At 41.2% G+C, this 286,201-nt stretch overlaps 12 protein-coding genes and 1 long non-coding RNA gene across 26 annotated transcripts; 1 reads left to right on the top strand and 12 right to left on the bottom strand.

The window, feature by feature from the left end:
* Nucleotides 1-23,189: 23,189 nt before the first annotated feature.
* Nucleotides 23,190-24,203, bottom strand: LOC135948139 (uncharacterized). 2 transcript variants are annotated; one of them, XR_010575768.1, is made up of 3 exons: nt 24,137-24,203; nt 23,946-24,077; nt 23,190-23,885 (listed from the first exon to the last, which is right to left on the bottom strand). It is a non-coding gene; the product is annotated as an uncharacterized LOC135948139 (long non-coding RNA). The 2 variants fall into 2 exon arrangements; XR_010575767.1 differs by having other exon boundaries at nt 23,946-24,198.
* A 54,423-nt stretch (nt 24,204-78,626) lies between these two features.
* Nucleotides 78,627-253,387, top strand: LOC135948590 (nephrin-like). Of its 6 annotated transcripts, none has more exons than XM_065497939.1 (14): nt 78,627-78,865; nt 197,243-197,375; nt 226,096-226,304; nt 227,154-227,264; nt 230,726-230,941; nt 231,324-231,469; nt 231,802-231,946; nt 233,637-233,767; nt 239,195-239,354; nt 246,845-247,138; nt 247,769-248,074; nt 250,647-250,934; nt 251,197-251,381; nt 252,404-253,387. In XM_065497939.1, the coding sequence occupies exons 1-14, from the start codon at nt 78,766-78,768 to the stop codon at nt 252,530-252,532; spliced, it is 2,553 nt and encodes an 850-aa protein (XP_065354011.1). In that variant the 5' UTR covers nt 78,627-78,765; the 3' UTR covers nt 252,533-253,387. The 6 variants fall into 6 exon arrangements, with proteins under 6 accessions (XP_065354011.1, XP_065354010.1, XP_065354012.1 ...); XM_065497938.1 differs by having other exon boundaries at nt 250,641-250,934; nt 252,407-253,387; XM_065497940.1 differs by having other exon boundaries at nt 250,641-250,934; nt 252,386-252,537.
* LOC135934038 (uncharacterized) lies at nt 96,739-103,848 on the bottom strand. Its single transcript, XM_065475542.1, has 29 exons — nt 103,720-103,848; nt 103,591-103,671; nt 103,503-103,530; nt 103,413-103,436; nt 103,262-103,350; nt 103,028-103,163; nt 102,767-102,981; nt 102,663-102,710; nt 102,571-102,601; nt 102,427-102,518; nt 102,251-102,368; nt 101,779-102,086; nt 101,662-101,721; nt 101,567-101,612; nt 101,378-101,442; nt 101,160-101,320; nt 101,031-101,110; nt 100,848-100,960; nt 100,726-100,798; nt 100,620-100,675; nt 98,580-98,615; nt 98,438-98,516; nt 98,211-98,381; nt 97,946-98,149; nt 97,793-97,865; nt 97,650-97,717; nt 97,534-97,598; nt 97,312-97,474; nt 96,739-97,203 (listed from the first exon to the last, which is right to left on the bottom strand). Exons 1-29 carry the CDS (start codon nt 103,768-103,770, stop codon nt 96,956-96,958), a joined length of 2,982 nt encoding a protein of 993 aa, XP_065331614.1. The 5' UTR covers nt 103,771-103,848; the 3' UTR covers nt 96,739-96,955.
* Nucleotides 105,380-108,558, bottom strand: LOC135947162 (uncharacterized). The gene is made up of 18 exons (XM_065495804.1): nt 108,249-108,558; nt 108,128-108,187; nt 108,017-108,062; nt 107,811-107,875; nt 107,584-107,744; nt 107,455-107,534; nt 107,282-107,400; nt 107,149-107,221; nt 107,044-107,099; nt 106,956-106,991; nt 106,818-106,896; nt 106,594-106,761; nt 106,332-106,529; nt 106,197-106,275; nt 106,054-106,121; nt 105,930-105,994; nt 105,730-105,868; nt 105,380-105,638 (listed from the first exon to the last, which is right to left on the bottom strand). The coding sequence occupies exons 1-18, from the start codon at nt 108,474-108,476 to the stop codon at nt 105,394-105,396; spliced, it is 1,965 nt and encodes a 654-aa protein (XP_065351876.1). The 5' UTR covers nt 108,477-108,558; the 3' UTR covers nt 105,380-105,393.
* Nucleotides 108,641-110,286, bottom strand: LOC135934692 (uncharacterized). The gene is made up of 11 exons (XM_065476614.1): nt 110,212-110,286; nt 110,065-110,145; nt 109,982-110,009; nt 109,895-109,918; nt 109,744-109,832; nt 109,499-109,634; nt 109,229-109,443; nt 109,123-109,173; nt 109,030-109,063; nt 108,876-108,967; nt 108,641-108,778 (listed from the first exon to the last, which is right to left on the bottom strand). Exons 1-11 carry the CDS (start codon nt 110,254-110,256, stop codon nt 108,641-108,643), a joined length of 933 nt encoding a protein of 310 aa, XP_065332686.1. The 5' UTR covers nt 110,257-110,286.
* LOC135943717 (uncharacterized) lies at nt 117,602-123,444 on the bottom strand. The gene is made up of 29 exons (XM_065490382.1): nt 123,320-123,444; nt 123,178-123,267; nt 123,095-123,122; nt 123,015-123,038; nt 122,868-122,956; nt 122,204-122,339; nt 121,938-122,152; nt 121,826-121,882; nt 121,737-121,773; nt 121,602-121,693; nt 121,415-121,547; nt 120,797-121,125; nt 120,680-120,739; nt 120,581-120,626; nt 120,411-120,475; nt 120,190-120,353; nt 120,052-120,131; nt 119,864-119,991; nt 119,734-119,806; nt 119,628-119,683; nt 119,529-119,564; nt 119,401-119,479; nt 119,172-119,339; nt 118,813-119,022; nt 118,681-118,759; nt 118,520-118,584; nt 118,396-118,463; nt 118,167-118,338; nt 117,602-118,101 (listed from the first exon to the last, which is right to left on the bottom strand). Exons 1-29 carry the CDS (start codon nt 123,440-123,442, stop codon nt 117,845-117,847), a joined length of 3,159 nt encoding a protein of 1,052 aa, XP_065346454.1. The 5' UTR covers nt 123,443-123,444; the 3' UTR covers nt 117,602-117,844.
* LOC135947953 (uncharacterized) lies at nt 125,418-128,550 on the bottom strand. The gene is made up of 16 exons (XM_065496961.1): nt 128,515-128,550; nt 128,318-128,382; nt 128,104-128,267; nt 127,965-128,044; nt 127,793-127,911; nt 127,664-127,736; nt 127,557-127,612; nt 127,461-127,496; nt 127,333-127,411; nt 127,106-127,273; nt 126,775-126,978; nt 126,634-126,718; nt 126,465-126,532; nt 126,345-126,412; nt 126,128-126,290; nt 125,418-126,061 (listed from the first exon to the last, which is right to left on the bottom strand). Exons 3-16 carry the CDS (start codon nt 128,265-128,267, stop codon nt 125,802-125,804), a joined length of 1,623 nt encoding a protein of 540 aa, XP_065353033.1. The 5' UTR covers nt 128,318-128,382; nt 128,515-128,550; the 3' UTR covers nt 125,418-125,801.
* On the bottom strand, nt 129,174-131,022 carry LOC135934691 (uncharacterized). The gene is made up of 11 exons (XM_065476613.1): nt 130,923-131,022; nt 130,839-130,866; nt 130,758-130,781; nt 130,606-130,694; nt 130,088-130,223; nt 129,817-130,031; nt 129,709-129,765; nt 129,621-129,657; nt 129,483-129,574; nt 129,296-129,428; nt 129,174-129,178 (listed from the first exon to the last, which is right to left on the bottom strand). Exons 5-11 carry the CDS (start codon nt 130,179-130,181, stop codon nt 129,174-129,176), a joined length of 633 nt encoding a protein of 210 aa, XP_065332685.1. The 5' UTR covers nt 130,182-130,223; nt 130,606-130,694; nt 130,758-130,781; nt 130,839-130,866; nt 130,923-131,022.
* LOC135945115 (uncharacterized) lies at nt 133,756-140,123 on the bottom strand. Of its 2 annotated transcripts, XR_010575403.1 has the most exons (30): nt 140,054-140,123; nt 139,881-140,003; nt 139,797-139,824; nt 139,716-139,739; nt 139,564-139,652; nt 138,608-138,743; nt 138,337-138,551; nt 138,227-138,283; nt 138,139-138,175; nt 137,993-138,084; nt 137,806-137,938; nt 137,165-137,496; nt 137,049-137,108; nt 136,949-136,994; nt 136,763-136,827; nt 136,530-136,693; nt 136,395-136,474; nt 136,221-136,339; nt 136,091-136,163; nt 135,981-136,036; nt 135,890-135,925; nt 135,762-135,840; nt 135,536-135,703; nt 135,210-135,413; nt 135,066-135,150; nt 134,906-134,973; nt 134,786-134,853; nt 134,567-134,729; nt 134,024-134,506; nt 133,756-133,965 (listed from the first exon to the last, which is right to left on the bottom strand). XR_010575403.1 is itself a non-coding variant. In XM_065492535.1 (29 exons), the coding sequence occupies exons 1-29, from the start codon at nt 140,096-140,098 to the stop codon at nt 134,253-134,255; spliced, it is 3,099 nt and encodes a 1,032-aa protein (XP_065348607.1). In that variant the 5' UTR covers nt 140,099-140,123; the 3' UTR covers nt 133,903-134,252. The 2 variants fall into 2 exon arrangements, 1 of the variants encoding a protein (XP_065348607.1); XM_065492535.1 differs by having other exon boundaries at nt 133,903-134,506.
* A 57-nt stretch (nt 253,388-253,444) lies between the features above and the next one.
* Nucleotides 253,445-274,431, bottom strand: LOC135948588 (uncharacterized). 5 transcript variants are annotated; one of them, XM_065497936.1, is made up of 19 exons: nt 274,206-274,431; nt 268,171-268,346; nt 260,984-261,234; nt 260,305-260,390; nt 259,335-259,566; nt 258,747-258,909; nt 258,465-258,690; nt 258,066-258,291; nt 257,348-257,774; nt 256,746-256,994; nt 256,595-256,686; nt 256,368-256,539; nt 256,107-256,280; nt 255,840-256,050; nt 255,556-255,782; nt 255,044-255,254; nt 254,822-254,951; nt 254,156-254,361; nt 253,445-254,098 (listed from the first exon to the last, which is right to left on the bottom strand). In XM_065497936.1, exons 2-19 carry the CDS (start codon nt 268,279-268,281, stop codon nt 253,947-253,949), a joined length of 3,546 nt encoding a protein of 1,181 aa, XP_065354008.1. In that variant the 5' UTR covers nt 268,282-268,346; nt 274,206-274,431; the 3' UTR covers nt 253,445-253,946. The 5 variants fall into 5 exon arrangements, with proteins under 5 accessions (XP_065354008.1, XP_065354006.1, XP_065354003.1 ...); XM_065497934.1 differs by lacking the exon at nt 274,206-274,431 and adding an exon at nt 271,263-271,422; XM_065497931.1 differs by lacking the exon at nt 274,206-274,431 and adding an exon at nt 268,433-268,565.
* A 1,071-nt stretch (nt 274,432-275,502) lies between these two features.
* Nucleotides 275,503-276,414, bottom strand: mRpS18A (mitochondrial ribosomal protein S18A). Its single transcript, XM_065484648.1, has 4 exons — nt 276,178-276,414; nt 275,978-276,120; nt 275,797-275,920; nt 275,503-275,729 (listed from the first exon to the last, which is right to left on the bottom strand). The coding sequence occupies exons 1-4, from the start codon at nt 276,296-276,298 to the stop codon at nt 275,560-275,562; spliced, it is 558 nt and encodes a 185-aa protein (XP_065340720.1). The 5' UTR covers nt 276,299-276,414; the 3' UTR covers nt 275,503-275,559.
* A 393-nt stretch (nt 276,415-276,807) lies between these two features.
* On the bottom strand, nt 276,808-282,940 carry LOC135948591 (F-box/LRR-repeat protein 20). 3 transcript variants are annotated; one of them, XM_065497944.1, is made up of 12 exons: nt 282,615-282,940; nt 282,438-282,486; nt 282,149-282,226; nt 281,100-281,167; nt 280,914-281,043; nt 280,632-280,795; nt 280,424-280,581; nt 280,229-280,368; nt 279,967-280,158; nt 279,484-279,585; nt 279,212-279,424; nt 276,808-278,629 (listed from the first exon to the last, which is right to left on the bottom strand). In XM_065497944.1, exons 2-12 carry the CDS (start codon nt 282,438-282,440, stop codon nt 278,522-278,524), a joined length of 1,356 nt encoding a protein of 451 aa, XP_065354016.1. In that variant the 5' UTR covers nt 282,441-282,486; nt 282,615-282,940; the 3' UTR covers nt 276,808-278,521. The 3 variants fall into 3 exon arrangements, with proteins under 3 accessions (XP_065354016.1, XP_065354018.1, XP_065354017.1); XM_065497946.1 differs by having other exon boundaries at nt 281,100-281,148; nt 282,615-282,938; XM_065497945.1 differs by lacking the exon at nt 282,615-282,940 and having other exon boundaries at nt 282,438-282,587.
* A 400-nt stretch (nt 282,941-283,340) lies between these two features.
* On the bottom strand, nt 283,341-285,267 carry Oda (Ornithine decarboxylase antizyme; the record flags this gene model as incomplete). The annotated part of the gene is made up of 3 exons (XM_065497402.1): nt 283,341-284,544; nt 284,765-285,017; nt 285,130-285,267. Coding segments are annotated over 3 exons (504 nt in total), but the record flags the coding sequence as incomplete, so codon positions are not given.
* Between the last annotated feature and the right edge of the window lie 934 nt (nt 285,268-286,201).

Here is a 286,201-nt window from a genome sequence, read left to right as displayed (position 1 = left end):
GCTGCAGCCAGCTATCTGCGTAGTGAATCAAGCAAGAAAGAGGCGTGCCGTTACGGGCCGTGATATATGAATAGCGCTTTCCACCCCTTCAGTGCCACGGCCGTCGGGGGTGCAAGGAGAAGCAAGGAAGAAGACGGAGAGCGCACTAGACACTGCAGTTCTCACGGTAAAGAAGCCTTAATTGGTTCTTTATCTTCCTGCGCCTAGGCAAATAATATTGCACTTAATCACCTTCGTCGCGAGATTTACGGCTGCAAACAATAACAAGCGCGCGTGCTTGTTTCGAACGTGCTCCTCGGTAGAAAATTGTTGTTCGCTAGCTCTTTCCACGTTTAGAGAGCGGCGGAATTCGGCCGTTTGAAAAATGACTCCGGTGATGGCTTTTGCATTAGAGCTGCGGTGGCGGCGCGAGCAGGAAATTACCATCGCATTTGATATGACACATCAGTATATCATTTACATGAACAAGTAGTCGCGGGCGCGCGGCCATAATTTAACTAAGACTGCCGCGTCACTTTTTTAGAGGAAAAGCAGGCGGGCTGGCTGCGAGAGGCGGCTGATAAGAACCAGCGAAATTACTTGCTCGCTTTCCTGCCAGGATTCACCGAGGTATTTTTCAATTCCGCACAGGCGTTCATTACACTACACACCGCGCCACGTGGTGTATCTACATCCAGCAGCAGCGTCAAAAAGCTGCAAAGCTTGTTATGTGTGACAGAGGCGCTAAAATTTTATCACGCTTGTGAGCCACGTGCGAAATTCTCGTCTCAAGGCGGCCCACGCATTTTTCTTCAGAGAGGTGACCCGAAGAAAGGTGGGAATTTAATATGGAAATAGTGGGTGTTGCGTGTGCGGCTTTGCGTCTCTCGTTTCCTTGATAAAGTGAAGCCAACAAGTCAAGCTAAAGGGCCTCTTGTGCCGCTGTAGTTGATGCAAATTACATCAAGTCAAGGTAATATGTTTTTTACAATTAGCGCGGCGGTATTGCGCCGTGCGTACGCACGTGTGTGTTCCTCCAAGAGGAAACGTTTCGCTTTTGAATCTGGTGGGCGTGACTATACATTCGCTTACACGCAGTTTTTGCGAGTAATGAAAATCAAGTTATCCTAGGCTGCTCATTGATTAACCAAGGGGGAATAAATTTAAAGTTAAATATGCTACGATCAAACATGTATTAAATTGTAAGCGGATGGAAATAAAATATTTTTAAAGAGGATTTTCTGTGGTAATTAATATATGGACTGTCTGATGTCTTGGTTGCTTCTCAAGAATCTTATCCACTGAAGCAACCAAATTTGGTGCACGTTTGTGCAGGCCTGTTGAACGCGCTGGCCATTGTGGCGTGTTTGATGAGGCGAACAAGAACCTGACGCGCATGGAAAGCTAGCGAATAAGTTTCGTCCATCCATTACGCTGGGATAGATAATTGCGGAAGGCGCGCACATTACAATAATCTTGTGCGAGCGCGCGCGGCTTACACGTTGCTCGGCTCGCACCTGAGCTCCACGGCCGGGCTATAAATAAACTCCTTGCTCCCATGCGCGTTGCCCGCTTAATCACACACACATACACATGCGGAGAGGGCACGGGCCTAATGGCGCGGCCGGCAGGTCCAGCGGCTGGATTTGCATGGAAAGAATGGCCGGGCAGATGGTGAAGTAATTGGCCGCCGCACGAGTATGTAGCGGAATCACCTTGCTACAGCTCAAAAGAAGCTGCTTTCACTTTCTTCGCCGTCCTGTTGTAGGTGGCACACTGAATGGCGGCTTGGTAATTTGCGCTGGGACGTGCAAACATTGCCTTTTTCGCCAAACTCGGCATTGAAGGATGAAAGACTTCAAAGGAGACCGAATTCTTAAGCCGACTTCTTTCACATCCCACTCGCTGAGCTGCTTGCAGGAAATTTTCCTTTTGCATCGAAGGATTATTTTTGTTCCTTGATCTGAATGGAGAACAAAGTTGGCCGGATTTTCATTAGCCCCCTGTGCGCTTCGATCAGATTGTACTTTCAAATTTGGTGCGGTCCACTGCGGCGCGAATAAAATCCTAGACGGCCGCGCTTATCTGACATGCCGCAATATAAATTCAGAGCCTTCTGCTCGCACCTGCTGCTGATTTCAATTTGCATGCGTATCTCGCGGAATTGGGGTTTATGAAAATTTCCAGAGTTACAACCGGGTAATAACTCTATCTCTGGTGAATTCATTGCGACGCACTTTGTCCACGCTTCTTGTCCTTTATACGCACGAGTTTTCTGCAATCTCTGACTTTTAATAACTATTCCTAGTCAAAGTGTGTTTTTATGCGGTTCAAAATAATTTCTTTCTCACTGTCACATCAAGGGCGCCTTTTCTTGGTAAAACACCGCTTTTATAAGAATGAAACTCAAACAATATTGCTGCCTCTCTTGAAAAATCCTCAGCAACTCCTTGGAAAGGGAATCACTTTAATTATAATTTTCCTCCGGCTTTTAAAGAACTGAATCTCTTCAACGGGGATAAGAGATTGTGTTGCTTTTTCGTCATGTTGATATATGCAACACGAATGTACAAGGAAGTCAAGCCGGTTGCATACTTTACACAGCTTAAATTGCAGATGCAGAAGTACATCTCGTCAGCATTGTCAAGCTATTAACATTACGACTTAAACAAAGCTATCCATCCAGCTATAAGCATTACAATCTTGAATAGCACTCTTCAACAGTGGGAAAATTAACTAAAACCAGATTTTAAAATTAGTCTTCATTAAATAATTAGTTAGTTTCTATGCAATTAGAAAAAATACACTCACAAAGTATTAGATACGTGGGATGAATGTTATCAGCAACAGGTCAGTGGTAGCTACCAATTCACATCCAGGTGGCAGAGAGCTGGTTGAAATCTTTCTAATTTAGTCTGGTGAAAAGCGTTCTCAACTCAGCGGGTGGGTTGGTTGTTATTCCGGTTGAGCTGCAAATCGACTGAAAACGGGATTACACTGACTGCGTATATTTAACGCATTTGCCTGCTGCAATCATGAATGATTTGAGGTTCTTCCGACGTACGAAACTGTACGTTAAAATGATAATATTTCTACTCGTCCTTACAATCATTAACGAAGCAAAGTGCAAACAGCAAATTCGCTAAGGAAAATAGGACATAATGCATAAAAAATAAAAACAATTTTTTTACTTGTTCATTGCTGATATTTGCAATTAAAAAGCATGAACAATGTGAAAATAAAAATATAAAACTCAATTTGGGAAAATTTAAAAAAAAATTCTGAGTGAACTTTTGGCAATCTCCACAGCAACTGTCAAATTTTGTTTATACCTCAAATTGTTATTAATCCTGACATTTTGTTAAAATTCATAAACAGGTTAAAATCAAGAATATTTAGGAAAGGGCGTCGATTCTGGAAGTTGATCTAAAATTTCAGGATACGAAGCAAAAGCAGGGTAAAGCTGTGAAAAGTATTCCATCATGTCCTACGAGGGTTGGAGATGGGCTCTCACACCGCTTGTGCATCTTTTCAAAAAGTCAGAAACCTCAAGTGGAGTGCGATTTACGTTTCACGTGGCTGTGGCAGTTGGCGGCGAGCGCGTGAATGAGCTGCACCCGCCGCTCCATCCTCTGCATTTTTACAAGATGCACGGTGAAGGGAGACGTTTTAGCGGTCGGGTAGCGTTTAAATAAATTCCGCTGGTAGGAACGGGGACGACGTTCGTCACGCGGCTGCACACGAATGCAAAAAAAAGAGGACGATGCCATATTTCCGGACGTATGTTCATCGCACCCGCATTTGCGTGAACGTCCGTCGCACGATTCGAGGCATTCAAAGCGCGGGCCTCTGCTCTTTTCTCCGAGTTCAGTGCTCGAATTAAAAAGCGAGAGTAGGAGCAATAAAGGCTTATTGCTTTTCAATCAGCCCGCAAAGTTGGAGTCCAAGTTGTTCGGTGGTGACACCTGCGACGCACTGCCGCCGGCGTCCCGTAATCGCATTCACCCTCTTATGCAAATTACACCTAAGACGGAGCAAGCAGTCTCTCGCTCTCGCGCACCACCACTTGTACTGCCGTCGTTCGCCCGCCCGCCCGCCCGCTCTCCGGCGTCATTTTTAATATTATGTAAAATCCTGTTATATGAGGGATCTAAAATGTAACAGCGGGCTTGCTCTTTTTTCTCTCTCAGCGCTCACGAGACGCTGCAGCTTTATCTTCCCCTGCCGCCCTCTCGCTCGTCATTCCGCGTCATTGTGATAGCTTCATCCCTCAAAAAATGTGACGCTCTTTAGATGAGTGTAACCTTTACGCAGCCACAGCCTGCCTCCTCGCCAATATTCGTGGCCTCGAGAGGAAGAAAACATCAGATGCGGTGTCAACTTTGATTTTTTTATGCGGAAAGGATGATCAATTCTAAATACTTGACTGAATATTTTTATATTTTATCATTAATTTGTAGTATATAAGGAATATTCTTAAAAGTCTGTAGTTTTTTTAACTTATAATAGTTATAATGTAATTACTGGAGTTAGTCGTACTGTTTGCTACAGAAAATCTTTAGTTTTATCTTCAAATTAGTACAAATGGCTATTTCCCCCAAAACAAATTGTAGACATCATCGATCTCAATATGTAAGGTTCCTACTGAAGTTTTGTTACGTATGTTACATACTTGAATTGGATAACTCACACTGTCTCCTAAATGGAAATCACTGTTGGATAGATCGCGACGAGTGGAATCGAAATCAAGCGAAAAGATCAGTATGAAATCGTTCTTTGAGATGTTTGGCAAAATGTGAATTTGAATCGAACTCTTATCGACCATATACTGCATTAATTTCATGATAATGTGTACACGACTGTATTAAATTATGCTGGCTTGTGCAGCTATGTATAAGCACTAGCCGTTAATTCTTCGGAATTGGCTGGACTTCCAAAGATTACAAATAAATATTCTTCTTTAAAAAAAACTGACCTAATTTTATTATTGCGCATTGTAGAGATAAACTGTTGCTAAATTCCACAAGCAATAACTCAATTAACCACCTGCTTTATCCAAGAATGCAAAATATTCTTATTTGTGCACATGTAAAGCTCTAATTTAAAATGCTCTATTTTTTACTCTTAAAAACGTTAGTTAAAAAATCTTTTTTATAGTTGGTTAATTTTATGTTGGAATGATACATTTAATTAAATCGCAAAATTAATATACATCAAGCATATATAAACAATTAACGTTCTAAATGTCTCCACACTTTGTCTCCACTTTGTTTACTTTTTGTTTACCCAAGGATCATAAAAATTTCAATCATAGTCAGCCTCTCTAATATTAGCAACCAAGGGCTAGGCGAAATTCGATTTTCCACGGATTCTAAAACAGATTTAGCTGGCTTTAGCGCTGCTTGATTCTAGTTCAATTAATAAATGAACAATACTAATACGACGGTTTGACATTATTAAGTAAAATATTATTGAATGAATTACTAATTAATTATAACATAAGACAGATTCAAAATTGATCGAGTGGCTTAAAATTACATGATTCATGCTCACTCGATAATCCTACAATAATAAGAAGAAAAAGTGCAATCGCTTGTCTATATTTCAGAGTCCTTTATTCAGATGAGCCGCCCAACCCCCCAACGATAATCAAAGCCAGCTAAATGACGCAAATATTAATTAGCTATCTGGTGTGCACTGTGGTTCGCTGAGTTTCTGCGGTGTGTGACGCTCTCTCAGGGTTGGGTCCGACACAAGCCTCAATACCGTTTCATTAGCCGCCGCCTATTGTTTCGCTTCTCAACGCGCTGTTTACGGCCGGATAGCCGTGCTGGACTCGTAAAAGCCCTTTCAGCACCCGTACTGTACTCACTCGGGACCGGCGAATAGTAAAAAACCACAATTCTATCTTGTGCGCCGTGCTCAGCCATTCTAATTCTCGGTGCCATTGTTCTCTGGCAAATTTAATCAAGCCTGGCAGCATAATTCCTGTTAGATGTGCCAAAAAGGAGGACGGAATCGGCCAAGCAAGCTGTTTGTGCAAATAGTTGTTATCTCGTGAGCCACGCTTCGATGCGCTACGCACGCGGCACTGCCAAAATTCTGAGATAGCGCGCCGAGCGCACCCTTTCCTAACTTTGAGTCAGCGAGTTCCTATATTTTCGCAGCGCAAGAAACACAACTCGCGGCGAGTGAAAAAGTTTCCGCGATTTAATTTCATACTCGTGCATGTATAAAAGCGAGAAAGAGAGGACTCTGTATGGAAGTAGGGACTTTCTCGGATAGAATAATTTGAAAATTTAACTCCAACTCGACAGAGACGCTAAAGAGTTGACTAGAAAGTTTAATTAAAAAGAAGAGTGTGCACGTCGAAGAAGGACTCGAGAGAAATACCGTCGAGCGTTCTCTCTCTCTAATTTTATTAAAGCAACTTTCGCACTGGCATGATGTTTCATTAAGGGCGCGTGATAGTTAGTGGACAGCGGCGCTAATAAGAAGAAACGAGCCGAAGTGATGTCTCTACTTAGCAAATAGTTGCTCTTCTTGTCGTCCGGTGCGAGCGCCCGGCAAAGCCGCAACCAAGGACAAACATTTACGTTTGGCTAAACGTGCTGCCTGCGTACGCAACATTTTAAAGGACACGGAAAGCTATTTGGTAGTGGCTGAATTAAAGGCCTCATCCCCTTCCATTACCTCTAGATGCTGTACATTAAAAGGAATGAGAACTTACTGCAGCACTGTGGCAATCTCGGAAGTAACTTTTGGGAATGTCTTAACTTTCGTATGTGCCGTGTTGCGACGCCAAAGTATGTTATTCTCTCTCTCCCCCGGTTAAAGCGCCCAAGCCAAGAAAGTTGCCGTTTCGAAAGTGTTTTCTGAAAGGCAGCTCCGTCCGTGGCTTTGAAAAACATATATTATTTTTTATTGCGTTTGTGACTCTATTGTGCAGTACACTTCAAACAGTTCACACTACTTTCCTTTTTACTACAACATTGGCCAGGATTTCCACTGAAAATCTAATTATTAAGTTTCAAAAGTGCCAGAGGCATAATCACATCGCAAAGCTTACGTAAATTCTATAAATTATAATTATAACTGGCCAAATGTTCGGTGCTCAAAAGTAAAATAATAAAGGCTTGTTTCATTAACTGAAAACGTTGACTAAAAATACAGCGTAGGGCCTAATACAAGTTATATATCCTTTAAAATAAAATAAGAATGCAGCATTCAGAAATCTGTCTGTTTGGCTTCCAATTATTTAAGCAACAATAGGAGGGAATATATTAGGGTGAAACCAACACTTTTCTCGCTATCACGGCAGAGTAGAACGCAGGGGGCATTTCCCAGTAATAATTTTTATGGAGCCATATATTTTTATTTAAAATATCTATCTTGCATTAATGTCTAGATTCGATTACTCTTAATCCCTCATTTTTACCATATTAATTGTATACATGGGAAAAATTTATTGTGTTAATAATAAATCATATTTAATTGATTTCCACCTCTTAAGCATTTAAAATTATAGCACTATCTTTGAGAGACAAAATTCCATATAAGCTGAAATTACACAGAGAATTGCAATTGAAAAATGCCGTAACTATATACAGCTAAACCACAGTTACTACCTCTTTTTGGCGGCAAAATGCTGAGCACGATATAACCACACCAAAAGTGGCTGATTCAAAATTCAAAAATTCAAAATTCAAAAAAAATTTTATTCTGTTATGGTAAAATATTTACAGTTGCCATTTAGAATATGTCAAGTGTTTACTATAAACTAAAATCACTAAAATTACAATTAAAGTATTCAAATCTGTCATAAAAGCAGTGGGTAATCAAAAGTTTCTTTGTTGTATTTACAAAATTGTTGTAATTCCCAATTTGTCGAATTTGCTTTGGTAATTTATTATATACTCTTGGTATCATCACTTCAGGGCTTTGTGAGCACAGGATCATCGAGGTAGAGGGCACTACGAGTTCCTGCTGGTCAGCATTCATGCTGCGTGTTATGCGAGTATTCACTTCTGCGACATCACTCGTTCGCAAGATTTTTTCTGGGTGCTTTCGGACGTATTTTGCGCACTCGAGGACATAAAGGGAAAAAACAGGCAGAATTTCTAATTGACGAAACAGTGGACGGCAGGATTCAATTTCTTGGCCTGGTCTACGTTTTCTTCTCTTCTTTGCCATCGTCCTCAATATCCTCTTTTGTGAGACGAGTACGTCACTCAGATGGGTTGATGCTCCCCAGACAATCAAAGAGTAGAGGATGTGACTCTGAACGTGCGCAAAGTAGACTTGCCGCATAATTTTATCTGTTACTCTATCTTGCATTTTTACAAAAAGGAAAGTAGCACTCCGGAGTTTAGCACATACTTGGTCGCACTGTTCCTTCCAGTTCATTGTGTCGGAGAGAATTACTCCGAGTACCTTGCTTTGGGATGCTACTTCGACCCTTTTTTCACCGATGTACACTTCTGGCTGCAAAATCTTCCTTGTTTGTGCTGTGTGTACTTGAAGAATCTTGGTTTTTTCAGCATTCAACCTTAAGCCATTGGCCTTAGCGAATTGGCAAACTTTGTCGTTCACTTCGTTTGTCAGTTGGTTTACGCTTTCGTAGGTTGCTGCTCTGGTGGTTATTGACAGGTCATCAGCGTAGAGAGCAAGGCTGCAAGCAACGGATTCCAGTGAAAGATCATTCTCATACATTGTAAAACCAAGAGGTCCAAGCACTGTTCCCTGAGGAACACCAACAGAGCATATGACGGATTCAGAGTTGACTAGCATATTCGTTCGAGATTTCTCATCAAGAGTACTGAGCTGAACTATTTGTCTGCGAGAGACTAGGAATGATTCCACCCACATCACAGCCGATTCACCCAATCCGTATTTCCTTAACTTTTGGGCCAAAATTCTGGGCACGAGACATCCGAACGCATTGGAATAGTCGTAGAGTAACAAGTTTATTTTTTCCCTCTTTTCCATTGATGAATAGATTCCAGAGACAATGTCAATGAGTGCTGTAGTTGTGCTTTTCCCCTTCCGAAAGCCATGCTGGTATGAAGATAGTGTCCCGTTCTCCTCAAGGAAGTAATCAAGTCTTAAAAGAAAGCATTTCTCAACCACCTTGGAAACGGAGGATGTAAGCGCGATCGGCCTGTAACTACTCGCATCAGACTTTTCACCCTTGTTCTTATACACAGGTTTAATGATGGACAGCTTCAATATATCTGGAAAATGACCTTCAGTAAAGGAAGCATTAATAATTGCAATTAATGATTGCAATTTCAAGTTGCTGATGCGGCAGATTTTCAATGTTCCCTTGAGACAAAAAAACGGCATTTTCGCTCCAATAAGTGATATTTCAACGACGCGTCGGGTAATTTATTCGCGCAGCAGCGGTCTGCTCGCTGCCGTTTTTGCAACTTTCGGGGACAACCATGTGCGACCATTATCTTGAATGCATATTAGCCGATAAAATTCTGAGCCATTTCACATTAGGCATTGCGCCTATTTTGGTGCCCTCTCGCTCGCTCGCTCTCTCGGTTTTGCTGGTGCAATAAAGGGTTTTGCTCTCGCCCGACGCCGTAAGTGTAACGATATTGCTTGAATGCATATCGACCCGCCGAGGGAAACGAGGCCTCCGCCATCCTTCCTCTCTCGCGGCCTAGGAATTTACATCTTGAAATAAGATCAGAATTAAATTTCGCTCGGATAAAAGTTAATGAAGCTTGGAATACGCAAATTTGTGTTGCACTCCCTCTTCTGTCTCATTATACGTTCAAACCCCAGGGTAATTCGCTAATTCAAACTTCACGATCGTCTCTTGATTACATTTATGCTTTATTTGTTTCCTGCGCTCTCTAAAGTCTCAAAATTTATGCTTAAATGCTGTTGGAGCGTTTATTTCATTTGCATCAATTTCTAATAAATTACATTACCAACTGAAATGCAAATGATTTTGAGACGCCATCCCACCATGATGAAAGGAAGCATGTTCAATTCAAGTTGATTTGATGGCTTTGACGCAATCAGAGCATGTGAGTCGTTTTGATCAAATGTTTGCTGAAAATTCAATAACGTTACATATTGAAAACCATCCGAATTAATTTTAATACGCTTGAAAAATCCTAGCAGAAAAATTCATTACAGCTAATTATTAGAATATTTAAATCTTTGATCTAAATCTTCGATTAATTTGTTTTAATTATCTGATATTAAATTCACTGTATGAATTATCTCTGCAGCTCTGTGCGAAAATAATTGTGCAGAAGATAAGTAATGCGTCTGGCTAATTAAATAGAATGTCATTATCTGCGCTTATTGCATCGAGCGCGCAGAATATCAGAACGAAGCCGGGAGAGAGAATAGTGGGCTGCATGGCAGGAGTGAATTGTAATTAAATCCACTTACGGCCGCGTCGTATCGCAGGCTGTGCAGAGATACAACTTTGCTCTCGGGCTGGCACAATGGCGTGGGCCGCCACTCGGGATGAGTAAACACGAGCGCAAACACGTCCCATAAATCTGTCCGCAATCATAGTGAATGTAACGAGCAAGAAACAACTCGGCGTCATCAACTGTTTGCACGGACTGCATTGTCACAGCCGCCTCCGCTGCCGCGGATATGCAACCAGTTGCGTCCGGCCGTCGAGCGGATTGCCTACCTGCGCAACAATTAAAATTGCAAGAGTTGATGCGACACGTTCCTCGTTTCTTGCGCAAGGTGGAATCGTTTGAAAGAAGCACGTCGGCCGAGTGAGTATTCATTTCTCGCGGGACAAATGGAGGAAACCAGGCTTGCGTTTTCTTTCTTCAAGAAGGTTTTTGTTCTGAATTCCTGAGAGCGTAGGAAATGTCTATTTTTTACAATAGCTCGTCGACGGTTTTATGTTGAGAAAATGCCGCCCTACTTTTTAACATACACTCCCTTTAATAACTGTGCATAAAAATCGGTTCGTTTAAATAAAATTTTGCCGGAAAACGTAACAAGTATTTATAATATCAAATAATTTCAACTTACTTAATGTTGAATATTTATCGATATATTTTTACATTTTTGAACCGACTTATTTGCCAGTTGAGATCATTATATGTATGTGGCAAAATTTGTCCGGCTTTAGGGAAGTAAAAATAGTTTTATTTAACTTTAAACTCACAGTTGATACTTTCATGACAAATAAAACTGCGATATTTACAGAAAAAAAGAGTCAGAGGTGTCATTAGGCTCAATTTTACAACAATTTTAGCTTACAATTCACCAGTTGCGAAAGCCCTTTGATGTTCAAAGTCGCCAATAGGTGGCGCCAGGGGTTATTTTTTTTTTTTATTTGAATGCATCTATGTTTCAATTTAAGACTCAATTCTGCTACTGTGCATCTAGTGCGTTCGCCGGGACGGGAATGTCTCAGGACTCCCGGAATCTCCCGGGAATTCCCGGCGCCAGGAGCCAAATTTTTAGAAGGGAACCACGGTCGGGACGGGAGCGGGAAAGTTTTGCCGGGAGCGGGAATTCCCGGTAACCTAGTCAAAATTCATATTTCACAACTAGCTTATAATTTTCATAGAATGATTAAAAAAATTGTTAGGAATGTTTTGTATATTAGATATTTTTCACGATTTGATAACTTTATTAACTGTCCTAATTTCAATTTGTGGAGTACAAGCTGTAATATTTCTTTTCTGTCATCCAATATTACTAAAAATGTTACAGAATTTTCTTTCATTGACGTGTGATGATTCTCGCAACTTAAAAGAGTCGAAAGAGTAGTTCTTGATCAATATAAAATGCATTTTTTGTAGGTTTTGTTTGAGTAATCTCTGCATTTTTACAAAAATTGAATTTTATTTGCAACGTAGTATTTAACGTGGCCCAGTAAAAATTGCCTCAGTAAATTTTTAAATCATTCCAAAGTATAATTTTCAACTTCAACACAGATATAAAAGAGCATAGTAAGTTTGTATTTGTAAATATGCGAGCTAAGATTTAAGTTATCAACGCACATGGTGTCTACTTTCGATTTTTAAATTTTTGGCGGGAAATCGGGAGCGGGAAAAATCGGGAAATAAGATTCGGGAGCGGGAATTCCCGGGAAAAATATTTGGTAAGGGCACCAGGAAATTCCGGTAACAGGAAACATTTTTTCGGGAGCGGGACTCCCAGGGAGAAAAATTTGCTTCCGAAGGACGCACTAGTGCATTCTGCCCTTGAAACGATTTCTTTTAATGTGCTGAATGCTGAAAACAAAAATCAGTCGAGCCAATTCACCGTAGAAAATCCTACTGTTGTGCATTCAGCCCTTAAAAATGTTTATTTTGGTTCAGCTTAAAAATAAGAAATATATGGAAGCACAATCTGTCTGTGACTTTGAACACGAAAAGCTTCGCAAAATGGGAATTAATAATTATACTTTTGAATCTATACAGTAAATAATTTAAATCACAATTTTAACTTAAAATATTAAAGATATCGCAAGGCTTGATAAGCAAAACATGTAAAATATAATATATTTTTCTTTCATATAGAAAAAAAGTAAAAGTATGTACGCTTGCAAGTCATTTTAAGACAGTTTCATTTTTGTTTAAAAACATATTTGCTGTTGGGTTTTTATGTTCCGGGAAAATCGCTGTTGGAAATGAATCTCAAAAGTATGCAGCGCGTTTGTGAGCTGTCGCCCGCAGCAATATTTTCTTTAGCAACTTCCTCAGCTCGTTTTTCTCATTTCATTGCAAGCTGAGAGAAAAAATTGCTTTAATTATTTCTGCGCACTTAAACGTTGGCGACGGATTTTTTTTCCAGCTCGGAAACCAACGCGGCCAATTTTCCACGATTTTCGCAGAGTCGCGGTGGAGGGAAAACTTGAAAATAAAGCGGTGAGTGCAGTGTATAGTGTAGTGAAGATATTTTTCACGTTGCGGTAAGTCCCACCGGCATAAAATATGGCCGCTGCAGGAAGCATAAAGGCTTGAACACAAAGCAAACGGCGACTAAGGTGCGCTACAAGGAGAGAAGAGTGCAGAAATACATTTTGCAGCAGATAAAAATGCAGTTGAGTTTTTCTCGCTTTCACGAAGCATTCAATTGCCTTTGTCTCAACTTGTTCTGTGACATATCACTATGCTTTTAAATTTTTAAAATGGTTTGTACGTGTGTAGCTTTGATATAAATCTTAGTTACCATTTTGTTCAGTAAGAATCACCGGGGTCTGGATTCACTTGACGCGCAGATATGGCGTCTGGTAGAGTACGGCGGGAAAGTTACAAACGTAAAATGAAATTTATTATGAAAATAACTTCAGCACAATGAATATTTTTCTTGTTATTTCTTTACTAACAGCTGATTAGCCCAGTAATTGGCGAATCGACCATTAGATGGCACATCAGGTTAATGGAAATGTAACAAAATACGAGGGAATGAAATTATTTGGTCGGCACGCCTCTTTTTTGACGCTTCTGATTGGCCGCTGGACTGTCTCCTGATTGGCATCCATTATTTCGACGCCATATTGATTTCTGACCGGCGGGAACCAATACAGATCGCAACCTGGACCCCGGTGGTAAGAATAATGTTTTCATTAGTTAAAGTAACTGACAAAATGTAATGATTAACTTAATATATTAAATGGAAACTTTTTAGCTGATAAGCTCTTTAAAAATGCTTTCTTTCCTTATTATTCCGGGTTTTCCTTTAGTGTTTTCCAAAGGAATAACAGGAAAATTAGCAGATATTGTTTCTTTGATTAATAAACTATTTGTAAATAACTTTTAAAACTCTGCTGGATATGTGAATATTTTTAATGATTTCCAGTATAAATGCAAATCTGAAAAGATGGAAGAAATTTTACTATTCACACACAAAATGCTCTCCGCAGGTGAATGCCGCACTTAGTGAAAATTCTTCCTTGATGCGGCGCTCAAGTGTTGAGAGGTGAAAAGAAGAAGCATCTTGGCGCAGTATCTCAGTGAGGAGCGCAACGTTGACTTCCTTCCCTTGCTTCTTTCTCCTCTCGAAAGCAGTGCTTTACTCGCCCACCAGGACAAAAGACACAGTGAAGTATGGATTAGCAGGCAGGGAAGAGCAGCATAATGCTCGCTGCTCTTTTCACTTGTCAGGGGCGGGCGGGCAGCATAGTACAAAGGATTAAATACATACTAGTGCATCACATAAAGTATACGTCTCGTAAAATAAATACGAGGATGAAAAAGCGCCTACAGGGCAGCATTATTTGAATTCTCCAAAAATACGACGACATTTTGAGAGAAAGTTGGTCCGCTCTCTAACCACTCTCTAAAAAAGGCTATGGAAATTTACGTAAATACTTTATGGAAATGAATTTGCGTGTTAAAGACTTCACCTCTCCCTGCCAGCCTACTGCCTCTGCAAACAAACGAGCAATCAACCGCAGGTTTAAGATGGACGGAGGGATTTTTCCTGATTTTTATGCGTCCCCTTTTCACTCTATCAAACTCACAAAGAGACTCATTTTGCAAAAAAGTATGAAGAATCACAAGTGGTATCCGCCTCTCCGAGAAGTAAAATATGAAGAAGAGAGAAAATTATTTCGCCGAGTACAACTTTTAGTGCGGGCGAGGATTCTTTTCAACGCGTGGCAGGAGCAAATCAAATCTCTTTTGTTCCTTACCAGAAATAAAGGGAAAAGCAGCAGGACGGAAATGAAAAGAGTGCTGTTGATAATTAATAACCGTCCACGATCAGGCAGTCGGCCATTAATTGTGAAAGTGCGGGAAATGCATCCGCTGCGATCATTCGTACACATATATCCAGCGGCGTCGGCGGCGGTATTTCTGAGCCTTCGCCTTGCAACACACCGAGGCATTTCCCCTAAGTTGCGGTTAGACTGGATCATTAGCTGGCTGCGGTTTGCTCCTTGGGGGATGAATGACGCTAAATTTCTGCCCGCTGGATTATTCTTCTCTCGCTTTCTTCTGGTGCCAAGCAGCTCTTTGGTTTCTCGTTTCCCCAACCGTTCTTCCTTTGTTCTGCGCGCGCCGTTCTCTCTCTCTCTAATATCCTGTTTTCCCTTCTTTCAAAGGTAATCCGGCTAAGGAAAACAATAACACGAATTAGGCACGCAATTAAGTCCTCTTTGTCGAGGTGCGCACAAAGGAAATCTATTAATTTGAGCCGCGCCGCAGTCGAGACGCGAATTATAAAACAATAATTCGAGCCAAATGAGCCTCATTATTCTTCAAGACTCTCGTCACAATCAAATTAATTAGTTCCTGCGCAGCGCACTTTTTGATTTCGTGGAAAAGCGGCTAACGTGAACATAACAGCCCTTTTTTGCTTCCTCGTCGTGGTATAATTTTACCGCCATTTTTCTTGACGTCAGTCAACAACTTGACTCAAACCTGCTAATTTATTGATAATTATTTTAACTAATCAAAAGAAGAGCGCAGCATTTAAAAAAGTTTATTTATTCTTTCTGTCGGTTTAAATATGTATGTAATTAAGCAACCATGAAAGGTAACTTATTAATAAATTAATAAATGAACGACCAGACGGCTTTTGTAGATTTCATGTTGACATAACTGTACAAGATTACCTCTATTCTAATTAATTAAATACTACCAAACTAATTTGTTTTAGCTTTCTGGAAGAAATTGATTTGAATATTGAACATCAAAGCAGTAAACAAATAAAAAAAAACATTAAAAAATCAAGACTGTTGTCCCTGGGAGGGGGCAAGTTCAATCAACCTTTCATTTTGCGGCTCGCGTGGATATCCATCATTGCTGTTTTAGCCAGCGAGTCCGTCTGGGGGCTCCTGGTGCGCTCATTGTGCCGCGTGTGACACGGCAAAGTAAACAATAAATCAAAGCTCCAGAACCACTACTGCTGGTGCTGCTCACGGGAGGAAACAATGAGCATCTGTTTGAATAATATTGCGTGTACGTAAAGGCGCGCGCCGACTCGTCTTTTATTGTGTGCACAGCGGCTGTGTAATGACTTGAGCACGCGGACCATTGCGAGATAAATGAGACTTTCTCGGCGATAACAACAATGAGCAGACCACGCCTTAATCTAGCTCAGCTGCCTTTCTTACAATTCGCGTCTGTGAATGCACGCTGCCGTTTTCTGGTAATGAAGTCTCTGATGAATTCTCCGTTGCCGCCACCGCCGCCGTCGCCGCCGCTAAAGTTGAGCCTCCTTCGCAGAGCTCGCGCGCTCGCTTGCATTTTTTTCTGTATCAGATTAATTATAATCCATCTCGCAATTCAAAGGATTATCTCACGTCTGCTGCAAATGAATACACAGATGAATAAAAGGCTCAAATAATTAATTATACGAGCGAGGCAGCAGCTTCCAGCAGGTCTCTCTCTCTCTCTCTCTCTCTCGTGTTCGCTGCTGTCTCTTTGCACTCCCGCGCTGGATTTGTTTACCTTCAGCTTACAATTAAAGCGGCGGCAGCAGAAACACACACTCAGCCAAGAGTTCTCACGTGATTTATAACTTTGAAAAGAAACGGATTTCCTCTCTTGAGATCTGAAAGAAACACAATTTGCTTCATGACACGAATCCTTTTGAAATACGTACGATGAAAGCAAAAATTTATTTCCAGTCTTTCTCTGAATTCACACGGATATTCCTTACATTGAAATTATAATATTTTGCTATACCTTCTCTTTACAAAGTGTAGGCTTCTGTAAATTAGGGCTCTTTTAATAAATCAGTGATTTTTTTTTTAAATCAAAGTAAAATAAGCAAAATATTTTTATCCCATGATGATGGGGGTAATGTGGATGTATGTCTTATTTTTTTAATCTCACAAAATTCACAGCATAAATTAAAATATATATGGATTAACTTTTAATCGAATTGAATGAGGAAAGAGTAAAACATTAATGTATATTGTTTTTTTTAGTTCGACAGATATAATCACAAAGCTGAAACCACTTTGACTGCTCGTGAAAAGAGAATTTCAAAAGGGAAACACGTATTTGCGGAGAAAATAAGAACGACTAAATCAAGGTTATATTGGACATTCCCCATCAAAAGCCTCACCTTTTGTGCAGAAAATGTGAAAATTTGGAGCTCCCCTTTGATTTATAGCTGAAAATGACGTGCGCGTTCATAAAAATTGCCGCCATTCAGCTGGCAGCGAGAGGAAGTAAAAGATGAAAGCAGACTTTTCATTTTTGCAGCACGTCATACGAGGTCTAGACCACCTTTTGGCCCTCGGCTTTCCAGCAGAACGATCCATCTCCCTCTGCCAGCGCGCTTGCTTGCTTGCCTGCCTGCCTGCCGTACGTATGTGTGTGTGTTCCCGCGCGGTATATATTTCTGCAGACGTTCTCACACACTCGCTTTCTCCTCTTCTTTGACCTGACGCACGACACACTAACTTTTCCTCCTGCTGCCCAGATAAAATACAATTTCAACTTTTATTCCAGGGGTCAGTCGCATGCTTTTCTCCGAGGCCATTTCACACGCTGGTGAATCTGAAAGCATTTGTTTCCGCCGCTGTGGATTTCCTTTAAACTCGTATAAAAGTATTACTCGCTGGTCAAACACATTTCCTTTGCCTCTCGAATCCTCGAATTGTGTGTGGCTCCGAGGGGCAAAGGAACCCCTCGATGTACGCACAAAGCTTGCACGCCAGCAGCTTTTATTCGGCTTTTAAATATTTGACCCGACAGACAATTTCGTCTGTTCGCGTTCGACGCACGGCCTTTGTTTTCCAATCTCGTTGTCATTCTTGCGAGATTCTGGTCCTGCTCTCTATGCGACTGGGAGTCAGATTTTTTTTTTGCATCTCGGCCACCAATTGGATTCGCGTAACTTTTGAGAATGCCGCCTGCCTCCAACCATTGTGCATGGAACAAAAGGCGCAGACAAGTTGCAGACAACATCTGTTGAGCAATAAATTCGCCGTGAAGGACGTGCGCTTTTGAAATATATTCCACCTCAAAAGTAGGGTGTTGTGTTGTAGCTGCATTAATAATTCAATATTTGTGTCTGACAAGCAGATAATCTTACAGCCTGCTCGTGTCAGATAAACACATTATGAATAACGATTTTTGTTCCCAATCAGCATCACTGACGAAATTTCGAGCAGATCGAACAGTACGAGAACCATTTTTCATCAAGCAGGGCCATCAATTTCGTAAATTAGATCAGATCTCGCGCGGCTGAGACGCAAAGTTGGCGCTCTAAATCACGCATTATTACGCGTGCCATTATTATCAATTCTGGCGCGACATTTATGTATTGCCGCCCGGGTTGCGCTGCTCCCCGTGCTGTGCGAAGTAAAATAAAAATATCTAGATTTATCGCCGCGAGACATTTGGACCGAAAAATATTATTCGAAGAATCAACAAGCTGGCGGTGGCGTCTCGCGACGCTGCACACAGTTATAAAATTAACTTTATGATACCCCACAGCCATTAGTAAATGGAAAATTATTCTTTCGCAAGTTGAATTTGTAGGCGGGCATAAATCCTGCTTGCCGCGCCGGTGCCGCTGGTCTGCGGAGATATATAATAATAAGTCACTGCTTTTGTAAAGTATTTTTTTTTTGTGCGAGCTGGCTTTGTCTTCTCTCTTTTGTGAGCGCGCGGCGGCTCTGCTGCTCTGTGTAGTTAGCAAAAATAAGTTTACTACATGCTTGGCTAAATTTTAAGAAGGCATCATAATTCCGTAAAAACGCTGTTTTCTTCTTGCCATTATCCCCCAGCTGTTTTGTATACACACACACACCAACCAACGAACCAACCGACCGACCGACGAACCAACCGCTCAGCTCTGCCGACGTAACCAGCTACTTTATCGCGCGCGCACTTTGTATTAAACTTTTCATTAATTTCGCCAAAGTACATAAAGCAGCCGGTCTCCGTCCTTCTCGGCGCGCGAATAAAAGTTTATTTAATAACATTGCAGAATATTATTCTCTCTTTGTGTGTATTAAAACTACGTGCTAGCCGAGCTTCCGACATTAACTTTCATTTGGAACTTTTTATCATCAGCATTTATAGCCCCCTGAGCTTGTAATGCACGCTGTAATAATAAAATTATTGGCAAACGGCTGTCCCGCCTAGCAATTTCCCTGCCTCTCCCGCCGCCGCCTAAATTGGCCAATTTTCATTTGCACCCGGCGTGGCGTGTCTTCCCTCTGAATATTCAACAAAACGCCTCCATACTATTCAGCTGGCAGGGACCATTTCAGCGACGAGTTCAATTTTTTTCACCAGTGAACAAAGCTTTTTGACTCAGTTTCAATAATATGTGATTTTAAACAAATCTATTTACCGTGGAGACTTCTCCTAAAACCTACACTAAATTATTGATGATTTGCGCTCATCCAAGCTGATTAAATTGAGCTATGGCCAATTGCAATTATTTGCTCTCCAACAACTAACCACCGACAAAGCTTGTTCAAACAGTCAAAATCAGCAATAATTGAAGCAGATGATTGGGTACAGCTCTGTTAATTTGAGATTTGTTCAGTCATCAATTAAGTGAAAGACAAATAATGATTGTATATTCACCGAAAGATCGCCAAAAGGCCATGGGAGTTGTTGGTAGTATCGAAGCGCCGCAACTTGCAATTATAAATTTCCAAGTCGTAGTGATCCTCCGGGGGCTGCAAAGGGCGAAGTCCGCAGCTCGGAAATTCAGGTTCGGTGCAGGGGTGGTGAAATTTCTTAAGAAGCTGCAAGCAAAGCAGAGGCGTCTCGTGCAAAGCCGGGAGAATTTATTTTAGCGGCGGCGGCACAATGTGCTGAGCAGGCAAAATTATGACTTTAGGAACAGGAGACAGGTCTGCACAATGGGATGATATTATGAGGAGTTGCTTAACTGTTTTGAATTGTTGTGTTAGAAAACTTTTTAAAGGAGCAAAAAAGGGGTTTTGTGTGTTCAGTGTAAAGCATAAAAGTGGGTAATATATGGCGACGTTGGCGCTGCCACGTTGAATAGCAGAGAAAGCATCTCTCTTTCTCTCCGCCGCCGCTGAAAGAGGCGCCGGGAAAGCGTCAAGATTTTTATTTCGCTGCTGCTGCTGCTCGGCAAAGAGTTGCGATTACGCGCCGAGAGTGCAGTGTGACAAGAAGTGCACGAAGAGATTTTTCCGCAAGTCAGTTGCGCTTTTGCCGAGATAAAACGACGCTAATCCGTCATTACGATTGACGTTTCGGCCTCAAAGAGGCCGCAGCAACATCAGCAGCGGGTCGTGTGCTCTTGAGCGTTTGTTAATTGCGCGCGCGAATGGGGGCGCTCGGCCCGTTTGCACGCATTGTCTCGGCGCAAAGGGGCGCCCGCTTGCCAGGCAAACAAAAACAGAAAACAAGCAGGCAATTCTCTCTACGCCCCTACCGCCGTTCTCTTCTTGATTCTCGGCTCAAAAATTAATCTCAAAGTTGGCGGCGCGTCATATCACCCGCTTCCATCGCCGCCGCACCTTTGCCCGTTTTCAATTTAAAACTTTTGTCTGCGCGCGCGGAGCGCTGCCGAGTTAATTTGATGCCGATTTTTGCATCGCTCCGAATCTGCACTATTCGCCGCATATCGTAATGAGTTTGATGAAAAGCTTTGATACAAAGCACGGCCGAGAGAGTGAAATTGCGAAAACAGTTCTGCTTGTCGGGTGGGCAAGTTTGAAACAAGTTGGCGTGCGCGCGGCTTGTGTTTGAAAACTGCTAAGGGCTGTAAACGGTGTGTTTGCCACTCACCCAATACGACTCAACATAATATACATAAATGGCACGTATTATATGCCACGAGGCTGAAACCAACAAATACACACACACGCGCGGGCGTCCAGCAGCTCCTGAGCATGCTTCGCCCCCGCGGCTACCTGCAATTAATTTACACACGGGAACGCAGACGTTTCCAAATTCAAGAAGTGAGATTCAAGCTCGCGGTAACATTCAACTTGGCTGCGAGCTGCCTCGAACAACAGCGTGGAATGAACCCGCACCAGGGGTGTGGTTCTCTAATAAGCAAACATGCATGAGATGCACAGTTATTTCATTGACCAAATTCCACGGATAATCTCTGATACCTTGCCAAACTGATTAAAAGCTGAATAACTATAAACAAATCTTCCAAGAATTCATGGCTGACAATCTCTTTAAGATCTCTAAATAATCGACCTTTTTAGGCACCCGCATCGTGTGCAATCAAAAATTGAAGGCAGACGTTTCGCTGGCATAATCAAGACAAACTTCTTGTCACATGGTTTTCATAATAAAATTTGTAAAAAATTAACTTTGTACGCGATTGGATACTGTGTGTGGAAATACTGTGATAAACGTATCAATTTCCGTCGTTTTCTAAACTGTGATAGGTGTTATCAAAACTCTGCCTCAAGCCGCGATATCAAGCGCGAAGTGATCACCTACTTTATCTGAGTCTGATTCAAATTTTTGTTTTATTAAGTTAGTATTCATTCCTAGCCCTAAACAATAAATAGGTTTACTTGAAATTCCATTTGAGTTTGGCACATTTTTTATAGTTATTCCCTATAAATCCTACTATTTCGTAAAATTCAAGCAAAGGAAATAAGACAAGTCGTAATGAACTGAATATACAAGCAAAAGAAGTTACATTCTCATTCATTTATAGTTCATCCAATATTTTCAATTCTATATATTTTTTCATCCGAAGCGATTAATTAATATTTCTGCCCAATATTTTGCATACCAGTGGTTGAAAAAGTCTTGATTTTTATTTATTTATAATGTTAAATAGGGGGAAAATATAATATTCAAATTTAGAGGCAACCGATTTTTCAAAGTGAAAAATTAGGGGGGGGGGTTAAATTCCAACCCTAGAATTAACCTTAGGCAGATACACAAAATTTTGAAAATTTGAAAGCTCTAATATTCGTTTGCCTTCTTATTACAACCCAAGGCATCAGCTGGAGATGAGTAAAGTGTGACCAATAACATCATTTAAGGAACATGACACAACGCAGGCCCCGTAAAGAATGAGCTCACAATCAGTCCAGGATGTTTAATTAAAATGCCAGATATTTATTTTAAAATATTTTCCACACGTTACAGCAATAACAAGGAGACTCAATCTGCAAAATAAAATCAACTAAGATAACAGATGACTGACTTCTTATTTTCAGACAAGAAAATCCGCGTGTAAGAGTCAATTTTTCAGCGCATTTATTTCACTTGGCGGCACCTCTGACGGCTGCGTAAAACACGACTCGCAGTGGCGGATGGAGCCATTGGCGATAGTTAAAGGAACGACACACACGCGCCCAACGCCCGCTTGCACGTAGAAAATAAGACAGTGGCGTGGCGCCGAGTGCTGTGTTTACGGCCGGGGCAGAGCATGCCGCGCACTTCTTATTAGAGTCTTAAAAAATGTTTACGGCCCGGCGAGGTGTGACTTGTTTTGCAAAGGTTGCCTTCTTCTCGCACCTGTTGTATTTACGGCCGGCACCCCTCGCCTTTGTCAGGTGCAGCACGGACTAATTCTAAATTAGCAGCAGCGAAAGGACGCATGTTTGCATGCCGGTGGCGCCGGGCCGGAGCAGCCGACGCTAATTGTTTGACAAGCTGTTATTTTATTACAAAACTTGTATTAATATGGAGCAGAATTTCCGCCTCGGCGGGGAGGAAAAAAGTTTGCGCTGTTCTTAAAGAAGCGCTGTGCATGTGCAAAATTGAAACTGGAAAAGAATGCCTGACTATATGTAGCAATAAAAGTGATTCATTATTTGTGCACGATGATTAGCCGAACCTTTAAATAATTAATACGAATAAATTATCAAGTGGCTGATTTGGGCCCTTTTAGATTTTTTTTAGATTTAACGTTATTGCCAACCAACAATTAGGATGACTGCACATGAATATATTGGGTGTTTAATTTGTTTGTCTCATTAGAACACTCACAAGAAGTCACAATTAGTTACAGGTTCCTTAATATATCATTAACTCCTTCCAGATCAGTAGAATTTTTTGTGATTGCCGTTCTATCAATACTAAGATATTCCTTGGATCGAAATTTGACTTTTTAAAATAATTTAAATATCTTACTTAACACAAATCATTTTTAAAATCCAATAAAAATATAAGATGCAACAGAAATTTTCTAGAACATTTCCAGCAAGACTGGAGAGACTTTTAACTCCTCTGGTATTTTTTGTGGTTTTTGTGGTAATTATATGCAGCGTAATATTAAAAATGAACAATTCCTTGTCAAATAGTAGATACAAAACAAATCGGAAATATTTTTAGAGCAGAATAATTTATTAAACGCATTAAATGCACATCACACTTGACATGGCGTTGCTTGATGGCTAAGAAGCCTCACAAATTATTGATAGAAATTTTCCGTACTAGTGTCACCTTCATCTGCGTGACCTACATCTGGTTCTTGTCTTCTCGGGACTTGCATTTTTTCTGGTGTCCAAGATTTGGAATTCACAATTTTTTTGCAAGCCAAAATGGCAAATGGAGCGAGAAAAATCAACAAAGGGCAAACGGTCAAGGCTAGCACAAGGAAAATAATTATGTAAATTATCTCCACATCGTGTCCAACAGTTTTCAGTGTTTTTGAAATTTGATCAAATTTAGTGCTTGTCGAATTGTCTTGATTGATTGATTGATAGTCGATGCTAATAGTTTTCAACTCGACATTGGTTTTTTCCAGTAGTTCTTTCTGAATTTCTGCGGATTGATTAAGGTCTGTTTTCATTTTTCGAATGTTCTCGTTCATGATTTTCAGCGCCCCGTTCATTTTTTCCGCTTGCACTTCCAATGCATTTTGCAAAGCAGACGTTACCGTTGTCTGACCTTTTATAGATTTGTATCTTGCAACACAACTAGAGGGCAAAAACCATTTTCCCAAATAATTTGGTAACGGGACCGACGGTGTAACTATATATCCATGAGGCACAAAGCGTCTGCAATAGTTACCGATCTCTGAAAAATTTAATTTTAGTCCTTTGTATCCTGTGCTCTAAAAGTAAAATGCAATCTCACTTCTTTCACTGAAGAATGTTGGGTAGATCAAGGTGGCACATTTGTCAACACAAATCAGTGATTGGTGGTTGGAGGAAGAAAAGCATCTGCACATTATGCAATGTGGCAAGTACGTGTCGCAATAATGGTTGCCTGGAAAAATAATTTTGTGCACTGGATAACCAAATTATTACAAAATTTTCTGTACTCACAAGAAATTGTCCTTAATGACACTGAAAAAGCTATGACGAGAAACAAACCTAACCTACTCGAACCACCCATGATGGGCGTCTGGCTGTACCAAAAATAGTAAACTTCCTCCGATATATTTTGAGGTGATACGATATCGCCCTTGCGATAACTGCATGATAAACACACAGCCGGATAAATGGAAATAACGCTTTCATGTAGTAACAAGATTTAAATTTAACTCTATATTAATTTTACAAAATAAATTACGACGAACTTCACCCTTGTCGGAAACTAAAGAGCTTTATTTTAACTCAGATGATTTTAAGCTCGTACTTCATGAAAAGCTTGAAAGGGATTAAATCTTTAGCTCAACAAAGCAAGCGGCCCGGCTTATTTATTATTTTTTTATTTTGAGGAAAAATTATATGCTAGCCTCCCAAACCTCGAATTTTTACTCGCATGATTTGTGTTGCTTTCCAAAACGCTGCTATATCGTAGAGACTTCTTACAATTTTATCAGATGAGGTATGCAAAAACTCGCCTATAAATTTTGTGAATACGCCAGGCTCGGACGGGAAAGTTTGCAGAGTGCGATAGGTACAAACAAAGAAAAATTACCGTAAACGCGTGTGAGGCGGTGGTGCTCAAGAATTGAGGTATATTATATAGCATGTACAGCAAAAGTCGAGCCGGCATAGCAAAGGGTTGCTATACTGATTGATCGGGGGGCTGCACCGGCGCCACCTACAACGTCTCAATTTATGTCTGCAGGTGTTAGGCTACAAACAGAGAAACCCAGTGAACCCAAGTAAACACGGCCGCAGCACACCCCAGTCAATAGTGCCGCCGAGTGGCCCGCCAAACCAACCCTCATGCCACCGGGGGAGAAAACTTTCTGCGTGCTTTCGCTTGCTTGCTTGCTTTCGCTGGCACTTGAAGGGAAAAAAGTTATTCCTCAATCCACCTAGCTAAGCTAGCTGCTTGCTACACGCCGCCACCGACGACTTGCTCACAGCGAGAGGGCGGGTGGGCGGGCGGGCAGGACGAGCGTGGAAACGCGCTCTCGTCACGTTGTATACACACACTCATACGCACACACTTTTTGATCTGCCTATTTCCGTCTCCGGTGCGTTTACCTGCTTACTTGCCTTTGCAAATAATCCACAAGGCAAATACACTCCACGCAGCCGGTGACATGTGTGACATTTGGTCTTTTCAACTTTCGCGGGACGACGAAAGGAAATCGATTCTTGATGAGAGGATCTTGCCGGTGTAAGCAAAACGAAATTAAGCAGTCAAGAAGTGGCACCTTGGCGATTGGATTGCAGGCAGCAGGAATTAATCAGCTCACGGGAAATTAGCATGTGAAGCGTATTTAACTAGCACTCTGCCCGTGAATCCATAATAATACAATGGGGGGTAGCAGTGCTAATTAGACCGCAACATATCGTCCTGCAGGCACAACAGAAACGGCCCTCATTTCACTCAGTGCCCCGCGCGCTTGACGTGAGTGTGTCTGGTGCGTATGACGCCGCCTGCCGCCTGGGTGTTCGCATCCTTGTGTGCGCAGCGCAATGGACAGCATAAATGCAGTCGCAAACTAATTGATTGTTACATGCTTGGCGAGCAGACGGGAAATCGCGCTGGATGAGCACGCGGCACATAACTCATTTGCTTGCAGCTCGAGCGGTACATCTGATATCCATGCCAACGCACACAGATTTGTCAGAGATATTATGCATAGAATACACAGCATTCTTCAGAATAGAGGTCACGAGAGGGAATGCAATTATTGCACTCAAACTCACCGCAACATGTTGAGTTCAAATTTCAAATCGATTTCAACACCTGACTGCATCGCAAAATTGTTTACAGTCGCTAAATAAATATTTTTGTATTTGTTCACAAATGAAAATAACGATTTCAGAACCATTTGTGTTTGGTGCACAAGAAGATAAGACTTAAATCAAATTATTTTTATCTTGTAAAATTTTCACATGTGATTATTTATTGTTGGGATTAAAGAAACCTCACTTTCAAGTACCTTTTTAACTCTTGTTAAAAAGGAAGTAAAAATGGGGCAAAATGCTTGATTTTTACTCCGCTCACGCTAGTGTGAATCAGCTACTAGAGTACTCATGAAAAAATACGTCTTTTTTGAATGGGTATTTTCCAACGGGGTTTGCGGACGGATACGAATGCGGCGAGGTTGTTAATCCCACACCACAATTCAAGATAACTTCCTAGATAAAAAATAATCAACAGTTGCGGAAGATAAGCTCCGTTATTGTAAGAATATTTATTTAACATATTTTGCACTTTCGAAACGAAAAATGTTTTATGATGTACGTGATGTAATAAAAACTTCCTGGTTGCATAAAAACTGTATCATTGCCAATTATTTACAACAAGGAAAAACCAATTTCGAGTGTCAAAAACTAAAATAAAAATTACGTAACATTTAGATCTGTCCCTTACTTACCGTACTTTAGACACTAATTCAACTGATTCAGATGTAAAGATAGCGTAGGGTTATTTCAAATTAAAACTAGGCTTCAATATAGTTTTATTTTTATTTGTTTTAGTTCAAAGTGAACAGATTTTACTGCTCTAAACTGATTAATTGTATCCGGCTCTAGAACGAAATGATAACGAAGGCGTCTTTTCCTTGGATTCGTTGAAACTGTAAGCAATGAGAGAACGGAAACGTGTCAGCCGTTCGATTCTCATGGGTTTGGCCCTGTGCTATGCATGAATATGTGTGTTAGAAGCAAGCAGACGTGTATTATGATACACGTGTGTGTTGTGCATAATTATCGGCATTGTGTTGATGACAGAACAGCCGCCTCGTTTGCATGCAAAGGACTTAAGTCGGCAGGTAAGCAGGCTGAGAACCGACAACAGGACAAGGCAAAACTCTCCGACGAGGCACCAACGTAGCAAGGAAACTTGTCATTTCTATTGTTTTGATTTATGGTTTAAGAGGAAACACAAATATAATTAAAAATATTCCTGAAATGTTCAAGCTAAACGATATGATAAAAGGTATTGATGAAAAAGGTGTAGAGAGAATTTCAAAAGAGTCAAAAGTTTTTAGTTTTAATTAAAATTTACCATACATTTCATTAACTTCTTCCATGGTAACATTTTCTGCTTGTGAGCCTGTCTTCAGTGTGGCTCTCTTTTTCATGCAAAAGCAAACAGATATCAGAACGAGAAACAACAACAAACTACAACCCAACAAACTCAGCTCAATCCAAAATATCAATTTTGAGTAGCTCAATAGCTCGTCAGAAGTTTCATGCAGCTGCTTGGATAATTTTTCGTACTTTGTATTTAGATCTTTTGATTCTTCTCTGGATTGTTTCAGCACGGTGCAGATTGGGTCACATCGCTGTACCGAAAGTAAATCTCTTAATATAGCGGGATCTTTTTCATACATTCCCTTCTCAATAGTTAGCCGATGTCTCTTTATGCTTGGAGAAATTGTGTAATTGCAGTACAGGGTGTTATCTGAGAATATAAATTTTTATACCATATAATCCTTACAAAAATAAATATTTTTCTTACCATTTTCGTTCAAGACACTGGTATATCCCACGCCTTCACAAACATCCACGCAAGGTAATTGGACATCGGTCGGTTTACCATTCAAACAATAACATGTCACATTAGCGTTGCAAGGAACGCAGTCTGACAAGTACTCGTAGCAATTCCTTCCATCTACAAATATTATAATTATTTATCTCACAAAATAGTTCAATCAAGCAAGGCTTACTGGAAGTATGAAGCAAAGCTGACAGCACGGCAATGAAGAGCCAAACTAAACTCATCAAACAACCCATCAGGAGTGAAATGGTTTCTGCGTCAACGAGGTCGACGTCGTAACAATAAAAGAGGAAGCCGCAGAATTCAACGCAGAATTTTTCATGCGGTTTTTGTGTTTTTTAAAGCTGTCATTTCCTTGATTTTTTCCTGTCATGTTGAAAGTTCAAATCGTTTCAATCAATCGGCAATCATTGATTTATGTTATACAGGGTATGCAAGCCCTGGAACGACCTGCCACCAAGTTTAAATGACTGTGACGCATCAAAATTCCCCTCCTTGTGCGAGCAGTTCCTGTGGTGCAATTTTTAAAGTGTTAGTGTTAATTTATTAATTTACGGCACGTGACGACGACGAATCAATTTTTTGTTTCGGGCGTTCATGCAGATCCTGCTTGTCATTTCTTGCTGTTGTTCATTAATTTTAAAAATTGATGCATATACATATTTAAAATGAGCAATAAACAGTAATAATTAACAACATTGTATTTAATATGCAAAACATTGAGTTTTAATTTATATTTTCGTAGCAGAAGTCGCAAGATAATTGAAATGCAATCAGCAATAAGCGGTTGCGGTCGAGTTATTTCTGCAGCAAGGCTGTCGGCGCTGCTCAATCAGCAGTGCAATCCCGAGTGCACACCCACTCAGCAATTGAGGAAAATGCTGCGGCGCGTCTCTTCGCATACGTGCTGAGGGGTCGGCGATGGCAAACGACGGGATTGAGGTTAAAGTTTGATCGAGCCGAGGATATTGTGTCATAGCTCGCAGGCCTGATGGATGGAACAAAGTTTGTTGACTGGCTACGCGACCGGAATATCGGCGACGCGCGCGCACGCCGGGATTAAATACGCTCGGCCAGGCCAAACGCCGTATTTGGCTCATCAGGTTCGCCATTACGGACAAAGCTGTATCATTTTCTTTATTTTTCTCTTCTCCAGGCCCTTGCTCTGCGAGCACACACACACACGCGCGCCATAATTTCTCGGGAGAATTGCCCGCTCCGGCCGAGTGACGAGGTTAATGAAAGACCTGCTTCTTTTTCCTTCGCGTTGTGCTTGATTAGGTTTCGCGCTCTTCGAAGAGACCACCGCCGTTTTGCGGATCATCCTCCCCGGGGATCACTTGACGATTTTTTGCCACTCAACACGACCAACTCGCTAAATTTATTGCTCTGAAGATGTGCCACTGTGCAGCTTTATTGCCACCTGTCCCCTGAGCAAAAATTTTATAATTCCCCTTACTGAAGGAAAATTGATAGACCTGCACAATAAAACCTTTTTGCATAACATGTAAAAATATAAAATGGTTTAAAGAGGAATTCTTTTAAATAATTGTGATAATATGAGAACATAAAATATTAACACAATTGCCGCCTCTATCTCCGCTCTCTTACAAGAGCAAGACAAGTTTTTAATTTTTGACGGTTTAGCTAGCATTATACGACACGAAAATCTCATTTCATACAGTAAGGACTTTATTTGTTTTTATTCAAAAACGATTTTTCGAAGTGTCTATTGGCCTAGAGTTGGTCATGGAACTCCGCTCTCTGTTTAAATTACGCACTAAATAGTTAAAAACCTTAAATATATTTAATATACCTTTATTGGCATCAACAAAAAATAACAAATTTGCTGTAAACTGAGATTCTTGTTCCAAAAAATTAAATTCCACTATGTGCAAGAGTGAATATAGGATTAAACTACAAAAAATTCAAATTTTCCAATTATTTCGGAAATTAAAAGAGGAATGATACTGCAAAAGCCTGGAAAATGCTTGTTGCCAATGCATAAACTCATCCTTTAGGATTCAGTTAAAGCCTAAATTGACCTAAGAAGCACTGTAATTTTTTGAGAAAATTGACTGGAAAGTTACCGTGCTGTTCAAATGGTAAAAGGGCTGTCTCCTTACTTGAAATCCGATTTAATTTCAAAACCAAGAGTTTCCCCAATAAGTGGCATACACCGTTGGACAGATCTCGACGAGAGGAATCGGAATATGCCAAGAAAATATGTTCAAGCACTGTAAATTTTGGAGAACATTGGCAAAATTTGAATTTTTACTGTAGGAACGTCTTTTTTTATTATTGCAAATTGTTGAACAAATTTTTTATCGGTCAATTGTTTAAGGCATCCAACAATTTAAATAATTTTCAATTGTTGCCAGTATCATTCCACTTTAATCCTTGTAAACTATAAAGATTGGTTTATGAAATATGGCATCAAGGCTTTTTTGGTCTCGTGTAGTAACCTTCCTCTTTATAAAAGCTTGATAAAGCATTTTTTCAACGCTGTTTAAATTTTTAAACTCACCTGCGGGTGCTAACACGATCCAACATGAGATGAACAATAGCGCGAAATGGCAAACACTGCACAGACAGCGATGCCATTGTTTTTGCGGCTCACTTCACGCACCATTAGCCTGAACGTATTATTTACGTGTGTAATAATAATGCAATGATGTGGATCATTACGTGCACATGATGGAGCGGCAGAACAAACTGAGCGACTCGCTTGCCACAGCCTGCCATTGTTGTTTAGCAAACTGAATGATAATTATGACGCTTCGTGTTATTTAAATTCACGTGAGCTGCAATTACGGCTCATTGGTGAGATGTAATTATGACAGGCAAGCTGGCTGACCTGATTTCGATACCACTCTTGCTCGCACGAAATTTGTTTGTTTAGAGAATGAATAATAAATCATTCGTGGCACGCTTTCTGCCATGTTCAATAATCGGGTTTATTTTAGCTTAGAAATGGAACCCACACATCTAATTAAAGTTTTAACAATGTCATTAAAAATAAACTAGAAATTTCCATGGATATAACAATGATCGGGAATAAAAGGCTGCCACTGCTCATGGAGACCGTGGGTAGCGACGTTAATTAAAGAGAAAATTATAATTACATCAGTCAGAAAGTGGAAATTAGCTCGTCGAGTGCGCGCTGACTCTTTTAAGCTTTTCCCTTTTGATCGAGTGAGGCGGAAATCAAACTGGCGCGCTCGCAAATGAAAATAATTATTTGATGAATTCAGAATAATGCGATCTGCGTTGTGTCTTTGCCGCGAAATCCCAAGCTGAGTGAGAGCTCCGCAGCGTCTCTCATCACTTATTCCCATTGACTCGTCATTATTTTGGCCGGGCAACGTGCACAATGGCGTCAGCCACCCGTCCCTTTTCTGCATGCACTCACACAGCAGCAGCGTGTGTTCCAGCGGCAATGTCTGTCGATTTTAAATTAATTATATATACGCTAGCGACGTGCAGTGTACGTATGATAAAAGGCGGCAGTAATGAAAAGAGAGGGAGAGAGAGACCGGCGAGAGTAAAAATCAGCCAAGTAGAAACTGGCAAGATACAGCACAGAAGCAGCCCTCTAATAAGGAGAACAATTAACTTTGATGATGAGTTGGGAGGCTCACGACTCGCGATGCCAGCTGACAATACATTCAGTCCTTCTCTGCAGCGATAGACCGTTACGTATATCTCATTTTTGCCTTCATGAATGAGAAACCCACGAAAAATAAAATGGAATCGATGAATGACTCTTTTTATCTATGCTGAAGCTTGAGTCAAGAATGGAATAAATTATCTATATCCATATAAGTGAGTAAATTCAAATTTATGCTTGAATAAAATATTTTTTAACCCTGTACTGAATATTATACCGAAAATATTGCTTCACAACAAAATGAGGATCTTCTTTGAAGGGAAATGACGGAAGTAATATAAAGATTTGCATCATCGTCTCGACTTCGACTTAAATTATTTTCTTTATTTCCAATCCTAAAATAAGGAAAACTAACTTGTAACAGAAATCGTTCTTGGTATTTGTCTATGAATCCAGATTCACTTAAAGGGTTTCAACTTGAAAATCAAAATCGTTAATGTATTTCAGCGGGGGTCAGATGTGCAATAAAATTGGTTCGCAATGCGCAGATCCAAGATGGCGTCTGAATGTGGGAAACAAAAAACTCTCTTTGGATTCCCGTACGAGTGTCAAGCGTTTGTTTTTACGGTCCAAAAGACACAATTAGTTAAGAGTAACACAAATTATGTCACAATGTTGACCAAAACTTGCTTCTTTTCGCGCATTTTCACGTGACCGTTTTTTCGCGCCATTCTCCACCGGACGCCATATCTGCGCGTCGCACGAATCTGGCCTCCTCTGTTTTTTTTTTAAAAAGTCTCTTCAATAATATTATGTTCACGTGTGTTGTTTTTTTTTTTAAAGAAATTAAGTCAGTTATTAAATTTCCACTGTTCAGCAAACCTCGAGTGAAAATTTTTCCTCTAGAAAAAGAATTATGTCTAATGCTAATGAACTCGGCTTTTTAGAGAAGCTTGGACGCGATCCTAGCTCACTACTTAATGGCATCCTGACGTGAGATGCACCAACACGAGTCCATTTACACCCACTTTTTTACAAAAGTCACAGCAATGCGTCTGGTCGTAATTCATTTTAATTTTCAAAGGCTTTTTGGGCGCACCGCACCTAACCAACATAAGCACGAGCCGCAAGAGCGGCCGCCAGTAATTTCATACCCCTTTGTCTCTTAAAACGGGCGAGAAAAATGTTGCTTGGCGCAAGTTTTGTCCAAGCGTGGGGGTGTATGTTTTGCGAATAAAAGGACGGACACCAGAGGAGCAGAGTTTTAAGCGGATTTTGACACCTTGTACGTGTGTAAAATTTCACAGATGCGTTGGCAGAACCTCGTCAAACAAAAAAATAAAAGCGGTGCGTGCTTGGGAAGTTTTTTTTCTTGTTGGGAAATATGTGAAACGCGACGAAGAATAATGAAAAAAGCGTTTCACGCGGAAATGAGGACGACGGCTCACACACTTTTTACACGCGCGGACAAAAAGCAAGCAAGACGCGAGAAGCGTATAGGCGTTGAGTTTTATAATAACCAAAGTTGAGGAGAGAGCGAGCGAGAGAGAGACTTTTGAATAAATTTGTTTCTGCGTGTAGAGCAGTGCGTGAGTTTTGCGTCGGAAAACAGTACCCTTGAGTGCAATAGTCCATCATAACAAAATGTTTATACGCAGAGAGCAATATTCTCTCCTTCCGTGTGCAAACGGAAACGGAATTTTCTCCTTTTTGCGCCGTGGAGAAATGCAATTGGAAATATGTTTGGGACTTGTTTAACTGCTAACCGCATCTCGTCGGTTCGTAGCAGTCGTTTCACACGACCGCAACATACACGCGCGTGCGGCGTTTCTGGATTTAAAATGGGAAAAAAGCAGGCGAGAGCTACTCAACGGAGCGAGAGGCAGCCAGAGCGAAAAAGTTTAACAACATTGCTCCCAACTCCTCGATCGAGGAGTGTAGTTGTTTAGCTGCTCAGCCCCGGCTTTCCCGGCTATGTAGTGGTATAAATTTGAATGGCATTTTCACTCTATCAATAACACGGCTATAAAGGATTTTATTGCCGCCACGCGCTCGCTGCGCTCTTTCCATTTGCAGCGCGCAAAAGTTAAATTAATTCTGCAGCAGGCAATAATTTTTTATCTGTCTTATCGAGCACGCCCTTTGCTGTTCCGACTCGTGTTTATGCAGTGAAATCAGCTTCATGGAGCAACATGAAAGGTGTAATAAAATTTATTATCAAAGAGCAAAAGGTGAAAGTGCCGGAATGAAAACTCTAAGCTAATTAATCCTGAGTTTCAAGACCGAAATTTAATTACAAATGTATTAATATGGATTTAAAAATATTGTTATGCTGTAAAATTACTATGGTTGAGTGAGAAGAATTATCACAAAAAGGCTCCAGAGTTCAATTTCTTTAGCGATTAAACTAATTGGATTAGATTTAATCGGGACAAGCGCAATTAGTTTTGCAACCGAAATCGCGAATGAAAATCTGGCATGAAATAGCTCCGAAGTAAGCTCTTTGAATATTTATGACTTTGGTGTTGACCTAGTTAGTTTGTACACCCACGCCATATTAAATAAGCAGCCGCACGTAAGAAAAATGCTAGAAACTGCAAGATACAAGGAAAGGCTTGCCGACGAGAGAGTGCATTGAATTTATAATTGTTTTCATTTGGCTCGCCTCGTAATTATTCATTAAGCAGTGCTGTGAAGCGATTTAAATTCATAATGGAACAGGCAGCCGAGCAAAATTTCCTCCTGAGTGCCGACAAACACATACTTTTTACCGCTCGGCAAGTAAGCAAGCCAAGCAAGCAATACACTCCACTTATTAATTTTGCACCGACAAACAATGCCTGTATATTTATGAAGCGCAAACGCAAAAACTTACCTATAACAACGACGAGCGGTGTAAAAAAGCGGTAAAAAGTGCATGCATATGTATGTACTTGCGCTCAAAGGTCGAGAGCGCCGGCAATTTCGCCCCGACGCTCGTGCCATTTAAATGGCATAAATTAGTTTATACGAATGAAAAACACGACTGACTGCTGCTGTCGAGAGATATATACGTTTTTCCTTTTGGCCATCATCCGTGCGCGCCGCTCGCAATTGCCATCATTTTGAAATAAAATGATATCGCTTCTGAATAATACAAAAAAGGCAGACGACGGCTGAGAGCAGAAAAAGGCAGTGTGAGAGAGAGAACGCTTTGGATGACGCCGGAGAGGATAAAAAGTTCTCTCTGTGTTTATAAAAGGCTTCAGTATCAATGCGAGGCGCGGCAGTTTAACAATCGGCTACAACTTTTAATTAATCCGTCTCGTTGAGCACTGATTTTCAACTGGGCTTTTTGATTGTGATTTGGTGCCATCATTTTAATTGTGGGGTGGACCTTCTGAATCCATTAAAATCTTTTTCCGGGCTTCATGCTCGTTAAAGTCAAAACTCCGAAGGAAAATGTTGAGGCATTAAAATAAAAATCTGATTGAGATGACCCGAATACTCCATAAAACATAAAGTTGTGAAAAATAGCATATCATATCTGTTAAATAAATATTACTTCTGCAATTAAAACATAATAATTACCATTTATATTATTTTAATATGATCATCTTCATTTAATTCATAATTTTTGCAACTCATACATTTAAATAACGAGGCTGCTGTTCTTGGCCAATGCAAAATTTAAAGAAAATTACTCTGGTTTTCTAGAGGCAATATAAAAGAAGATAATATAACCCGCAAGAACAAATATTTACCCTATTCCCGTGCACACAGAAAGCAGTTTTCTTTTTCTCCGTTTGTATTCGCGTCCGATGAAAAATGATACGATACGAAATGATGCAATCAAAAGTATCATTTTGCTCATTTTTCTTTTTCACGCAGTTTCGTTAACTTTCAAGAAGGAGTTCTCTCTCTCTCTCTCTCTCTCTCTCTCTCTCTCTCATTCGCTTTCTTCCCACTATTTTTTCCCGCATTCTATTTTCCTTGCAGCGTAGGCAGGCGTCGGGTGGTTACGGGTGAAGTGTTTTGAAAAATGATGCCTGCCACTTTCAGATAATATCATTCGCCGCACCAGGCGCCCACCGCTTTTTATTTACCTTGCCGCGCGCGCGCCTAATACTGCGACGAAACCAAAAGGTGCGCGCCGCGAAAATATCGAATTACCCTGACTGACAAAGCTGCAACTTAGCGTGTACCCTCCGACTGTATCTGCAGCAGACTGATAAATGATTCTAATGAAAGTTCGGCTCCAGTGACAAATCTCTCTTTCCGCTTTTTTATTTATACACGCCGGGCAAAATTAGGCTCTCGAGCTTCGCCGGAAATCAATAAAGGAAAAGACGACGCAGCGCGTCATCTCATCTCTCTCATATCTGACTATTTATACTTTCCTGCTCTTCCTCTTCGCTGTGTGTTTTCGGAGGAAACAAAAATAATAAACGTCGGCTGCAATAAAAATTGAAGAACTCCTTTTTATGTTATTATCTCGGCCGCTGCGCCATCGCGTCGAGCCGGGCAATTTATATCGGCCGGGTCCATATCCGTTTAACCCCCTCGATGTTTACCCAGAAGAAGTTTGATTACTCCTCATCTTTCGATCACAGAGCCCAGCGCAACGGAGGGTACCAGAGAATGGAAAACTTTTCTGCCTCGACTCCTGATGACATCATTGGTCAAGCCCGCAGATATTCCGCACTGATACGCTCCTTGCGGTTGCCCAAGTTATTATTACTATTATACGGCGTAAGCGGTGAGCGCGTGTCCGGCCAGCCGCCGCGCGTGCAGCCCCCTCCAACGGATTTCAATTGTGCTCGATCATCGGTGAATTTCATCACCTGAACGAAGATGATATTTTTCCAATATCACTTTCGCTCTGTTGCGATTCACAGTCGTCGCTGCGGAGGCGGCGCGAAAATGGCAGAGGCGGAAATGTGCACACGCGGTGCTGCGTAATTTTAACATTGCTCTTAGTTCACACCAGTTTCGCTTTTTACAACCACGGTGTTAATCCATGCGAATTTCTTGTTTTCCTATGCAGAACGAGGACACGGTTGAAAATTTCTTTTCATTGCAGAAAATCGAAAATAAACATTCCTCTGATCGTAACAGAAAGGAGTATTTTTTAAGTATTTGCCTTGAATTTGTTGTTAATTAACAGTGACAGACTCTAATTTTACAGATTCAATTTGCGATTAAAAAATAGCTCATAAAATTTTTCAATGCTGAACAGTTTTAAGGTTTTTTATTTAAATCTAGTATAAAAAAATAGAATTTAATGACCAGGGATGAAAGCGAGAAATGGGGAGCGACTTGTGTTCATCTTTGTTCGTGACCAAACTAAGAAAAGAAATATGGAGGACCAACGCTTTTTAGTAGGCGATTTCCATTTCTGCCATTCCACAGTTTGAATGAACCTTTTCTCGGGATAAATAATTACAGCATGAGGCAATATTTAGAAAGCGTCCCCCAGAGCTTTAATTCGTCGTCTTCTCTTAATTAAGTTTTTGTAAGCGCATCTCTCATTCTTGCTCTGTATAAAACTTTAATTAAACGGAAATTAGGAATAACATTGATGATTCTTTCCCATCAGACCGAGAAGTGCAAAGAGAAGCGGCAAGCGTGAGTCCACGATATAAATTAAAACCAAAATTAATTGAATTTACACTTTGTTAAATGTTACCTAGCGCGTAACTGTTTTTTATATGTATCAATGAATGAGTTTGTGAAGCTAGATTATCCAGAATAAATATCAACTGCATTGGCAATTGAACCAAAAGAAAACTGCACAGTGAACTCGTATTTATGCCATTCGATCGTTTTACATTACTAAAATGTTTCAACAATTTAGTTCGTTTAGAAAAAAGTGTTTCTCTTATCTAGCACTTAATTGAATTGCTACTTGATTTAATATATTGACAATTTACATGAAAAATAGTATAGTACACGTTAATTTAGCAACAATTAGTATGTGCTTATAGGTATAGCTAAAATGTAAATACTACATACATATTTAATGGAAATAAGCCAGCCTAAAATTTTCTTAGATTTCTAGACTTATAACGCAGCCATAAAATAAAAAGTTTTTGCTTGCTTCAAATTTGTGACTGCGAATGAAAGCGCTGACGCGAGTGTCAGAAGTTGGAATTAATCCAGCTCCGTAGCAAAGCACATCTTGATTAATTGAATTTGAAAATTGGGGAAAGGAAAGGCGCTCCAGGTGTTTTCAGCCCCCTTGTTATCGCAAGAAGAGTGGCACGTGCCTTAAAAGAATGTGAATAAGAGACTCTCTCTCTCTTTCTCGTCGCCAGTGAATGCACACCATGTCTAGCAACTCTTCATCCTGTTTCCTCTCTCTCACTTCTGCAGAAATTCCCTGACTGTTAATTAACTCTTTGATTGGATCTTCTCATTTCAACGTGAGAGCACCTGCTTGCTCGGCGCTGCGAGGCAAAGAAAGTAAAACGAGGCCGGCAAAGGTGTGCTGTGTGTGTTTATGGCGAATGGGTGCGAGAAAGGCAGCAGAGCGGCGCCTCGTGCTTCTCATTCAACGTGCTCTCGGCTCTGTCAAAGAAGTTATTTCGACTTTGTTTCAAAACTGCTGAGAACAGGCTCGAGAGCAGAAGAGGAAAATGATCCAACTTTCGCATTAATCGCGATTTCCATTTCTGCCATTCCAGAGTTTAAATGAACCTTTTCTCAGGATAAATAATTATAGCGAGCGTGAGGGAATATTATTTGGAAAGCGTCCCCCAGAGTTTTAATTCGTCGTCTTCTCTTAATAAAGTTTTTGTAAGCGCATCTCTCATTCTTGCTCTCTATGAAACATTAATTAAACGCAAATTAGGAATGAGGGAGAGGGATGAACGGGGATATTTTCACCTCCCAGTGTCAATATACCCGAAGGCGTGCGCTCGCTCGGACCACTCCGAGTTCGCAGATCTCTTGCAGTGGGCCTCGCAGAGCCGGATTTCTAGAAGGGGGAGCTCCGTTTTTTCACCTAGTGGACGGAATCATTTTATGCCGTCAGCTCAAGAGGCTGAGGATGACGAGAGCAGCTGACATCTCGACTATACTGACACACTCCAGAATAATTTCGAGGACTCGCGCTTCCCTGCGTCTGTCCGGCATGATTGATTATTCCAAGTGCAGCTTTTTTCCGCGCCGACAAACGCAATTGCCATTGCCACTCTCCGACGATCATTTCCTGGGCTGCGAAATTTGCAAGCGGCCCATTAAAGATGATGAAAGCGCTCACTCTCATTAGGCGGGTCGTCAGAATGGGGGTAAGACGATACGATCGCTGCCGGCAGACAAGTTGGAGCGAGACAAAAAGCAGGCCTGCTGGGTTTTCTGATTACACACTCACTCACCTTGGCCGTCGTAAGTCAAATAAGGGGACGGGCCCGTCGTCCGGCCGGCTGCGGCGCGCAGGAAATTGCATTCGTTGTGAATCAGCCAGCTCGGCATTTCACTGTCATAGCGGGCGCGGGCGACGCTTGCTGCTGGCTGGACCACCCCCGCTGTTTAGGCCTTGATAGATGGGGGTGGCCCTGCAGCCACATCCATATGGAACAGCAAAGACACGTCCTTAACAGATAAGGCCCGGAAAAAGCAGAGCGCGCGCGTCCATTTTTACTGCAGGGCGGCGCGCGCGCTCGCGTCATTTTCACGCATTGAAAATGACCCTCGAGTCTCATTCGGCGCGCGGCTTATGGGGCCATTTCGCCCGCCTGCAAAAATGGGACCTCTTAAGCTCGTGTCATTCACTCCGGAAAATGCCTGGAAAATGCGGTCAAATCGAGCAACAGATGATGCCTTCGCCAGCAGCGGGCGCGCTTCTTGTCATTTCGCGTTCTTAAGAAGAAATTAATTCCCGCCTGCTTCAATTAACAGTCTTTGAAAGTTTGCCCGACAGGCATTATTTCTATTCGATGATGCACCCGGCTGCGAGTGGCGCAGTGTGTTTCGATTTCATGTGCGAGGAAGAGTCAGTCGCTCTTTGATTGCCCTCATTCCTGCTCCTTGAGTCGAGATGGAAAGAAAATTGTATGATAATAAAAAGCAGTGCCCCCCGAGGCGTTAAGCATTTGATTTGAGCTAGTGAGATTGCGATTGCACTCCACGTGACGCTTTTATGGTTGCGCAGAGAGAAGCTGGGAAATAACGACCTTTTTTAAATTTGGATTTATCTGATGTGATTTGAACCGCGAGGGAGTTGTTGGACGGAATGTGCAAAACGGATATGGGGCACTCCATGCACTTTTCATGCGAAATTGTTACTGTGTCTTGATGGCGTCGTAAATGTTTTACCTTATTTATACTAACAGTGAGTGAGAGGTTGCAAAATAAAATTGATAAAAAAATATACGTCCGCTCAAAGTATCACATCCGTATTTAGCAGGATGAAATCATAATCTAAAACTGTTTAATAATTTCAGAAGCTTCCGGCTAAATTAAAACGAGTATTTGGAGTCTTGTTGGTGATCATAAACATTCCAAGTTTGTAATATTTCGCCCGATGAAGTTAATTTTCTTTTATAAACTGCGAGCGACCGAACTGGTTTAATGCAATGTAAAAAATGTAAAGGTTTTTCTCTTTCTAAAAAGTAAATTCTGGAGACTAGCTAAAGTGAGATTTTAATTAACTAAAAATAATTGACCAACACTTTCGACCCATACATTTCACGGGGTAGTAGAACGTAAAGGTCTTTTAGGGAAGAAATTTGGACCGATTGGACGTGTTAAACTGTTTTGGGCGTTGTAAACGGCTTTAGAGGAAAAAGTGGTTCAATAGTGCCTATTTTGAATCTAGTACTTTGTGATATGTGAGGGCACAGGACGACAAGATGAAGACAAGTCTTGGTCTTAATGTAGTAAAAAAGTGAATTAGATGAACAGAAAATGATCATGAATTCCCGTCCCTGTAATGTTTGTAAGCTTACAATACATAAGACAGTAAAACAGCTCCAGTAATGAAAACAAACTTATTAATTTAACCATTAAAAATAAGAACTGTTTGCTGCTTAGTTGTTCTATTACTTTACCAACCCATCAAAAATTACACCACATTTTCGCAAAAGGAAGGACAATTTTGGCGTTGCAGCCATTTTATTCGTAACGTTTTGCTAATTAAAAATAAAAAAAACGCCACAGCCAAAAACTTTTCCAGGCATTATTGCGTGAAATTGTAATTAATTAATGCGGAAAAAGAGGAACGAGCTCTATTTTAGAAAGAAAAGCCAGACAAAACTCACAATCAGCACGCATGACTGATATGACTTTAGGCAACCGGCGCTGCGTACTTGACAAGCACGTTGCATAGCCGGACCGTTTGAAACGCTGCTCACCCAGTCAGAGAAATTTGGATCACCTACTCTTGTGCTTTTGCTGAAAAACATCCGGCGGCGCCGAGAAAAAAATCTGCGTTGCCATAAATTTGAGAAATAGCATACAAATTCCTGAGGAAAAGGCAAATCCCCGGTGTCTGGGCAGGCGCGTCGTTCTTCTCTCTTTTTTATACGCGACATAAAATAAGGATAGGAAAAGAGCACTTTCCTATTTCCACGGCCTTAAATGCTATCATCATCATTTCCTCAGGCAAAAAAAGCCGCCGCCGCCGCCGCCACCGCACAGCAGCAAGAGCGGGGATTCCGTTTTGCACTTCTTTAGCATAGCGCGGCAGCCATTCATCACACCTCGGAGCAAGAAGCTCTCGCGTGTGTGTGTGTGTGTTGCAGCCGCGGATGCAAGATCAGCACGCGTGGAACGGTGCCAACAGCAAACACACCCTGAATAAGGATAATATCATCCGGCGCTGCCAACCGTCTCTTTTTTCCCCTCCGCCAGCCGCCCGCGCGAGATCCATTATCTAAAATTACGGCGAGTGCTTGATTACGGGCCAAGTGCTCATTGAATTGAACACCACGTCGAATGTGTGACGCATTAAAATAACATAACACCTTCCTGCAGAGATTAAAACGAGGAGCCGGGCGGGCAAGATAATGTCGGCTGACGTGAACCATGAAAATGGCGAGTAGAGAGCAGTGTGCCACGCGCACACCTTTTCTTTTGCATGAGCAGGCGGCACCGATGCCATCGCCCGTGAGCCCTCCGCTGTCTGCCTGCCTGCCTTTTGAATGAATGGAAAAGTGACAGACCCACTGGGAACGGGCCAAAGTCTCGAGCCGCCCGCCGCCCGCCGCTGCTTTTCTGCAGATGAGTTTCGCCGCCTTTTCTGCCTTCTGCGATTTTTCAATGGACTCGTTTGGTGAAAACGCTTGCAAAAGCAGGTGATTCGGTCCTCGCGTTTTCCTTTTCAAGTCAGCTACGCTTCCACTTTGTGTTTCGCAACTGAGGCGCGTTCGTTCGCACTTTCACGGATTTTTAATTTGTATTTTGCCTACAAAAATGTTTCAATACCCTAGTTCCTATAAAAAATTGTACATGAACGCCAAATGTAATTTCAGAAAATCCTTTGATACGAATGAAAACAACCGCAAACTTCAAACATTTGCGGAAATTTTACGTCAGCACTCGTTGACACTTTTAATTAGCAGCATGCGCCATCGGAAATGTAAAATCGGATGCGGATCAGCTAATGACAGTTTAAGCCATCGGTACATCATCCAATTACAGTTCCCCGCTGGTTCATTTCAATTTGCGAATAAAATTTTAATGAGAAATGTGATCACTTGCACTCGCACAGCCACATGCATAATAAATGTCCTCTGCTGCGTGATAATTATACAACACACAGACACACACTCACAGGAATTGGCCCAAGCACATTTCCAAACAGATTGCGCTTGGCACATACTTAAAAGTAGCGTATATGTGCGGTTAATAATTACGTTGAAGAGCGAGCTGAGGAGGAAGGAAGGTGCGGCGTGAGAACGACGGGCGTCTGAGGACCAGCCGCTCACGCACGCGTTCCTGCTGGCAAACTTTGCGCGCGTATAAGAATGGTAGGTGCTAAAAGGTGTTGGGTTTTCTGGCGACAGTTTCTCCCTAACGACTCACTGATTGCCTTCCATCTTCCTTCCACGTCTGTTCCCCAGAGAAACAATGCATGCTGTTGAGTGTTCGAAACTTACTCGCGCGCAAGCCGTTCGTCGCTCCTCTCTCTCTCTTCACCCGAGAGTGCCAAACTTTTGTCACTAAATTACAGCACGGGGCGCCAAGTGAAGAGGCAGAGAATCTCGCCGAAACACACACACACACACTCGCTTGCTCTCACACGCCCGGAAACGAGGCTGATGCCATTTTTTGCGCCTCATAATCTATTCATGCGCGAGTTAGACACACTTGCTTTCGCTGATAAAGCCGTGTCTCGCTCCGTTTGATATTGGCACACATACACACACACAAGCCGTCCTTTGTGGTCTCCTTTGCGTCCTTGATGCTCATATCCCCGAGCGAGCAGCTGCACCGGGCTGCTGCTTCTTGATGCGTCGCCCCCGCTGAAAAATGCAACAATGCCTTGCAGCTGCGGTTTGTGCTTTGATCAGCACATCTGGTCGGCGCTCACGTTTTCTGATTGAGTTCTCTCTTGTATTAATACGACACTAGATTCACGCTGGGATGGGTTGGTAGTTGTTCTATGATAATCCCCCGGTATAGTCTGCAAATTCAATTGAAACGGTTATTTTTATGCAGGAAATGGCGCAGAGAATTGCAGTGTCGTTGGCATACTTTTACCGACAGTACACGTTCGTTCAAAAATGCAACATCAATAATATTATAAAACATTTCAATAAATTAGTTTTTTAATCCATTTAAAAACGCGACAAATATGGCGTCCGGTGGAGAATGGCGTGGAAAAACGGTTACGTGAAAAAGCGCGAAAAGAACCAGGTTTTCGTCAATATTGTGACATAATTTGCATTACTTGCACTAATTGTGTCTTTTGGATCGTAAAAACAAACTCTTGACACTCGTACGGGAATCAAAAGAGGGCTTTTCGCTTCCCACATTCAGACGCCATCTTGGATCTGCGTAGTGAGAACCAATTTTATCGCACATCTGGACCCCGCTGAGTTGAATCATAGTATAAAGAAAAAGGCGATCGTCTTGAAATCCTACCGACCTAAAAAATCTTTCTTAGCAAACATAAATTGAGGTTGTACTTTGCTGTATATTTTTAATTTTGGTTGAAAGAGCAAGCGGGCAAATGATTGAGTTAAAATGACTTCACCACGTCAACTATTTGCTTAGGTTAAAAGGGTAGAACATTCAAAACACCTATGCGCTCTTTTAAAGCTTTAACGAGCGTTACGAACCAGCCGAGCAACAGCAACTTCCATGTTTCATGACCCACATACACCCGTCCCAACGAGCATTTCGACTTTTCCAGCGGCGTGTGTCGAAAAACAAACGGAAAATAATAAAACAAATAAACGAGTGCACTCAACAAACGGGCGCCGGCCGGTGTTTACTAAACGGCGAATGAAAGACAAACACCGCACCGCGCACACTGTGGGCTCCGTGCATATACGAGCATCATGAGTTGATGAATGGCTCGCCCGCTATCCAAACACATAAAAAACGGTCGTCGCCGGACTGAAAAAAGGCCGCGGAATTGGAGAGCACGATGCAAATCGCTCCTCGTAAACGTCAGTGAAATAAACGCCGTCGGTAATTCCCAAATAAGTGGTCGCGCGGCGCGGAATAAAAGAATCGGCCGCCGGCCGCCACAGCAGTGCATATAAATTTGCGGCGCGATAATAAGCGCGTGCTGCAAGATTTTTAATTAAAAAAGCCAGCTCTCGTAAAATATTAGCACGCCGGCAGAATAAAATAATATCGTGTGCACAGACAGCAGCGTGTTGTGTGCAGCCAGCTTATTGCCGCGCCGATGTGGGCCACCGAGTAATTAGAAACGAGCGCGCCGCGCGGCCGATATATATGCACGGAGCGGTGCGTTAGCCGCCACTACTGAAGTCAGAGACAGGCTACCCCCATGGCTTTGCTGCCACATCAAAGAATTAAAAAACTGACTGCGCGCCGCCCAGCCAACAATTATTACACTACAAGAGATAAAGCGGCGAAAAATAAAGAGTAGAGAGCAGCATAGCGTCCGGCCGACCAACCGACGCAGAGTTGTTAAATTTCAAAAATTTACAACTTCAAAAGAATGCTGCCGGGCATAAAGCAGCAACCTGCAATATTGTTCGAGCGCCCGAAAACCGGCGGTGGTCTTTGTTGCGGATTTCCGCCCGCCCCGTGTGTGCGTGCAAAACCCCGAGCCCTCTTTGCAATTTGATTCCGCAGCCGTCGAGGCGACACGCTCTCGCAATTGGGTTTGGATGCTGCGCGCTGTGTGGTTCCACGCAAAACAGCGGCAATTATTTCGAGAATTTAGTCGCTCGATTTGTCGGCTGCTTTTTCCTCCCGGCGCGCGCTCGGCCGTGCTGCACGAATTTAATTAAGGGGTGTTCTCTGGCGCACTTAATTGCTATTCAACACTGCCTTTTTGATAACCTAGCTGTTTCAAATTAACAGCAGGTTTCACTTTTCGACAGCTATTTTGCTGCAATTATTAAAGTGTACACGCCACGCTGTAATTGTAATTAATAATCCTTTTGGTACTTTGGGCTATGATTAGAGCTGGAAAGGTTGGGTGGCTTTTCTTGGAAGGCGGGATCTATATTTAATTTTAAATCCTTTTGGTCATATTATAGTCTAGACACTTTTAATGATTTTATATTAGGTTTCACTGCTCTGCTATCTTGACAAGATGAATGTCCCAAGTCTTGACGCAAAGTGCTTGAAAACGCAGTGGGTTTGAAATAATTAAATTATATTTTGGAGCCACTTTTGCTCCTTTTTAGTCAGGAAATATGAAAAATACTATCAATTCGAAGAAAATATAAAGAGATGCAGTAGGTAGATTTTAAAGAGTGATGATACTGCACAAGTCTGGAAAATGCTTGTTGCCAATGCATAAAATCGTCCCTTAGGATTCATTTAAAGCCTAAATTGACCTAAGGAGCACTGTAATTTTTCGAGAAAATTGGCTGGAAAGTTACCGTGCTTTTCCAATGGTAATGGCTGTTTCCTTACTTAATTGAAATCCGATTTAATTTCAAAACCAAGAGTTTCCCCAATAAGTGGCATAAACCGTTGGACAGATCTCGACGAGAGGAATCGGAATATGCCAAGAAAATATGTTCAAGCACTGTAAATTTTGAAGAAAATTGGCAAAATTTGAATTTTTATTGTAGGAAGGTCCTTTTTTTAGTTTTGCAAATTGTTGAACAAATTGTTTATCGATCAATTGTTTATGGCATCCAACATTTCAAATAATTTTCAATTGTTGCCCTGTATCATTCCACTTTCGATCTCATACAATCATGATTGAATGTCCGAGCGATGGAACTTTCGGTGATCCTTCAAATGATATCTCATTTTAAAATTATTCAAAAGTTTTAAAATTGTTCAAACCTTTTAAATCTAATCCACTTCAAAGCCCAGTCAAGCCTGGTGTCCTTTTTTAATCATCTCTCACTCAGGCGGCCACAGGCCGCGAGGCCGGCCGTTGGCGGCGCTCAATGGCACCAACTAGACCATCTGCTACATCAATTCCAAACTCACCACGAAGCTCTGTAAGTCAGCTTTCCATCGATTTCCACAATCTAACTTATTTTTCCTCATTGAAACCCTGAAATTACGGAAAATAATTAGCTTTGAATCTCACTCGCTAACTTCAGAGGGTGCTTACGCCTTGGCAAACGAAACTACAATGTTGAATATTTAGTTTGGATACACCTGAATTTCCTAGGTATAAGAGACTTTTGAAAATGATCGAAACGGAGCTGAAATATGCCTATTTTGAACTTTGCTGCGTGGGAAACCTTTTGTTGAATATTTCTTTCGCAATACAATCACCGTTATTAACTTTCCGTTCTTCGAACCCATAGCAAGAGCAAAGAAAGCAGGCGCTGTTGAGTCTAATCAGGTTATAAAAACACAACAAAATCAGAGTTTTTACTCTGGCGCGCGGTTTCCGTTTTCCTTCTCGCAGGCTATGAAAAAGCTCACTCCACTCACGCAAGCAAGCAAGCCAGCTCGGGCTGCATTAGTATTCACGAGGTGGAGTGTCATTTGATATCGCGCGGCCGTGACAACAACTCACTCGGATGCAACTCATTGCCTCGCTCGCTGCACAAGTGCTGGAAAATATAATTACGCGACGCCGAGCAAGTGCCCCGCAGGCTGTTGTTCAGCTCTCGTTACGCCCGTGACACAGGAAGACGGTAACAATGAAAATTCTTACCGCTCTTGTTCTTCGAAAATGAGCACTGCCAGAGCGTTTAAAATGTAATTGCGCAGCACAGAAATGGAAATAATAGACCGCTAAGGCCGGCACAATGCAACAAATAATATCGCACCTCGCGTTTTCCTAGCGAAACTTGGCAATTTTCGCTCGAGAACTCGGTTTAATTGTCAAGTTTGTTTAATGCGGTTCGTTCACGGCGTCGAGAACTTTTCTCTTCTCAGCCCTTTTGTTACGGCGCGGTAGAGCCGGCCGGCGCCGTTTAATCCTCCGGTCGTGATTTAAGGGCTGCTATAAATTCAGCTCGCCGCGTTTACTACACAGAGGGCAATAATAATTAGATATTAATCGATAGCTTGAGAATTCCAGTCGCCGCCCCGGTGAGATGGAAGCGCCAGCTGCTACGCAGTCAAGGTTTTACAAATATTACTACATCCGTGCTAATACCACAGACGGGCCAACTTGCAGTCTCAATTATGTTATTCGGGATTAAACGCGAAATCCATCTATTGGCCCGACTACTCGCACTAAGCACGGTTTGATCTCGCCAAATTTACTGCTCTGCCTAACTCCGACCGAATCCAGACTCTAAAAAGCGGAATCTCTATTTCGCTTCATCATGGCTTATGGCCAGCAGAGAATTGCCGAGAATTCTCTAGCAGAAAAAAATACTATTGTTCTACTTTTTAGTAAGTGAATTGCTGGTGAATTCATTCAATTTGGGTTATTTCTCCAAAACAAATTATTTATTACAAAACCAACATGTTTATTTAAATTTTAAAATCAAGAAAATCACATAAAGAAGAAATTAGGTATTTGTAGTGATAGCGAAATACTACAACATTGAACAGGACAAAAATTTCGCAATATTTAGGACACAATTTTTAGATAAAATAAATGTGAACCAAACAATTTTCCAAACTTAAATTACAGAACCGGAAATTATTAGCGAGTAATGAGCTCAAAAGGAGGAACTCATCTGAATGAAATTTTGAAGTGTAAGGTGTAAAAATTATTTGGTAGTTTTAGAAAAATCATTTAAATTTTGTAAATTGAAGAATTATCGTCTTCATCTGGACAAAGACACCATGATTGCATGCATAGTTTCCACCCATTGTAATTATTAACTCTTTGTAAAGTGAATAGATAGAAAGTAAAATTGCAACGAAGAGCTTTTTGCCTTGGAAGGCCGTCAAAAGATCCGCAGCATTGATTTTCCGGGAGGGCCGAGGGACCGTCACATTTCCTTACTAATTCCGTCTCGGTCAGCCAACCGCCGAGATTTACAGCCGGGCAATTTTTCCAAGCTGCCGGTCTAGAAAAATAGCCGGGCGGACCGGCACTTGCCACTTTTCCGCGAATAACTCACGGCGAGCGGGAAATATGCAAATGTGCGGCCGTTGGAGCGCGCGCGATGCAGGGGCGATTCCGGCGCAAAGGGGCCCATAATGAGGTTGTTGCGCACATGCTCAGATTAGTTCGAGCCCGCCAGTTTGTTATTTCGCCAATCCTGCCGGACTAATTTACGGCCGGCCGGCTTATAACATAACTGGGAGCCACAATACACTTGAGCGGCACTTTGTTTTAAGTAGTTGCACTCGATACACACGCCCGGCAGCGGGCCAGGGACGTATTATTCCGCCACCAACGCGTTATTCATGGCCCACGGTCATCTAAGCAATAAAGTTTCAGACACAATTCACCCCGGCGAGCAGCGTGCTTGGCGCTGTAGTGCTTCCCACTCGGGCAATAATGAATTTCAATTGCCCGCTCTTGCGCTGCGATATTTGCGACTCTCGAGTCTCTGCAACTCGGCAATCAGAAATTTCCAGCAGCTCTCAAGCTAATTGATCGAAAGTTTTACTGCGTCGGTGGCGATAGGGCTGTTTGAGTTTTCCCCGGCACTCGGGCGTGCGCCACACGGCCGCCGTCTCTTATTAATTGGGGGCTCAGCTCATATAGCAGCCGAGGATGAAAATCACCGGCCGATCCCACTTTGGCAAATATTGGTAGCGTTGTTTGTACGCATACATAAACAAATATGGGCGCTATATTGTTTGCTTCTAAAGGGCACGTCTGATACTCTCATATTTACCTTTGGACTGTAAATTGCTTGGGGGACGAAAACGATGAATTTAAAGAACAACGAGCCTGTTTTATAATTTATTCCCAATATAAAAGTTCCAATACAACAGTAAATTAAGTTATCAACTTTTAAATAGTGTTTGGTTTGGTTTTTATTTGCACATGTTATGTATGATTTCCATCTCAATCGTATCTACTACATGTTCTGACTTTGCAAAAGTACAAAAACATATCACCTATCTGCTTCTTAAAAAATCATAAGCTGTCCAATGTAATTACCAATAAGAAAAATGTTTAAAACCGGAAATTTAGCTCCAAATACCGCAAAAAAACGACAAATTTGCTAAACTTTGGAAATTCACGGCCATAAGATTTTATTAAAATTATTATTACAAGTATTAATAAAAATTTAAAGTAAATAATGTTTGCATTTGTGGATTGAAAAGTAGGCTATTGAAGAAAATACAATATTTACACAATTTCGCACTGTACAGTGGGTGTTAAGGTCCCTCCACGCAATTATTTACCTGAAAAACAAAATCCTAATGTCCACAAATCTAAATTAACTGGAGTTTATTCTGAATCGCAAGCCATTGAAAACAATTATTCGCATTCATTTCTGGGTATATTCGAATCATATCTCAAGGGATGAAATTTCGAGAAACCGCCCCACTCACCCTCTCTCATCCTCTCTGCGCCACAACTTTCCTTTAAACAAATTTTACACTGCAAAAAGAAAACTTGAAACTTTATAATCACAAATTTCTTGACAGGTATTTTTTTTAATTTTAATTGAAGAACAAGAAAATCATTAACTTGGTCATTAATTAGAATTTCCTACGCATGGGTCGAATTAATTGCAAAATGAAAGAGTGCATTGTCCATGTTCTCTAACAAGTGTCTGGTAACGCGAGAGCGTAATTGCAAAGTTTAACCAGTTTCCCAGGGGCATCACTTCTAAAGAAAATCGCATTTAATCACTCAAGTTTCTTCGCGAGTGGGCATGGCTACATAGAGAATGATAATGATCAAAACCGCGGACAAAGTTCTATGCACGTTGCAAGATTGTAATTCAATGCACAGGACACGTCAGCGCAGCAAGACAAATTAAAAGCAAGCAGCTCGATTTGCAGCAATTTCCTTGCACACTCTCGAGCAGGGCGCGAATAACTTTCGCTTTGAGGTGTGCACGTTAATCAGCAGAGAAACCAGCTCGCGTTTTGGCCTCGACGCGCGCGTGGCTATAACTCAACTCTATGCAAATGCCAGGGAATTGTCTTACACGGGCGGGGGTGAATGCACTCGCGTGCGCATCCCTTGTTGCAATAACGGGGCACCGGCAAAATGAATTGCTTCTGCTGCTTCGATCGGCGCGTCGAACGCTTGCATATATTTATGGAAATTTCGAGCAGTAAAACTTGCGGCCGGAATTTGTATACATTTGAACTACTTTCATCGGGGAGTAGCTCGGCGTCGGAAAATGAAAAGAGGGCATGCGCTAAAATATCCTTCGTGGAAAATCTCCTTAACAGGAGCGATTCTGGTGCAGGAAAATGCACGGCGCTGCAAATTAAGAAAAATTTCTTGGAATTTATGGAAATATATTGACACGGAATCTCTGTCAATGTAGCGTTTCTCGGTATGTATTGAACTGGTGGCCTTGCATTAGCGCAAAGCTATGAAGCTGCTGGTACTGTTGATCCAATATTCCGCAAGAATAGTCAGTTGCAAGCGCTGCATCCATCATGGATGCACACATTAAAACTAATTTTCCGCCATCGGAATTACGTTTTGCAGCATTGCTTGCTCCATTGAAGGCGATTTTCTGCGTTCATGCTTCGCCATCAGCAATATGAAACTGGCAAAGGTCGGTAAAATCAACTAATTCCATGCACTTGTCGGTCGCCAACGAGGTCGAACCATTTTGCAGTCGCGCAAAAGGCAGCTTCAGCAGATTTATTTCCATCAGGGTGAGCTACAGCCAGGAAAAGCTCAAGAAATTTTATACTAGCTTCAGTGTAAATATTTGATCCCTTTTAATCCGTTTGCTAGCTGAAACCATGACGCTTTTGGCTAAAACAGACAACAGCATTGTAAATTAGATAAGTTTTTTTGGGGACTAGAAATTCTTAGAACAATTACTTTAGTAAAAGAGTTATTCCCAGATCGTGTGTCATGAGCACACAATTAGAATCTTTTCAGAACTTTAAATGTATGATTTAAGATTTGAGACCGGACCAGTAGAGTGGCAGCATGGTTGCGACGCCTATGTTACCTTTAAAATGCTCAGACGGTATGAGATATAGCATCGTTGACTCTCCTAAAAGTCGTGCTTGGAGGCGATTTAACTATAATCAAACTGGAGCCACTCGGATTCCGGGATATTATGAATAGTAAAATCTGCATCGACTCATCGCCGGCAGGTTTCTTCCTTTCCTTCCGGGCATTCTAAAACTCTCAGGCATGCGGCGAATGCACTGCAAAAAATGATTGTACTTTTGATGTAAAATAATATGAATACAGATAATAAATAGCCTTAAGAAACAACAAAGGTAACTAATTTAAATCAATCTGAGAACATTAGGGTCGTCGGCAAGATTTGATAAATTTATTTAACTAAAATTATTTTGGGAAGGAATTTAGCAATTATTGCTAATTCAAATCACCACAATTGAAATTTTTTGCATTTTAAATATCGGATATTAAAGCATGTCAAAAATAAGCATTGTAAAAATAAATGCTCTACATTATTTGTGGCACTTTGCTGGATTTGCAAGATTTCCAACTAAAGATTTAATTTAGCAGCTGGAACTCTTCTGACCATGGGCCTGAAGTTAATTTTGCAAAACACCGCTGAGCTATTTATCTAAAGCACTGTTTATGCTTGGCGAGCGCGCATCAGTGCAGTGTTCCGAGAGCAGAATTGTCAAAGCCGTGTTGAGGTCTGCAAGCCGCTGCACGCCGAGTGCAACGCTCGTCCGTAATCAAAATTATGTTTGCTCACACGTGTACTGTGGACACAGACCTTCAAAGCAAGCAGCGACTCAAAGGATCTTCCATTTGGAAACTCCATTTGGCCAAATGTGGTGGTCGGCTATATACAAATGTATCAAATCACCTGCAATGCAAGATTTCTCTGCTTTGACTAGGGGCCTTGCGCAACGATTTCTTTGATTCGAGAGGTAGCTGTTAGCGACACATCTTTTTCATCACTTGTCGCGATCTTAATGAGGGACTGATTGTAAGAGCAGGTGATAAAGGAGCCTGGAAGGTACGATATTCTTTTGATAGCGCCTGTATAATCGGCTGTCTGCTGCATAATGCGCTCTTTGATGGCGGTATACTTAATAAGGTTTGTTTAAACTGAAAGGAATTGCCTTCATCTTTTTCTCATTGAAATTGTAATTAGATATGCCATGGTGGAGGAATAAAAGTTTACGTTTGTGCGCAATAAATCTAGGCTAATTGGCCTAGAACGTGATTTTCAATAACTGAAAATGAAAATAGTGGCTCTGGATTTTTCTGCATTTAAAAAATAAATTAAAATCTAGAGTTAATTTTTCATTAAAAATTGAATAACGAATTTAGTACATTCCAAAGGTTTAAAATCATCTTTAAAATAATGGAGAGTACGAAATCCTTTTCACTCCTTGGCCTCATTACGGGCTGAAATCAATCCTCTGGTGAGCGCAGTTATAAATCGACTGCGCTGCTGGAATAAATTATAAGATATTGAGAGCACGCGCGTATTGCTTTTATGTGATTTCAATGAAGAAAAATGTGCACGCGGCTGGCAATATGGTGTGTGTCCCTTTATGTGCAACACTCGTCTCTGCCCAAGTGTAAAGATATATATGAAAAAACGCGGCGCCGAGAAAAGGTACAGGCTGGTACTACAGAACAGCTTTTTGCGCTTTATGGACACACTTCACTATATACTGCTTAGACGCAGAGGCCTCCGCTGCTGCGGGGTAAAAACAAACAAGAAAAATAGAGCGGTCACCACGCTGAAGATGAGAAAATATCTATAAACACAGGCGGAGGGAGCTGGAGATCGGAAAGTGCGAAGTGGCCTTAGGATAATATTTGCACGCTCAAATTGGCATCAAATTTCACGAGTTTATCATGACGAGCCCTCCAAGCACTGCATATAAACTTTATGACCTATTTTAGATGTTTTTGCTCACAGTGCAAAAATGTTAATGTGGAGAGAAAATAAATCACGAAATTCTATTTAAGCCCTATTAAGATCTCATTAGCGCAACTTTACCTGAAAAATAAATACTTACACTTTATTTGTTTTTTATATTTGAAATTCACACGAGTGATTCCAAAAAAATTCGCTTGAATGGAGCAAAAGTCTTTAATGTGCAAAAACGTGCAAATCGGCGATGGCGAATGATTCAAAAAATCGTTCTATTCGAAACAAAGGCAATAAAACGCAGCTTTGTTTTTTCTCTTTCGGGCAAAGACGCAGAGAGCGATACAATCAAAAAAGCATTACAATATACCTTGGGCAGCCCTTTGGTGACGCCGGCAGCGAATCTTTTCCGCATCAAGGCGCTTCTATTTGCCAGCGTCATACTACCCAATTGAGATGCATGGACACAAGCTGCCATTTCCCAGCTGACTCACACACGCGTTTCTTTATATTGTGTGCTCTTCTCCTTTTTTCGCGTTCTTTGTCACAGTTGGAACGGACAAAAGAGAGCGAGCGCGGGCGGGCGGGCGGGCGAAAAGGTCGGTCTATTCGAGAGGGCGAGTTAAAGTTTCCCCCATACGCTCTTCTCCGGCGGTTAATTCCATCAATTGGAGCACACGCGCAGGTGAGGGCAATCGCATTATCCGCCGGCGGGGGCCAGGGACAGGTAATGACTTGATTTGGGTATTGAGGCATTTTTCACGCCAAGTTACGACTCGCGCGGCCAATGCGGAGCCGGGTAGAAAAAGTAAAAATTGATTACAATCCATGAGTTGGCTGCGTTCTCCGGTGCCTCCCGCGGGACTTCTTTTAAAAGATGAGAATATGTGGGTGACCCTGTAACTTATTCTCCCTTTTTACGGCCTCTTTCGACCAGCCCCGGCCTCTTTTTCTCCTGGTAGCCGATGGCATTGGCAGGTAAATAATGGAACAATCCTTTGGGGAACTTTTGCGAGTTGAATTTTTAATGCAAGCTGGCATCTTCTATCTGAAAATCGGCTTGCACCCAAAAGCTGATTTTTCCCTTTTGATCCAAGCCTATACTGCAGGAAAACAAAGAGTAACGAGTTTTCGACCAGAGAGTCACGAGTCGTAGCACCAATGTGTATTCTTTGATATTCTCAGCAATCACGAATCCCCATAAAGATTTTAAATTTGCAGATATTACGGATCTTGGTTGTAATAGATGTCTCATATTTAAGTGGAGCAATCTAAAAAATTAGGTGTGCTTTTGAGTCCTCTCACCGTGCTATACCGGATGAACGAACGCCAAATTAAATGTCATTGGTCAAAGTAAAACGTTTTGAAGGTCATTTTAATCAAACTTAGGGAGTTTGTCATGGCTTAATTGTATAATTCTGTGAAAATTCTATAATGGCGGAATATCTTGTCACGGCGGAATCAACTTGCAACCTTAAATTTTTGCAAACCCTGTGACCGCCAAATATCGGTTGCTTCCCGTCGGAAATGTAAAATCCGCACACATGGGAGTGTTCCTCCTCCTTCAACCCCCTGCTAAAATTGACAATGCCAAAATTTCCTGTATCGTGTGACTCACAAATCCGATAAATCAGTACAAATTACACTTAATTAGCTTCTCTCAAGCATGAAAAGGTGGTTAATTTCAAAATCCGTGCAACAATAACATAATAAAAAGTGTACGAATATACGTAAACTTTTTAAACGTGGAATAAGTGAAATATGGTAAATTGCGGTTACTTACTTTTCTCTGTTAACACCCATTCCGGCTATTCGTTACAATTAAATCCGTAAAATCAACTGCCCGAAGCTTGAATATTTTGCATTCCTAGGGGACACAAACAGGTTGTAATTTCAAATTGAATCTCAAGCTATAAGTTCAATCCAGTTGAGTGTATGTGAGCATGCAAACGGAAGAATCGAACGTTCCAAATGTGTATTTGCATCGACAGCAAAAGCAGCTGGAAAAGCGATTTTTGAGACCTCGAGAGGGTTCGTCTCGCAGTGTGGAATACTATCTGGCGAAACAGCCTTTTAAGCTGAGAAAGAGCGACTTATATTCTAAAATCGGAAAAGCATTACATTTCGGATGGTGGCTGGTGGATGGCGGTAACCCTCTTATATTGCCGCCGCGCGCTCACCACAACGCCGCGCATATAGAAAACTATTTGTTTCTGTGGGAGCGTCGCCGAGAAAAACTCTTCCACCTAATATCACCGCTCCAGATAACGCTTATATGCAAACAGCAAAACAGTCGGCCGCGCTGCTACGGCTGTCCCGTTCGTGTGTACGTGTTCGGAAAATAAATCCGAGAGTGCTTAATGTGGAGGAAAAGTATACGGCTCGCGAGCTGCAATTGAATTACAGCCCATAACGTCTTAACAAGTAATAAAGCGGCCGAATTAGTAGCGCTAATCCGGACGAGGCAATCCCGGCCGGATGGACGGCCGGCGAAGAATCTAATAAGAATGTGATTACACGCATGACGAGTGCACAGCACAATAAGCATCTGTCGGCGTTGTTATTTCGCCGGCCGGAGCCATAAAACACGGCCAGCCAGACGCACACTTATTCGCTCGCTCTCGACGGCGTCGGTCGGCGTCGGCGGCGGAATGGGTGCGATGCGAGATCGCAATTATAAGCCAGCCAGCGCGGAAAGAGGAGAACACACCATACCCGCTCTCTCTATCCGTCTGCCTGCCTGTCCGACTCTTATTTCTCCGTCGGGCAAACACGCGCGAGTACTTGATGATTTCCTAACAAAATTAGCGATGATGAGATTTTGCGGCCGTGCATCCCTTCTGCTCCACGCGAATGAATTGTTTCGCCGCCTCGCACGCAATCGATATTTATGCCACTGACATGAGGAGGTTAATTGCATGTTACAAATAAATAAATCTTGAAGTGAAAAAATAGCAAATGGAAAACAACTATTGATCGAACAAATACATTTTTGGCAAGTTTTTCTTTAGATGTGTTTGAATGTTTGATATGTTTGAAAATTTAAATATGGAATTTTTGCAGGCTAAAGAGATGAAATAGGTTGTAAAATGCATTTTAATTACTGAGGCAAGCAGAAAATAGGATAATGCGCATTTTTATTGACCAAAGAATATTGAATTTATCTGTGTAAATATAAGGTGATTTGTATCAATTTATGTATTTGAATTTAATTTTAGTCAGCGGGGGCCAGATTCGTGCGACGCGCAGATATGGCGTCCAGTGGAGTATGGCGCGAAAAACCGTCACGTGAAAATGCGCGGAAAGAACAAAGTTTTCGTCAATATTGTGACATAATTTGAATTACTTGTACTAATTGTGTCTTTTGGACCGTAAAAACAAACGCTTGACACTCGTACGGGAATCCAAAAAGAGCTTTTTGTTTCCCACATTCAGACGCCATCTTGGATCTGCGCCGTGGGAACCAATTCTATAGCACATCTAGCCCCCGCTGATTTTAGTACAATTTAAATTTGAGACTTTTCCTTAGTTGTTTTTTGTAAATATAAATTATCTTGAATGGAAATAAATAAACAAAAAGATTTGTAACTATAACCAGTCCTTATAAATTTCAGAAATAAATTCAGACTTAAAACTTTGAGAAAAAAAGTAAAAAAACATGAGGGATCAAGTAAAATTATTTTAAAATGGCAACTCCAACAGGGGCCAAACGGGCATGGAAGGGTAACAAATTGGAAAATTGTAATTTTACTTTATTTATACCGGCTTGTTGTCGCAAAATTCCTGTACGTCTCAAGGCCGTAAGTAATAGGCTGTTTATTTAATTAGTAAATCGTAATTGTAAACATCAGGCATGTCATTAATAGATTCGCATTGACGTTCCATGACCGTGAGATGCACACTGAAGGAGTTTTATCGGTATATTGTTCAACCACTTACCTTCTCTCTCACTGGTCAGATTATCTCAGTCATTTTCCTTTGCAGAAAACAGATTGAAATGGAATTATTATAGATCTTAGGCTTTGCTTGAATACGTGATGTCTATGGTCTGGGGTGGAAAAAGACTGGAGAGCGTACGCTCAAGGAAAACTGGCAGAAATCCAGTGGAGTTGTGAGAGCATATTGACATTGAGTGACCTGAACGACTTGTAATCCAAGTAGAAGGAGAAAGAGATCTGATGCAATTTTTTTTCAAATTAAATCCCCAGTGATGTTAAAAAAGGTATTTCCGTTCAATCTATAAAATATTATTCCGATATGTCACGTGCGAGCGCGGTGGGGTTTTCGTGCTTCTATTTTCCTTATCGGGACTCAATTTTCGCGTCGCTTAATTTCACGCCGAGTTATCGCGGTGATGGAGAAACGGGATCCGTGCACTGGTGCGCGCGGCTCCTGCGAATTACATGTCGTGCGCGCCGAGCACATCTCTCTGTGCGATCCGATTTTTCTCAATCACGCGCTCGCGTTCGCACGTCCATCATCACAAGGCCTACGCGCTTTCCTCAATTACCTCTGGCCCGTCGCGGATAATTTCATTAAAGCGCTGACCTCACCGCTAATAAAGTCAATCAATCAATTACCTTCACACCGACACCAGTTGGCGGCGATTGATTGCAAAGGGTGCTGCAAAAATCCCCCTCTTGCTCGCAGCCCCCAGCCTGATTATTTTTCAGAGCCGCCGCCGCCGCACACGCCGATGTCACCGCAATTCGGCGTTTTCTGGTTTCAAACGCTCTTTGAAAGCGCAGTCGAAAAACGCCGCAACTTGTTGTGTGGAAAATTGTTTTGATCTCTCGGCCCGTTTTTCATTTTGTGGCAAATAAATCACTCTGTCACACTCGCTAACTCTGGCGTCAATGGGAAATTGGTGGTTTAGAGGGGCCTGTATGTATGCGCGTGATTTGGTTTGAATTGGTTGTTATGCACATGACGTTAATCCGGATTCGCATATTTTTATGCTTTTTGAATTTATCCTTTTTGAAGCATTGCGCGGAATCCACCCATCCATCCAATTGTGAATAATTAACATTAAAATTTTTTTCCATGTTAAAAATTTGTGTTTGTCAGCTACCTGTCACAAATGATCAATGATTAATAATTTCTAGAAGTCTAGTTCTAAAAATGTGTTTCAATCCCTCATAAAATAGGTTGTTGGGAACTTTTAAAAGTTTGAATTTTCTGTCCTTTACATCTGCATCTCAGGAATCCTTAGATATCAAGTAATTAGTAAAAATATCAAGAATCAAGATTGTTCCCCCAAACCGTTGACAATTTAGACTTTTCGTAAAAGAGGAGCGTCTTATTATAGCCGTAAATAAATTGGCAGAAAAGCCAAAGCATCAGAGATCGGAAAATTCTGAATTTCTTTCCCTAAGTTAAATAATTTTAAAAAATTTCAATGGAATAATTTCAAGCGTAGCCATAATTTTTATTTATTTCGAAACATACACTTGCAACGTATAAAAATGCAAATTTATGTAAACAAAATAGAACAATTCAACTGAAAACAAAATTAATCCTTCCTTTTAAATTGACTTAAAAACTTTCATATAAAAAATACGTATTCTTTCAATTATATTTTTCAAGTCAATTGAGTGTTTAAAAAATGTAAAATTTTCATTATGATTTATGTTCCTTTCTTCTAAAATTTCAAGGCGTTTCATTTCAAATCTCCCACGGGTCCGCAGCCATGAAAACGCACCCTAGTTCGCCGATTTCGCCTCCATCAAATACCTTTTCGTCTAGTTGTATATTGACGTGTCTCAAGAGCGTATGAGTATGCTCTTCATTAGCATCTGACGCAGGCACATCCGCGCGTATAATTCCGATTGACATTTACCCTGTTAGGCCTAACTGCAAAAGCGAAGGAGGCTTCAAACTTATGGATTTGCTTGATTGCAATCGAGTCGCTGGAATGAGCAGCGGCGGCGGCGGTGAGGAGGTCGGCAGGCAGTTCCGGCTAAACTTCCGCCATTGGCTGTTTGGCCGCGCGCTCATTGTTGGCATATTATATAGAAAGCGAGGAGCAGTAGTAGTTGTCTGATGGGCCAATTTACTGGTCTCTCAAGTGGAATGAAAGAACGACGCCTCTGACAAATGGGTCCAACTTGAGCTCGCGCGCCGCGTGCGGATAACAAAGCGGCCAGATCTGTGCTGAAAAATACTCGCCGAGCGGCTTTCGCACACACCCACAACCAGCCAAATGAAGTCTTTTTATACCAGCTAAAAGCGAGGGGAGATGCTTCAACACGTGATTAGCATTTTATTCTGAAATTCAGATTGCTGTAACGATGTTGGAAAATCCCCTTACATATACCGACAGAGAGCGTCGACAAACTCGCTTTGAAGAAGGAAAAAGAACTCTGAGCAAACTGTTCGTGCAATTACGGTGCAAATCAAATATACAGAGCAACAAATGAAAATGAAATTGCTTGCTGGATATGAAATGTGTGAGTTTAATCATTTCAGGCAAGTCCAGAAGAAGAACTCATTAGTAATTATTGTTTTCTGTTCCTTGTGACAGCAACAAGAAAATAATAATAATAATTAGCTCTCCAACGACTGTCCTGCTTTTGCGACAAAATTTGATTACAATCAAACACGCCCGAGATATGTAGCTGCGATCGTATGCAAATGAGGCGGCGGAAGACGCGCGAAAGCCGGAGAGAGAAATACACAAAACACACGGCTTGTCCATAAATTGCTTGCTGCGTGGTCCGTGCCTTGCCGTGGTCGTGGTGTATAGCGCGCGCTAACTTTAGCGATTCCAAAAGCGGCCGCCTGCGGATGGCTTACGCTGCTATATTATTACTGGCAGGGTGTTTTATGAGTACAGATCACGCCAGGGGTGTATACCAAAGGAAGAGCAATATATATATGTAAGCACACTTTGATACTCATGATTTGTTTTCCCCAGGGAAGTAGGACGCCAATAATATGCAATGTATGCCCATAACAACCATCATCTCTGGGAACAGAGCGGCGGCGGCGGAGGCAACATCGATTGTGAGTGTGTGTGTGTGTGTGTGTGTGTTTGGGAAAAAATAGAGAACGAGCGTCTGCGTGCCGCGCACTTCCACGTATGCAGATTTGTTAGGCGCCTTTTAAGTTCAAGAAACTCGCTCTCTCTGCTCTGCTCTATCATGCCGACGTACAATTTAATGGAAATGCATGCACGGTGGCTGAATTAGAGGGTGCTTTTCGATTTCGAACACCACACCTTCTTTCTTGCACCGGCGAGTTTTCCTCGAAAGCGTTGGCTTCGTGCAGCAGCTCGTGGCGTTTCCGGACACGTCACCCTGTTTATTCTAGATGCATTCTGCAGATATTTTATGAATGACTGTGTCATTCTTAACACACGAGTTTGCTCTAGTTTCGACTTTCTCTCGCAAGCCGCTCAGAAATATTATTGATGGTGTCTCCAGACAAGCCGAGTATAAATGACTGCCGTTTTTGCATTGCCGATGAAAATGCAATTTGTTGCTAAAGAGTCGCAAAAGCAAAACAAGGACGTCGCACTCGTGCACAGCTCGGAGACTGCTGCTGCTGTTGCCCAGTTGGATATTAAATAATCCTTTCTCTGCAAAATAATGGAATACAAGTAGGAATTATTATTAAAATTAAACTTGTAGTGTTGTTTCTTTTTGTCATGTTATTGTTAGTTAATTTTTGACTGTACCTAACAATATGAAAATTTTTTTTAAAGAGGAATGATACTGGAAAAGCCTGGAAACTGCTTGTTGCCAATGCATAACCTCATCCCTTAGGATTCAGTTAAAGCCTAAATTGACCTAAGGAGCGCTGTAATTTTTTGAGAAAATTGGCTGGAAAGTTAGCGTGCTTTTCAAATGGTAATGGCTGTCTCCTTACTTGAAATCCGATTTAATTTCAAAACCAAGAGTTTCCCCAATTAGTGGCATACACCGTTGGACAGATCTCGACGAGAGGAATCGAAATATGCCAAGAAAATATGTTCAAGCACTGCAAATTTTGGAGAAAATTGGCAAAATTTGAATTTTTATTGCAGGAAGGTCCTTTTTTATTATTGCGAATTGTTGAACAAATTGTTTATCGGTCAATTGTTTAAGGCATTCAACAATTTAAATAATTTTTAATTGTTGCCCAGTATCATTCCACTTTAAAACTTTTGTTTTCTTTTAACGACCATTGTTGTTGGCGAATTTCATCAAACTCTAAGCAAAAAGCGGGGTTATAAGATCTCGTGACGTTTGGAAGCTCAGAATAAATATTTAAATTTCATAGACATCTCTTTAATGGGATTTGAAGCCCCTGGCACATATCAATCCTCTTAATTTGTTTCCATAATTTCATCTTCCACCGTTCATGCCCATAAATATTTAACAGCCTTCAAGCTCTTAAAGTTTCGGCAACTGCTCTCGGGAGGCATGCGCACCGAATTACAGTTGATTTTTTTTTTATCTTGAAAAAATGTAGGCATTAACAAGATCAAAAAGACCAGTAAGTGCTGCTTGCCTGTTTACAACTCTCCGGCGGGAAAGTTCATCGTGCAGCAATTTCCACTGCTCCGGCAAAGTTGCTCTCCTTCTTGATAGCAAAGTACAATTTTCTCGAGATATATTTCACATGGCTCTCGCTCATTACCGGGACGAGTTCACACTGCGTACGCCTCTCATCTGACTGCGGGTCCACTTTGCTAAATGAACGTCCTTCTCGGGATCAGAAAGGCCTACGAGGCGTCTTGGATTCGTACTCACGCACATACATACAATACACGAGAAACGGATAAACAAGGAACGAACGGTGGCGGGCAGCAGGGGAAGGAAAATACGGCACCTTTTTCTGCATCTGTGTTACACACTTTCTTTTATTATTATTATTCTCTTTTTACAGCTGCGAGGGAGAGAGAGAGAGGGAGAGAGAAAAAGCAGGCGCGAGTTTCTCGTATTTTCTTTGCCCCTTTCATCGCTGCTGTCAAAGCTTGTGTTGAAAATAAATAAAAGGAACGAAACTGCTGCTGCTGGTTTAATCTGAACGGCAAACACGAATCAAGCAGGTGATCGACGAATTCGACAATTTCGCGATCTTTTAATAATGCGTCGCAGAGTGGCAGCTGCTTTATATATAAGCGAGGAATGCCGGCTTCTTGCCGCCGCCGTAATTTAATTCCCGCGCGCGCAGAAACATTTGCGTCACGCTGGTTGCACAGAGCAATGTGTGACAAGTCTTTAGAAATTTGAAGCAAAGAAAATCACGGATGCTTCACTAAGCAAAGGACAATGCCGAGGCAAATACAAGAAAAGGGAGGAATGAATTCGCGCGCGCGGCAGTTCAAAAGCAACATTTCATCTTCTCGTCCTTTTTCTCTCTCGCTCGTCGGCGCTCTGATGCTTGCGACTGTGTTTTTTCCTCTGGCGCGCGACGACATGCATCACAAGTTCGCCTCGTCGCGTTCTCTTCAAATTTCGTATTAAGACAGAGGCATTTTCCGCTCGGGAATCGCGAGTAATGTTGCTCGCGCGCGCGAATTGCCGGGCCGACAATTTAATTTGCAAGCTCTCGCGCGCGCGTCGATGTAATAAAGCGCGTCTCTCCGCCCGCCGCTGAGCTTTTCCGATCCCGTCCGCTCGCTTTGTGCGCGCGCCGTCGACCGGCATTATCAATAAGGCAATAAATAAGATTTTTTCCGCACGCAGATAGCAGGCAGCTGTGTATAAAAGAGCCGAGCGCCGCATTATGGGCTAGCTACAGGGGGTGTCTGACATGGCTACACGCCAGAACAGCTGACACTCTTTTTATGCTGCAACAGGTTTGATGAAGATTTTCTGTTTTTTGCACGCACAAATGAGAGAGAACGACCGACCGCCGCGTCACTAGCCATTGTTGCCGCGCCACCCCAGCGAGAGTGACTTTATTCCCGCTTCTAAACGCCTGCCAAGGAGGATAAAACTGCCTATGCAACCAGTGTGTCCTGCTTGCCCAGCCGGATGCCTAACCTTTGCCAATGCAGGCTGAAAATAAAAACGACGATGTGCTAACAGAGAGATTGCTGATGTTTTATTTCTCTTTCCACTTGTTAATTTATTTTTTTATAGGTGTAAAAAACATTTTGTGTCCATCAACTCATATTTTAATTTAATTTTTAACAGAACAATTGTAATATATTCATTTGATATCAACAACTGGAAGGGTAAACACTCATTTCGGTGATATTGTTATTTTTAATTGCACCAAAAACGCACAGTTTAAATTAAAAATTGCCAAATTTCTCAAAAAATGTCATTTGTTCGCTTGATTTCGATCCCCTTTTATCGAAATTTTTCCAACAGTGTGTGAATTTTGAGGAAAAATTCCCTAAAAAGTGAATTTTAACAACGAGGAGCTTGATTAGCATGGAAAAACTTTATAAAATATCTAAGGTTAAAGCAGACAATTATTTTTGAAAATAGTCAGTGTGTCATCCTTGTTTATTTAAATATTAACACATCTTTTGAGGCAAGAACAAACCAGATTTTTAATTTAAATTGAAGAGACTGTTTAAACTGCACTGCAAAACAAGACTTTTTTAAATATCCGGGAAATTTGATGATGATCTAAAACTTGGTTCAATTGTCTTAATTCACTTGATTCACTAAGTTTAAAAACAGCTAAATATCCTAAATATCTGTATATCTAAATCTCCACGTCTTATAATAACAAAGTGAGTACACACATTTAATCATATCCTCTCCGGGGTTGAGACATATATTTATCCAAACCTTTTTTCGGCCAAGCTTTCGATAGCTATTTTAATTACTAATGTTCCCATATATTTACAAACTAATTGAGTGTTTCAAAATCGATAGCACCTGATTTGAATGAATGAATTCTTAATGATTCAGGAAATAATAGTTTCTAACGTGATTTCTGCTGTCTGCAAATTCAGATTCAATGGCGAATGATGAATAAATCAATTAAAATGCGTGGTTCAAAGTCTAATGAGTGGTTCATGCTTATTTAATATTAAAAAAGTAAAAAATCGTAAAGATCGTCCTGTAACCCCAGCCTTATTTAAAATTCCCTTTCCTCTGCTTCAAAACGTGATTGTGGTATAAATGCAAAGCTTTTCCCAAAGAAGGTTTACCGAATCGTTCTGAATGAACGACCAGACACTTTGGAATTTATTATTCCCCTTGTCATCTACGGCAAAAATTCGTGACGGAAAGAAGCGGAAAATACGGCATCCCCAGCGAAATGAGCTCCGAAGAGCAATATAAATTTATTTTCTCAATCCTTTCCACGAGGGGTTTCACCTGCGAGCATTGCGTACGGCTGCATGCATTATTTGAAAGTTAAGGTGTGCGCTTGACAGACGAACATGTATATTATATAGGCGTGCCAGCAGATATAACCAACATCCAATATTGTAGAGCACCTTTCAAAATGACACTTGTCACGAACGTCAACTTGCATGTCGAAGTAGCACTGGCGCGCGTATACCCCCATATTTTCCCCCACACACCAACGCGTGTGTAGAGGTGGAGAGACGAGCTGCTAGCTGCTCTCTTTCCAGATGAGAAAAAACGAAGAGGGAAATTGAATTTCTCTTTTAAAACTATATTTTCGCTTGTTCAAAAGGAGTCCGCGCCAGACCTCGTGCGGTGAGGATATTTTACGCTTGCCAACCGCTTCTTCCACTTTGCGGTTTTTTCTGCGTGCCACGCAAAATACACCCGTTAAGTCGCGATCTCGGCTTTTCAAAAGGACACTTCTGACTGTCTTGGGAAAATGTATAGCTTGTGTGCGTAGATTATCGAACATTTCTTCTTAAAAACTGGATCGAATTATGTAAAATTAATTTTTTATTTAGATGTTAATTCCTCTTAAAATTTTTCAATGTACATTTTTAGTTTATAATATTAAAATTATTATAATTAACTCTGCTAGTGTAATTTCATGTTGGTCTTTCTCCAGCGTATTTTAGGAATAAAATATCAGTGGACTCTGCCACCTTGAAATGCATCTCCAACTTTTTTTATTCATGAAACATGATTGTTTTATATTGAAAATAAATTAAACCAGGCTTCATCCTCGTTGTTCTTTAAATTCGTCGTTTTAATTCCTGAATCAATAGACACAAAAAACACCAAACACTACTTAACAAATATCATCAACCTGCTATTCATGAGGCAGTTGAAAATTTTAAAATATGATTGTTTTACGATGCAATATTTGCGAGCAATTCGGCTATCACACAGTTTACAAAATACAAACAGTCAAAAAACTATTTCCAAACAGATGTTGGCTGGCATAATTCGCTAGCAGCAATAAAACAGTAAACCGGGCAAAGTTCTCATTATTCAATCGCGAGCAAACAACTTGCAGTCGCGCGGCATAAATATAAAAGTTTTGGCGAGAGAATAAATTATTCCGACGGGTGAAACTTGTCATTCAGTGCGCGCTTGCGAACAGTCGGCCGCGATCTGCTGTTGGCACATTTCAAAGTCCATTAATTCTGCTAATGAATTATCTGCGTATTTAGCCTCCATTGTGGTGAGAGCGAGGAGCGATCTGGATGACGGCCTGCACACATACGCGCGTATTACCGTATTATTTCGTCCGTCTTGGTGCACGTCGCGCGCGCGTGGGAAGATGCGCACTCAGGCGCAAGACAGCACAGGTGCTTTATTGCCGTTGCTCGCACCTTCGCAATATTGTACCAAGAGGAGACCTCGCCCCCGACACAACAACACACACGCGTGCCCTCCATATATGCACACACGCTGCACGATAAATAAATAAAGCATAAAATTGGCCCGATGAGAAATTTATGTTGGCGAAAGTGGCTCCATCGCCGTCGTAAATCTGCAGGAGACACAAAATGCAGCTCTTTTCGGTCACAAACTCTTACCTCTGAGCGAGATTTTAAACGCATCATGTGGCCTAATTTATGCAATGCTTATTTTTAATGATATCTACAACCTCTGATTTTTTGTAAAAGGCCCAAGGAAATTAAAAAAAACGTGAATATTGATTTTGGAGCTAAAATGTTTTATTATCTCCAACCATACGAGATTATACAGGCAAATTTTCTATCTTCTCATATTTTTCACTTTACTTACTATTTATTTATTTATTATTTTTGTACAGTAAGTTTTGATAAGACTGTTGAGTGTTACGCTATTGGCATCATGCTCTTGAATCATCTTTTGCGAGCAAAAAATTATAGTAGCAATGTCTCAAATATTGTTATCGCATTTACCTCGTCTCAAAAAATAAATAATGAACTCACTCAGCTCTTCTTGGAATTCCTCATAACCCTCAAATAAATTTTGTATTGTTTTCGTTTTTGCTACTTCCCACGAAGCGGAAATGTCAAAAATATGTTTTGTGCCATTAATAGCATCCTGTTATCAACAAGGAAAAGTCGCTCATAGATGTAATTATATTTATTTTGGGATTTGCGGCATTTGTTTTGCAGGGTATTGGTAAAAAAAATAATACCAGAAAAACATTTTTAGAACGGTATCTTCTTTCCATCCAAAATCAAATTCATGAAAGTGAAATCAAGGTGTCATAGAATAAGCTTTCCTTTCAAATTTGCATTCAAACGGTTTGTGGATTTTTAACTAAACCTCCAAATTGTCCATCTAAAAGTTGTAGTGAGTGTGCTTGTGCACAATCAAGAGGAAGCGAAACGCTGCGGGGAAAAATCTGGCTCGAGCGTCGGGGCCGATTTGCATTTTAATTTCAATGCAGCAGACGTGGCGCGCAGCTCAAAAATGGATCAGCAGAGGCGTTTGATGCTTTGCCCGCAAAAGTGGCACGCACAACGCCCGAATTAGTATGCGTTGCATTGTGGACCAATGCTGCTGCGGCGGCGGCGGCGGTGGTGGAGGGAGAAAGCGGCGAATGTGTGCGGCTGCTGGTCTTAAGGTACACCGACGAATAACCTGTGGAAGCAGAGCCTAGGCTCGAGTACTCGGCGGCTCGTGAGAGAGTCCCCCCGGGAAATCACAGCCTGGCTAAAACACATGCCCTTTCCAATGTTGTAATCTCTCTTTCTAGGCCTGCTGCCTGCATGCATACTTTGCATAATGAGTTGACGGCATTTCATTCACGTCACTCCCGCCGACTATGAGCACTGTTCGTGTGCGCTCGGCTGCTATTACTGACCAATATGCGGCACAGATTCAATTTAACTCCAATCGATTCTCGCGGTGTATGCTAAAACCAACCAAAGAGCGGTCCACCTCAAACAGAGATTCGCTGACCTGATCTGTTTCTGCCACAATATTAAGGAAAAATGTTCTGTGTAGGCCAAACATGAAATTTTTTTATTTTTTTTTTATTTTTGGCGTTTTGGGATTTTTGAAAAAGCTCTCCCACTCGTATAAAATATATTGTCTTAATAATGAATCGCATAATTTTACATTTTTCAGCGTCTTTTAGGATGCAATTAATTTTATTGCCTGCCCCACTCTCACAGAAGCAATTTTAAAATTCTATTTGCGACCAGCGATACCTCTTGAACCTTGAAAATAGGCTGAAAATCATATCATAAAATATGAGTGAAATTGTACACAACTGCGCCCTTTCGTCCCAGAAAAGAGGACAAATTTAACAGCATTTCTCGCCCGCAAAGAGCATTAAAGCTCGCGCATCTCTCGTTTGACTGGAACACATGACTAATTGAGAGCGGGAGTCAATGCAATCAAAATTTCATCGGCCTAAATCCGATTAAATCATTTGCAGTGCCGCTAATGAGTGTCGTGCGCGCCATCAAAAGGCGATTTTTCTTTTACTGCCTGATTAGGAATTTATGCAGGCATGGCTGCTGCTGCCGGGCGTCTAATTGCCGAAACACCTGTCATCCGTTTTATTGCCTGCTGCAATGCGATGCAAACGGGGAATTTTAAGTGTGGTAATCTTTTTAATCGCTCGCGTTTTTACGGCCGACTCCGGCTCGCAGCCTCCAGACTCGGACGCTAAATGCCTCTTTTTAATATGCACATCCGCGCGTCTCGCACACGTCGCTCACTGCATATCAAGTGCTCTCGCTGGGAAAAAAACACGCCACTGCCAACAAACTTTATTCGCCCAGAAATCACACGCGTTTTTTCCACGTTCCCCCACTAAATTACATTCAAATGGCTGGAACGACGCGGATTCATTCAGTTGGATTTGTTACAAAGGATATTTTTGCCAGATTGTACGGAACAGCTTTCGATCGTTGAAAGGGAGAGGGAGGATTTATTTTTGACATAATTCGTCGCTGACGGCAAACATTGAAATGTTTGTTTGCTGCATTTCAAAATATTTGATTATGTGAGATGAATTTATTTTCAAAATAGGGATGAAAAAGGATAATCATAATTGACATCATATTTAATTTATTATTCATAATATTGTAAAATTTGTTTATGCAAGGAAAGCTGTGTGAATGATTTTCCTGCTCTTTGCAAGTATCATTTGTGGCGGGATTATGTGACAGAAATATTGAACCACTTCTTTTTTAACAATCATGTTCAAACAGTCCATCGTTTTTCAGCAATGCTAGTGTCTGCAGCCCATTCTTCCCTACGAAACGTTTGTGATTCAGTTGATTTTAATTTATGTTAATGATTTCAAACAATTTAAGACTTACTTGTTAGAAGAATAAATAATATAAAAATCATAAAAATAATTATTTAATTGCAGGTAACCACCTGAGAACACCGACCCCGTGAAAATGCTCACAACGGTGGGTGTTAGTGCTCCACTTTAAAAGCTGCATCGAATTTTCGTGGCAATTTCTACCCACACACAAAAGCAAATACGTATTATCTTAATACGACGAAATTGGTCTGCTTGTAGAACACGGCTTTTTGTGCCGAAAAATTTCGCTGTAATTCCAGTGCATATGCAAATCCAGGCAATAATCCACCTGGGAGGCGAAATTTTTACGAGTGCGCCGCACGCGAGCGCTGAGCCTGCTGTTGGCGGAGGCGGAGGGGCTGGCGGGCGAGCCGCGGGCGGGCGGGCAAGGCACAGACACAGACGTCAAATTAAGCCTGCAATGCAAATATCCGCTAAGACACATAACAAGATAATCTCTTCATCCTTTCAGCAGGCGCTCTCTCGCGGAGGCGACTAATCGCAAAGTAATTATTGGGTTGACAGCCGAAAACTCGAGACACACGCACACTTACTCTACATCATCAAAAGAAGACGGGTAATTACGATGCAAATCCCTAACACAATTGAACAATGAAGCTTATGTGATGTATGCGAGAACAACATAACTAGGGTGCATTAAACGAGAAGCGTCGCAGACGGATTTGGACCCGGAAGGTATTAATTTTCCAAGAGTGCAGTGTCTGCGGGTGCTGTCTCACTCCATGCGGTCTTCAATTAGAACCTCCACGACGTTCGTTAGACTGCGACTTCATTACTAGTGGTCTATCGTTTAAGCCACCATGGCTTAGTTAGAAATCTTCTTCGTTAAAAATAATCCGATTTGATTTGACTAAATATAATCTATCGAATTACTTGTTAATTTTGTTAATTAAAACAAATAAAAAAATGGTGCTCTGGCAAACGTAATCTGATGTTAATAAACTGATATGTATTTAATTAAACAAATGATGCGGTACTTTTTAGTTTTTATATAATACATTCTCAAAAACTAAAAAAATCAATTTTGAATGACACGAAAATGAAAACGAACAATTTGGGGGATCTGAACAAACACATTTTAAAAAAACAACGTCACAAAGGCTTAACAGGATTATTCCAAACCAGGGAATTATTTCGCACGTTCCCATTGCAGCTGTTTTTATTTATCAGGGCTTATTCAGCAGTTAAAAACTGATGAAACAAAAAACAGAATTAACATCAGTTGATTCTGAAGCACTCTAGCATATGAAAAAAGGGAAACAATTTGAAGTGCCGATACTCACCTTCTCTGCACTAAGAAAAATTGACAAGCCCAAATATCCAACCTTTTATATCTAATCAGCAGAAAATTCTGTTTACGAAAAAATAAAACTCAAGGAAACATTCTTTCGTGCAACTAAACAAGGGCCCCACTAATGAGGTTTATATACAGCGGTGGCCAGATTCGTGCGACGCGCAGATATGGCGTCCGGTGGATTATGGCGCGAAAATAAGCGAGTTTTGGTCAATATTGTGACATAATTTGCATTACTTGTACTAATTGTGTCTTTGGATCGTAAAAACAAACTCGTAGGGCAATCCAAAGAGAGCTTTTTGCTTCCCACATTCAGACGCCATCTTGGATCTGCGCAGTGGGAATCAATTTGGACCCCGCTGTTTATATAGATTATTTTTTACTGCCGTTTCATTTGACAAATTTTATTTCTGTGCAGCAACGTATACGAAGAGGCGCATTATTTGAAACCCGACTACAGCAACCAACATATATATACACTTTGTCCGTGCATGATGCGAGTGGCGAAATGAAAACACGAAGAGACACATCGTGATTGGATGAGCCGAGGATGAAAAAAGCGACGTCTTTTGTCTTTGCATATATATAGAGATAGAAGAGAGCGCAGTCAGAATATCATTATTATTATTATTATGTGACCTATAGGGTAGAACAACACGTATGCAGCAGGGGATGCGAGCACTGCTGAGAAACCTCTGCAAATATAATTCTCTTGAATATTCATTACTCGGCAGCTAAAATACTATTGCCGAGCAGCACTGGTGCCGCTGCCGCGCGCGCAATGTAATATGCGAAACAAAGGCTGCTGGGACCCGACCGACTGAGGAGACCCTAGAATAATAATAATTATTATTATTGCTAGCGCCCGACGACGCCGCCGACGCCGCTCGCTTTCGCCACAATGGAGCGCTGTCTATTGTTGTATGTGGCGGATATGCAAGCGTGCATGTCTTCCGTTGGTTGGAAAAGTGCAGTCGCACTCTTGGGTTTGTCTGTGTGCAGCTAGAAACTAGAAACAGGCCCACGGTGCTGTCGCTCTGCAATGTAGTGCATTTCGCCCGCGGGGAAAATTCATGCAAGGCTTTGACGTGCACGCGGATAGACAGATGAGCTTTGCTACCGACTGAATGAGCCGCACACCGGCTGCTGCTAATTTGAAATCTGAAATAATTGCTTCGTTAACGAGGCAGAATACGGTGTCTAGTGTCTACCCTCCAAATCCAGTACTGCATCTCTATTGAAACTAGACTAATGTATTAAAACTAAAAAGGAGAGAATTGTACAATCAGGAAAAGCTATAAAAATAATGAAATTTTCTAACTAAGGGTGGATGACTATTAGAGAAACTGGAGAAGCATAATTCAAATCCTACGTTTTCGCACTTTACAAATCGCTCTTCCGGAGCCACAGGACTAATCAGCTTGTATTAAAATTAAATATTTTTGTTTATTCTTCCTCTACAAAAGTCATAAAAGCATATAAATAAAATTTCAATTCGTCAATAATTTACATAGGGAAAAATGGGCTGACAGAAACTAGCATTTAATTTGCCTTCAAAACAAAATCCATTACCACTAGTATTAGCTGCAGGGATTTCTGGAACAACGGTCGTTCAAAAAGTCTTACTTCACTTATTGATTAACAGAAAACCCTCAAGGCCAAAATTCCATACATTTTTTGTACTGAAACTATTTCAAAGAGTGTAATAATTCTACTTCTTATATCACGAAAATTCTAGTGGGAAATTTTCCGTGTACTCTTTTGAATAGCCACCCATTCTTAGTTAATTCAGCGTAAATAATTAATAATAGCCATTTTGTAGTTTTCATACAAAAACTTATCATTTTGGAAACTGAGTGTTTGCCACTCTCCTAAAAACGATTTTAACAGTACTTAAGGCAGCGATTTTTAATCCCTGTTCGAAGACCTGAAAGGTGATTATTCTAGATATTCAATGATATCTTGATCAGAGTTTGCAAAAATTTTAGTTTAATGAGTTATATTCGTTTTTATTTCATTTTATGCTCATCGGCATCGTATCTTGACACCATTTAAGAAGATTTATTTAATATACCTTCCACTATAAATTTTTTAATCAGAGCTTCCTTAATTGTGGATCCTCAAAGTTAAAGCAAATGACTGCAAGCTTTGTGCAAAATCAATATGCAAAATGGTCGAAAGCTGGCGATTTCATCAGTTCAGAAGCCGCTTTTTACAAACAATATGCCTCCTTCACGTCGTAGTTGAGCGGAACTGTAGGAGTGCGTCTGCATGCGCCTTTTCAATTCACCTCCGTCTGGTATAGGAAGTCTTTTCAAAGGCAAACCGGTGCGCAAAGAGGCCGAAAATCAACTTAAGCCAAGAGCGCAGAACTGGAAATCGACTTTTATATCACAAGACGTCATTAATGATCTCCTCTCGAAGAAGAAGAAGAAGACGAACAGACAATTTGCTTTGGTGGCCCGAAGGCAGCAAAACACGAGCTAAACTGCCGCCTGCTCTCTTGTGAAATAGACGCGTGCAGCCTACCAGTTAAGCGCACACCAAGTCCCGCGGCGATGAATCTTGATACAAATAGGATGCGACGAACACGCGCCTTAATAATGGCAGCGAAAACGTTTTCCCTGTACCTACATTATGGGACATTTTAACGCTGCAATTTAATTTATCAGATTAAATTTCAGCAGGTTAATCCAGTTATTTAAATGCTGCTCGGCGCGTTTTTTCGCCTCGGCACACGCCTGCTGCTGATGGATCTTTATTCATTACACAGAGTCAACACCGCGCCGCCTGCAAAACTCGATACGCGCCAGCTCGGGGGACGTGTGCGAGGCGGCCTCGGAGGCGGCAGGCAGACAGTCGGTGCAATTTATCGCGGTCGTCTGGCAGAGCCGCAAACTTTCGCCCCCCATCGAGCGGGCGTCGCGAATATCTCGAGAATTTTCCAAATGAGCGACCGTCTGATCGGCGCTTTAAAACTCTTTTCGAACCCTTTGTTGCACGTCCCCGCACGAGGTTGAGCAGAAAATCTGCCCTGTTCTCTGTGTCGTCTCGGCGCGGAGGAGGCAGACGTCGTGTTTGCCGTTTGATAAAGAGGCGCGTCTGCTGATTAGCATACATTGTGGTTAAAAGAGGCGAGCTCCCCGCCGGCTCTTTTTGCCGAACCACAATATGATGTGGGTCCTGTCGATTGTTGGTAGGTTGGTTGGTCTTCGGGTTTGTAAGATGTTTAAGAAGGAGCAGACGCGGCGAAGGGCTCTACCCCCGCGCTGGAGATGTGACTAGCAGTCTGTTCCGCATGAGTGGGATTTAGCGCACGAGTGCAACCTCGTTAGTTCCCATTTGAGACCCGCGTTCCGTCGCATAATAGAATGGAAAATGCCGAAGCCAGCCGCCGCCGCGCACCTTTCTTCTGTACTCCGCAATTGTGAGCCAGGTACGCGCGCGGCCCCGTCGCTTCGCCTCTCTCGCAGAAGAATCGCGCGCGCACCGAGATAAAGAATTAATTCCTCTTGTGTCTGCTCTCATTACCGCGCGCTTCTCCGACTGCCTCTCTCTCTCTCTCTTTCTCTCGCAGTCCCTCGTCTCGTGACTAATTGCAGCTTACGCCCTGCTCGAGTAGCCGAGGATCAGCCGCCGAATGGCAGACCTTTCAGGTCGCTGCCTCCGGAATTTATGTCGCTTAAGTGCCGGCCTGAAAAGTTGTCCGTGATTAGAGAGCGCCGAGGTGCTGACGCCGACTATTAACGAGAGATTCGGAATTCGGAACTTGAACACTCCCTCCCTCTCTTACTGTACGTTGGTTTGTTGCGAGTTTCCATGCATTGCTTACCTGGATTTGCTTCTAGGGAAATTGTCGCAATGCACGTACAAGCGGCTCTGATGACGCTATCATCATCTACATAAAAAATAACTGTCATTACGGTTGGGAATTTAAGACGGTCAACTTAATGTATGAGCTTCTGATTCACTACATCGCACTATATGAAAACTGACAAGCCGTTAAAATATAATTTTTGATTGGTTTTTATTACTAAAAATAATTATTTCAATTCTATTCATATTAAATTTTCTGTAAATGAAAATCATTTAAACCTGTTGATCCTAAAGGGAGAGAAGGTTCTGGTTAAAACCATTCCAAATGTGTATTCTGTTTTAAATGCACATTTTGCGCATATTTCAGACGTATCCATATATGGTCCAGGTTACGATGAATGTATTTGACATTTTTTTATATAGTAGACTTATCATTCCGTTGAGAACTGTGATCTGTTGACGACTTATGTAAGTCTCTGGAAAGTTTTGGGCTGATATTGTTTCTCAAACGCTCTTTAATTTTTTTAAATATTTTTTTTCATGGGCAGTTATGACGCAACGTTGATATACTAGCCCGAAAATTAATTAAAATCGCTAACAACTCTGCACACAAAACAGTCCAAATCCCATTAAAATATGGATGGAAATAGCATCCAACGAAGCATGCAAGATGTCAAAATTATTTTTTAGTAGAAGCTTCTTTTCATTTTAACTAACCTAAGCGTGCGGTAATAAAGAGAAACATGGGGAGGAAAGATACATACAGCCCCAATCTCACGTTTTAAAGATCTTCTTGTGATACTAATTGCTCTATCGCTATTATTGGACAATCAAATTTATCTTTCATCAAACACACTCAATCCCACAATTCCAGTTAAAGAAACTATTGCAACTAACCCAAACTGTTCTTTGCTACCCGAGTACATCTCTGGGCACCACAGACTATTGAATTTAGACTCTACTTCTCAACTGGAACATTTTCCTGATCCTCGCTACTCGCTGCCAGCATCAAATCCCTAGACAGCTTCAGTACGATACGAAGCATTGCAAAGTGATGCCTGAGTTGCGTTAAACCTCACGCCCGCAGTCAATCAAAGTTGGCAGCTGTAAAATAATAACCGCGGTCACTTTGCAGCGTGACACAGTGCTCCCGCCGCTCGATTTCATCTGCAACCTTTGAACTATCATGTCAAATTGAAAATTTAACACGGGTGCATTCCAGCGTCATGAATAAAGCTTCGGTGGCGCGTCGTTCTGCCGGGGAAATTCATTGCGGCATGAGAGAGAGTGGGCGAAACACTGCTCAACCCCCACACACACATTGCAATTATTACGAAATGTCGTAAAAAAGACATAAGCAACGTGGTCGTGATACTATTTTTTGCCCGCATTACGTTGATTACTTATTATTACGTGCACGGAGCGTAATAAAACAGCATCTCGACGTTCAAGCGGGAGCAGTGCTCGACTCACTGGTGCGTGTATATTCGTTTCGAGCTCTCCTTCTGTACTCTCGAGCACCACTCCTAGATGCATTTCTATGAGTCCGTCCAGCTTCACGCTGCTGCAGTGCAAATACAGCGATGTTGTAGCACTCAAGTTTGATTCGCAATGCAGACTTGTATCAGGAATGTGCGTTCCTTATTGGCGTCGCATTGTTTAAAGAGCGCACCCGCGCGTTTCAAACGCGCGACCTACATTCGCAAATGCAAATTGCTTGCCGTCTGAAATATTGAATCAATTAGTTGCAGCGTGGTAAACAACCTTTGTTAACGAACTCACCCATAAGCTGTTTACTATTGAATGCTGTATTATTCCCAAGAAGTGATAGAACACGCTTTATTCATTATGTCAAATTAAATAAAGAATAAATTTCAGTGGAACTAGAGAAAAGTAGAAGTGTTTTGCAGAGATTTTATTTCAATTTATATTCTCTCCCGTTACTGTTTTCCCTCTCATTAGCAATACTGACGCATCACTTTGAATAAGGACATGGACATTGAACAATTTTAATTTTATGGGTTTAGCCAAACTTCTGAAAATGGGATCGTCGTCAGTGTTTCCAGAGTCGGCCTCGCTGTGTCGACTAATTTTTGGGATCAGAAGGTTCCAGAATTTGTATAAGTGCTTACTAGATGACGTAAAAATATACTGGCCGCTGCATTTTGTTCTGTGATTATTCGCATTCGTTGTTGCCGACACTGATTTTTTGATTATTTCGCACAGTATTTTTGTGATGTCAATGTCCTTTAAACCAAATCTTAGGCTTTAATTATTTGAGGCATTTCGTTTTTAAAACGTCTAAATATCAGATTGTTTTCATTTGATAGGAATAATTAATTAATTACATGCGATGGTTAAACGTTGAAAATAAAAATTGGAGCACTCCCAAAAGGGACAATATCAGCCAACATCACTTGTGTTTTAAAAGAAAAGCCAAAGCCTCTCAGAAAAGTGTTGAAGTTAAATTGAACCCAAATTCAGCGGGGACCAGATTCGTGCGACGCGCAGATATGGCGTCCGGTGGAGTAAAGCAGTCACGTGAAAGTGCGCGAAAAGAACCAAGTTTTGGTCAATATTGTGACATAATTTGCATTACTTGTACTAATTGTGTCATTTGGACCGTAAAACAAACTCTTGACACTCGTACGGGAATATAAAGAGAGCTTTCTGTTTCTCACATTCAGACGCCATCTTGGATCTGCGCAGTGCGAACCAATTTTAACGCACATCTGGCCCCCACTGCCCAAAATAGCTATGAAAAATTAAAAAAAGAATTATTTCAAATTCACACTATTTTCAGCGATTTTAATAACTCTAATGTTTAGTTTAGTTCGAAACATTATAATTAATCTGAATTTCCACACTGCTTGCTAGAAGCTACATAGCAATATTCAGACGTTGCGCGGAACCACAGCGCTACACCTCGAATCGGGTCGAACGGCGTTTGGTCAGAGTCGACTTTTATTTACTCTGGGGCGAGTCAAAGGCGGCTTGCATCTTAATCAGCGCGACAGCGGCGGCTAAACAAAACTTTGCAAAGTTGGCGGCGAACGAGCAGGGCCGCCCACGTTTGGGGGAATGGCGCTAAATTGGGCGCCTCCAAACTTGCTCTCTCGCTCCTTATGAATTTGCAAGGCGCGCACCAGCACTACTTTTTATCCGGGCGCCCCACCTTGGATGTGCGCGCCTCTTTCTTACCTCATTTCTCATTTATACTGCTGCCGTTCTTGGTGTTTGTGCGTGCGCGCCCGACCCGGAGATATTGTCATTATTTTTAAAACAAACTTTGTTGGCAGCAAGCGCGCGCGTTATAAAAAGTTTTATTACCCAGCGACAAACAAAATACTAATATTTTATAGATTTTCCCCGCTGCCACCTTCTGCCAACTTGCTCGACGATTAATCATCTTTTACCTTTACTTTCGCTGCTATATGCCAGTGGGATTCGGTTTAATGTAGATAGAAATTGAGCGACAACCTGCTGGGTATTTGTATCTTGTCAAAACTTGGCTTATAATCGTAATTAAATCTGTGTGTTTATTACTTTCGTAAACTTCTCGTGTAGATACATATTATACTAAGAGGCTTCCAATTAAAGATAGTCATTCTGTAGGCATATGCAAACAATTACCGGTTTAAAGAATGAATTTAAAAATTTTAACGGGTAGGCACATTTTGATATGTTATTAAATATTCTTTTATGATGTTTTATAATTATTTTGGTGATTATGTACTACACAAAATGTGACTCGACTAAGCTTTCCAATCCAAAAATTTAATTAAAACCTGTTTAAAACAATTTTAGTTCACTAGGAGCAGAATCAGATCACTTAATTTAACAAATGAAATATTTGATGTCACATCATTGATAGGTGAAAACCCTACCCTGTGCAACAAACAACAGTCAATCATAAATTGATTAAATAGGTCTGATGAAATAAAACATTTCAAAATATTCAGTTTTAAATTTGAAGAATCCTTAAGTTTGGATTTTTACAGATGTTTTGAGAGATCGATAATAATCCTAGCTTCCATTTTAAATAATATGAAATTGGCAGTTTGTAGGATAAACAATGAGCAACAATCTAAATAAGACCAACAATTAAATCCAGACTTTCCATGTTTTCTTGAAATTTTCCCAGCTAGACTAATGTAGGCAGACACAAGAACCGACATTAGCATAGCTTGATACTTGAATCCGATTGTTGTTCATTTGACTGTTTGATTTGATTAACACAGACAGTGAAATGAAATTCAACAATTAACCGAAAATAGAGCACTCGTGATCCAAAGCCATTGACGTATCTCGTGTCTTTACCATCCTTAAGCTAGACCATGATTGTTTGTCTTGATTTCAACACAGCTTAATTGTGATAAAAATGCTCTTTTTGTTTTTTTCAGTGAGCAGAGAGACACTAGAAGACACAAACTTTGCAAAAGATTTTATCAGATAATTTACTTATCCGATCGACCTTTTATAGATTTAATTTAAGCTGATTATTGAATTCCTGAGTCCATTATCCACTTCAAAATAATGACTGTTTTTAGTTTACTCATTGTCAGCATTCAGTCTCATCATCATCATCAAATATAATTGTTTATTGAATCTTAGGTTTTATGTGGAATAAGCAAATCTTATGAGCTTCAAGCATTGATTTTTGCTTTTTTGCTATCAAGATATGACGGTGTTTATTTTCTAGCTACTTAAAGAATTGCACCTAGAAAGCATGAAGTTTTTTTTCATTCTTAATTTTCAAGCGAGCAACATGTCTTCGCTCCTTAATGGAACGACCCAAACAACCCCCAGAAAAACAAGGTACACCACCTGCCAAACAACACGCTATCTTTTTTGTTATTTCTCAGGGCGTTAGCGTCCAGACGGCGGAGATTCGGCTCCAGTTGTCGGAAAAGAGACAAAGAAGTGAAAAGTGCAATTCAGCAGCGGCGGCGGTGGCCACGGGGGGCTGTTCGCCGCCGGGGGAGCGGCGCGCACTCGCTCGGCGGGCGGAGGCGGCGCGCGCGCGCCGCCAGCACGCAGCGCCGCGGCCGCGGAGCCGGCAGTCCGTTTGTGGCCGTCGCAAGTCGTCGTCGCTCGCTACCGCTCTCGCTCTCTCGCCAGTCCGCTCGCTCGTTTCCCAGCAGCCGCAGCCGCCGCCGCCGCCGCAGCAGCCAGCCGTCCTCGTTGCCCCTCGGTCGACAGCAGCCAGTGTTCACCATGAGGGGCGCCACGATCGCCCTGGCCGTCGGCCTCTTCGCGACCGCGTGTCTCGCCCAGCCGGAGGAGAGCCACGGTAACTGGGACCCTGACGATCCAGGTAGGACACTTTCTTTGCGACGCGCAGATTCGGTCGCAAGTAAAGAGCTTGACCACCGCAGGCGGCTCCGTCGTGTATGGCGGTTGATATACTTACTTGAAATTATTTAAATGTTTAATTTAATATGAATCTAAATGAATTGCAGTTTAGTTAGATAGATAATTATTTATAATATTGTAATGTACGGTGAAAATGTGAGAATAATTACGATTTAATTGACACCAACGTGTACATCTATGGAGAATCTTAACCCTTTTTATACACGACGACATTTTATTATTTGTACAGAAAAGATATTGATGGATATCTACTAACTCTTCATCGCAATTTAAACATTTGTCGTTATTTGTCATACCGAAATGAAAACTTTTATTGGTACAAATGAGCAAATGGTAACCACGGAAAGAATTTCTTGTAAACTTTGCTGGAGATAGATAAAAGTGTGGACCAGTTAAATGTTTATTTTTCTAAATTCATGTTATAAACAAAATTTTCGTAGTTTGTTGAGGAAGCAAGAGAACAATTTGATTTTAAATCGATTACATAAGAATCCTGTTTGAATAATTTCAGGAACCAGTCTTGATTTTTATATGCTATCAACACATAGCTTTTTTTAGGGAGCGATACTTGGTATTTTCTAAACTGTTTAGATCATTGAAAGACAAAAGATTCCAAATAGCCTCAGTTGCAGTGAGAGGACAGTTATTAGTTACTGCATTTGAGTTAAAAATAAAAACTTAAAATAGATAATACAGAATAAAATAATCGTAACCATCCTATCTATCATTAATTTTATGTCAATAATAGCGACCGTTACTTTTAGATTATTGTTTTTTACCCAATGTTTACAAAATTTTGCAATACCTATCAACATGTATGATAATCGACTTCCCAATCTTAAGAGTTTGTTCCATAAGATATCCAAAAATTGAATTTGTTATCTTACGATTGTGTTAAAAATTTACAACAACAATTAACTGCTCCGTGAGATAATACATTTTGCTTTGAAAATAAGCAAAACATATATATCCGAATATATCTGATTTTAACCAAATTGCTTGCAACACCAAAGGTTCGCGCACGCATTCATTCACGAGCTGCCTCGCTTCCGCTTTAATTTCCCCGTCGCTCGCAACGCAAACAAAGAGGAAAGTTGAGAGAGCCCGAGGGCGGCGAGCTCATTTCACGTGAAATGCATCAATTTTGTTGCCCTGTTGAGAGCATATTTTTATTGTGTTTCCGAGTGTAAAATTTTATTCTGCCGTAAAATTCCGCACCTTTTCAAACGAATTCGTAGGGTGGCGAGCGGCAACATGGCGCCCCAAGTTTTACACCCCTCCGTCGAATTTTGACGAGTTTAATTGTCAATATATTCATATCAGTTTTATTGCCCGCCGAGGAGAAACGTCCCGGTGCAGGGAAAAATACGCCAGCCTTTTTATTCAAAGTGCCAATATTTCTCGGAGCCGGTGTTATTGCTCTGGATATTTTAACGTTCGTTGCATGCGATGAGTGAGTGAAAATAACGGAAATTTATAAAATACCGTAGAGCAGCTGAAAAGTACATTATGTACGAAAGCGAGCCTCTCAATATCACTAGGTGCTTTTATGAATATTTCATAAATTGGAGCGACGGGCGGAACAAACGTTCCGGTTGTATTCATTTCACCGCGGCGGCAAAAGACGCTTTCCCCCTTCGCCTCCTCCCTCGTCTTTTCATCAATTGGGGAATCCGTCCGACAATTGATCACCGAGAGAAGAAAGAAAGAAAGAAGGAAAACTGGCGCGCACAAGATGAAAATCTGCAGGGAGTCGGCTGGTAATTATTACCCTGGGAAATTAGCCGGTTGGCTCCAGAAGGGAAATACCTAGCGCTCGGCGCGCTGCTCTTCCTTTATTCCGTATTATTATTGCGCGTGAAATTGAGTTTCGCACCGGCGATCATTAAAAATTACGCCGTCCTATGCGAACACGCATAAAACTGACTAACGAGAGGGAGCGGCGTTCTTAATCAAATTATCCCGGCGCAAAAAATGAAATTATAAATGCTAATGAAATGACAAAGTTTGTCTTGCAAGACTTGCGCTCGCGCGCCATCGCCGGGAGAAACTTTTGTAATGGAAAAATAATTGATTGAAAAACGCAATTTCAACCAAGATCAAATAAACTGCATTAAGAATTATGTATATGTACGTGCGCGCTTTTATTACCTCTGCTTTCTTACGCTGTCACGTGGCAAATTGTTTCCAAGTACAACAAGTTTTACATCGGCAACATAAAATGCTATCTCTAAAAAATATATATACTTTCGTTTTATGGCACTCGCACGACAGACGCCGAGTCCAAACAGAAACCAGAGCAGATTTCTCTCTCTCTCTCTCTCTTTCTCCCTCCTTGCTGTTTGCTAATAATCCGGAATTTAGCAGCGAAATACCAACGTACAACTGCCGGGGCAAAAGAAGCAAAGTTTGTTATCAAACTGCCATTCCGCCTTCTCGGAAACATGCTACACACCGGGCCTAGCGCGGCGCAGAATGCAAATACATTATTTTAAAATGCATCACTGCCCGCCTGGTCGTACACTGCGAGTTAATCTTTTGAGGCAGAGAGCGCAAAAAAGGCCACTCACCAGCGATAAGTTTATAAATCCTTGTCGCAAGAAGCCGCCGCCGCCGCTTTTTGTTCCGCAAAGTGCGAGCTGCTAAAAAGCAGCAAGTTTGCAGCGAGCAAAAAGCGGTATGCGGTTTAGTGAAATTGTACCCGGCGAACGGGTCAGCCCGAGTGACGAACTGCGGGCTTAGCCGCCCAGTTTTCCTCGATTGCATTCCGAAACTCGGCATAAACGTGCGTCTACCGAAAAAGTCTGCTCACTAATCGATTCCACGAGCCAACTTCAATCTCGTTAAATGACAAGCCGCTTAGCTATAGCATAATGATGTTTACAGGAGCTGCGCGTTTTTTGATTTTAAATCGGTTATTATGTTTACTGAATTTCAATTTCATCAAGAAACACTATATTTTATCACTATTCCCCAAGAATTAAAAATTCTGTTCATTTGGTTCTGTGAAATTGGATTGAAATCCTTCTAGCGCCTGATTCGATCTCTTCATGAAAGGGAAAATTGAAGCGTGATTTCGATTTTTTAAAGGCTAAAAGGAATCCTTTTTGATCTCTATTATGAAATGCTTAAGATGATGTGAGGTGGATGCAATTGCACGCTCCTTTGAAGATTCTAAGATGACGGGCTGAGCGAGTAGGTAAGCCGATTTAATTGGTTCGCAGAATCTGCTTCAGCGTGATTCATGTGCGGTTAACTATTGATGTCAGCGAATGTCACGAGTTTCTTTTGCAAGCCCGGTGCTTCCGAGAACGCATCCTCTGAGCTATAAAGCGCAACAACAGAAGAGACATTATATGTCTTGGCTGATCCTTTTTAGCATGCATCGAATTTCAGCCGACGTTCATTAAAGCGGGTGAGTTTGTCTCGATAATCACAGTTGGTAAGCGACTCTGCATGCGTCGGAAATTCGTAATCAAAGCGAGGAGGCCTTCCTATACGGAAGACTCGCAATTGATTGACGTCTCTCGTGAAAGAAAGCTCCTTTGTCCGCCAGACAATGAGTCCCTTCACTCTTTTTACTAGCGCGGTGACGGGGGTAAATAAAGAAAACGTAATTTAACTCAAGCAGGCACAAAGAATTCGTCATTTCACGCTTGCGAAGCAGAAAAATTGATCAAACACGCACTCTCGTTACCCGCTGATTAACATCATTTCTTTCGCACAGAAGGTGAACAATGTATTGGAAAATTTCGTGCCAACTTCAATTTTCGGCGGCACGGCAAAAAGTTTGAGTACATATAATATTTGTTGTTCCTCCGCATGTTTCTCGGCAAACCGCGCCACCCCCGTGGCCCACTGAGCGCGTGCCGGTGTTTTCTCTCTTTTTTTCACATTTTGATTGAAGCACTCGGCCGGCAGTTTGTTTGGCCAGCAACGTGTAAATTCGGGCCCGAGTTCCCACGCGGCCGTTGTTCGCTGCCGGCTGCACATAATTTTATGGATGCGCCACCGCGATCGATGCCTTTTTGCAAACATGGCGTGCCCAGAGATGATGCGAACTCACCTGCTCATTTAACAACAAGAGTTAATAATGCAGGTCGACATATCGATTCGAGCATAATTATATGACTTTTCACGCCCCACAACAGCAGCTCGTTAAATTTGAATAGATGAGAAGATAAGCAGTTAATTCACTTTCTGATTGCTATCGTGTTGGTCATTGAAATCAACTTCCGAGCGCTCAAAATTGTTAACTCTTGTACATTGCCTCAATTTTAGTTTTGGGCTGAACTTTGAATTCATGGAAATTTGGGTGAATGGCAAACATTGCTCAATATTGCTCAGCAGGACGCCAACATACAGAAAGGAACCAATTTCTGAATTAATTACAGCATATGTGGTTTCCTCTCTACGATTCAATTTGTTTCTGCGCGAACTCGCAATTTCGCCGATCTGCATGCCACCAATAGCATTTGGACCGCTTTTCGCACGCCTGTTTGATATCCAATTCACGGTTGATCGGCGCTCGCACACAAATGTGCGGAACAAACACATCAGCCGAATTTTATTTGTTTAATGCCGGACGTGCTCAATTAATTTTTAACAAATGGCTGAGCAAAAAAATGGAAAAGCAAACGTGCCAGAGGAAAATCGATCTGCCACACAGAACTAATGACTGTTTGCCCAAACCAAGCAACCACTTCAAAGCGAGGGGAAGGCGGCAGAACGTGTGTTCACATTATAATAACCGCTGTTGTGTATTGTATCTAACTGCCTCATAAACTATTTGTGCAGCTGATTACAGCAACTTGACTGCTAATTATTTTTTGTTGGTTTCCTGAAAGGACATTATTTATTAGAGGGGTAGTTTTAAAAACAGCAATTCAAAAGAAATCAATCTTTTTTAACCTTTTTTATTTGTGCATGCTAAAAATATAATAATTCTATCATCGATTGGCATAAAAATCAGATTTTTAATCTAGATCAGCGCCGTCCTTTGCAAGCGCATAATTTCTCTACGACGAATAATCTGAAGTACCGCTGCAAAACCAATTTAATTCATCGAGATGCGGGAGCTTTGAATATTCAATTATCGTTAGAACTCTTCTCTTACGCTCCAAGCAGTCGCTTTCAGATCAGGAGTAATTTAAAAACATGGCTGCATTCTGTATAACGAGTTGCGGAAGACTCTATTTGCAGGCGCGGAATCGTCGGGCGTGCGAGAGAGAGAGAGAGAAGGGAGAAAGAGCAGGGAGGCGGAGGCAGGGAGCGAGATCCACTGCACGGCTGAGTGCTCGAGTGACCTTATTATTGCCGTAGAGAGTTCAACAATAAGTTTCCAGTCATTAAATCAGACGCTCACATAAGTTTGTCAGGACGGCGCCCGCCGTAATATCACTTTTGCTGCAATACTGCACACACGCCACTGTGTGTTGAGCGGCAGCGCCGTTTCATTTGACGTGTGAATAATACAAAGTCGTTAAAACAAAGCTCGCCGCGTTCGCCAGCAATTCAACCAGCTGCGTTGGATGAAAAGGTGCCTTTAATCGCCGGCCGAAGCGCTTAATTGAATTTTAATTCGTGAAATTGGCACTAAAAATCCAGCTGCCCATCTCTAATTACGCAAATACATATACATATGTGCGAGCAGAGAGTGCATCGACGACATAAAGCACGCCAGACTGAATACTCACCGACATAATGTAAAATGGGAATAAAGTGCGCTCAGTTTGTGACCTTTGAAAGGGACGTGTCAAATAGTCACAATAAATTTAATTTTTTAAGCAGAAAAATGAGCAGACATAACTACTGAGAAGTAAATTGAATTCGTTTAAATAAATATTTCATTTCTAAATAATTTTTTTTATTAAGATAGAAATAAATGAATGAATTATTATTTATTAGACACTAAAAGTGTAAAGCAGACAAGATAAAAATGAATATCACCTCTCTCTGCTCTCTTTTGCTTTGGAGACAGCTAGGGTAAAATTGTTCTTATCGCAGTCAAGGAAAAGATAGAAATTAATATGTTTTTCAAAGAATTTGCACTCACAATCTTCACTTGCGCAGGAGTGATTTCTTACAGATTGAAAAGTAACACCAGTGACAAGCATAGTCAGAACTTAATTTAAATTTATATGACAATTTCTGAGAAGAAAATTTATTAACAAATAACTCTGATATGACATTCTTTTACCCCCCGTGGTCTATTCTCAGAACCACTGTTTCTGCAATATTGCTTTTACACTTTATTGAAAATAAAAATTTTCCCCTCCATTCAGTACAGAATGACCGTCTTTCACGTCCCTCCAACCTGCCCAGCATTAAACAGGTCGACTTTTGCACGCTCGCTTTAATCTGCAGTGGTGGATGGGTCAGAATATATATTTTATGTATGCGCGATGATGGAAATGCATGCAAAAACGCTGTGCTATGACGCACTCTTTTCAGCATAATTTCCCGTCTGGAGTTGATATCTTATCACGGAGACGAGATCAACAGCGATGAAACCGCTGCCAAATTATTGTGCAGATAAAAGTGGCTAGAACAGCACGCGCGGCGTTGGAATGAGACCATCATCCAGATTAAAAAGAGCTCTTTTGCTATTGAGTTTTTGTGCGCGCGGAACAAATCAAAGGGCTGCAGAAGCAATTCCAGCATGCAAATTGCAGGAAAAAGAAGGCTGTACTTTGTTTTAGAGGCGGCAGTTTCCACTCTGCAAATTCAGTTTCATCGGTGCGAATGTAGGGCAATTTAACTCTGTTCGCTGTGACGGCAGCGGATCCGCGTGCAAAGTGATATTTTGATATGCTTTGAATTTATCTCGCTCCGCTGGTAACATATATAGAAATATCGCCTTTCTGCCGGCTGCTCAATAAATCTCTATTTCCTGTTCAGTTTATGGACGATTATTTTGGCTTCCACTGTGCGCTACTTCCAGGCAGCACAAAGAAGCACTTGCTGTTTATTTGATATTTGCAACACGGCATTCCCTTCTGCGAAACAAGCTCCGACTCGCAGCGGCAAAGCTTCCTTACGTCCCAGTACAATTGCGGTCTTGTCTGCCCCTTTGTGAATCGACTTTCTCATTATCGAACGGCGATGGACTTAGTTGTCGCAGCTTGTGCAGAAAAAGCAGTGAGAAAGAGAGAGAGAGAGAGCACGCCAAATGGCGAATCAGGGCTCAAGGCTGGCGAGCCGCGTTTTGTTTTGAGCCGGGGAAATTGAATGCGCGCCGACTGCAAATAGGTCAGAGGCGAGCCGAAGGCAGGGAGGCTGCCGTGCCCTTTCTTTCGCCAGAGTCGAGGCAGGCAGGGCGACGCTTTGCTAGTAATTTTGCTCAAGTAGATTCGCACACACAGCGACACAATTGGTATGTGTCGGGCGAGGCGCGCCAAACAAACAACCCATCTCCTTAAATGCACGGCGGCAGGCACTTGAGAGCTCGGATGAGTAAGCAAAGATTACTGTCGGCTAAACGTCATGAATACCGTAGCAGCACCGCACAATGAGCGCCGAGATGGGCCTGTTTTGTGTGATTAAAATAATGCCAAACAGCAGACGCTCGGCGTGCACGCACACTAGTTTCCGTCTGCGAAATGGGTGCACCAAAGTTTCTCGGAATATCTCGCACGCGCCTTTGTTCCGGCCGAAATAAACGCTTTTTGCCCGCTGCGACTAAATGCCGGCGGCGCAAACTTTTGCCGCCAGATTTGCCAGCGCCCCGGAATTATTTACGAAATGCATAATCCCCTGCTTTTTTCGCCGGTTCAGAGTCGCCGGCTGAGAGAGAGAGAGCTAAAGAAAGTGAGATAGAGAGAGAAAGAGAGAGGCGAATTAGTTTGTTTCGAGCCTTCGCTCTCCGCCCACCGGACCGATCGCAGCAGACAATGGTGGTTCTGCTTTTTGCTGATCTGCGCCGTGGCCACCGATTCCGGCTAATCCACTTTGGGCCGAGCAGACTGGCCTGACGTGATCGCTCTATCTTTCAGCGGCCAGACGTGCCAATGTCACTCGCTCCCCGCTCCGAGTGGCCTGTCAATTAGGCCGTCGAACCGCGAAAATCATGCGGGAAAATGTTCAATTTTGAATTATGAGAGCGTATCGTTTCCTCATTTTCACGTGCCGGGATGATCAAGGAGGAAAGAGCAGTATAAAAAGAGTCGTGTCATTGACGCTCTCTCACGTTCGCAGGCAACTGCCTCACGGAAATTGCTTTCCCACTGAAAATGAATTCCGTCAAATGTTGCCTCTCGCTTTTCCGCCGTATCTGCCTAAAATAGCGCGCCGTGCCAAGGTGTCCGTTGTGGTTGCGAGCGACGCTACCCTTCCTCCGTCGCTTTTAATGCACGTACGTATACTCACGCCCGCGCTCACCTTGATTCGGAAAATGGAGCCGTGTCATTTGCACGCCACGCTCCTCTAAAAAGCGAGATTTCTCGCTCGCTCGCTGCCGACGACGACAATCACGCTATCCCTTTTCTGTCACGACTCTGCCATTGATTTTGAGCCGAGCAGCTTTTAGTTTCATTGATGAGAGAGCCCACCCAACCCCAAAATTGAACGGCCTGCCGCTACTGTAAAATTGAGATAAAACACAGGCGATGGAGCCGTTTTGTTGAACAAATAATGCTCGCATTTGTGTAAAACATTTATTCTGACAGAATCAAATTTTGATAATTCAAAGCCTAATTGAAATTCCGAGAGATGAATGCTGTTGAAAGCAATTATTATCGGAAAAACGATTAACCGAACACAAAGGAGAACAATTTTCGCGTCGATTGTGTCGATTGCTTTCCAACTTTGTCCATTCGGAGCCATCACAGCTGTTTGCCCCGAATTCAATCGGCGTGGGAGCGCAAAACGCGGAAGAAAAACAAGTCCCCGCGGTGGAGGAGGCCAAAGTTGCAGTAATGACTCCCAAGTGCTTCCATGCAAGAGCACGCTAGTTGAAACCTGCCCGCGGCAGAATAACAAACGTAAATACACGGTCGTCGGAAGACAAAAGAGGAGCTAGCAGGAGTGGCGGCGGTTTCAAAGTGGTTTACGCGCTTCGCCCCCGCGAGGAGAAAAAAATAAACGCCTCCTTTGTTTGTGTGTATACGCGCGCGCGTGTGTGTGTGGGAGAAAATGCGGACGGAATCTGCGAGACAGGACCAAGACTCATCTCGCTGGCAGAAGCGTAATCCGCGTTCTGAAAAGCGTCCACTAACAATGCGAGAGAGAGACGAAAGAAGAAAGTATAGGCGTGTTGAAAAGCTTTGCGGGCCTAATTCTGTTAGCCGTCTCAATTAATGCGGGTATGAATGTGCTCGCTCAAAATGTGCGCCAACGACGAGAAGCAGGAAAAATTCTCTTCATCCAGACAACAGACGTTGTGCTTCCGGCGTAAAATAATAGACGGCCATCTCGCCGGTATGAGTGAGGAAAATCCTTTTCATTGCTAAATTAGTTCCAAGTGGTTTCTTCCCCCTGCGATAGTTGGCTGGATAATAATGAATGCATTGTTTTTGCTAAATACTTAATTTTAAAATAAATAATAGAAAATAGTTCGTCTGGATTAAGCATTACAAAATAACATGAAAATTATCGAAGCAAACAATTTTTTACCATCTCAAATAATCCGAGATCTATAATTTGCTAATGGCCACGATCAGGGAAGTAAAAACCGGCAGCTCAGCTGTTTTCCCCCTTCTGCAAATTAAACTGTTTTCTTCTCAAGATGCTTGCGGAGGCGTGCACAAAATCAGCCGCTTTTTAACGCGCAGGGAGCAATTAGCCTAATGGTTTGAGCGCCAACTTTTGTCTCTCGAAGGATGAGCAGACAGCTATATTTTGTATGCAGAGTGACGCGTCTACACAAGTGCTTTTCGCTGCCACGCCCTATCATTAGGCTTGTCAACTGGTGCTCCTTTTTCCGTGATATATCGTTCGTTCGGCCAGTTGCATTAATTGTGTCCATTTGAATGCGTCGTGCAGCGGCAGACCGGTCTGCGTCCCGGCTGAATAGAATGCTAAAACTGTGGCGGCGCGGCACCCGGCGCTGCCGCACGCTTTAATTGGATTGCTGCTCTTTGTGATTTCGGCTCTCCGCCGGCGAGAACACGCCGCGCGTGGTCTCAACCAAATCTATGATGATGGGCTGTGACACGGAATTATGCTGCAGAACGTCGGCTCACTGCAAAATTGAAGAGGGTGCCTGCCGCCGGAGCAATCTTTTAAAAAGGTGCGGGAACTGCCGCTGTGCACTCTCGCGCGGAGTGGAAAATCGCGTTCTGAGGTAAAAAGGAAAAATTGTGTCGACTTTTTTTAATATTCGTTCACACACTTTTTGGGGAGGTAAAATTGTATAAATGTGCTGATTTACTTTGAAAATTATTTTAAAATGAATTCGAATCAGTTGTTAAGTCTAGTTCAAGACATTATTTAAATTTACTTTTAAGAGGATAAGATGATAGTAATTAATAAATCAAGTCAGTTAAATTCAATTTTAGAACAATTTAAATAAAATAAATATCAATGGTTATTTTTTTAGGATAAACAGAGCAACAGAGACAAATGTAAATGATAAATTTTGAATGTGTTCTGTTTAAATTTTTGTCCAACCGTTTACTTTTATCTGTATGTCCAGACCTTGAACTTGAAAGCATATTTCTATAATATATCTTTGCTCTTTCAATAATTGCCTATGTCTCTTTGCAAAGCAACGAGAAAACTCTTCCATGTAAATTTTAATAGAACTACCTGGAGCCGGTCGCATTCGAGTTGGATTGAAGAAACTTTGCGTTCAAACTTGTTTACTCTTATAATTACTGGCATGCCGGTTGGCTTTCCTTGCTGTGCGCGAATTGCACTCAGTCCAATTGGCTTCTTGCGTGCCAGGCTCGTGTATTACAGAGTGGAACCATTTGTCCCACAGCAGCAGCATTTCCATATACGCGCGCGTCTCGGCGGCTCTCCTACCGAGCGAAATGAAATTTTCATTTACCCCGGGCGGTAGCAGCAGTGGCAGCGGCAGGCCGGTCGGCCTGCACGGACGTTTCAGCTGGGAGCACTTTGCCTGCATTTTTTCTCATCAAAATTTAAGCTCGGCCCGGCAGGCCAGCGACTCTCTTTACCTTTGTTATTGTTTTGGCAATGCACACCCGTAGCCGCCCGCTCGCCCGCTCTTTTCGCACCTGCCGCCGCCCATTGTGCCGCCGGTCATTGTGTAATTATAACCAAATATTGCCGCACAATGGAGACGTATTTGCCGCCGTTTACGCCCGTTTTAATTCACAAACTCAGCACGTGCAGTGCGTTGTTTTAACTTCATTCCGCCCGCACACACACACACACACACACACGCACTGCCCCCGCGCTTAATATTTAATGGCGTCGAGCGCCTGCGAGCGGGCACGTATGCAACCCGCTGCTCCGACGCCGGCTGCGCGTTGCATACCCACTCACCTACTGGCAGCCAGTATCGGCACGTTTCCCTAACTGATTCCGCTCTTTGATCACCGGAGAAACTTCTTCCAGATTCAATCCGCCTGATTTCGTTTCCCGGGAATCAATTTTACTCGAGCGGAGCGCGCTTTCCGCGTTTTCGCCTCGGTGTTGCTAATGGGATTCCCTTTTGACAAAGTGAATAACTGCACGCAGTTATTGGAGCGTTAGTTGTTGTTTGAGCACCGCTTCACAAGCATAATCACCGCGGAGGGCTTCTCAAGGTGCAAAGTTCACTCGGTAATCAGCTTGTTGAGCTGGAACGCGGCTGCAGGTGTCGCAAATTCTGACCTCACAGAGCGACGTTAGTTTTTGAGCGATTCCGATTAGGCAGACAGCCTCTGCGGAGTTTGGCCTCGACCTCGATTTCAGCACCCAGCGGCTGTTTATAATATATCACGTTCATTGGCCAGCGTTAGGGCTTAATTACGATTGAGCCGGTAATGATGTCATCAAGCGGCGCGTTCTGATTTCCAGCTGCAGCCGAGGGGGCCCGGCTTTCTCCCTAGGCTGCTATATGCATGTCTCACATTTATTACCACTGCCGTGCCTCCAGGAAGCACAGGCTTTATTCCTTTCTCGCTCGGATGTCAAACTGTCCGTGTGTGAGTGCGATGTCCAGCCTTCCAACTCCGACTCACCGGGCTCTCTCTCTCTCTCTCTCTCTCTCTCTCTCTCTCTCTCTCTCTCTCTCGCTCCTCTTCTCGGCCTGACCGCAAACCTCGTACTGCACGGCAGCAGAATTATAATTGCCCAACACTTTGAATAATTTAAAGCAGCCTCCTGTTCTAGCTCTGAGCAGCGGTTGTGCACTCGGCCAAGCGACACTCGCCGTGTATTTGGAATAATGTGTGCGACGTTTCTTCAATGCCGCAGGGAATAAAATTTCGGGATTTAACGCTCACCCGTGCAATTTGGCCGCACGCTTTCCTCTTTTAATTTTTAACGCTAATCCATTTTAATCGGGTGAATTTGTGTGTGCAAAATCCGCAGACACTCGGCCGGCGTGAATTAGATTCCAGTGGTTTTGTGGCAGTGGCTCACTTTTATTATCAATTTTAGAGCACGCTTGCACAATGCCGTCATGTGGTTAAAGAGACCTATGGTTCTGTTAATATCAGAGTATTGACATCCACAGAAATGGTGTTTTATGCTGGCGTTGATTAAATTCCGAAAAACTTTTGAGTTGGAAATGTGAAAATGACAAATTTTTTGTCAAAGCTAATAATCAAATTTACCCGTGCCGATTTAGAATTATTTAAAAAAATGTTTGATTAAGTGTTTAGGAGTATTATTAGCATTGAGATCGAATAAAAATAATATTCCTTCAAATTTCTAAATTGCATGCACAATTTTACAGTCGTGAAACCCAATGCTATGTATACAAATCTCAAGAGACTTAAAAACCTCTTGTGCAGAATTTTTAATAAGCAAAGCCATTAAAATCTGCTGAAATTGACGGCTCTGCTAAACACGAGAGAGGAGCATTGTGAACAATTAGAGCCAGAGGCATTCAGTGTGCCATTAGGCTGGCGTATCGGTTGCTATCAGATTTCCAGCGGTTGCAGGAATATCATCAAACCGTGATACGGCGTGGAGAAGCACGCACCAGTGGTGGCGGCTGCCGCGTCGCACGAGCTATTGTTGTTAAAACAGGCGCACACTCACTCGAAGTCGCACAGACGTAAAATATTATCTTTGTTCTGGCCGGCGCCGCACGGTTTTGTATTACGTTTGTTTGCTTCTCATTACCGCTTTGAGTAGCGGAGCTGTATGGCAGTAGTGCGCGCTCTGGAGATGATGATGATGATGATACCCTTGCCTAATGAGATGGAGAGACTGCTGGCCAGTAATGATGGACACAGTCTGCCCCTTTAGCAGCGGGTTTTGTGCGTGTGACTGTGTGTATAATGGATTAGAAGCGAGCCAGCCACCCTGCTCGCCCCAAATCCGCACCGCCGCTGCAGCAGCCGAGCGAGCACCTACGAGGGCACGCTGCCGTCTGTCCGTCGTCCCCTACCCTGCTGAGTTTTTACCGTTTTGCCTCATTAAGGATTGTTATCTACATTCTGCAGGCGTTTTATGCTAATTTGGCAACGGTGTGAGCTTTGAGTTCGGCGCCGCCACCCTAATTTCTTTTGATCACAATTTAGCGGCTTGCCTGGGTCAATTATGCCAGACTACATACTAACGGCACTGTTTATCTATGCCTGAATGCGAGTGCGAATTTTAACTATTGCCTGCTGCTGCTGCGAACTTTGCTACTTGCTCTGCACGCGAATGTGGGATTAATTTTCCCCGGCATTTTGGTCCCACGGGCATGGTGGGATTGAAGCAACAGCGAGACTCAGTTAGAGAGTACATTTTAACCTCAAAATTACTAAAACCTTTTTTTCTAAATTCCCTCTGTTGTGAGTTTGCATTTAAATATTCATGCTGAAATATTCCAAATGCTTAATGTAATTGATTATGGATTATTATTTATGTTTAAACAAGTGCAATCTCAGAGCTTTAAAATAAATGTAAAATTTTAATAGATTTTTTCTTTAAAGCCTGGACAACTATCTTATCCAGACATTTCAGATGTTTGTTCGAACCAAATCATATCTTATTGTGTAGTTATTGCGATGTCTTTTCATTAATTTGCACCATTCTTCAAGATGCTTCTTTTGAAATAAGAATCAAAGCAAAGGTATTTGATTTGGACAAAATCTCCTTTCTGGTTCTCGCCTCTTGCTGCTGTTTCGTTTCAATTTGTTCCGGGAATAAATGGCTGCCCACGAAAGTCGAGGCTCGCGCTCAAATTGAAATTATTCCGCGCCGAAAATGAAGGCGCGCTCGACTGGACCGAATAAATATCAAGGTTGAGCACACCGCGGATCGTTGCGGTGCGCCTAGCCTCCGCCCACATTTCCATTGAAAATGAGATTCTTCGGTTGATATTTAATCAGATACGAAATTGAAATAGTAGAGCGCTTTCCGCAAAACAAACAAGAAATTGGAGTTTGGCATCGATTTATTTTGTGCCGCTGAGCAAAAATTCGCATGCGGGACGGGAGCAAGCAAGCAGAGCCGTGGAAACGCGAATGCGGCAATAACTGCCATCAAGTTTTGCTCTTTCGCCGCGTCGATGGGGTCACGTGTGGAGGCGGCGGCGAAAAAATAATAAGCCATAAATTACCTGCCGATTTTCGGCAGTCGAACAAGTTTCTGTTTTTATTTAAGATATCAAATATCTGAAACATCGATTATTGATTTCCGGTCGGGCGCGTTGGTGAGATAAAAATCGCCCTGGGGACAACTTTATTTGGCGCACACGTGAAATATCATAGGACGCTGCCATAACATTTGCTTAACCTGCGTAAATATTGATTCTGTGCAAAAAGCAATCATCGGTAGGCAAGGCAGTCGTAAAGCCTTTTGCCCAACGATTATTTGTTCTCGGCTGATTAATGCCGCGGAGCAATCGCAAAAATTTCTGCCAACTGTCTAGCGTATTTGCTTCGACCGAGATTCTCTTCACTTGCTATCAAAAAACTCCGTCTGATATAATTTTTTTTCAATGCTTTTCTTTGAAGGAAAGGAGGACGTATTTAAAGGCACCAGTTTATATTGCAGCCTCTTAAATGCCATTAATAAATATCCTAAAATTACTGATTTTGTTTTTCCTGGAAATGAAATCGTTGAAAAAATTGTAATTTTCATACAGTTATGGCAAGCATCAATCCACGTGGTAGCTAATGAAATAATTCATCAACGGTGGCGAGGCTGCAGCGGCCGGGAGCCTGAAAACCTATTTTCATTATTCCGGCCGTGGAGGAGAGAGAAATAGCAGTTTAATTACATTTCGCAGAAAGAGAGAGAGAGAGAGAGAGAGAGAGAGAGAGAGAGAGAGAGAGGGGGGCGGTGGAGGATGAAGAAAAAGCAGGAAGGGAAGAGCTAATGAATCCAACCGCTCGGCCATTTATCTTTCATATAAGAGGTTAAAAAGAGATTAATCTTGTGATTTCTCGGGCCTGTACACTACAGCTGAGGCTGCGATGGCGGCAGATGTACACACGGCACAAACCCTCAGACTGCCTTCCTTCCTTCCGGTCTACGCCGCCCTGAGAAAGATAGGCCCAGCGCCGCGTTTAATTGAGAAATAATCATTTGGCCGGCTACGTCTGCTTGCTTGCTAACGATTTATTATCGTGCCGACGAGAGAGAGAGAGAGCTGCGCCGAGCAGAATATAGCCTCAATTATGGACGTGCGGCTTGAGGGTGAATCTCTTGCACGAACGCCGGCTTGACCGGAGGCCCAAATTGTTTCTCCGCGCAGCGAGGGAGAGCACGAGAACGCGCGCGGCAATTGTTCCTCGTTTTGCGCGCGTGGATCGGAGTTATGGCTGGGATTTCCATTACACAATGCTCCCAGCAAATGCCTTTCAAATTGCGTGTGAAGCAGCGAACAAAGAGAGAGAGAGATGACTCCAGTCAAAAAAAAAATGTTCACTATATGGTTGCCACTTTCAGTTTTTTTTTAGAAAACGACTACAACTGTTATCAAATAAATACACCACAAAATAATGTTACTGATTGGAATCGATTACATTGCGGATATTGGAGGTTTATTTTACAATACAAGATACGAAAGCAGCAATTAGGCAGGCTTGGAAGTTGATAGCGTATAGCTGTTGTTATTATTGGGGAGTTTAACGCGAACAGGCACGCGTGCCAAAGTCGAGTAGGCTTGAGCTAATTGCTTCATTAGTTTACGAATATTTGTGCCGCATATTTCCCATCGACATGCAAACAGTGCATTAAATTGCTGTGTATTTTTCCGGCCAAACTGCAGCGCACTGTTGACGTCATTAGAAGGAGCAGCAACTCGTCTGTGCACTGCTGCTACACTTCTTCTGCCTCATCCGTGCAACTTCAAACGCATTCAAATTTCAAACCATGCATGTGTTTGACGTTACCCAACATGACGGTGCAGATCAAAGGCAGCCGCTCAAAGGGAATAAAAAAATCGCGCGCAGGCATTTTTCTACATCTTATTTCGCCCTTCCGCTTTACCAACGCACTGAGCAGAAGGCGGTTGCTTGGTTTGTTTATTTGTTTATTTATTTATTTACCCCCGTACGCATGCATTTTTTTCTTCCCTTTTGCTGCTCCTCGCATATGGAATTAGTTTACGCCCGAATTAATCCGTCGGCAGAGCGGCCCGGTCGATTTGCACATTTGCATAATTCATGCCGCGCGCAGCCGGCCGGTTTTGAACATTTGCAGCCGCGGCAATTAGCGTCTCGAGAGCTCATTTGAATGGCGACTAATGAAGAAAGCATTCTTCAGCTTTTTGTCATTTCCAAAGAGAATTTGATATCCTGCTTGGATTTGCAGCGGCGGAAACGGAACGGCTAGAGGCAGGGACACTCTACAACAGCAGCTTAGCACTAATGAGCCCAAAGCACTCGTTCCTCTCTCGTGTCCCACGGCTGGTGTGCCGTGGCCTCGTTCGCCCGACCAAACATCCAACCAACCAACCAACCAACCAACCAGCCGAGCGGCGAACGCTGCGCAAAAGAAGCATCGCTTGAAAGATTTAAACCTCCAGGACCCAACTTCGCCGCTGCTTTAATTCGTGCGGCTAATGATAGGCTCGCCGCCAGTGCATGTTTGAACAGGCTCCGAAAAGACGCATCGCGCGGTTAATTAGATCAATATTTGACTTATTTATTCAGCATCCGTTGCTGCGGCGGGAAGATTAGTCGCCACTGGCCATAATCGAGTTTTGAGAGCAGCTTCGCTCTTGTCGCTTTCAGCCTGCAGGAAAGTCCGCCGCTGTGCAATCTCCGGCCGTCGAATAATACTACTTTTTTCGTGTTTATTCAAATGACCAGAGAGCAAAATGGCCTTTTACGAGCGTCAAAGAACACCGCATGAAACGTTGCCAGTCGATCTCATTAAATTGTACCAATCAGACCGTCCGCCACATCTGACTGACCCGTCGCCGCTCGCTTTTCACTTGAATAAATAAAACAGGCGGCAACAGTCAGAGGAACGGAAGAGCAGGGTCGAAGGTGTGACACACGCGCCGACCACTTGACCCGAAACTTGTTTGCAAAGTGCGACAGTCTGCGCTCGGTGTAAATCGAATGATGCGACCGCCATCAAATTTAATGCGATGAGTTTTGCATCCTTTCAGCCGCACGTTCCACTTATTGCCATCTCTTTTGATTGAAAATTTCTCGAAATCACTTTCAAAGTCCAGTGATTTTCCAGGTGATTTCAGAGAACTAAATGATTTCGATTTTATTATTTATTCATCACTTGACGGCCAAATACATTCAATACACTTCTTAAAACAGACATATCCATTGCCAAACCAAAACATCAAACCCCTTGCAAAGGTGCGCATTGTATTTAATTGCGATGCAATTACGTTTCAAAACTAATACAGCATTTTATTAACCAATCTCATTTGCTGCGTGGTATCAAAGCCCATTAGAAGAAAATTGACATCAAATTGTGCTGTTACACTCTGGATTGTTATTTCATTTCAATAAATCTTCTTACATTGCGCCAAGAAAGATTTATCAAATCTGCAGAAAAATATTGGCGCCGCATTGGCTTCACTGTCCAAAGAAAATCCAACGTAATAAGGGACACCCTCCTGCCATTCGTAATAATAATTGAAGTACGGGGTGCTGTCATAGAAGTAACCGTTGTTCTCCTCTGAGTTGCTACACCAATACTTAATACCTTGATCATTGGCGTAAAACTCATCCAAAAGAACTGAACCAAGCACTGCGAACGGATATTAAATTTTCATTCGTGAAGTAAAAATAATGGTTTTAGTTTTTTTTCTAATAAATATTTAAAACAATCTCAATATTATTCAAACTTCTATTTTACCTTGCTTCCTCAGCATGGATTCTTTTTCATCTATGAGGTATTTGCTTGCATTTCGCAAATATGCACTTAAGGTTCTCAAAGTATCTGATATATACTGATCAGCTGTAGGGAGACTTCCATTCGCCCTCGCACACTTGCCAGCAGCAACCAACGGAGGATAGCGCTTAGTGAGGAGTATGTTATTTTAACATGAATAACATTAAAATCGTTGTTTACGCATACATCCTTTTTGTCGATGACTTTATTGACAATAACATCTTCTACAAGAGTTGGAAGAAAATTTGCTACTAAAAATTAAAAGCTTTAAATAACTCACCGATTTAATATTGTATATTTACTTATATCCAAGCAAGCATCTTTTAAAGTCAAACTTTTTGGTCGCAAATATCGATAGATGCACCGTGAACTGTAATTTAATTTTCAAATTATGACCAGAATTTATTATTTCATAGTACTGAATTTATTTTGTATTTTAATATACCTAACTACTTCCTCAGTAAATGAGAGATTATCCACATATTCTACATAGCTCTTAATATCCGAGTTGACGGGAACTAGATCAACCAACATATTGATTAGTGCTCCTTAATCGTGTAATAGTGCAAAAAGGTTGAGCGATATGTTCACAGCTAACCTTTGCCATATTCATATATTTGGTCACGAATCATTTGTTCAATGTCGCTTTCCGATTTACTAGTGGTGATAGCAAGTTCTCTTCTATCAAAAATGTTGTCTAGGTTTCTATTCCAGAATTTTTCCAATGAAGCTGACTTTTTGGTAAAACATTTCATGAAATTGAACACAAAAAGGCATTCATCTTGACTCTTGTTGAACTGGTCTGAAGATGATTAAAAATTTTATGCAAATAACAGATTGGAAAACAGAAAACAATTATTAACCCAGCATCTGGTTGCATTCCCAAAACCTGTCGAGGGCCTCATTAACCAAGAGTGCCGACTTCCAATCTTCTTCCTTTTGCTGTTCCATCAACAGCATTTTCAGTGCATCCAGGTTGTTGGATGCTTTTTTAAATAGCTTTGTAGGATATTTTTTCAGTAAGGTACTGAAATCTGCAATATAAATATTTACACATTTATTTAACAATGCCACACTCCACTATCTATACCTTGAACTAGTGTAGACACTTTCACCCTTCCTATAGCCTTCACTACTGCGTCCTCCCAAATTTTACCACTCTCATAGATCTGAATAATTCATTCGTTGCTTTTAAAATTAATAATTAGGATAATTATTAATTATTAGTGTACCAATCCTAGCATTTCCGCCAAGCACGTCATGCAACACTTAAATTCGAAATGTTGGAAACGTAGTAAATATATGGAAGGATCTAAATCAAGTGACACCCCCCTTGGCAAGTGGTCTTCAGATTTTGATGAAATTCGGTGGAGATGTTGCCCTAGGGGACCTAAGTTGAACCCTAAAATATTAGGTGAAAATTCCAAAAATTGCCCATTTTACAGGGGTTCAAAATTTGAGATTTTTGAAAAAGGTGATGTTTTCGGCGATTTGTAACTTTGACTCTGTTTGTAGTAAACACAAAAATTTTGTATCCAAAATGATCTACGTTTAACGCCAAACAACTTCCCCAAGATAAAAAACTTCGTAGGTCAAAAGTCAAGGTCACTAAATTGGGGTCAAACTTTTCGAAAAAATCCCACATACCCTAGTACATAAAATTTTGAAAATTCAAAATAGCCAAAATGTGCCTCATATCCATGGTAACAACATATAAAAAATTGGCGAGACTTATTTTTTTCTTTTTCAAGATATTTTGAATTGAGTGTTAAAAATCGATGTTTCCGGGTCTTTTGATCGCAAATAAAAACACGTTTTCCGCTTAATCTCAGCTTCTATGGGTCCGATTCAGAAAAACCGCACACCATTTGATACGTAATGACCTCCCCTAGGTAATGCAAGTGATCATAAGGGTGTCCACCCCCTTCAAACCCTTAACCACCCCCTGGAAATCCGAAAAAAAATATTTTTTCATATACTTACTATCTAAATCGATTAATTAAGCAAAATACTAATCAAACATGTTATAAAAATAATTAAAATATTAAATATTTTCATTTTCTTTGTAGAAATACCTTCAAAAAAGTAAAATCGCTAATAATAAAAATTATTTAAGTTTATTTTAAATATACAATTAAATTGTGTATAGTTTATTCAAAACAACTTAATTTTTTATATTTATTAAGAATTTTAAAATATATTTTATATTCTAAATTGTTCTTTTATTATTATAAATAAATGCAACCATTAGCAACAATGTTTGAAAACACTCAATTTTTACCAAATGCCAATGGTTAAACAATTACTAATAGTTGTATTTATTTATAATAATAAAATAAACACTGTAGAATAGAAAATATATTCAAAAATTCATTGTAAAAATATAAAATTCAGTCATTTTGAATAAACAAAAAACGCAAAATTATTATATATTTAAAATAAACTTATATAACTTTTTATGAGCAATTTTACTTTTTTGAAGGTATTTCTACAAAGAAAATGAAACTATTTAATATTTTAATTATTTTTATAACATGTTTGATTAGTATTTTGCTTAATTAATCGATTTAGATAGTAAATATATGAAAAAATATTTTTTCGGATTTCCAGGGGGTGGTTAAGGGTTCGAAGGGGGTGGACACCCTTATGATCACTTGCATTACCTAGGGGAGGTCATTACGTATCAAATGGTGTGCGGTTTTTCTGAATCGGACCCATAGAAGCTGAGATTAAGCGGAAAACGTGTTTTTATTTGCGATCAAAAGACCCGGAAACATCGATTTTTAACACTCAATTCAAAATATCTTGAAAAAGAAAAAAATAAGTCTCGCCAATTTTTTATATGTTGTTACCATGGATATGAGGCACATTTTGGCTATTTTGAATTTTCAAAATTTTATGTACTAGGGTATGTGGGATTTTTTCGAAAAGTTTGACCCCAATTTAGTGACCTTGACTTTTGACCTACGAAGTTTTTTATCTTGGGGAAGTTGTTTGGCGTTAAACGTAGATCATTTTGGATACAAAATTTTTGTGTTTACTACAAACAGAGTCAAAGTTACAAATCGCCGAAAACATCACCTTTTTCAAAAATCTCAAATTTTGAACCCCTGTAAAATGGGCAATTTTTGGAATTTTCACCTAATATTTTAGGGTTCAACTTAGGTCCCCTAGGGCAACATCTCCACCGAATTTCATCAAAATCTGAAGACCACTTGCCAAGGGGGGTGTCACTTGATTTAGATCCTTCCATATAAAATTGAAGAAAATACTTTCATTTTGTATGAGAAAGATATCAGGTCGGTGGTGTTAAACTTATCGATGTCACCTGAATGGTGGATTGAGCAATAAAATCAATAAATATTTTGCAATTATTACGGTTAGAAATTCTGTGCGTTAATTTGCATTCATTGAAGACCTCTTGGAGGTGGGATTCGGCCTTCACGCGAACCTTTAAAAAATAATTGCATTAATTGCTTTAATGCGAATACTTGTTCTACCGTGCAAATGGGTCGATGCCACATATTACAATCATCAATGCCTAGAGTTGGTCCTTCAGCCTCTGAATTCCGTGCAATAACACAGTATTTTGTGGCTGGTTGAGGGGGTGTACCTAGAAGAATTTAAAACACACAAACATCAATAAAATTTTTATAAAGGACGCGAAAGTCCATTCTAAATACCTTCATAATAAGAGTAGACCGTTCGGTTGTTGAGGTTAACACTTGGTTTTAAAAAGTCTTTGAATTCAGCTGAGCACCATCTGACAAGAAAATTAGCGTGAAAATTAGGGTTGTGAAAAAATCAGTTACCGGTATCTTTCATTCTCGCATCCCATATTGGTACCTGAAGTCCAGTAAACTGAACCAGGCTCCAAAATGCTATTCATGCACTGTAATTTCTCATAGGATTGAACAGACACGAGATGCATTCCCAGAGAACAGCAAAAATCAAGGGCAGCTTTCCAATGCATCTTAATCAAGAATGCAATATTAATTATTCAATAAATGTTAAAAAAACATCAATTAACCTCTTGCTTTGCTTTTAAATAGCGAACTCCACACGATGTCACCCAGTCACCCAAGAGATGAGCCTCTGTAAAATAAAAAGTTTACAGTATAATTAGGTAAAATGAAAATTTGCTGTAAATAAATGCCGCAAAAAATGCAGGCCTCTGATCATAAGAGTTTAATCAGTTCAATAAGAATATTAAACTTACTTAGAATCATTCGGCTACCATTATCGTATTTTGCAGCATATTCCACCTACACGAGGAGATTAAAATAATAATTTAAATATTGCAAAGGATTTTACCATAACTTTGCAGTAGTTTAGGTCTGTGCAATACGGTAAATCACAAGTGTCGGTGGCATTCTATTATTTTGAAATATTTATTATTTTGAACTATATTATCTGAAAATATATAGCAACCTTTATTTCAAAATCAGAAACTATTTCTTCCACCTTTTTGCCTTCTCTCTGGCAGGCGAAATTAGCACTTTTCGACGAACATTGCATTTGCCGCACGCCAAACGGCGTTCCGGCCTTCGTGTACTGCCGGTCGACGACCAAACACGAGCCATCGTCACGCGGGTTCACCATGTCCCAGAATTTGCCTTGCGAATCCCACGGGCCCACATCGTCGTGCATACAGAAGCGGTACTGGCCAGCGCATCCTTGCCGAGTGGCCGCCGTCCAGAAACTCGTCTTCACCAACTCACGATCTTCGGTTGAATTACCTATTTTATGAAATTGATGAGACAAAATTTTAGACCGAAATATTGAGGTCGCGTTTAGAAGCACGAATTTCAGAAGGCCGAAAGTGTACATTTTTATACACCAAAAGCAGTCGGCCTTCTGCATTTTTGGCAAAAAAAAAAATCACGCAATTATTTAAGCATACCGGGATAGATAAAGATTTTGATGGCAGCAATGTTGAGTGCGGTAAGAAACTCATCTGTGACTCTAATAGGCTTCATTCCCATGCTGCAACACAACTTAATGTTCTCTGTCCAGGTTACCTTTAAATTGGAGCAATGTGAATGTTTGAATTGATGCTTCAGTAATAATAAAGGTCACCTTTTGGTATCCAAATACGTATGAAGTAAAAGAAAACCTGTTAATCCCAAAATCTCTTTGCCACTCCGCCCAAATACCGTTCACCTTGCCTCCTTTGCGGACATATTTTAACTGGCTCTAATTAGCATCGAAATAAATCTTTACGGTTTATCTTTCCACTTGGGTCCATTGTGTCCTTCACCCGGTAAATAGTAAAACGTTTTTGTTCAGCAAAGAAAATAAAATATTAATCTCACATTTTTTATTTCGCACGATTTAAAGCAAGAGACCGCTTTACATTTGTACTGAAAGAGTTGGATTGTAATATTGTGTTTGTCTGTATTTTTCATTTAAAGTATACTTCGCAGAAAAAGTAGTTAGGATCGGCGCATTCCATGCGGACGAGTGTCTTGGTCATCATAGAGAGCGCAAGACACCTTTCCTTACGAGAGATTTCGGCGGGGAGGTCGAAAGCTGTGTTGTTGATGCGGGTCTTGCTGCCCGCGCACCACGAGTACGCCGCGTTTCCGCAGTTTTTCCCTTCGGCCATTCCACTCGTCCATATGAAAAAGTATTCTATAATTACTGTCAATTAAAATCACTGAAAATTTGAACAGCTCACTCTGGTTCTTTTGCTGCTCTAATGTCATATGTTCCAAGTTGGGTACAAGACAATTCAAATTTTTTTCACCCTCTTCCACCGTCACCAGTTGCATTTTCCGTTTGGCACACGTGAGAATGGCGTCAGCAAAACGCACCTGCGCATACGAACTCGTTCTCAAATTAAAAAAAAATGATAAATTTAATTTGAAATTTGTCATGACATGGATAAATTAATTGAATATTAGAAACGCACTTGATTGTGACTGCTGTAGAACAAGCGGCCGCATTTGTAAAACACGTCTCCAAGTTCAGCATTTTTCGAAATGAACGCAGAAAGGGCAGCTAAATTAATTAATGAACTCAATATTTATTAAAAGTTTAGGATAATAAAAATATCAACAAACAATCGGCCATAACTGACGTGAAATCTACAGAATTCAATGAATTATTTGTATGCTTATTAGAGCTTCTTCAGTTTTTTTCCGAATAGTTACCCTCTGTTAATGCGGAACTTAGGAAAGTCTGTGATTATGTATAGATAGTGTAGGTTGCATATTATTTTGCTGTACGTATATTGAATACTCTGAGTCTGGAATCGTGCACGGAGCAATCACCTGTTGTACATTTTTGCAGCTTTGGTGCCTTCGTGGACGATGCCGCATGCTAGTCGTAGTGATTTTTAAGAGAAAAGATTGCCAAATAAATATTTACCATTGGTTGCAAGAAGGAGAAGCAAATAATTAAAACTACCAGTGAAAGCATAGCTGCCCATGTGCCACTGATCACTGATTGTGAGGCTGCTTTCAGTTCGAATTAGCTTGACGATCTGTTTCATTTTACTGAAAGTGTTTCCCTTCTTTTATTTCCGCTTAACTGTTTCAACAAGCAGGATGCGCTGCTAATGCTCTGCCTGTAGCTTGTGTTTTCTGTTTTACGTCTCAACATCTGTTAGGTTCAAAATTTAATCATGTTTTAATGTTTATTTATTTATTTCCTATAAAATACCTAAATATACATAATTTAATTTATAAATTAATACCCATTATTACCAGTTCTGCAAAATATTTAACTTCAAAAGTAAAACAATCGATCAGTATATAAGGTAGAGTACATTTCAACTTCCACGTGAATTACTGCTTACAGTCAAAGTAGTAATGACAAGCAGATGTGATGATGTTTGGTGTATGATTAAAATTTGTTGATTCTCTTTTGCGCAGTTTTACTAGTCTTTTGGTAGAACTTGAATTACTTTTGAGCGTTTCTAACTTTTTGAAAATTCGTTTTATGCGGATATACGCATATTTGCATGTCAATACTTTGTTGCCAATCAGTTTACTACATTTTACCCGAAGCAAAATTTATCAACAATTTATTATAAATAAAAAACGGCTACCACAATAATAATCAACTAGAAAATTAAAAAATGCATATATGATGTATTTCAAATGAAATGTAGCATCAATATATTCCGCTTAGACGTTTTTTACAGGAATTTGTTTGTTCTTGTGATCTGATAAGCCTTCAAGGCTTATTTTGACGTATTTTTAGAACCTCATCCCTGTAAATAATCTGGCTTAACAAATTAAAATTTTATCTGAATCTGATGGAAAATTCTTCGGACACTTAAAATAAATGATAAATTTGAATAAGAAAATTCGTAATATATTGATCAGAATTTAAGGGAATTTCAACTCCATACAGCTTTACAGCTGTTTTTAATTTGCCATGCCACTCTAGAGATTTTTACCATGTAAAATTTGGTCTATGGCTCTTGCTTGCCAGATTTTGAAATAACGGAAATGAATGGTGCAATAACTATACCATCGGTCTATCGCGTGCGTCAGCCATATCCCACACGTCATTGGAAAACTGCAGGAACTAGAAACACTGGCACATCATTAGTAAAGTTTCCACTGTATTTCGCAATTCGCTCGCTTTCAGGGTGTTCTAGATTTCGTGCAATGACTTTGTTTTCACCTTGGTATCACTTTGCCAAGGTTAAATTTTGGCTCTGAGCTCTGATTACAAATATGAAATTAATAAGAAGCAAAAAGTTCCATAAAATTTTATCGGCCAAGACTGGAAGTAAACGCTCGGTGATTAAAAGACACATATTTACGCGATATAGAGTCGGATGATACTTTCAACGAGTTTTTAATTACAATAATGTCAGTGAACGCAGTGTATTTCATTTCTCAAAACCGCAGTTTGCTCTTTAAGACGCCAAGGATGCCAACAAATAATATTTAAATATCAATTGAAATTGCATCTTTCATAAATTTATAATATTGCTTTCCACTTATCAATTTTCCACAAAACATATCCTTTTATCTAAAATCATAAGTTAATTATTTGCAGTAGAAAGGTCCAAACTTTTATTTTATATCAATATTTCAGGTCACATAGGGATAAGAATGAGCTATCGAACTTGCAGAAAAACAACTGTGAATCAGCTGCATCATCATCCACAAACGTAAAAAAATATTGGTCAATACTACTGAAGAGTAGATTGTACTGGTTCTTGTCAATGATGTTTTGTAATTCTTGGGGTAGCACGGCTGAGGTGCTGCACCATCGGAATTCCCCTTTGGAGTCCACAAAATATTCATCCAAAAGCACCGCACCAAAACCTACAAAATTAATTATTTAGTTAATTAATAGCAAGTAATTCGTTAGTCATCGGTGGTAAAACGACAGAGCCAAGAGTTAAATTACTTATACCCTTTTGGGATGGATTTCCGATTGATTCTTTTGCATTATCAAGGAACGAAAATATTTCTCCAGTGTTCAATTCTTCAGCTGTTACTAGGCTACCGTTTGCTCGTTCGCACATTGCAGCTGCTACCAGTGGAGAATAGAACTGAAAAGGTGGAGTTATTGTAATTTAAACATCACATTTTAATCATAAGCAGTGCATATACCTTCTTGTCAATAAATATATTCGCACGAATGTTCCCTCCTTCAGCAATAGGCATAAAATTAGCCGCTGTAGGAAAAATTCATTAGTTGCATATATACAGAATTAAATTTTAATAGAATGATTACACAGAGCGGTACAAGCATCCAAATCAGTAAGATTTTTCGGTCGTAAATAATGATTGATACACTTTGAACTGCGTTTTCATACATGGAAATAATAAATATAAACGAAGTCCATTTGTTAATATTAAAAATTATTTTTCAATTACCTAACAAACTCTTCCGTGTATGAAATTTTGTTAACAAACGCCAAATTATCCCTGGGAGCTTTTGATATCGGGTCAGGATCTATAATTGAATTTTCATTTTGTGACGTGAAATATTTTTAATGGAAATTTGATTACTTGTGAATATATTAGCATTTTCTACCATTTCTTCAATTTCTCTTAATGATTTACGCATGGTATAAACATATTCCCTTGAATCAAAAATGTTATGCAAATTCATGTTCCAGAATTTTCCGAGTGAAGCGGTCTCGTTGGTAAAACATTTGATGAAATTGTGTATGAAAAAACACTCATCTTGGGATGTGTTGAATTGGACTAGTAATTAAGAATGTTTTTTTATTATTATTAATCACACTGAGCATGAGACAAATGAACAAACCTATTCGGGTGCATTCCCAAAACCTGTCAAGTGCCTCATTCACAAACAGAGTGGACTTCCAAGCTTGCTCTTTGTTCTGCTCTAAAACCATCATTTTCAACGCATCCAAATTATCAGCTGCTTTTTTAAAAAGTTTGGTAGGATATTTTTTCATCAGCGAACGGAAATCTTCAAATTTTTCACGATTTTGTTACTGTGATTCTGAAAATTAATGCAAAGTATACCTTCAAGCACTTGGGACTGTTTAACTCGTCGCATCGCTTTCTCGATTGAGTCAACCCACAATTTTCCACTATCATAAAGCTATAATAAAGAAATTTTAAAATTCAAACTTAAAGAGATTTTATTAGATAATTATTTACCAATCCGAGAAGCTCTGCCATGCACGTCATCAAACACTTGATTTGCATAGTAAATAATTGAGAAATTCGTGATTTATTAATTTAATACCTTCATTTTGTATGAAAAAGTGTCCAGCTCTGAGGAGCTAAATTTTGCAATATCACCTGAAATGGAAGTGTGCGATTACATTGAATTTCAAATTTGTAATATTACGTTGCGTGAGACGATGAGTCATTTTGCACTCGTTAAAAATCTCTTGCAGATGTGATTCGGCCATTACGCGAGCCTTCCAAAAATGTGTCGTATAATTAATCTTTGCTCTTTGAGTTTAAAATATGTGGATTACTTCACAAATTACGCTCTTAGAAGCCATATTGGTGCATAGATCAATACCCAAGATGGGACCTTCAGTTTCTGATTTTTTTAGTATCACGCAATATTTTTTAGAAGGATTAGCACGTTCCCCTAAAACAATTAAAATTAAAATGAATTGAAATATAAAAAAGGATAAACACCAACCATTCTTGTCAAAATTAAGCGTACTGTTGCGTAGATTGACACTTGGTTTTATGAAGTCTTTGAACTCAGATGAACACCATCTAAAGACTTACTGTTTTAGTGTTTCTTAAATAAAATGTATTCAAAAACCGATAACGCTGATTTGCGCATCCCCCATTGGTTCCCGAAGTCCAGTATACGACATTGTTCTCTAGAATATTATCGAGGCAGTTCAACTTTTCCTGGGATTGTACTGATATGATATTCATTCCAAGGGAGCAACAGAAGTTCATTGCACTTCTCCAATCCATCTAATGGCAAAATGATTGAAGTGATGACAAAAATGGTATCTGTTCTAAAGTAACGCAACCACTCACGATTTTATCGGACATTAAATAGCGAACTCCGCAAGATGTCTTCCACGTTCCCAAAAGGTTCGGCTCTTAAAAAAACTTTCATTTTTCATTCTTGACTAAAACTATGAGCTATTGCTGCACCCCAATAATATAATAATTTAAATTGCAAACAAAAATCTGACTTATTTTTGGTAAAGTTTAGGATTTATCGCACTATAAATACGCACTTATTAGAAGATAATCTCCGTTTTCGGTTTTAGCAGAAAAGTTTTTCTGTTTAAGAAGAATATTTTAATATTTAACATTAAAATGTTTTTCTAAAAATGAAGACAGGTTACGTTTACTCCACAATACTCTAAATCTGAACAGTATGGAAGATCGCAATTTGTTCTGACTCTCTGAAAAAAAAAATCATTTTACTTGTGTGTTGCTAAATTTCATAAATTAGTTGTTACAAACCTCTTCATCAGATTCTTGGTCCTTATTTACAAGGTCATCTGCTCTGTAATCTTCTTTCTGGCAGGCGAAATTAGCACTTTGCGACGAACATTGCACTTGCCGCACGCCAAACGGCGTTCCGGCCTTCGCGTACTGCCTATCGACGACCAAACACGAGCCATCGTCACGCGGATTCACCATGTCCCAGAATTTGTCTTGCGAATCCCACGGGCCCACATCGTCATGCATACAGAATCGATACTGACCCGCGCATCCTTGCCGAGTTGCTGCCGTCCAGAAACTTGTTTTCACCAGCTCTCGGTCTCCCGATAAATTTCCTCAAATTTTATAAATTTATTATCAATAATAAGCTTTTGGCTGGGTGCTTAAAAAGTTGTTAACACTGCTTAAAACTAACCATTATCGTCCAAAATATTTATGAAATTGCTCTCATTGAATGCAGTATTTAGAGCAATGATTAGATCGTCTGTGACTCTGACAGGTTTCATTCCAATTCTGCAACACATTTTCATATTTTCCGTCCACGAAACCTTAAATCACATTTTCTTAATAATTTAGCTACAATTATCTGATATTCATACAACGACAAAATGAATTTTTAAATAATCCATCTTTGACCTTTTATACCTTTTTGTGGCCAAATATGAAGGTCGTATATGAAAATTGGTCGATCCCAGGTTGCTTAATCCAATCAGCCCAAACGCCATTCAACAACCGGCCTTACACAAATTTCATTTTAAATATTTATTGAAATTATTGAAGGATATAAAAGATTTTATACGTTTTATCTTTTTCGTACTGTCGAAGAAAGTATTCTTAATTATAGGGATAAAAAAATTAATCCTGAAGATTTGTTTTATGAGAAATTTCATACGTCAATAACGCAAGCCTCGCTTCTCATGCAGAACACCGATTTGCACTTATACTGAGAGCAAGATTCAAGGTATATAAAATTACGTTTTTATAATCATGGCATATACTTCACAAAAGAAATAATTCTTCTCGCCGCAATTCATGCGGACAAGGGATTTGGTCATTCTGGAGAGCACAAGACATCGTTCCTTGCGATCCACTTCGGCAGGCAGGTCGAGAGCTTTGGCGTTGATGCGGGTCTTGTTGCCGGCGCACCACGAGTACGCTGCGTTTCCGCAGTTAATCCCCTCAGCCATTCCGCTCGTCCAAATGAAAAAGTATTCTACACAATCCAGGTTCGCGAAGCAGTGCATTTATAAATATTCTTAATTATATACTTTGGTTCTTTTGTTCCTCAATTGACATCTGATCCAAATCAGGCACCAGACAGTTCATGTTGTTCGCTCCGTCTTCCACTGCCACCAGTTGCATTTTCTTTTTGGCGCATGTAAGAACAGCATCACCAAAACGACCCTACCAAAGATTCAAAATTTGGTTGCTTTGGTTTTTTTTAATCGATCAGTAAAAAATAAAGTTTGTTCTGTTGTTTTTTTCTATTGAATAAACCAAATTACTGGCTTACTTGATTGTGACTGGTGTAGAAGAGACGCCCGCACTTGTAAAAAACGTCTCCCAGCTCTACATTGGTTGAAACAAATGCTGAAACTGCGGCTGGAAGAATATAAATTCACTTGATGCGTATTTTTAAATAGCATAATAACAGTTCATCATACAGGTTGCCAACACTGATGAGAAATCTAGAGATAAATTCATAAGATTAATTAAACTCTTGTTCACTTTATTTTTAATCTCATAATTACCATCCGTTAAAGCAGAGCTGAGGAAATTCTACTCGAAAATATTTTAAATTATTTTAATTCAAATTTAATAAATATTATACAACCCTCAGTCTTGAATCGTGCAGGGAGCAATCCCCTTTGGAGCATTTCTGCAACTTAGCTGCCTTTGTGGTCGATGCCGATTGCTTTAGATCATATCATGAACAATCGAATCATTGAATGATCGCTGAAGTATAAGAAATGTGCATTACCATGGGCCGCAACAAGAGGCAAAAACATATTGCTGCCGCAATCATTCTGGCGCTTGTTTGTAAGCACCAATTTTCTGTCCGAAACTGGTGTAAAATTTTGTATGATTTTCAGACTATGTGTGTCTACCACTTCCGCTGAACAAAGCACCATTTATTGCGAAATGCAACTGGTTGGTTTCCTCTAAAATTTTCCCACTAAACAAAGAAAGAACATTTGAAACTAAACAATAATTTCTATCCATATTTTGCTTTTAAAAGACGGTTTCCTTGACGGTAGTCGAACTAAATAAATTATAATAGCATTTTTTAAAATTATATTCGAAATTTGCCCATGTGAATGTCTTGTTAAAATTACTTAAGGTTTATTTATTCAGGTTATTCTTTATTTTATTCTATCCCCTTTCTTCAATTACCTCGAATATGAAATAGTTTATTTAACACCATTTTTCAATGGAATGACATTTTGAGGGCATTGATAAAGTTGACCTGCCGTTGCCGAATGTCAGGCCAAAAAATGTTTTGTCCCTGAGCAAGGGATCAAGCTCTTGTTAATTGGCTTATGAACAGACTAATTACGCTGCATCCTATGAACAATTTAAAAAAACATGCTCTACTTTTAAAATAATATAGATTGTTTAATGAATTTCCAATGCTTTCCTATTATTTAAAACAAAACTTTTCCTTTTTTTCAAACATTCTCAGGATGATTTTATAATTTTCTTTCCAATTTGACATTTCCATTTTTTTGGGTAACATTCTTGTTCATCAATGAAACATTTTTTGAATATTCAACGCTACAGGTATCTTTAGAAGTAATTGAAACACACAAATTTAAAAGACAAAGTAAAAAATTCTAAATCAAACACGCACTGGTAATAAGAAGTGATATTTTTTCTCCAAAAACCAAAACGTGCAAAATGTACTAAATAATGGTAAAATAGAGGAAGATTCAAAATGAACAAAGAAAATGGAACAGGAGACTAAAATACTAAGGAGCAAACTAATATGTATTCACGACAAAAGTGCTTTAGTTGATATAAATGATGCACTTTTTACGTGCGTGGATTTTCCTAAAACAAAAACTTAAAATAAGTTTGAATCAAGCAAACTAAATTTCCCTGTTCAGAATTCTACATACTGAAATAATCGAAACATATATGTAACACACACTGGACTATTTTAAATTAGGTTTCCTTCATACATTTCAATTCATTGAGTTACACAAATCCAAGAATGATTTATCAAATCTGCAGAAAAACGTAGGTACCACAGTTAAACTGCTACCTACTGCTATTTTCAAGTATTCCACTTTTCCATGCATATCTTTACTATAATAATAGAAATTGGATTGAGCAGTGTAATCAATTATTGCTCTAAAATCTGTTGGTAACTCAGTTGAAGTACTGCACCAACGCATCACGCCTCCGGAGTCGATGAAATAATCATCCAACAACACTTTTTCCACATCTCCACATGGAAATGGGAACACAATTAGAATCTTGTTAATTGCTTTCGATGCTAACTTTTACCTGACTCCAAATTAAAACTCACTGTCACCCTTTTGACATAAGTGCTTGCATTTTTTGAGATATCGTATATGCCTGCAATATTTGCATAGTCAGATGTGACTAGGCTTCCATTTGCTCGCCCGCACATGCTAGCTGCAACTACTGGAGGGAAGCGCTGCACAATTTAAGTGCAGTTTTTAGAATCCAACTTAAATTCCGTCATGCAAGGTACCTTCTTAGTGTCAACAATTTTTATCATGAACACATCTTCATATGCAGTCGCCTCAAAATTTGTATCTAACAGGTTTTCCTCTTAGCACAAATAAATATATTTGATTGCGTTATACTCACATATTTCTATGCAGGCTTCTCTTGAAGTCAAATTCTTTGGTTTTAACACATTGTACAGGCAGTTTGAACTGTAGATTATTTTGCAAGGAATTACAATTTAGCGACACCAAGGTGGAACAGGTTCAGTTTTCTAAAACCTTATTGTAGTCTTAAAGTAGCGATCGATACATCGAAAAAAAACAGACATTCTTATAGCCTCATCTACATGATCTACATATACTTATCTCTAACTGAATTTATTTTTTAGAAAAAGAACCTGATAATTTTATCACCGTCTCTCTTTTTTTGAAATCTTACTGTATTTCGAAGCGAACAATAGTGTCCACAAAGCACCGTTGGATGATGAGAGGATTTGAAATATTGTCAAGAGTGCAGTACATTTTCAAGAATTTTGGCTAAATTATAATTTTTTGTAGCAATTAAGGTGCTCTATTGAATAATGCATATATTTTACAAAAAATTATAAACTAACAGATTGATCAACCTGCTTATTGTAACTAACAAATTTAAATTATTAGAATTTTTGGTCCTGTATCAATCCAATAAAAAAATATTTTACCTGACCAATTCTTCTGTGTACGAGATTCTATTCACGTATTCTATATAGCTCTCGGGGTTAGAAGAGACTTGTTCTGTATCTATCAATTAAAATAATTTAACTTGAACAATTGTTATGTAAAATCAAACTATTTTACCTGGAAGTGACAAGGAATATGGCAAAATCAATTCAATTTCGTGCAATGAAAGTCGCATTGAGTTTGCATATTCTTCTGAATCGAACAAATTGTTTAAATCCTTGTTCCAAAATTTTTCCAACGATGAAGATCCATTGGTAAAGCACTTGAGGAAATCGTGAATGAAAGAACACTCATCTTTGATCGTGTTGATTTTATCTGTTAGTAAAAATATAATAATTTTGCATAAAAATATAGGAGCTGAGATCTTTTTTTCCTTTATGCTATACTATTGTGATAGTTTGAAATTAAATTCAGCACTAACTTAAAGTATAGAATATACTGAAAAATAAAATGAATGATCGTGTAGTGACGATTAAAGGGCTATCTACTAACCAAGTGGAATGCATTCCCAAAATCTGTCGAGTGCCTGATTGACAAACATCGTTGCTTTCCAGGCTAGTGTTTTTTTCTGCTCTAGGAGAACCATTCTTAATGCGTCTAAATTTTCAGCTGCTTTTTTAAAAAGGCTTGTTGGATATTTTTTCACGAATGAACGATAATCTATATTTTTTAAACATGTGAGCAAGAGTCAAAATGCAATTTTGAATCTCAATTACCCTGGATAGCAAGATCATCTACTTTAATTCTCCCCATCGCTTTTTCGACAGCGTCCTCCCAGAACGTCCTGCCATTGTACAGCTTATGAGAGATTTTTCATTAGATGTGATTTAAGTTCTGATTTTGAATATTTACTAGTCCAAGAAGTTCAGCAACGCAAGTGGCCAAACACTCATTCGCAATAATAATCAGATTTAAATTTAATGTGCTTATTTCATTGCTACCTTCATTCTGTAGGAAAATCGGTTCAAATCTGTCGTGTTGAGGTTATTGATTTCTCCTAAATGCAGATGTTGGATTTTTCTAGTTTTTATTTTGTAGTTATAGTAGTTCACGTACGATTCGTCACTTGATGAGTTTCCTTGCACTCGTTAAAAACTTCCTGCAGATGCGATTTTGCCATTACCCGGGCCTTTTTGAAAAAAAAATATATATTAAAATGTGCAGCTTAACTTTCGAACGCGTTACTTCACAAATGGGTTTTTTTATAACCCATTCACATGAATCAATGCCCAAAGCAGAGCCATAAGTTGCAACTTTCTTAATCATCACGCACCAAGTTTTAGAATAATTAGCGGGTATCGGTACTACAAAAATGTAAAGATTCCAAATTATTAATGCTAGAAAATATTGATGAGTAGATGGTCTAACTGAGGGGATCCAGGTTCAGCACGTCTGTGTTCAGGCTCACACTTGGTTTGACAAAATCTTTGAATTCAGTTGAGCACCATCTAGAACACACAGAAATAAATGGCAAAATAGTACAAATTAAAGCAATATTTGTACCGGAACCGTTTATTAGAACAACCGTTGTCCGTTCCTGATGTCCAGTAGCTCGTAAACATATCCTCTTGTAAAATTTTGTCTAAACAACTCAGCTTTTCATAAGAGTGCACTGACACAAGACGCATTCCTAGAGAACAGCAAAACTCATAGGCGGATTCCCAATGCATCTATACTTAAAACTATATTTATTGCGAAAAGTAAAATAAAGCCATTCTACTTGCCTGTGTGTCGGGTATTAAATAGCGAACTCCACAAGCGGTCATCCACTTACCCAAACGGTTAGGCTCTAAATTAAAATAAAAAATGGAAGTATATGATGCATCAATATCAATTTCAGAAGAATTTCTTAAGAAATGTAATGCAGTCTTCACCAAAGAAGCTGCATTTAATTTCTTCTGTCAATAATGGCATTTTTCACCGGGATCTACTATCAAGAATTAATAGAAGAAGTTTGAAACATAGCATACTGTATAGAATCCGTTCGCCAGTTTTATAAAGTGCTGAGAATTCCATCTGTAATGGTTTTATTTGTAAGTAGTTCCTTATTTAATGTTTTTCTGCTGCATCAAAAATATAAAACTGCGGAAAACCTTTAGGACTAACATTGAGCTTGCAATATTGGGGGATAATTGTGCAATGTGGAAGGTCGCAGGCATCTTTAGCTTTCTGTATCATAAAATAATATTCAAGTTATTTGATTGTCTTCAAACAAACATGAACCTGATCTGCTGATTCTTCTTTATCGTTGACCAAGTCATTTATCCTGGAGCCTTCTTTCTGGCAAGCAAAATTAGCGATGGGCGACAAGCACTGCACCTGCCGCACGCCGAACGGTGTTCCGGCCTTCGCGTACTGCCGGTCAACGACCAAACACGAGCCATCGTCACGCGGGTTTACCATGTCCCAGAAATTGTCCTGTGAGTCCCACGGGCCCACGTCGTTGTGCCAACAGAAGCGATACTGGCCCGCACATCCTTGCCGGGTGGCCGCCGTCCAAAAACTCGTCTTCACCAATGATCGGTCCTCCGATGAGTTCCCTTTAAATTTTCCGTGTTAGCGTTCTTATTATTGCACAGTATTTTCGAATTAAGATAAGAAACGTAAACGCGAAAAATAAGAAGAAGTCTTTTTCAAATCAATTCAAACTGCTGATTTAAATTTGTTATAATGACCACAACGACAGGCAGTCTAGATAAATACTTCATTTAGGTGGTAAAAAATAAACCCTCAGACTAACTGGGGCTGTAAAAGAAATCGAAGCTGCTGTTTTCATTGTTGGCTGAATTTAGCGTGTTGAGCATCTCATCGGTGACTTTGATCGGCTTCATGCCAATACTGCAGCACAGCTTTAGATTCTCCGTCCAAGTTACCTTGGAAGTCCGCGATAAATTAACAAAAATAAAATAAATGGAATATTTAGGTTACCTTTTTGTGCCCAAATATATAAGAAGTGTATTTCATGCCTCTTATACCAAATTTAGTTTTCAATTCCGCCCAAACACCATTTAGCTTGATACCTTTTAAGTATATGCTTTGATTTGAAGAAATAATTAAAAATTTAATTGATTTACGGTCCAACTTGTTCGTATTTTCGTCAAAGTATGATTTCTAAAACATAAAAATGCTAATTTTATTTTCTCAACGAAACGCAAACTCGTACAAAGTCTGGATTGCACTCCTTCATGCAAGAGACTGATCTACACTTGAACTGGGAAAACATTATGGGCTTGCGCAAATTTCTCTGCAAAAATTCATACTTCACAGAAGAAGTAATTAGGTTCACTGCAGCCCACTCGCACAAGCTCCTTGGTCATTCTGGAAAGCGCAAGACACCTTTCCTTGCGTGAAACTTCCGAGGGGAGGCCAAAAGATGCGGCTGTTATGCTCGTTCTGTTGCCAGCGCACCACGAGTACCCCGCTTTCAAACAGTCTTTTCCCTCAGCCATCCCGCTGGTCCAGATGAAAAAATATTCTTTTTGGGATGTCCATGACCTCATTTAGAACGGTTTATTATGGTATTTATTAACACTCACTCTGGTTTTTTTGTTCATCTTCTGTCATTTCATCAAAATTGGCTGCAAGACAATTCATGTCTTTTATACCGTCTTCCAACGAGACCAAATGCATTTTCCGCTTGGCGCATACGACGATTGCATCCGAAAATCGAGCCTGTCGTGATTTAAAATAAGCTATTCAATAATATACGTTCCCCGCTTTTATTATGAAAAATATACACGTGTCACCTAGTATTACACCTACCCGATTGTGGCTTCTGTAGAAGAAACGACCACACTTGTAAAACGCGTCTCCCAACTCCACATTTGTTAACAGCAATGCCGAAACAGGAGCTATATGGAATTAACAGATGAATATCAAATGTAAAACTGTATTATAAGCAGTGTATTATATATGCTTGAAATCATTATCTTACAGTCGGATAAAACTGATACGAAATCTACGGAGCAATATATTTGATAAATTCTGGAGATAAATTTCGTTTAGCTTAATATTACCATCCGGCAGTGCAGAGCTGAGAAAACTCTAGGAAAAAATTAGCTCGAAATTTTCAGTGCATATTATAAATATTTGATAATACTTTCAGTTTTGAATCATGTAGAGAACAATCGCCTACATTACAGTTTTGCACCTTTGCTGGCTTGGTGGTTGACAACGCTTCCTTTTTCAATAAATCATATATAACAAAATATTAATGGAGAAACGTTTTATACAAATTTTTTAACTAACAGCGATTGGGCCAATGAAGAAGAAAATCACAAGCATCGCAACCACTTGCGTCTATGCTGTGTGAAAATTCAAATCGAAACAACCGAAATTCAGTTTTATTTTACAGGGTACGATTCCATTTCCGCTACAAGTTGGAGGCTTGTTGACTGCCTAACCTGATTTCAATAATTACGTCCCAGACCGTTTTTCAACATTTCCCTAAGAAATGAATACAAGCATCGCAGCCATCCTAGCAAACGCATCTTATAATCAAGCTGATTTTTAAATTTTTGTTTATTAAAAAAAAGTCTCCTGATTGCCAATATTCCGCAGAACTGAAACTCGTTATTGGGTTGTTGTTCCTCGAACGTCACGCATGGCTTAATTTTCGTTGCTTAATTGGTTTTCACACCTGTTTTCTAGCAACTAGCGCTGGCTGCAGGCGGACGTGATGACGTTCGACCAACAACGAAATTTCCAGTTTGATAAAAATTCTCTTATTTTCAAACGAAACTATTAAATCTCAATATTTATTTGGTTATATTATTCAGTCTTAATTTTTCGATTGCCAATTAATCGAAATTGTAACATTAATTCGCTTGTTTCATGCCTCGTCTAGACTGTGATTTGCGAAATCTTTTAATATTCACAGTCAAACAGACTTTTTATAACACATTTTTATTATATTCCACGCGTTCAGGTTTATCGAAAGAAAATTCAGGCGGGTTAATTGCTTTAAAGCAAAATCCAAACGCTTTATTTAGACACATACGCCACGTGAAACATTGTTTCAGGAGCTACACAAATGTATCACGTGTGTTTCACTTAATTTATTTAAAACAGTTCAAGCACACACTTTTTTATTTGTTCCCAAAGAAAAATTCCAGTTTTAATCCCGACTTCACCACTGAACAACAAAACACACTCAAATCTCGTGAATAGAATCAATGCAAAATCAGTGCGTACATTTCATTTGGCTATTATTGTCTTACACAGTGCCAAAAATGATTTATCAAACTTGCAGAAAAATGAAGGGACCAAGTTATTTTTATAGTTCACAGGGAGTGATGAATATTTCTTCGAAGCTTCATCGTAGTAGAAAATTAAGTTTTGAGAGAAGCCAAAAGTGTTAAGCATTTCTTTTGGCACCTCAGCTGAGGTACTGCACCAACGATTCAATCCTTGAGGGTCTTCATAAATTTCATCCAAAAGCATGGAAGGATTGACTGAAAATGTAATTGGAAATTGTAAATAATATGGATTAAATTTGAATCCAAAATGCCGCTTTCACTTTGCTCCATCTTCATTAGGTCCTTGGCTGCTGACAATATTAATGCTAAACGTTGGAACTGTGCTTTCGCGATGCTCGTTAAAATTCCTGCATTGCTGAAGTCAGCAGACGTAATCAAACTTCCATTCGCTCGATAGCAAAGGGCAGCAGCGGCCGTTGGAGAGCCACAACACTGAATTATTCAATCAAAAATCTATTCGAAACATCTGCGAATATGCGTGGGAAATACCTGCGTCTGGTTAAGCGCTTTACTCTGCAAAATGTCTTCATAACCAGATATCGGTTCAAAATATTTGTCTGAAAACAAACATATAAGAGAACAGTTTGAAATTAACTTATCACACACAGCACACCTTTCACTAAGCAAGCTTCCTTTGAAATATTTTTTGGCCGCAAAGCTTTAAAGCTGCAACGCGAGCTAAAATGATTTTATCACAATTTCAGTAAGATCCAAAAAATGTACAGCTATTTTACTAAATTTTTCTTTTGTATTATGTTTACTTCCCGCATTTACCTTGTGAACTCTTCTGAGAATGATTCCTGATCAACGTATTCAATGTATTGCTGCAATTTCCTATAGTCTTTTGTATAATCTAATAAAACATTAAATAATTTTAATTATGTTTTTTCTATAAAGAATACAAACCAAGCTTTAAATCCGGCGAACTCATCTTCGAAAGTGAGTCCAAAAGCGAAATTTCATTAAAAGATTTTGATAACGTCATAGCATAGTCTCTTGAACTGAATAAGTTGTTTAAATCTCTGTTCCAGAATTTTTCCAGCGATGAATCATTGGTAAAACATTTGATGACATTATGTACAAACGAACAATCATCTTGTGTTTTGTTAGAGCGTGCTGAAAGAATATAAAACATTGTAGGCCTATAGTCCTAATGATAAATCATAAAAATCAGCAGCTTTTTAATTGATTTCAAAATAAAATGAACGAAATTATATATGTATCTAACTATACGGTAGGAGAGTTGAATAAATCCATCCATTAACCTATTGTTTTGCATTCCGAAAACTTGTCAATTGCCATGTTAATGAACAAAGTAGATTTCCAAGCTTCTTCTTTGTTCTTCTCCAAGAGCGTCATTCTCAGGGCGTTCAAATCATCTGATGCTTTCTTAAATAAGCTTACAGGGTATTTTTTCATGACAGAACGGAAATCTAAATAGTATTTTGAATATAGTATTAGTCATGCAAAAATTCCCAATTGCTGATTATTTACCTTCAAGCGCTCTTGGATCTTTTACTTTTTTAATCGCTTTCTCAACCTCATCTTCCCAAAAAGCTCCATTGTCATAAACCTGCCACGTACCTTTAGTACTTGAGCTGAACATTTTGTATTCATTTTACCAATCCAAGAAGTTCCGCGATACAACTCGAAAAACACTGTACATGATTATTATTAAAACAAAATCAAGCACGCTCATTCAAATACAGTATAAAAACTACCTTCATTTTGAATGAAGAACGTGCTACGTCAGTGTTGTTGAATTTTTCAATGTCTCCTGAGATATAAGAGTTATTCAGTTATGAGAATTATTAATAAGAAAGCTACGTTGCGTGACGCGATGTGTCGCTCTGCACTCATTGAAAACCTCTTGCAGATGTGACTGCGCCTTCACGCGACCCTTTTTTCCAAAGTTATAATGTAGAATATTTTTCATAGTGTGTAATTATATATTAACTTCGCAAATAGGTTTCCGAAACGACATTGCACACATGTCAACACCCAAAACTGGCCCCAAAGTCGGTGATTTTTGAATTACCACGCATAATTTAGAAGTCATTTGAGGAGGTAACATCGATACCATCACTTAAAAGCATAATTAATAGATAAATAGCTGCGGACAGTTAAAATTAGATGTGGACTAACTAAGTGGCTGGAAGTTTATTGTTTTGTTGTCGAGATTTAAACTTGGTTTGATGTAGTCTCTAAATTCAGGTGAGCACCAGCTGGTATGATTACGGATTGAAGTAAAGAAATAAGATGTGGTTACAAAAACGTATTTACCGGTATCGCTGATCTGAACAATTAACGTTTGTTCCCGATGTCCAATACCCCATCATATCAATCTCTAAAACACTATCCAGGCAGTTTAACTTTTCATAGGACTGCACAGATAAGAGACGCATTCCCAATGAACAGCAGAATTCAAGCGCACCAAACCAATCTTTCTATAAATTCATCGGACAGTGCTAGTTGATTTTTATGTTAATTTTTTAATATATTACCATTTGGTTGTGAATTAAAAATCGAACCCCGCAAGCTGATTTCCAATCTCCCAAGGAACGAGGCTCTTAATTTAAAAAAATACATTCAAATCCTCTCTTAAGTAAAATAAGATTTCATTTTTCCCAAGCATAAGATTATAATTATTTTTCCTTTCGAGAGGCATACTTACTGAAAAGAATACGTTCTTTGTTTTCTTTAGAAGCAGTGGAAAATTGCTGTGAAATTTTTCTTCAGTGGTAGAAAAACAAGAAATTAAGGAAGAACAAACATTCAGTTGACAATAATTCAAGTCCGAGCAAATGGGAGAGTTGCAAGATCTCTGGACTCTCTGTTCAATTACACCCATTAGACTACTTTTTATTTTTTAACAATAGATAAACTCAACAGTGCTTTTTTCTTGATCTCCATTTACGAATTCATCGACTCTTTGGCCCTCTCTCTGACAGGCGAAATTTGTACTTGGGGACGAGCACTTCATCTGTCGCACCCCAAACGGCGTCCCGGTCTTTGTGTACTCCCTGTCGACGGCGAGACACGATCCATCGTCGCGCGGGTTTACTTTGTCCCAAAACTTGTCCTGCGAGTCCCACGGACCTATGTCGTCGTACAAGCAGTAGCGGTACTGGCCTGCGCACCCTAGCCGAGTGACCGCGGTCCAGAAACTAGTTTTTATCACAAATCGTTCTTCTGTTGTATTTGTCTCAGATTCATATTCTGCAGTCACCATGCAACATAAATAATTTAAAATAAAAACACGGTAATTAATGAAAGCTAATTAATGTTACTTTGCAAATGGATAAATTAATTTGAGAATTTATGGAAATCGCAACTGGTAATTTAAATATTGCAAACATATAATTCTCTGCTGGGGCAAGAAAAAGATTTTCTTGGCAATATGTGTTGAGTAGAACATTACTTGCTGTAAATCATCTTAGTTAAAAAATTAAAAGCTGATCTTTGATAGATGCATCATATAATTATATTTGATAGAAGTGTCACTAACCAGGAGTGTAAAAGATTGTGATTTTGTTGCTTGCATTGCCCACGGTGTTAAGCGCGGAAAGCAGCTCATCCGTGACTTTGATCGGCTTCATTCCCAAGCTGCAACAAATCTTTAAGTTTTCCGTCCAATTCACCTGGAAACAGTCATATAATAAATTATTTAGCTTTGAAAATCACAGCCTCGTTACTTTTTTGTAGCCAAATAAATAGCTAGTGTATGAATATTTGTTGTAGCCAATCGTCTTTTGCCACTCCGCCCAAACACCACTCACAGATTGACCTAAAACCCCTTGAGCATATTTTAATTGATAAATTTTGCTTACGTTTTATTTTTCCAGTCCCGCTTTCAAAGAGAGAGTCCTGTGGGATGACTTTGTTATGCATATTGGGCTAAACAGTGGATATTTCATACATTTTTACTAGTTTCGCATATCTGGTTGCTCATGCATGCAACGGTTTTACACTTGTACTAAAATAAAATCTTTTCTCAATATCAGTAGTACATATATATTTCATTTTCTTACTTCGCAAAAGAAGTAATTAGGAGTGGTGCAGCTCATACGAACGAGTGTCTTGGTCATCACGGAAAGAGCGAGACACCTTTCGTTTTTTGAAACCTCCAGAGGCAGGTCGAACGCTTTCGCGTCGATGCTGGTCCTGTTTCCTGCGCACCAAGAGTACGCCGCGTTTCCGCAGATGCTCCCCTCGGCCATTCCGCTCGTCCAGACAAAAAAGTATTCTATGCAAGTTTTTTTTTAAACCACGGGGATTTTTTTTAAAGAAAAATCACTCTGGTTCTGTTGCTCCTCTTTTGACATTTCTTTCAAGTTAGGCACAAGACAGTTCATGTTCTTTGTTCCGTCTTCCACCGCAACCAGTTGCATTTTCCGCTTGGCGCACACGAGAGCGGCCTCTCCGAATCGACGCTGAGGCAATTTGCGATAGAATCAGCCATTCATTAAAAAATAATTATTTTGCAAACTACTTTGTTTCGTGTTATAATGAAGTACGCAAACCAGCACGTCAAATATAATTCATATAGGTGGAGATTATTTTGTTTGTGCAATAATATTCTGGTGCAACAATTATTTCTCGTTATATACGTAGAATATGCCATTTTTTTACCGAGCAATATTGAATAATGATATACCAAATATTCCTAACAGTATTAATCATGATTTGCAAAAATATGGCAACGCTAACTCTAGAAATCATTTTGGCTTTTCTATCTTCACCGAAAAATGCGTGATTTAAAATTTAATTTTTGTTACATTTATTTATATAATTTGGTCATCAATCACAAAAAGTATATCTTGACTCTCTTTGGAGCAAAATAATAATTGTTATTGCGTAGGTCGAAAGGAGCGCTTGCAGAAGAAGTCGAGGGATTTTTTAGGATATTTATTATAAAATGTCTAGTTTGCTTTTTCCGTTTATATATTTACAAGACCTACTTGATTGTGACTGGTGTAAAAGAGGCGGCCACACCTGAAAAAGACGTCCCCTAGGTCCACATTAGTTGACCAAAATGCAGTAATGGAATCTGAAAATTTAATCGCACAGTTATTTTTCACGCCGACATTTATTTTACGCCAAATTACTGGCAGCCAAAACTGGTACGAAATCTGAAAATAGAACGTGGTTAATGCAACGATTCCTTTATTATAAAATGTTATAAAACCCTCTGATAGGGCAGCGCTGAGGAAACTCTGTTCAAAAAGATATACAGTCAAATTTGAAACTTATATTCTGTGATTGTTTTACCCTGAGTCTTGAATCATGAAGCCTGCAATCGCCCGTAGTGCAATTTTGCGGCACTTGCGATTTGGTTGGATTCGTAGTTGTTGCCGCTTGCTAAAGGAATGTAATTAAACCGTGGTATTTTGCTAATATTGATTTTTTTTACAATAGGTTTTAGCATGGAAAAGACTAAAATCAGCAGATATATCATCGTAGAGCTGGCGCATAGTGCGCGGCTCACTACGATACAACCAAAAATTTTGTTTTTCGTTTCTCTTGTTTCGTACATCACTTCCGCTAGCAAGGCAATGCCATACAGCTGGATGCTTTTTGAACGCCATAGTGGTCTATTTCTTTTTTGTATATACAACTCATGTTATATACGTTTTAAAAACGAGCAATAAAAATATTAAATCGTCAGCGACGGGACATCTCTTTATTACTCAGAATGTGCGATCAAAAAATCAAATGTTCATCTGTACCACTCGTCTCAATATTTCCAAAACCCCGGAACTTTCTATTGCTAAATTTTTAAGATTTACTTTTCTCCACTAAAGCATCGCTTAGGTTAGTTGAGGTTTAAAATTCCTGGATATTTATTTTCTGCACATGTCAAAGTGAACGGTAATATAATTGCAATTATTTTATAATCACTGGGCAAGCAATGAATATTAATAATATTATAAAGTGTATTAGTATATAAAATAGTATGAATGTTCCCAGCATTAATTTTTTTTAATATAGCGGATAAGAGCATGTAATTGTAATACACTAACAATAGTTCGTATAAATAATCATATTTGACAACTCCAATTATAGTAAACAGCGATGTGAGCTTTATCGAAATTTAAAGTTTTAAAGCTTTTATATTATATTTTGTATTTGACTATATTGTAACTGCGCATATTCAAAAATTCCTAGTAGCAGAGTTTCGACGCTCCAATTTTTGTTTTGTTTTTTCCTACTGTAGCAGTAAGCGGATATGATGGCGTCTATAGTGAACGTCGTCCTTCACAATATGCTCACATCTGCGCTCTGTTTTATTGAAATATGTTTCCATAGTTTCATAGTGTGTCACTGCATATTACATTTAAATTTCATTTTTTATTTAAATTCAAAATTATGAAATTATCTCTGATACTTAACCATTCGCATTAAAAGCTGACAACGTTTAAACCATTGTGGGGTTCAGGGTTCGATCCGAAGGAAATGGAAATAAGGTTCCTTTGTAGAACTCGTAGTATTTAATCCATAATTTAGACATATCCGTAATTAAGACCCGGAAGTACGTCGGGTCTATTATAGTTAATATATAAGTGTCAAAGATGCGCACGTCATTATATGCTCCCGGCTGGAGAGGTAAATGTGACATGACCGTATGCGTGCGAGGGTGAGCGATCAGTGAGGAGAAGTAGACAGGGTAAATGAGATAAGCTTATCACACAGAATAGCGACATCTATAGGTCGAGATTGATACAAACTTAGTTAACGCTAATAGTGCGGGAACCGCCACATCATTTTGCTTGCAATTTGTACTGCATTAACAACGCATAGTGCTTTCAAATCATTTGGTAACTCAGTTGAAATTCTGCATCGCATCGCGACGCTTGTGTTGATACACGTCATTAAAAGTTTCAATTCAGTGCAGACCTATCGATAAAAACGCTTGCGCATCTATATTATGAAGTTATCGTAGTCAAATAGGATCACTTTCACTATAGTCTATATGTCTCTCATTGCTGAGCAGATAATAACCTGATTGTTGGTTATTGCGATCTAGATCATTTTTTAACATTTTCCCTCGACTAAATATAAACTCAAGTAAGGTTTAGCTATCCTAACTAATATGTTTCTCGCAATAAAACTGAACTAATGAATTAAAATATGATATCAACTAGTGGTAACGATCATGGTTTCCTATATTCCAGAGATGGAACTAGGTTTTTGGATTTTATGCTTTTCGAATGTATTGATCGGCTTATATTTGTTTCTTAAATATTTTTTTGTCGCAGCACTGGCTGTGAGCGGATGTACATTTTTGCCAAATTTCAAGCTTGTTTTATTTTACTTTGCTAAATTAAAGTTTAACTTTCATTTGCAAATATAAAAAATACAACGCAAAAATTCCCGTTGCATTAACAATTGTTGAATTTCTTTAAGTTCATCCAGGTTATGATCATCTGATCTGCAAAATCAAATATTAGATAGGAGGCATACTTAAAGATTTGTATAAAAAACTTATATTTTTAAAATAATTTTTTATTTTTCACTCTTATAAGGTTCAGAAATAAAAATCTTGGTGGTGCATCTGAACAAAATCATAAACTGAACGTTGATTTCAACTAATAAACAGTGCATGTAACTTGTTGTTGAAATATACGTAGGATAAATTTTCCATTGTCTTAAGTGAATTTCGAAATAAAAAGTTTACAATTATTTCAAGTTGCAAGAGAGAAAACAGTGCTTCGTGACAACCGCTCTTCCTCCAACTACAGAAGACACAATTGTATTTGTAGAAGCAAGAGTGTGTCTTATCAGTTCTTACCCATATTTAGCAGTGCAGCATACACAACCCAAAATAAATTTTTATTATTTGCTAACAAACAAGGTAAATTTTGAATTCAATGCAAATTTCGAGTTCTTGAACTTCAATTTGACGCAATCGTTTTGCACAGTGCCAAGAAAGATTTGTCAAACTTGCAGAAAAATGTAACGACTGTTGAGCCCATGGAGGTTACAGGATATAAAACCAATTTCGCCCTATAATCCTCATACAAGCAAACTAAGTTTATGGAGTTCGCTACCAAAAACTCAGACACATCATTTGGTGCCTCAGCTGACGTACTGCACCAACGAATCATTCCTTTAGAGTCTTTATATATTTCATCCATAAGAATATTGGAAGTACCTGGAAATTTAAATGGAATTGTCATCATAATCGTGCAATAATTTTATTCCTCTTGCTACTGTTCACCTTTTGGTTGCATCACTTCCATGCCACCTTTCATAATAAAAAGTTGCATCGCATTCGACGTTATATTGGTGAGGATTGATACATGACTGAAGTCAGCAGACGTAATCAGACTTCCATTGGCTTCATGACAAATTGCAGCAGCAGCCATCGGATGGTAAAAGCTCTGAAGAATAAATCAATTAACAATTCGAAATTTTTGGCACATTTGCTTAGACACCTGTGTCACTTCCAACGTTTTTCTCTTTAAGATGTCATCAAATCCTGTAATGGACTCAAAATATTTTTCTAGAAAAAGCCTATCAGATGTCGGGTTTAAACTGTTTACTCACAATCGTACCTTTTGTTAAACAAGCGTCATTCAAAGTCAAATTTTTCGGTCTTAATAGCTCAAAGGTGCACATTGAGCTGAAAATTTTCCAAATTTTTAAGGCTTTCTAGGGCGTAGATTGACAAATTTAGCTCTGCATTATATCATGCTGTATTTTTAGACATTTAAATTAGCTCACCCAGTGAACTCCTCTGAGAAAGACTGGGAATCAACATATTCAATATATTGCTGAAGTCTCAAGTAGTCATTATTTTTTGTTACACCTATAATAATATTTATTTTGAATTACGTTAATTACGTTTATAACGGAAAAACGAACCATAATTTTCATAATAGTAATTCGAAAGATGTTCCATCGTCATAAAATCGGAAGGCATTTGTGATATTGTCAAAGCGTATTCTCTTGAATCAAATAAGTTGTGTAAATCTCTGTTCCAGAATTTTTCCAATGATGTGGAACCGTTGGTAAAACATTTGAGGAAACTATATACATATGAGCATTCAACCTCCTTATTTGATCGAACTGTGAACGCAATATAATTTCATTAGTACTAAAAGAGTCTTAGTTTTTATAAGCTTGATCATGAAATGTTCAATCGAGATACTATGTGCAACTGAAGGACTGCGACGAGCTAAAATAATTTGCTAACCGATCGTATTGCATTCCGAAAACTTTTCAAGCGCCATGTTAATGAACAAAGTAGATTTCCAAGTTTCTTCCTTGTTCTGCTCTATAAGCATCATTCTCAGGGCATTCAAATTATCGGATGCTTTCTTAAATAAGCTTGCAGGGTATTTTTTCATGAGAGAACGGAAATCTAAATAGTATTTTGAGTAGAATTAGTCGTGCGAAAATTACCTATTGCTGATTATTTACCTTCAAGCGCTCTTGGATCTTTTACTTTTTTAATCGCTTTCTCAACTTCATCTTCCCAAAACGCTCCATTATCATAAACCTGCCACGTGCCTTTAGTACTTTAGTTGAACATTTTGCATGCATTTTACCAATCCAAGAAGTTCCGCGATACAACTCGAAAAACACTACACATGATTATTAAAACAAAATCAAGCACGCTCATTCAAATACAGTATAAAAACTACCTTCATTTTGAATGAAGAACGTTCAATGTCGGTGTTGTTGAATTTTTCAATGTCCCCTGAGATATAAGAGGTATTATATTATAAGAATAATTAATAAGAAACCTCACGTTGCGTGACGCGATGCGTCGCTTTGCACTCATTGAAAACCTCTTGCAGATGTGACTGCGCCTTCACGCGACCCTTTTTCCAAAGTTATAATGTAGAATATTTTGCATAGTGTGTAATTATATATTAACTTCGCAAATAGGTTTCCGAAACGACATTTCACAACTATCAACAGTCAAAATTGGCCCCAAAGTCGGTGATTTTTTCAATACCACGCATAATTTGGAAGTCGAACCAGGAGGGTACGGAACTTAAAACATAAGATAAATAGCTGCATACAATTAAATTTAGATGTGAACAAACAATATAGTTGGAAGTTTGTTGTGCTGTTGTCGAGATTTAAACTTGGTTTGATGAAGTCTCTAAATTCAGGTGAGCACCAACTGGTATGATTACAGTTTCAAGTATGCAAAATTGTGGCTAAAATTTCCTATATATAAACCGGTATCGCTGATTTGAACAATTCATGTTCGTTCCAGAAGTCCAGTATCCGTACTGTTCTTCCCCTAAAATGCTATCTAAGCAGATTAATTTTTCATAGGACTGCACAGATATGAGACGCATTCCGAGGGAACAGCAAATGTGATGAGCACGAGACCAAGGCATCTATAAGCACATATTATATTTTTTCCTTAATTTTATTTACAAAAGCTTACATCTTCTTTGTAGAATAAATATCGAACTCCGCAAGCTGTTTTCCACTTCCCCAAAAGGTGTGGTTCTGTAACGAAGGAAATTTACATTCAAACGCCTTCGATATTACAAAAAGAGTTTAAGAGTTCAGGATCCAATTTAAACTACACTATAGTAAATGTTTAGACATTTCCGACACTTCGTAATAAAATGTTCGTACTAAAAAGAAGTCGATCTTTGTTTTTATATAGTCCAGTGTTAGATTCCTGAAAAATGAACTCAAAGTTAGAGATACAACTTAAGTAAAGAAGTACTAACATCAAGTGAACAGTAACTAAGATCCAAGCAGATGGGCTGTTCGCAAGCATCATTGACCTTCTATAGAAGTTCAAATAGTTTTTGGTTATATTTTTTTTAATAACAATCAAGAAACCTCAATATCACTTTCTTGGTCTCCATTTACAAAATCATCTACTTTCTTGCCCTCTTTCTGACAAGCAAATTTGGTGCCACGTGACAAGCATTGTATCTGCCGCACCCCGAACGGCGTCCCGGTCTTTGTGTACTCCCTGTCGATGGCGAGACACGATCCATCGTCGCGCGGGTTTACCGTGTCCCAAAAATTGTCCTGCGAGTCCCATGGTCCTATGTCGTCGTACAAGCAGAAGCGGTACTGGCCTGCGCACCCTTGCCGCGTGGCCGCCGTCCAGAAAGCAGTTTTTATCAAATTTCTTTCCTCAGTTATGTTTGAGTCGACTTTAAGCATTGCAATCCCCATATATGAAAAATTTCGTGGAAAACCTGCAATCATCAATTTATGAACCAAATGATGTAAAAAGGTATTAAGGATAATTAAATAATGTGAAAAGTACATTGCAATCAGCCTAATGAAATTAAGCAATGGTTCAAGGATTTTAGAGTTATGTTTTAAGTTGAAAGCATTTAATAATAGAAATTAACATATTGATTATTTGAATAAGCCTTGCAAAACAAATACTGACCAGGATTGTAAAAGATACTGATTTTAGTGCTCTCGTTTCCCACGTTGTTAAGCGCGAAAAGCAGCTCATCCGTGACTTTGATCGGCTTCATTCCCAAGCTGCAACAAATCTTTAAATTTTCCGACCAAGTCACCTGGTAACGGTCATAAAATTAATTATTTCGCTCTGAAAATCACAGCCTCGTTACTTTTTTGTAGCCAAATATATAGCTAGTATATGAATATTTCTTGACACCAATCGTCTGTTTCCACTCTGCCCAAACACCACTCACAGATTGACCTAAAAACCCCTTGAGCATATTTTATTTGACAAATTTTATGCTTACGTTTTATTTTTCCAGTCCCGCTTTCAAAGAGAGCGTTCTGTGGGATGACTTTGTTATGTATTGGGCTAAATAGTGGATAATTTCGTACATTTTTACTAGTTTCGCACATCTGGTTGCTCGTGCATGAAACAGTTTTACACTTGTACTAAAATATATTTTTTTCTCAATATCAGTAGTACATATTTTAATTTCTTACTTCACAAAAGAAGTAATTAGGAGTGGTGCAGCTCATACGAACGAGTGTCTTGGTCATCGTGGAAAGAGCAAGACACCTTTCCTTTTTTGAAATCTCCAGAGGCAGGTCGAACGCATTCGCGTCGATGATGGTCCTGTTTCCTGCGCACCACGAGTACGCCGCGTTTCCGCAGTTGCTCCCCTCGGCCATTCCGCTCGTCCAGACGAAATAGTATTCTTTAATGCAATGCTTTTGTTTGCACCATTTTATTTTATTAAATATGAAAAATCACTCAGATCCTTTTGCTCCTCTGCCGTCATATTGTCCAAATTGGGGACAAGACAATTCATGTTATTTGCTCCTTCTTCCACCGTAACCAATTGCATTTTCCTCTTGGCACACACGACTGTGGCTGCTCCATATGGAGCCTTGGGTTTTGTGGAAGAAAATTGGTCATTGAATTGAAAAAGCGTTTGCACTTAACATCGTTTCATACATAAAAAAATATTTGTGTTCACAATATGATAGCAATTATGCCAATTAGTACTAGTAAAATTTTGCCATTAAATTACAACTATATGCTATATTGGATCAGAGATAGGTCTATTAGTTATAAAATTCAATTTAAATCATCACCGTTTTAAAACTGTTACTGGCACATAAATTTACAACAATTTTATGGAGAGAGATATTTGGATTGTTTTAACAGGCCCTTAGCCTATAAAATAAAAACCATTATCATTGATTTTTTCCAATTCAACTTTGATTTCCTTGTTTATAATTATATTTTTCGAAGCAATAGACACTTACTTGATTGTGGCTAGAGTAAAAGAGGCGTCCGCACTTGTAAAATACATCCCCCAAGTCCGCATTAGCTGATAAAAATGCCGAATAAGGAGCTGAAAATTTAATTTATTTTTTAGTTTTCCTGACCAAAACATTTTAAAATTGCGTTATCATACTGTCTGCCAAAACTGATACAAATTCTAAAAAGGCAGAATTGTTTAGTTTATTGACACTATCAAAATTATATATTGATTCACCGTCGGATAGAGCAGAGCTAAGGAAAGTCTGTTCAAAAATATAGACAGTCAAAATGAAAATCTGTATTCTTTGTTGCTCTTTACCCTGAGTCTTGAATCATGGAGTTTGCAATCGCTCACATTGCACCTTTGCGGAACTTGCACTTTGGTTGGCTTCGTGGTAGTTGCCGCTTGCACTTTGGTTGGCTTTTTCGTAGTTGCCGCATACTAAAGAAACGAAATCAAATTATGATAGTTTACGATAGCTCATTCTTTACAATAGGATTTAACGTGGAACAGACTAAAATCAGGAGAACTATCATTGTGGAGCTTGCAGTTAGCGATTCATTTTAAAACTGCCGAAGCATCATTTCAGCGTTTTCTAGCGTTGTATGCCGTTTCCGTTCAATGCGATCCAGCGGATGCTTTTTGATCGTCAGAGCCCAATTTCTGCTGTCAGTATGGTTCGACTTTGTTACTCTTCTTTCTGATAGATATGTTTTCCCAAAATTTCTTGACCTGATGAAATTAAACATAACCGTAGAGATATTTTGAAAGGATGAAATTAACTTTAATTTTTGTTTGAATTCGTATTGGGCTTATTTTAAAGCATAAAACCAACAAAATACGATGATCCTGTGGGTACGTGGATCCGTGACAGAAATGCGTCTTTTGGTATTACAATTCGTCTTATTTATTAGGTCTCGTGGTAGAAGTATCAGTAATCAAGACTCGTAGGGCGGGTCTGACATGAAATAGCATTATTTATAGAATTTTCTCGCACCAAATCTCATCCTAGCCGGAGAGAGTTCGTTTGCTGCGACTGCTTTGCGAGGTTGATAGTGTAGTGGGGGAGAAGGTGCAGTAAGGGTGCACTGCTTGTCTCACACCTTTGTACTGCCACCTGGCGATACAGGTTAAAATGCAAACTAGTTAATAGGGCAGTAGTGGCTAGAAGGCACCACAATCCTAATTTTAATTCCAATGAAAAATACGAAGTAATTTAGGGCCACGGGTCAGAAGCTTTTTCAAGCTAGATTTATTAGCTTATCATAAGGAAATCGTGATAGATTACCTCGCGCCCTCACAAAAGCGAATGCTATACTACTTATACTAGTCTAATTTTTTAAAAGCATTTATAACGGGAGATACAAGTGATGGCAATTAATTTTATGGCTCTTACAGATTTGACGAATACTTGGGTGCAATATATTTTTATATAATCAAAATTGTTCTCTATCGAAAAATCATATTTCAAATGTGTCGTTTGATATTTCTCAACAACGGAAAGGCCCTCCGCCATTTCCCATGTTTTGGCTTGCAACAGCAGCCCAGAGCGGATATGATGATGACGTTTATCGAACATTTCCACTCACATCTACGTCCAATTTTATTAGCAAGTTGAAGTTTCAGTAATGTGACATGTGTCCCCTTAAAATATTTGTATTTAAAATTATTAATTTCGTAATTAGTGTATACTTAGATATTCTAATTAAAATCTATAAATGTTTTGGTATTAAATGAGTGTTTATATCCATTAATACTGTGGCGCCTTCCCGCCACTACTGTCGCAGCAACTAGTTTCCATCAAACCCACATCGCCAAGTGGCAGGCTAAAGGTGCGATAACTTTTGCACCCTCACTGCACCTTTAACCTCAACCGATAGCAGTCCAAACCAAAATTTTCTCTCCAGCCACAATTGAGATTTCATGCGAGTAAGATTTAGAAGTTTTAACGTCAGATCCGAACTATGGGGTTAGAATTTTTTTTAACTGTATAAAAATTGTTAAATTTTCAAATATGATATATTCATTTATTTTAAATTGTTTGCTGTAATTGTGATTTAATTTCATGTGTTATTTCACACGAGTCTTAATTTAACTGATACTTCAAGCTACGAGTTCGCAATAAACCAGACGAATAATCTACCTGTCAGCGACGCGGGGCAGGGGCCGCCGAATGGGTGCAATCGGCCCTGCCGGCACGCCTTCTCTCTATCACGAGGTCGGAGCCTGTTCTTCTAGCCATGGTAGACTTTAAAGGGTGCAGGGTGGACAAGAAGGGAAAATGACGATTTTTATTTTTGCACTCTTGGTAACACAAAAATCACCTCAAATTTATCTCCTTCTGAAGAATCAGGCAACAAATTTTTCTTGAGTTGATTAGATTGGTGAGCAAACTCACTAGAATGAAGTCATTTTTGAGCAACACAAACCAGACAAACGTACATCATGAAAAGATTCAGAATCCCGTTTCCCACATCTCTCATAAAATTTAGATTACATAATCGGAGCCTTCTAAACGGTTTTACTTGGTTTGATATTACAATTCAGTACAGACCTACCGATAATAACGCTTGCATTACTTTCACGATAGCCAATGTGTCTCTCAGTGCTGAGCAGAGAATAACCTGATTGCTGGTTATTGCGATCTACACCATTTTTAACATTTTCCCTCGACAATATAAAACAGAAGCAAGGTTTAGCTTTCCTAACTAATGACTCTCGAAATAAAGCTAAATTATTGAATTAAAATATGATATAAAATATTGGTATCGAACATGGTTTCCAATATTCCAGCCATGAAACTAGGGTTTTGGATTTATGCTCTTCGAACGTAATGATCGGTATATCTTTGTTCCTGTAATATTTTTATCTTTTTCGTCGCAGCTCTGGCTGTGAGCGGATGTGCATTTTTGCCAAATATCAAGCTTAACGTATTTTACTTTGCTAATTTTAACTTTCACTTGCAAATATAACAAATATAACGCAAAAATTCCCGTTGCATTAAAAATTGTTTAATTTCTTTAAGTTCATCCCAGCTTTGGTCATCTGATCTGCAAAAACTAGTATTAGATAGGAAGCACACTTGAAGAGTTGTAAAAAATTATTATTTTTTAATATCATTTTTATTTTTCACTCTTATAAGGTTCAGAAATAAAAATCTTGATGGTGCATCTTAACAAAATCATAAACTGAACATTGATTTCAACTTAATATACAGTGCATGTAACTTTTTGTTAAAATGTATGTGGGATAAATTTTACATTGTTTCAAGTGAAGAGCCATTTTAAGTGAATTTAAAAAAAATGTACAATTATTTTCAGTTGCAAGAGGAAAAACCCGTACTCCGTGACAACCACTCTTCCTACAGATGACATAATTTGTTTTGTAGAAGCAAAAGAATGTTTCTTATCAGTTCTTACCCTTATTCTGCAGCGCAGCTTACGGAACTCAAAACCAATTTTTATGCCCTTGGCCATATATTATTTACTCACAAACAAGGTAAAATTTGAATTGACTTTATTATTATTATTATTATTATAGCTTGTTTAATCTCACTATAAAAAAATGTTAAAAAGCAGTTTGTCAAAAATTAAAAATAAATGAACTGTTTAACATTTAAATTTAATGCAAATTTCGAGTACTTGAACTTCAATTTGATGCATTCGTTTTGCATAGTGCCAAGAAGGATTTTTCAAACTTGCAGAAAAATGTAAGGACTGAGGAGGACAAGCTTACAGGACTTGCCGAATAATTAAATCTCGTTACATCGTACATGGAAACCAAGGCTTGGGTGGAATTTAAAAAATTATACTCATCTTTTGGTGCCTCAGCGGAGGTACTGCACCAACGAATCACTCCTTTAGAGTCTTTATAAATTTCATCCATCAATATCTTGTTATAGACTGAAAATTGAAATGGAATTTTCATCATAACCATGCTATATTCCTCTTCCTCCTGTTCACCTGTTGAAAGAAACAGGTCCTTTCGTTTTTTCATTGAATTATAATTGTTTGCGGTATTCGTGATGTTTATGAGGATTGATGCATTACTGAAGTCAGCAGACGTAATCAGACTTCCATTCGCTTCATGACAAATTGCAGCAGCAGCCATTTGAGAGTATGAGCTCTGAACGAATTGAATAAATTAAAAATTCGAAATTTTTGGCACAAATGCTTGGGTACCTGTGATTCTTCCAATATTTTACTCTTCAAGATGTCATCGTATCCTGTAATGGGCTCAAAATATTTTTCTAGAAAAAGCCTTTCAGACGTCGGGTTTTAACTGGCTAATCACTAGCAAACCTTTTGTTAAACAAGCGTCATTTAAAGTCAAATTTTTTGGTCTCAATAGCTTAAAGGTGCAATTTGAGCTGAAAATTTTCACAATCGTTAAATCTGTCATGGGCACACACTAGCAATTATATATCTTGCTGCATTTTTGAACATTTTTCAATTAGCTCACCTAGTGAACTCCACTGAGAATGATTGGGAATCAACATATTCAATATATTGCTGGAGTCTCTGGTAGTCGTCATTTTTTGTTACATCTATAAAAATACTTATTTTGAATCAGGTCAATCACGTATATATCGGAACATAAACGAACCAAGCAAGTTATATGCGCTATTCGAAAAAGATTCCATCGTCGAGATTTCAAAAAGTCCTTTTGAAATTGTCAAGGCGTATTCTCTTGAATCAAATAATTGGTGTAAATCTCTGTTCCAGAATTTTTCCAATGATGTGGAACCGTTCGTAAAACATTTGAGGAAATTATATACATAAGAGCATTCAACATCCTTATTTGATTGAACTGTGAACACAATATATTTTAATTATTACTAAAAGATCTTGTTAAATACAAGAAATATCATAAAATATAAAGTTGATATATTATGCAACTTTAGGACTGATGAACTAAAATAATTTGCTAACCGATCGTATTGCATTCCGAAAACTTTTCAAGCGCCATGTTAACGAACAAAGTAGATTTCCAAGCTTCTTCTTTGCTCTGCTCTACGAGCATCATCCTAAGGGCGTTCAAATTATCGGATGCTTTCTTAAATAAGCTTGTAGGGTATTTTTTCATGAGAGAACGGAAATCTGAAACGTATTTTATAAGTATTAGTCTTGCAAAAACTCCCAATTGCTGATTGTTTACCTTCAAGCGCTCTTGGATCTTTTACTTTTTTAATCGCTTTCTCAACTTCATCTTCCCAAAACGCTCCATTATCATACACCTGCCACGTGCCTTTAGTACTTTAGTTGAACATTTTGTATTCATTTTACCAATCCAAGAAGTTCCGCGATACAACTCGAAAAACACTGTTCATGATTATTAAAATAAAATCAAGCCCGGTCATTCAAATATAAAACCTACCTTCATTTTGAATGAAGAACGTTCTATGTCTGTGTTGTTGAATTTTTCAATTTCCCCTGAGAAACAAAAGCTATAAAGTATATTAGAATTATTAATAAAAAAAACCTTACGTTGCGTGACGCGATGTGTCGCTTTGCACTCATTGAAAACCTCTTGCAGATGTGACTGCGCCTTCAATCGACCCTTTTTCCAAAGTTATAATGTAGAATATATTGCATAAAGTGTAATTATATCAAAAACTTCGCAAATAGGTTTCCGCATTGACTTTTCACAACTGTCAACAGTCAAAATTGACCCCAAAGTCGGTGATTTTTGCAACACCACGCATAATTTTGAACTCGTTTCAGGAGTAATCGGATCTTAAAGCAAGAAGAATCAATAACTGCGAACAATAAAAATTAGATGTGAACAAACCAGACTGCTGGAAGTTCAATGTTTTGTTGTCGAGATTTAAACTTGGTTTGATGTAGTCTCTAAATTCAGGTGAGCACCAACTGGTATGATTTTAGATTAAAGTCTGGGAATTTATGGTTACAGAAATATATTTACCGATATCGCTGATTTGAACAGTTCATGTTCGTTCCAGAAGTCCAGTATCCGTACTTTTCTTCCCCTAAAATACTATCTAGGCAGATTAATTTTTCGTATGACTGCACAGATATGAGATTCATTCCCAGGGAACAGCAAAAGTCAAGAGCAAGAGACCAAGTCATCTATAAGCACATATATCATATTTTTTTCCTTAATTTTATTTAAAATGTACACTTCTTTTAGAATCTCACATTTAGATTGTGGAATAAATATCGAACTCCGCAAGCTGTTTTCCATTCCCCCAAAAGGTGTGGTTCTGCAACGTTCGAAATATACATTGAAACGCATTCAATAATATAAAATGATAAGAGTTTTCAGAATCCAATTTAAATCTACACTAGCAAATGTTTAGACATTTCATAATAAAATTTTCGTACTAAAAAGAAGTCGGTCTTTGTTTTTATATTGTCCAGTGTAAAATTGCTGAAAAATGAACTCAAAGTTAAAGAGATAAAACTTAAGTAAAGAAGTACTAACATTGAGTGAACAGTATTTTAGGTCTGAGCAGATGGGATAGTCGCAAGCTTTATTGACCTTCTATAAAGGTTCAAATAGTTTTTGATTATTTTCTTTTTTAATAAAAATCAAGAAACCTCAATATCATTTCCTTGGTCTCCATTTACAAAATCATCGACTCTCTTTCCCTCTTTCTGACAAGCAAAATTGGTGCCGCCAGACAAGCATTGCATCTGCCGCACCCCAAACGGCGTCCTAGTCTTTGTGTACTCCCTGTCGATGGCGAGACACGATCCATCGTCGCGCGGGTTTACCGTGTCCCAAAACTTGTCCTGCGAGTCCCACGGACCTATGTCGTCGTACAAGCAGTAGCGGTACTGGCCTGCGCACCCTTGCCGCGTGGCCGCCGTCCAGAAAGCAGTTTTTATCAAATTTCTTTCCTCAGTTATGTTTGGGTCGCTATTACGCACTGCGCCGGGGTCACCATAAAAGACAAATTACTTCAATTATCAATTTATGAACCAAATGTTTTAACAACTTATTTAGAATAATTAACTAAAGTGAAAATTACAGTGCAATCAACCTAATAAAATAAGTTTCAAATTGATTTTATTGTGTAAATTGTAATGAACCTATTCAAATTAAGCAATGACTCAAGAATAATGCGTTTTAGAGTTATGTTCTAAGTTGAAAGCGTTAAAAGCATATTTAATAATCAGAAATTAGTGTATTGATTAATTCCAAATGCTTCGTTTCCCATGCAAAAAAAAATACTGACCAGGAGTGGTAAAGATACTGATTTTAGTGCTCTCGTTTCCCACGTTGTTAAGCGCGTAAAGCAGCTCATCCGTGACTTTGATCGGCTTCATTCCCAAGCTGCAACAAATCTTTAAGTTTTCCGTCCAAGTCACCTGGTATCGGTCATAAAATCAATTATTTAGCTCTGAAAAGCATAGACTCGTTACTTTTTTGTAACCAAATATATAGCTTGTGTATGAATATTTGTTATAGCCAATCGTCTGTTTCCACTCTGCCCAAACACCACTCACAGACCGTCCTAAAAACCCCTTGAGCATATTTTATTTGACAAATTTTATGCTTTAAAAATTACGTTTTATTTTTCCAGTCCCGCTTTCAAAGAGAGAGTTCTGTGGGATGACTTTGTTATGCATTGGGCTAAATAGTGGATAATTTCGTACATTTTTACTAGTTTCGCACATCTGGTTGCTCATGCATGAAACAGTTTTACACTTGTACTAAAATAAAATATTTTCTCAATATCAGTAGTATCTATATTTTAATTTCTTACTTCACAAAAGAAGTAATTAGGAGTGGTGCAGCTCATACGAACGAGTGTCTTGGTCATCGTGGAAAGAGCAAGACACCTTTCCTTTTTTGCAATCTCCAGAGGCAGGTCGAACGCATTCGCGTCGATGATGGTCCTGTTTCCTGCGCACCACGAGTACGCCGCGTTTCCGCAGTTGCTCCCCTCGGCCATTCCGCTCGTCCAGACGAAATAGTATTCTTTAATGCAATGCTTTTGTTTGCACCATTTTATTTTATTAAATATGAAAAATCACTCAGATCCTTTTGCTCCTCTGCCGTCATATTGTCCAAATTGGGGACAAGACAATCCAAGTTATTTGCTCCTTCTTCCACCGTAACCAATTGCATTTTCCTCTTGGCACAAACTATTGCGGCTGCTCCATATTGAGCCTTGTGCATTGTGCAAGAAAATTAGTCATTATATTGAAAAAGCGTTCTAAGTTTACATCGTTTCACATAAAAAAAATATATATGTAGCGGTACAACAACGCGGTCCTGCTTTTTGTTGGAAGCCAACAATTGTCGGCGGTTTGAATTATTGTAATTTTACATTATTGTTTAACAGCAGAAAGATGATTTTAAAATAAGAATTTAGTTTTCGTCCGTCAGCCACACGGTGCTGACGTGATTCGTTTAACAGAGCAGAGCCCGATTCAAAGGGGTGTTTCCAACCGTCAGTTAAACTAAAGAATTTTTACTCATTTGTAAACCATTTCAGTTCTGGTATTTTATTAAGCGTCTGATCGGATTTCATCGGTCTTCATCATTTTCATCCCTCTTCATTCCCCAAATATAATATATTCATGAAATGACAGCCATTATGCCAATTATCACACGTAATATTTTCCAATAGGTATAACCTAGTTCAATATTGGATCACAGATGTTTCTATTAGTTATTTATTCCATATTATCGCTGTTACTTGCTCATAAATTTTCAAAAATCTTTGTGCAACCATAAATATTTTTTTACAGTTTTCGTAGTTGTCAAAACAAGACAATATTTTTGGTCTGTGCTTAAGATATATAATAAATTGTAAAGATGCGGACAAATTTTCTTCATTAAAGAATAGACTATATCTTTTAAATTAATTTTGGATGAGAGAAATTTGAATAGTTTTTATTCTATAAAAAAATATCGAATCATTGATTTTTACAATATAGCTGTGATATCCTTATATGTATATTTTTTCGAAGCAATAGACACTTACTTGATTGTGGCTAGAGTAAAAGAGGCGTCCGCACTTGTAAAATACATCCCCCAAGTCCGCATTAGCTGATAAAAATGCCGAAAAAGGAGCTGAAAATTTAATTTCTTTTTTAGTTTTCCTGACAAAAACATTGTAAAAATGCGTTATCATACTGTCTGCCAAAACTGATACAAATTCTAAAAAAGCAGTATTAGTTAGTTTAATGACATTATCAAAATTATATATTAATTTACCCTCGGATAGAGCAGAGCTAAGGAAAGTCTGTTCAAAAATATATACAGTCAAAATGAAAACCTGTATTCTTTGTTGCTCTTTACCCTGAGTCTTGAATCATGGAGTTTGCAATCGCCCTCAGTGCAATTTTGCGGCACTTGCACTTTGGTTGGCTTCGTGGTAGTTGCCGCTCGCACTTTAGTTGGCTTTGTCGTAGTTGCCGCATGCTAAAGAAACGAAATCAAACTATGATAGTTTACGATAGTTCATTATTTACAATAGGGTTTAACGTGGAACAGACTAAAATCAGGAGAACTATCATTGTAGAGCGTGCAGTTAGCGATTCATTTTAAAACAGCCGAAGCATCATTTCAGCGTTTTCTAGCGTTGTATACCATTTCCGTTCAATGCTTTTCAGCGGATGCTTTTTGACCGTCAGCGCCCTATTTCTGCTGGTAGTGGCTCAACTTTGTTACTGAAATTTCTGATATACATGTTTCCCCAGTATTGCTATGCATGATGATGTTAAATATATCCGTAGAGTAATTTCGAAAGGATTTAAATAATTTTATTATTTTTTGGTTTGAATTCGTATTGGGCATATTGTAAAGCAAAAAAACCAACAAAATACGATGATACAGAGTCTAATTTGTTATAAAAGGTTATAACGGGAGATACAAGTGATGACAGTTATTTTTATGGCTCTTACAGATTTGACAAATACTTGGGTGAAATATATTAAAATCAAAAATGTTCTGAATCGAAAATTCAAATTTCAAATGTTTCGTTGGATATTTCTCAACAACGGAAAAACCAGCGCCATTTTCCATGTTTTCGCTCGCAACAGCAACCTAGAGCGGATATGATGATGACGTTTATCGAACATTTCCACTCACATCTGCATCCAATTTTACTAGCCAAGTTTCAGTAATGTGACGTTTTCCTTAGAATTATATAGCTTTAAAGTTATCAATTTCAAAATGACTGTACACTGAATTGTCGTAATTAAAATCTTTAAATTTTGTAGTATTAAATGAATGTTTATTTCCATTCATACAAAATATAAGAGCTGTTTGTTCTTATCTATTATGTAACGCTTGATTAGTATAGACTTGTTTATTCTTGCTTGGTCAACGAATTAATACAAATTAATTTTTCACAGATTATTGTTTTTACACTGGGAACACAATAACCACCTTAAATTAATCTGCCTTCAGAAGAATCTATCTACGAACAAGATATTTTTCTGAGCGGATTGGATTGGTAAAGTCGCTTTGCTGTCATTATCTTAAAAAAAAATGATTGACTCGCACTCACTAGAATGCAGGCATTTTGGAGCAACACAAACCAGTTTTAGAAATCATAAAATCTAGATGAACATTTACTTTTCTGAACATATTTATTTACTTAGCAAGTACTGGAATTACCTGGCCCCCATCTCCGTAGAAAGTGCAAATAAAAAAGTACGCATAATCTTCAAAGAGTAAAATACAACAATATCAAGCTAAATAATGTATGCACACACGCAGGAAGAAAGGTCACTTTTGGTTTAGTCTGAACTGCTAAAAAATGCATGACTAACATTTAAAGCGCAAGATCCTCCTCAAACAATAGAACAATCACAGCCCAGCGTAATTCAATTAGGCCCACCACAATTTTCTACTGCTGGCCATTTTTGCTCGGCTTTCCTTTTTGCTGCGGAACTTAATGCGGCTCAGAGCCCGTCGCGAGAGAATAAAACGGAATCCTTATTCTCGGGATTAAAACGGAGCACGCTCATTGTTCTCGGGCGGGACGCATCCGCTGCGCTCCTTATGTTTCGGGGGTCAGATTATTGCGAGGGCTGATATGATAAACTCGCACACAATTCCGCGGTTACCAGCCATAATCCGGACGAGGAGGAACGCACTTTAAATGTTGGCGCTCGCTCGCTCGCACGGTGCGGTTGTAATTCCGCGCTCGGTGCGGTGATGTATGGCGCGCACTCAATGCACCCACCCCGCTCGGATCGTAACACGTGCAAACGAGAACCAGGGGGTTGTTGTTCGCACCTCGCCCAAGCGCAGCACGTGTTATTCTAATTCCGACTCCTCGGTAGGCTGTTTGTGTTTTGCAGCATCATTTGCCGCAGCGGTGATAATAGGATGAGACTGCTAATATGTTATTCAAATATTCGTGTTTGCTTAGCATGCTCGCGCGGCTTAAAAGATAGCCGCTTTGTGCGTGTGAATACAGCCCTTCGCCTCTTTTTTATTCGTTGGCTGGCTTTGCCCCTACACTTGCTGCGTTTCATTTGGCCCTTGCTGACGAAGGGAATAACAAATCAAAGAGAGCTGGATGCCTGCCGCTCTCACGGCCTCCGCGCAAACTTTCAGATTGTTTTCCTTACTTGGTAATGCGCTTTGCCCGCGCAACTTTTTACTTTCAGCTTTTCACATGAAATTTTATGTCAAACCCTTTCATGCAGACGTCCTCTCAATGAAATCAGAGATTCAGTGAGACTGCTAAGGTTGAACTCCATTTGAGATCTAAAGAATTGTACCTATGTTAATTATTTTTCCTTTTCTTTGCATAGATGACTTGTTGATCTCCCTCTATCTGTCACACTTGAGTCAGATAAACTAAGGGCAGGATATTTAGCGAAAATAAACGCTCTCTGTATTTCTGTAGTGAAAAATATCATTCTTCCGGGCTATCCTTTAAATATTAAAGTTGATAAATTCAGAAATTTTTTAAACCATTACGAGAAAGGGTTGGGAAACTTTGGAATTAATTATTATTATTGTTGTTTATTCTTGCCAAAGTCAAACACATAAAAATTACAGCAAGAAATGGCATACAATGCTAGCAGAATACTTCAAAAACGATTAGATACATTATATAAAATCACGCCGCACTGAGCCAAATAAAGAGTTTCGATTATAATAAATAAATAAATTTAATACATCCATGACACGTTTTTGCTACAAATGAGCACGCTTTACTCAATTTTTTGTCACAGTAAAATCGTCTAAAAATGCTAAAAAATACTATCTCAATCCGATAACCGTCTTAATCCACCATGAAGCCTTCTAAGCGCCTTAAAATTCTCGGAATGGTCAACAGTGTTTGTCGAAAATGGTCGAGTTTATTTAAAAATGTAACGAAGTCTTGCTAATCAATTTCCAATCAAATGATTATGATATTAAAACTTCGAGTTTTCTTGTCGACTTATTTAGCTCCTCTTGAAAATCATTTTTCTAGAGAAAGAAAAAATTGGTTTAAATGTTTTATTTAATTTTTTTTTTAATCTCAAGTGTTGATTTTATTTTTTAAGTTGGGTAAGCCTGTCCTTTTTCACTTTCGTTTAATTAATTAATTCCCTGCATAAACCCCCCCCCCCCCACCCAATATCAAGCGAATACTAAGCCAATAAGTAATGTCCTTATTCCCGATTTTTGTTCGCAAATGCACCGTTGAAAATTGGCACACACTGCAGCACAAATTACGTTCTTGTGCTACAATTTCTATTTATTCAAATCAGTGATTGCGGCGATCGATTTAGGCGTTGGGAGTGGCGAAACACGCTCAAGGCAGGGTGAATAAATCTCGGAGCAAATACCCATTGATTAGCTCCCGATAAATCTGCTCGCAGCGTCTCATTATTATTCTTTATTGCGCAATTGAACGGGCTGAGTCGTCTGCTCTGGCGCGGTAAAATAAATTTGCAGAGAGCTGCTTTGCATAGTGCCGCTCGCACTCATCCGGCTGCCGTAAGTTGTTCTTAATAATTGAATGTCGTCACTTCCCATTTGGGCGAATAATTAATCGAGCCAGCAGCAACGGAGGCGGGCGGCCCAGGGGAAACGAGACGAGCGGCGTGTAAATCACTGCGCCTGCTTTTTATGCTGCGCCGCACTTAATTTCGAAAGTGTTGTTATTTATGGCCGGGGGTGGCGCGTTTGTAGTGTAATAATTTGATAGCATAAATTACTCCCGCGTCTATTATCATTACAACGCGGCGTAGCGGTTTAAATCTTTTTAAAACCTTGCTCGCCGCCAAATGACGTTGCATTATTTATCGGCGTGCGGGTTTCTGTTGGTGCAATAAGCCAGTCGGTGCGATACCATCCGCCGTCCGATGAAAGGTAGATAAAGCCAACTGATTTACAGCCTCTCCGCCCGGGCGCTGCATAAATCAAAATTAAACGCGCGCCATTTTAAGGCCGACAACTTCACAAAGGACACGCTGATCAAAATGCATTGTATTTTTTACGCGCTCGCGCTAGATTAATTTATCGCCGGGCTAGCTAGCTCTCTCTCTCACTTTGCCGGCCAAGTTGATTATTTCCAACAATGAGAGAGCGGATCAACTGCTTTGTGTCGGCGCGCGCGCGCGCGGCTAACTCGTTTATACGTGATGAATTGAATGATAATTTGTAACTTGCTCTGTTATCATGCATTATTTATAAACACTGCCCGGGCTGAATTTATAATTCGGCGCTGAATCTAATTAATGTCGCCACATTAAAGTTTGCGTTTCGGCTCACGGCTCGAATTGCACCGCACACAAACATACACACACGCCACACTCGACTGACCGGAACAGAACGAACCTTTGCATTAATACGTAATCAAGGCTGCCTGCTAAATTTAGAAATAGCCAGATTTTAATCCATTGCCACCACGCAACATTGACATTTTGCCGGGTTTAGTGGCTCTCTACCACATTTGAGCTATGGCTTTCATATGCTAAGTATCAGAAAAATTGTGTGTGACATTTCACTGTACGTTTGAAATGGTATATCCTACTTATAGAAAGGCAATGCTTGCTTTTAAACTATTAAATATGCGTGGGCCACTCTTTTCCTCAAATTATATTTTTGTTCCATTATCGAGTTTTTCTATGAGAAACCGGATTTGTCTTTGACGTAGCTTCAAAACTTTCAAACACAGGCGAATCTAATCTGAGATGGTGCTTTTTCGCCGGGAGAGCGAGCAGCGTGTTTTCACAAGGTTTCGTAACTTGCTATCTATTTTATTGTGCTCGCACAATCAGCTACGAGTGCAGTCAATCGTTTTAAATTCAGAATCATCTGCAGTTGATTTTGTAGCACTGGCATTTGTTTTGGAAATAAAATATTGCCAGTGGGGCCTGAGGTGCCCAAACAGTGTGTTGTTCAGTACATGGGATATGATTTTTACCTAATTTCATCAATCCTTTGTAAATCCAATGCACTGATTTGATCCATTTATATTTTTTGATTGATGCACTTATTAAAAACTGCAGAAAAATGTACAATTAGGTATCAGTTTTCATCTTCCTTGCTTCAGTCAGACTAATATCTCTTTATTCGCAGTTCAGGAAAGGATACTAGCGTATTTTTTTCAAATTCCTTTTTTTTAAATCTGCAGAAATATTTACCTCTTTTAGATTGTGAAATTACAAAATCGCTGTCATTATATTAGTATCCTGTTTAGTTCGCACCTCAACTTAAAAACTCTTCTCTGACACTTTTTCATTGTGGGTGTCGAGGAGCCGTGACAGAAAAAAGCATCTTTTCGTATATTATTCATCTTGTTTATTTCGGACTCGTGGCATTTGTAGTAAGATTAAGACTCAAGACTTTGAAATGACGCACAAATAATACGATCAATAATTTTAACGTGAGAGTATCTGTTTCGAACATTAACAATTATTATACATTTAAATCAATTCTAGTGCGGTTCTGATAAGAAATAGCTTCTAGAATATTCTCGCACGAAATTTCGATCCTAGTCGGAGATAACATTTTCGTTTTGACTGCGACCTTTACACCGCCACCTGGCGATACAGGTTAAATGCAAACTATTTGGGATAGAAGTGGTGGAAAGGCGCCACATCATAATTAAATTTTTTGCAACCAGCAAAAGTCGAAAAGTAGGTCAGATGCAAACCCAATTTAATAATGCACGAAAACCTGATATCTGCATAAAAAGGGGCAACTGCAGGATCAAAGCAGGTATAAAACGTTCCAGTAAAAGGACAAAAACTAACGCACGTTTTCTTTGATCTCTGAAAACTGACTGTCAGGCGAATTTGCTCGCGTGAACAGCGCGCCGGTTTTGTTGTCTGACGCTATAACCGCACGTCCTAAATTTGCCTTCTTTGTTCTTTGTTGCAGGTATGTGCCGCAAATCCAATATATGCCGCTTGTCGTTACACCAGAATCGGCGTCATAATAAGCAAGAATGCTGAGCACCAGCCATCCACTCCTTTGGTTTGTGCAGAACGACAGGTAAGGGGCGCCGCGAGTGTGCAGGCAGCGCCACAAACAGCGCCGCACGCCTCTGAAAAAGATGGCAATCCGATGCAAATGTGTCACCGGCGTTCTATCTTTACGCAACATTCCATCCGTTCGCCCCGAAACACAAACATACTCGTGCTGCGTTGAATCAGAATAAAAAAAATAAAAAAAAATCGAGAGGGGTCGTGTTGTGCAATCTATTGATCGCTGCCGGCGTGTTTTGGGCATTAGTGTTCGTGTTGACGGAAAATTCGTAAATTTCTAACAGAACGTTGTCGAAAACGAAAACATCGAATCCAAATTCTCAGAAGGCGGGAATCATGTGTTTTGGAATTTATAGAGTTGATCCTAAAATAGCTGGAAATTCTACAAAATGATTTTATTCGAGCTTATTTTGACACGTGTGTTGCTATTTGCTTTCCGAGAACACCGTCAGGGGCCGTACTTTAATAAATTTGTATTTTGAAATCAGTCCGCCCAAATCAATTGATCATTTTTGACTCTAAATGGAAATACCAATCGTTATTTAAAAATTCAATTTATCAGGACTTGTAACATGCGTTTTACACTTGAAATTCACGAGCACGCACTTTGCAACATCGGAGCTCATATATTGAACAAAAGCCAACGGCAAAGCGTATGGGTTACGCTTGAGTGGCATTCGGAATGCAATTGCCTGAAGAGCGGCTAAATTGAATGAAGGATCCGTCCGCCTGGCGTCGGATAAAATTTGAAGCGCCGGCGCCTGAAACATATATGCATCCGGATGAAATATTAGCAGGAATGTGCGGCATGCTTCTTGCACTCGGGCGAGCGGAACGAGAGCACGCCGTGATTTGCAGAAAGGCGCGCCTTTGTTGCCGCCACCGCCGCCGCCGCGGCGACTGGGCCCAGGTAAAGCCAATTGCTCCCGCGGCGGCAAATATGCGCGGTGGCTAACGATTGTACTGGACTAGAGCCCGATTGCGTTTGTTTAACTATAAATTATTCCGCGCACATGAGATGTTTTAATCCGCACGCCCGCGCGCTGAATTGCGACGGAGGCGTTTGATGGCCGCTGTTTTGCTGCAAAGGCTAATTACGTTAGCTAATCTGGATCGAATTAAAATGACATTGTCCGGCGAATTAGCACTAATTGAATTGGCAGCCGTGTCCATGGCGAACGAAAGCCGCATACGCATAGTTCCGTGGTGCAGATGGCTTTTGACTTGCGAAATGAAAATTCCGAGCATGCAGCGATTCGAACGGAAATCGGGCCTCTTCAATTTCATAGACACGTCACGAAATTCCATTAGCCGCCAGCATTGTTGTTGCTTTAATAATGACCTGGCAAGGTGGGCGACAATTTATGAGCGATGAATAATGCAAAGCCGGCTCGCCACAATCAAATGCAAAGCAAGTCGGCGTAAGGAGTGCGTGCGCAAAGCGCCAGACCAAAACAGGATTAAGCCGCTCGTGAAGACTTCCTCCCTTCATCCCCCCACCCCCTTCTTTCTCTCTCTCTCTCGCGTCGAGAGAGAAAAAAGAGAGATAGAGAGAGAGAGCGGCCCACAGAATATGTAAGCCATTTTTCACACGCGTGCAGCAGGTCATTTGCTTTTCGTTCGCCGACCAAACAACGAATAATTCACGTGGCAGGCGTTGAATTTTTCAAAAAGCCCCGCAGTCAATCTGGAGCGGAATGAATCCAGTGTATTTACCGCAAAGTGGTGCTGTGAAAAATGGAACAGTAAAATATTCCGGCCGGCTGGCTCTCGTCGGTGATAAATCTTTGATTGAAACCAATTTCCTTTCTCTTTCTCTGGCTGCTCCGTCTGGGCCCGAACGCGTTGCATAAAACATCAGGCCCCAGAGCCGAACGCGCATTTAAAATTTTTATTCCGGCCCGCGCCACTGTTTGTTTACATTAAAAGATCTGTTTAACTTTCAACCCTTCCGACTTGCTCGTATATCGACCGTGGGCGGTCCAGGGGCACGTGTCGCACCTCGCCCGGTGATCTACAATGTAATTACCCTCTCCCGAAAGCAATCAAATAAACAACTCGCAACCTCCCGACTTAATATTTGCTGCACGCAAATTGCTTCGTTTAAATTAGAACAAAGTCGTTGGTTGGCGTCGCAACGGGATGTGTGTAGCTTTGCTCTAATAAGCTGAATTAAAGGCGCCGGGGCGAATTGTTCCTCGCGAGCACAGCGAATCGCGTGAATGGCTTTTGTATTAAAAGTGCTGGCGCCGTTGAAAATCATATAGCCTGCTACCAACGTAATCTGCTGTGCAGTGGAGTTGAGATTATATTCAAACCAAAGCTTTGAATGTATTTACATTCTTTTAAAGGCACTTAAATACAGGGAAATAAAAATCTCGTAATAGAAAATTCTGAATTTGGTATCATTTGGAAAAGAATAAACCTGTCAACATACAATTTGTGGGTTGAATGTGATTCTTCGGGTGTATAGATTTTCTTTGACACTTTCCAGACTGTTTTCTGCATATAATAATAAACATTGGCCTGCCCAGAGAAATCTTAATCCCTCTAAAACGTCTTTGAATTACCCTTATATCGTGGTAAAATTAATTAAGCGATATTAGTAGCTTTTGAGTGACGACAAGATGATCAGTGCAAAACTTAAAAACTCTGCGGTGCTCGTCTAGATATCAAATTGCGTTCTTAATATAATATTGCAAACATTAATTGAGCAAATGATGGCGGCTGTGATGTGGTATCAGCTTGCTGAAGGCTGTTGCGAAAGCGTGCGAGGTCAACGACTCAATCTCGACGACGGGCATTAATTCTGCTCGCGCATCGCACGTCAGCCAATTAAGACGCTTGATAAATAATTTAAGGAGAGAGGCGCTTAAGACGTATCGTGTTGGCTTGGTGTGACCCCGCTCGACAAACAATGCCCCGTAGACGCGGCAATATATTTTAATAAAAACGAGCCGGCGTGTGCCCGGCAATTAATTAATTTATCCTGTTGCCTCCGCTGAAACAAAACGCCTCTTCCAAGGAGCCGGGTGCTGCGTGCGTTGTCGGCGGTCTAGCCGTTTTTGTTCTTGGCACTCGACGTCGATTCCAGGCGAAATTTCCAGCCAAAGTAAATATACGTTTTTGCCGTTTGCGTTGTTTTCGCCGCACTTGAAACTGCTTTGAGAATGGCTTTCACGAAAATGCTGCAGGTAAAAAAGTTGCGCTGACAACTCCAACGCCATAACCATAACCACGTCTCTGAATTTCACTTCATTACTCGCGCGATCAGCGCTCGGCGGTGACGCACAATAGAAAAGTTTTTAAACTGGCTTGAGGGCCTCTTGTTTTTATTTTGGCGGTCTTTATAATAACTTGTCCAATAAAAATTCACTTCTCAAAGAAAGTGGGCGAGGGAGTTGTCGAGTGCCGAGCCGGGAAAATACAATATTGATTAGCGCTGGCAGGTATGGCCATATCATGCCGGCGCTTTGTCCGGGGTCAAACTCCATGGCTAATTAATGAGCGTTCACGAATTGATTACCCCCTCAGGGTGGCCCAGAGTACACGTTAAATATTTCTCAAACAGCAAAATGCCCCTCACTCTGCCGTGAGAAGGCTGGCGCCTTTATTAAAAATGCCGGCCGCTCTTCACCTAATTTATCCTTCGGCAAGCTTTAGAGTGAAACAATTTACAGGCTCTGCGTTTGATGTATTGGCAATTTGAGCCGAAATTTCAAACAAAAGCAGGACGAGACTCGAGGTCATTTTAATTTTCCCCCGTCGGGAAAAGAGGGTAGATTCGAATTTCACACGCGTGTTCTTTATTTAGAGGCTCCTCCCAGCGGACACCTCATGAAAAATACATTTAAATTTTCTTCCATGTTTGCATAACGATTTATTTTTACGCACAATAATCGTAGCCGGGCTGCATATTAAATTCAGTCCGGATGTGCCTGAAAAAGCATTTTGAAAATTTTCACGGCACAAGAGGGAGCGAGGCCGGGAAATTTGCATTTTCCCCGAGCGTCGGCTGAAACAAATTCGGCGTGAGGAAAAAGCGGAAAAGTGAATCCCATGGGCGCTTTCGCGGGCGTGTTAAGCCATCACTCTCCGCCGCGCGCGCCTGCAATCAATCGTGTTCGGACCTCGGTCCTCTCTGCGTGCTTGCATACACGTAAAAATTTTTGTTTATTTACGCGCCGGCAATTTACGGACGCGACACAGGCTGGATTAAATATTCGGTCGCGCGCGCAGCACGCTTAACAATGTGCAGCTTCGAAATTTATGGACGACGCCATTACGGCCGGCATTTGAGCAAAAGTTCCGGTCACGTGGGATGCGATAGAGTCAAGTTTTATTGAGTGTGTGCTGTCTGTGCAGCTGATGGCTTTTGGAAATAAAACGGCACGTTTCGTTCATTAAACGTGGCGCCCCCGGCGGTGGCGAAAAAATTATTTCCACCCGCTCACATTCGTCCAGCCGACCGTCCCCTCACTCACTCAGCGATTTGGCCGTGCACGTACTCGAGATGATGCTCTTTTTCGGAGCGCGCGTGTGTGAATGCTTCTTTTGATCGTTCGCATGCTGACAATCTAGCTAATTGCGATCACTCGTTGATGACGCTTTTTGCTCCGCGTTTGAGGCACTGCTTCACGCTTGGTTTAAACGCTCGATGGGTGCTTATGAACGGCGGAAATTTGAATTTTGGACGATGATTGCAGCTTCAAAAGCGCGCAGACATGAAGAGACCGAGCCGATTACATTTTTTTTTTTCAAAAAATTCGGCGCTGATAGAGAGTGACCGGAATGAATAATGATTACTAGTTTAGTTGAGGGCTCTGAGGTTTTATTCAGCGGCATCCAACTTTGTATACAAACGAAGGTGAATTCCCAAACTTTTTAAAGGGAAAAAGTTAACTTTCATGCATCATATGCTTGTGAACTTTTGCGGCCTCATTAGTGGCAACCTTTTCATCTAATTCAACCTCAAAAATGAGAGTTGTTGACGCTTTATTCATGCATAATCCGCACTCATGAAATTTTCAACTCTGTTGAAATGCAGCGATGAGCAGAGAGAGAGAGAGAGACTACAACATTCACTGCTCTGCCACATCACACAAAGCACACAATTTGTTTCAATTATTCGGCAGCGGTCCCAGTTGCCAGCGCTCTCTCTCTCTCTCTCTCTCTCTCTCTCTCGCAGCATCATCATCAGAGATAGAGAAAGAGAGAGAGGGGGGACCATATGAATTATATTTCGCGTGGCCCCACCAACAAACATCATTTATGTTCGCGCTGGCTATGCAAACAGTAGCTCTCGGAATTAATAATCTACACATATGCATAGTGAGCGAGCGAGCAAACACGAGATGATGAGTCCCGTTCGCTTATTACACGTTTACTATTGATTGCATTAAAATTCACTTTGCTCTTGGGTGGAACAGAGGCCGGCTGCTGCTTGCCCCGTCCGTCCGTCCAACGACCGGCCATTCGTTTGTGCAGACTCTATCAAAGCAGTAATCCGCAGATGCATATATGTTTGTAAGGCACGTACATATGCACACATACACGTGCGCACCGGCCAGCTGATTATGAAAGGCAGAATTGAAACTATGCTCGTGCTATGCTGCAATCGCTTCCTCTCGAACCAGGCTAATTTCATTTGAGCAAAGAAGGATTAAGCGCGGTGCAAGTGAAAGCGTCCGCAAACACGGTATTTGACCTTTTGGACGTTGCATGGCGTTTGAGAGGCTTAGCTTTGACGGGATTGAGCAGTGGATTAGAAAAATGCATCCAGTGAAATTACCAGAAACTAAAATCTGCGTTAAAATTTTCCAAATAAACGATCAACACAAATTTCCGGACATTGAATCAATTATAAAATATACCGCAATATTTTAAATCCATTTTCAGCATGCTCAGACCAGAAAAAACGTTGATTTTCATTTCTGCAAGCACTGATACATTTATTTCCGTAATAAATCCCTTTCATTGATCAATTTTCGCATTTTATAAGGTAATAAACTATTTGTTCAAAAACTGTTCATTTTTACTGATATCTAAAAAATTCAATAAACAATTTTTCTTAATAGCTTGCTGCATATTTGCAAAATTGTCGTGTCATCGAAAGGCTTATACCAACATAGATATCGTTAACAAAATACGATAACGCGATTTACTGAAGCAACAGACTGCTCTAATCTGCACCGCGTGCGCCGAGATCGCAAATCGGTAACCCAAAATGAAATTCCGGTAATCAGCAGCCCATTTAAGGACTCTCGAGTGAGCACGAAGAGCGAGTGCCAAATAAACTGGGATGCGTGCGTGTGTGTGTGAGCAAAGGCAAAGCGACGCTCGTATTTACTCAGGCAGAGATCGCATTCCGCCTCGGAATATCGGCAAGCGGAGCAGCGAGTTTATAATTTAATTCAACGAAAGCTAGAGCGTCGGCGGCGCGGGTGCGCGTGCACGTATAATTCCGCAGCTTGCCTAAACATCTGAAGCGAGATAAGCGCAAGTCGAGTGTGCACAGACAAACTACTAATGCACACGTACACCCGCCAGGCGACTGTTTCATATAGCATGCGCGTCGTACGTAATCTTCATGGGGGTACGCGTTTGATAAGTGGTAATGTGAGCACAACAATAATGAGGGTGCCAGCAGCTAGCGTGAAACGCGACAAGTTATGCGTAGTTATTTCGCTGCTCGCGTTATTGAACTCGCGATTTTGAAATCCAAGACGCACGCTGCATTTAATACATGGAACGCATGGAACGCCAACCACCCAGTTTAATTAATTTTGAGGAAAATTACAAAATTTTAAACTCGATAATATAGCTTGAACTTTATCAAAAGCGATCAAAAAGCTAAGAAGCTACAAATGGCTTCAAGTCAGGAGAGTTTACAGAGTCAAAATTTTAAAAATGAATATTATTTTGATTTTTCTAGCACTGGAAATTATCTATTTTGACCCCTCAGGTCTCATCAGCAGTACTTAAAATCCACTCTGCATAATTAAAAGCGAAGGATTCTACATCACCAGCCGTTGAATGCAATTTTGTGCACTAAATGTAGTAAATAAGCACAAACAAAAATAATAATTCCGCATGAGTGCCACCTCCAAAACTCAGTCCACTTTCACGATTCAATTTCAGAGATATGTTACATCACGAAGTTACAAGAAAGCATTTTGCTTTTCTATTAGTCATAGATTTAAAATTTATAGAGCTATATTTGTTTTCATATTATTAGTTTTTAACTAACTGCGGAACGCTGACGGCGGCCATAACGTGCGCTGTCCACTGGGGTGATTGCCGCTGCTTAGTGTCAGATCTATCAGTGTATTCACAGCGGCTTTTCCATTAGTGTGTGTGTTGAATCATGCGAAAGCGGCGCTCGCTCACTCGTGCAGAGACCCGGCTCTCGAAAACGGCAAGCCACTTTGGCCCGCGAGTAATTAAATATAAAAGGGGCGGTCGAGAGGACCGACGTGTAAAATAATAATTCACACCCCATTCACTTTCAACGGTGCGGGGGCGAACAATCATCTGGCGGATTTGAGCCAAAACTCACTGTGCTCATTAAGGGATGTGATAAATTTTAGGCTGCATTAACGCAACTGCTGGTGTGATGGCGGTTGTAATCTTGCGCTGGTTTGTAGCTCTCGAGTAATTAGGATAATTTGACGTGTGCGGCGAACGCCCCTTTGATCACGGCTCAAATTGAAACAGCCGAGCAACATCCTCTTAATTTCAATCAAGGACGAAGCAAATGGGAAAAGACCCAACGGCATTAACTAATTAGCAAGTTTTCAGGAAGGTTTTGCGCTCTGAAATTTTCATTATTTGAAGTTGAATATGCTTAAAGTTAAACTAAACATTCATCAAACAAAGCTCGGTACGTAAAAACACAGTTGGATCAAACTCAAAAGGCGGTGGGCGTCACTTTGCAAACACGCGCGTCGTGTTCCACCCACCCACCGTGGAATTACGGAAGGTGCCGTGGTTAATAAACCAAAATGAAAGGGCGCTCGCAGCTAAAAGGGATAAATTACGCTCAGCAGATTCAAATCGGTCTAATGTAATTGCCGGCCGATGGAAATATCAGGCAACGCGCGTCAATCGAAAGCGAAAAGCAACTTATGCAACCGGCTTGTCACTTCCGCCCGGCGGCTTGCCTAGCACGAGAAGCAGTTCGTGCGAGTTGCCGCCGCCGCTGCTGCTTTAAAGTTGAGCGAGCGCACTTTGAACATTTTAAGAAGCTCTCGGCTGACTTGTTATTTCGCTCGTCTGCGAAATAAGCCGGCCGGCGCAACTTTGGCCCCTCAACATGGCTATATTATTGCCGTGGCTGCCGGCGAAAAGGCGGCTAGTGACTTTTGCTGTTTTACTGCAGCAGCGGCAGCCCCAGCTATTCTCACACACACACACACACACATACATAGCCACTCATCGTATAATATGGCCTCGCCGCTGCCGTAGGTAGTAGCCAGCTCGAGTGGCGAGGAGCCTCATAAACGTTCACACAATTACCGCCGCCGAGCCCGAAACTGAGAGCCGGATAATCTGCAACGGTCTCGGGAGACCGTGATAAGGGATTAGACCAGCGCACGTGCAGCAAACAAAGCATCCGGTCTTAATTGGTGATCGTGCTCAATTTTTTAAACTCGGAACAGTGCATTTGAAGGCTCTCCGTACAAATTTGGAGTCTGAATTAGCACACTGTTTACTGGTATTTTTGGCACCCACAGTTTAAATCCTTTTAATATAATTTTATTGGTGTGAATAACTTTTTGCTCATCCATCGTCATTACTCTTTACCACTCTATATTAACATCGATTTTTACTGTGGAACCTGAGCGATATTAAATCAATAAAACTATTAAACGTGCGACAAATATTCGAAAAGTCATTGTTTACAGGCAGCGGGGGCCAGATTCGTGCGACGCGCAGATATGGCGTCCGGTGGAGAATGGCGTGAAAAAACGGTCACGTGAAAATGTGCGAAAAGAACCAAGTTTTCGTCAATATTGTGACAAAATTTGCATTACTTGTACTATTGAGTCTTTTGAATCGTAAAAACAAACTCTTGACACTCGTACGCAAATCCAAAGAGATCTTTTTGTTTCCCGCATGCAGACGCCATCTTGGATCTGCGCAGTGGGAACCAATTTTATCGCACATCTGGCCCCCCGCTGTTTACAGGCACGAATGAACCAATTTATTGAATCATAAGTTATACTACAATAAAAATATTGCAAATCATTTAAAACCTATATTTAGATAATTTTGTTGACTCGCTATTACCAATCATCAATTTCAATCAGCTGTGAAGCCGGTTCCGATCTGATTCGGATAAGCACGAGTGATATTTGCCGGCGTGGGAAAAGCAGTCGGAATCTCGAAATTGAATTTGGAGAGTTTCGCTTATTTACAAAATAGCGGTGGTAGGTGGAAAGGGGTTGCGTGACTGGGGTGTGGGCCACCTCATCTGCCGTCACCGCACAGCCACAACAGCACGTCTGCTCATTGTGCCCGTCGAGAGACGTCACCCTCTTCTCGGCAAGTCTTTGTCGTCGAGATTCTAATATCACTTGATTACGTACAAGCAGCCGCCGCTGCCGTACCGCCTTCCCCGACCAATAAAACGCGCCAGCCACGCAGCTGTTCCCTTGTATGCACGCCGACAGAGAACTCTCCGCTCCAACTTGTTCGTTTTTCATATAATTTACTCGCGCAATCACTTTTATAGAGTGTTTGTTACGCCGTGGCACGCGGAATTGATGAGGGCGCGCGACATCGATTTTTTTTCTCCCTCTCGCCCTCTCCACGCGCACAAATTACCTGCTGGAGGTGGAAAAAAATCAGGCGTTATATTTGGAAACTTTTTCGGCCGCTTAAAGTAGTGATTGAACTTGAACTTAATCACGCAGCGTGCTGCGAGGCAAAGTTATCAACAGGGGAGCGAAACTGCTTTCAGGGAAGCAACAAAATTTAGATTTTATTTGCTTCCATGGCCTCCCTTTTTTCCGCCTTTGGAAAAAGAAAGTGGTTTTCTTGGTAAGATACCGTCGAAGGGTACTCTTACTTTTTAATCCAGGAAAAATACGTTCGCGTTAAAAACATTCAAAATGAAGCATCTTAAAAAAATTCAAGTATTCATCAAAATTCCCTTACTTTGTTTAAGTATTTCTTATTAACAGTTTTTTAATTTTCAAATCACTTCTAACAAAATCAAAATCATTTGGCAAGAAATTTGAACTTAAAAATGTTGACTATTTTGTACCTCATAATTTAAATAACAAACCCACAGTATATTTTCAGCTGTACCTGCTGGCTAGGAAGAGTTTTGGCCTAGTTGAGACGTGTCGGCAGCGGAAAACTTGGCCACCTGCTTTACCCGAGCCATTTTGCAAATCCAAGGAGCTTAATGCAACACTCGCTCGCTGTTTGTCCGATATATGTACATTTTGCGCCAGGACTGTGTGCTAAAACTTTAATGTTCGCTACACGCTGCGCTCGCTCGCACACACACACATTAATTCGAGTATATAGAAACAGCGTAATGAGAAAGGTTGCCTGCGAAGGTTGTGTTCGGGCGATACGCGAGCCTGCATGTCGGCAACGTGTTAGCTAGCACCAGCCCAGCGTTAATTGCACGAAAAAGTTGATAATGGGCGCGGAGAGAGCGGCAGCAGCAGCAGCAGCAAGCCACTCGGTGTATTTCCTCACCTCCTTTTCGTTGGCTCAGCTCGAGTGCTAAAAATGTAAAACCGAGGCGTGAACAACGACGCTTAAATGGACAAAAAATTCCTGGAAATAAATCCAAGCACAGAGTTTTTATCGAGGGCATGGACTTTAAACCAAGTATTTATTTAAATACATCACACGCCATAATTTGTAACACGAAATTTGAACCCATAACCTCTCAACTGAAGGGTTTTTTTAGGCTTTTTCCTTCTGTAATTTCATCGCGTTATAAAAAGCGTACTCTGGTTTCCATGGGTTAAATGCACGATGATTAGTTTATTTTTTGATGAGGTAAAACAAATTGGCAGGGGAAAGCATGAAATTTTGTGACGGAGGTAAAACTGTTTCTCAGAGCAAACGAAATCAGCTCGTTAAATCGTGCTTGCGTAAAGTAGGAGTTCGTGCGTACACGAGATTGGGAAAGCCAGGGGCAAATTAAGTTTTTGGTGACGCAAAAACCTGCTTTACTATCACTTTTGCCGGGGTCCTTTGAAGTCGTCTGCACGCCAAACAAGATGCGCGTGCAGGCAGGCGACGAAAACACGTCCAGGGGCTGCTAATTTGCAGATTAAAATTAAACAAATTGCGCAGAGGTCGCTTTCGAGAAATGTTAGACTGGGCTGCGAAAATATTTGTACGGTCGCCTGCACCCCTTTGAAGCTACACACGTATAGCGTTTATATCCGAAACGCCCACACGGAACGAAACTCGCAGGTAACGTGTTTTAATCGTTTTTCGCCGGTCGGTGCTCTCTTACTTCCGAACCTAATTTATTGCAGCTAGGGCGGGGGATAAAAAATAAGAAGGGGCTGCGGAGCAAAGCTGGAAACCGACGGCGAATAAAGTTGGCTGCCAGATGCTGTTTGTAGCGCGCAGCCAGAAGTAATGGACTCGTTGAACAAAATGAGTTAAAAGATAGAGCAGATGAGGTGAGCAGCAGGTGAAAGGAGAAAAAGCGGGCGGGCGGGCGCCCTTTCTTGTGCTCGCTCGCGGCGCAACTGCGGAATATCGCAAAATGAAAAATTAGCCCCGCAACCGCTCTCACTCCTCCACTCTGCGTATAATTTAATGCAATAAAGAATTCCCCGGCCGTTCGGCTCGAGGGCAAAAAATCGCCGACTCGACGCTTCGCCCAGAGACAAACTGGAGATCGAACCGGGCGACCCCCATGGCTGCTTGTCCCCTCTATCAAATAATATCATCGCCGCAAACCTTTGGACTGTGTGTGTGTTCGCTCTAACCCGCTTTTCCGGGTGCGCCCTCACGTAAGATAATTTTAAAACGAACCCGAGCATAATTTAGCGAGAGGGACGTACGTGAGAGAGAAAATAATTGAAAAATTCAACAGAAAAACGCTTGTCAGCCTGCAGCGCGGTTAAGCGCGAGCGCTCTCCTTTTATGTTAGTTTGCCCACTTGTTCTGCCGCTTTTCTCTCTTTTCGGCCCTTTATTTTGCGCCCGCCCGCCCGCTACGTTATGATGGGTGCCTCGCTCTCGCGCATAAAGAGGAAGCGCTAGGCCTTTCTCTCCGCTCTCTGTCTTGTTGCGCCTCGAAACACAACAACAATATTCTCTCATCTCCATAATGGCAACATTCTTGAGCCTGCTTGCGAAACAGATGCGATCTTCATTCTTTTATAAACTCACTGTGCGCGCTCGAACCGAAATTACGCCAACTTTGCTTTCAGTTGCCAACCAGGGAGTGAGTGTGTCAGCCGCCGGAGAACCTTGCCGAATCGCATTTACATTTCAAATACTATGCGTGTCATTGTGTTGTGTAACAACTGCCTGGGATCGAGGCCGGAATCGAAATTGATTGCGGGCATGTTTTTCTGCTCGTTAGGCGCGAAATTTTCTACACGGCACCGGGGCGTAATTCGCCCTCGCAAAAGTCTCGTCGTTAGTTTTAATTTGATGAAAAAAAAATTAGACACTTTATCTCGAAGCATTCCGTCCAAAAGTTAATTTACTACAACAAAGCTTCACGTGCCTGCGAGTGAAGAGCATTTTACATGCATAAAAAGTTGTGCTCTCGACAGGGAAACACGAGCGTGCGCATAAAAACGGGCGAGGCAGCAAAGGTAATTAGAGACACGTGGAAAAAATCTGAGAAGACGCTCTCTTTTTCAACATCTGCCGGGTCATTACCACTCGGCAAGCACTTGAGTGCGTTACGCGAGAGAAAGGACTGCAATGGAGACAGCACGGATGCATTATTCAACGCTCCAGAGTACATTATGTACGGAAAGGGTGAAAAGAGGAAGCTGCCCTGAGCCGCACATGCACGTGCAGCATTACCAGCAGAGTGATGAACGAACCAACAGCCAGCCTCTCCGGAGAGTAAAAACCAATTAGTGCCGATTGCAGGAGAGAGAGAGAAAGAGTAACCCCTGAAAGATCTGATAAGATGAGGCGAATGCACTCCGCCGCGCCGCAAAAGTCCTCCTTTAATTTGGCCGCGTGTAAAATTTTATTGCCGACGGCGCATAAATTTTATCGTGCATAATTCTCGTGTTAGATTTTATCTTTATTATTGTGTATTAACTCGCTGTAGAACTGTACTCGCAGCGGGTGAGATTTTTACCCGCTCAGGAGGCGGTGTAATTTTAATATATCGAGACGCCCACCTTTTTACTGCTCCCTTAAAGCGGAGGCAGCAGGCAGGCTGCTCTGTTGCTCTCGCTTTTATTGCCTTTTAACGTCATCCCATTTATTAATTGGCGCAGGCGAATCAAACGCCATCGCGCACGAATCAAAATTGCTTTTTATCACCCGCGCACGCCTCTGCGGCGCCCAACTTACTTTTTTTCCACCTTCATCATCATTACAGCGGCCTGGATACCGTTGATTGCATACACTCTGCTAAATTGCCACCTCGACAGTCCATAGGGGGCTTTTGCCGCTAATTATTTGCATTACTCCTCTCGGCAAAAAATGTATTTAACTCAGAATGGTTTAACTATGCACGGGTCGACGTTGGATGGGTGAAAAATAGGACAATGAAGATTAAAGAGAATCATAAGCCGAAATTTTTTGTGGCGTGTAGGAAACTGTTCCGACCCCAAGGCCTCATTAGGACATGCATAACAAAATCAATATTACATAATTAACTACGTGCGGAATATTCTAAAGAGTGCAATCACAAAGCGAGAAATTCACGAGTCCATGTGCTATTCCCGGCAAATGTGTGGAAATATTTTCTCATTGGAGAATTTGGTTTCGAAAACATAAAAATTAGAAAATTACACGCTTTAGGACAGAATGAAACTAACAAAACGGCTTTACTCCTATGTAAAAAAAGTTTTCTTCCCGACAGAGTGAAAAGCGAACAAGCGTGAAAGCGAATACGTCCTGCTTTTATAGTTGCGAGCTAAAATATTCAGCAGCAGAGGGTGGCGGACCGAGCGTTGCTGTCAAGCGTCCGGCGCGCTGCATGTGCGGTGTATAAAATATGATCCCACTCAGCCAGGCGCAACACGGAACAAGAAAAACGAGCGGACAAAAGCAACAAAGTCATTACGATTCCCATCTCAGCCAGGTCGGCACAAAAACTCTCAGCGCCGACATTTCCGGCGTCATTAAGGGTGTCCTTATCCGAAACTAATCCCTCTTTTAATCCAATATCTGGGCGCGGGTGGGCGGATCGAGGCGCAGCGAGCGGAAAGTCGCTTTGATGGCTGTCCATGCCAAGGGTGCGGCCAGAGAAAAGATGATCCGCCGCCGGCGCCGCTGCCACACACGCGCCACGTACCTCAGGCAATATTGTACGCGTTCGGAATAATATCCGCCGCAACTAAAAATGTGCGTGTGTGTCTGTACATATGTAGTCTATCTGCTGGAGAGCAGGGAAAGAAGCAAAGTTCACGTTCGTACAGACGCGGCGTGTGCGCCAAAGCGAGCCTTCTCCCAATTTATGTTCGCCCGAGAAGGCAACTATAGGCGCAAGGTGATCTCTAGTGCGATGGGATTGAAATAAATACGAACGTGAGCCGCATGTGCAGCATGAATATCAATTGGCTGCGCATAGCCATATTAGCGATCAAATGTCATGCAAATAAATTCGCCTGCCACGAACGTCAAGTCTCCAATTTCAGAGAAAAAACTTCCATCCTTGATTATGGTTGTCTTGCTTGCAGCTAATGAACTGTAACTTGAAACTCGTTTGATTTACAAGTTCTGTGAGCCAGCAACACGACAAGTAATACTAGAAAAAATAGCAAGTAATATAGATACTTCAAAGCAAGAATTAACATTATTTACTCATTTATTAATGTACTCAATTGATTGAAATTTCTAAAAATAAATTTCCTACAGGCCCAGAAAAAATGCTTCATCTATTAAAAATGCCCAAACAGACTTTTTATCAAAATAATATAGAAATATAGACCAATAGGAAATTTAATTTGAGATTGAAAAATAAATAGTAAATGGGAAATTTGGAGTGGAAAAGTTCTTATCCGGCTCAGTGCGGCGAGAAATTACCCAATTACCCATGTAGTATTTTCGCTTTTGCAATATTTTGCTCTTTCTGTTTGCCTTTTCTTTTAATATTATAATATTTTGGAATTAACAGGAAGAATAAACAAGCGTAAAAAATAAAAGCCAGCTGTTGTGGCAACAAAATTAAATTCACGCCGCATTTTTTAGCTCCAGGATATTTTGAATCACTAGTCATTGAAAACGATCATCTCCATTTTTCCTGACTGAGCAATATTGAAAAATGTATTTGACATATATTATTCTCGTGATGCGTCACATAATCATACAAAACTAATAATCATCATAATTTTACAATTTGTAAGGATATGAAAATCGATAAAATCATGATGGATATATTCCTTTTTTGCTAGGATATGAATTACGTCATTTTAAAAATGGTTTTACTTTTACTAACGGCAGGTCGTCCATTCTGTCAGACAACCTTTTTCAAATAATGTCATTGCTAATGTAACATCAAGAGGAAAGCATAAAAGGTATATCGAGTGACTGTCCAGTGAGTTTGAACAGTTATGGAAAAGCATTGATGTATTGACTTTCGTCCATAATTAGCAATCAAACATAAAGGACACTCGCTTTCCCTTTGCTGGCGTTGTCAAACACCCTTTCTGCTCCATCATTATTAACCTGTTCTTGTTCGCGATGAAAAAAATCTCTGTGTGTGCTTTGTGGCGAATTTTTCTTTCTCGCATCCTTTGATGCGCTGCGCAGTAATTGGCTCGGAATGAGTATATATTTTTTGCAAACGCGAGTGGGTGTTTTGCCATGGAAACTGCTGCAAATCGGTCTGTTGTTTACACTGCTGGTATATTTGCTACATAATTAGCAAAAACTGAATAAACGGCTTGAAAGTTATTTTGAAATTCATCCGTCGACCTGAATCAACGGTGAAGTTAGTAAGCGATTTTCCACTCTGCTCGGAAAAGAAAAGACTGTGGAAAAGAGCGATAATAATATTTCTCGCACTCACTCGCACTCAATCACGTCCGCCCCAGAGATGCGTCTAGACTGTACACCCACTCGGCGCACAGTTGTCGACATTCGCCGCGGAAACAAACATCTCCCGCCGCGTCTGATGCTTTTTGCCCGGCGGCGTCAGAAGGTTTCTAGTTTAAGGCCGCCGCCATATATAACGGTCCGCTTAAGTGACTTGAGTTATAAAGGAAATACATCATAATAAAAAAAATTCTCGCAGAGCGGCCGGCGGCTCAGCAGCCTTTGCCTGCAGCCGGCCGGGCCTGCATCCAGCTGTATTCCTCCACGGTTTAAAGGTTGACACCATGCGGCAATATATCACATCGCATTGCCTTAATAATTGTGTCAGAAAACGCGTATGTGTGTGCGCGCGCGAGAGCCAGTGAGGCTGAAACTATAAAAAGCGATACGCCGTGAGCCACTTTGCAAGAAAGAAAAGGGCGCGAAATCTGCAGTGCGGGCATCGGCCCCCCGAGGTGTTCCAGTTCGATTTCCACCTATTTTTCACACACCATTGACAGATTGTGGGCCGAACCATGAATCAATCGCGCGCTGTCCATTCGTAATGGACTCCGTCGTGTCGCTGCTGACGTTTTTATATGCGCGCAGAACAGCGTCCGGCGGACCCTGTTAATTAGAGAAATCCATTAAATCGGGCAAAAGTAGTGTTTCCAGTTCGCCCCAGGTTGCTACTGCCGTTTCGACTCTGATTTCGCGTTCGACAGCACTATTTAGCTCTCCCTTGTTAATTTTCACTGCCGAGGTCGGATTTTCGCTGCAATCCAATAAAGGTGAAAGTGTTCCGTCAGACTTGAAATATGTTGTCACTCGGCATGATGAATGGTATTAACATTTTGAAGAGCCACACATACATACGAGTAATGACGGATTGCGGTTATAAAGCTGTGGCGCGGCACGAGAGGGCGAATTTTTGCGCCTGCCAACCCCTCTGGACGCCAGAGTTGTCAAGCGGGTGTCATTTCAAGGGCTCGGCCCGTCGTTGCAATTGAAATATCCAACAGAGGTGGCATAAACGGGCCCGAAAGTAATGCTTTTACTGCTCGATTCAATTGCGATTTCACTTTGAAATAAATTTGACGCCTCTGCATTGTTGTTGAGCGCGGCAATCAATCGCGGGCAGCGCAATACATATTTTCAAGCCGGCAACCACTTTCAATATCTTCGTCGCGATTCGCTCATTGTACGAAATTGCTTTTTGCACGACGGAAAAATTGGCTCGCGTGTGTTTGTGATTGGGAAAAGCAAATATGTATTAAGCTTTTTCGAATTATCGGCCGACGAGCCTCCGTAGATTTGGAAAATCGATTCTTTTATTGCTCTCCGTTATTACTTTTCTATGTTCCTTTTCAATTTGCTGCAACTACTACCTCCAAGGCTGAAGAGAAATGTGGCAATGGCCCGCTAGTTCGTAGAATTCGTTGGCCTATCGCACAATTTATTGTAGCTTGCACGAAATATGTCAGTTCAAATGTATTGCAGCACTTTGTAGAAAATTTTGAGACTGGGATAATTTTGTTTTCCCACGCAGGAATATTATAATGTAAAATACATAAACTCGCATCTTTGTTTAAGGTTGAAATTGCATTTTTACGAGTTAAAACTTTGCCGACAACCTAAATAGTTTTTTGCCGCGTCAGACAAAGTGGATGAAACAATTTTGCAGTCGAGCCATAAACAAAACTTTAATTTACTCGCTGCTCTCTGGCTTCTGCCGGTGGCGTTTTAATGCATGTAGTCGCGCAAAAATGTTTAGGGTACGCGATGTATTTTCATATATAAGAGCGGAAAACCGCGCTTAAATTTGCAAAAGACCGCGAACAAAAGCCAGCAGCCATTATTTCACTCGCAGAGCAAAGTAGATTAGAGCAAACGAAGCTGCCGGTTAAAAGATTTGAGCCGCTCGTATAATGCAACAAATGAAGAATTTGACGCAGCGGCAGCGGCAGCAGCACGCACAACGGTGAAAACAGTAATTAGTGGGCCCACCGCAAGCAGCAGGCAGAAGATATAAATTCGCGCAGCGCCGGCCGTTCCAAAACTTATACTGCAATGCTCACCACTAAATTTTTAAAGCAAACTCGTTTCACTTTCGCAATGCTGGGTGAAACAAACTGGCCCAGTATTGTTAGCACAAGCGGTGCTCGCCATCCATAACAAGAGGGAGGGTTTTTAACATGCTCGTCTTTTAAGTTGAAATATTCCGAATAGTTGGTGGCCAACTTTTTTACTCGCCGGCGCAGTTTTTCCCCGCGGCGGCTGCAGGAAAGTTGCACGCCAAGTTGCGGCGGCTTAGAGTGAGAAATTTGAACGCTTTCTCCGCTAATCGCGGTTGACATCCCCTAGCGAGGTGCATCCATCCAGAGGCGCATTCAGCTGCTCATTAGGGCGTCTCCCTCGTCTCGCAAACTTGATTTTTTTTCTACTCGCCTCACGTCAAGTGTAAATAATTTCTTGCCAGCGGCTAAAATGCAAGAGAGGGAAGGTCGACAAGTGGAAGTGGGGCTCTGCAGTGAGTGAAGCAAAATGATATTAAGTCAGTCGTCGTCGTTCCAAGATGGAAAATCAAGCTCGTTACACGTGCATTGCACTCTCAGCCTCTAGTTTATGAATTTCCATCTCCAGAGTAATGTTAATTAATTTTAATTTAAGAATTTGGCAAAAAAATATAAAGGCGAAGAAAATCGATGAAATGAACTAAATTGTGAGCAAGAAACATTTTCATGCGCACGCACTGCACGAGACGCAAGTTTGGCCCCCAAGGAGGCGTGCAGCAAACAGCATTATTGTTAGCGGCGCAATTTCCGCGCCAGCGACAAAGCTATTTTGTGTAAATCGGCGTCGTTACAAGTATTCTTTCTCGGGTGGGCGAATATAAATTGGGCTGCCTCGCAGTTGTTCTCTCGGCGTGTCGATATTTTGGCGAAACGTGCTGTTCAATTGGAATATTCCCGGTGCGGTGCGGTGTGTGTGTTCCACTGGAGCTGTGATACACTCTCGTATTATTAATCTACGTCGTTCGCAGATGCGATAAGGCCAGATGACATTGAATTGCGTGTTGTCACGCACTCGCCCGCCCGCCCGCCCTCCCGCCGCCTTGCTGTTTATGCAACGTGCCGCGCACTTCGGACCACTTGTACCTCTACAGTGTATGCACACCATCGCATGCACGGTACGCCTTGTGTGCATTCAATCAAAATCCACCCTCAGCATGGAGCAACTCGCGTCCTTGCTGCAGGCACGTAACTGAAACGTATTTGTACGGCTCCTTCCGGGCGGGAATTCTCTGCTCCTGGCACAATGATCGAACAGTTAAGTTTTATGCTGTAAAAGCTACTGGTATATTACAATAAAATGCAGATGGGATTTGGATTGCCGTGAGTTCTTTACAAAAATCGATATTTTCTTATTTTAAATATGAGAGAAAATAAATCATTTCCTTCCAATTCGATGTGACCCATTACATTCTTCATTTTTCAGCCAAAGTTTAAAATTTACGATAGTCTTTAATAATATTAGCAGGGTTGCAAAAAACCTACATTTAAAAATGCAGTGCAGTTTTAAAAACTTTTTTTTTTCAATATTTACCAGTTTTTTGCAGACCATGTTTGCTCCTCAGTTTTCAATAATTTTCTAATTATTAACTCATGAGCTCAACTTGAAATTTTTTTGTAAAAATTGAGGCAGCAAATAGCAATTTAAAAGAAAAAATATAGACATTAGAGGAAATTTTGACCACTTTGACCGCAAATTTTAGATTTTCAAAGGGGAAAATGGAATAAATTCAATTCTTACATTCCTTGCGCAAGAAATTGGTAAAAATTGAGTTGTAAAAACCGGGTGGTAAGCAAATGCAGCCCTGAATATTAGCCTGCATAATATTATTTTCGTTCTGAACGCAAGTACTTTACAAGGAGAGAAAGAAAGCTTAAAAGCATAATTAAATGAGATAAATTTTTACGAAGACGATTGGATCGTTTTTGCTACATTTACAGAAGGTTCATTATTTATAACGTTATTATAATTTGTAAATACCAATGAAGACCTACGCACTCAACGAGGGATGAAGTAGAAATTACATGAAGCTGCGTTGGTGTAAAACGATACATTTAATTTGCATAGAGCAAGAAGTTTCTAGAACACCACATAAAATTAATTAGCTCGCAATTCACCGAAGAGGTTGCTTGCAATATCAACAGAAAACATGAATGTTGGTAAAAAGGAATCCTCGCATTTACAACTGAGAGTATCGCTGGTGAAGAACCGACACACTTGTTCGGATAGTTTCAATAAATCAAGCTATCCATATAGAAGCTGTACACGTAACAAAGACGCACTACGATATACAACACAATTTCGCGAACGCAATCTGATTCCTGTGCAGTGCCGGCTCTGTCGGAATTGCGTGTCTCCCGAAATGTGATCCTCTTACGCGAGCGACGTGTAATTGAAACCGAGATCCATTCATCTCGCCCGCGCAGTGCATATGTATTTGTTTACAAAATCAAAGCGTCTTCGTGATGTATGACGAGGAAACCGGAGCTCACTCGCGCTCTTGTCGCTGTAAATATAGTGTACTCTTTGGCTTGCCACCGGCAATAATTATGAATTAAGTCTCGCATAATGGCTATTGAAGACGTGCTCGCCTCGAGCACGCATACATTTAATTCGCATAATTATATTCTGCTGCGGTTGTAAACGAGAGGCAAATAATAATAATGCGCCACGAAAGCGGAGAGTTAATAGGCTTACGCGAGTCGCGCGCACGGTTCATTGGAATGCTTCCCTTTGAGCGTGGCGAGTGAATCTGTTCTCGGCTGCCGAGAGACAAGCTCTTGACGAGAAACCGCCCTCGAGGATTACAGACTGGCGTGGCTAGCAGCTGCTCTGGTGCTCAAAATCGCCGCTTGTTCGAGAGGAAACCCATCAAATCTGCTCTGCTCCACTCTCTGCACTGCTATGATGGGTATTTGACTTTGAAGTCACTTACTTGTAAGCAATATCGGACGGATTGCGGAGGAATTAACTCATTAAAGCTCTAGAAACACTCGAGTCCATTACTCATTGCGCAAAAATAGTATGAACGTGATGCTAGCTCAAGTGCAATATTTTTAAAAGCTTACAGAATAGTGAAGATGCTTGTTAAAATATCTTATGGGAAGATCCCATAATTAAAAAAAAGGAATTCACCAGTTGCATAAACCCTAAGTGTTCGAAGCCGCCAACAGATGGCGCCACCGTAGACTTTCGATTTTAAGGCACTTCCGCTGCGATTTCAGACTCAATCTAGCTACTGTGCATTCTTCAATTAATTTGCTATTTTTTGACGTGCTGAAAACCAAAATCGGTTCTGCCAATCGCCGTAGAATCGTGAAAAACTATTTTTTGAAATAAAAAAATATTTTACAACGTTTCTACGGCGAATGGCTGAACCGATTTTGGTTTTCAGCACGTCAAAAAAAAGCAAATTCATTAAAAAAAGCAAAACAGCTAGATTGAGACTGAAATCGCAGCGGAAATGCCTTAAAATCGCTTAAAACAAATTTTTTAAGAAAGTCTGTGGTTGCGCTATCTGTTGGCGGCTTCAATAACTAAGGGTTTATGCAACTGGTCAATTACTTAATAAAAAGATTTTGGCGTTGTTTGTATGTATTTAATAGATAGCGTTCCAACAAAATTGCTGCGCCAAGGAAAAAGGAGAAAAATTTTGGTTTGAAACAAATGAGAAAAAAACGTTATTGCCGTTCCTGTTGTATCTGGGACTTTCAGTCGGGCATGTCGAGAAGAACAAGCTAAAAAAGAATACATACCTCCGAATTAAAGCTTGCTCTGTTTGTGTAGTATAAACTGCTTCCAGTTAGACATCTGAGCCGCCCGCATTTTGATCGGCGGCTGGCTTTCCGGCTCCGAGCCGTCAATACAGACATCGGCGGCTGGCTGGCAAAATTTCATCGGCTCGGCTGGCGGCCGGCTTGCAGCCGGCTTATGTGCTTTTTAAGACTGCATAACTCAAAAATCGCAACTAACAACTTACACGCGATGCGTATAACACGCTGTTAACTGCAGCGATCGCAAAAACCCGCATTTTTCGGGAAAAAAACAAACTGCATTGCTAAAAAATATTTTAGAGTTTTTTTTATGAAATTTTGCGATTTTTTTCTGAATCACATGCATTTTTATAGAACTTCAAAAATGCTCATGATGCTGGATGACCAAAAGTAGGGATTTTTCAAAAAATCGGTGGGTTAATTCCTCTGAAAGACCGTAAATTTTAACACTCAACAGTCATCGTAATTTTACAAAATTTCTGACTTTTGACGCGAAATGTGACCATTTTTGGGTGTTTCGAAAAAATGCAGAAAAACCTAAATCTGGAGGATTTTCCCGCTGGTATTATACGCAAAAAATAGTGGTTAATTTTTGCACATTGCAAAATTGGGGAGCCCTGGTAAGCTATACAAGTATGCTATAAAATGGATGACAAAGTAATGTTAAAATTAAGTGTTTTGTATTACATTTTTGTTTTTCCTTTCAAATGGCCATAATTTAAGTTTATTTTTAGGAATGAAGAAGCAATGAAATTTTAAGATGAAAGAAGCGAATTAGGTGGGAAATCGGTTTTCAAATTGGAAAAACACGTTGCGAACAGGGTTTGCCAATTTCACAATGCGCAAAAAATCAGCTGGCAACAAACCCACAGTTTTGGGGTCTCCCGTATTTTTCAGAATTTAACCCCTAAAAAGTCATATTTCGCGCCGTAAAAAGCTGAAATTTTGGAAAATTGCGTTGATCGAAGATTTAAAATGTTCAGGCTCTTAGTGAAACCATCAGTGGCTTTTATACTGATTTTGTAAAAATCCCTGTTTTTGGTTATCCATCATGAGAATTTTCCATAAAAATGCATGTGCTATTTAAAAAAAATGCTCTAAATTGCAGAAAAAACGCTTAAAACAGTTTTTTGCACATTGGGGGTTTTTCCAAAAAAAATGCGGTTTTGCGGAGGAAAAATGCGGTTGCAAGTTACATAAATTTGCAACTCACAAGAAAAACAGCGTTTTTTAAGACAGTCGACTTACTGAGTACGAACTACTTCAGAAAAAATTTCCATGAAACAGAGAACAGTGCAAAGTTTTTTTTTAACTTTGGGGCACGTGAAATGAAAAAATGGAAAAGACAAAAATTATGGGTGGCTGGCTGGCTGGCGCGGCTCAGCTGGCTGAGCCGATTAAAAAGGTCGGCGGCTGGCGGCTCGAGAAAAGGACCGGCTGAGTCGGCTGGCGCGGCGCGGCGCGGCTGGCTCTGATGTCTACTTCCAGTTTATTTTGTCCATGTGCGTCTCCATTTTGATATTCTCATGTTTGTGTAAAATAAATTTCATTCCAATAATCTGCTCCGATACAATCGGGATATATTATGTTGTTTAACTAGTCCAAAAATTTGATTTATTTTTTTGCAGACAAAAAATGCTGTTGAGCCCTTTTCCTGATCTTTATGGTAAACTAAGATAATAAAAAAATCACGCAATCCCAACCAACTTGGATTTTTATACACTCAGAACTCGTGGAGCAGCGGTAAAAACGAAATCCAGAGGAAGGCCCCAAAAGTGAAATTCGCACCGTGCATGCGAATATGCTTCTTGCAACGATACATATTCCACCTCGATGTTTGCCGATATTGCTTAGAGGAGGAGCCGGGAATTTGCAAGGCACTCGACTCGATCGGTGAGAAGCCTCCGCATCTCGACCGCCATTGAGTCGCGGCGAAGTGCCCTCGGCAGCACGTTCAGAAGTTGGCGCATGCAATCAGCATGGTGTAATTGAGTGAAAAGGCAGTTTAAGGGTATGTGTGTGTGTACTTGCAGCGACGATGGCAAAGAGGGCTTTAATTGAAATAATTATCTCGGCAGCGCAGGTGACGTTAAAACAACGAAACAAAAGGGCGTGTGTCTGCGCGCTAGCAAGTTGCAGAGCAGCTCCTCCTGCTGCCTAGCTGCTTGTCATTATAACGTGCGGTGCAGGCAGGCGTTATTTGCCGAAAGGAGAGCGCCGGCACAATACATGCCCTCGTGCACAATTACTGGAATTATTAGGGCCCGCGTTAGTTTGCTCGTCGCTGAGCAAATACTGCATGTCAGATATGCCGACAACGTGCATGTTGTGTGTGTGTGTTTAATAATCTCAGCCGGGGAACACTAATTGCAATTTTAATTACAAGGCAAATTTGTTTGGTCGCCGCCAATGGGAATATTTGCTCCTTTCTGAATTGGTCTGCAGCTAACTTTTATTACAGAATGACAGGAAAAACCATCCAATTAGTGTTTTCAATTAATGGATTTTCCGTTTGGAAAGCCTAACATTTATTTAATCGAAACAAAAATGCAGTACAGCGGAATTCTCTTATTATTTCATCACATTTGTGTGCGTTTTCTTGGTCTTCCCGTCAAATCTTAAGCCTAATTTATCAACGCAATATGAAAACTAAATTAGCAATTAGCGGTGGGTCCCTTTCGTGAGCGCAATCTCTCGGCCCTTCCGCTTTGGCCCAGTAATCTTTTCCGCATCTCCGTTGTCTCCTTGACGGCCATTAAAAGGGACCAGAAGTACTTTGCGTCGCCATATAAGCCAAGTATTATATATGTGAGCCGTCGGGCCAGGCCGAGAAGACGGACGTATGGCGCGCACCTTCCACGCCGGTCGTCATGATAAAATAAATGGAGCGGGCAAAATGTACACATTTCGGTCAGCTGGCCGTCATCAGAGCTTAATAGTCTCATTTATAATAGGCACCGTAGAAGGGGGTAGGGGTAGGGGGAGCGGTCAAATGCTGTGCAGTGCATTACCAGTCATTACCGTGCGCGCCGGCCGTTTATTAACGCAAGAACGGACTGCTTTTGCTTTTGCGCGTTTTAATAGAGGAAAGAAAATGGCATAAATCTCGCCGGGCAGTCGTAACTTGAAAATCACGCATTCTAATTTCTATTTGAGGAGACTCGCGTGCGGTCTAATGCCCTTTTGATGCCGTGTCTGCAGATAAGCCGCGTTTGTACCTTCGCCGCCTTTCGTCGCCGCGATAATTCCGTCCCGCAACGAGTTTTCAATTACGTCAAAGAGCGGTTTTATTTATCGGCGAGGGACAGATTGGAAAAGTTATGTTGGCAGTAAATACGGTCTGGTGTTATTTCCCCCGAAAAAAGAGCCTGAATTATGCAATCCGCCCAGAAATAATAAAAATATTCAGTCCCTTTATCAGCCAGATTCCGCTTAAATCCGCCTGTGTGTTTTTATTCCTTCGTCGTCGGCGGCGGCGGCGGCGACGATAAAATCGGAAATATATGATATTCCATAAAACACAAAAGAATAAAAGGAAAGAGCGCAATATCAATCAACGCTGCCGGCAACAATGTCCACCTGACGTTTACTTACAATTTACAGACGATCGCCGGCGTGCGCATTCAATATTCATGCCGATTGCGTGCCTAGCGAGATAATGGCCGCCGGGGCAATAATTTTTCCTCCCAATGTTTACCTAACAAATCGCACGAATATTTCACCCGAGAATTATGATACTCGCATTTATAAATAACGAAACAGACGCGAGCGACGTCTGCAGCTAACGTAGGCGGCTTTATGACATCTCATTCCTATACAATAAAAGCGCCTCCGATTGCGACACCCTGCTTTCCAGCACTTTTGTCACGCCGATCAATTCGAGAAGTTAATTGGCCATAACTAAGGCGAATAATGCGTGCGCGTGGCCCTGTAGCAGCAAAAAGAGGCCTTCCTGCTTGCCTGCCTGCTATGCTTGCGGTGCCACTTTCTTCGGCTACACCGGCAGGATAACAATGGAGGATATAATGTATCGATTTGCCATTAATCTTGCACCTGAGCTCTCACTCCTCTCTTGATCTTTTTAGGCAAAAGCAGGCAAGTTCTCCGGCAGGCAGGCGGGTGGGCTGGCTGGTTGGTTGGTTGGCGGGCGACGACGGACACGAACTGCTTTTCTTCTCTCTCGCTCGCTCGACTCTAAGGAGTCACGTATATGCCTCAACACCTTCCAGCTCCTCCAATTTATTCTATTCTCCGCCGCTACACCTTTCCACATAATAATTGATGGTGGTGTTCTTTTCACCTATGCCGAAATCGAGAGCCCTTCGCCACCGCCTTCGCCGTCACTTTGCTCTCTCGCTTTTTCCGTTCGCCAAGCACTCGTGCAAAATTAATAGTACGGCTATATTTAAATTGGAAAAAGGATGTGAGTGCCTCCCACCTTCTTCAAATATCGATGAAAATGAAAAAAAAAATGCCTTTTCATGGGAATCACATCTTGTTGATTGAACTTTGTTGTGCAAGGATTCGTCATTGGGTATGAAATTCAATAGGTTGAAGGTTCTAAGCTTAAAGAAACGCCATATTTTGGAAATTCTAGGACTTATGGAAATAGAAAAGAGCTTGTTCGTCTTCTTCAATAAATTTGACCTCTTTTAAATTAAATATTTATTTTTATCAACCAGGCAGCTCAAAATTTTCCAGCTTTAAAAATATTTGATAAAATATTATAACAAGCTGAATGATTATTTGGAATTTGCACGCAAGCCCACCACACGAGGACGATATTGCGTTGTTTAAAAGTATAAATGGACATCGTAAATAGCGGGAGCTTTAGAAGATTTATAGTCCGAGTGCTTCTGCACGTGTGTTGGTAAATTTGCGTGAAATATAAGCGAACGCGGAGTTGAAAAAGCGGGGCGGTGGCGGCAAATCGATGGACCGTTTAATAATTCAGGCCATTTCGCGGGCTGAACGACTTTGGCGCAGCTAAAATATTGACACTGATACTCGGGCAGGCAAAAGCAGCTCTCACCTTTTTACTCACACACGCGCGCGCCGCCCGGCCTTTTTCTCACACCGTGTCCGCATTGCTGTTTTTCAGCGGCTGACAAAATATTGTTCTTCTCCGTGTAACTGGCGGAAAGGGAGAAACGCAACAAAGCGTGTGCGTTTCTACACTATATATACAGTTTTAGGGAAAGGCAAAGTTGGACGGGGCTTAAAAGGTTGGCAGGTCTGACCCCGATTGACACACACACACGCATTTGTGACACGACGGACAATATCATCTGCGCTCCAACAGCCAAGTCCGAGCTGACACGCACCGGGATATACACTACTTAGTCGCTGATGGCCAGCTGGCACCTACTTTTCGGCGCAAAAGTTCAGGCCTAATGCTACTTTGTCAAGAAATGGCGTCGGCCGGCGAGATTGCTGCAGTCATGGATGACGAGTGCCGCCACCGCTGCTGCCGCTGCCGCTGCTGAGCAAGTTGATGGTGGTAGTTTAAGAAAGAAGGAACAAGTTGAAAAGTTGCAGGTGAAACTTGCTGATTTAGCAGCGAAATGAAAAAGAGGGGTTGCTCGCTGTTGTTTGCGTTGGGGCGACGGCGCCGCTGCCGCCGCCGCTGCTGTGCTGAACAACAATATTGTAAAAGTAAAGTTGGAATGAAACTTGGCCCGACGCTTCATTTGCATGATGAAGGGCAAAAATAATTAAATTTTATTCCGGCGCTGGCGGCTGGCAAAGCGGCTCGGGTCGTTTAGATCGAGCGTGAGCACGAATCGTTTAATTTATTAAAATCCATCCATCCATCCGGCGGAGCGGCGTCGAATCCGAATGGGACCTGGCTGCCTTTGTTGTTATCTCGTCGGGCCGCTCGTTTGCTCGCTCGCCCACCCGTCCGCCAGCAAGCCACCCTCTCGCTCCAAGCAGTTTTATCTCTTCGGCAATGCACCATATTTGCCACACGCACGCTCACACACAATTTTTCGATACTCTAATGAGCGGAATGTGCGAGGCGTCGCTCGTATTTCCCTATTTCCGAAACAATAACCGACCGACCGAATCACGCCTGATGCCGCCGCCGGCGAATCTTGCCAAAATTGGATTTGGCCGGCGCCGTTTTTCGCACACACAGGCACGGATGCAAAAATGGCAAAAATGTTTCCCCAGCTTTTTTACACCGCTGTGGCTATTCTCCGGGTCATTAGGCGGAGTTATCTCCAATAACTGCCGGTCTCTCTCTCTCTCTCTCTCTCTCTCTCTCTCTCTCTCTCTCTCTCTCTCTTTCACTTTTTCCGCTGCTCGATATGCAAACTTTTCTTATGGTTTGAGCAAAAAAAGATAAAAAAAATAAAAAACGACCAACTTGATTGCCGGAGCGGCCGGCGACTCTCTCATTGAAATTTTAACGGTGCCGCTCTCGCAGCGAGTGGCTTGAAGCAGGACCGATATTTCTTCCTTCTTTCTTGCCGAGTGTGTGCCGCAGTGGTTCTCCTCCACTTCATGGGGCACGAGGATATTGCGTGCCACTACAATATGCCCGTCACTAAACCCACTTGGCTTTTTCCTCCTTGCCAGGCAGCTAGAAGAGAGCCAGCAAGCCGACGAGGGTCGCACGTTTAGGCAACCAGCCGAGCAGCCAACTATTTGCATACCTGAATAGGTGTTGCGGGTCCGAAAAATAATGGCGCTGTCTGTTTGCAAGTGGAAAAACGCCAGTTCACCCCTAGCCATCGATCGACCGTCGCGATTCTGCCCAGCCCCCGAAAAAATAAAAATATATAAGATGTTTGGCTCTTGTCACTGTCAAGGACGATCGACTTGTCTCTTATCTCCGTTTTTGGGGCAAAACATCAAGTCTCATGAAGATACGATTGGGTTCTGGAGGACAACAAACGGCCAAACCCCCTTTTTAAGTGATCGAATTCTATTTTTAAATATTGGTGACGCTTCTCATTCTCATTCGTGCGGATTGAGATTCGAAAAATACGCAATTTATTTGTTTGTTTTTTCTCATTCAAGTCAATTTATGTATGGTGGTACTTGGACAAAAATACAAATTCAGATTAAAAAGGCTACAAAAGCTCGAGGAAAACCCACAAATCATTGCAATACAACTGTTGCAATGTGTGCATGACCCACTTTAAATACAAAGGAATCATGATTGGTCAATACCCACTGAAAATTAAACTACAATGAATCATTTCAACAGAAAAAATGGAATATTTATTACACTCTTCATTTCAGGACCTGAGAATGAAATATTTCCCGAATGCCATTGAAAGAAACGATTATTGGAGAAGGTAGCAAAAAAAGAGCTGGAATTTTTAGGCGAAGCTTGCTGTGAGCTTCCGCTTGCGCCTCTGTCTTCGGGGGACATTTAATAACCCCTTTCGGGATATGAAAAAGGGAATTGGAGAAAAAAAGGAGTCGGGAAATTGTGTAAGTAGGCATATTTGGAACGGCGCTGGGGATGAATTTTATAGGAGACGAGGCAGCGGCGCGCGGCGGCAGCAGCGAATTTTAAAGGTGATAGCGAGTGCGGGCACGCAAGTTTTGTTTCGCGCCAAGGCAGAAGAATACGCGCGGGCGGGAGGGCGGGCGGGTGGTGGCAACATCGTCGATTTGAAATTCATGAAGATATGAATTATTTACGAGGCGGATAATTTGAATTGTTTTGATTCCTACCCGAGAGCCCCGAGGATTAATCCCTGGCTGACGCGTCAGTCTCGCAAACAGCGCGGCGGCGAATCGCGGCCGCATCGGAATGAATTATTTATCGGCGCGCATTAATAGCGAAAACACACACAGTCGCGGATGCGATAATAATGCAACCGGCCGAAGCGCGCGTTGCTTTCCGGGCCACTGGAGCGGAGAAAGACGCTGCGCTGACGGCGAGCGTCCAAACGTTTTCATTCTTACCACCGCCGAGCAGACTCTCGACTCAGCAGCGTGTGTATGTATCGATTCGACGCTCGAGCGAACGTATACACTAACTTCATGACTGCTGCTACTTTGTGTGTTGTGATTTTTCGCCGCGAAAAGCCGTATTTGCTCGCTCTCTTGCTTAAGATCTCCTCCCCGAGGAGCGAGTTAAGCAGGCCTGTCTGCCCGGCCCGAATTTACGAGCTCTCAATATGGCCTCTCGTGCCGCTATGCAAATCTTGATCTAGCTCGCCTCGCAACTCTCTGCGCGCGCTCTATCTCGACGTCAAATGCCGCGGTAAAGCAAAGCTCAACATTTTTTTTCTCTAGCCCAACCGTGATGATTTAAAATGGACACACTTAATAGGTTGCATTGTTTATTTTCAGGAGAATAATTGTTTAAAATGTGTATTTAAAGGGTTATTTTTAAAGTCAAAAAAGTTTATTTAACACTCGGTTAAAAATTTATTTTAAAGAGTTTAACAAAATATTTTAGTTAACAGTTGCCAATGCTTTTAAAAATATTCTTCGGTGTTAAACTTAGCAAGAAACTAATATTTTATAAAAACTGTCTGGGAATTTAAATTACTAAATTATTGTTACATACCTACATAACTTTGATCGGTACCAAACGAATCTAACAATAAATCATGCAGTAAAAAGCTACCATTAAAACCAATTTCAGCTATTAACTGTATAATGTCATCCATACTGGCGCCCTTGCGAGCTCTTTGACTGTGGACAAAGCTACCATTTAACCGTGACGTACAATACTAATCTAGATTTGATATTTGACATAATATGCAATTAATTTTCAACGAAAATTTATACAGAATTTCAAGAAGCAAAACCAAATAGATCCGCATATCATTGGATCCGTCAAAAACAAACGTAACCGAATTATCGGAGATGAATCAACTGCAAACTTGTTAACAGTGCCCTTTGGGCAGACGTGAAAGAATTCAATAGAGACCAACAAAGTTGCTGGTGTACATGAGCTTGCACAATTTCGCAGAGGGATGTTCGAATTTGCAATGCAAAGTACGCGAGCAAGCCGCATTATTATAAAAGTCGTCTGCAGCGGAGCGAGTGCTGGAAGCGCAATTGGCGTCTACAGACAGATATGCTCGCTCGCTCTCTCGACTGCGGCGGAATCCAAATGCAAAGATTGTTTTCTGCACCTGCCAGCATCTGGGATCTGCGCCGCTCGCTGCAAAGAGGATTGTGTTTTTCAATACACACGCCTGCCTGCCTGCGAAAGCGAGCACCGATATCGTTTGTTATGTCAGCGTGAAAAAGTTATATTTCTCATAATAGCCTTTTGCGCGCTGCTTGTGTTCCGCGCGGCCTCCGAGTAAATAACACTGCTACTGCTGCTGCTTGTCGGCGAGTACACGTAATGATGCACATGTGGCGTTGATGCAGAAACGCCCGCCGCCGCTGCTTTTTGTTGCCGTCCAATCTGCAAGGCGGGTGACGTTTAATATTTCGCCGCCGCCGCTTGCTTTTGATGCCGCCGGTCGCCCCGGCGCTAGACGCAAGTTTCGTCTGCTGATCTGTTCGTTTGTTATTATAACGTACACATGCGCGGTACAAATGACGGGAATACTTCTTCAGCTGCTCCGCTCGCGCTCCTCTTTGTCAGCGAGTGCACTCGGCTTTGTAAGACGCTGTCTGTCATCTACGCTAACGTTCCATTATTATGAAAAGGGCCCTTCGCATTTAATTTTTCCGTGCCTCGCCCCCCGACGTCGTCTTTTCGTTTCGAGTGAAAAGAGTGAAATATGCGTGCGAAGGCAGAAAAGGAAGCGTGCCGCTCGGCGCTTCTCCTCCTAACGTAAATATTTTGCCACCCTTTATATGTATGTGTTAGCAATTACGTGTACACACCCCCGGCAGATATTCACTTGCTCTCGACTGTTGCTGCTCGAGTAGAAAGATATATAGTGTTCGTACGTTTATTTCTCATCCATTGTGTGCTCAAACAAGAAGTGGTTGACTTTTATAGCTCTTTGTGGCCGAGGCAAAAAGGAAAAATCTTTTAAACTGTGGCAGCTGTAAAAGTGTGTTTAACAGTAAACTCGATTGTTTCTGCTAATTCCTTTGTTGAAGCAAAGTCGCTTTCTTTCCTTTGATTAAAGGCTGAAACGCGAGTCATTTGAATTATAAGCAGCGCAGCAACAAAGGGCTAATGGACTAAGCGCTCGTATAAAGCGAGATTCTTTTCATTTTGCGTTTAAATAGAAATCACACTCCCAATCTTCAAAAATAAAAAATAATAATAATTTAGTCGCATAAAAATGTATAGCTATCTCCTTGAAAACTTTTCCTCGTATTTTTTGTTGGTATACCTTCGTCTCTCTGAACTTCATGAATTTCAATCCCATTCGAAAGCACGTTTCAGCAGGTTTTCCAAGAGTGCTCCTGAAGAGATTCGATCCAATTGGAAAGTACAGACTTGCTTGGAGTGAGTCTAGTCTGCTTCACGGCCGCCTACGTGACCTAAAACTTGCTCTCTCTCTCTCTCTCACGCTCGTTAGAACGAATGGCCGCCATGGCCGGTCGGCAGCATTTCGGTGCTTATGCAAGCCGCCCGACCTGCATGCCGTCCGCGTTGCCTACTCTAAATTAAACCGCTCTCGTCGATGAGAACAACGTTGAGGAGCGAACGGCCGTGAATTTTTCAGCGAGTTGCGAGTTTTAATGAGCGCCCAGTTCGTTCGTATTGCATCAGTCGGAAAGAGTTGCTTCTCTTTGCATTATTTGCGTGCAGCGTGTTTATAATTCAGTTTGCCGGTGCGCAAGGGAGTAGGCAGGGGATAATTTAAAACTGTTAATAAAAGAGAAGCTGCCACTTCTTCTGCCGCCGCTCGCTCGCTCTCTCTTCCTTTGATGAGAGCTTTGCTTCTTTTATACACACACAGCAAAAGGAGGCAGACGGAGGAGAAGGAGAAGAAGCGGTTGCCTAATAGAATGAAGTGAGCAACCGACCGACTCTCGCTGCCTTCGGTAATGAGCTCTACAAACAGCGTGCAAGAGGACCGATTTTGCTCGTCGACAAATTCCGGCCGATATGCATATATTTATATATATTCAACACGGACGCGACAAGTAGTGGCGCTGCTGGCGTTTGCAGCCGAGCGGTTGACCGCACGGCTTTCCAATTACACTTGCCAAACAAAAATTCGAGCTGCACGCTCGTGTTGCTAAATCGAGCGCAGGTGAGCGCGGAATTGACAGCCGCACGTCCAGCACGCTGACTTTAAATGATGACGCCGCGTTTGTTTATCTAAATGGCTGAACGATTTGTGCTCATATGCACTCATAAATCTGCTTTCGGCAATGAATGTGGTCCCGTTTGGATAGCGCAGAATCAATACAAGTGAGCTTTTTAGAACAATGCTTGCCTTGGAGTATCAATATCATTGCAGACATTTTGTCGAAGAAGTATAACTTTGGATAACTTCATTGACATTTTTCTCTGTGGGTAAGGGATGTGCAAACATTATTATAATGTTTCTGAAAAGCAGTAAAATTGGTTATATTTCGGGACGACAGTAGGAAGATCGACGGTTAATTTAAAATTACGGATTTTAATATATATTTTTCAAGACACCGCTGGATTTTTGCATCAGAAAAATTCTTTAGTTTTCAGTGTTTTCCATGATTTAATATAAAACGCTTGCGGGAATTCTGTGTAGTTACCCAAAAGTTTTTAAAGCTTAGCGTAGTACGTGCCCAGCAATAATTGACACTGCCCATCCTCGCGGAAAAATGAACTGTTCAATTTTTCTGATAATTTCGAGCAAAACCTAAAATAAATTTTTGATTAACCCAACTTTCCAAATAAACCAGACAAACGGTTCTGTAGTTTTTGCTGGTTTGCATACCTTTCCAGCATGCGTAAATTAATTTCACGGGATGAATGTCTAGCTTTTCAATAAAATATCCCGTAACATGAGCTGGTCCTTTTCTGTACCGGGGTTCCTCCTATGAAGCCCGTGCGCCCATGTTAAATATTCGTTCGCGATGTTATTGGAACGCGGAGTTTTCGCGTGTTGTTCGATATCAGGTGGTAGCCCATCTCGAGAGCGGTGAACCAATAAAAAAAGTTAAAGAATCCACGAGAACTAAATTTTTTGCCACTCTATGCAGAAACACACGTATGACAAGCAGGTTCTGTATACATTGATCGCTTTTAATTCGAATAGGTCGATATAACATTTGGCTCTTTCCCGACTTTCTGAGTTTGAAGCTGGCTAATAAAATGTAATTTCAAGCCAGTAGGGAAAATTTGCATTCGTTGAATCAGTCGGCATCAGCAAAACGTCACACATCTCACTAATTAAAATCATTGATCAGCCTGCGCAATACGGGTTCGCCGGCGATTACAACACTTTTTACACGCGACTCGTTCCACGGCGTGTGCTCTCGCTGATTTGCCGAGGAGAGACGGGTGGAAAATCGACGTGCGAGAATGCATCGGGCGGAAAATGCTCGGCTCTCGGAAGGGGTGCGCGCGGAATTATTATTATATTGAAATTTGATGAAGGTCCTGATGATTTTTAAAGCACCACCGCGCGCCGTCGTCATCAATTTACGTGAGTTTCATCGTAATGAAGTGGAATTTAATAATAAAATTATCTCCGTAAGGCAGCCGGGCGGAAAAAGACGGCGGCGGCGAGCACGTGAGGCAATGCAGTCATTCGTTCCGCGCGCGGGGGTGGAAAAGCGCGGCTCTCTCGCTTTCGTTTTTCCCTTTTGCCCGCCCGCGTGATGGATCGACAAGCGAAACAATGATAAGAAAGAAGTCTTCGCGTCCGCGTCCGCGCAAATATGACACAAGGGGGTGGTAATGAAAAAGAAAGCAAGTCTCGCGCGCCGACACAGTTATTGGCCGGCTAAACGGTCATTATTCTTAATACTCGCTGACGCAATCACATTTGTTACACGCGAGAGAGGCACATTTTTTGTCACATTGCGCAATAAAGCGGCCCGGCTAAAAAATGTGCCGCAGCGTCGTTTCGGCCTTTTATATTTGCACCAGCAGCAGCAGCAACGGCGGCGGCGTCGGCTGCGCGCGCTCTTGTTAATTTAGACTAATGGAATTATGCGTCTAACGCATTTACTGGGCCCGTGACGCGTATTTATGTCGCCAATTACTCATGCTGCTTCGGCTAAGTGCGCTTCAAATTAATATCTATATGCTTTTGTGATTAGAACAGTGAATCATTGTTAGCCATGCATTCATTCAATATTTTCTTCAAACGAGAGACACATCAAACGTGGGCTCTCTGAATCAAATCTTATGCGCTCTCTCGGAACTTGGAATGGCCCTGGAGGAGGCAAAATAATGCAAATCAGGCAAAGTTTGAGATAAGTACGGCGCGGCGAGGGTCGAGCCAATAAAACGGCCCTGAGGGAATGTTTTTCATCAAGAGAATTATTGCTTTTTAAGTTAATAAAGATTTATGCCTTGAGGAGTTATTCCTCATGCGTTAAGTCTATTCAAGCGTGAAGACAAGAAGATCCGGCTTTTTCTCCTGCTTTCGGGGCCGTTCAAGTAGAGACAATAATGTTATTTTGTTATACGGGGGGTAAATGGATCTGCCTGGTAAAAGGTTTCGGCCGTGTTTTGCGATCAAAGGAGGCAAAGCAAGTCAAGAAAGAGCAAACCCCCGCCTCGGCTGGCTTTCCTCCAGATAAGGCTCTCGAATGATTACACCCAGCCTGCTTTCGTTCGGGTGGCGTGTGTGCATTCTGGCCCGCCATATTTATCAGCGCCGGCATTAAATGTTTTATATATAAATAATAAACGAACGAAAGAACGAGAACTTTTAATAACGCCGCGAATCTTTTGAGTGCCGCCAACACAAGCTCGCTCGCGGGGGAAGTGGGCCACGCCACTTATGCTAATGCCCTCACGACTAGGTGTTTTAACTACACTCTCTGCGCCATTTGGTGTCGCATCTAATGGCCTTTCATTTACATAAAAACGCCGTCAGACTGATTTCTTCCCCCGCAGCATATTCTCGCCAGCCAGCCAAAGCTGAATCGATGAAATTTCGATGGCCAATTCGGCTCGAGATGAGTTTTGGCTATTCTTCCCAAAACTGCGATTAGCGCCAGCACTAAAAATTATTTAAAAATCAGGTTGTTAAATTAATAAAGATGGTTTGAATAACCTCAACTAAAAATGCAATTTTTTAATGTTTTTTAAGCTTATTTATTAACTTTTTTCGAACAATCTACATAAAATTATTTTTTGTCGACCATAATATCAGCTTATTAATGTAATATTTTTATGGGGCCTCTCGGGATGAATTTTAAAAATTGTTAATATTCTATATTTTTATCCCGATGCTTTATTTTTACGTTGACCCTTTCTAACTGTAAATATTTACCCAAAATAAATATCTGACTCGTGAATAAAAAATGATTGTTCTTGTTTCGTTGATATAAATTACTTTTCCCCGAAACTTAACTAGATTAATGTCCGTCAATTAATTACACGTGTATTCCATGTATCTCGTGTAAATAAACACCGCTCTCTCTTCATCTACAGAGCTCTGACGAAGTTTCTTGTAAGCAAGTACTCGTTTTACTCTGCAAGCGACTCAGGCCGGGCAGCAGCCAAACCTTTGGCTTTGCCTAATATAGCCTAGTGCTACAGGCCAGGTGGGCGCCGACCATTCCGGCCCATTTTCCGGCGTCTCGCTCTTTCCTTCACTCCCATTAACGAGTGTGTTGGGCCGTCGTCGAACCGATGCCAACCGATGGCTCTACTAACCCGCAAGGCTCGCGATACCTCTCATACCCCTAGACGCCACATTTCAACTTTGAAAGAAATTCTTCAAAATTTGCGGCAGTCTTTACATTTCTGAAATTTTGTCAACATGAGCTTAAAAAGGTTTGAATTCAGTAGATATATGTTGAGGGTTGACTCCCCGTTGAGCGGGTTAGTAAACATTTTGTCGGGACTTTTTTAATCCATACGCTTTTAACACATAAAAAACAAACTCAGCTCCTGACAAACAAACCAGAATTATGATTTTCGGCAAAAAAAAACATAGACGCCCGGATCGAATAAACAAAAAGCCGCCCTTTTTTCGCAAAAATTCGAGGGCTCCATTATTATTTAACGCCCGTGCTCTGTGTAAACCGCGAAAGGTCAGAGAGCGAGCGCATCACAGCCGAAACTTTTAAGAACCGTATGTTGCCTGCTGTAAAAAGCCGAATTTGGCATTTTCCACTGTGTATGCGTGGCAGTAGTAAAAATATTGTTTGACGCTATCTTCGCCATAAAACTTACATCCCCAGATTACTGCTGTTAGCTTTTGTGCGCGCGGCGGTGGCGGCGGCGGCGGCGAATGAAAAGGTAAAAGCGAAAGTACAGCATACACACAGAGTGCGAGAGATTGTTGTTATTGTTGGTGGCCTACTGCGTAAAAATGAGAAAGGGCAAATCGATAGGACGTGAGAGCAGCAGGCTGTGCTGTGTGCAGTATTAAAAATTCCCGCGAGCCGCTCGGCTTTCGTTCGTTTTTGCCTTGCGAGTGTGGGTGTACCTTCGGCCAAAACCTTTCTTTCTCATAAATACCGCTGCACGACCTGAGGCGCTGCTTCTCGAGCTTTGATTCCCTTTTCTTTTCCCGGCTTGCCGAGAGAAAGAGAAAAAGAAAAGGGGCGAAGATGCGCAGATGGAGATTTCCTTGTGCCTCTTCTTTTAATTCAGAGACTTTTAAATAAACAAAGGAGTGCCGGCGGCATTCTCTTCCAGTTACCCTGCTCGCCGCCTCCATAACAAAGGCGGATTCTTTTGGTCAACATTACATGCTCATGTATATAACATTTTTCTCGGATGAATGGAAACAATTTCTCATATTGCTGCGAACCCCGCGTGTGTTTGTCTTTCTGCATAGGAATGCAAGTAATTGAACCGAAACCTCAGACTTGACCAAGCAGAAGCTCCACCTACCAATATTCTGTTTATTCGTCGGAGAATGCCGTGCGGGATTCGAAAGCGATGGAAATTCCTCGCAGTCGTAATTACATTTTTTCAACCGACTCCGTTTTAATTGAACTCAATGTAATCAAGCGTGCAATTATCAAAGGAGCAAAATTTCACAAAGTTGGCCGGCATATAATGAAGTTTAAATTTAATATGAGCCGTCCCGGCGTGCTTTTTCGCAAACAAAGGGGATAATTATCTAGAGTGTTGCAAAGAAATTGCGTCTTGAAATTAGAGTGGCGTTTCACACGGTGCACTACTGTTTTATCCCCGGAGAAATGTCGTGCGCGGGAGAACGCACATTTTTTAAAAGGAGAGCCAAAGTTTAGAAAGCTGCCAGCTCTCGCTCCGCCGTTTGTCGAGTCGTTAAATGAACTTTGTTCATTTCCAAAACAGAAATTGGAGTGCTGCGCGTGAGTATGAAATCATTGCGCCTGCACCCACACAAATATGTGTATGTATATAAAGCGACGCACAAAAACGCGTTTTCCGAATGGGCGAGTGTCGAGAGCGGAGAGGGCGGCTGTCGTTGTTGCATTGTTCAGCGCCTCTGCCGCAATTTAAAAGGGGTGCGCGCAACACAATTAAGACGCGGCGGTGGCTGCAGAGGTGTTGCGCCTGCCTTTCGCAAATAAGTTTCGCACTGCTTGCTCGGGAATAAGAAAGAAGAAGTGTTTGCTAGCTGCTCACCGAGAATAAGAGGGGGCGAAACGAGTTGCGACTTTCGCAGCAGTGAGGCAATAAACGCCACAATGCCGTGGAAAAAGTTATTATTTCACTTTACGCACCTGGAAATTAAGGAAATGGGGAATGCAGGGGCGCGAGAGTAACGAGGGAGCCAAGCCGCAGGTAAGCGACGCCACCGTTCACGGTTTTAAATTTAATTGCAGCGCCGAGGCACTTTGGAATTGCGCCTGAACGACTGCTTCGACTCCCTCCTCTCAAGCCAGCAATAATTGCTAATGTCGCTCGTCTTGAGTGCGTGATCAAACGTTAATGCAGATTGTCCTCAATTAAAATAATTTTTCACGCGTAAGGAAGTCGCTCGAAAGCACCAAAATGTAAATTTTAATACTTCCTTCAATTCTTGATTTTTTAAGGGGATTTCCGTTTAAAAAAGGAATGAAGTCAGTCATGAATTATCCTGTTGAGATGTTCACTTCAGGATCTAAAGATTAATAACGGGTTTCATACAAGAGTAAAGGATTCTTAAATTGGCCTTGAGGATTTTGTCACTCCAGTTATGATCAGCCAAAATTGGAAGGGATCATTTTGGCTTACTTACGAAATCACGAGACATTTTTTGTCAATGATATTAATTTGGTTTGAGTTGTTGAATCTTTTAAAAAGTACCTTCAGTGTGTTAGTTTGGAAAAACTGTCACCTAAAGCACATAGTTTATTTCTGACCCGTGAGGAAAAAATCTAATAAGCTACGAAATTCAACACAAGAAGTAAATATTGAATCCTATCATGCATTGTTTGTATCTGTTGTACACATCTTATCGTTCAAAGGACATTAATAAGCTTGGATTACATATACTCGATTATTATATCAATTATGAATGGTTCAATTTTACAAGATAGAAACGGCAGCTAGCAATTACCTGGGATCAATTGACTCAATTGATTGTTTCAGAAACCGACATTTAATGTTGTTTTAAAAGTTGCCTCAAGCACAAGCACCACGGTTCCTCCCTTAAGTGCAGAATAATTCGAAACTTTTGGCGCACATGGAGCCTCCGTTTGTGATCACCAAATAAAACTGTCGAGCATGCAGCTAGCACACTGGAATTGGCGACACTTTCATTTTAAGCGACTTTGGTGCGCAGCCCGAGGGGATAAATTTATTCATTCAAAAAGTTTGTTCGCAAGTGTTAAGTACAGTTGCCGCGAGAGTTATCATTAAGGCTGTGCGTAATATCGTGACTTATGTGATTCCCCACAGCGCTAATGAACAAGTGCGCGAGTTTGCAGCCTCTTTCGGCCGCCGCCGCGGAAGATTTGCGTGCCTGTGTGTATATGAGCACACATCGCGCGCGTAGGCACCGAGTTTAATAAGATGCCGAAGCGCGCATTAGCATGAAATCTCCATCGGGAGGATGATGATAGCGCGCACAGGAAATAATAACAAGCACCAAAGTGCCGCTTTATACAGTCTGGCGCGTGCAGTAAACGAGTCCTCGGTCGCTCGCTCGCTCGCGCGCCGAGTAGGATGTGCTCGAAATTTATTTTGCTGCCGTCGCGCTGCATTCGAGCATTCCGTTCACGTCCTTTTTGTCTCCGTCTTTTCTGCAAACTGCATCTGTGCACGCTCCGCCAGTCATGCACACACGCTCTTGGCGAAATCAATGGCGAGCAGGCGACGACGCGCTTTTCTTCCTCGCCTGCCGTTAACAAACCAGATTATTCTGATTGAGCGGATCTGCTCCGGCGTAAAAAGTTTCCGCACTTTGCACCGCCACCACGCTGCATGCAATCGTAGCTGGCAAAGCCTCATTCCATTGTTGGGCTGAAATTGGAGCAATTACTATGTTCAATTGCCTTCTGATGAGTCTGTTTGATGAGCAGACTTTGTTTCCAACCATCGAGATTCGATTAGCTCATTTGGGTTTCCATCTACAATCAGATTTCCTTTCATGTCATAATTGGCCAGTCAAATTGTAATACTATTAATATATCATTTGTACCTTATATTTTAACTTTTCTTGCTTTATCTACATATATTCACTTTTCATTATCACCCATAGAACTATTTTTTGATTGATTTATTGATAACAGTCAGAATTTTCGATTGAATGCAGCGTCGAGTAAAGCCATTTGTGGCTGTTCAGGCATAGATTACATTTCCTGCGTGCATCCCTTTTTCTAGTTTTTTATTCGTGTGTGGAAAACAGCACAATGAAGCCTGGGAAATGTAGGCAAATGAGCAACCATCAGGGACTTCCCTGGGAGTAATTAATACTCGAAACAATATTTGCTCGTAAACTTGGCTCAACAAATCAGAGCGGTTTTCATTTGCATAGCGGAGTAAATCAGTTAAATTAGCAAAACACTGCTTTATAACCTGGCTCGGAATCAGAGCAGCTTTTGATTACTTTGGAGTATCCGAAGCCTCGCATTCAGTTAAGTCTGTCAGCGAGGCATCAAGAGCTGCTCGCAGGCAAATCTGACGAGGTTAGTTATTTCGGCCGCGCGCTCAAGGTGACACACACGTGGGAGCCACGCACGCCTGGCTGCTCGTGACATTTTGTCGGATTTGTAATTAAAACTGACATTTCAAATGGATGCTGCCGCTTCTGCTGTGCTTCCCTTGGGTATTGCAATTTGTTTACGACGCTGATGGAATATAATTAGGCTTTGCAGCGCCGCGGTGCATGTGTCGGCGGAATTAGCCCGGGAAATTTTGCGTCCCGGCGAAGCCTGCTGTAACCCAGTTCCGCGCCGTCGGCTCTCTAAACTGTCCACTGCCAATTTGCGGGCCAACAATAGCAAACTTTATTTATAATAGAAAATTGAAAAGCAAAGTTTCCACCTTAAAAGTTTATCGCGGCTTTTTTATGCCGCGAGCGCAATCGCGATGCTGCGAATGATTCGAACGAAAGGTTTGAAATTTATCGTGCAGCTGGGCAACTTTCAACAACTCCATTAAACTTTGATGCCGAGCAGCTTTTGAATTGAAAATTGACCCGATTCCGCTTTGTACGTGAGTGTATGTGCCGTGCATTCCCGCGCGTGCATGCATGTGAGCGCAAAAAGCAAAGGCGCGCGGTGCTCTTTATTTTGCATTTAATCAGGCCGTCGAGATTAAGCGAACACGTCTGTCCGGGGCGCGGCGGATAACTGGTGTGCGAGAGCGCCATGATGACAAACAGCATCCAGTTAATTCCGTCAAAGTGGTCGTCCCCCGAGAGCGGCAGTTAGTGTGCCGTGTCGTGCCTGGCTGTTGCAAAAACAGAGGACTTAAGGCGTCATGACACGCGCGTCTGCATGCCGCGTCCTGACACTTTTCTTATCTGACGCAAATTGAGCCGCTCGCTGCTCTCTCGCAGGAGAAGCAAAAAGATTTCGAGAATCGCAAGCAGCAGTTTTTCAGCGCGTGTGAAAGCAGACTTGCACTCGGCGTGTATGAAATGCAAATTCTGCCTTGATCAGCGAGCTGCTTTTTCCGCTTTTAATGGTGATTGCAGTCTGAAGAATGTTCACATCAAAGACTCTTTGCTCTTTTCAAGCTCCACGCTGCAATTAGTCTTTCCAGAGTACTCTGGGACGGCTCAGAAGATTCCCTTCACACTGGAATCCTTAGACACTGACATTTCCCGTTTCTAACAAGACAAATGTTAGGACTCTACGTTTTTACAAGTGACAATCTAATTGGATTCGTGTAGCCTCGAGTGATGTTAACTAAATTCAACGGTCGTATGCAGTTTAATTATTAACGATGGCTTTAAAATGATTAAATATTTCAAAATCAATTTAAAAATAGTTCTAATTACATTTTGTTTAGCATGGACAATTTTTGATGATAAAAATCGAGCTGTAGGCTATTTCTGACATCCTAAAAATATTAAATATGGTTTTCTATTGCTGTACCTATTTTAAAAGCTAATAAAATTTCCAATTTTTGTTTTTAATCAAAATTAAACCAGGAAAAAACGCATCAGTTGATTCGTCACGGCATAAATGTTGCAAATAACACACATCATCATGATTAAAATAAAATTGGCTTGGAAATTTGATTTTCAAACAATTTCCATGTTAAATCCTTTGAAAATCCATTACTTGCTAAAACCATCAAACGAATATTTTGACCACATAATCCTGGTTTCCCCGTTGCAATTGTTGCAACTTTTACAAACACGCAATAATAATGACCAAAAACATGCTCCTTGAGAGCCCTTTTTCCCTGCGTCCGTTTGTTTTGTTGGTTTAAATTAACGGCTCATTAGTAAATAATACGTACTTTGTCTCGTTACAATGTGTGCGCTCGAATTATTACACAATTCCATTCAAACTGTTTGAATTGCAAATTATCGTTTTATGCTGATTACAGTTGATACAAAAATTTGAGTCACTGGGCCGGAAGCGTGTGTTGAAAATTCGAGCCAGCAAAGCAATTTAGTCGGTGTTTGATTTTGCTAGCGCGCCGCGCGCAGAGGTGAATTTCATTTGGAGCAGGACAGCGTAGCTCTCGCTCCTCACTTGCGCCCTCACAACCCTTTGATGTGTGTTGATGATGAATATTTGCTAGGTTGAGCTACAATATTGCAATATCATCAAAAGCAAACACGTTCGCTGCCCGGCTGACGATCGCGTTTATATTAGTTTAAAAGCGGCCGCGCGCAGCAGCCTACGTACACACCACACACACACTTAGCCCTGCGCTTTTTGCGCGCGCTTTCGCAAATAATGTGTAATTTTTGCCATTCTTGTTTGCTGCGTATTTTGTTTGTTTTAACCAGGCACACACGAGAATTAATTAGCGAAGGGTTAAAAAAACGCCAGCGGGGACAAGCCCGGACGGTGGAAACGGCTGCTGGAACACACACTCGCACAGAGAGAAATGGGACAAAAGCGGCGTTTTGATCGAATGTGGGCGGCCGGAAAGAAAGTGTCTCCATTCTGTTGTTGCCGGGGATGAGATTCGTGGGCGCTCTCTTTACTTAGAACCGCATTGAAAAGAAATAATCCAGCAATCTGATAAAAGGGACTGTGTATAGCTCAATCGACAAAAAAAGCGAATGAACGTCAGCCCTCATTGTTCCTTGAAACGAGCTAAAAATCTCAACCCTCGCCCAATTAAAATGAAAATCGCGACGAACGCAAACGCACAAGTAAACGCTGCTTGTGTGTACGGGGAAAATACCCACTCCAATCTGCAGGCGCGTGTTGAATGCACTCGGCTTTCAGCGCTGATTCTTTTATTCTTTTCCTCTCGCTCCGCGAAATCAAACACACGCGCGCGCGCGTTCGCCGCATAAAGCGGCAGTCGTTATGGAACGAGCTCACTCACTCACTCGCTCGTTCTGCAACTCCTGGGCGCATTTTTGAACGCGAAACACCCTGCCACCGCACCACAGGCGCAGACACTCGGCTGCGAGGGGTGAAGTACATGCTATTACCCGGTACACAGAGCTCAACTAACAGTCTGTCTGAGTGTTAACAAGAGACAAGGATGCTTCAGAATGCATTCAGAATCGCTGCTGTGCCGATCCGCTTGTTTACCCTTCGCCTCGTGCTCAACATTTTACAGTGTTAAAAAGCGACGCCACGATCGGCGAGAAAAATAAAATCAGAACAGATTTCGGCAAAAGGGTTAAAATCAGATTTTTTTATTGCCTTTTTCGAGGATACTTGTGGAAAAAAGGGAAATTTCAATATTTATCGACGTTTGAAAGAACTTACAATTCGTTCTGGTAGCGGTGAAATTACGCATTGCTCGATAAACACCCAAATTTTCACTATTGAATTTATTTTTGCCCTTTTCTTGCAACAAGAAAATTTGCGTTTGGTTGTTGAGAAATGCACAATTTTTCCGCTACCAAGACGAATTAGAAACTGGAATTTATATTCCCTGATAACTTTATCACAAATATATCTAAAAGATTGTTAAAACTAGAAGTATGACAAGAAGGCTTTCTAAAATTAAGTAGGAACGGAATGGTTATCATGCAGTTTTTGGCGCATGTCAAGAAAAATCGTCACAAATCGGTCTTTCTGTTAAGAAAATCTGCGAAAATTATACACTTTTTCAAACCTTGGCTTGCTTAAATTTCTAATTATGTTTCTTAGGAATGCAAAGAAATCTAAAATTACAGTGTGATGGTTATCCTTATTAAAATGCCTTGTGAACAGAAAATAAAAAAATGCTTGGATAGTAAGACGTTTTCATATTAAGGGATGCTAAATTTGGTTGACCCCCCCCCCCCCTGAATAAACCCTTTAGTGACCTAGAGGGTAGATCGAGAAGTGTCGAGTGTCGAACCTTATGTTTTTTGCATTTTGAACAACCGTTTGAATCCGAGATTTGGTGGACACACAAAATTTGTATGAATCGACAAAAAATCATGTTTTTCTAATTTTAAAATTGAATTTTTCTAAAAAAAATAGCTCTCTGAAATTTTCACAACAATTCATACTTGCTGTGGTTCACCTTTAAAAGGGAAAATTAAGATCAAAAAGCTCGCACTCACCGCAAAAAAGGGTATAGTTATCTTAACCTCAGGTCTTTTTTCATCAGGACACATCCTGGGCCACACCCCCGCTTGTTAGGCAACTGCCCCTACTGGAACCAGAAAATAAGCTTCATTCGAGCACCGGACAAAAAGCATACCTTTTCAACTTGCAGATGAAATGTCGCCTTTAAAAAACAAATCTAAAAACGTGTCCCTTCACTTCTATAAAATTAGAACAAACGATTTGAAGTTGTTTCGAGCTAAATAACAAATTGTTTGCCTAGACTCGCACGGAAGAGGATCCCGAAAGCTGGCTCACGCCGCATATTTAATTAACAAAAATGGGCAAAGGCGAGAGGAGGGTGCAGCCACGGACAACCGCGGCCATAAATTGTTTTGCGGGAAATTCGGCTTTTATTGCGCCAAAACCGAAAAGCAAGGGTCTTTCTCTCTGCCAGTGTGTGAGATATACTGACTAGATACACACGCATTATATTACTCCGCTCACACGAATGTGTTCAGGATGCAGCGCATCCCCTGCTAGCGGTCATAAATTTAAAATCGCGCACCAACAATATGAGGCGAACTTTTATAGCGCCCGTCCGGACAAATAAACATTAGTCACCCCTCAGACACATCTTTTTTAATGCCACGGACGACAGATATTGGAAACAAAAGGCCCCCGGCAATGAGAGTGATTAACCAAATTGCACATTTCGGAGTACGGTGAAAACGCGTCCTGCCTGTTTTCATTGTAGAGAAAAAGAGAGTGCGATCCGTTCGCAGACGCGTGCGAATGGTTGTCGTTATTTTTAAATATGAATGGTGAACGACGCGAAGAAATTGAACGGAAATACCTGTTTTCGACGCCGTAAAACGGCCCCTGTGCGAATGCGAATCGAGCGGTAACAAAAGAGCAAGTTGTGTGCGTGAGTGGGCGTTATTCCTTTTGATTGCTGAGCAAAACAGTCAGAGTTTTTATATTCTCACGGAAAGCCGCCGTTCACGCATTACGCTTGCTTGAAAAGAGCGCTGATCGAATTTTTTATCTGAATCTGATTTATTTTTTCTAAAAGCATCTGATTATGGCTATGACGAGGGGAACAGTATCGACCGCGGGTAGGCTCGTAAAAAGCACATACTTGAAACCAGATTATTTCATTTTCAATTTTCATGTTTCTATCTCACGCGATTTTTAATGGCTTATTTACATATTATCTCACAAATAAACTGCATTTTTTATATTTGTGACTAAAATCATATATTTATCACGTATCCAATAAAATTAATTTGTTTAATTATAGTAATAATTTGTTGATTGTGTTTTGTTGTTAGACAATCACAAAATGTGGTATCTTTGGCTCAGAAAGATTATATTTAGCTATTTAGATAATCAAATAAACATGAAGATCGTGCAAGTTTTCAATTTTAACGCAATAAAAATAGGCAGGTCCAGAGCTCATCGATTGAGGCTTCTGGCTCCGCGTGTAAATGTTACTGTGCCTGAACAGTGCTTCCAAGTGCAGTGCTATCGTCATTGGAATAGTCTTTCACCAAATTTGTGTATGAACGAGAATTCAAGTGCATTTAAGAAGAAAATTGAAGAAGCAATATTCTCAAGCTACCATTAATTATTACTTCCTTCCAAATGTTGTTCCTACATAATTGTATCATTACTTTATGGATGTGTGCTGATTTGGGGCAGAGTTGCCCTGTCAGCCCATAATAAACTTAAATTTTGAAACTAAAAATCTACGCAGTCTTGAAAGATTTTTAACAATCTAAAATAAAATAATTGCTTTGACAGAAAATTGACACTCCATTCAATTAAGTCTGATTTGAAGCTGATATTGAAAGTTCCGAACACAAAATTGAATCTGCAGACGTGCCGGTGGGAAGTAATTTTTCACTCTTACGTTTTGACACCGTTTTTAATAGAGGCAGTTTACTGGCAGTCAGTTTACGCGACACTCGCGCCTGCTCTCGTGTTGCAGGTGCTAATTTCCAAGTTAGTGCATATACAGGGCTCACATGGTGCCGGCGGGGCGTGTGCAGACACACGATCTTTCATTGTTTGAAAACCAGGCTGAAAAAAGTAATCGTACTCGCGGCTGCTGACAAGATGACGTTTTTAATATCGTTTCGGGCCAATCTGTCTTCCGGATGACAGCATTCGCATAGCGCGCCCGCCAACGAGACACTAGTTGCAGATAAGAATTATACTCTCTAGCTCTTCAGCATGCATGCATGTGAAAAGTGGCGGCGGTGATAATTCATGATGTTCTGAACTGCATTCGAACCTTTTTTACTGCACTAGCGGAGTTTTAATATCGCTTCTGGCAGCAAAATGATCTGTCTGAATTGTCAAGTATTTCGTCTGTTGTTGTTGTTTCCCGAGGCGATAATAACGACTGATCTGGCTTGTTCGGTATACTGGTACACTCTCTCGTGTGCTAATGAGCAACTGCAGCATCCGGCTGGAAAGTCTCGCTCGCGCGCACATTAGCTTTAACGGTGGCTTTCGCACTGGCAATAACACTAAGGCTAAACGGTGGCGTCGGATGCGGTGGCTGAATGTTGATTTTCGGCCGTCCTGCGTTTCTCGCTTTCGCCACGCGCGTCTTCAACGACCGTCATTATTAAAATTAATTACATTCGCATGGAGTGTGTGTGTGTGTTGCTTTTAATTGTGCGCGCAGCCGATGAACCTGCATGCTGCGACGACTTTCCCTCTCGGAATCGCGTGAATAATTTGCAGCCGAGTCACGTATGCCGCGTTGTTGGGTATTTTTCCAAAGACGTCCGTTCCTTCTCTGCAGGAAATAAGTGACCGCCGCGTGGAAATTGCAGAATAAATTACTTCCTGCTCTACTTTGCGTGGTCTCTGCTCCTTTGTCTGTGTTACTGTTTGAGCCCCACGGTCATTTTTGGACTGAATCAAAGAGTTCATTATTAGCATGCAGACTTTTTAACTACAATCTGGATGCACGCATAACTTTTCTGATTGCTGTTAGGCTTTAATTTAAAAATATTTAACGTACATATGCTAATGAACTAATTGTTGGAAGTGACTAAATCTTGTAAACCCCACCTCTCGGCCTTCCTGTAACAAAATAGAAATCAAAAGTCGCGGCTTAAAATTTGAAAATTACAAGGAAACTGCATTTGAAACTCGAGAGTTCCTAGAACAATTGTTTTAAAATGCAATATGCAGGTGTATGCTAATATTCTAGTCAATTTCAAGACACGGTATGATTTTCTCCCATGAATTTATGGAATTTTGCAGATTTACGACACGATGAAACGACAGACTTGCAGATTTTAACGCTTTTTGCATTCGGTCTGCACGCAACGGACATATTTCTATAATAAGCGGCCCAAGTGTCGTGCGCCGAGGCCATTCTCACGCTCTCGACACACACACTTTTGTTTTCTCACAGAGATTACGCGCGACTACCTCTACATTTACATTCTTTCGAAGTATTTAAATTCGTGCGGCTGCCGGATGGATAAAGTAAATATTGCTTGGGCGTGTGCTGTTTGCTCGGGAAGTCGGAAAGAGGGAGCCGATATTATAAATATTATTAGCCGACGGCAAACGGTATTCACGCTAGCTTATCAGCGATCGCGGGCAATACTCCGGCGGGGCGGGCGGCATTATTATTCAGCCCGCCGGTGAAATATTGCCGCACACGCCACCTATGTACATTAGTCTCGCGAGGCTCTGTTTAATTAAATCTCGGTGCAAAAAGTGCCGTGCAGAGGCGGGCGTGATTATAAATAAGCCGGCGAGCCTCGCTTTTACGCCCCAACATAATTTTTCACCTGAACTTATTGCTTAATTAGAGCTTCTTGCTTCGTTGACGTTGCAAAACGCCGTGTATTGTGGCTGTTCAAAGAGAGAAGAAGGAATGTGGGACAGCTATTTTGCCATTTTCTGCAAGTTTCCCCATTCTAAGGCTTGCAAAACGTGAGCTTCGTGGAATTTTCCGTGTTGCATCGCATGAGCGCATATAATTCCACAAGACTGATTCTTCACCGAGTGCACGGATATATTTTTAAGATGTCTACGAGGAAAATGTTTTCAAGGCTTTCTCTAAACATTTCAACGAGAACAGTTTCCATATTCACAATTCGAATTGCACAAAAGAATCACGTGAGCGTTTTAAAGTCGTCTTCTGGCACGAGAAAAATGATATTATGAGGTCTGAAATAGATCACTGTCCTTTTGCCTCCATTATACATGCCCATGTGCACTCAGTATTCACCACGAGACTTCATTACCGTCAAAATCGGCCATTGCGATAGGAAACGACTCCATTATTCTAAACACAAATGATAACTTTCCACTCGGACGGATACAAATAATTCCGGCGCACAGCAGAAATCGAAACTCGGTCCGCTTTAAACAAACGAATTCCCCGATCACTCGCACAAACATTTTATTTCGCAGAACAAAGCGCCGGTCCATGTAAACAAAACATCATAATCAAAATTTGATTGGAAAATTCCAATCCCATTTCAGGTTTATCCGCGGCAAATGAAAACTGGCCACAAAGGGGGTGAAAAAATTTGATTCAATTTTTGCGCCGCTAACAGCTTGTTGGGCCGGCGAACACGTCGAGTGGCATCGCAAAAAGCAGATTAACAGGCAGCAGCACACAAACCCTTGGAAAACAAAGCCGCTCGCGCTGCTGCGGCGAATCATTATTTTATTTTTAATTACGGCAGGTTATTTCCACCGCTGGCAACATAAATAATTAAGCCCGGCGCCCACACAATGAGAGCAAAGCCGCCTCTAATCCTTCTGGTGAATTTTTGTTCACACGAACCTACCAACTGATGAAAAAATCATTTCCGATCGACCCGCCGTCGAGGGCTAATTGCGTTCGAAATGCGAGTGCTATAGGTATAATGTCTTCATCCAGCAGCGGCCGAACGAGCCCGGCTATTAATTACCGCGCGCGGAGCAAAAAGGCCGTCGGATTATTTGAGTGCGCACCCCTTTCGCGATGTAATCATGTAATGGCCGGTCGACTGGCTGCATTACGCACGGCCTTCTGTTTTCGGGGATGGGTGTGTGTGTGAGTGTGTATTATACACGTTTGTGCTGTGCGCGGTTCGTGTTGGACATAACACCGTATTTTAGTCGCCGCCGCCGCCACACACGTATACACACGCGGCCTTTAGTGTAAACACAATTACATGCATGTGATTTTAATCAAAGCTGACCCGCTGCGCTGCGCCGCTGTTTTAAATTATAATTACGCAAATGATGCCCCGGATCGCGGCATTAACTGATTGTTGTCTCGGTCCGCACAAACTGCGTCCCTTGAGTCCTGCCAGACAGGTCGGCCCTTTGTTTTTATCTCACGCTCCTCTTTCTCCTCGCGATTGTAGTGTTTAATTGGCACCACTCTGAATTAATTGGTTCGGAGAACGCGCACCATAATTAGTTTTGTTGGTGGCTATGCGACATTTCCTTTCGCCCCTTGTCGAATGAGGGTGTTACGAATCAAGGGGAAGGAAAACTCTCGCTGCTACGAATGGGTAAAAATAAAAACCGACAAAATTCAGACTTATGAAACGGTGTGTCAATTGTGCAAAACTGGCCATTCATAATTTTCATACTGATAAACAAAACGAAATGTCAGATGAGCAGGATGCATTTCTAAGCGTCCATTTAGTTGAAATGTGTTTCTATTGAAAAACCGAGGTTAATATATTATTTTATAAATCAATTCATAAATGTTGTTTACACTGTTCAGCAAATATTGACAGTTTATTCAGCAAATTCCCAGAAATGACAGATTTTTGGTGTCCAGGTCATTTAAATTGGCGTTTATGAGGGCGCCAGTGAGAATCGATTGCATCTCACTGATCATCAACGGTTAAATATCTATAACAGTACTAAATAGGAACATTTAAACTTTTTGAATTACTCTTGGAAGGGTAGAAACAAATTTCTCGCCCTCTTCAAATATACCTTTAAGATTTTATTTCCAAAAAGCCTTCTATTGCTGTGTCTACATCCCTGCTGTCTTGTTTCAGTGAGCACCGTGCGGATCGACGCCGTGTTGGGCAGAAACGCGGAGATGCCGTGCAACATCGACCCCGTGATGAGGGATGACCGCGTGTACATGGTGCTCTGGTTCAAAGAGGCGGCCGGAAAGCCGCTTTACAGGTAGGAATTTGGATAATTCGCAATAAAAACGGGTGGCGGATCAATACGTCGGCGGTGCCGCGAGCGAGCGAGCTTCGGGTGAAATTTCTATTTAAAGAAAATCGTCGCCGGCTGCGGAATTAGGTTTAAGGAATGCTCGTCGGACGACTCCCTCTGCCTGCTCCATTTTTATCGCGCAGACAAAAAGCGCTACTGCTACACGTTTAAGCTCGACGCGCCAGTGTTGTATTATCCTTTTTCGGCACGCCGCAGCAGTCGTCTTTTCTTTCTCTCGCTCCGCGCGCTTTCATTTCGTTCCGTCTCGTGAGTTGTATTAAAGCAATTTTCCTCTCTTTGCAAACTCGGCTCTGTATTTTGCCTGCTGAATTCACTGGTAATCTGTTGTGTGGAAAAATATTATCCGACCTGGCTAAAAGCAAGCTCCTTTCTTTCGCGAATAGAAGAGCACATTGGAAGAAACTCCGCCCAGAGGTGCCTCCGCACACGTATCGCAAACACAACACCTTTTAAGAAAACATCGCAGCCTCGCTGACTGAGTGAAAATCAATGGCGAAATTATTTATTTACGTCGCGTTGAAAGCCCTTTAATTTCATCCTCCTCCGCAGGCGCTGCATTACTTTTTCATTGGAGTAAAAGGTTGGGAAAAGTTCGGCCTGAAACTGTTTTGCCGCAAACACTGTTTACCTCGCAGGTATTGTGTTCTAAATAATAAACCAACGTATTTACAATCAAAGTTTTTAGTGAACAATCGAGAGGAGAAACAAAATGAACAGGGGGCCTCGAGCTATTCATTACATTTTGGATCGGGCCTACGCATTTATTTTGGTTAAACCTAATTTTGATATATCCCCGACAACAACCCACAGGAAAAAACTTTATGTACTCAAGTTAAGCTTACGAAAAAATGAGAAAAAAAACAGCGAGGGCAAAAAATCAATTTACCGATAAATATTTTTGGGAGCAAGAAATGAAATTACGACCAAGCGAAATTTCACGCCTCACAGATTTATGCCGTTGCTGTGGGAGCATTTTTGTTGAAGAATTCGCTCACTCGTGCTGCACTCACTCATACTCGACGCAATAATAAAAGCATGCAGCGAACGTGTACTTGACGCAATTACCGCGCTGAATGTACCCGTGTACTGCGCGGGGGTCGGGAAATAATGTCGACGATGGGAAAACTGCCGTCACCAGGGTGGAAATGATTTTTCTTCTCTCTCGGAGCCAGCGGTTTTCTTTCCGTCGTCTGCGGCGCTATTTTCCGCAAGAAATGATTTTGATACCCGGAAATGGAGGGGGATGAAATAGAGGAGGAGAGTAGATTTATAATAGAGCTCGGTGGAGATTTACTCGCTCTCGCGTCTGCTTTCTGCCCGCCCGCGACCAATAACTGTCTCTGGCCGCCTTTGTGTCCCGAAGAATGCCGTTTTCGAACCTGATTTTTCTCAGAGATTGGCCAAAATAATGAGATCCTCTCGATGCCGATCTTAAATGCGTCCATCCGCACGGTTTCTCGAGTGAGAGAGAGAGAGAGAGAGAGAGAATCGCCTTGAGAAAATAACTTCAGCCTCCCTAAGGCGGATGCCCTGAATTTTTTAAACGCTTTTTCGAGGAAATTCCACCACCAAGAAATATTTGCGAGGCGAATTACACGATTTTGCATAAAAAGCAGAGTTGCGAATTTGCATTTTGTTTCGGCCTCTCAGCGCCAAGAAGCAGCACCAACATTTTGCTGCGTTGGCGAATGTTTCCGCACTGAAGGCCCTCGATGTAACAATGCCACTTTTCCTGCTCAACCGCTTCTCGAGCGCAGTTAAAAACTAATTCACAATGAGGCCTCATGATTACAAAATAATGTGTGTCCCAGCAGCCGCGCGCGGCATTAATTTCGCGCACTCGAGTGTAATTTCTGCAGCATTCAGCGGGCCGCAAGTGGTCATGCAAAAGTTGAGCGAGAGAATTTATTGTGTTGCTCCCCCTGCGAACTGCGGCTTGAAAGCCACTCTTTCTCGGCGGCGGCGGCGGGCGAACAAAAAGCCGGCCAGCCTCAACTCTCGTGTATTTGCATGATGGTGTGAAGAAGAATGGTGCAACTTTTTTAACTTGCATATAAAGTACGTGGCCGCTCCCTCGGGGAGCCGGCCGGGCCCCGCGAGTGCAGCCGCGCAATTCTTCTTGCTGCTGCCCAAAGGTAACTTATCAGAGGCCACTAGTGCGCCCTGGGGAAGCGCGGGAATTAGCATGGTCAGCGGCACGCGAGACGCCAGCATCCGTTTCCCATCGTACACCGAAATTTTTACTGCCGCTGATTTCCCGATGCGGAAAATGCGAGAAATTTGAATAATGCGCGAGTGATCGCTATCACGACTGCTTTTCCTCCGCGGCACATGTTTTTGCCTCCTTCGAGCGGCGTTGCAGGCAGATAAATCGACTGCTGTCACGAGTGCTGTTGATGCCGGGGCCTTGAATAACGCGGTGGCGGCAGCAGCAACACACGGCGAATTATTTATGGGATGTGCTACCCTCGACTGGCCAACCGATCGCCGGCAACACGCTAAATTAGCCTAATGCTGAATTTGACTAGGATTTGTGTGTGGAAATCGGCGCAAAATCCGCTTTTGATTAATTCATCACACGCCTGTCATGATGTTCACCGAGGTACTGGTGCAAATCAAACAATTACTACTGCATCTGTTTGCAATAATGCTTGTTTGGCGTTCGATTGGAATTCGCTGTCAGGATTTGGAAGTCATTTATCTTTGATAGTGCGTCATTCTCATTGCTGGGCAGTGCTTTCGCGATGCAAATTAATTTATTTGCGTTATGTACTGTTTAAAAGAGATTTTAAAGCAGGCACAGAATGAAATTTAGCTTTTTTCTTTATTACACGCCACATTGTTAACAAAAACATTTATTTAAAATAAAATAAGTAAAAATGGAAACAGGCTTAACAAAAAGAGTTCACGATCCAAAGAATCAAAGGTATGTAGCGAGCGCGGTCCTACTTTTTGTTAGGAGCCAACAATTGGCGGTGGTTTGAATTATTGTAATTTTGCATTATTGTTTAAAGTGGAATGATACTGGGCAACAATTGAAAATTATTTGAATTGTTGGATGCCATAAACAATTGATCGATAAACAATTTGTTCAACAATTTGCAATAATAAGAAACGGCCCTTCCTACAATCAAAATTCAAATTTTGCCAATTTTCTCCAAAATTTATAGTGCTTGAACATATTTTCTTGGCATATTCCGATTCCTCTCGTCGAGATCTGTCCAACGGTGTATGCCACTTATTGGGGAAACTCTTGGTTTTGAAATTAAATCGGATTTCAAGTAAGGAGACAGCAATTACCATTTGAAAAGCACGGTAACTTTCCAGCCAATTTTCTCGAAAAATTACAGCGCTTCTTAGGTCAATTTAGGCTTTAACTGAATCCTAAGGGACGAGTTTATGCATTGGCAACAAGCAGTTTCCAGGCTTTTCCAGTATCATTCCTCTTTAACTGCAGAAAGATGATTTTAAAATACATAAGAATTCAGTTTTCGTCCGTCAGACACACGGTGCTGACGTGAGTCGTTTAATTGTGCAGAACCCGATTCAAAGGGTTCTGGTATTTGATTAAGAGTCCGATCGGATTACAACTGTAAACTAATACACCAACCAAATTCTTCGTCTGAACTTATCGGTCTTCATCATTATTTCTACCTTTCATCCCCCAAAGGTATATTCCGTTAAAATATTAACAATTTTGCTAGTTCATTGCTTTTCCCAGAAAAAAAAATAAAATTTGCTCCTAATCAGCTTTGGAAATTTAGTATGGAAAGTTCCTCTAAAGTTCCTTTTTCTGACAGCAAAAGGACTAGAGTCAGTTTCCCTTTATTTATTAAATTGAAAATCTCAATCACTTTGCTCATCTTAGCTTTAAGTATGTTGAATTTAAATAATCCCAATTCAATTTCGTGCTACAAAAAACACGATACACTATTTCAAAATCCAGCTTTCGTATGTCAGATCCTTTAATACGAGAGCTGGAAATGATAACATGGTGCCATCTCAATTTCAACCCAGTTGAGCACTCTGTATTCTCAATTTCGTTTGTTATCTCTTATCCGCTTTCATATCAGCCGTATGAAGCCTTTTATGCGAAATTTGTTTATTCTTGCACCCACTCGCTCTCTAGACAAGTTAGACACAACATCCATCCATCCATCCTACTGAAATAACGCCGCTCGCTTGAGCAACCTAACTGCTCAAAGATATTTGATCCATCACATTATTTCCAGTTGTTAATTTGCCCGGGGCATCTCTGAATAAAAACAGCGTGAAATTTGCACAGGAGGGCCTTTTGAGAACGCCCATCTGCCAGGCTTGAAATGTGTTCAATTTGCTTTCTGATGTTCTTGTTACAACAGGCGGATCCTTTGTAGCATTTGCCGCCGCTCTCGAGTTTCATTCGGATAACAGCCCTATGATCGCCCTTTAGCATTTTTGGAGCGGTTTCAAAAAATAGACAAGAGCTGCCGGACATAAAAGAAAGGTCAGTCTTGTCGTAAAAAGCGGCGAATTCCTCGCCGAAGTGCACACCTTTATTCAACATGACCTGCAGCATTTTTCGACTACGGAACGTGCAGCTAAACCCTTTGGCTCCTTTGTTATTACAAAGCCTCTCTCCTATTATGCAAATGAGACCCTCTCTCCGGCTCTGTGCCGGCGGTGCAGCCCAAAGACACCCGGGCGTAATTAAAAACGAGCGAAACCGAGGCAATCCCCATTAGAAATCGGAAAAATGATAAGGCATGCCGTGCTACCTGCTGCTGCCGGTGCCGGTGCCGCCACCGCGACGAAAATAAATAGGTGTCAGTGGGTTGAACAGCACTGCGCGGCGGAGATAACGTCACACAGCTACAAGGAAAGCAAACAGCTTTGCCGGCAAAGTGGCATTGCGAATATTTGTGCTTAAGCCGCAGCGAGAGCAGCACCGCGCCGAAACCACCAGCATACCGTGTTCCCGCCGACTATAAATATGTGGCGATGGCGCTGCTCATCAAACTTTATAATTAGTTCTGAAACGATAATCATCTTCAAACAAGCCTGTACTACCACATTCGAAAATATGAACAGCCGGCACGCTCTTCCGCACAAGCACAGAGCTGCATGGGAGGAGCAGGAATGATTTTTATCAGTTGACTCGCATCCTCATCGTATTCAAATTTCCTGCAGAATCCGTCCGTCGGCGGCGGCGGGGGTTGGTCGCGTGCGGCAAAACACGAGGCCAGATAATTCGGGTTCCGCGCGCGGCAGCCCTTCCGGCCCCGGCGAACGCGCGCGTATATGATGAAGTTTCACCCGAGTTAATAAAGAGTTTGCCAACACAGCCCGCCAGCCCACCCGCTGTCAATTTTAAGATGTTTTCATTAGGCCCGACGAGTTAAAAAGTAACACTTGACAGGCGCAAAGCGGCAGCCGAGCTTGCCAGCTGAATGTCGTCGTCCTTATTAAATAAAATTGCGAAAAAAAAAAATTCGCCAGCACCGAGAGTGGTTGGCTGCTTTCGCCAACTTGGCTCATTAGACGTGTGCGCATTTTTATTAAGCTCTCGCAGTGCGAATTGGCCAAAGTTTTTCCTTTGAAGAGTCTGTCACTGCTTCGCGAGAGGCGCATGGATTTGCCTTTAATTAATCAGGGCCAGCGCAAAAATGTTAAAACTTTCATGAGGCGACGCTTCTCCTTCCTACTTTTTCAGAGATGCCTGTTTTGAAATTTTCACGGTTCAAAGTTTTGGATTTTCTTCTTCCCTGTCCATCATTTATGGTCGGATACTCAAATTGTAAACAATTCCATTTCATTGCCCGGAGATAAGTTGGTGGATTTTACTGGAATTATAGGAGGAGATGAGAATCGTTGATGCAATCCCTTCAAAATCTTACAGCACGCCAATTTTCATGACTAGCTAAACATTTTAATAATCTAGGGTATTATATATCTAATTTGCAGAAGTAAAAGAAAAATATGTCCTGAAGATCGTTATTTATTGCGGAAATTCATTTTACTTTAACGGTTATTATCTAGCTTGCAAAAATGCTTCATTACCGCGACTCTCGCTCATTGCACAACGGAGAAAAAGGCACTTAAGCAGATAAGAAAACTCGAGAGCTGTTCAAACGGGTCCGCTTTTCACGGGAGTCGCAAGTTTGCAAAAAGAAATTATCACTGAGACTATATTTCACGGGGAAAGTTGCACCTCTCCGGGCCGTAAATCATACGGCGTGGTGGCAGAGTGGCAAATAAAAATATTTAAACGAGAAAATCTCGTGGCAGCTGTTTCTAACCAACTAAGCAAGTCCGTCCTTGGGCAGCGCCGCGGCTGAAATTTACGAGCAACAAGCTAATTAGCGTAATTAAAAAATATGGCCGCAAATGCGAACGGGTGGCGCCGCCGGCGCTGCTGCGGTCGTTGCAAATGAGTGTGTGTTCGACCCATTGTTGCATTCCGTTTCATTAATAACGAGCCAACGGGGGCGGCAGCGGCGGCGGCGGGTGCAGCGTGCGGTCGTGCTTTATTGTGGTTTCCATGCGTCAAGTGGCACTGGCGAAATTAATTGGATTTTTAATTGATGCCGATATTGATTAGGCCGGGCTGTTAGCCCCCCAATTCCAATCGCCCACGTAGCAGAGTCCTTGCTTGCCGCCGATTCTTGGCGTGTCTCGGAATTAATTGACTCGGCTGCTCGTCTGCTGCCGGGCAACAATAAAATAACGCCCGACTAATGAAGAGTATTTCTCATCGCCGTCTCATTGCGACGTGACGCTGTGCGTTTCTCCGGCTTTAACTTTCGCTCCGGCAGCCTGGGGTGACGCAAACACCCCTTTCCGAAGAGATTCGCCGCCGACGCCGCCGCCGCGTGTTGTTTTGCGCTCGCTGCGCTGGGAAAATTGCCGCGTTGTGTTTGATGATATACAAAACACAATGTACAGCGCAACTGAAGCGGAGTTATTAGTGAGACAGCGCAAACATCACGCTCCTCCTTAATTTGAGGGATAAATTTCGCACAATAACAGCCTTATTTCTCTTACTCACTGTCTCTGCCTGAAAATCGTGTGCTGCTTCTACCCTCTTTTTGGTGAAAATTTCCTCAAGTTGGAGCAGTATTTTCTGGACTAACATTTACTTCATTTGTACTTGGATTGGGATATTTTACTTTGTAGTAAAACTTACAGAAAAATTAAAGTCTCATGGCGTTTTCAGGTCGCTTGAATTCGGAAATATATTGTTGAGGAGAAAGTTTCCAAATTAAATTACAAAAACATAGTAATTTACTGATACATACGTTCTGAGAGTGGATCCAGTTTGTATAATATTGTCCATGTTGGTCTTTCTGCTAATTTGGAAATAGAACAGATATTTTTAAGCATTGCATAGCAACACCTCAAGTTGATCTGATGAAGAAATCCCCAAAAATTCTATTATACCAGTTATCCTACACATTTTAGGAATATTGACGGTTCAAGTGTATTAAATGAGGAAAATGGTGACATCGAGGACGCGCCCGTCTCTTCTGTACAAATAAATAAGCATTATTCGCTACTTGAGTGACAGGGAAAGCGAAACATCGATCATGATTAGTCAATTGGCCAAGTTTTGCGCCCATTCACCATCTGCTAGCAATTTTCCAATTTGCAGGAGCGGGCACATTCAATTCTTCTCATCGGTGGAGAAGCAGGCAGGCCGTTTCCCCGGGGAGCTATTTTGATTAGTGTAACACTCGGCCAAATAAGGAGAAGGGCAAGTTCTTGATTGCCCTGCAGTGCAGATTCCAAATTAGATGGGGCCGCGAGCGAGCGAGCAAGCACACTCGAATTTCCGGCCCTCCTCGCCGCTCCTACGCGGAAGTTGTAAAAACGCGCGAACGAACGAACGAAGGGCTGTAAAGCTAAAAAATTACTCGTTCTCTCGGTATCAAGTGTGCCGCGCCGGCCGGAGAGAGTCATTAAATAAGCGGTGCTATTAGAGTGTCAGCGCGATCGTTAAGATCTTGTCGTCTGGCGGCTCCTCCTCTCGTTTTTTTCAATATTTTTTTTTTCGCGATCGGCCCTTGATGGCTGGAGACGCGCACACTCGCCGGGCTTTTATGATGATGACACCTCCACTTCATTGTTGCTTCCGACGCCGACTTAAGCGCCGAATGAAAGGAAATTAGAATAAGGGGCGATGCGACGTGCATTTCCAAAGTGCACGACCGACAAGCAGGCCCCTGGAGAAGACAACAATGCCGCTGCCAGACCAATTTACGACTTTTTCACTACCCTTTTATAAGCGGATGCTGCTGCTGCTGGGGGAAATCTTTTGCGCCGTAATATTTTCCTGACCGTGTATGTGACCTGCAGATGGAATCTTTTTATGGATTTCGTATATATGCTCTCGAATTCCGTATATGCACTGCACGCGAGAGGCGATAATAAAATTTGTTTAACTAAACAAAGGATTTGTCACAAGCGCCGGGGCCTTTATTGTGTTGCTCTTCCGTTTTTATTCCTCTCTCGCTCGGGAAGCAATATTCCTACTCGGCATTAAATTTATTCCCAAACTTTTTAGCGGGGAACCAAAACTTTTAAGCCGGCACATCGATTCGTTTCGGCAAAGTGGATGTTTCGGCAAATTAAATTTTGATGCCACGGGGGTCATGGGAGGATATTTCGAAAAAAAAACGGTAATCCGGTTTCCCTGTTTGGCCACACGCTCTCCGGGTACTATATTGAACACGAGATCCCCCGTAGAGCCTCGTTTTTTGTTATAACGGCGGCGACAAAAAATTGATACCCGTGTCACATCGCGTCGATGTATCCCTCGCGAGCCGGAATCATGCAAATCCCGGCAGAATTCAATCTCCAATTACACAAAATACCTCCTTGGCGCCCCCAATCCAATTACCAGAGGAATGCGACTCGATCCCCACCCGCTCGCGGCGAAATTGAAATTTGAAAAGCGACCCTAGAACGTCAATTCCCGCGTTTGTCGCGTTTGAAAATGGAGAAAAAGAAGCAAACCGCACGCGAAGAAGAACCGCTGAAGACGCACTTCTTCTCAAAGTAATAACATCAAGTTTTAAGTGACACATCAGCCGTCTTGTTTTTAATGACACGCCGCTCCGCGAGTTGTATGAATTTACGAGCGCGCTTCCGTGCTTTTTTGTGCGCGCGCGAAAGCAACATTGTTTGCGTCGAGTGTCTGTGTACGTACACGCAAAGCATTGAACCCCTCTGGAGCGGAAACATTGCAAATAATGAGCAGGCAGCAGAATTTGCGTTTTCGCCTCGTTCCGCGAACTGCTGGCTCACGGGGAGAGCGAGCGATATTGTTTGTCCTCGATGCATTATTCTGTCACTAATTGGATCGTGGCAACCGATGACCCGTTCGCGTATCTAGTCACTGTGACTGCACCCTTGATTCGAATGAAAAGGGTAAAAATGGAATAAAGGTCATCGATGGTGTAGATGCTCGTTGAATGAAATAAACTCGCAACTCGCCCCAGATTATTTCTCTTCCATCGAACGAAATCGATTTCCTCTTGTTCGGATATGCATTGCGCTGCAATGTTTTGTTTGGGTAAAAAATAGTCATTTCTATTTAAACTTTCGTCGCACAGAATGACAAAAAAGGAAATGGAAATTCTTCATTCTCAGTGGGCGTCTAGTTGAAATTAGAGATCAATGAATTCTAATAAATCTGCAAACTCAATTTACTCTATGAATTTGTAAATGTCGAGGACTGAAAAGGATCTCAGCTTGATCACGAAGATAGGAGGCCCGAAAATTCTTTTGACTGCTTCCTATTGTCACTTCCCCCCACATGCATTCTGTCTGAAAACGATCAAGTGGATGCGCGGTTTTCGAGGGAAATCAATCGATGGATGGATGGATGTCTCTGATGCACACGCACGAGTTCCACTTCTTTTGCCAACAGTTAAGCCGCCTTCTTCGCCTCCGCGCGCGTATGTGTATCAATAGAGTCGGAGCGCGGGATATCAACAGGGAGGATGAAATTTCAATAGCACACTTCCTATTTCCTTCTATACAAACACAATTTCCACCCCCCCCCCTCTTTCTCTCTCTCGCTCTCTCGCCCGTCTTAAAGTAGATCATCGTTGTGCGTGCACATGGCGCATCCTAATCGTGCCACTTTTTGGCAGACGCCTCTTCGCTTGTGAGAGGATTTGCTCCGAGCAAAAGAAAATTGAAAGATAGTTTCTGCGCTCAAGTGCCTTGCGTAAAACCTTGGTAAATATTTTACTGGCTGAAATTTTTGTTGCGTGAAAATGTTATTTATCGATTATACCACTTAAATGGAGATGTGGTTTTTGGGCCTTGCGTCAAACAGCACGGACAGCTTATATTCCGTCAACCGATAAACTCTTAAGGCTTTGACAAAAATTAATGGAATAAATAATAGACAGGTAATTAATTTTTAAAGTGTGTTGAATAGAAAAAACCCTCTACGGTTCAAATTTCGATTTTATTCTCTATGCACTAATTTTTACTTATTATGGTTGCAATACTAACTGTCTAATGCCTTTGAAATATTTTAGCTTTCGTTAGAATTTTTATTTTAAATTTATTCTCTTTTTTCTATAAAGAGCTGTCAATTTTTATTGTTGAAGCGACCATAATACGCGAACCAGGCGACATAAATAATCTGCCTCTAATCCCTCTGGAAGTGGAAACGCAATATTGGCGCATAATGTATTGCAGGCCTTTAACGCGGCGTAATGCATTGAAAACAAATCCGCTTTGCCATTTAGATCGAATTTTCGCCTACAATTCATGCCGGCGATTTGCGTACACGGCTGGCCGAAAGTAGGTTGGCAATAAATTTTTAAAACCGCAAATACCGCCCAAAAATCATCGGTGCTTTGTGTGCGCCAATCAAAAGAGTTATTGCGGCCGCAATCTCGGCGGGCGGCCATAAAAATGAGTTATGCAACGCGGCCGACACGAGTGCTCAACAATTTGCCTAGGGTGCAGCCGTTTATCTCGGCGTGCAGCCTTTATTACGTCTTTGACTGTCACACACAAGGGGGATTATGTGCTCAAAGAACATGCGGCGGCGGCTGCTGCTGCGGCGGCAACGGCGGCGCTGTATCTGCGATCAGACGAACAATGAGAGCCGACGCCGGCGTTAGTGTATTTAGGCTTGACAAGATATTATAATATCTGCGAGCGAAAGGGAGTTTGCCTTGTCTCTCGATGCGAAACGCGAGACTGATAGGCCCCGGCTGGTTGCTTGTTGTTGTGCGAAACTTAAGCACCGGGCTCGCAGCGGGGGCCTGCTTCTTCTAAGTGATGTCGACGTGCGGCAGGCAGAAAAGTGAGCTCTCGACGCACCGACCATTATCGCACAGTTAACGATTCAATGCTGGCAAGCCTCAATAAAAAACGACCGACGCTCCACAGAATGATTGTACGGCGAAAAATGATTCTCTCCGTGATGAGAATGCTTCCTGCCAGCGTCTTTGGCAGGCAGGGGTGACGCCAGCGCCGTGAAATTGAATTCGGCGCTCATGAACGTCGTTATTTTTTTTTATCCCGTGCCACAGCGCAGCAAAATTTTGTTTTCCTTTGTTGAAACTTTTGCGCGAAATTACTTTCCGCGTGCGCTGTGTATGTATGTGTGTGTGTTTGCACTGCGTGAGCGGCGAGCTCGTAACAATTCTCGAGATATCTTTCAGAACCAATTTCGACCAACATCCCGGCCGCAGCAAATATAAAGCCCTTACATAAGAGGATAGAGTGAAGATCAACTTTTCAATATTTGTCCAGCTCGCAGCCGATATTATGTGCGGCGCTGAAATAAAAGGAGCCGCAATTGACTTTGCTATAGATTCTCCGGGGGAGCCGCAATTATTGCCGGCGCGGCTTTTTTCTTTCCACCCGACAGCTTTGTCGTCGATATATTTATGGCATCAGCGGGAAGGCCGATCGGCAAGACCCGCTCGCTCCATCACGAGTCCGTCCTCAAAGCTTGCTGATAACACGGCTGTAAGCAAATAGAACTTGGTCGTGTACAATTGCGCCTTGTCACTTTGGCTACGACTCTCCACCAAGGGACGTGCAAAAAGGCATTCGAAATGTAAATACAAAAATTATTTTTAATTATTGATGTCTTTTCTTGCTGAATTTTGGTAGTAATTTATTCTTTAAAGCTTTACTTGCAGTCAAATTTTCAAACCTATTGAAAATTTAGTTGCTGAAATTTTATCGCTGTTTTTAATAGTTGTTTAGTTGAATGGTATTATTTTTTGGACTTTTCAATTAATGACTTGCTGAAACAGACCCAATCAGAACGGTGAAATAAAATAATTAAATTTTGTAAATTTAATTCTTTTTAATTCGTCATGAATTAATCGAATTTATTTATTCGAAATTCATTTTTGTCTATCGTAATTCGAGTTTATTAAAAATTCGAGAGATATTGAACCAACTTAACGCCCTCTTATCAATATTCGTTCCATTATATGATTATTTGTGTGGATATGTCAAATAGTAATCCCGCTGAATCATAATCAAGCCCCAAATTCCAAACGCTTGCTGTTGGTGTTTCTGTGCGAACTTCAAAGAAAACCAGAATATAATTTCATGTAACAGTTGTTGATATTTTTTAACGTGTATGAAACGTTAGCAAGCTTTTTATTAAAAAGTTATTCGAAATGCAAAGCATTTTTCCAAAGCAATCAGATGCTCATTTCATGTAGTTTATTGGAAAAAATATTACTTCGAGGGCATTTTTCACGCCCCTTGCTCTCGGTCCCGCTGGATCTCTCGAGCGATTGCCCACAGCGAATATTCTGGTTGGTTTGTTTCATCACAACTTTTTGCCCACCGCTGGCCGCAATTTTGTTGACATTTTCTGTTGCATGCCAGCCACTTGGAATGCCGTCGAGACCGATATTAAGTTTCGTCCGATATTAACTCTCCACTTTAGTAAAAACACGCCGCGCGCCGATATACTACTTTCTCCGGCTCTTCGCTCGCCGTCTAACAGGTACTTGAACTCTGCGCCGAGAGGCAACCGATCCAGGCGCTGGTTCTTCCGCACAAATACGGTTGATTGTGTCGCCGACGGCGGCGTGCTTCTTGACAAATATTTAAAGCGACGCACGCTGCGATTGCCGGCGATGATAAACGGCAGCAATAGCGGTCGGATGTGGTAATATAGTATCGATTGAACCGGAATTTAATTAACAGCCGGGGGGTGGGCAGGGGCGAAGGCGGCGGCGGCGGTGGGTGGCAGCGGGCTAGCCCTGCCGCGTGTAAATAAGAACAAATGAGCAGTCGGCGTGCGGCAAAGGAGGAAGGAAGGAAGGAAAGGAAGGTCGCGCGCGAGCGTCGGCTGTCGTTTGCGGCTCGAGGCTCGAGGCGCATTAAAGAAGAAAAGTCCCTGTCTTACACGTCGTGGTGTATAAAGGCTTATGTGATGGAACACACACGCCGTGAATTACAACTGAAAGCTCTGAGCGAGAAGGGGGTTGCGCGCCTGCCTGCCTTTGCTGATCACCGCGCAAAACAAGAAAGCGCGCCCGTGCAGAATGCTGCTGCTCTCTTTTTGTCCCCTCGCCTTTGATGCACACACTGTATCTTAGATTTTTGGTCTCGCCCACACAACCAACTTTTCAAATGAAGTGAGCAGCTTGAATTACAAGAGAAAGGTACACGCCAGCTGCTGATGACTCGAATTGCGCTTCGAATTTCAAATCTTGTTGGGCGCAAAGGGTTCAGTTTCATTTTCATCCCCCGCGGTGGAGAACCAGCAGAGAAAATGGCGTTTATAAAAATATAAAAGATATAAAAATAAAATTTAAATCCACTCTGCGCGGATTGACTTTTCCAAGAGGATGGGAAAAATGTTCTTTTAATCCTCTTGATTGAGCATAAGCCGTCTGACAAGAGGTACTTCTAATTTTTCATTTTCGCGTTACCATGAATACGAAGCAGGGATTAAACTTTTTAAAAATAGCTTCAAGTAAATGACGGTATTATGGGATTGAGAATTTTTATAAAAGGGTTGATGTGTAGCAGTGATAGAGTTCTGTAAAAACATTTTCGTCACTTGCCCTCTTTGTGAGTTTAGGTCAGTCTACGTTCTTAACCAACGGATGATTCATAATCCTCTGTGGTTATGAATTTTTACTGCAGGATTAGCGTTGTTCTGATGAGACCTGAGGGGCAGAAGCAGCTGCTGTTCAACACGAAAAGTGCAAGATTATTTTTCGCTTGAAAATTTTTCGCACATTCTTAGTTGATCTACGCAGCCATTCCTATATAAAAATAACTTGTTGATTCCTCTAAGTATTCGGTTTCCTTGGAGAGATTTTATCTACATGTTTCCTATCTTTCAAAAAAATTCTTTCATATCCTCAGCGGTGACGTTTGGCAGATTTTCTCTTTGTGCTAAGCGATATTCACCAAAAATAGAAAGAAAATTCCTTCAAAGTATGACTTGTCATGCTCACTTAGCTTCCAAAGGGAACATTTCCCCAGGCAAGCAACATTTTGACAAAAAAAACGCGTGCTTTTGATTTGCGATAGGCCTGCGTTTCCAGATCGCGAGTGGTATACCAATTTCGTCGCTCAAGCTCAATCACCAGCCAAGTGTGAAACGCGACTCAATTACAGCAAATGAGCACACGCCGGGGGTAGACACGCGATACGTATGTCGGTGTGTTTTCTTTCGGCTGCCCAATTCCCCATTCACCGCATTAGTGCCGGCGGTGTGCGTGCAGTGCGCGCGCAAATTATAATTTTATTTGGATCCGCGCCGCCGAGTGCGGTTGGCAGTATTAATAGCGCAAGAGCGGCGGCGGTGCCACTGAAATCACACACCATGCACTCGGAATACTCGGATTGTGAGAGCTCAGCTCGTTTCGCCCGCTCTGTTTGAACTGTGAAATATGCAGAGAATAACACACACACACAGCGAATGGCCGGCCAGCCCGCTCAAATTAACTGTCTTGCGCGCTTCGCAACTCGCGATTATGGAAATATGCGCGGCGGCCTGTTTCATGCTGTGCTGCCGCGGGAATAAAATAAATTTATGTGAGTTCGAGCACTGCAACGCCGGCTGCAATCGATTTTGCCACCGGCGTCCTTTTCATTAAGGAATCCTTTATTTCATGCAGCTCGTCGCTGCTGCTACTGCTGCTGCTGCACGGTTTTCCGCTAATGGCGTGCATATTTTATTCGGGTTGGCGAATTGAATCCAACGGCTGACGTCACGCGCCAGTAATTCCACACAATGAGCTGGCCACGCACGTCTCTGTTTAATCCGAATTTGACAACAAACACGATGAAAATTCGCAATTTAGGCCCTCTGGTTGAAGCTAGTTGAAGCGTTCGTCCGCCGCCCGAACTTGTGATGCGTGATGAACGTTTGTAAGCGTGTGCTCGTGGGATGTATATATCGTTATTCGGGGTACACATCAAACGGGAGATGATATGTAATTAATGCTTTTTTGGAATGGAGCGCACACTGAAGCGAGAATTAGCGCAGCCGCTGTCAGCCCCTGCGGTTAAAATACGCCCCAGTGGTTTTTTGGTGTTTCAAAAAGATCAAATTTGAAATCAAAATTATTTGGATCGGTACATGCTAACGGTGGCACGTGTATTTCCTGCTTTGCTTTTTTTAATTATTATCTTCAGATCATATTGAAACTGAAATATATTATTAATCATTTAATTTGTGTTTTTAGGAGTGAAATTTAAGATCTCTAAGGTGCCTGGACTATTTTTCTGTGCGTCTGGGTGATCGAAATTAATAAATTGAGCACAAATCACGCTATTAATTTTTAAAATATTAAGAACTGTCAGATTCCGTGAGTATAACTTTAATCCAGCTTATTATACGTCAATTGCCACCTCAAAACAGTCAAAATATTGACCTTACGGTGCATTTCATTTTTCTTCTTAAGATTGTGGAACGTTTAAAAATTGCCCTTTAAGGAAGAGGAGTGGTAGGGCCTAATTAAAAGATATTAATCATTTATGTCGTTATTAGTTTGATATAAAAGCGGGGCAATATCATCATTCTTGAACATTTGTTTACTTTTATCGTTTCGTCGTTTGAGAATTTTTTTCGTGAAGTATAAATTTAATGGTTTTCAAAATATAACGCCCAAAACACCATAAACAGAAATTAATAGGAAGAATTTTTGCCAAAATAAATTAGGAAACTCGACTCTTCATGCTCAAATATTTCGTAAACCTTTTTCAATTTAAAGACCGTCTTTGCCGAAGTTTCTGAGCACACTTATCGATTCTTGAGGGTTGAATTAGTTTAAGTGGATATTTTTGCCGACCAAAAAGTGCAGCGCGACGTGTACACAAGTAAAACTTTTTTACCGCCAAAAATATGAACCTATATGCAAGAACTGCGCATGCGTCAGAGCTAGTGTGGCTGAAGACAGGCTAGCAGCCGGCGGTTGTCGTGTACCAGCTCTGACGCATGCGCATTGCTCACGTTTAGGTTCATATTTTGGCGGTAAATAAGTTCTACTTGTGCTACGCACTTTTTGGGTGGCAAAAATATCCACTTTGCCTAATTCGACCTTCAAGAATCGATTAGTATGCTTAGAAATTTCGTCAAAGACGGTCTTTAATTGAAACATTAATTTATGTTAATAAACATCGTTGAAAATTGTGTTAAGAATGCCATAAAAAATGTAACATTTATGTATTCAAAGTAGCCGAGCAAATTATATTCCACAACCCTCCTGCATGCAAGGCTGGCGATGAAATTTTTACGCCGCGCACTCGTGTGTGTGTTGTGGCATACATACGCGAGTGGAATCATCATTATTATTTCACACCGAGGTCTCCAGGTCGGCTGCTACTGGTGCATCTAGTGGAATGTTTATTGCTGCAAAATTACAGCCACATATTATCGGTGCGGCGCATTATTATCATGTGCAATATGAAAATCGACGCGGCCGAGCTGCTCGACGGGCGCTGTGGAGAGGGCGCCTGTTGCTGCAGCCATTGTTGGCGTCGGTGTAATGATAATGACGGCAATGTTCACGGTTATTTATACATGCAAGCGCGGCACCTACTAATATCACTCCATTGTTTCCCAGCTGCAGTGTGACACGTACGTGCGCGCGCGCCAGGAGCGAACCCGGCCTTTTACGACTTACTCGGCTGCGCGTCGTGCACATTAGCAATTCTTCTTTATTGTGTTATCATCTCAAGTGGCTGAGTCGGCCTGGAAATCGTTAACGCGGCCGTTACTCGCCGTCTAATCGGCTGCCCTAAAATTTTACGCCGCGATACTAAAGATGCGCCGTTGTGCGTTCGCCAGGTGGGGCTGCGACGGCGCCGGCAGCCACCTTTGTCCGAAGACGCGCGCACTATAAAGTTTGGATGACCGTCGCAAATGCCCGAAAAGGGCCGGGTAATGGGATCCGCTCTTGTGTGTTGTGTTTGTGCGCACCACCGTGTGTGCTTCTCCGCCGGCCTACCAAAATAATAATGCCACCACGTTTCCATTCATCAAAAGCAGCACGCACCGCACCCGCTCCCTTTCTTACGCTGAGATGGAGATTATATCAGCATCTCTGGTCCTCTGCGAAATTTCTGCTTGCCGCAGAACACTCGCATTTCAAACGCCCGCTCGTATGAATAGGATGATGAGTAGGCACTCTGTAATATTTTTTTAATACGGAGGAAATGTTACTGAACATCAATTTATAATTTAAAAGGAAGGTAGCAAAAAATTGGAATTTTATGGTTGAGGATTTTGCATCCAGTGTGTCAATATTTGAGGATAAAAAACACAAAAATAGCTGAATGAATTGAAATTCTGGACATCCTCCTCAACGGGGAGGAACGTCATCTTTTATTGTGTCGGTTAATTCCATAAACAAACAGAAACATTTCAGAACATTAATTCGAATTTTCACAAAAATAAAAACACAAGCAAATCGTCAACAGGAAAAATAAAAAAGCAGAGACTAAATATAAAAATATCCTTTTTCTACCCACAGAATATTGTCCCCTGACACTTTTTTAATCCCTTATTCCCATTGGACATAAAATTCACGTGAGCGGAAGGACTTTACTGGCTAATGTATCCCGGAAATATACAATAAAGTAGTAAAACATATCGTTAGTTTACTCCCAGAAAAATGTCCAGCGTTTTATTTCATTACGAAAAAATTAATATATCGATGAGTGGTAATTATTAATATCGATATGTTATAGAATTTCCTAAAGAGAACGTTGTAATTTAAAGTAAAATATATAACTAACTTATATCGATTGTAAAATTAACTTTATATTCATCAAGAATATAATTTTGTTAGTTTGAAATTTTCTGAAAATAAATTTAATTTAAATCTTCATACAATTCGTCTTCTTTTGCAAATTCAAGGAGGGGCATCATCGCAAAGTCATTTCAAAACGATATTGAGCACATTTTAGCCTTCATGCAATGTCTTAATACGTAAATTTTAATTTATGTTTACCCTGAAGCAAACATCAAACTGAGAGATGTAAATGTCAGGTGCGTTTAGCTCAAGCGCAGATGATGCTCAAAATGAAATTAATTTCAGCCGCCCACGCCCTGATCGAAAATCTTGAGGTTTGTTAATCATGCGCCGCTTCAAAGGAGCTTAACACAGTTTGAGATCTCTGGAGGGCGTCTCGATTCTTGTGCAGGTAACTCAATAATTATTCTGAATGCCCGGCCGAGCATGTGTAAACAAGTGGGACAAGTTGGAGGCTCAATTAAAGTGAACACGTGCGCACATCAGCACAGCCGAGGATATAAATAAACGCGGTGGCGGCAGCAGCAGCCTTCGAAGGGTGATTAAGTTTGCGAACGCGCGCCTTAGCCTTAATGTCTGGTGCTGCATAATGTGTGAGCCGAGGGACGGAGGCGGCGGGCCGTGTGTGCATGTGTATCGCTTGCAAACGGCGACACGAGCTGCAAAGAAGGCGGTCTTTGCAAGTGCACAGCTGTGACTTATGAGCGCCGGCGAGCTTGACGACCTAGCTTCATCTTTATAAGGGCGGAGAAAGACGAACGAACATAAGTCAGCCCCGGTCCCAGCACACACACACACCGCACAGGAAACGCGGCAGTTTGCGTAACAAGACCCGCGTCGCTCGCTTTTCGCGGGACGACGGGATTAAAACGCGCCTGGCAATTTTTCCCGGCCGTCCGTCCACGCCCAACAACACGGAAATTGCATAATAAATCTAATAAATTTTTCACTCGGCCCAGCTACACACACACACGCATCATCACGACGATGATTATTTGATTGTCACGTGAAAAGTGAGTGCAATTTGTCAAAAGCGTCGCTTTTTTAATACACGCGTCGCGAAAATTGCCGCAATTTCCAGCACGTACGGTTGGATTTAATTTGGGCAAGAGGGCGTTGGCCCATTTTTACCCGCCGCTGCGATGTATTAGTTACGAGTGTTTGCCTTCAATTTGCGTCAATATGAGTAAATGCGAAACGAGCTGCGGGAGATTTCGCGAAATCCCCTTTTGTACGATTAATTAATGTTTGATACCACCACTGGCGAAATTGCCAGTACGGCCCCTTTCAGCTAAACGGAAAGCAAAATTGAGAGAGCCTCTACCCACATTTATGCCATTTAAATTTACGTCAAAATACGTTCGGAATTCGGGGCATAGTTGATCTGCTGATCTTCAATAAAATTGCTTTGCATCTAATAAAAGCAAGAGAAGAGTTAAAATTTTATCTACTTATAACCAGGCTTCCGAATCAAAAAGATTTTTGGGCTAATTGCAGTGGAAATATTATCCCATGGAATAAAATAAATTTTGATCTTTAAGTCAATAATCATTTTTATAAATCTTGTCCGACCTATGCATGAATTAAGAAGTTGAGTGCGTTTCAACGGACAGTCAAGGATCTGCTGTGCTCAAATTTCCGAACTGTTCTCTCTCTACAATGCTTTGTTTTGTATTACCTTTTGTTATTGAATGTGGGCAGGTATAGGGCTAAGTAGCTCTGCTGGCCCACAACAATAGCAAACAATTGATCCTAAATCCATTTACATGAGTACAGCTATGCAATACACAATCCTCATTGTTTGTTAGGGTAACAATAAGTTAAAGAGGAATGATACTGGAAAAGCCTGGAAAATGCTTGTTGCCAATGCATAAACTCGTTCTTTAGGATTTAGTTAAAGCCTAAATTGACCTAAGGAGCGCTGTAATTTTTTGAGAAAATTGGCTGGAAAGTTACCGTGTATTTCAAATGGCAAGGGCTGTCTCCTTACTTGAAATCCGATTTTATTTCAAAAGCAAGAGTTTCCCTAATAAGTGGCATACACCGTTGGACAGATCTCGACGAGAGGAATCGGAATATGCCAAGAAAATATGTTCAAGCACCGTAAATTTTGGAGTAAATTGGCAAAATTTGAATTTTTATTGTAGGAAGGTCCGTTTTTTATTATTGGAAATTGTTGAACAAATTGTTTATCGGTCAATTGTTTAGTTTCAAAAGTAAGTTTATTATGGGCTGACAGGGCAACTCTGCCCCAAATCAGCACACATACATACATAAAGTAATGATACAAGGCATCCAAAAATTTAAATAATTTTCAATTGTTGCCCAGTATCATTCCACTTTAATAATTCCTTTTTTATTAATCCACCTGTTTTGATCGAAAAACACAATTGCCTAAAAACGTACAGAGATCAAATGAAGAACCTCAAAATTAATTATTCTGCTGTAAAACTATTCTTCAGATGGTATGTATATCAATCAAAACTTTTGGAATTTGGTCTCGTTTGGAAAAATAATCTTTCTTATTCGAAGCTAAAAATCCAATCTGCTGGTCTGCACTAATAAGTGAAATTGTTTGTGTTGCGAGTAAAACGAGCTTTCACCAAGCGGATTTGTATTTTAATCTCCGGACGCTTCTTGACCATCTCTTGGGCTGGAAGGGCGTAGTTGCGAGAGCAGCAAGGTTATTTTTCCGGCCGCCGCCATCGCAGTGAGCCAACTTGCATAGCACACGCTGCGTGAATTGTGTAAGCAAAGCACACCGGGCCGCACACACATACTAATTCAGCGGATTAAAATTTGCTCTAGCCGAGGAAGAAGTGGCCGCAAAAAATGCGAAACACACATACGCGCGCGCGCACACCCTTTGCCAGCTACATCATCGGATTAAATCCGTCTGGTAGCCAGCTCAGCAGAACGCATATTGTAAAACAAGTCGGCAGCTTGCGAAATTTGCGCTGCTGAAAATCCAGCGCGACTTTTCCCTGCTGCAAAATCATTCGCAATTGCGGAAAAGTGCACGGCAAAGTGGGAAAGTGTGCCGCCATTTGCGCACATTTTTCACCTCGGCGCGGCGGTCATTCACTCGCTCATGGGCACGAGGATGTTTGCTCTCGACGTAATTTACAATGCCGCGAGCCGGCTGGATGGTTGGCTTATCAGCGTTGTTGCAGATAGCCTCTTTTGCCATCAGCGCTTTGTGTTTGAGCACTGCAACACGCGCGCTCTCTCATTAAAAATGCCGTGTGCGACGACAAAGAGATTTCCCGATCGCACAGTTTTATTAAAGTGCTTTTAATTTGCCGGCGCGTCTCCCACTCACTCGGCAACCCCGCGCAAGAGCTCCGTGTCTAAATTTGGAATTGCCATTTTCCTTAAAATCAATTTGCACGTACGCAGATTTCATTTTGAAATGTTGCAAACGAGCAAACACGATCGTTCGTTCGTAGTCCGCATAGCTACAGGTCAGTGTCGGTCGGCGATAAACTTGTAACACAAATCAGTCGTGGTGCTGATCGTTTTTCAATAAACAGATAAAACGGAAATGCTGCCACACTCTGCACGAAAAAAAACGAACGCCCGCACATTCAGTTTGACGACTGCCAGGGCGCAGAATAATCTGTAATCAATGAAAAATTTGATTGGTGAATGTGTCAAACAAGTTGAATTTGTGACATTGGCGCGAATTTACGAGCTGCTTGTTTTCGGCGTGGCTAGCGAAAATAATTGCCGGCGCTCAGTGGAACATTTTTGCTCGCCAGGTGATTAGTGCGGCAACGAATTCAATTATGGCCGGCGCATAATTAATCGCAGGCCACCGCCAACTGATTTATGAATTAATTGAAATCGCGCGCGCGGTGCAGTTTGCTCGATCGATTGCAGTGCACCCAAATGTATTTGATTAACCAGCAACATTTTATCGCAGCTATACGCGGTTTCATCGATTCCCGCTCGGCATAATGGTTTTATTTGCATTTCTGCACAAATAACCCACTTTCCGATAAATTTCACGCGCGGACGGACAAAAATGAGTTTCCCCTACGCGCTAGCTCTCACTTTTCCTTTTTTCCTTTTGACAGCAATAGCCGTACGATTGGTCTCTCTTATTTGTATTCGTAGGGCCGGACAAATAATCCTGTTTGGCGGCGAGAGAGCAGGAAAAAAAATACACGGCAACACAGGCCAGAGAGATACACTACTTTTGTGTGCCCGTGCTGCAATAAAGTAGGCCTGAGCCGAAATTGATTTCCCGGGCATGCAAAGTCGCGGGCGTGTATCGCAGGGAATATGCCGGGAATCGAGGCGAAAATTTGACGCACATGCCGCAGGCAAAGAGTCAATACGAACGGGAGGGTGACCGGACGGCCGACGATTCTGTAGAGACATTCTCTTTAAACACCCAGAAAATACATTGTAACTCGTCCCTGCCGCTCTGCTCTGCGCACCACTTTCACAGAATGGGCTCAAATATCGCCAGGAATCCAATTGGGTTACATTTTTCCCTTGATTGGAAAATTTCCGCTCTTGGGTGACGGAGAAAAGATCCCCTATACAGCGGATGTGAGAAAGGAATTTTCCATTTTTGCAAAACTTCCGGAAAATAAATTCAAGTTTGTTTTGTGCTGCTCTCTTTTAATTAAGGGAGGTATTTTGGTTTAAAGAGATTAAAGCGGATTGCTATATTTGTTCATTATTGGCTTCATTCTAATATCTAGAAGCAATTTAACCATGCAATCTCATCTCGATAGTGCCGATTTTCCCGACTCCTTTAAGTGAAATAAATCGAGAATTTCAGTAGACAGACTGCGCTAACCGCTATGGAGCCGTTTCCTTTTTGAAAGTTGACCCAATAAGCTTTGATTTTTAACCCATCCGCATTGAAAAACCCGCATTTATATTCAGTTTAATAGTATGAGGTTAAAAAATCCGGAGCAAGTTTAATTTGCTTTAAAAATTATTTATATAATCATTCTCGGGAGTAAAATTAGCAACCCTGAACGAACATGGCGTGTGGAAGCCACTTTTCAGCGCGGTGCGAGCGTTTGTTTGAAGCAAATAACACATGCACGCAGCACAAAAGGAATAAGCCCGTCGCAAAAAGCTATGAAAAAGCCAACTTTAATCTTGCACTCTTCCTTTGTCTCTCTCCCTCGCTCGTCTGCCCGCTGTGAATGCGCTTGCAGCGAATAAAACACAGACAAACACATAACATAAATAGCTCCCGGCGGAGCCCTAAGTATAATTTTAAAAACTACACTCTCAACCCGGTTATGCTGTTGTGTGAATAAAAATCGCCAGGGGAATCATTTTGAGCATTTGTCCTGATTCTCCGCGTCGCACCGCATTACCAGAGAGCCGCCTCACATGCACAAAGCAGCAGCAGCAGCGCCGCTTTTTTCGCTAGCAGCTCGGCTGCAACCGGAGCAAGATGCATCGCAGGTCAGCGATTTGTGACCGGGTCAAGCACGACCGTAATGGATCTCCGGCGGGAGGCATAAAGTATGTGAGCCACATTCCGTCAAAGCAACAAATTTCTGTCCGGGGGTCGATGGATTTTGATGAATTTTTTTCTGCGGTAATTTGGCCCTAATTGTACTACAATACAATTGAGAAAACTCCGACTTTCCAATTTTTGCGGGTTTTGCGGGCGTTAAAGGGTCAAAATCTGGGAATTTTGAGTACTTCATAACTTTGCTCAGGGTGGTCCTAGAACAAAAATTAAAAAACCCGCAAATTTGTCTTAACAAGACAAACAACTTTTACATTGACCTCAAAGTGGTAGGTCAAAGGTCAAGGTCATAAAAATTGATTTTTTTATTTTTAACTCAAATTTGAAAATGAATATATCGAAATTTTTTATTTTTTTCATGACCATTTTGTAGAGCATAAAAAATTGAGTTAAAAACGTTAAAATTTGGAATGGCGTTTTGCCTCATTTTTTTAATAAAAAATGAAAACTTCGAAAACCCTTGTTTTTCGATGTTGGTAAAAAACGATGATTGACCAAATCTCGACTTCTAGTCATCCGAATTTCAAAAACCGCATACCGTTAGACTCCTCTCGACGTCCCCAAGTGTACTAAAGGGGTATGAGACCCACCAACCCCCAACCCCCTTTTAACCCCCTAAATAACGTGAAATTTAGAATTTTTCGTCCGTTTCAACACTTTATCATGACGTTGACGAGTAATTGTCTTCTTCAAACCAATTCATTAACTTAGTTCACTCAAAGACGAGTCAAATGGAACTTATTTTTTGTAAATAGGACCACCACAACCTGAGATTCGGGTGCACAAAGATTTTTTTCCAAACGCGATGCAATAAAATTCTGGATGATCGACCAAATCTCGACTTCTAATCATCTGATTTTGAAAAACCGCATACCGTTAGACTCCTCTCGACGTCCCTAAGTGCATTAAAGGGGTATGAGACCCACCAACCCCCAACCCCCATTTCGCCCCCTTAATAATGTGAAATTTAGCATTTTTTCGGTCGTTTCAACACCTTATCATGACGTTGACGAGTAATTATCTTCTTCAAACCAATTCATTAACTTAGTTCACTCAAATATGAGTCAAATGGAACTTATTTTTTGTAAATAGGACCACCACAACCTGAGATTCGCTTGCACAAAGATTTTTTTCCAAACGCGATGCAATAAAATTCTGGATGATCAACCAAATCTTGACTTCTAATCATCTGATTTTGAAAAACCGCATACCGTTAGACTCGTCTTGACATCCCCAAGTGTACTAAAGGGGTATGAGACCCACCAACCCCCTACCCCCATTTAACCCCCTTAATAACGGCAAATTTAGCATTCTTTCGTCCGTTTCAACACCTTAGCACGACGTTAACAAGTAATTGTCTTCTTTAAACCAATTTAGTTACTTAGTTCACTTCAATACGAGTCAAACGGTACTTAATTTTTGTAAATAGGACCACCTTTTTGTGTTTTGTTCGAGATTTGGTGCTCACCGAGCATTTTAATGCATCCGCGTCTTAATAAAAAACTTTGTGCCACACAAATATCAGGTTGTAGTGGTCCTATTTTCAAAAATTAAGTATCGTTTGAATCGTTTTGAAGTGAACTAAGTAAATGAATTGGTTTGAAGAAGATAATTACTCGTCAACGTCATGATAAGGTGTTGAAACGACCGAAAAAATGCTAAATTTCACATTATTAAGGGGGCGAAATGGGGGTTGGGGGTTGGTGGGTCTCATACCCCTTTAATGCACTTAGGGACGTCGAGAGGAGTCTAACGGTATGCGGTTTTTCAAAATCAGATGATTAGAAGTCGAGATTTGGTCGATCATCCAGAATTTTATTGCATCGCGTTTGGAAAAAAATCTTTGTGCACCCGAATCTCAGGTTGTGGTGGTCCTATTTACAAAAAATAAGTTCCATTTGACTCGTCTTTGAGTGAACTAAGTTAATGAATTGGTTTGAAGAAGACAATTACTCGTCAACGTCATGATAAAGTGTTGAAACGGACGAAAAATTCTAAATTTCACGTTATTTAGGGGGTTAAAAGGGGGTTGGGGGTTGGTGGGTCTCATACCCCTTTAGTACACTTGGGGACGTCGAGAGGAGTCTAACGGTATGCGGTTTTTGAAATTCGGATGACTAGAAGTCGAGATTTGGTCAATCATCGTTTTTTACCAACATCGAAAAACAAGGGTTTTCGAAGTTTTCATTTTTTATTAAAAAAATGAGGCAAAACGCCATTCCAAATTTTAACGTTTTTAACTCAATTTTTTATGCTCTACAAAATGGTCATGAAAAAAATAAAAAATTTCGATATATTCATTTTCAAATTTGAGTTAAAAATAAAAAAATCAATTTTTATGACCTTGACCTTTGACCTACCACTTTGAGGTCAATGTAAAAGTTGTTTGTCTTGTTAAGACAAATTTGCGGGTTTTTTAATTTTTGTTCTAGGACCACCCTGAGCAAAGTTATGAAGTACTCAAAATTCCCAGATTTTGACACTTTAACGCCCGCAAAACCCGCAAAAATTGGAAAGTCGGAGTTTTCTCAATTGTATTGTAGTACAATTAGGGCCAAATTACCGCAGAAAAAAATTCATCAAAATCCATCGACCCCCGGACAGAAATTTGTTGCTTTGACGGAATGTGGCTCATGTACACTCGAAATGCCGAGCGCCTGCTTTAATCTCGCCAGTTTCGTCGTGAATTATTCATGGAGGCAAATTGAAATTATTGCTCGGCTGCGCGCGGCTCGTAATATATATTCCCAATTTCGGGGAAAATTTCCAATATCAGGGGTCGTTTGAACAGAGACATTTGATATTCAATAGATGCTCCGCGTGGGCCTGTCAATGTACACGTCGGCGCGCATTCTTTGTTCTGGCCCGGCCCCAAGTGCAGTGCACACGGCACGGGCACTATCTCACCCCCATTCAAAATACCACCCGCACGGCTTGACTTGAATGTCAATGGGATGGAGCACGCGACTGACTGAGTGTCGCAAGGAAGGTCCGTCTTCTTTAAAACACACGTCTCGGCCGCTTTTGCCTTTTTGCCGCTGATCCAATTACCGCGCTGAGCAGTGTTGGGGCGACCATTAAGAAGTCCGGCCCACCTAATGGGACTCGCCGTGTAATGTGCAAACACGTACGTCCCTTCCCTTGCTTTTGCCTTCTCGCCCCGGAGACTGCCCGTTATTTTTCGCCCGACGGCCAACGACGGATCGGATCGAAATTAGCCCGGTTGCTGCATCCGTAATTGTTTGCTCTTTGATGTGCTGCACGCGCTGCTGATGAAATTGCACTTGGTTAGTTTGTCCCGACGAGGATTAGCAGAACACGCCACCGCACAACACTGCCGGACCCGCAGCAAATGAGACAAACTCTCGCACGAGTGGAGAAAATAATTTGCTTAAAAGTTTGCCGCCGCCGAGTCTTGGTGGAGCTGCCTTTTAGTAAGTTTCCCACCGAGATGGGGGTGGTATTTAATTAGTTGGTGATCGGGGATGAAAACCGTGCAGGCGGAAACCTGACAGCTCCATCAAGCCACCAGAGTAAACACGCTTCGAGAGCTGGCTTAGGCCTTTTTTCTACGTTCCTTACTTAGGTTTTACTCTGGCAAAAACACAAACATGTTTTTGCTGTATGGTTACCGATAATTGATCATTAATAGTAAATATTTAAATAGCAGTTAATATCTTCTCTTTTTAGTGTTGAAAATATGTCATATTAGAACGTATCAATAAATGATGTTGAAAATAGATACACAGATTTTAAATTTCACTAGCAATCTTAAATATCCTATCGTTCGCAAAAACCCGCATTTTACCGGAAAAATCCACTGCATTGCAAAAAACCTTTTTTGCGGGTTTTTCTGCAATTTTGCGCATTTTTCCAAAACACATGCATTCTTAAGGAAAATAAAAAATTCTCATGATGCGGATGACCAAAAATAGGATTTTTCAAAATCCCCAAAATCAGTATTAGATTAGGGTTCCTTCAAGAGAGAGAAAATTTTAACTCTCAACGTAATTTAATGAAATTTCAGACTGATTTGGAGCAAAAATTGACTATTTTTGGGATAAATTCGGAAAAATGCGGAAAACTCCAAAACTGGTGGGTTTTTCCAGCCGGTTTTTTGCGCAAAAAACCAGTGGTGCATTTTTGCGCATTGCAAAATTGGCGAACCAACAATGTTTATAATATTTAATATGATAGAAAGTTACAAATAGGGGCAATTGGTTAGTAAAAAACGTTTTGGCGCTTTAGCAAAATTAAGCTTTGTCATACTTATACATGGAAGATCAAATTTCTTATTAAATATTTTTTAATTTCACAATTTATGGAATGGAAGTAAGACAGTGAAATTTTTTTCTCTCAATAAGATGGCAATGAATAAAATGGGACAGCAAACGTCGCAAGGAATGAGCTTTGTCCTGTTTAAGGGTTTCCTAAAAACGCTCGAAATTCGTGGTGTGTAATTAATTCAAGTATGCACAGTACCGAGTAGTGATTTGGAGTGATTTCTCATTCCTCTTAAATCCGAGTGGCCTCGTCCTGGCAACGCAATTAGTCAAACGTATAGGCATGCAGCCTGCCTGACCACCAAACATCGCTCAAATTCTCGCATCAAAGCAGGGCTGGCGCTTAACAAGCCAACGTCCTTAATTGCAAAATTAATTAATGTCCACAGTTCCAATAAGTTTAAATTTATTTAATTCGAATTTAATAGAATAAACAATCTCACACAAAATACATTAATACCACATTAGGTAATGAAATTCTGTGTGTAATCCAGTGTGTCACGTCGCCTTGGAGCTTTGAAATGAGTTGTTCTTTGAGCATTGCGTGACCCATTTGTCTCTTTGCAACATGCTAATCGTGTTGTTCATAATCGTGGCATCTCTTGTTCCAGTTTTGACGTCCGCGGCCGCCCATTCAACAAGGCAGCCCTGTGGTCGGACAAAAATGTGTTCGGCAACCGGGCCTACTTCGCCACTGTCACTAAGCCGGCACATCTCACCCTGAACAAAGTGCAGCTGGACGACGAAGGGGCTTACAGATGTCGCGTCGACTTCAAAAATTCGCCGACCAGAAACTTCCAGATTAACCTCACAGTAATAGGTGAGTGCGGACCTCTTTTCACTAGACAAAGTTGCACTAAGCCTCGTCAAGTCAATTCGAACATTTAACGCAGCAGAAATGTACTAAACTTTCATTCCGCCGGCCTGCGCGCCGGATATTTCCAAGTTTTGATATTGAAAGAGCCGCGCAACGAGTTTACAAGCAAGGGGCGGCCGCTTCGTTCTCTCCGCTCAAACAAAATTTATGCGAAACTCTCCCAGCTCGGAGGGAATAAAAGGGTCTTCATTGTTTGAAGTAGAATTTGATTTCTGAGATGTTACACATGAGCTGCTTTAACTGCGCTTGATAAACAAAAATCTCTGCTCCCAGCAGCAGCAGCAGCAGCATCTCCTAGCTGTTTGCCTGCTCTTTCTCCTTACTTTTATTATGCCGGATTTTTATGTCTCCCCACTGCCGCAGTCAGGTATATTCCTCGGCGAGCAGCACGTTTTCCTCCGACCAGAGTACACAAACTTTTAATGACTTTGCTCTTTTATGGCATTCTTTAATTAATTCTCGCATTCAAGGAGCTGCAAAAGGATAAAATAAACAAAACATCGCCGCTCGCTCTCTCGCTGAGAGCAGAGAGGAGTCTTCAATTTTAGATTTTCCCCCGCGACCCCGCCGTGTCTTCCCCTGTTCCACTGCAGGGGCAGTGATTTTAAAAGCTGAAATTCCAATCAAAGGTCGTAAAGTGCAGCGGCCCGGGTAATTACACTCTGAAAGCCGTCAGCAGGGAATAAGTTACATCTCAACTGCGTAGACAGAGGTGTAAAATTTATTATCTTCTCCTTTTTCATTTTAATCCAAGAGGCAAATTGATTTCCCTCGTTTTTTTGTCTGTTGCAGTGCCACCGGAGGAGCTTACCATTTACGACGAGAAACGGAACGAAGTGTCGGGCGTCATTGGCCCGCTCATGGAGGGTAGTGACCTGCAGTTGGCCTGCGAGGTCAAAGGAGGTAACCAGCGCAACCGCTTTCTAAATAACACTTATCTCGCTCCATAAAACTCGGCTCCCCGGCGCAAATAAAAGTGCGTCACACGCGTGCTCTATCTTGATGCACAAACAAAAGAATGCTTGGCACCAGATTACACCCGTTTAGGCGCCTTAACCCAACTAGATCAGCGGCATAAAATTTCCATCTGCTCATAATTAGAGCTTTCGCAGCTAATTTTATATTATGATAAGGGCTCAAGTGGGTCAACAAGTTGAATCATGTGTTTGTTTGCTAAGCCTACTTTACTAGAGCACAGTTCTACTGTTCAAAACTTTTTCTGTGGTGGCTAATCCATTTCTATGTATGTGATTTCACATTGCAACAACAAATCTCATCAGGATTGGCTTTTAGAATGAACAATTTTAGGTGTTAATTCGTGTGACATCCAATTAAATATTTTTCCTTGTAGGATTTATTCATTTTCCTGTGTTTATTTGCTATTAATTTCACGTAGTTAAATTTTGAAAGTTCTCTCTATGGCGTGTAATTTAATTTGATCTATTTTGTACTGATATTTACAGTTAATGCCTCATCAAAATATTGACAAATTTTCAAAAGGTTTATTTTTCATCATCGATTCTCGGTAATAGGAATAAAATTGTGAATAAATTCTGCTAGAGACGGTGGCATCGCTTTGTGTCAATTTATGCAACCAACGTCATTTCGCGCGCATTTACAAAATTACGCTCATGGTGTTGAATTGAGTGAGAAAAATTGTCGCCATCCATTCGAGTGGTAAAAGAGTCGTAACCAACAGCGTCCAATTCAATTAAGGCAGAGAGCAAGTGATGCATATAAATTGGCAATAAATTTGATGGCTCGAATTTTCCAATCTAACTTTGCATTTCTCACTCTCTCTTATCTGGTGCGCGTGGAGCGGCGGGAATTGTGGCGAGAGAAAGATGAGGAGATCCTTATTGCCGCGCGCACCAAGCAATCTCGGCGGGTGCGCCCGGCCCCTCAAACTTTAATCCGCCGCTCGCTCAGCATTGACAAATTGTTTTCCTTCCATTCATCTAATAAACCCCAAAGTGGATGGCACAAGGAGACAGGAAACACACGGATTGATACCGCTTTTATTTTTCTGCCTCTGCCTTCTAATAAATGTTTATTTTCCTTTATTGAATCGGTGGGTGGCTCGATCGGCAGGCACTTGGCTGCGCAGCTGCTCTCATTTTTCAGGCCAAATCCTCTTATTCCTCGGCTCTGCTCGCAGTCCGGCCGGCCGGCGCATCGCAGCTCCTTTATTGTCTCTAATCTTCAATCTATTTTTCCATTTTTGCCGGCAAAAAGCGGCTGGCTGCTCTCTCACCTCGACGCCAATCGGGATTATCGACCGTGCGCGCGCGCGCGAACGCCCGATGCGAGATTAGTTTGACGTGCGGACCTTTTTGCGCCGTGACATTCGCAGTGGCAGCCAATACGTCTTAAAATTTGTTTCCTCTGCCTGCCTGCCTGCCTGCCGAGCGAGAGAGAGCGAGCGAGTGGCGGCCTAGCTCCTGCAAATCCCAGTAATTCGAATCTGTGCCCATCGGCGTTTTGGCCCACCATTTCACTCGCTCGCGCGCATTATTCTCCGCAACGCGCGCGCGATTCAATTTGATGCCGACAGCAATAGGGTGATGCGATTTTTGCCGCACCATCCGATTCACGTTAAAGAAAGAACAGGATTCGAGCATTTTTCGCTTCCTTCCTGCGCCACAGTTCTCGGCAAACGGCAATCGATTTGCTGCCACGCTAGCCCCACGCATTTTCACTCGCGCATCAAGATAGCAGTCTGACCAGGACGCTATCAAGTATTCAAACGGATTAGTCCGAAAGTTGGAGCTATGACTAATCTTTTGACTGGTCGCATTGCTTGAAAGGAAAATCTTGTGTTGGAGATAAATTCACTTGAGGAAAACATTTTGAAGGGAGAATTAAGTGGTCTTTTTGACAAGATTAATTAGATTTATTCTCGACTAGGGCTTACTTAGTTTTTATTCCTGCAGCCTTAATCATGAAAAAATATAATGATTTAAATAATTGAGTATGTGAATATTACATAATATATGCGACGAGATTTTTAGTGTAGAATTCGAAATTTGGTGCTAATCAAACATTTAATTGCAACCGTCTCGATAAAAAACTTTGTGCACCCGAATCTCGGGTTGTAGTGGTCCTATTTACAAGAAATACGTGCCGTTTGACTCGTCTTGAGATGAACTAAGTAATCGAAATAGTTTGAAGAAGAAAATTACTCGTCAATGTCGTGCTAAGGTGTTGAAACGGATGAAAAATGTTAAATTTCACGTAATTGAGGGGGTTAAAAGGGGGTTGGTGGGTCTCGTACCCCTTTAGTGCACTTTAAAACGTCGATACGAGTCTAACGGTATTCGGTTTTTTAAATTCGGATGATTAGAAGTCGAGATTTGGTCGATTATAGTTTTTTACCAAACTCGAAAAACAAGGGTTTTCAAAGTTTTAATTTTTTATTAAAAAAAAAATGAGGAAAAACTCCATTCCAAATATTTACGTTTTAACTTAATTTTTATGCTCTACAAAATGGCTATGCAGACAATAAAAAATATCGATATATTCATTTTCAAATTTGAGTTTAAAATAAAAAAAATCAATTTTTATGACCTTGACCTTTGATGTACCACTTTGAGTTCAATATAAAAGTTGTTGTCCTTGTTAAGACAATTTAAACAGGTTTTTCAATTTTTGTTCTAGGATCACTCAGAGCAAATTTATGAAGTACTTAAAATTCCCGGATTTTGACCTTTGAACGCCCGCAAAACCCGTAAAAATTGGAAAGTTGGAGTTTTCTCAATGGTTTTGTCGGTCATTTAGGACAAAGTTTACGCTAACAAATTTTCTTTAAAATCCATCGACCCCTGGACAACAATTTATTGGTTCTACAGATTTTGGCTCTACGATTTTACATTTATTCTCCGTTTCATTTTTACTTCCTTCTCCAGATAATGAAAAACTCCAAATTCTTGCCAACGGTAAGAAGGAAGGTTCGTTTGAATCTGTCCACACAAAAAAATCAAATTTCAGGATATGCCAGAATGCCATGAGGGAAAAATTTTAATATGCGATATTCCATGAAGCTTATCTTCAGTAATGACAGTTACAACTCCTTTGACGAAGTTTTCATTTTGACGAATTCAAAAGCCATTTTGCCTTTTTGCCAGGAAAAAAGATGGAACATCAAACAATGTACGTCCCAACTTTCAGTTTCAATTTCTGCCCATCGGGCGTGGATGGCGTTTAATTTATTTTAATGCCGAGTGACAGCGCTGTAATAAAAAAGAGCAGAGGCAGAACAATGGGCCCGGCAATATTTGGTGCGGTGCTCCCTCTCGCAGCAGGCATCCGCATGAATAAATCACGGAATTCGCGGAATTAAAAATGTTTTGTTTACGTGTGCGAAGGGAAACCGGTGCCGACCGTCTCGTGGTTCGTCAACGACAAGCTGCAGGAAGGCGTCGTTCCGGTCGACGAGGAGCAGATCTCGCCCGGGGTCATCATTAACAAGCTGTACATCAGGGACGTCCGACGCCACCAACTTCACAACACGTTCAAATGCCAGGCGTCCAACACCAAAATGAACCAACCTAAGGAACGAACGATTCGACTCGACTTGTATCGTGAGTGCACACTTTTAATTCGGTTTTTATTCTTTATTGGGTGTATGAGGAAACTCAGACTTAAATAAACTGCTGAAAAGCATGGAAGAATAATTTTTTTAATTTATATTAGCGATGAAAGATAAAATTCAATTATTTAATAATATTCAAGTAAATAATGCGAGTCTTAAATTCTAAATTAGGTAAATGCTGAAACTGTAATTCTTATTGCATCCCCATAGGTGCCTCATGCATATTTGTTTGCTCATTTTAGTCGCAACGTTGACCACCAACCGACATTTTCGCGGTTGCACAGGGGTCGTGTCTATTATTAATTTTAAATTAATCATGCGCACATTTTGCGTGGGTCGAGAAATACTACATGTATGCATGGTCGTTGCAGTGAAACCGCTGTCGGTGCGGCTATTGGAAAAGCCACGCACCCTGCAAGCCGGAAAACCACACAGTGTGGTGTGCGAGGCCAAAGGTTCCAGGCCCAAAGCCGACATCTCGTGGTTCAAGGACTCCAGGAAGATTCCCGGCGGATTGGTGAGTGTGATGCATCATTAGCCCGCATTATGTTGATCCGATGATCGACTCCACACTTTACTATTATGAAATTAGTTGAGAAATCATGAAGCTCAAGAAGAGAGAAGACAATTAAATTTTAGAATTAGTCAAAACCGAACAATTTTAAGGTAAAAACTCTACCAGATATTTTTTAACTGTCTTCTGTGTATGAGAATTATTTTAAATCATTATTCTAATTTCTGGGATAAAATCTCGAGGGGAAAATTTTATTTTGAAGATTAATAAGTAACGGAAACTTCAGCTAAGAAACATTTATCAACAGAATTGTATTGTTAACATAACTTTCACAGGAGGAGGGAAATGACACCATAACTCAGAACATCTTGGAGTTCATACCTCAACCAGAGGATCACGGGAGGCAACTCAAGTGCTACGCGGAAAATCCGAAAATCCCGGGCTCCGGCTTGGAAGATAATTGGCTGCTCAACGTTGTCTGTGAGTACCGCACACGAACTCTGAGTCTGCTTTTGTGCCAATGGAAACATGCCCTGCTTGCGAAATTGCAAATGCCGACCGAATCAATTATCATGATCATGTATAGCAACTTTGTCCGCACTCAAAATCAGTCGGCTCATTCGAGCAAGCACGTTTTGAAGAGCGCACAGACGGACCGCAAATATTTTCGAGCAAATTGCACCCATTGAATAAATTCATCTGGTGATCCGAGTCGAGGCCGCTGTCGTGGCGTGTGCAAATAAATTGCGCGTTCACTTGGCCATGAATTTCGGCCTCGGCCGCAGGGATCAAGTGCTGCCGAGGCAGAGAAGCACACACTTGTGCGTCCGCCCGCGGAAAACGTCATTTCTCGTGCTGAATTGGCAGTCGGACGACGGCAGCAGCAGCGGAGGCGGCGCCGGAAATAGATTTCATTATTTGCAAATGGGCCTCTCTCGACAACTAATTGCACGAGAGCACCATCAAGACAAGCTCGGCATCCAAACTCGCGGCATTAACAATTGCTACCCTGCTTGAATTTTAACCGTTTCGCATGTAGAACCGGACTGCAAAACTTTTGCTGCATCATCTGCAGCAAAAGTTTGTTTCGACGAGTGATGCGCGGCCTCTCTTGAATTACTATCAAATTATAAAACTTGCCCGGCGCTTGTGAATTATAAATCGCGATTCCCAGCTGCAGCACGAGAGCTGTTCTCGCGAGCAGCGAGAGCGGCTTTCTGCTTCTTTCTTCGCGTGTGCCCCGTGCGAATGTAGCGAGCGGCCGCGACGAGACGAGATAATTAAAAGCATCAATCATGTTAGAGCCGCGCCGCGCATTTTCCCAACTTTTGATTGATTAAGCTCGCCGGAACTCATTGTTTGCTTCTCTCGTCTCGGCCAAGGTATTTCTCTGCCCATTGTGTTTGCTGAACTCCGCAACTTTGGTCAACTCGAAAATTGATCTGCTTCCCCAATCGAATTTCATCAAGGAATTAATTAAAAATCCGACACGATGGAGAATTTTGGAATAAACTCTCTGCAAAGAGAAAATTGTCTTATTTCAGGCTGTTAAAATACAGTGGGGGCCAGATTCGTGCGACGCGCAGATATGGCGTCCGGTGGAATATGGCGCGAAAAAACAGTCACGAAAAGAAGCAAATTTTGGTCAATATTGTGACATAATTTGCATTACTTGTACTAATTTTGTCTTTTGGATCGTAAAAACAAACTCTTGACACTCGTACAGGAATCCAAAGAGAGCTTTTTGTTTCCCACATTCAGACGCCATCTTGGATCTGCGCAGTGCGAACCAATTTTATCGCACATCTGGCCCCCGCTGGTTAAAATATAATCTGATCAGAATGCGGATATTTTTTAGAATCGGAGGTAAAATGAAAAATATAATATTTAGCTAACTTTTAAAAATATTTATAATGCATAATTATATGGTCAAAGTTCTGATGTTTAGATTTGAATGGAAAAATATGCGCGGCCGAAGATTTTTACTTGTGCTTGGAGCATGAAAAACATTTTATGCTTCACCCCTTTGTCTTCTCGAAGCATATTATCTGGCACGGAGCATGGACTCATTATCCACAGGCTGTTTGGTGCAGAATTTCGAGCTGACTGCACTTTGCTCTTTCCGAGCCGGTTGTACTTGGGGCTAAAAAACCACCAACTCTGCTTTCAGTCGCCCCTCAAGTGAGTCTGCAGCTGGGAAACACGCTCAACCCGGACGACATCAAAGAGGGCGACGACGTCTACTTCGAATGCCACATCAGAGCCAACCCCAGGGAGCATAAGATCACCTGGATGCATAATGTAAGTAGTTACGAGAAAGCGACGGATCCGATTCCGACCCACCAATGAAATCCCGATCACGAGGCCAACATCTGGCCACACGATCTTTTCCGCTCTGCTGGACCAAATTGAAAAATAAAAGTCGTAAACTTGCTTGGCCCGCAGCCCGGCAGAAGGCGAAATAATTATATTATAGATTGCAATGGCCACGAATCATCTCTTTAATTGCGATTTGCGAGGCTTCCGAGTCATTAATTTGCGGTCAGCAGTAAAAAATAAATTCAAGTCGGTGATTTATGCCGTTCGGAACTGCGACTACGCGCCACTTGGCTCCAACACGTTCATGCATGCGAGTTGCTTTTATTATTTCACAGATGAAAACTTTCGCGCAACTTTTTTCCACGCGAGTTGGCTCGCGAGAATTCGTGCCCCCGCCGTCAAGGTACCTGCACACAAAACAGGCGCGCGCGAGCGTAAATTTTCGACTAATTGTGACGACGTATGGGAGGAAAGTTTCAATCGGCGCCGCTGTCGCACCGACGACGACGACGACGACGACCTAGCTGCCTCTCGATTTAATTTATGTGAGCATGTGAGGCGAGCAGCAAAAATCGATCACGGCCTCGCTGCAATTAAACCTTTGTACTTGCAGTTGCAAATTGCTCCGCCAACCGGAAGATTTGCACCTTGCAATCTGATCCGTATGAGTAGAAAGTGCGTAGTTTCTACTTCTTCGCCGTGAATGATGAAACGCGAGCTTGAATAGAAGGTCGTTATGAATGAGCAAAAAGATGTTATGGAAAGTAGAAACGTCATTAGTTTTGTTGGAAACTAGTTCATCTATGATCAGAGCTACTGCTACAGAGAAGAAAAGACGGAAGAAATTTGAATTAAGTAAGATAATTTCTGCATTTTCCAGAAGCAACCTGGTCGACAAAATTTTTAACCAAGCGTTTTAATCATTAGATCTTAGCAAAGCTGTAAATTCTGTGAAAAATATGGCCGCAATTAAATCGTTTAGCCCAGGCTTAAAAAGTGAATTTAGACTCTTGTAATTCCCCTTGGAGTGTCGCAGGACAGCCGTAAATAGACGGCCGGGCCGAATTTATAGACACACACACACATGCAATAATAAGTTAGCCGGGATTAATTTGAATGCCGGCAACGAGTGGGAGCAGAGCTGCAGATTTTGCGGTGGTGGAGCTGCTTGCAAAGATCTAAAATATTCGCCTCCCGGGACGCGTTCTCAAGCGCTCGCCATCAAATTACTGCGGTTTCGGGTCCGTTTTTCCTCTCTTTTTAAAAAGAAATATGTGCGCGCCGGCATTACACATACACGAGAACGGCCTGCTGCCTGTTTACTCCTCGTTTTACTGCCACATAAGAATGCCCGAATGTATTGCAGTGACACAGCATAAAAAGTGTCCGGGCTTGGAAAACATAAATTTAATTTTAAAGAGCACTCCTCGCCCACCCGCCCGCCCGCTCGCTCGCTCGCTGGCTGCCTCGGCGAACAGAACACGGACTGAGAGGATAGAGGGTTTCTCTCTCTCTGCCCTGCCCTGCCAACGGCCTTTTCTTCCTATTTTCCCCTTTCGCTGCCTGCCTGCCGCCACCGCCGCGACAACATGGCAGGCCAATGTACGTAAACGCCCGCCGGCCACTTTATTATTTGACACTTGGGCACGGCGAAACACACACATGGGAAACTATCAGCTTGTTGCACATTTAATTAATCCGAGACACACGACTTGATGCAATGCAAATTAAATTTTAAATTGGATCACGTACGTCCAACCTGAATTAAATTTGGTCTAAAACAAATTCTAGTGGAAAATGTTCCTGATCACAAGATTGTTCTTTCTACCATCTTGTCCTCATCCTCTCAGTCGAGAATCGTGACCCCTGGCAGTGCATATGTTGGTCACCTTTTCTATTTTTTCGAACTGCAATTGTTAAAAAATACTGCCACAAAAAATGAATTGTTTATTTGAATTATTTGCAAAATGACAAAACCGTCAATGTAAAAAATATGTAATTTTATTTTTTACGTTTCAATTAAATCTTTGTTATTTTCCCCAACGCAGATTTCGATTTGTTATTATTATTTAAAAAATCAACTGGTGAACACATTAATTTTTTATGACAACAATTTTAGTTGGGAAACGGAGCCCGACCAAGGCATCATAAACAAGAATAATTTATATTTTCAAGACACAATCGCTTTGATGGCTCTTCAATCCCAAAAAAACTTTCTACGCCTAAAATTCTGGGCTCTTATTTTATAAAATAAGCCCTTCTTGATTTCTCAAATAAGTTCTGTTTCCATGACGAGCCAATATAAAATAATCTTTTGTTATAGACAAGGGCCCTATACCAAAATAAACTCGTGAAGTGTCTCATGATGGACATAAAAGAGCAAAAAATTTATTCCTGAAAATGTGGCAAGGCTAACTTTTCAAGATGTCAGAGGACCCATAAAGACGAACATGAAAATCAATCAGACCACCGCTCTGCCCTCAAAAAATAAGCAGACACGGCAGCGTTTCTGTTTAATTCTGTTTTGTACGATTTGGTTTTCTGAAATTTAAGTACGAGCGTGTGAAGTATATAACCAGCCCGTTGGCTCGCATTGTTAAGGCACTCTCAGGTTTGTCAAAGCAATGTGAGGTATTTGAGCAGTTCGGAGATCTAATACTGGCTACCCAATGTCAGAAATGGCAAAAAGTGGTTAGTTTAGTGACTCGAATTGCTCAAATTGCTCAACGGGCTGGGAGGCGCACCGGCGCCGACTCGCTACTTGCTGGTTTGCACCTTTCCAGCATGCGTGATTTGGCTTCACGGGACGAATGTCTAGCGTTTCAATGCAGTCCTCGGTGCGGAGGCAAGTGGCCCTTGAGTGGGCTGGGTCCCTGTGCGGCCTGGTGCGCCCATGTTATCCGTTCGCGGTGTTATTGGGACCCGGGTTTCAGCATTCGTGCTAGTGCAGTGCGCGCCCTTCCCGCTCCTCCGGTCCTCGGACAGGGATAAAATGAGCAAAAAAAAGTCTTTCTTTATTGAACACACCTTTCAATTAGTTTTTAATAACAACGAAATACTGGCTGCTATTGATAAACATTATTCTTCGCATCAACATTTTAGGAATTCGATCGTGTCTTCTGAGTGGGGAGCGTTTGCAACATAAAATAAATGTTTCGCAAATTTATAGAAGCGTTACCATAGATTCAAGCGGCGGCAATGTGAGGCAGCTTATGTAAACGAGAAGTGGCGCATTGAAACGCGGGTCAATTGAGGCGGAATGGCCGGTCGACCGACCGGCTCACCTCTATTGTGCAAATTATAAATAATGCGCAGGTGGAAAATTATGAGTCGCGCTCAATTGCGGCTCAGTTAGGCGGAATAATGAGCTCGCTCGCCACCTCCATAAATCAGACGGCCGCGCATTTTTCAAAGGTCTCGCCGGCAAATTAGCCGCGGCTGCACTCGAGCCGCGTGTGCGCCGAACGATTTCATTCGACTCGGCACGTCGCCAGCTCAATTAGCGTAGTAGATGCAGCGCTTTTGATGCAACGCACGCTCCATTTGCGGATCACGAAATTAAATTCGCGTTCTTTCGGTCGAGTGATCGAGAATGAGCTGGAAACGAGCGCTGCATACGTGGATCGCAATTTCAAAATAAAAACGTGACTTCAAAAGGCTCACAATGTGTAATTTCAAACGATCGCATTTATTATTACATCAAGATAATTCCTCTCCGGGGCATTCCTGGATAATATTTCGAATGAACAACCGCTCTCGCCACTCCGCATGCATAAATTCGCTTCTGGCAGGGTGAATTTTGTAAAAACGGAATGACAGTATCAGAAAATCCCCTGCGTGCGCGTGCGATAAAAGTTATTATTGCATTTCACTCGTTGTACATGCCGCACATACTTTCTCCTAATCCTACGGCGATATTCCCATTCCACGTCACACGCAATTGAGAAAAGCCAACGAGAGGAATATTATCGCCTGCTGCACTTTCCTCCTCCTTGAACACAAAAAAAAATCGTGGATTGGGGAGACAAATCCCTATCTTGAAAAAGAGCGGAATCGGAATGCTGTCGGGGTGGCAAGGTTTATCATCCCTCGTGTGTCTGCTGCAGACATTTGAGAACAAAAGGTGAAAAAATCCGATCCTTTTGAAGGGGATTAAATTGAAATAAAATTATTCTTGCTAGGGATGGCGCCTCCCCATTTCTTTCAATCCATTGGAACAATCGCGCTAAAAATGAATGAATTCATCAAATAACTTTCAACTTATAATGCGTAGGGGTATCTGGATGCGTCTAAAAATTAATTTATAAGCTAACAAACAGCAACAATTAACTGAATTTTGCAAATGTACAAAGCTTTAAAAATGATTATTTTTTAAAATTTAGGAACACTTAATCTCCTCAGCACGCAAATAAAAATAGAACCAAGCGAAATTAAATCCAAAACTTAAAAAAAATTCACACAGCTCTGCTTATTTTGTGTGGAAAATCCTCTTTTTAGCTAACTTAATACCGATTTTCAGTAGGCAGACGGTGCTTGATGCTTGAAAATCATGCAAACTCTGAGGTTTTTTAGGAAAATTCACAATTCAAGCACAGGCTAAAATGATTTTTCTCAAAAACCAAATCATTGGAGTAGCTACAACAGATCTTGAAGTGGAAAAAGTTTTTGCTTTTCTCATTTGCGTGCATTTTAATCTACACAATTTAAGTTTCTCAAAAAGTGGCAAGTCCTTTGAAACACTTTTGAAGAATTCACTGCTACCATTCGAAAACTTATTCGTCTGACAAAATATTCAAGTAATGTCTGCTTTTGAAGTGGCGTTTTCAATAATTGGAAATTTTATTGCAAAAATGTTTTCCTCGCTTGTCGCAGAACTCAATTGGCAAGTCGCGCGCCCAGCTTTATATAATTCGTGCTGGAGAAAGTCAACATGACGAAAACTTTGATTTGCTTGTTGGCGGCGGTGGGAGCGAGCCAAAAGTAATAATTGCTTACACGGCCGCGCTGCAACTCCTTTCCAATAATTGAGTCAGCAACTATCGGAAATAAGGCGGCCGTGCCTTCAGCAACCCGGGAAATTTCGCGACAACTTGCGCGGCTGCGAAAAAGAGCGCCACATAATCCGAGCCGGCGAGGGCGCGATTATAATTAAACGCCGAGCCCCCGATAAAATTGGCTGCTCCGCAATAAAGAGAGTGACGTATTAGCGTTGCAAATTATCTGCCGCGCGGATGACAAAATATCTCATTGATTTTCAATATTTCTCGGGACCCTCTCTCTCTCTCGTCCTCCGCCTCCTTGAGAGGTCTTTTGTGTTTATTACACCTCGATTGCGAGAGCAGACCCCTCGGCATAAAATGAAAATTTTAAACCCGCACGTGCAGATTATATCTGATCTCTTAATTCCAGGGCGCCCTGCTCAGTCAGAACGTGTCGTGGGGCATCATCATGAGCACGCACAGCCTCGTTCTGCAAAAGGTGACCCGCCACAATGCCGGCGTTTATCGCTGCGTCGCCATCAACTCACAGGGAGAAAGCCAGAGTTCGCCGGTCCACCTCCGCGTCAAATGTGAGTATTATATAGCATAATTTTCCCCCTGGACGCTCCATTGCTCGCTCGCTTCAATTCCTGGTACTGGTCGATTCTTTTCTTTTCTCACAAGCTCAGCAAAAATGGCGTGGCAGAGAGTGAACCAATAAGACCCGTTGGAGCCATCTGCTAATGTCATTTCAATCTCATATTTAAGTGAGGATGTGTAGAGGATAGCAATGAAGTTTTAACGAGAGAGCTAGAACTAGTGATTGATTGAATTAAGGGATGGGGTTGTTCATTTAATTTTTTATATCATTTCTGCAATAGTAAAAAATTGTACCACTAACAATCGAAGTCCAGATTTTTACCCTGGCTACGTTTTTACGTTATTTAGGGTTCTCTAGCCTTAAACTTACCATCAGTAGGTGAATTAAAATCTCCTTTTATTTTGAGTAAACCTCTAACATAAATTAATGCCTCTGAAAATATTAATTGGGAAGTCTGTGCTCTCGCTTCAAACGTTTGAGCTCATTTTCTTGGAAATTTCAATGATAAAGTTAATTAATGTTTTGATGATTCACGTTTTCAGCATCATTACCAATTGGGGGTATTAAGTTTTCTGTTTAATACGGCTTAAATCTTCTATCAATAATTATTATTTCTTGCTCCGCGTTAACTATAGATGCAAAATTTTTCAAATTGATCAATATATAATTTGAAAATGAATTCTGGCACTGCAAATTGATTACCAAATTAGCAATATTTTCATTACCTTAGTTTTTCTTAGAGCTAAAACCCAGTGGTGATTCTCCCCACTACTTGGTAACGCAGAAATCTCAAAAGTAGCAGTTTCAGTAATTTTATTCCGTCTTCATGCGTGTCTTCATCGTCGATTTAAAAGAGATTACAGCTTATGTTTAATGCATGCCCTAATTCAATTGTCGATACCATACCGATGTATTACCAAAGTACACCATCAATGTGGTTGATAATTTGGCTCTTACACGGAATAAAATGTCATCAGCTCTCAACTCTAGCAGTCCCTTCAAACAAAATACGAGAATGTGAAGGGTATCACATTACAAAACTTGAATTTCATTTCTCCCAGTGACGAGAGGTTCCGGTTCGAAAGCCGATATTGAAGAATCGGATCCACCGAATCATGCATTCCGGGAAAGCGTCCATTTCCAATTATTATAGCCGCCGGACCATTATGAACTCGTTCGGTTCTCAGATGGCAAAAATCTAACAAGGCTGCCTCGAGAGCGGAAATTTTCAATGGAGACATTATCTTATATGAAAAATGGTGTCGGCGCGCGAGGCAGAGTGTAAGATGAAGTTTGAAAAAGATAGATTGGCTCTCATTTTTTCGCATTAGAAAGACGCCGCCGAACAAAAAGTTGAGAGTTCTCGCTTATCTCGTTTGCTCTGGGAAATAATTTCATCGCACCTGCAGCAGCAGCAACAACAGCGGCGGCCTCTTTTGTGCTGCTCACGGGACTAACCAGCAACCAGCGGACGAGAGTTGACAAAAGCCGACGAGCTTTATTTTAAATACCGGCCCGACGCTGATTTTGATCTCCCTCGCCCACCTTGTTGGAGTAGCGAGATCTGTGCGCGCCGATAAAAGTGCAATTTCATCCCACGAATCCAGCCGGCTTTGTGCGCCGCTGCTTTTATGGCCCCAAATTAAATTGATCCGAAATACAACAAGTTCGCAGCAAATTTATTCAAGCGCCCAGGGTTGCCAGGTGCTCATTATTATACAGAAAAGAGAGCTGAACACTCTCTGGTTCCTCGAGCTTCAATTATTTATGCAACTGTTGCAGCAAGAATTGATTGAACTTTTGTTAGGCTGTAACAATTGAATTTAAACAAAAAGATGGCTTGATGACAGTTAAATACATACGAGAAAATTGCTTTGATTTTTGAAGTGTTTGAAATGTCAGCTATCGAGAAGTTCTGAGAACCTTTAAATTATAGTTTTTTTTATTAATTGTTTTTTACTACATATAGGCTTTTTTTAGTGTTGTTCGCGTTTAATAAAAAAATTTATTTTCCATTTACTAATAGGCTTAGTGTTTCTGACTCTATATTGTTTGATTCAAAATGTTACAACGTCAAAAATTGTTCTGTGAGTTTTATTTTAGTTAAAGAGGAATGATACTGGAAAAGCCTGGAAAATGCTTGTTGCCAATGCATAAAATCATCCCTTAGGATTCAGTTAAAACCTAAATTGACCTAAGGAGCGCTGTAATTTTTTGAGAAAATTGGCTGCAAAGTTAGCGTGCTTTTCAAATGGTAATGGCTGTCTCCTTACTTGAAATCCGATTTAATTTCAAAACCAAGAGTTTTCCCAATAAGTGGCATACACCGTTGAACAGATCTCGACGAGAGGAATCTAAATATGCCAAGAAAATATGTTCGAGCACTGTAAATTTTGGAGAAAATTGGCAAAATTTGAATTTTTAATGTAGGAAGGTCATTTTTTTATCATTGCAAATTGTTGAACAAATTGTTTATCGGTCAATTGTTTAAGGCATCCAATAATTTAAATAATTTTCAATTGTTGCCCAGTATCATTCCACTTTAAGTGCTAGAGATCTACATTTTCATTCATGCACTACACGAAATAATTTGCGTAACAGCAAATTAAATTGCAAAGATGCAATTGTTTAGAAATCAAATGGCGCTGAATTGCAATTTTGGCTTGTCTCTAATCCTTCTCCGTTTACAGAGAGGAGGAGGGGAAATACCCTAAAGTTAAGCCATTGAATAATTTGTTACAGATTAAAAACCTTTTTCAAATGTCGGAAGTATTCAAAAAGACATTAAAAGATCATATCAATTTGTATAAATATATATTGAGAACGCCTCTTAATCGATTTTGGGGGTGGCAACCCTGTGCGGAGCTGTCCACGCACCCTTGGCTCGTGCTCGTGCGCTCGCGAATAAAAGTAGATTGAGAACTATAAAAGCGGGCGAAGGAATGCAAATGCAGAGACATGTGCTCTCGTTCGCTCGCTCGTCCGGCTGCGTTGACGTTATTACAGTGTTACACGCGCGCTGGCCAACTTTTAATAATGCAAATCTTGCGTCTGACTTTTGAATAAAACATTCCGCGGTGCGTCAATCTGCGTGCTGCTGCTATTTTAAATTCATCAACGCGTGTGAGTGCGCTTGAGTCAGTGAGCGAGGCTTATCCTAATTCGGAAGCATCACATTTTGTCAGTTTCACGGTCTTTGCGTCTGCGGATTCCTGCCTGCCTGCCTACCGCACACACACACACAAAAAATAACATGTGTGCTCGCGGTGGCGGCGGCCGAGCTAGGCAACCCGCGCGGCTCGCGTGCCCAGCCGCTTGCATAAATTGCCACTTCGCAGGTGATTAAGTTGTAGATTTTATTCGGCACGTGCAGCGTTTAATTAGTCCGAAGCACTGAGCCGAAAGATCGATCAGAGGCCACCGGTGATTCGTTAAAAATTGCAATCCGTGTTTTATTTTCAGCCGGGTGTGCGTTTACGAGCTGCGGCGCTAGTTTAACGGGGCTGTAGCGCACATTTGGCAGAAATTTTGTCCATTAGTAGCGAACCTTTTCACTTTGTCTCTCGACAGAGGCCCAAAAGGACCGAAAGATACGCAAACAACGCGTGCGTGTGTGTTTGTGTGTGTGTGCGTATATTTACAGGGTAATGCACGGTTCGGTGGCCGCCTTTTGTCACTGAATCACAGGTCCAGACCCTCGCATGTTTTATGGCCGACGGCACAAACCTCGACTTTAAATTTGAATTCCAGCTGTATTGTTTTCTACGACGCAGATTTCTCCATCCGGGCACGCGTTTGATGTTTTCGCAATAAAACTCGGGGTGCATATAACCGTCAAAAGCAACTGAATCGATATTCTGCGCCTACATTCCAGCGCTCACTGCACTTATTTATGCCTGCGAGTGAAATTATTAATTAAATACCATGCTTGACCTGAAAACAATGCTCACCATTGAATAATAAAACTAATAATATTTGAAATCGTATATTATATCCGTGTTGTGTCTACAGATGGAGTATTTTCTGAAAGAATGCGACTTTAATTTCTCGCATTTCCAATATCACCTTTTTGACGAAAGGCATCTTTATATTTTTTTTTCGTGTCGCTTGTTTTGTGCTCAGCAGAAATTTTAATAATCCTGAGCATTATTTGAAGTGGAAAGTCATTGTTGGCTGGCGCTGCTTTCTTTTGAAACAAAACTTTGGGAGCAATCAGGAAAGAGGCGCAAAATAAATATCGCGCAGCGCTCAAAGAAATCACATTCGAGCAAACACCGACGGGGAAAAAAATTATTTAATATCAGCCCACTCTCCGCTTTCGATTTAATAAAACATATCGAAATTTACTCCTTGTAATCAAGGCTCGGCTGGAAAATGCCTGCTCCGCTTGAGTGCAACCGAGGGGCCGACAGCCGGAGCGTGATTTACTAGGCCGTGAAGTAATTGCTGCCGTGTTTCCGCGCAATTGATCTAAATGAAAGAATAACGCCAAGGTAGACCGAGGGGGAGTCAAGAGTTGGTTGCCAGCAAAAACGTCGTGCAATCGTATTTAGCATGTAGCAGTGCGTCATTTTCGTCTCTGGAGACGCCCGGATCGACCGTGGGTCTGGCTTTGCTTCTGTGTCGTCGTCGTCGTCGTCGCAGTCTATTACTGCACCTAATTTATTTCGGCGACAGCTGCAGGCCAAGTAGAGGTCTCCTCTGCTGCTGAAATGTACTCTCTACATTTTCAGCTGAGCCGCGGTCAGATTGAAAGTGTCACGGACACTAGAGCTTGCTCTCTGCATTCTGGAAATCTCGGCTCGATTGTTCCAAATTAATCTGCTGCATTCCGCCCGGGCTTATTTACGCTGTCTATTCCTGTCGCATTCCATGCGTAAATCAGGACTGGCCTAATCTCCGTTTCACGCAAATTTAGACTCTCTGGACAGTCTGGGTGCGTGGGGGAAGTATTTTCGTTTGCAAAATTAAAATTCCATACTGCCGGCTAAGAGTTATCCGCGTTCATTTGCATTGGAATATATTTATTGAGCCATATACGAAACCCTTTCGCGGCCATTATCGTAACGAGTGGGGAACGTCTTGCTATTTTAGGACAAATAGCATCCTTCCTCGACACACTGCTAAAAAGCCGTTCCCCTTCTTGGCAAATAACAAGGGGCACGCCGCCTTTGGACAAACTCCAACACATAGCAGAGCTAAAGCAATGATTTCGCCGCGCGCGAGCGGCCAACTTCTTATAAAAGTGCCTGTGCAGATAGCCATCTTAAATATTACACTCCTCGCTCGCTCGTTCCTTCCACGGCTTTTTAACAGCTGCAACAAGTTAAGTTGCGAGAAGATGAAATAGAACATCTGGCAGTATGCTTGCTCGCCAGACCGACTGCAAAGTGTATAACCTTTTGTGTTGCGAGCAAGAGCTTCTTTAATTGATTGTGTCTTTTCGCGCCCAGCCAGCGTTGCTGTGCAAGCAAAACTTTTCCCGCGGATGCACTCTCCGCCGGCGGCTGCTGTCACTTTATTCCATGGTTTGCACAGCAGCTGAATCGGTAAAGTACTAACTTTTTAGAGCCTGTATGTCCTGTTAAGAAAGTAAACAAAGAACTAATTATCATTATTCAATTTTTATGAATCTTCTGGCGAGCTATTTTATTATTCATTAAATTTATTATCAAAGAAGACACAGCTTCGCAGTAGTATTTTTTACGGTTTTTCTTAAGCTGTTTGCAATTTTTTAACAGTGAAATCCAGACTCTACAGACTCCATTTCCTGCTTTGCTTTGTTTGACGAACATCCCGTGTCAAACGCAGCTACTGAATATCACATTGCTTTTCCTGGTCCTCTTCAATGCCCGGCTTACAATTAAATTCTCTGCAAACACATACCAGGCTATTTATAAATACTGTGTATACAAACATAGGATAACGCACGCGAGGCCTGCTGCCAGAAGGCACAAAGCAACAGGAAAATCTGCGTTTGGTTGCTAAAAACGAAGCTACGTACCTGCTTTGCGAGCTGCTTTTTACGACGCAAATGATAATATAACGCTGTGATTCGCATCACAAAGCGAATAAAATGCCTACAACACATTCACATACTCTCACGCACTTTTGAGCGGCACGATAGAGAGAGAAAAAGAAAGGGACGAGTTTCGGATGAATTCCACTGTGGCCGCGATGCAAAAGTGGCGACAAAAAGCGACGGGAAAAAGAGGGTCGGCCAGAGTAAGACAAAATAGACGCTCGCATTTCGTGTATGGAATAACTTTGGGCGCGGACAAAAGCTGCGAAACAAGAGGCTGCCGGTGACGGCCCGTGACAAATGTGGAAGCGACGGCGCGGAACCTCAAGGGGTCAGCGAAAACCCCCGACATCAATCTTGATTAGCCGCTATAGAGTGCAGGCCGGCAAAAAAACTCCTTAGCACCTCGCTTGCCCGGCCAACGACGGGCGACCTTTGCACAACAATGTCATCTTCGATGGCGGATTTCCATCGGGGTCGAACACGCTGCGGCTGGACACTTTGACGTTTGACCCCGGCCACTCACAATCATGAGTGCTGGGTTAACACCGAAAATGAGAAAAAACGAATGAAGGAAAACTGTTGGGTAAAAGGAATTCTAGAAATTTTGCACAAATTAGGATGGGATTGTAATATGTTTGTGAAAGAAGTTTTTTCCTCGAGCGATTGGGCATAATTTTCTAAAAATTTTTGGGAACCTCTCTAGCCATATTGTGGATTATTTAAATAAAACAGTCAACACTTTCTACACGTCTCATAAAACTTAAAGGTAATCTTGATTCACGCTATTTTATCACAACAAAGTTGATAATTAAATTACCACCTGTTAAACGCTCTAAACACGATGAAAACGCTCGATTAGGTCAACATTGTTTTTTAAAATTGTTTATTTTTCTACCTAACACTCAGCCTATTACAGCGGATTTGTGAAAGTTCAAAAAATATTTTTTTAAAGCATTTTGGCCTTTTTAAGAGGTGATTTGTTAAACTTTTCTTTCGTTTTCTATCATGTTTTTTCAACCTCATATTTTTTAAATCGACTTTACGTCGAGTTTGAACAGTAAATTTTGTACATTTAGTTTTATTCATAGGTATTATTTTGAAGCCAATTTTTTTGTCTCGTGTCGACTTGTGTATAATAAATAGTTTGATCAGAAACTGTCAAATCGATTCTTCTGTTTGCCCTTTCTTGCATTATTTCTTTTATTTTTGACTTTGCAAGAATGATAAGTGCGTGCGAGAACATTTGAATCAAGGCCTTAAATAATGCTAAACAGTAAATGTAATATTTTTAAACGACAATTATTTAAAATATATTCTCATCCATTGTTAACAAATTAAAATCAACAAGGAAAATAATATATCAGGCAGAGATATCTAATATTTGCTGACATCATTTCCGCGATATCTGTCGCTTAATGTGTACTTCAGGTTTGACGGGAAATTTTATGTTTCAGTCGCGCCAGTGTGCAAGGCGCTGGACGTGATCGTGGTGGGCGGCTCGTTCAACGAGCAGCTGAGCATCCAGTGCGAGGTGGCCGCCGACCCTGGCGACGTGCGCTTCTTGTGGATGTTCAACAACTCGGGCGAGAACAACCGCGTGTCGGAGGACCGCTTCCGCAACCGCAACACCACCAGCACGCTGAGCTACACGATCATCTCTGAGCGCGACTACGGCACGCTGCAGTGCTGGGGCTCGAACGCGATCGGCCGCCAACTCGAGCCGTGCGTCTTCCAGGTCGTGCCCGCTGGTAAGACCCTTTCCCACTACTCTCAGCAGCCATTACTTTTCGCTCTAATTGTCATCCCGAGGAGCTTTTTGGAGTTTGCTTTTTGATCCATTCACTCACTCTCGAGTATCCCATTACAAGTTTCGCCGCAGCGCGCTTTGATCTATTGAGAGTGTGCAAGCGGATTTTTCCATCTCTGCTTGCATTACCAGCAGAGCCGCAATCGAAAAGTAACATTATTAGCGAGCAGAGCAGTGTCTATATACTCGAACATAGACAATCGCTGCGCTGGCTCCAGCTCTCTCCTCGGCGCGGCCCTTAGTTTGCCAGCTTTATTTGAGGTCGAGTCGGTGTTTGCAGTAAATGTGTGATTAGGACTGCCTCTATAAGCAGAACCCTCTTAACTCTCGTCTGTGTGTGTGCGTGCGTGTGTGATCACAGTCTCAAGAATACTTTTGCAAGCATACACAAGCTAGAGAAGTTTGCGCCCCCCGCTACCACCACATACTTTTTCACATATATTTTATATTTTCCACACAAAAAATTCCGTAAAAGTTACGCTTTCGTTTGCGCTTTTTCATTCCTCCATGAAATACATATATATACCCATAGCGAGAAAAAGAGATTCTATTTGGTTTTGATCCTCGACAGGTAAACCGTCGGCGTTGCGCAATTGTTCGTTGTTTAACCAAACGGGCGAGTCGCTCGAGGTCGAGTGCCTGCCCGGTTTTGACGGCGGCCTGCCGCAAAGGTTCATTCTCGAGGTGTACGAGGCGCCGTCGATGCAGCTGCGGCTCAACCTGAGCAGCGAGGTGGCGCCCGCGTTCAGGGTGGCGGAGCTGCTGCCGGGCGCCAGCACCCTCCTGCGCATGGTCTTGTATGCGGCCAACCCCAAGGGCCGCGGCGAGCCCACCGTCCTGGACAATATCGCCCTCTGGGACGCCGAGAGACGGACAGGTACCTCTACCGCACCAAACCCAATTCATTTTTATGTTTCACATTCAGCACACCTCACCCCACATACACACAGAGAAGAGCGTGCTTCGTGTACACACTTTTGTGGAGCTTTAATTTATTTTTTTTAAAAAAAATTTGGAGTCGCTTTCATTTGTTTTTTTAACGATTTTCTGTGATTACCTAATATTATTCAAGTCACGTTTTCTCCTCTAGCAATTTTTTGTTGGTTAGTGAATATTTTGGAAAGGTTTCATTGGTTGTGTTGTTTTTGCTGTCGTTTGTTTGATTTTAATGACTAGGGCTGGGAATTTATTCTGCACAAAAACGCAATTCTAAAAGACATTTGAGCCTTTAACCGTTTTTAGAGCCCATAAAACCAATTTGGGAACTTTAGTAACTGCTGAAAATTAAGTATATAACGGTTTAAATTTCCTAATTAGAATTCAAACAGCTCAAAAACATCCAAAAAATTCCATTTTATAAGCATAAATTATTTTTATGAAAAAAGAACACATTTTCAATTGATTTTTTTTAAACTGTAACAAGTGTCTATTGAATGAATTTCATTTGAAATCACAATCTTATCGAATTACGAAAATGAAGCCCAAGAAGTCGAAACTGAAAGGATTCCCAGCTCTAACGTCATCAGCATTGGCAATTTTTTGTATAAAACACCATGATGTTTCTCAAGGAATCAAATCATGCGTCAAATCTCCTCACTTTTGCACAGTTTCTTTTCCAATGCTGCCCAGATCCTCTGGAGGCCAGGAAAAATAAAAATCCAAGTCATTTTGAAATGCTAATGCTTACGAGTAATTCTTCTGGCCACTAGAGGCTCCAAGCTTTGCAAAAGTGTTCAGTTTTGACAGGCCGAAAGTGTTTCCCTAACACGCTTTCTCTGTGTGTGTGTAATTCTGTCGCATTTTTTTTCGTGTCTGTCGATATGCCTGCCGTTTTCAGTTTCGATTGTATAGCTTCTGGTGTCGAAATTGGGTTTCCCTGTTCTCGTGCAAAATCGAGCAGGAACGCCCGTTCTGCATACCTTATTTTTTGTTGTTTGTTACCTTTGTTTTCCACACGCACACTTTTCACCCGCACACGACTACTACTTTTCTGTCAGAATTCACACTCTCTTTCCCACTCACTCGGTCCTATGTTCTCGTATAAACATGTCTCGCACCAATTTCTTTCTCCCAGTGCACAAACACGGTTCCAGCATGCGCGCACTTTCGTCGCAAAACTGGTTTCCACACACAGATATGAGATGCTTGCATCAGTATATTTATATTCATCTTTGTCGCAAAACTTTCCTTGCCATTGGAGAACGCCGCGCGGAAGAACTGTTGCTGTTTTTGTGCTCGCAATTTTTCACGCGCGGCCCACTTTACCTTTTGCACAAACACACTTTTCCCTGGCCGTTAAGCTGTCATTAATCGCGTTGTGTGTGTGTTTTAAACCTGTCATGTCTGGCGTTCCGCTCATGTTTAGCTCATTCTGCATATTAATTTTTAAACCGTAGCGTAGAATCTGCACTCGAAATTTAATTAAAAATTGTACGCTTACGCTGGCAAATATTTTATGACCACTTAGCATAAATATGAATGTTTCTCTCCAATTTTAAGGAAGGAAGGATGGAAAACTAATCCTTCTCACATAATGCACATTATTTGATAACTATTTTCATTGCTTGAAAATGTCAAAAAACGTCTTATCTTATTTAAGTATAAAATTATACGGAAAAACAAACGGATAACATTTTTAAAGTTTTAAAATCCAACGTTGAAAAATAGTTTTAATAAAAAAATACAAATTATGGATAGGGGGCAGTAATAACACATAATATATATTCTATTGTTGTATATACACAGAACAAAATATTGCATAGTTTAAAGTGGAATGATAGTGGGCAACAATTGAAAATTATTTGAATTGTTGGATGCCATTAACAATTGATAAACAATTTGTTCAGCATTTTGCAATAATAAAAAAGGACCTCCCTACAGTAAAAATTTAAATTTTGCCAATTTCCCCAAAATTTGCAGTGCTTGAACATATTTTCTTGGCATATTCTGATTCCTCTCGTCCAGATCTGTCCAATTGTGTATGCCACTTATTGGGGAAACTCTTGGTTTTGAAATTAAATTGGATTTCAAGCAAGGAGACAGTCATTACACCATTTGAAAAGCACGCTAACTTTCCAGCCAATTTTCTCAATAAATTACAGTGCTTCTTAGGTCAATTTAGGCTTTAAATGAATCCTAAGGGACGAGTTTATGCATTTTGCAGGCTTTTGTAGTATCATTCCTCTTTAAGTCTGATTAATATAGGTCCATAAGTTTATTTTATAACTACAGCAATTTTAGCTACAGCTTCATCGTTGGTTTGGGATCAGGACTAATCTAATTAAAAACGCCTCATTTAGAAAGTTACAAAAAGTTAGGATTTAGAGTCAATATTCACATTTTTTTATAAAATCTTTGGTCCCATTCCAACGATAAGCCCAAATATACATATTAGCTGACTGAGCAGCAAGTTTTGCCAAGAGTGACAGATGTTGGACTTGCAGATTCAGTCCCTTCGGACGGCACGGACGCGCTGAGCCTGCTGCCCCTGATCGCGCTGATGATCGGCGCCCTGGTGACCGGACTGTCGGTGGCGCTGCTGTTCGCGGTGGCGCTGCGCAAGCGGCGCCACAACGAGGGCGGCACGCCACACGGCGAGAAGTCGAAGGCGCCGAGCGGCGAGCCGCAGGTGATGGACATCAACCACGACCACTACGTCGTGTCCTACACCCTGAAGAGCATGCCCGAGCAGCCGGAGCGGCAGCAGCGGCAGCCGGACATCCTCACGGCCAGATACGGTACCGGTCCTAATTATTTATAGGGTTAGTCCCTGCGGCGGCTGCGGCGGCTGCGAGTTAGTTGTGGCGTCCCTCGGGGCCGAACACGCGCCACCCGTTCTTTCTTCTCGCCTAATCGCCCAATCGGGGTCAATGCTGCAAAATTGAGCAGCCAATTTTATTTTCATTTCGGCCCGAGCCGCCCGACTCGCAGCCGATCCGTGTGCAACCTTCCGAGCCCGTCGTCGCGCCACAATGCCTAATCGTCACGCCGCGTTTGCAGATTCGGCCGTCAGCGAGAGGATGAAGCGTCCTGAGGTGCTGTTCCCGCGCAACGGTGACCTCGAGATGGTGGCCACCGCGGCCGCCGACGCGGTGGCCTCTTCAAGGCCGCCGCCCGTCCCGCCCCGCAGCGATCTGTCTTCCAACGGCAACTTCTCCCGGCAGAGCCCTGGAGCTTCCAACTTTGTGAGTAATTTCTCTGCTCCAAACAAACACTCATCCTTCATCACTTTATGTTCAACACAACTAAAACATTTTTTTCTCTCGTGCCAAATGCAAATAGAATTTTGTTTGCAAGCAAATATACAAAATCAAGGATAAATTTAACAAAAACTGTCGCTCCTACGAGGGAAGGCATTTTTATTCAGCACAAACCAATGTGAGAAAATTATATAATAATTAAGAAATTTTTTAACGAAGTAAAATCCCCTCTAGATTTTACAATTTCTCTCATTAATTGTGATGTATTTGGAAATTTTTTAAATTAATGGCAGATAAGTGATAAATTAATATTCATATCATATAGAAATATAGCAGAATCAACTAACTTTTTGAAAGGTTCGCAAGTGGAAACTTAGTTATTGCACTTTACGGGTTGATTCGTACTTAATGGGAGAGATAAAAGAAATTTTATTAATTGCAATTTAGAAGAAAAGATTAAAAAAAGATTACATGTAAGGAAGTTTGTACTGGGTATGTTACTTGCTGCTTTGTTAAAAAATTACGTTTTTTATAATTTCTGCCATTGATGCTATTTAAAAATATTGATACAAACAAAGGATTTTTCGCGGTAAAATTCCATTATCAGCCTAAACTAAAAACGATGCCCAAAACCATCTAAATTAGGCTGTTAAGAAACTGTCTTAAACGTCTTAAACCAACCATTTTATACCCTAAAAACAGTCTAAAATAGTAGATTCCAAAAAAATTACTTTCAGCCTTTTTAGGACTTTGGCTTCGCTTTTTCGACATTAGGCCCTCAACAATGATTTAATACAGAGTAACAGAGTTCTTACCACTCTTCAAACAATCAGAATTTTGAGAATTTTAGTTTATTTCTTCCACTCATCATCATTCCTGTAAATTACAATTTTGGACAGGAGAAAAATCCCATATTCTCGCTAGCTCGCTTTTAGAAGAATAATGCTCTTGAGTGTTGATGTAAATATTGGAATCGACGTGACTGACAGGTTGACTGGTTTGTGTAGCAGAGTGGCGCTGGTCTGTCCACGCGAAGAAGCCCTGTCGGTGCTGGAGACAACAACGGCTGCGAACTGAACGGCACACTCATCAAAGAGACGCTCATGTCCAACCACATTCCCGAAAGTTGCGTTTAAGAGTATAGCACAAGCTGCTGCTTCTATGTCTAATAAGTGTTACACAACTCAATGTCCCAACTCACGTACGCTCTAAAAACGACAGCAAATGGAAAATATATTTAACTTATACCGATGACGACACAATAAAAACACAGTAGAACTGACTGAGTGCAACAAACACACTGCAGCGCGGAAGGAAAATCTGGTGATATTAATCATGTAAGTGAACAAGGCTTAACTAATTATAAAGCGCTCTCCAATGAGATTAACTGTTGTTGTGTTGGTAACTAACCAAAGTCTATGGGCCACTTCGTTTGTCGACGTGCTATTTTTAGAACTCGAAGCGAGTGAATTAAGCAAAAGTGCGCAGGATTGACACAGAGACCTTTGAATCGACGCGTTTACTTCTCAGAAGATACAATAAATACAACATACACACACACACACATATGCCGCATGTAACGCAAGAAGAGTGAAAGTGTTGAAATAAATTTGCTTTCCGTTTTACTCGGTGTCGAACAGAGCAGAGAGCTGATCGGGAGATGAGTGCAATCATTCGAATGGCTTCCTCGTCTTCACACATGATGAACAATGAAATTATATCCAATAAATATAGCAGAATAAATGTTTGAATCGTCGTTGTAAAATTAAAATATAAAAAAAGAAGAAGAAAGACACTGGTGTATAAAAATGCGTGGAACTTCTTGCTCGTCAGCAAAAGCCACATCTTCCAATAATAATGTATGAAACTCTTTATTATCAGAGATTTATGTAAATAAACCAATGAATAATGTCAGAAATCTTTGTGATACAGGTTTAAATGCTGTCAAACCAATGTTTTTGAGAAAAAATAAATAAAATTGATTTCGTAAAATGCCTGCAATAATTATTTCTAATCCAAAAAAAGGTTTAAAAAAACACGCAAACTCGTTCAGCTTTAAATAAGCAAATTTATTTTTGAGATCTTAAATAATTTTATGGATCACTATAAGTAACACTAAAACTATTCAGTCGAAGGGGAAGTTTGATCGCCACAATAATATATTGGAACATTAATTTACACAAAAGAGTGACTACCAAGTAAGAAAAATTTAATGATTTAATGGAAGTTTGTTATTTTAAATCGAAGGAAGAAAGATTTATGAAAAACTCGAATTTTTCTGGATTTACATCCAATGCTGATAGTTAAAAAACACAGTTTAGAATTTTTATAATGCCCGTGAGACCTAGATTTGAGTTGAAAAAAATATTTTCATGAAAGATTTGAGATTTGAAAATACTCCTTGAAATACACATGAAAAGTCATTATTATCAAGTCACACTGGAATGTTGAATGGAGGCAAAAATCTATTTTCTTTATATCTAAAGTTGGACAAATGCAGTGACATCGAGTAAAGAGATTTCTCGCACGTTGGAAATAATTATTATTTTGTTAAATCTTGCCAATTCTGTGCACAGACCAGCTGCGGAAAAGTTTCCTCGACTCCTTCTTGATTTCTCGGCCGTACGCAACCTCGACCTGAATAGAAGCGCCGGTACTCAGGTTCAGCCAGGTTTTCACGGGGCTTCCGTCGGTTAATGCATCTAATCAAAATGACAACATAATTATCTCCGCGTTTGGTATTAAGGTTTTTGTCATACCCTGCATGAGTTCTTCTATGGTCACTCTTCTGGACGCAACCAACTCTTTTCCAGTCGCCCTGATCTCAAAAAGCAGGGCTGCTTGTTTGGACACGCCTTCAGGAGTGTCTATCTCGAAAGCAAGGTTGAAAACCGGGTTTGGAACTGCTGGGATGAGCCGAGACTTTGCCAATGTTTTTCCGCCGCTTCTGTGGGATTTCTCAGAGCTGAAAATAGCACACAGTCAATAAGGAAATTGGGTTTTAATTAGTAGCCACAAAAATATTTGCTTTTCTAAAATGGGAACTGTTTTTATTTAATGTTCTTCATTAATGATTTAAATACAAATTCTCAGAGCTAAAAATAGCACAAAGTCAATAAGGAAATTGGGTTTTATTTAATTAATAGCCGCAAAAATATTTGCTTTTCTAAAATGGGAAACGTTTTTATTTAATATAATATTTACTAAAATAATTTAAAAAAAACACCATACAAATTCAATTAAGCCGCAAAATTTGTCACGCAGCTCAGTGTGGCGTGATATTACATTTTAATGGATCGTTTTAGCTTTATTTTGCAAGTACTGTTCGCCATTTCTTGCTTTTAATTTTTCTTATTTAATGTATTTATAAGAATAAACTAGAATAATGCCCTGATGCAAAAAACTTTTATGAGGAAAAAGTATACCTGTGAAGTTTTATTCGGCAGTAGACCTGGGCAATGTGCGACACGCAGAGTCCCTGCGCCTGGACAATTTTTCCCTCAATACCAAAAAACTTCTCGGGCTGTACCTCCTGCTGCTCATCAACCTTGAGGCCTGAACTCGGAAATGATTAGTATGAATGACAAGCGAGACGCGTGACACACATCAAAAGCAGAGGTGCCAAGCGAAGGGAGTGCAGTGCTAACCTGTGGGACGTGCACGGAGGCGGCAAGGGATGTTGGGTTGGGACACAGCATGTTTCAAGGGCTCACCGTTCAGCAAATCGGACGCGTCCGCCTCGCCGCCACCTCGCGGGTCAATGTTCAACGCCACTTGGCTCACGCCGTTGCTCGCTTCCTCGCCGCCCTGCATGTTCACCTCAGACCTGAATCGTCTCAGGTTGAAGCCCCTCTTCACCTGTGGTTTCCACCAGTTAGCAAATTTCAATGAAAATTGAAGCAAAATGGAATAACAATTTAAGTCAAGTGCCAAAAATAATTAACCATTTTTACTTTTATTTTTCACTCATGCTTAAAGCAGATATACATAAAAACCCCTTATTAAACAAAAAGAAAATTATATAAATTGCTGGGCAGTGCCAATTTTTAATCCTATCCGAAAGACTTGAGCCATATATCACATTTTTTTATTTTAATTCCTTAATATCATTAATATTTAGTTTTAAAATATTTTATGTTAAAATTATTGATCTCCTTGCCTTATTTTTCATAGTCCTGAAACTGTTGTATTGGTCACCCTTCTTCAGTGCTGGCTCGGGACTTGGAGTCAGCGATCCCCGTCCATTTCGGTGCACCTTCAGCCCATTTGGACTGCGTTCAGCGCTTGAAACCACCACTGAAGTGTGCGCTGGCGGTCCATTGGCGTAGTTATTGAAATTGTGCGCGCCGTTTGAGCTTATGGTCGGAACAACTGGAATTTTCGGAGCTGCAGCAAAACGTATATAAGTATAAAACAATAAATTTTTAGCAACCACGTGCTTACGGTCCAGGACGTGATGGTGATTGGAGCCAGACGACTGATTCGGCTTGTAATTCACAGTGACTGTTCTCATTGGCACTGGTGGTTTGTTATCCAGCGAGAGTTTTAACTTTCCTCGGTCTGTCATGTCGGTCGAGTTCCTCGGGGTCATATTCCTAGGCGTGTCGTCAGTTGCTGATGATAGAGATTGGTTTGTACTTAGTGGTGACGTGAACTGCGAAAAACATTTTAAAATTTTTATATTGAATGAATTCAGGAATACCATCTCACCCCTGTGGTTTCCGAAATAACTTTTACTCTGAGTTCTACAGATCCAGTCTTGACGCCCTGAAGCAGTTTCCACTGAGATGTGTCCAGCGCGGAAAATTGTCTAATCTCATCTACAGTCAATGATACGCTGCCTATGAAGTCTTTCATTCCCAGAACATCGTGGTCCCAAATCACCTGATAGCAAAAATAACCACAAATTAAAAAATATTACATTTCCTTGCTTCAATTAAATCTCCCGATTAGTGGGTTAAATTTATTTACCAAGTCTAGAGTTTCTCCCTGCCGTGGAAGCCCCATAATGGCGCTCTCTTCCCAAACAGGGTTTAACGTCTTCTTTTTAATGTTGGACTTATATTTACACTCTCCATTAATCTTCAATTCACAATAGGGGTCGCTAAAGCCGTTTAGGTCCTTTGCTTCCAAGTCTTTGGCCCTGCGAAGAAAAAGAAAATTACCCAAAATTCCTTGCTTTAAAATTGCAGGCTCACCTGATAAGATAAACCTCCATTAACCCTGAGCCCTTCGCTAGAAGGGAGCTAATGTCATTCATTTCTACTTCTTTGTGTGATAACAGTTGTTTCTGCAAATTTAATAATCCAGAGCATTTCGGACCACAATTGAAGGAAATTTATAGCTTACAGCCTGCTGCATCCAGTTGTTGGAGCTCCTTTTGCTCCGACTAGAGCTAACAGAGGAGTCGTCATCGTCTGACCCTCCTGGACTGTTGGCTGCAGCAATCGATCCTCGGGGGTGAGATCCTACGGATTGAGCGACAGCGCTAACTGCCTGGAACACTGCGGACACGGTGATGGAGCCAGAAGGTGCTGCTGCCCGCGGGGGCGAGTTTACGTTTAGAGGCAGCACCCGCTTAATCACCACTGGCTCTTCCTGCAAATAATAAAATAATCTTTAAGCTCGACTAGTGGAATAAATTTTTATGTATTGCATTAGATTTTATAGAAGTCGATCTTGACGGCTTAAGTGATGTAACATTTTATTTTGAGATGTGAAAAAATTAAAATAAATCTCTTAGTGGCATTTGAATTTTTTCTGTTATTTTACAGTCAGGAATGAAAAAAATTGAAATAGTTTCTCTGAGAAATTTAATTTGAATTTTTGTTAAAAAAAGAATGTTACTAGAATTTCGATTTTATTTCATGCATAGTTTAGCATTTTTTTCTAATAGAATGTGTGCATAAATTTCTAAAACTAAGCAAGTAATTAAAAAATTTCTCACATACCTGCGTGAGAGAGAAGTTTGTGATGCCCAGTAAGTCTGTGTCGCCGGTTTTATCCCTGCCCCAAGAGCACACGACGAACGACAGCATGGCTTGCGTGAAGTCGCTGACCAGGAACTGGGTCTTGGACTCCCACTGCGGGGTGCCAGTCGCCTTGACGTAGTGCGTCGTCTTGACCTTCTTCCTCCCGTTGAAGACCATGCAGTAGGGGTTGCAAGTGGCAGGTTCGCCAATTATAGCTAGGCCGTCAGCACTATGAACACAGATGAGCAGCACTCCGGACAGCCCCCGTTCCGACGGGTTGGACACAATCTCCTGCGGGCACTCCAGGTTGATTGGCGGCACAGACGTGTAGTCCAGCCGCATGCAAATGTTGGGAATCGAACCCGACGAAACTTTGGTCATCTTTTTGTGCAGCAGTGTTTCCACTCTGAGGAAGGAAAAAATTTGTAAATATTTTACCAACTATTAAACACACACTTTGAAAAAAAGGATTAAGAAGCCTTTCCTTTTTGCACTTTAAATGCTACAAAAGGTTTTTCTGTTGATTAGAGGACTCAAAAATTGTAGCTGGTTATTTTTTCAGAATTTTCCTCTGCCAAATAATTGAAATTATTAGTCTAATGACAGAATTATAAATTTTGTGCCAAAAAACCCTTTGAATTTGTCTCAAGAGGCTTCACTGGGAAGTTTTATTTGCACAGCAGAAAAAAATCCTTACACTTTAGTAGATTCAAGATTGTAGCTTGCGAGGGGCAATTCAAACTGGGCCAGCGTTATTGCGCTGACGAATCTTTTTGTCTTGAGCTTGATGAGTAGCGTGTCCGTGTGCAGGGAGGACACCAGAAAGGAGCCTGTATGCTGCCAGCGCGGCGCCAGATTTGAAGTCACGACCCTTTGGTCCCCGAGACACAATACTAGCCACTTTGCGTCGTCACCGCTAGCTGCTGAAATGGTAAAGATCCTTTTAAAACTTGAAAATCTATCAATTGGACCAAAATAAAATTTGTAGAAAACAAAATATTGAAGTAAATCAATGACAACTTTTAAAAACAAAAACGAAATTGTAGTTCTTCAATCGATATTATTGAATTTAAATGTTAATAATAATAATAGTTACCATTGTCTTTTGCTGCATTACATGCAGGTCCAGAGCTCATAGTCAGAGTGATGGTGAGAACGCCCTTTGCGATGGTCTCACCCGGTCCGTGGGCAGCTGACGGTCTGTCGGCGGACACCAGGTTCACGTCCAAGTGGCCAGGATCAACAAGTGATGTCACCAGCGCCTCCATCACCACCGAGTGGATCCAAGTTTTCAGCAGTGGCACCTCCATCATTTGAACAGCCTGCAGGCGAAGAAATTTTTTTAAAAATTTAAATTTCAACAAAGAAAAGCACCAACCTTTAAAATCCTGACGCTGAACCAAACCTCAGGTTTCTCAAGGAAGGAGAGCGTCAGGTGGGTGACGTGCGGGAAAGGCGCGTCCATGTTGAGGGTGAACGTGATGTAGATGCGGCCGGAGATGTTGAGCTTTTCCATGGCTAAGTCCAAGTCCATGCCAACCCTGTCAGAAAGCCAACAGACAATTGGGTCAGACGAGCAATTCCAGTAAAATGAGCATATTTCACGCTGCATGCACGCGCCGCCACTCGCATGCACGCCGTGTGCCAAATTGCATTAAGATAAATATGCGCTTTAAATGGCAAGCAGTAGCAGTGAAAAGTAGGATGCATATTTATTATATCTAGTTCACACAAGACTCGAAAGGCTGCTCCAATTACTTTAAACTAGTTGAAGAGCAATTTTTCTCTAGATAAAAACAAGCAGTAAAGTTGCCTCTTTTCTTTGAGTGGAGAGAGACGTATATAATGAGACAAGGAGCTTAAACTGGTGTGTTTTTTTGCGGCTGTTCATTTGTCAAAGGGCTCGAAACAAGAAACAGCTACTTAGCAAGGCTCGAGGGGGGATTACGACACCGGCTGTTCTCACCCCTTTCCAAATCTGGATCTGAGGATCATCCTGAAGTCATCACAGTCAAGTCTGACGTCGGCCTCGAGTGCCACTTGGTGGTTCAGCTTCAACGCCAGCCCCGCCGGAGGCCTGGCCAGGCTGGCGGGGCTCAGGGGTCGTCGCACGCCGCCCCCGCTCACGTCGAACGCCCGCACGCTGCGTACGTGGGGCGTCTGGTCGCCCAGGGTGAACTGGTGCAACTCCAGCCGCTCTGGTAATGAGCCGTTTGTTAGGTTAACATGTCAAGCGTCGCTAATGGAATTGTAGTGTGTGCAGTATGCAACTCGCTTCGAAGCTGAGCACGGCGGCACAGCACATTTTTCTTTTTCTAAGGCGCACTATACTGCTGCATGAGGGAAATCTAGATTTTTCCGAATGTCTGGTTTGGAATCAAAACCCAAATTTTGTTTAAAATTGGAAGGACGTCGGGACTAAATCAATAAATATTTACTAGGTTAAGATTTAGATTTTTCCAAACACCAACTAAATCCATTAAAATAGAGGAATGATGATCAAAGTTTTCCCATATTTAATCCGTAGATTAATCATGTTTCGCGTTGCAAATTTTCTGCATACTTAAACTTCGTTCATGCAATATGTATGAGTTATTAACAAACTAGTCAGCAAGTTTTACAAAAATTTATGGAGCGAACACTCTTTCACGAGAAAGCTACCGCACAAAGCTGTTGAAATAGCCCACTACATGTGTGTTTGACCATCATGGAAAATCCGTGCCATGCTCATTGTTGGAGAGGGCCATTTGTTTGCATTCGCGCGCCCAGCTTACAAGCACACAAGCGGGCGGGCGGCCGAAATAGCTTTAAAAGTATGCAACCGTGTGACAGGGGTACATACAAAGCAAGCCAGGCGCGCTTTGAGAGTCATCAACGATTTGAAGCACGCTCCAAAAAATTTGCCTTGCAGAACAAGCAGCAGGAAAAATACTCACCGACCATGGAAGGTTTCACCTCGTTCAAAAGCGGCTCCAAGTGCTCTCGGATCAGCGAATAGAGACTTGGCGAGCTGAACACCCACCTGTGTGCCAATCGGAATATATCGCAGCATCAGCAATTGGATCGTATCAACCACCGTCTTGACACGGATTTTGCGAACGCTTCAATTTACCCGAGTCGAGACTTTTTAAGAAGCATACTTGACACCCAGAAATAAATAATTTAGGTCAGAGAGTAAATTTTTCAGTTTAGGCTTTATTGACAAACATTGTTTTGTTTAAAAAACCAGTTTGATTATCATTATGCATTATAAAATTCAAATTTAAATTACTTTATTAAATTTTGTGTATTTTTAAACAGAGATTCGATCCTATTTAAGAGAATTATTCATAGACTTATTTTCTAAGGTTGTTGGTTTTTTGTGGCTGGTCATAAACAATGTAAATTTTGATGATCCCAATAGGATTAAGTAAAAAATAACATATTTTGCTTCCTCTTTTGATTGAAATGTTCCTTTAAAGTTAATTATTGTATGTTTAAAAGAAACAGAAAATGTAAAAAATTAGTCAATTAAAATTTATCAGCAACAAGGATGTTTATTATTGAAAAATTAAATGAACACTTTCAAAAATAAATTATTTTAGCATTTTAGACATTTTTGCATCATTTACTGACCATCGGTTGAGCAAAAAGTTGAACCACTCGGCGGTCTCATCAACGCTGAGCGCCCTCCTGCGAGCGACCCTCAGGGTCTCGTAGCGTATGGCACCCTCGACGAGCCGCCTCAGGGATGCCCTCCAGACGGCAGCGAGCAGAGCTAACAAGAGGAACAGCCACGCCACTGAGACCCCGGTCGCGCCCAGCGCCCAGCTCGCGAACACGCTGCCGGCCACGAACGCGAACATCCAACCCAGCTGTGCGTCCCTCTGCAAATAAAAACAACAAAATTATTGTCACCAAACACGCAACGCCCGACTGTTCTAGAATGTAGAGCTAAATTTGGCATGAGGGAAGAATAGTTGAGTGTTTTGTTACATTGAGGAAAAGTTTCCCGAATTCTATTGTTATTTTCCTGGGCAATATAAACATATGAACACGCAGACGTTAATATTGCAATTTTTTAAATCTCGTTTTGTATTTCATGTGAGTACAATTAAACCAAAAATATTTATAAATAATTTTATCGAAGCATATAAATATTACAACTTTCAATTTTCATTCAGAAACCAATATTGTAAACATTATCCTTGAATAAAATTTGCTGACACTCAACTGTTCGCGACAAGTGTCAGAGTTAATTAAGTGGGGAATTTTCGCCGCTTAATTGATAATCTCGATAGTGCTTCAACCACTTCATCGACACTTCAAACTTCTCAACGACCCTTACAATCTTAAACAAGGACCGAAAATGTGGGCGTGTTTGTCTGTCCTTATTTTACTATAATGCGAAAACACTTTATTTTGGCACGCTCCATTTCGCAAAATAGTTCATTTAGTTGGATTTAAGGGGTTAAATTTTATACCTCAATTTGTTGCAGTTGCTTAAATTAGTTTTTCAATTAAGTTTTAAATTAAATAAAAATATTCAGATAATTTCACGAGCAGCACTTTCAATGTTACTATTACTTAAACAATTATAATTTAAGTAGCCGCGTCTACATATTTAAATTTTAAATCTCAATTTAGTTAGTGAACAATTATTTCAAAAAAGTTCATATGTATTCATGAAGTGAATCATTTTAATTTAAAATTAAAATAATTAAATTGCAGTTTTATAAACATATTTTAAATAAACTAAAAATAATCTTTACTACTTATTTGCATTAATATAAATTACTTTAAAATAAAATTTGTAATTTGCGTGATGCAATAGGCTCAAACTCTCAACTTTGACCTCTTCCCCTGCATTAATTCTAGATGCTTTATTAGCCTCCACGCCTGGTGCGCTCTTTATCTCGATGGCATTTGATATTAAAGGTGTCAGTTTTTAGCAAAAGGAATAAAAGGTTAGGCCACACGCGAGCGGTGGCGGAGGCCAGGTCACGGAACTCGGAAAGTCTTTCCTCAGAGACAGCTGGCGGCTGAACAGCGTCGGCAGCAAAGGAGTAAGCACCAACAACTCTTTGAAGTCACGATTTCTGACTTGAGCCACCCTGTTGCTAATTAACCGTCGGAGCGAGTTAATAACTGTGGTGTTCAGTGACTTTAATCATCGAGCAGAGCAGAACGACTTTATATTGAAGTTCCCGCAGCAGAAGCCATAACTGTGCGAGCGTTCGGTTTCTTTTCGTTTTTCTGCTCCTTGATTATTCCTTTTGAAATATTGTCAATGCGGCCTGCAACAGATTTTAATTACTTTATGCTTGCTCGTAGTCTTTTTGTTTTTACTTTGAAATTTTGTTGAAAGAAAAATCACGAAAATCCTTACTTATTAATTTAACCTTTACTCTTTGGTATCTTCACAGAGCAGAAGTATAGAGTTTGGAATAAAAAGCAATCGATTCTATTTTTCAATGCGTCAATTTTAGATTCCAGGTAAGCACAGTAAAAGATATTTGTTTTTTAAAAACCGTCTTATTTGAAGCGAAATAACAGCTGAAACTACAAAGAACCTTTTAAATCCATCAGAATCACATGCGAATCTTAAAATGTAGTGAACTAAACATATTGCAAACAGTTTGAATCTTTGGTGCAAAATTATTTTGCAACCAAAAATCTAGCTCTTCAAGCACTTTTTGTGTAATTTTAAATCGGTTTATTCTAGAGATAAAATAATCGTTTTTATGTTAACCCTAAACCCATTTTAGTAGGTTTTGTTGTTCTTTGACGATTCACAAAACTCGGTTTTATATTTTTTTGTTTTAAGATGACATCGTTTTTTATTTCGAAAAAATACGGTTTTCGTATATTCAATAAATATTTGGAAACAATAAGAAACTGCCAATTTAATGTTTAATTTATTAATGAGTGTTAATTTGAAGCCTATATTACGTGAAAATTGCAACCCCCTAAAAATACATTCAAAACTGAGCCTTAAACCCGATAAAAGTAGTCATCTTCTTCATATAAAAAGCCGTCTGCAATCCTAATTAACATACCAGGACTTCAAATAACTTAATATTGGGAGAAAAGTCTTTTTATATACTATACGAATATAGCGTTTTGACTTGCAGACAGATAAATTTACATGATACACACGCATTCATGAAGGGAGCAAATTACTTTAATGCATAGGACACCTGTCAGATATAAATTGAAAATTTGCCAAGTACATAAATATGCGGACTCCATAAACAGAATCGTGAGTCATTTTCTTCTGAATAAATGAAAGATCAATAGCAAAAATGAGGACGAGCTGATTTTTTCCTTTTTTTTTTGTGTGTGATCAAATCAATACACAATATCGCCCCCTTTTTATGAGCATTATATGTGTATTACAACGCCTGGGGCACGTCACTGATACGCAAACAAAATATTGAATAGTTCATGAGGCTGATTCGCTGTAATTGAATTTTAAATCCAGCCGACCTCATCGCGAGGTGGCCTGCTCTGTTCTGTTATCAAGTGCGCGCATGCATGATGCAACCGCCGGCCGTCGCATCAGCAAATCAACACCGCGCGATACCAATCAGAATTTATGGCGCTTGCTAATTTGAGTGAACATAGCTAATTAAACTCGACTCTCAGCGACACACACTTGCGGAAAATTCCCACGCCCCGCCGTTTATTTAGCAGAGCTGCGTCTGATTCCAATCCACAGGCTGCAAATCTGTTCGCGCTTTGTTTTCGATTCGGTAAAAGACGCACCGCTTTGTGATGCTTTCGCCTGGCAACGACGAAATGCGCCTTCTCTTTCCGCAGCCGACGCCCATAAAGCGATCCAAAAAGTATCGGTGGAGTAAATATTTGTACGGATCACGCGCGCGTCTTGCGTGATCGCGGAACATCAAGGAGTGAGGCGTCAGTCGCAGGCACTCGCAGAAATGTCTTTGAAAACTCGGCTTGCCTGTTGGCATGCGACAGCCCGATTTTTTGCCAATGACAACAAACTTCTTTGACTATAAAAAGATACGAAAGTTAATCAATGTTGTCACCCTAACGCGTGTTTATTTTTTGCTGATAAAAATCTAAATGCAATTCTAGCACCTTTAGAAGAAAGCAACAAGACGCGCAAAAACATATATTTTTTTATCCTCTGCCCAGCACTTTGCGTGGGCTATGAGCCCACTATTGACACCGCCGAGAGGATAACTTGGGGCCCGAGTGGCTGCAGAGGAGCTTGGACCAAATCAGCGGGGGCCAGATGTGCGATAAAATTGGTTCGCACTGCGCAGATCCAAAATGGCGTCTGAATGTGGGGAAAAAAGCTCTCTTTGGATTCCTGTACGAGTGTCGAGAGTTTGTTTTTAAGATTCAAAAGACAAAATTAGTACAAGTAATGCAAATTATGCTACAATATTCTTTTAGCGCATTTTCACGTGACCGTTTTTTCGCCCCAAACTCCACCGGACGCCATATCTGCGCGTTGCATGAATCTGGTCCCTGCTGGGCCAAATGTGGCTTTTTATTGAAACGCCAGACATTTGTCTATTTATCTCTAATGTGGTACTTTAAAGAAACTATTATTTTTGTTGAAAATAAAAACAATCAAAAGACAAACTAAAAATTGTAGACAACAGAAGTCGTTCAACTCATTGTTTATCTGTTTTTAAACCAGCCAGAGTGTGTGTGTGTGTATCAATTTCGTAAACTCGTTTACCAAAAGCTCGCGGTGAGCTTTTATACACCGATTTCATCAGCAGGCGCAGCAACGTTAATGCTCTCCACAAATGTACGAGGTGACTGCGACAACCTGGCCAGACGGCGGGCAATTTACATTTCGGCATCGATTGTCTGCGTGCGTGTCAATGTGAATCACGTGAGCGGCAGATTCGGGCGTAAAAAGTGGCCGGTCAGGAAATTTTCACGGTCTCTGAAGCCGTATACCGTCCACACACACACACGTGCTGCACACACGGTACTTGGCTGACTTCTGGCAATGACATTTTGCACTTGGATCCACTCGGAAAAAGGCTTAATGGTCTGCTCTGCGGCCACTCGCTGCCGCGGTCACGGTTTTGCATGGCATTGCAGACGGAACGACTCCCGTAACATCTGCTTTGTCGCTAATTTGAAAGCGGCCCTCTGTGCACATTTCTGTCTCTGCTTATATTGTAGAAAGACGCAGGATGCATGCTAATCAAAACTGTAATCTAGTTTTTAATATCATTACTATTAATAAAATTGCTGAGGTTTTTAGTACGACCATTCTCTAATAATGGTGCAAACAACTTTTTTTGTAAAAACAATGGCTCAAAACGAATATTAAAAATTACCTATTTGATTTCGACACCGTTTTCAGTGATATTTTGATCAAGTGAAGTAAAAATTTGTGGACACTTTGAAGTTAGAAACTCTCGTAGACATTAATTAGCCAATAAGTTAGCTCCAACAAGAAGTTGTTGCTTAATAAAATATAACCAAAAATTTGTTTTAATAACAAAATGGTAAAAAGTTCAACTATAAGGGACCTCAAAAACAAAATGGTGTGTGCAAAAACATTTTTATACCATCAATCCATCAATTTATGCCACCACAACAAAATAGTTGGTATAAATTTGATAAAAGTTTAGTGCACAGTACAATTGCGAAACTCATAAGCATCCTTATATATACCCCTAATTGGATTAAAGCGTAAAACTAAATAAAAAAATGAAAGAAACCGGTGAAAAACTTTATAAAACACCAGAGTGTCCTGCGATCGATTTCTTAAGTAATCCGCAAACGGATGACAAATGTGTGTTCAGTCGAAAGAACGTACAAATATTTAAGGTATAGAAACAGAAGTCATACAAATTAAAACATACACGTTCGTTTTGGAAGAAACGTGAGTATGGATTCGCCGTATATATTATTTTACAAACCGAAACGGGCCAAATAAGATTAACAAAATTCGGTATGAGTGGTGGCACGCGAACGAGGGGAAAGCATGAATTTTCAATTAGGTCTGTACATAGTCCGTGCTAGATCATTGTCTGCGTAATTGAGTTGGCGTGTGTACCGATCCAAAGCCTGGGGGCAGACCTTTTAGTGTGGCCAGTAAATAAAAAACAATTGCAACGCACCGCAACACATTCCCGGGCCTTGGAGGCGACAAAAATCATCGACTCTCCAATCCCTGCTGCAATAATTGCTTTTCGCGAGACTTCCGATGATTCTGCGGCCGTCCTTCCTCGAACTTGAGCTGGATGTATTGATCACCGCATAGGTGACGCATTAATATTCTGCAAAGGTGCACACTCCACTTTTCGCTTCTTGGCCGCTTCAAATGCAAATCACCAAGCTGCGCGCGGTCTCGGTAAAAGACGAATTACGACTCTCTTAAATAAATGAAGGTTGGTACAAGTCTTGATTTACGCCGAATTGTTGCATGCTTTGAGAGAGATTTACGCACCAAAGTGAAAGCCAAAGGTATTGCTCCATTTCTCTCGACGCTGCTTTATACAGATTGGACCACCACAGAGGGTCGTAAGGGAAAATGTGTGCAGCTTGCAAAGCATGAAAGTGGAATGTTATCTTGGAGCTAGTGACTACACACACAAGGTGCTCTTTCAATATTTGAAATTGTATTGCAAATTTTTGCTTGCACTTAGCTTCATCTGTTCCATTCCTGAAATTGCTTCGTGTTCATAAATAACCTCCATTAAAACGTAATGTGACGTAATGTATCCATGAAATTGAGAAAATATGGATAAAAAGCACAATCATATAATTTAACGTGGAATGCACACACTACAAATAAATATTTAGATAATTATTATTTTTGTTTAATTATCTTGCTTTGGTAGCATTAGAATAATAATTTTGTGAAGCATTCAACATAACTGTTTCCTTTAAAATATATTCAATTTATTGGTTTAATTGGATAGTGAGAGAAAGTTTGTATTTGTAACAGTTTACAATACATTTTATATGAACAGGCACTGCTTAAAAATCAAATCCAGATTCATTCATAGAGTGCCAAATTTGTTCCAAACGACTCCTGATATTATGTTTTGATTTTTTTTACTATCTCCGTCTTATGTGTGTTTTATTTGAGCTTATCGTATAATGAATCATCTTCATTATGGAGCAGAAACACGACTATACAGACTACCTTGATCATGAATAAAAGTTTCTAAGATTCCTTTTTCTATATACATACAAACTATTTGATTCGCAACCTCCGAAATGACTCTATGTTTGCAAAGGTTCCAAGGTGGCGTTCAAACAGTTCGGTCTTGACATTGACCTGAATTGTCTAAAACAGGTTGATCGTGAGTTTTACGCATTCTGGAAACTACTCCAGACCGACCTATCTTGAGGGCATCTGGCGCAGAACAATAAAGTCGCGCAGATAATTGAATTGCGTTATAAATTACGCACTTTTACAATCGACCAATAAATGGTATCTGTAGCGTGTTCTAATTAAAAGAAATGGATTGTAATTTATCGGTAGATCACATGCAATGAAATAATTGGTTGAACCAAATGAAATCAGATAAATAACGGAACATTTTCTACATTTAAGAACACAATCTAACATTTGAACAAAATTAATGAATCCCTTCTAATTAAACAATTCATTTTTAGCATTGAAAATGAATTTTCAACTCTCAAGGAACTATATAATGAGCCCAGATCAATAAAAGTAACTTTGCACAATGCGATTTTTACGTTTTACAATCGGCAATAGGAGAGACATTCGCACGGAACGCTTCCTTGTTAACGAAGAGAGAGTCAAGGTCGCGTCCTCACGCGACACGCAACAATGGGCTTCTTACCTGAGATTTGTTGGCCAGCTCCGTTTCGTAATCGTCGTCGGCCGACGTCAACGTGCTGGTGCTGTCCGCCTTGCTCCTTGAGCTGGGAAGGTCGCCCATGATCGGCACCATTGTGTCCTGGCTTTGCTTGGCGCTCAGGTCATCGGAGTGCCTCGCGCTGCTCGACCGCCGCAGATCTACCAACATTAAAAACACGAACGTTAAAAACTTCCTGCGAAAATGCGATACAATTTATGTACATAGCAACGCCGGACGTTACGACCTTTGCCAAAATTTCGCTCAAACGCACCTGGTGCCGGCAAATCAAACCGCACTCGTCGTCGACGGAGCATCAGACGCTTTCTGACTTGTGAGTCGACGGTGCAGTGCAACCCGATCATATAATCTAATCTTTGATTTTATTTTTCATAAAAGCACGCTGTGAAATTTGTATACGTATGTGTGGTTGTCACTTAATTATTGTTATCATTATCAGCTCATTGACTAATAAAACTTTACTTCTTGATCCAAAGCGGGGCAAAAACAATAAACAAAAACAAAGAAGTAATAATAATAAATTGACAATAACAAAATTGAAAATTTTATAATTTTCTCTGTCAAAGGAAAAATGAATCCTTTATAGATTCCCTTTTCCTGGGGGGTATTTTATTTACTGGTTGAGCAATTTAGTCTTAATATGGAATAGCGTGGAAACTGGAAATTTAGCATATGGTTTAGACATTTTGGATGAAAAATACGTTGAACCGGGAAAACAAGGCATATAAAGGGAAAGCGCTGCAAGCTGCGTCAAATAACACGCATCTATCATGTTCCATAAAAGGCACGCACATGTTTGTGAATTCTCTTCGATTTTGCGAGCAATCGCACCAAAAGCTCTGTATATTAAATTTTTTTCCTTGTTGCGAAATACACTTGAGGGTTGCGCAACGCTGTCGGATCAATAGAACCCTTACAAATTATGCACGAGATATTTTATAAAAACAGGTATATTGTGCAAAATAGACAAAAGTCAATCAGTCCCAATTGGATCGTAAATTACGGCGCGGCTGCACGGAAGACTCTTGAATCTCCTTTTTCGCCTAATTGCAGCAACTCGCCTTCCACGAAGGACGAGTCACTGCGTGAAATATTCACTCCAATCATGGATATGAGGAGAAAATCAAATCAGCGCAAACGGGAAATTGAACCTGGTTTTTTCTGCTGCGCGCGATGAAAAATTCAATTTAGGCCGGCCCCGTGGAAACAGAAACAGCGGTTTAATTGAATTTTTAATGCGCGGCCGAGCACACTACGAAAGGTCGGCGAAAGCAGGCTAATGTAATTAAGCAGAATGTGCACTTTGCATTATTGATTCGGTGATGAGATTCAACTGAGAGTCAGGTCCCATGTGATTGTGCGACTTTGCAGTTGGATGTATGTTCTACCTGCGGCACACAATGATGGCGATTGTTGTTGTTAACCGCACAAAGAGTCTCCCGTGTGTTCACGCGAATTCGCCCTTCGGCCAGATTAGACGCACACTGCTGCAATTAGTTGCATGCGAATTGCTTTCGCATGCGCTTCTGCCCCGCTGCGCTAACATTTTAAGACTTCGAGTGCAGCAGACGTCTTAATCAGGAGATAGTCGCACGCAAACCTCCAGGGCAAAATTGATCCGAATCTGAAAAAGCAGCAGTCCTTTGATGTTTTATCCTGTATTTTGGGATGAAAACCTATACGGTAAAAATTCATCGTGGACGAAAATAAGTCGAGCAGAGTCAAGACGCAAAAAAGGCCCAATTTGAATAATTGGCTCTGGAGCTGGCATTTCAAGGAAATTGCGCATCAACATGATTTCGAATGCTCAACAAGTTATTTCAACGAAAAATCGAGGACGCACAAAAATGATATTTAGCTTAGAGTGGATTTAAAACAAAAAACAGAAAATCGTATACTTTTTACTCCGTATAGAAAATTGAAAATTAGGCGAGAAAAATAATCTCTCACTTGATTGTGCTTGTTTCGGCCCATTAGAAATATTTTACCAAAAAAATTAACACTGCAGTGAGTTTTTATTCTCTTTCCAGCCGTGGAAAATGATTGAATTCACTAATTGCTTAGCAAAATTAAACAGAGATTAAGTGACGAAATTCACGAACGTCATTTTCACTTTTAATATATTTCTGCGCAGAGAGTGGAACTAAGTTATCATTGCGAGTTGACGCAATTAAAAATCCTTTTATCTCCGACAGTCGGGCGAAGAGCAAATTCATTTCGAGTGAGAAATTCTTTCGCACGAGCGCAGAGAGGAAGTAAGCAATTAGGGGACAGCCGCGAACCAAATTGCGGGAGGAATCCTCTCGGCCATTACAAAGAAACTTTGCGCCGCATGAGCAGATAGCTCGCTGCTGAAGTAATTTTCGCCCTTAACGCTGCAAAATTTGTGAACATACATACTCGCGCGCGGCAGCAAACACATAATTCTTTAATTATTCACGATTAGAAAATTGATCCGCTCGCGTCGCATTAATAATTGTTTTGACGCTCAATTAAAGCTGACGCAGCTGCATAATCGGATTGGACATTGCGCATTTTTCCACAACAGCTCCTGATTTTACTAGGGACGGGAATCATTCATTAGCAAAAGAACATGGAAATATAAATGAGAGGCGTCTAAGTTTTTCGGCTCCATCAGATTTTAGAAAGAAGAGAAGATTTTTTTAAAGAAGATAATTGGTCCACATATTTGATTTTCAGCGATGTTGACACCTCTGTACCGGTATCAACACTCAACCATTTTGCACCAAAACAGAGAATTCACAGAATTCAAATATCCGTAGCCATGGAGATTTAAAAAAATAAATAAACAAATAAACACCACAAAAGTCGAACTCATTTCAGTTCGACGCCGCGGACATTTACATCATCCGCACGCATTGTTTGTTGACCAAACAAACAACGAAAATAGCTGGACCCGTAAAACAGGCGCGAGTGCTGACGCCACGCTAGCGTCGGCAATTTCGGCGCTAGAATCGCATCCCAATCAAAGGAGACGCGAACTGGCAATTTTCAATTTGCGGATTGATAAGGAGCCGAAAGAAATGAGTGGTCACCTCTTTTGGTCGGACTGGGCGTCCGCTGCTGCTTGGTGAAGTGCTTCTCGAAAAAGGACAGCATGCTGCGGCTGTCCACCTGCCGACGACTCCGTGTCACATTCCGGCGCGCCAACCGTGAACCCACCGAGCCAACTAATCGCGGCCTGCACCTCGCCTCGACTGAGCACCGAGTGTGAGTGAGCACTCGCTGGTTCTGCGCACTCGGCTCGCTGGCCTCGATTCCTGCATCCCGCACTACACCAGCGCTCTGGACGCACGGTCAATATTGGGCGGAAGAGAGAGCGCGAGAGCGAGAGAGAGAGAGAGAGAGAGAGAGAGAGGCGCATGGCAGGGCATATCTAACAAGTGGAAGCGCTGTCGGTCCTTTTCATTATCGTGCGCCGCATTGACTGGGCTTTCTTTCCACCTGAAAGCCTGGCGACGACGGATTTTGTTTCCCTGAAGAAGAAGAAGCACGTCCATGCTCACCGCGAGGACAAAAGCAAACGTTCTCCGTGTGTTGACTTGCAGAAATCGAGCGGCCTTTCATATAGTCCAGCTTTGACTTTATTTATTTTTCGTCTTCGTTTTCGTGGAAAGGCGCTTGATGGGCGCAGGAAGTCATTAAAATAGGGCTTACTGCAAGAAATATCACGCCCGTAAAACTCTATGGAAAAAAATTTATTTGGGATCTTTTCGGCTGCTGTAATAAAGAAAGTTTCTTTATTAGATCCTACTTTATTTGAGCTACGAGCAGCACTGTGTGGGTCACAAAATTTAATTTCCGCTCCGCAGGAAAAGCAATAGAAGTGAAATTGAACACTCTCTGTGGGCTCATTTCGAGCTTCAGGAAATAAAAGAAATTCACAAATAAAGCACGTCTGGGGCTCGGTATCTTTTTTGTCGACAACTTTTCTGCAATTTCCCAAGCGATGCTATCGATTTTCGTCAATAATCCGGCCGGAATTCTCACTCAGCTTAAAGTTCACTCGCGCTGGCAGCAATCTAAAGACGGAGAGCAGCTTTCATCCCTTGGCATAATTATACACGTGTGGTAGCGGATATGACATAACATTCAACAAGCAATGCTTTCTCTAACAGTGCATCAATATCACACACAGACAGACATAATTGCAAGCAAGCTAATCATCTGCTGAGTATATTAGCCGCAAACATAAACCACACTGCTTATTTACGTCTGTCATAGCCATTCAAAGGGCTGATATTTGTAGCCAGAAGCGCCCTATATGATGCAATATTGTTCATCCGAGCTTCGTCGTAGAGTAAACTTGATCTAATTAATTGATAAAATGTTAGAAAGAAAAAAATTCCGAGCAAAAATAGTTTCTGACAAACTTTGCGAATAAATCAATAAAAGCAAGATACAATAATTATGTCAAAATTGAGCAAATAAGTAATTAAAATTCAAGCAATTTGAACGCTGTGATAACAGCTGGACAAAATGAGATTGCTCTTTCCTTACATAATTAATTGGTGTGTGTCGCCATTTTCAATTATTACAATCACGATTTTCCAATCAAGAGGCTTAACAATAGCCTGCAATATTGTATGTATGCACGTTTGCTCCAATATGCAGTGCCAAGGCCTTTGTGCCGAAGAGAACCAATTTACATCAATTTATAAAATCTTCATTGCTGACGGAGCGCGCTGACGCTTATTGAGTAATCTGCTCGGCTAAATATTCCACAGGGAGTCTCGGAGTATAAAATTCCAGGAAAAGCTTATGCATCAGTGGCGCAGCAGATTTTCCGACCATTTATTATTTTTTGCTGCACGCGAAACTCTCAGCGCTTGCGGGCGCATTTCGCAGAAAGTGCTCTTTCCGCTTTTACCACCCGGCTCAGTTGGCGATGGAAAATGCTTTCCGGCAGGATGACAAGAAAATTGTTCGCAGTTTGTCCTCACATCTGCATTATTTGAGAAGCCGCGGGGCGTAATTCGCCTCGTATAATGGCTCTGCTGCAATTTCACCCAGCCTCATTTGCATAAATTTGTGTCGAAATTGCCAGTGAAGCGAGTGACGCCTCCGCACAATTAAAGGAAACCCTCTGAAATAAACTCGTATCACAAACCTTATATAATATTTCAAGAGCGAACCCTTGTGAGATTATAATTAAAAATTGACTGAAAGAAAATTTAAAAAAATATATTTCTAGTGACCATGAAACGGTATTTTACGCCGAATACCGACAGCCTCCCCTTTGGCAAACATGATTAGTCGTGTTTTGTTTATTCATATCATTACTCATTACTCAAATTAGTTCATCCCTTATCTACGTGCGAGCATAAACAGCGATAACAACAAGCGTAAATTAATATTTGCACTCGCTTTTCGACAGCTACTATACACGGAACCCTTTTTTATTATCGTACGGACGTGCTTACTACGCGACTTCCTCCCCTACCTACGAGCACCCTCGGCGCGGGGTTGCGCACGAGGGGCCGAGTTGCGTATTTGTACGCGCGGGAGAAACGTGATTCAGTAGCACACGGCATGCAGTCGGCAAAAAATCGATAAATTTTGGCGTCCTTTGCTCTTACGCTGGCCGTAAACGCGTTATCAAATAATGTTTTCAAACACGAGCGGCGCGTTGAAATTTCGCAGCTGATAATTCTGGCCTGCGAAATGCGTGCTGGACACACAGCATCACAGCATCACCACCACGATCATTTCAATCGCGCGGCAGCTAATTTTGGAACGCCGCACTCGCACTCGCAGGTTAAAAATAATATTTCACTACTGCTTCGGCGGTCGTGATTATTTAAGTGACAGAAAAGCAAATCACGGCCGGCTCATTACCGTGGCATCAGTCCATTGAAATTGAAACAAAACTCAGTTTTTTTAATTAATTTGACACCTTAACACTTTCACATAAATTTTATGAGCTATTAAATTTCATTAAAAATAGCGTCACAGTTGAAATGAATCCTTCATCTCACCTTTCGCTCCGCTTGCACAACACGTCGAATTTCCTAATTGGACCTGTCCGGCCGGCGCAATTATTTGTTGACAAACAATCGCAGAACGCTTTCATCCGCGGCTGCAACCACCGCCAGACTGCACTTGCGTGCGTGTCGTTGCACACACGGGGGAACAAGGGGTGAACGAGACCCCTTGTCTAGCGCGCCACAAGGGCCAGATGGAGCTTCTGCCCGCGGCCACGCATCTTTCTGCTCAATCAAATCAAACTGGAGCGCCTTCCTTCTGCTTGCGTCGTAACACCCGCCGGCTTTCTAAATTTTCTTATTGGCTGTGAAAAAGCGGCGGCCTTGACACTTAGCTTGTCTCTTATTTCGCGGTGCAACTGGAATAATTTCAGCGTCTCAGCTTGTAAATGGTGCTAAGGAGATGAAAAAATCGGATATTTAAAAACTAATTATTTCCCTTTCAACTAACATAAATAAAATATACATATTTTATTGTATTGACCACATTAAAATACATATAAAAAACAGAAAACTTTGCCCTGCGGTTAATTGAAGTCTTATATCGTTGAATTTTGGAGTTTCAAAAAACAGTTAAGACGTTTTAATTAAAAATACAAGTTCCTAATTTAGAAAATGTTCTTTAAAAAAATATGGTGTCAAAGCCAAGACAATTTATCTAAGTGTTAACAAAAATTATAATTTTTTTTTTTTTTTTGTAAATTGGAAACATTCCCTAAATAAAAGCGGAAATTTCTAGAGGTTGTGCTGCGCCAGCCGGAAAATTTTGGATCAAGTGGGCAGCTGCCAGTCACCGTGAATTTGGACTTTTGATTTTGCACGAGCCGCTGGTGAAAGGGTCAAAAATTAAAAAGTGCGGGAGGAAAAAGGTCTTCCAACCCTCCAGGCCGTTAATCACTATCAAACTTCATGTCTAAAATATTTTCAGCTGCGCCAGACGCCAGGCAAAAAAGCCGGTTCCACTTGTTTTGCTTGTACGTCGAGGATGAGAAAATTAAAAATTGTCCAAAGAGATCAACTACAGAATTATTTGGAGCACTGGTTTGCATTATTTAATTCTAAGCCTAGTAAGTAAACCAGGCTTTTGAAAGACCTACAAGTTGCCCTGTACATCTATATTGACCATGAATAATTTTTAAAGAGTGAGCGTTCCTTATCTCGCTATTGAAGAGAAATTTAAATAAGAAATTGCTGCAGAAAAGAGAGAAACGCAGAGTCAGTTGGTAGAGGGTGTAATTAGCCATAAATATTATGATTTTGAACTGTTTGTAAAACAGACCTCAGAAACATGTACTAATTAAATCTTCTTGTTTATTTTCTGATAATCAAATTTATCAAGCATGTAAATTTAAACCTTCTCGTAAAAGTTTCTTTTCTTCCAAATCCATTTCCATTCCGGCTTGGGTGGTTTCCTCTTTCCGATAGTTGATTCGTCAAAGTAGCTCTTGAACTTCTTCCATTGGCCTCTCTTCTCCGGATCCTTTTTACTGTATGTTGGATTCAAATTGGACATCAATCCTGTAATCCAGAATGATCAATATAAATCGATAAATTATGTTTATAAATGCTTGTCTGCGAAACTTACCTGCTTTGTGTGCCATGGTAACCATGGTGCCGATCCTTTTCTGTTGCTTCCTGCACAAGCCGGTGGTTCGTCTTGGAAGCATCAGTCCATCAGGCCGCACAAACTGGCTCAAGATCAATACATCCTGAAAAAATTGTTCTTTAATCAATGGGCGGGTTTGAATTGGTGGCTTAAAACGTACTGTGTGTTTGACTTCAACTCCTAGGGCGCAAATAGAGCAGACATCTTTATTAGTAAATGACTTTTCCAATATCAAATTGGATTTAGGAAGGTCAACATAAACTCCTTCAATGGTGAGGTTGTTTCCCTCTCTTTTCTCGTGAACTGAAAAGCGCAGATTGAACTTATTAATTCTGCATGATTTTAATCAGAAGTACTTACTTTCTTTCAGCCTATTGACGGAGGACAGTGTGAATGGTCTCAAAATTTGGTTGGGGAAGATTCCAATTTTGCGAGCAGCAAATGCCCCAATTTGAGACAGAACTTGTAAATTTCTAAACATTGTGAGAAGAAATTTACACTGTACTTAATTTAGCATTCACACACAAACTGAGGGCTTGTAAATTAAAAAAAGACTTCACCATGAACTAAAATTGTTTTCATCGGCAATCATGGCACGGAGCTGCACGGAGCTAATGTTGACACAGTTTAGCCAACATAATAAATAACAAAACACCCAAAATGCTCTGTTATGCCAGTTTATAAGTAGTATTCTAACCAGATCAACTCCTCCATTTCAACTATGAACAAAAATTCTAAAAAAATGTTATTTTATATAGCTCGGCAATATTTTCGTAAAAAATTAATTGATGAACATTTGTATCGTTGTCGCTTTGTATGAGTTTTCAAATTTTGGCTCCAAAACCGCATGCTGTCTGAGTAGCATTATTAACTGTCGGTGTCGTCTCATAATAAACGATATTATTTAAATTAAAAAAATGTCGAATAAAACATAGATAACGTTTTATATTCAATTATTTGCAAGTCGTAGTGAAATGAAACACAATAATATTTCCTTTTAAATGTTTTTCTTTAGACACATTAAAATGAACTTCCAGCATTTTTATTGTTTTCGTGACTTTTTGATACAATCATAGGTTGTTTCGCTTGTATGCTTGCATACGCGCGCACATATATAAAAAATTATTTTGCCCTTCAGTGTAGTATTATAGATTTTATATACACGACACACTCCTCTAACGCCAGTATTAAAATGCACGCATATATTATTTAATTTAAAATGTGCCTGACATACACATTTAAGATGTACACATTTCATTAATAAGCTCCAAACCATCATCAAAACCGCTTGCTACGTTCATTATGTTATGCTTTATGGTTTAAGAGATGCAACAAATAATCTGGCCATAACCTAGTACGTACCTAAACATTAAATATCATCACAGAGGGAATCAATTAATTTGCAACAATTCATCTGCCAGCGTCCTTTTTAAAGAAATGATATTATTTATCAAAATTGGCAGAATGGACTCGATTATATTTTTTATTTTTAACTGCATGTTGTGTGAGTTGATAAAAATGGAACATAAAATCTTCTCTCTATTTTACTTGAGACACTTCTTGTCTAGGCAACAAGTTAGGATGCAAGCCCAAGCAGAGTGCTCGTATCAAACTGAAATTTTAGACAGGAGTCAAAACTTTTCTCGAGTCTGCTATTATCTTAGACGATGTGGCCATAGCACTATGCAGCAACATTTAATAGATCATTGAATCAGAACTTGATAATAACATTAAACAGCACTCTCTGCTCTGTTTTGGTTGTACAAAACACTAGTTCACTGCGCATGAGGGCAAGGGACTGATTATTTGGATCTCCTCGTCTAGTTTTCTTTTTTAATTGCTATAAAACCTTTGCAAAAGGAAATGTAAATGTACACCCAACGTGACAGCAAGTACATGAATTATACGTTTACAATTTCAGTGGTTACCAAAAGGAGTTAGCATCATCACAGTTTCAAGAAATTTCAAGTTGGAAAATAAATAATTAAATCCACCTAACCAAAAATACGAGATATAATAAATATGAAAATAACTAACGTTTTTGACATGTTAAAAAAATCAAAACGCACCAGCAATGCAATGTTATCGTAATTAGCAAATAATAAGGTGACCGCTTTACACAATACCACGAAAAATAAATATAATATAGCTTTGATATTTTTGGTCTGTCCGTAAGGCGATAATGAAACCATCAAAGTGATGCAGCAGCAGTACAGTGATACGTGAAACGAAAGAGTTAAGACCGTAGCAAAACGCTGATCAATTTGCCTGTAATATACAGTGACAATGACTAAAGAAGCGATTTCTTACAAAAGATAGATAAGTGAAGAGAAGTTTTATACAGTTATTATCAAGATGATCGGTACTCGATTTACAAGTGCTAGAAACATTCCATGATATTTTATTACAAAAACGTGTTTGCTGGCATTCAACAGAATGAAAAATGGTGTAGCTGCTGTAAAATCAGCGCGGCTAACGCAATCCTCCGCCTAATACGTGTGGGTGTGTTTTCTTTTTTTTGTTGTGTATCACATTTTCTAAAATCCGCGTGGTCTCAGATCTGTGACTCCCGCCTGGATTGCCGCTATCACTGTGTCGATGATCAAACGAGCCCTCACTCCCGAGAAATCAGTCTTTTTTCAGTCCGTGCGCGGCCGCCGTGTCACGACTCCTCGTCGTCTTCTCGACGGCGCAGAATCCAAGCTCACAAAATCACGCAGCAGCGACAATACCGCTGTCGCGTCGCTCCTGAGGCCGGTGGTGGGGTCACGGGGGCGAAATAGGCGTGCACCTTGATGTTAGGCAAGTGGTTCTAAATGCAGGATAAAAAAATTAGCAATCGATTGACTCTAGAAGGAAGATGAAACATGGAAAAACGTTCCCCTTGTTTTTAACAACGGACAGAGTTTATACGAGTTTGCTCATTGCAGAGATGAATTAAATTATGTGTCATAATTTTACTACGATATTTTCTGATTTTGGTAAGAAAAAATTGCAAATAGCGATAACGATTAATGGTTCGGAATATATTTGTTCAAATTTTCTATTACTGAATCCCTGACTGACTCAATTTACGTTACCAGCAAAAATACCCCAAAATAATCAGTAAACCCAGCTGCTTAGAGACCATCGAATCCGCTAATAATAAATTCTTTGTGAGTTCAAATTGAAAGAGGGAAATCACTTTGATGAAAATTTTAGAACTGCCGCTGTTCTTACTCTTAGAAACAAAGTGGCATTTAAATTCAATTTAGATTCCGTCTTTGTTGGTGCTTTTATGTTCTAGCATGAATTTATTTTCTATTTTACACCGATTTTTATATCTTCAAGCTCTTTGAAAAGAGCTCCATTTAAAAATTGTGGTGTACCGATTTAAATGAAATATAAAACTTACTCTTAGTCTTCGGATTCCAGCCCTGGTTATGAGCTGGCAGTCATAGAGCTCAATCCTCTGCAAGTTGTAGCAGGAAATCAAGTGATCCAGGGAGGCATCCGTGATGAAGGGGCAGTTGTCGAGTTCCAGCACAGTCAAGTTCTCGGCAGCACACTGCGAGGTGCTCAAATGCCGGATGCCTTCGTCCGTGATCAGTTCACAGTGGGACAGACTCTTCAGTTGCAACGGACAAAAGGTTAGCTCAGTGTTGAAACACCGCTTAGCGAGCTTACTAGTTTCTCAAGGCGAGCGCAATTCATAGCTAAATGAATGATTGTTGCATCTGTAATTAATGAGCACTCCTCCAAGTCCATTTTCTCCATTAAATGGCAACTCTGGAAAAATAAAATTCATTTTAAACCAAGCAAAAATGTATGCTGTAAAGATTTAATTTAAATTGAAAAAAGTGGCACTGAAGATTTAAAAATAAATTATTTGAGCACCAAATAATTGGCCACGGTTGGAATGCCTTTAGAATGCATGCCAAGCAAAATTATTTTATATCTGTCCATAAGTACTTTTGTCTTGTATTCTCTTGAAATAACTGCTGATCATTTTTCCGCTACAGGTCACATGACAATCAAGAATTATTATAAAAAACAGTAAAATTACAAGTGAAATAAAAAAACGATTTATTCAAAAAAATAAATTCAGATGTAAAAATAAAAAAGTGCAATTCGACTATTACAGGTAATTCAGAGTAGCGTGATGCTTACTCTGGCCAAAGCCTGGAATCCAGCGTCTGTAAACTGCGAGCATCCGGCCACCTCCAGCGTGCTGAGCGCTTGACAATGCTGGGCAAGCGTCATCAAAGCGGTGTCTGTCAGATTGGGGCAGCCGGATAAGCAGAGGTACCTGATGTTCAAACAATTCTCGGCCAGTTGTTGAACTGCATCATCAGTTAAACTCTACAATACACAGAAGATTTGTGCAATGCTATTGCAAAAGCGCCACTTGAGATAAATATTTTTCACTTACAGAGCAGGAGTGCAAGTTAATGACCTCCATATTAGGACACAGGTGAGCTAACGTCATGACGGCTCTGTCTGTGATGTTTGGGCACCCTTTGGCGATGAAAACCTTTATTTTCCTGCAGCCTCTGGCCAAAGCTTCCACGCCTGGATATGCATCGTCTTTATTACCCTGCACTGAGGATGAGAAAAACACACTCACCACTTTCAGTTATGTGGTCACACCACGAGATGTTGATGTGAGTCAGTTGGTGGCAGCCTTCGGACAAATCTTTTAAGGACTGGTCGCTGATGGCCGAGCAGGAATTAATGTTGAGGCGTTGCAGTTTTGGGCAGTATTTGCTGAGCGACTGGCACGTGCTGAAAACGTCCCCTTAGCATTGGAACTCGTGTCGCAAATGGGTGGTTACCTGTCCGTCACTTTCTTGCAGTCATTTAGGTTCAGCTCCTCGATGTTGTTGCACTGCTGGGCGAATGTTCTCAGAGAGCTATCCACCACAGACTGACAGCCCCTGAGGCTGAGCGTCTTCAGGAAGCCGCCACATCTCCGAGCAATGTTTTCCACCACAATTCCCTGAAAATCAAATTTTGCAACTGAAACTGGTTGAACTTCCAAAATGTACTTTAGGTTTAATTTCCAATTCAGCAAAAGTTGCTCTTACTAAACTTTGATGATTTCAAATTAAAAATACCTCGACGTCGGTTTGGAAGTCGAACAGGTCTATCCTCTGCCAGTTCATGCCGTCCAACGCCAGCTCGTTCCATAGTTTGGAAACCTGGGCGCATCTGCATAGCGACACCACATCCAGGTAGGAAAAGATCCTGAAGGAAATGTGATTAGAGCGGCCAAATCGAATTGGTTCGCGGGCAAAGCCAACCTGAGAATCAGTTCTTTGGGCAACTTTTTGTTGATCATCGCTTCCTCGTCTAAAAACACACGCGTAAGCTGAAATTAGAAACACAGAGGGTTGAAAAGCGGCGCTCGACTCTGTGCTACTTTCTTGCCGAGCTGCTGTGTTTAGAAATTTGCATCCACACGGTTAGGAAGGAGCGCAAAATATAAAATCACAATCAGTGATTCCTGGGCTCCGAGCCGAGGGGGAGAATGCGAGACGCGCGACGAGCTGCGCTAAGCGCGAGCACCGCGACTCAGGGGCGAGTTATGCACGTGCACACTGTTGACCCATTAAATCGCTGTGGTGGCCGTCTGCCCTATTTTCCCTGTTTGCATCTTCTGCTCTGCTCCTGAGCAAACTCATCACGCGCGCGTTCCATTGACACAAATTTGCAGCCAGTTCAATAATTGCTATTAGCCAATATACACTCGCACGGAAGATTTCACTTAAATTTAAATGTGATGTGAATTCAAAATGAATTGCTGGCGAAATCTAGCGAGAGAAAAAATGGTGTGAGGAAATCTAACCTTTTGATTTATTTTCCTACTGGTGCGGTTCCAATAGTTAAATTATTTTTTGTTTGTCTGTTTTACATGCAATGTTGCAATATTACTGAACTGTCAACTGAAGGTGCAAAGATAAATAGATATTTTAGTGAAGTAATAAAAGTAATGCGATCTGGAAGTGCTTCTAATGAATTATACGTCAATGGAGTAGAGATAGGAACGAAGATATTGTTGTGAAACGAAAAGTGGGACCAATCTTTTCAATTTACGCCTTGGTCGAGACACGAATTTGAAATTCCGGTGTCAGGCAAAAATATTTATTCCCAGCCCGGGGAAAGAATTCGCCGTGATAGAAATCAAAGGGGTGCGTGCACGCGCGCGCCAGAGAAATGCATCTGGGTTGCACAACTTCCCTTTCACTTGGGGTCAGCACAACAAATACAAGGGGTAGTTGGTCGCCCTCTTCCCCCTGGTCCGACGGAAATGCATGCACCCCCAGAAATACGAGATTAGTCGAGCTCTCACCTGAATGTAGTTCTGTTTCATGGCGGAAAAGCCGTGGTCCTTCTTGCGTCCCAAAGACGGGATCCACCAGGGCTTCACCTAGACAAGAGCAGTGCTGGGAAATGCATGTTATCACGGAAAAGCAGCCGGACGGGGGGAAAAGCGAGCTGCTGTTGCTTTTATTGCGCAAGGCAATTTCTCAAAGTGAAATGAGAGCACCTACATCGAGGCGGCGAATAAACACACACCACACAGAGCAGCAGAGACGCGACACGAAAGTGCATGCCCTGCGCCCTGCACACGGACTTACCATGGGTGAAACGGGTGGTGAAGAGCGCACCTCCTGGCCGCCGCCGTCACTGAAACACACGGCCGGAGGTCAGAAAAGCAGGGCTGGCTTGGCTGCGAGCGTCGAGATGCGATCTATTTGCATGCGAGCTGCACACATATGATACACCACCAGCAATGCAGCAATGCGATTACTCACTCGATTGATAACAACAACAATAAACAGCAGCGACCTCGGCCGAGCGGGCGACGTCGACCCTGACGACAAGCTGCAGGGTGGACACCGACCCTTGCTGCTGTGCTGCTCAACACATGTGTGTGGCTGGAATTGCGACGCAGACGTTTTGCACCTTCGCCTGGCTATGGCTCGCTGTCGCTGGCTCGGTCCAAACAAAATCAGCTGGTCGGGCAATGATGGCTGGCGCTGACGACCTACTTCAATGGAGGCGCACGGGGTCTTTAAACAGGAGAGCGCCGCCCTTTAAAAATGGCAACTCACTCTCGCTGATCGCCAGCTCCCTGTCCGCTGTTGCTACGTGCTTTCCTCACGTCCCGCGCCAACGCTATTCAGCCGCGTGCGATTGATTTTGTTTCGTGCGCCGTTCAGCTGGATTTTCCAATAAAATAAAAAATAAAATAAAACTCGCGTTGTTCTCCGAGTGATGCGATGTCATGCCTGCTGCCTTTGCCGTTCCACTTGGCGTATTTATTCGGCCAATTAATTGACCCTTCTCGCCCCAGACGACCCAAATAATGATATCACTGAAACATTGTTTCTCCTTTGATAGAAGACATGACCGAATTTTTACTTGATACAAATTAAACAATTCTTTACCAGATTGTGTACTACACATAATATGCATAATATTACAACTCAAAATTAAGGGAAAGACTTCTTACAATTAGAAGATTAAAATAATGCAGGTTTGTGTTGTTAATTAATACATTTATTTTGCAGCATAGATAAAATTTCATTACATTCCATCAAAACAAGGATCAAAATAGCATTATAATTTAATCTCTACCTTCTAAGTATGATAGTTAAATGAACAGTATAAGCAGAGAATACCATTTGGATATGAGTAAAATAAAATTTAATGCATTTTTTGTCGACACAACATATTGGCTTGTCAAAAAGAAAGTCGATCTGATTTGTCTGGAATGTATCACGGAGGCTGTTGGTTCACTAGAATGGAATCAGTTCTGATGAAAAAAAAGCAATCGAATTTTAAGCCCTTGCCTCCAGTTGATATCAACCAGAAATAGACAGCAAGAAAATTTACACGCCAAATTACTCGATTACAACACTCGTCGATCGATCGATTATACCTAGCAGAATAAGAATTGAACTACAGAACCTTTTTTTAGAATTTTAAAATTTTTTGGATTTTTTTGGATTTTTGTGTTTACATAAATGGTCTTGCCCTTCAAAACATAGGGAAGAAGGCGGCGAGACAAACCGAGTGTGCAGCAGAGCGAACGACCCTCACCCAAAACCTATTAGAACGACCACTACGGTAGTTAATTTAAAATCGATAGAAAAGTGCCAATTAGCTTTAAGTTAGACAAAATTCGCCCTTGCCACAGGCTGCACAAGCGGAGTTTCTCACGGCCCCACTCAGTATGGGGAAACGTAATTCGAGTGCCATTTTATTTGGAGCTGACAGGGTGGCCGCGAATTGCAGGAGCGGCCTGTACTTTGCCCGTGCGTCAGAACCTCTCCAGGCTCGTCATTCCTTGCAGTGTACCACAGTTCACGATTCGAGGAACAGTGAAAATGGACACTGCGAGCTAAGCAAAGTACAGGGCTCCAGGATGGAGGTCATTCAGATCGCCGCTGACGAAACTGCTTTTCGTTTTCTTTGGAATTAAGTAACTACTGTGAAATCGTCATCTTGATCGTTAAGTACGCTACGTGTGATAGAAAATGGGGCAGTGTTCTGGCGGATGGACTCTGGCAATGAACGAGTTTCGGCAGCGGCGACCGGGGACCACCCTGTAAGGTGTAGCGGCTGCTCACTCGATGGAGTAGATCATATAGAGGTTGCTTTCGATGTTGGCCGGCACCATTTCATGGTCGGGTGGTAGCACTTGGAATCCAAGGAACATAAACGTCCTCAGTAGGAGCGCTGAAACGCATATTCAGATTTTATGAGCAAGATTTAACAGACATAAGGTGTTGTGAAAGTCTTAGCAAATCAATCACACAAAGCAGGTTAAAAAAAATTAATTTCTCTCTCTAGATATTTTAAATATTCACATTTTGCTTGTTGAAATGAAGATGACTGAATGTGGGAAATTATTCGTCTAAGGCATCCCTTGCTTTCGACGGAATATTTAAATACTCACCTCGGTCCGAGCGGTCCTTTTTCAGGCAGAGAATCACACTACTGCACTGCAGAGCGTCTTCCGCGTACTCCAAGATTGAGACAAACCCTTCCTTGGACCCCTCGGGCAGCAGGCAGCTCGGCACCTGCAGGTACAGTCTACCCTGCCACAGTACCGACTCCCAGCGCACCTCCGTGTTTTGGGCCAGGTGAAGCACAAAAGTCAGCCGCACACCGTTCTGATCTGCGCCACCGGCTCGGTGGCTCAGCTCCTCCTGTAATGAAAAAAATTTTATTTCCAACAGGATTCCACGCGTTTTTTTTTAATTTAAAAAAAATCATCTAGTGGATAATAATTTTAATTTAGTGTTTTGTATTCGCACTAACCTGCACGGCATTCTGGTGGCTCACAGAGAGCTCTTTTGGTTTCCCCACACCGCTGCCCTCTGTGTTGAAAGGCGAAGACGGCGTAACGCAGGCGGCGTGGGGGACATCAGGACCACCACCGAGGCCCTCCGCCCAGAGTTATGGAAAAGTGGCGGGGTTCAGGTTGGCTGAAACACAAAAACGCAAACAATGAATTTTCAGCTCTGGAATTCTCACTTAAATTATTGCAGCAAAAACGTCAGCTTAATTAGCACACAGTTCAAAGCCGTGCTCTTGAACTTGCTTGTGACAAGGCCCTTGTTGTTTCTTGTTTTGTGTTCAAGATCACTTTAAAGAGTTTAAAATAAATATTGAATGTGGCTCGTCTGCTCGCGTGACCTTCGGACACTGGCATCACCAAAGTTTGTACTTCAGTGTAAAACAACACTCGTTAGCCTTGGTATCGAAATTTAAATTCATGGCTCACTGCGATGTTAAAGAAACTTAATCTTATTTCTGATAGCTAAGGTTTAACATTTCGTTTTTAATTTTTGTTGCACAAACGCAAATATTTGAAAAGGTTTGCTAGTGGCGTGAGGATGACGATGTTTATTTAATCTTGACTGATAAGAACTCCAGTTATCTAAGAAAATGTGCTCTCAACTAGACTTTGAAATTAAGTGCAAATCAAAACTATAGAAAATCGTCGATTGCCTCATTTCCTCAGACTGCAATTTTTGATCACATGTCATGAAAAATCACTGCAATCCATCATTGTCGGGATGTGATAAGAAAACAATGCCTACTATCCGACGATAGCCGACCACAAAGAGTCGAGCGGCGCACACGATAAATTGTATACATACTTGTCCAACCGGGGATAATTAATATTATTGACGTTCACGGCACTTGGTGCGGGCATTTTGCTGCTCGTCAGAAAGGCAGACTTGAGAGTGAGAGAGAACAAGACTTTTCACTGTTTGCCTCCACAATAACAGAGATCAGCGCTCGACAGATTAGATAACACGATGGCGCACTTTTGCAGCTCACTCGAGAGTACCGAGAGATTAATTCGAATTTTCAATTCGCGGCT

The sequence above is a fragment of the Cloeon dipterum genome, chromosome 1 (genome assembly GCF_949628265.1).
Source record: "Cloeon dipterum chromosome 1, ieCloDipt1.1, whole genome shotgun sequence".
NCBI classification, from domain to species: domain Eukaryota; kingdom Metazoa; phylum Arthropoda; class Insecta; order Ephemeroptera; family Baetidae; genus Cloeon; species Cloeon dipterum.
Note: the sequence above shows the minus strand (reverse complement) of the source record. Positions and strands in the feature narration are given on the sequence as shown.

What these genes read in the sequence shown, in the direction of transcription:
- LOC135948590 (XM_065497937.1), top strand. Translation starts at nt 78,766, where the DNA reads ATGAGGGGCGCCACGATCGCCCTGGCCGTCGGCCTCTTCGCGACCGCG. An exon ending in GATTCGACTCGACTTGTATC is followed by an intron (nt 230,942 to 231,323) that starts GTGAGTGCACAC and finishes TGGTCGTTGCAG; the next exon opens with TGAAACCGCTGTCGGTGCGG. An exon ending in CTTCCAGGTCGTGCCCGCTG is followed by an intron (nt 247,139 to 247,768) that starts GTAAGACCCTTT and finishes GATCCTCGACAG; the next exon opens with GTAAACCGTCGGCGTTGCGC.
- LOC135934038 (XM_065475542.1), bottom strand. Translation starts at nt 103,770, where the DNA reads ATGCTTTCACTGGTAGTTTTAATTATTTGCTTCTCCTTCTTGCAACCA. An exon ending in ATTTAAAAGCAAAGCAAGAG is followed by an intron (nt 101,321 to 101,377) that starts GTTAATTGATGT and finishes TTCTTGATTAAG; the next exon opens with ATGCATTGGAAAGCTGCCCT. An exon ending in TTTACTGAGGAAGTAGTTAG is followed by an intron (nt 97,718 to 97,792) that starts GTATATTAAAAT and finishes ATTAAATTACAG; the next exon opens with TTCACGGTGCATCTATCGAT.
- LOC135947162 (XM_065495804.1), bottom strand. Translation starts at nt 108,476, where the DNA reads ATGCATGACGATGTGGGCCCGTGGGATTCGCAAGACAAATTCTGGGAC. An exon ending in CTAAGAGCGTAATTTGTGAA is followed by an intron (nt 107,222 to 107,281) that starts GTAATCCACATA and finishes CATTTTTGGAAG; the next exon opens with GCTCGCGTAATGGCCGAATC. An exon ending in GACTCATCGTCTCACGCAAC is followed by an intron (nt 107,100 to 107,148) that starts GTAATATTACAA and finishes CTTCCATTTCAG; the next exon opens with GTGATATTGCAAAATTTAGC.
- LOC135934692 (XM_065476614.1), bottom strand. Translation starts at nt 110,256, where the DNA reads ATGATTGCGGCAGCAATATGTTTTTGCCTCTTGTTGCGGCCCATG. An exon ending in TCTACACCAGTCACAATCAA is followed by an intron (nt 109,635 to 109,743) that starts GTAAGCCAGTAA and finishes AATCTTTGGTAG; the next exon opens with GGTCGTTTTGGTGATGCTGT. An exon ending in GCGAGGCTTGCGTTATTGAC is followed by an intron (nt 109,064 to 109,122) that starts GTATGAAATTTC and finishes CCTATAATTAAG; the next exon opens with AATACTTTCTTCGACAGTAC.
- LOC135943717 (XM_065490382.1), bottom strand. Translation starts at nt 123,442, where the DNA reads ATGTACGAAACAAGAGAAACGAAAAACAAAATTTTTGGTTGTATCGTA. An exon ending in TTTACACCAGTCACAATCAA is followed by an intron (nt 122,340 to 122,867) that starts GTAGGTCTTGTA and finishes AAATTGCCTCAG; the next exon opens with CGTCGATTCGGAGAGGCCGC. An exon ending in CCTAATGAAGATGGAGCAAA is followed by an intron (nt 118,102 to 118,166) that starts GTGAAAGCGGCA and finishes TTACATTTTCAG; the next exon opens with TCAATCCTTCCATGCTTTTG.
- LOC135947953 (XM_065496961.1), bottom strand. Translation starts at nt 128,267, where the DNA reads ATGCCTTGGTCTCGTGCTCATCACATTTGCTGTTCCCTCGGAATGCGT. An exon ending in TGTTCAAATCAGCGATACCG is followed by an intron (nt 128,045 to 128,103) that starts GTTTATATATAG and finishes TAATCATACCAG; the next exon opens with TTGGTGCTCACCTGAATTTA. An exon ending in TTCTCAGAGGAGTTCACTGG is followed by an intron (nt 126,533 to 126,633) that starts GTGAGCTAATTT and finishes GAAAATTTTCAG; the next exon opens with CTCAATGTGCACCTTTGAGC.
- LOC135934691 (XM_065476613.1), bottom strand. Translation starts at nt 130,181, where the DNA reads ATGCAATTGGTTACGGTGGAAGAAGGAGCAAATAACATGAATTGTCTT. An exon ending in AGAGGAGCAAAAGGATCTGA is followed by an intron (nt 130,032 to 130,087) that starts GTGATTTTTCAT and finishes ATTGCATTAAAG; the next exon opens with AATACTATTTCGTCTGGACG. An exon ending in CGGGACTGGAAAAATAAAAC is followed by an intron (nt 129,575 to 129,620) that starts GTAAGCATAAAA and finishes AGGGGTTTTTAG; the next exon opens with GTCAATCTGTGAGTGGTGTT.
- LOC135945115 (XM_065492535.1), bottom strand. Translation starts at nt 140,098, where the DNA reads ATGATAGTTCTCCTGATTTTAGTCTGTTCCACGTTAAACCCTATT. An exon ending in ATTGAACTTCCAGCAGTCTG is followed by an intron (nt 136,340 to 136,394) that starts GTTTGTTCACAT and finishes TCTTGCTTTAAG; the next exon opens with ATCCGATTACTCCTGAAACG. An exon ending in GGACCTGTTTCTTTCAACAG is followed by an intron (nt 134,507 to 134,566) that starts GTGAACAGGAGG and finishes TTCAATTTTCAG; the next exon opens with TCTATAACAAGATATTGATG.
- LOC135948588 (XM_065497931.1), bottom strand. Translation starts at nt 268,550, where the DNA reads ATGATCGGGTTGCACTGCACCGTCGACTCACAAGTCAGAAAGCGTCTG. An exon ending in AGATCCAGATTTGGAAAGGG is followed by an intron (nt 258,910 to 259,334) that starts GTGAGAACAGCC and finishes GCTTTCTGACAG; the next exon opens with GGTTGGCATGGACTTGGACT. An exon ending in TCAGCGTCAGGATTTTAAAG is followed by an intron (nt 258,691 to 258,746) that starts GTTGGTGCTTTT and finishes CTTCGCCTGCAG; the next exon opens with GCTGTTCAAATGATGGAGGT.
- mRpS18A (XM_065484648.1), bottom strand. Translation starts at nt 276,298, where the DNA reads ATGTTTAGAAATTTACAAGTTCTGTCTCAAATTGGGGCATTTGCTGCT. An exon ending in GAGTTGAAGTCAAACACACA is followed by an intron (nt 275,921 to 275,977) that starts GTACGTTTTAAG and finishes CAATTTTTTCAG; the next exon opens with GATGTATTGATCTTGAGCCA. An exon ending in TACCATGGCACACAAAGCAG is followed by an intron (nt 275,730 to 275,796) that starts GTAAGTTTCGCA and finishes TCTGGATTACAG; the next exon opens with GATTGATGTCCAATTTGAAT.
- LOC135948591 (XM_065497944.1), bottom strand. An exon ending in ACTTCCAAACCGACGTCGAG is followed by an intron (nt 280,796 to 280,913) that starts GTATTTTTAATT and finishes TTTGATTTTCAG; the next exon opens with GGAATTGTGGTGGAAAACAT. An exon ending in TTAACTTGCACTCCTGCTCT is followed by an intron (nt 280,159 to 280,228) that starts GTAAGTGAAAAA and finishes TGTGTATTGTAG; the next exon opens with AGTTTAACTGATGATGCAGT.